Source organism: Dicentrarchus labrax, unplaced genomic scaffold (genome assembly GCF_905237075.1).
Source record: "Dicentrarchus labrax unplaced genomic scaffold, dlabrax2021, whole genome shotgun sequence".
Classification (NCBI taxonomy): Eukaryota; Metazoa; Chordata; class Actinopteri; family Moronidae; genus Dicentrarchus; species Dicentrarchus labrax.
In genome coordinates, this window is record NW_026136709.1 from 11437616 (window position 1) to 11677785 (window position 240170).

The 240170-nt window shown below is 40.4% G+C and overlaps 10 protein-coding genes and 1 non-coding gene across 20 annotated transcripts; 4 read left to right on the forward strand and 7 right to left on the reverse strand.

Annotated features, from left to right (window-relative positions):
• The first annotated feature begins 2468 nt into the window (after positions 1-2468).
• On the forward strand, positions 2469-38659 carry LOC127369251 (polycystic kidney disease 1 like 1). The gene is made up of 56 exons (XM_051410431.1): positions 2469-3699; positions 4341-4475; positions 4708-4880; positions 5841-6002; positions 6135-6460; positions 7570-7656; positions 8226-9279; positions 9817-9982; positions 10599-10838; positions 11457-11589; positions 11684-11887; positions 11993-12174; positions 12258-12461; positions 12567-12730; positions 12822-13079; positions 13171-13233; positions 13499-13723; positions 14510-14581; positions 14655-14834; positions 14930-15007; positions 15499-15641; positions 16123-16243; positions 16361-16490; positions 17397-17589; positions 17797-17853; positions 17952-18323; positions 18411-18668; positions 18748-18861; positions 18958-19109; positions 19321-19421; positions 19701-19899; positions 20016-20099; positions 20253-20460; positions 29324-29430; positions 29604-29703; positions 30089-30217; positions 30414-30587; positions 30677-30863; positions 31335-31429; positions 31533-32011; positions 32178-32262; positions 32349-32483; positions 32570-32688; positions 32778-32888; positions 32981-33089; positions 33231-33314; positions 34145-34311; positions 34433-34667; positions 34846-34950; positions 35279-35419; positions 35806-35940; positions 36787-37002; positions 37149-37310; positions 37566-37733; positions 37830-37924; positions 38043-38659. Exons 1-56 carry the CDS (start codon positions 3503-3505, stop codon positions 38437-38439), a joined length of 10170 nt encoding a protein of 3389 aa, XP_051266391.1. The 5' UTR covers positions 2469-3502; the 3' UTR covers positions 38440-38659.
• LOC127369255 (complement C1q-like protein 2) lies at positions 20564-28995 on the reverse strand. 4 transcript variants are annotated; one of them, XM_051410437.1, is made up of 9 exons: positions 28701-28989; positions 28378-28440; positions 28089-28151; positions 27896-27937; positions 27739-27801; positions 27546-27587; positions 27399-27461; positions 26964-27092; positions 20564-20933 (listed from the first exon to the last, which is right to left on the reverse strand). In XM_051410437.1, exons 1-9 carry the CDS (start codon positions 28951-28953, stop codon positions 20650-20652), a joined length of 1002 nt encoding a protein of 333 aa, XP_051266397.1. In that variant the 5' UTR covers positions 28954-28989; the 3' UTR covers positions 20564-20649. The 4 variants fall into 4 exon arrangements, with proteins under 4 accessions (XP_051266397.1, XP_051266399.1, XP_051266400.1 ...); XM_051410438.1 differs by lacking the exon at positions 20564-20933 and adding an exon at positions 25305-25655 and having other exon boundaries at positions 28701-28995; XM_051410439.1 differs by lacking the exons at positions 26964-27092; positions 27399-27461; positions 27546-27587; ... (3 more) ...; positions 28378-28440; positions 28701-28989 and adding exons at positions 21651-21779; positions 22347-22409; positions 22498-22539; ... (1 more) ...; positions 23439-23704; positions 24557-24900.
• A 505-nt stretch (positions 38660-39164) lies between the features above and the next one.
• pdia4 (protein disulfide isomerase family A, member 4) lies at positions 39165-43428 on the forward strand. The gene is made up of 10 exons (XM_051410432.1): positions 39165-39460; positions 39896-40082; positions 40175-40380; positions 40481-40619; positions 40752-40957; positions 41093-41251; positions 41510-41661; positions 41921-42077; positions 42213-42446; positions 42765-43428. The coding sequence occupies exons 1-10, from the start codon at positions 39385-39387 to the stop codon at positions 43178-43180; spliced, it is 1932 nt and encodes a 643-aa protein (XP_051266392.1). The 5' UTR covers positions 39165-39384; the 3' UTR covers positions 43181-43428.
• An 86-nt stretch (positions 43429-43514) lies between these two features.
• Positions 43515-53011, reverse strand: si:ch211-217a12.1 (alanine aminotransferase 2-like). Of its 2 annotated transcripts, none has more exons than XM_051410435.1 (12): positions 52845-53011; positions 52543-52766; positions 48597-48686; positions 48319-48427; positions 47990-48123; positions 46808-47051; positions 46616-46695; positions 45978-46114; positions 45664-45838; positions 44515-44670; positions 44298-44410; positions 43515-44174 (listed from the first exon to the last, which is right to left on the reverse strand). In XM_051410435.1, exons 2-12 carry the CDS (start codon positions 52687-52689, stop codon positions 44084-44086), a joined length of 1476 nt encoding a protein of 491 aa, XP_051266395.1. In that variant the 5' UTR covers positions 52690-52766; positions 52845-53011; the 3' UTR covers positions 43515-44083. The 2 variants fall into 2 exon arrangements, with proteins under 2 accessions (XP_051266395.1, XP_051266396.1); XM_051410436.1 differs by having other exon boundaries at positions 52543-52760; positions 52845-52963.
• A 3016-nt stretch (positions 53012-56027) lies between these two features.
• Positions 56028-71453, reverse strand: ppp1r16a (protein phosphatase 1, regulatory subunit 16A). The gene is made up of 11 exons (XM_051410434.1): positions 71337-71453; positions 61801-62925; positions 61093-61163; positions 59976-60121; positions 59471-59574; positions 59225-59349; positions 58718-58843; positions 58555-58630; positions 58204-58333; positions 57924-58086; positions 56028-57844 (listed from the first exon to the last, which is right to left on the reverse strand). Exons 2-11 carry the CDS (start codon positions 62045-62047, stop codon positions 57305-57307), a joined length of 1728 nt encoding a protein of 575 aa, XP_051266394.1. The 5' UTR covers positions 62048-62925; positions 71337-71453; the 3' UTR covers positions 56028-57304.
• Positions 71454-74114: 2661 nt separating this feature from the next.
• foxh1 (forkhead box H1) lies at positions 74115-79914 on the forward strand. Its single transcript, XM_051411243.1, has 4 exons — positions 74115-74206; positions 75908-76464; positions 77158-77262; positions 77574-79914. The coding sequence occupies exons 2-4, from the start codon at positions 76018-76020 to the stop codon at positions 78549-78551; spliced, it is 1530 nt and encodes a 509-aa protein (XP_051267203.1). The 5' UTR covers positions 74115-74206; positions 75908-76017; the 3' UTR covers positions 78552-79914.
• Positions 79915-81801: 1887 nt separating this feature from the next.
• On the reverse strand, positions 81802-95018 carry oplah (5-oxoprolinase, ATP-hydrolysing). The gene is made up of 28 exons (XM_051411169.1): positions 94896-95018; positions 93590-93796; positions 92730-92921; positions 92192-92306; positions 91496-91619; positions 90456-90651; positions 90063-90228; positions 89625-89763; positions 89052-89119; positions 88423-88598; positions 88200-88325; positions 87932-88044; positions 87667-87837; positions 87358-87495; positions 86895-87033; positions 86578-86690; positions 86020-86171; positions 85745-85905; positions 85539-85640; positions 85263-85437; positions 84429-84613; positions 84184-84330; positions 83940-84074; positions 83633-83782; positions 83372-83529; positions 83128-83288; positions 82842-82939; positions 81802-82648 (listed from the first exon to the last, which is right to left on the reverse strand). The coding sequence occupies exons 2-28, from the start codon at positions 93758-93760 to the stop codon at positions 82496-82498; spliced, it is 3924 nt and encodes a 1307-aa protein (XP_051267129.1). The 5' UTR covers positions 93761-93796; positions 94896-95018; the 3' UTR covers positions 81802-82495.
• A 3925-nt stretch (positions 95019-98943) lies between these two features.
• On the reverse strand, positions 98944-110000 carry shrprbck1r (sharpin and rbck1 related). The gene is made up of 14 exons (XM_051410548.1): positions 109725-110000; positions 108285-108459; positions 106984-107061; positions 106532-106673; positions 106287-106377; positions 105837-106158; positions 105192-105283; positions 104818-104988; positions 102487-102647; positions 102240-102351; positions 101469-101648; positions 101019-101117; positions 100618-100761; positions 98944-100313 (listed from the first exon to the last, which is right to left on the reverse strand). The coding sequence occupies exons 1-14, from the start codon at positions 109998-110000 to the stop codon at positions 100233-100235; spliced, it is 2124 nt and encodes a 707-aa protein (XP_051266508.1). The 3' UTR covers positions 98944-100232.
• Positions 109932-117078, forward strand: prlh2 (prolactin releasing hormone 2). The gene is made up of 4 exons (XM_051410549.1): positions 109932-110017; positions 114811-114898; positions 115571-115754; positions 116656-117078. Exons 3-4 carry the CDS (start codon positions 115592-115594, stop codon positions 116859-116861), a joined length of 369 nt encoding a protein of 122 aa, XP_051266509.1. The 5' UTR covers positions 109932-110017; positions 114811-114898; positions 115571-115591; the 3' UTR covers positions 116862-117078.
• trnar-ccg (transfer RNA arginine (anticodon CCG)) lies at positions 111953-112025 on the reverse strand. Its single transcript has one exon. It is a non-coding gene; the product is annotated as a tRNA-Arg (tRNA).
• A 73-nt stretch (positions 117079-117151) lies between the features above and the next one.
• Positions 117152-232134, reverse strand: myripb (myosin VIIA and Rab interacting protein b). 6 transcript variants are annotated; one of them, XM_051410547.1, is made up of 18 exons: positions 231774-232134; positions 222274-222479; positions 178807-179028; positions 148216-148352; positions 135287-135373; positions 133419-133516; positions 133045-133125; positions 132138-132299; positions 130049-130217; positions 128747-129273; positions 128042-128191; positions 127046-127822; positions 126626-126688; positions 122226-122417; positions 121947-122108; positions 121733-121828; positions 121096-121156; positions 117152-119796 (listed from the first exon to the last, which is right to left on the reverse strand). In XM_051410547.1, exons 2-18 carry the CDS (start codon positions 222381-222383, stop codon positions 119753-119755), a joined length of 3138 nt encoding a protein of 1045 aa, XP_051266507.1. In that variant the 5' UTR covers positions 222384-222479; positions 231774-232134; the 3' UTR covers positions 117152-119752. The 6 variants fall into 6 exon arrangements, with proteins under 6 accessions (XP_051266507.1, XP_051266503.1, XP_051266502.1 ...); XM_051410543.1 differs by lacking the exon at positions 231774-232134 and having other exon boundaries at positions 122226-122414; positions 222274-222630; XM_051410542.1 differs by lacking the exon at positions 231774-232134 and having other exon boundaries at positions 222274-222630.
• Between the last annotated feature and the right edge of the window lie 8036 nt (positions 232135-240170).

The window sequence follows — 240170 nt, forward strand, 5'->3', positions numbered from 1 at the left end:
GAGGGTTTCAGGTTGGATAGAAAGATGAAAGCTTTGTCTTACAGATTGGACAAAAAATATCCAAACAGCTGCTTGAAATGTCTCTGAATATAACAGAACAAAGCTGAACGAACTGTTTCCTTTCTGTGAAGCACAGATATATTGAAACATCTCCCATTATTCTTCCTTCAAATAAAACACACTTTATTTTTCATATTTTTTTATAGTTATGTCTCTTTTTCTCTCGTGGAAACTCGCTGCCATGACTCGTGAAAATATCTTGAAAAATGTCCACCTAACCACTGCCTACATAAGACTTCTTCTTTTTTTTTTTTTTTTTAAAGAAAACGTATTGGAGCTGCTACATGGGGCATTTGTTGATGTAGTTCATGAAGATGGCGCCTGGTGAGATAAGACTTAAATATCTTCAACATTGATTAACTAAAATATAGATTACTAAGTAGAAGTCACCTGATAAGGAGGCCAAATAAGCAGGTATAAGGGGTTAATATTCCTCCAGAAAACCAAAAATAATGGGGTTAGAAAAGAGGAGGTTGCCGCATAGACTGTCAAATATATATGTCTGGGAGAAGCAATCATGACATTTCTATATTTTAATGTCTTAACTACTTCAGATGAGGAGAACTTTACTCTGTCATGTGGTGGCGAATAAATAGGTGAAGCAAATATGACCTCCAGCCGCTGATCAACAGATAAACAACTCACATTTTGTTTTATTATTTTTTTTACTCATCAGTGTAAAGTACATATCTCCATACATGCGTCAATATATAATCTGGCACTCTTTAATTTCCTCTCATACGGTCGAGTATCAGCCGATAAACTCGTTAAAATTATGCAAATAAAAAGCTGTGTGAACAACGGCTAGTTTTCCTCCTCGACGTCCCGGCTTTTGTAACAAAACCCTGGTGACAATATCTATTTTATTATCTCTCCACGTCAATCGACTTCTCAGTCCACCGGAGTCAGCTGAACTGGTTTCTCCAGCGGACTCTGTGTCCTCGGTAGGGGCGCAGACTGCAGGCGCTTACATAACGCTTCGTCTCTCCGTTACGCAGCGCCATAACGCGGATCCAGCAGCTATTTTTTTGAAAGATTTCGTTGACTTCATCGTTTGTTAATTGTATCACGGCGTGCGCACATTGAAAGCACAGCGTGCGCTTAACGAATTGGGCAGGTTATTGGAGCTTAGCGGGCCTGCGGTGGGCTTTACGCACCGTCACGACTACAGCGCGACTTATTGATGTTTAGGGTTTGGTTAGAAAATGCTTCTCAAAGTGTGATCCGGGGACCTCCAGGGGTGCTTGAATGGGCTCCGGGGGGTCCCGCGGCAAAAAAAGCAATATGTGTTTTCACTATAAATTAATTCACATGCAGTGATCCCAATTTAATATGCAAATGAGCGTTAAATATAGGTTCCACTCCCACGGCTGATTTGTTTTCACACATATGCAGCTGAATCTATATTAAATCAACAATAACAAGTCCCACGTTTTAGTTTTTTTTGGGGGGAAATCAAGTAAGATTTGTTTGAGTTTCTGTGGTCAGATGCGGTGTTTTTGTGATGTGAAGACGTGTTCGAGTCCCTGAGCGGAGAGGCGAAACGAAATCCCCCAAATATGCGCGTATTCCGTATAAAAAATGGACAGAGAAAATGTGTTTGATCCCCCCGCTGTGCCTCTCTGGTACCGTCAGCTCGAGGAGATGGCGCGGTCTCACAGCGCCCCCTGCTGGACGCACGGAGGAGTGAGAAATTCTCTTAAAGGGGATGTCGGAAACCGGAAGAGGTTTTTAAGGTGGATCTGTGGAGTTGCATGCACGACGAAGACACTTTTTTCACTGAAGGGCTCACAGGGCAAACTGGACTCGGACGAAAGACTTTCACCGGTTCCGATGCGTTTTGTTGACATTTTTCAGCCCAACAGCTCTGAAGTGCTCTGCAAAAAAATATGCGTCGAAAGAGGGAGTTCATACCGGAGCTTTAAATCATACCTTTCTTACAACCAAGTTGGGAAAAATACCACTGCTGGTGAGATCATTTCTCCCTCATTTCCAGTTTAAAACGACGTTTTTGAAGAATGTCCTTGGATTGTGCAAAAAGTGACCCAAGCAGAGAGATAACACACTGATCCACAAAGCTGGAACTCAGCTGTAGGAGGTGCCACCCCGCTGTCAGAAAAAAAAATGTCCAAGAATAAAACTCAATGCCCAATAGGAGATATCTTTCATACTGCAGCTTATTCTGTGTTGCACTTTCTACTGATATAAGGGCTCCTTCAGGTCAGCTCGCAGATGATTCTGTACAAGACTGGTCCTTTAAAAAACAAAAGTCAAAGACCATATTCCAATTGGCACATTAAAACAGAGATGTGCTCACTTTGGGATGCCTTTGAAGACTCCAGATGTTGTTGTTTTTTAAAGTTGATGTAAGAATAGAGATCTGATTCCTCAGGTGGTCCAAACCGGCGTCCAACGGGCTTGCTGGACAATAACGGAATCAAACCAACAATGAGATTTGCTTCGTGGCTCCACGTAGACACACACACACACACACACACACACACACACACACACACACACACACACACACACACACACACAAACACAAGGTTGTGAAGAAATAATTAATCTTCCTGTGGTGGCGGTTGTAGGCCTATGTGGCGCATGTGGGCGCGTAGGCCAGCTCGGTTTATCTCAATGAGGAAGGGTTAATAACATCAGACTAAAAGAATGATTTTATGGGCAGATCTTCAGATTAAACCTGTGCATTAGGCAGAATAACAACACGCAGCTCTTTTTTTTTCTTTCTTTCTTTTTACCTCCACTGCTGTTGTTCTGTTTCATGTGCTTACAATTTTCTTTGCCTCATTAATTTTGGAGTGTTTGCAACAAAAGAACCAGCAGCTCAAATAGCAACACAGGCCTTTTTCATTTTATTTATTTTTAACCAGGGGAAGCTGCTTTATTTTGCGTGGAAAAGCCCCAAGTCTGCTAATTGGTATATTCAGCTTTGCGTGGCTGACTGGTGACCTTTAGTAATTATGCTTTTCAGCGAATGGAGAGCACAGCAAGCAACATGGCATTACAACTGGATATTGACTTTGAAGGAAAATACTCACGTTTAAAGGGCAGATGCGCGTTTATTCTTATACAAAAGTGCATCTGCCATTTTTTCCCCCTTAAACTCCGTGGCACAAAATACAGCCAAACTGCGCGAGCAAAGATCGCTTCACACTCACCAGCGTCACAGGAAACACCACGGCCTTGAGTCAAAAGCTCTCACACACCCTCACTTACATTTAATTTGGGTCCTTCATTTGCACACAGTCCCACTGTGTGTCCCCTTCCTCCCACACACACCTTGTACTGTATGCACAGAGCGTGATGCGTCAATGCACCTGCTTTTCTCCTTCATCCCTCCCCTCTTCTTCTTGTCACTGTTGTCCCTGTCTGTCCGTCCAGCTGTCCTCCTGGGCTTTTTGCTCCAGTTGCGGCCTCAGACATGTTCAGTGCTTTTGTCTACACGCTCATTTCACTGCACCCGCTTTTTCATCGCGTGTCTGTGGCAGTTGCTCCACCAGGTCACGGGATATCACCGTGGTTCGTGGGGTGCGTCAACGCCAGCAGCAGGCTTTACGCATCCAAAGGTGCCCGTGACCTTGACCCGGTAACCTGCTCTGCAAGCTGCCTGGATGAGGGGTAAGTGTAGGATTTCAGCTAAAGCCGGTTTGTATATTTGTGTTAAAATTAAGCAGAAAATCCACGTTATGATTTCTTTTACATATTCATATTGGGACCAGCAGTTGCTCAATGGCGACGCCAATAGTCTTGTATGATAATCGTCTTCAAATTGTGCTTTAAAACATTGCTATTTTACAACGTATGCCGTGCAGCTGTGATGTCCTCATTCTGAAATATTTTAGAATTTGTTTTCAAACGCCATGCAGGCCAGTTTAATATATATATATATAAATGACACAAAAGTCCATCTTTTTTCTTTTTTTCTATTGAGAAAAATCTGATAAAACCCCCCAAACCTTTGTGTTTAAAAGCATTATTCTTCATTAAGCAAAAAGCCTTGCCATTCAAATAAAATGGGAGCTTTGGTCTATGGGCTCAGTTACATATATTGTTATGTTGGAAGTAATATATATATATATTCTATTATTTTTAATAACATGGAGCTTATTGCTTCAAAGTGTGACCATAAATTTAAGTCACCCTCTTTCTAAAACATCATTGTCACACAGACATTTTAACACGAGCACTGAGTTTTGTGTAAGTGTGTTTAGATGAGCTGGATGCAGTATTTTATTTACTTTCAGTATTTGTTGTTGAAGGTACCAGGTTGCTGCATTGACCTCAGAGGGCTGTTACTGTGGCAACCTGCAACAGGGTTTGGTTGCCAGTGAGTGTTTCAACACTTCGTCCGATGGAGGCACAAAGGATGTCAGAGCAGAAAGTAAAAGACAAAGGTGAGACAGACTTCTGCTAACCATGGCCTCTCTACGTCTGTTTCAAGTCCTGATCCAGAAGTGGCTGAAGGCACGAACCTTAATGCCACCAAATAAAGTCTGAGTGAAACATTTCAAATTCATATGTTTGTAAATTATGAACTCACTCACTCACTCACTCACGTCACAGTCCCTGAAGCTTTGTGTGTTTGACTTGTGCTGGATCTTTGACTGTGAATCTTTTCCTTTCCAGTGTCCTCTCCTTGCCTGTTGGAGGTGGACAGGGAAGTGTAGCACTCTACAGAACTGAAGGACCCTTTCTGCACAGCATTCGTCTGTCTACTTCTCCAAACAGAGTGCATGCTGGGAGGACTTTTGTTGTGGAAGTTTCAGGAAACCTGGCTGGAAGCCCCGACCAGCCCACAGGTCAGCTGCTATACTGTATTTTACACAAGTGCAGTTCTTGGAAATAGGACTCTTTAAACGTTTGTGTTATGACTTGGCAAAGTGGTTTGTTTTGGTAAAGATGCTTCGTCCTTTATGTAAAAGTGACAACAAATTGTTTATATTATATCTCTATATCTGTTATTTCCTTAACATTTGTTTTCTGTGGCTCTATAATTGTGTAAATGTATTTTTTGTCTTTTACATGATTAGTATATATAATCAGTTATTTTATTTAAAAGATTTTATTACATCATATTATTCATTATCATAACATATATTTTATTATTATTAGAATTATAATAGAGAGACAGTGAACATAACTGCTCCAACTGAAGACTTTATTTTATAAAGATAGCTTTTCTGTTGTCAGTGTTTTTTTATTCATTTAGACTTTTAAAGGGTTCATTATTTTACAAAATAAATATATAAATAAAATAAAAATATATGTACTTGTAAAAACTGTTAAAGCCACTTCGCAAAAAAACTCTACCATACATTTTTTTAATATAAACTATAGAAAGCTGTGTATTCTAATGAAAACACATTTTCCATTATAGCTGCAGATATATTGTGTAATGTGGTTAAAAATAATCAACAAAAATGTATTTATATTATATATTTCATATATATTATATATATTATATCTAACAATGTCAATTCTGAAATTATAAATATTACAATGATGAAACATGAAATGACTCCACTAAATCTAGTTGTAAAATAATGATGATTTTTTTTTAGAGAATATTTAATTTATGTTGTTCTGAACAATATTTCATTCAGAATGTGCTTCTTAATGAGTTTCTTTATGTGCTTGAATATATTCACACGCACAGAAATAATACAATGATATTTGATTAATGATTACATAATTAAAACAAACATTTGTAACATATATCACAGTTTCCTGTTTCAGTTGAGTTTTTCTGTGATTTTTAGGGATTCTGGGTCTGCGAGGGCAGGACCTCTCTTATGTCACTGTTGAGTTTCAGGAAACGACCCCTAAAGGTCAAAGTTCACATCATGTCAGCGTGTTGGATGATGGCTCCTTTGTTGTGTCATCTGATTGGATTTTGGAAACCCCAGGAATATATGAACTCAGTAAGTCAACAAGAGCAAACACAGTTCAATGATGAATCATTTGTTAACTAAAAATTAGAAATATTTATTATGTGGGCCACTAACCCTCTGTCTCTCTTCTTCTTTTCTTTTATCCTGTCATTTTATGTTTAGACGTCAGTGTCTCCAACCCCCTCTCCACACTCTCCTCCACACTCCTGCTCTCCGTCTTGCAGCCCTCTCCACACAGTCTGGTGATATCTGTGCTTCACGGCCCCTTGGGCCGCCCCTCCTGCACCCCTTTCCCGCCGACAGACTCCAGCAGTGTGACAGTCGAGGCAGCATACCTGGGCGACCCTGTCACTCTGCGGGCAGACATGGGTGATAGTAGTCTGCCAGTAGAGTTTTCTTGGTGGTTTACTCAAGAGGAGAAAGGGAAAAACATGGAAGTTGTAAAGACAGCTTGTCTCCCCAGCTCTGACTGTCTGAACAGCGCTGTGGTAAGTAGGGCTGAGAAATGAGGACTGTACTATGCACATGTATCTAAAAATTAAAGCCAGTAACCTCTTTTTAATTGATCCAGGTCATGAATCAGCAAAACCGTGTAGTCTAAATGGAGCATCTTTGCACATTCAGTGACAACAAGAGATAGCTGTTTTGACTACCGATGAATCAGTGATGTTGAGGTCAGCCTGCTCAGTTTACAGTCTGGCCTGTTTGTGACTGCTTTATAACAAAGAGCATCAAAAAACATTACAGCCCTTTCAATAACAAGTAAAAAACTAAAAACACTGTCTGCCTCTCAATGTTTTTTTAGATTCAGTTATGGAGGTAATGCATGTTTTCTTTTTCAAAATAACCAGCGCTGTTTAAAAATGAAGATGACATAAATAATTGCTTTTGAGATTAATAATGGATTAAAATACATGTGGAATTAAGGTTTAGTAAGAACAAATCTGTTAAAATGTGAATTTTATTAGAATAATGACTTAAATCAGTGAAATACCCATAAATAACAGCCAAATATTTTTTACCCACATTAAATTATGTTTCTTATTTAATAGAGGTAAACATTTGAAATCTATCACATAAGCAATACAACCATACAATAATTAGTAAGTATTTATTGAATTATTTATCTAACTTATTGCCATAGCAACACACAACAAGGGGTTATAACAAAGTGCAATCTCTCATTTCGGTCGTAAGAACCAGAGCTGCTTCTATTTTGACTCATAGAGAGATGCACCAATCGGTTGTGTGCAGACTGAATTTAAGTGAGTGGAACTTCAACTGGAAGTCAATGGGTTAAAGAGAGTAATGCTGTAATATTGGTGAGTCCAGATCTAGATCCATTCAGTGCTGTTTAGAAGAGTTTAGTTTTGACTATAGACACCAAAAACTAGTCTAAGCAGATACTAATAATTTATGGTCTTCGGAAGAAATGCTGTTCTCCATTTGGTGGTTTGATAATTTGGTGATTTAGAATGACCCCAAAAAAAGTGTTTATGATACAAATAAAACAAAAGTATTAAAGTAAAAAAATATTTCTTCTCATGTCATGTTTTTAATGTGATGGATAAAGAAACATTTGTCTATATGCTTCCAGAACTGGACCTTTGAAACCGAAGGAGTTCACGTCGTGTCAGTGAACGCCTCCAGTGCCTATGGATGGACACAGGAGACAATACATATTGTGAGTAGTCTGATTTCAGTTACTGAAAATATTATCCTCATGTTTAATTATATTATATTAAATGGTTAAAGGATAAGGCTGCTATTTAAAATGCAACATTTTATATGATGTGTTTAGTGTCAACAAATCCCATGAAAAGACCAAAACTTCTCTGCCTGTCTGTGGCTCTCAAGCAAATTGGTTCCTACTGAAGAAGTAAAACTTTAAAAATGTTGCATCTATATTTTTCATTGTGTTTAAAAAGCATCAGTAATTTCCTAAAACAGCTGGGAACTTTAGTTTTAAGCAGTCGTTACTTAAACAGGAGTAGACTGAGCATTTATTGGGAACTATTTTCAGCAGCGGATTAATACATATTTGGTAAGTTAGCAAGTATTCACAGCAGCCCATGTTCATTGTAATAAAGAAATGTGGCTCACTGATGTGTTTTTAATTGTTTTTTGGCAATAATGGAGCTCTATGGCACAGAGGAATAAGCAATATCAGACTTTGGTAATCAATACTTATTAGTGGAATCAATTTGTTACTGTTTTTGGTCTTTAATCTCACATTTGCACTTATACTTGCAGGTTGTGCGTCTTGCCATCTCTGACCTCAGACTGAGTGTATCAGAGAGTCAGCTGACCTCCGGAGAGAACGTTTCTGTGAATGTGGAGCTGTTCACCACCATGAAACACCTACTTGTCCTCAACCTCACGCTGAATGCCGAGTATGACAGCACTGACGCAAAGGATCATTTAAGCAGTAGTGACTTTAGTAATGACAATAGAAACATTAGTGGGAACGTTAATAACGCTGAAAATCATTCAAGCAGAATAGCTCAGCAGAAAAACAGTAACCATGGCAACAACCGCTCCAGCTGCCAATTGCACCTCCACCTTCACTGCCGCCTCCCCACCACCGCAGGAAAGTATCACCTCAGAGCATCTGTTCTCTCCACTTCTGATCTTTGGTCAGTGCTGCTCTCCGCCGACCTGCCTCAAGCTTTGATGGTGTATGAGCGTATACATGCCGTGAGGCCTTCTGGGAATTGGAAATCAGTAGTTTCAACCAATGCAGAATTAAACCTGGAGGTTCTCAGCCCTGCCAGCCGAATGGGGTCGAGAGTGATTTGGACTTTTAGTTTGGACGATGCTTTCGTGACGAGCAGGACAACTGAAGAGTGGAATGTCAGTGTGTCTCTTACAATAGCAGGCTGCTATAAAGTGACAGTTAAGGCCTTTAACCCAATAAGCTGGGCCTCATTCTGCTCACACATCCTCGTTCAAGACCCAGTTGGAGAGCTGGTGCTGAATGCTCCCAGCGTGTTCACAACAAATCGAAAACACTCTGTTTTATTTAGCATCACAGCAGGCTCAAATGTGACCGTGTCTCTGCTGGTGAATGCAACACTGCTGTACAGAAAAAGCAACTGCACTGCAGGAGAAGAGGCAACGGCGGTTTTGCTTTTCAACCACTCAGGAACAGTTGCGGTTGAGCTTCGAGCTGAGAACCGAGTGTCTTCTCAGAACAAAAGCATGAGGGTACGTGTTGAGAGGAACAGGAAGCCATCACCACAAGTTAAAGTTAATCCAGTGTGGCAACCAACTACTAGTCTGGTTCACAGCCTCACAGCTGACAATGGTGAGGAAGTATTTTTAACCAACACCTGCTGAGCAGTACAGAACATGTGAACATTAATTAAAAATTTCAGAAAAGGCTTTGTTTTCTTGTAAATGTCTGAGATTTTTTATCTTTAATCAGTGTCTAAACATTTTGATCTTTGATTAGAACAAATTTCTAATTAATTTCTAATGAATAAATGCATAATTTATTTTCTTATGGCATCAATTTTTCACATGCAGATTTAGTTCAATGAAGGTCTCATGCTTTTCTTTGAACACGATACCACTAAGCTGTTGAAGAATTAACTATAGGCCTTTTTTATCACTGTCACAGAAAATAGAAGTTTCAAAATAATCAAGTTGATCTAATTGGTCTTTGATGGGACATCATGTACATTTTTTCCTTTAGTGTTTTCAGGTCCACTTTTTTAAAAACAAATAGTTTTTTCTTTCTAATAATTCTTCACCCCTCAGTCATTGGCATGAAATTCATCATTCTTCATTTATTTATAATGTGTGGTATATACAGAGTAATGTCTGTTTTGTCTCCTAACAGTGAGGATTTATGCAGCAAAGCAAGCTTATCCCACAAATACAGATATAACGTTCCTGGCTGTGGCTGAAGTACCGGACTCTGTGGAGTTTCTGTGGCACTTTGGAGACTCAAGATCAGCCAGAACCACCTCAAGGACCATCACCAAAAGATACCAAAAACCTGGCAGGTATGACACACTGATGAAATATTCAAAATACAAAGTAGACGCTTCTTTGACTCCCAAACTATGCAGAGTTTTATTGTACTCCTAACCAGAAGACTGTTAATTGTTCAGATTTTGTTTTGTTTTTTTGTAAAATGTGATGTCAGAAGTGTTTCAACATTACCATTTGTGAATGGGACTTTGTTAAAGTTTCGAAGGGATTTCCCAATACCTAAAGTCACTCTCTCTAAATAGAAAATGGATGTGTACATTAAACAAATACTGAGGCATGTAAACACAGTGCTTTATGCGTAGGGGTTCAGTTTTAGATCTTTAAAATCAAAATCAAAAATATGTTTTTCATTTCACTTTCTTGTCTGCAGCAGGAAAACTTTAGAAATATGCATAATTGTAATTTTTATTGAGGATTTTAATGTGGAAATTATACTATAAAAACATATCAAACACACATTATTGTTCCAAGCAGATTATTTGTCTATGTCTGGAGGGGATCTTTAAATCAAATAATAATCAAAATTATCTCATAAAAGCACTTAGATAACCTGTTAACAAGAGTAAATGGAGAAGCAGTACATTGATCTTTCCCTGAATAGTACCTTTTCCCCCCTTTTCAATGTAGGTATGATGTAGTTGTAGTCATGTCAAGAGGCCAGACCTCCCTTACCTCTGATGTGTTCCCGCTGGTAGTCCAGAGAGCAGTGAACCTCAACAGGCTGCTCCACCAGGCTTCTGTCCTGCAGAACCAAACAGTGGCGATGAGTTGCCGGGTAAATCTGGGGACTGACGCCACCTTCCTGTGGAGCTTTGGAGACGGATCATGCAAGGTGGGACAGAGCACAGAACAGCATGTCTTCCACAGGTGAGTTTCACTACCAGTATTAATTTTTAATTAGTTTATTTGGATGTTTCTAATTGAGCTAGGCTTATTTTAGATATATCAGTTTTGGGGTAATTGTTTGTGGACACATCCAAAACAGAAATGCCTAAGATATGTTATTTCAGTGTTTCCACTGCATAGATTGTGACCAGCAACCTTTGAGAAGAATATTTTTAAACTGTTCCTCTCAGTAAATATCTTGGTCACAGTTCTTTAATAAAACTAATTTGAAGGATCCTTATTTAAACGTTTTGTTTCTATTATGTATTTATGTAAAAAAAAAAAGAAAAGAAAAAGATTATTGGCCAATATGTCATTATTTTGAACTCTCAATTATCAATATTGGTATATGCCTCAAAACAGTATCAGTCAAGGTATAGTTCCTGTATTTGCAACAGTTTTAAAAGAAAGATTCTTCCAGTTTCCTTACTTGACAACCTTGAATGTCCTCTTGTAAATCTTTATTTGATAAACTTCAGAGTTCAGAGATCTTTTGCAAACATCCTAGTCAGCTTGTCTTTTCATTACTCTTCAGTTACTTTACTCTAATGTATATTTTTGCCTGTGTACATTTACTGTATGTGCTTTTACTCTCTGCAGGACAGGAGAGTTCAGAGTGACAGTAACTGTGTCTAACCTGGTCAGCTCTGTCTCTATAAGTAGTCACATCTTTGTTGTGGACCGGCCTTGTCAGCCTCCACCAGTCAAAAACATGGGACCTCTCAAACTACAGGTACATTTTTACCAGCAGGGCTGTTACCGCCACCTTAACGTTTGTGTAGTATGGTAGCTAAAAATATATTCACATTTCCTGTCCTTTCTTCAAGGTGCAAAGATATGAGGTTATCCGCCTGGGGGTGACCTATGAGACTGAAGTTGAATGTGACATTTCAGGAGGCCTTCGTTACAACTGGACCTTGTTTGATTCTGCAGGACAGGCCTTGACTTTGCCCTTCACAGACACACACAGACAGAGCCTCGTACTGCCCAGCCATCTCCTGCTCTATGACACCTATACCGTCATAGCCAGGGTAAGTAGTGGATTAAGTAGTGGATGCATTAAACGGGCACTCTTTATAAGAATTAATGTTCCACTCCACTGTGGATTGAGTCCAATAGCTGTTATTGCTCTGCAGGTTCAGGTCGTTGGCAGTGTGGTGTACAGTAACTACAGTGTGAGAGTGCAGGTGACACCGAGCCCTCCTGTGGCCTTCATCCAGGGCGGTACCAACATCTTCATTCACAACAAGAACACCACGGTGGTAACCCTGGACGGGCAGAGATCTTACGACCCTGACTCCCCCATGAACCCAGTCAGGTACAGTAATACCTTTACTTCTGGAAAGATTTCACTCAAATGTGCATTCAGACTCAGGGCTGTTTCTTATTTTCTCTTCGCAGCTTCAGTTGGACTTGTAAACCAGTCAGCTCCATATCCAGCTCCTGCTTCCACCAAGATGTTCCCACTTTGTCTCCTGTGCTCACATTTCCTGCTAGTTTCCTAAAACACAACTTTGACCAGTTCCAGTTTACACTTACCATCCACAGCGGTGAGCGTTCAGCCTCATCAGAGACCTTCTTAACATTAGCATCAAATGTCATCAGGTGAGAGAAACATCACTATATCTGAAGACTATAGATGTGCCTTAACATACAGTACTTTGATACACCTTGTATCTCTGACCATGTATGTGAATGTTTCCAATCCAGGAAGGTGTCAGTTTACTGCCCTCAGTGCCAGGGAGACCAGGTGAACTGGGATCAGACTTTCTCTGTCAGGGCCTTGTGTGAAGGCTGTGATATTGCCCCAAAATACATCCAGTACACCTGGAGCCTGTATTTGGTTAATGCATCCTCTAAACCTGCCAAAGAAGGTAGAAAAAAACATGTATGCACTTGGACATGTACAGTAAATTGCTATTATTTCACTCGGATTAATTTCTATTTTCTTCTGTTGTGCTCTAGTCCCATTTTGTTACACAGTGGATCTCAATGCTCCATCATCCATCATGGAGGCTCCTGCTACGTCCCCTGAGACTTTCACAACTTCCAACCTGCATCCACCAGCTACAGATTTTTCACATTACACCCGTGCTGTCAATACCTCTACTCCCATCTCTCTGACCGAGAATGCCTCTGAAACTAGAGCCAAAAAGCGAAATGTGAACATGACAGACAGCGCAACATTGTTGAAGAATAATGAAAAGAAGTCAACTATGGCTGGTGTGTAATTAAATGTGACTGGTAGCGTCTGTAAAAACAGACTGTACTGAAATAGAAAACAACACTCTCTCTTTTCCTTCTCGTTATATAGGCTTGACAGAACCCGAGCCCTCCTCTATCTCATCTCTAGTCCAAATAAGAACTGCAGGATCAGGTAAGCCTGGGCAGCTGTGTATGCTACCTTGGTGCTGCTAGCTTTTACTGTTTTAAAATGGTAATTATTTCATTCTGTAGGTGCATTTTGTGAAGAAAAGTGTGATTGCATAATGATTACCATGCTCATAATGTTCAGCTTAATAGCATTAAAGACATAGACCTCAATAGGGGAAGTCAACAAGAAGTAATAATGGGCAAGGGCATAGTTACAGTAAAATGGTTAGTTTATGAATTATTTAACAGCTCATCCTCTTTATGTTCAGGAGAAGAGCCTTTATATCACCCTCTGGGGGAGTTTGACCCTCAACAGCCTTTGTACTCCACCACTGAATACCAGCCCCTTGCCCTTGACAACAGTGGCGTCCTATATTCAGACCACTTTGGCCAGAGTGATGTTATCAGTGAATACCCAATTGATTCTGACTCATCTGCTGACTGGGAGTTTTCCTTTCCTGTCCTGGAGAGCGGTCACTTGGGAGGCCGACTAGGTGAGACAAAACTTAGCTGAAATTTGTGAAGCTACTCTCATCTCGCAGTCAGTCGAAATCCAGAACACCCCCACAGGTGTTTTCAACCAATACGAATGATAATGGTGTAACTAATCCCGCTCTAACATGAGCAACAAAGCTTACAGAGAGTAGGGAGCTGTCAATCAAGCACAGTCTGTAAATACCCACACAGTCCGCAGACCAGAGAAGAGGTCTTATCAGGCACAATAGACCTTTTTCACAGCAGCCATTTTGACATTAAATACAAGGGAAAACACAGGTGTTGCAAGTGGTACTCTACCAAAGAGTAAGTTCTTTGACTCTGCTATGATCACCAGCTAGCTGTGAACTTTGACTGACTACCCTGTGTTGCTGTATATATAAATAAAGTAAATAAAGTAGGTTTATCAGAGCTTTTTCACTTAAAACAGCTACCTACTGTATCTAGAAATTATGTTATTGAAAACTGAACTAAAATGAGTTTCAAAGATGCTAAAAAGTTCAGTAGAACTGAGAGGAAATGCAAGGACGGTGGTAATTATCTGTGGGTTTAGTCATTTTATTGTTTCAATATTGATTACAGCAGCTTTAACTAAATATTTGTATGAAATCTTAACGAGTCAAAGTGTCCACTTTGTGAAAAAGTTAGTTTTTTCCAACTGCTGCCAACCCAGAGTGAATTATGAGCAGAAATAGGAAGCAAACACTGAATTATTACTTATATTTAAATATACACAGTCTGCAGATTTGTACCTGTATTGTGCATTAAAGCTGATTCTATGATAGATTCAGATTTTGACGTTCCCTTGATGAGCATGGAGGAAGGAGACCCAGGAATTTCAGCAGGAAGACCCACAGGTACAGTACATGTCTGCATTTGCTGATCATCACTAGATGTAACGGTTGCATACTAACCAATGTATATTCCAAGGTGTGGATGGTGAGAGCTTCAGTCAAGGAGATGATTCAGTGTTTCATCCAGCGTCACATGAAGACGAGGGGAGTAATCTGGTAGATTCCAGGCCACCTGTTGGGACCCAGGAGCCAATCTTGCTCGATTTACCCCGGGACCCAGTAGACAGAGGTCTTTTTGAGTCCTACACTTACACAGGTATTATTATTATTCAGGAAACTCACAGACACACTCTCTCTTCATCCACCTGTCTCAGCCTTTAGTCATTGTTCTCTCTCTTTCTATCCTTCCAGGAATTACCTCTTCTTTGCTCAACTTCAGACCCTTCAGTCTGAGGCCTGGGAGCAGATACATGTTGGAGGTCACAGCCAGTAAGTTTCACAGCAATAAATGACATTTTTATCCAAATGTGACGTGTTATCAGCACTGAACCATGACAGAATAAATGGATGAAATACAGATTCTGCACAGTCCAATGCAATAGTTATAATCCAGGTGAGGAAAGGGCTTTGAACAATGGTAGACTGTCTTTTATTATTCCTTAGAGATGGGCCAAAGAGCTCTTCCTGAACAAACAAGACGCTCAGATAACTTAGCAACTAAGAAGTCCTAGTCATTAAGTGAATCTGATACCAGCAGAAAGCCCTAATTTGCTAGTTATTACAAAATGTAATATTTCTATTTTAGTTGTTCTAATGCAAAGATGCAGAATAGATGTAATACGGTTTTCTAGACCACAGTGGTGTCTACATTAAAATAACATGGTCAATATCAGTCCCAATTTAGCCTATCATTTATTGTTCTAATGATAATTGAAGGGATAGATCTGGATGCTAATCTAACTGTTACCTGTTGTACTCAGAATCTCAGGAAAGTTTTCTGGGTCGGACTCAGTTATTCTTAAAAACCAACCCTGCTCCAAAAGGCATGACCTGCCAGGTGCAACCAACAAAAGGAATGGAGTTACACACACACTTCAGCGTCTTCTGCACTTCAGGGAAAGAGGTATCTCCTGTCTCATACAGTAAACACACACATGCATACACAAATACAGATGCATGCAGATGGGTATTGGGTGTAAAGGGCCTTTATATGTGAGTCATTTCCAAGTGACTGTTTCGTATAGGGGAAAGCAAATTAGATTATCCATTAACAGGAGAACGTTTACCTTTCAATTGATAGTTTGATTAAGGGAGCTTGAATGGTTTCCTAACTCAGAAAAAACAACATGTCAGTAGGTGATTTTGATATTCAGACAAGGGAATCAAAAAAAAGAAAAACTTTTTTCTTCTTTGATATTTGAGTTCAATCAATAATTCTTGGCTACCTCGATACGATTTTTCCCGTTTACTGGGAAAATGTAAGTTTTTATGAACAGCAAATCCCTAAAATAAACAGGGACTCTCTGTTTACTCTCAGTCTGTCATATTTTATTAACATAAAGCATGTGTGTGTGTGTGTGTGTGTGTGTGTGTGTGTGCTGAAGGACTTGGTGTACAAGTACAGCATCGTTGTAGGAGACAGGCCTCCCAGGATGCTGTATCAGGGGAGAGACTTCCAGTACTACTTCAGCCTTCCTTCTGGGGACCCCAGTGATGACTATAAAGGTGAATACACACACAGATTCATAACTTTTATAATACACAAGCATACATCGTCATGACAACTCACTGCAGAGATTCCTTTTTTCATTCACTAAGGGGTTGATTGTTTTGTTCCTGTAGTAACTATTTATACAGAGATCAGAAGCAGCACGTATGGAGCGGCCACGAAACCCTGCCCTGTCACCGTCCGAGTCCAACCTAGCTTCTTCAGAGATACTTCTTCTTCCCGTCTTGACCCTGATCTGGAGCTGTAAGAATCACCATGTCATCACATGTTATGTTGCAGGGTTTTGTTAGAGGTGTAAACCACAGTTCAAGGTATAACCGAACAGTACTTCCCTTACCATGGATGAATAATATCATATGTTATAACAACATTAGTGTCATGAAGGCAGTTTTTTCTATATAATAAATTCTATATAATACTGTACAAATATTAGGGATGGAAATCAAGAACTGGTTCCAGGTTGAACAGTGGAGCTTTTGCACGTAAAGAATCCAACCAATAAGCAGAATCGATAATGGCATTGGTATCAATAAAAACTTAATTCCCATGCCTACCTTCTAAGACATTTTTCATAAAGGGTTTATAAATTGTAGCTAATAGCTTTTTAATGGCTATTAAGATATTTACACCCTCACATCAGCTTTTAGTGCTGCCATCATGTCTGGAGTTATACATTTTAAGTTACTGTCTTACTATTCATACTAGGGATGTAATGATACACTCAACTCATGATTCAATACAATTCACGACACTGGGTTGTTGTTTTTTTAAACAAAATGTGAGATTGAAGACAAATAATGACTGAAAAAGATTCATTTATTTATTTTCTCTTATATTTTCTCTATCAAATTATAGAATCCTTTTTTTTCTGAGGTAGGGTATAAACAGTGGAAAACAACAAATATCTCCTTTTCTTTGTAAAAGTCTTCTATGCTTGTTTGACGCCTACTTCAGTTATGTATGAAGGCACAAAGTCAAAAGTAGGCAGTGCCCTCTGCTGTTTAAAAACAGTACCACGATTCATTTTGCATTACTGATTTCAATCTTTGCATGTTTGTATCGGGTTTACGTGTGTTGCGATATGTCTTTACAATCCTATTTCACACACTGTATGGCTGTGTTATTACTATTTCTTTCTTTTCTTTCCAGTTCAGAGTTGGGTCTGAGGAACCTGTCGGCTCTGGTGCAACTTGGGAACAGTGTGGAGGTCCGTAACTACATCAGTCTCCTCTCCGGCATCCTGAACAGACTCAGCCTGGACACAGAGGCCAACACACACGCACAGAGACACACACGCAATGTGCTCATTTGCACAGTGTGTGAGCTCGAGAGCAGAGAACAGGTACACGCACACACACACGCACACACACACATACACACATAAAACTACACTAAACTTAAAGATGAACAGAACCACGCTTTTGACTGCAACAAATCTCCTCTTTGAGTATCTCTCACTCTCTCTGTTCCTGTTTCTAAGTCACACCGTTCGATTTCAACACATTTTACACCTTGTACAAAATTTTGATGAGATATTATTGAATCCTAGGCACCTATGGTGGACAACATCTGTATTCTTAAAGAACTTATACAAGTTACAAGTCAGGTAGGTGGAAGATTGTCCTCTTTTCATCCTTTCATTAAGCATGAGATACTTGATAGACGCATGTTGAAAGACGAAATCTCTCACATTATTTATTTTAGGTGACATTAGCGAGTGCAAGACGAGTGGCACTTCACGTTCAGGCCATCTCAAAGCAGTTCTTCACGTCCAGTGCTCCAGTCTGGTACCATCTGGACCGGGAGACGCTCAACACCCTGGTCTCCCTGCTCTCATACAGCCTACAAGCTTCCCTCACTAGTGATGACTTTGCACCAGAGATGTCAGACAATGCTGACATTAAAGAGGCATTTGAATCAGACTCACATGAGGAAAATATCAGAAATTCCCCCTCTAATGGCTGCATACCAGACTCATCCATTGGCATTCACATCCAAAGAGGAGGATCGATTTCAACAAAGCAGGCGGTGCAGCTTGTAGCAGATATTCTGCAGGCTGCTTCAGACTTGATGCTGGTGAGAAAAAACAAACATGTTCCTATGCGTGTCATCTACTCACAAACTAACATGTTTTCCTCATTTATCTCACTATACTATTTTCAGAAGTACATCTTGTTGCACAAGGTCCAGGACCACAGAGTCAACACCGCTCTTATCGCCTTGTATGCCACATACCAAAACCGGACCTCCACAGTCATCAGCAGTGGCTCAACCACCTTCGTCATGCCTGCCTCTCTGATCCAGCATCTGTTTGTTCATCGCAGTGGAGAGACTGAGAGTAGACCGCATCGACCGTGTGTGATCAGCATGCTGACTGAGCTCACCCACAGCCCTTACACCTGGGCCCACTCTCCTGGAAAGGTAGGACTGGCGCAGTATGATGACACTGAGTGATTAAATGGCAAAGGCATTGATCTCATTTAGCTCTGCTGATTTCCAGATGAGTGGACCAGTGGTCGAGCTGAGTCTGTACGAGTGCAGCACGAGGAGAAAGATCCGTGTTCGCTCCCTTGTTCAGCCAATAAACATCGAGCTGCAACCACCATCAATAAACGTATGTCACTATTTGTTCTCTATTTTCATCTATCGCCACACTGGAGCACAGTGTTAAATGAAAGTCGATGACCATGCAATCACATCCATCCCGCAGAAGAGCTCTGTCGGTGAGTACGTCCTCCTGCGCAGCCAGGTGAACTACCACAGCTTCAACATTACCCAGGAGCACTTGCAGCAGGCCATCCAGCTGAGCGTGGTGTTCACGCCCCTGCCCAACAAGTCGTTTCCCATCATGCTGCTCTTCAGGTAGACTTGCAGTGATTTTGGTTGTTTTATACCCATCCTCATCTGATAGCTAAAAGCAACAATGTCTTCACAATATATTTTAAAATCATTAAAATGTGAAAATACCTTGTAATAGTCTGTTACACCTGCACTAATCAATAAAGAAATGAATAAAAAGAAAAAGAAACAAGAATGTGACACATAACCAAACCAAGATTCTCTGTTGTGGCAGGATGTTTGAGAGGCCGACTCCAAGCATGCACCACCTCCACAGGATTCACCACTGGGAGAGCAATACCACGCGATTAACTCTGCCTTCGTCCTACCTCAGTGGTAAGACATTTCTTGGTCCGATCTATGGGTTTTGACCCTCCTGGTCTTTCCATTATTTAAATTACTGGTCAATCTATAAAGTACCTATAAATTTAATCATCCATCAATGTGTAAAACAGAACTAGAAAAGCTATGTGTCCAAAGTCAGTCATCAGTCACATAATTACCTGAAATTTAAGTAATACATTTATTTATTGATTTATTTACCTTTCACCTTATAGTGACATGTAGGCCCGCGCCACATTATTTCAGCATTATATCTTCTCATATATTATCTAGCTGCAGGGGTTGGTCACCTGGCTCTGCTGAATGCTAATTTTGGGAAAGCAGCCAGACACAAAGACCTGAGTGAACAAGTCAGCTACAGTCTCACAGTGGACAGCAGCATGTGTTCATCCTGGGACGGCCACCAGGGGGTCTGGACACACCACGGCTGCAGGACACGGCAAGCAGACACAACTACTGCACTTAACTGCAGGTCAGTCATGGATTAGGTGCCTTAATCATACACACACACACACATGCAAGGAAAAAACTGTACACCGTGATGATTCACATAAATAAATCTCTTGTTGGTGTTGTTGTTTGTCTAAGTTGTCACCAGTTGAGGCCTCTTACTGTGGTGCAGCAGCAGATCCATAGCAGCCATGACACAACCAATCTGGACCCGTTCCTAAGGTGACCTCATTCTCTTTAGATTTGGTAGACATATTCCAGAACAACACAAATAACATAATAATCAACTGGTGATCGATTTCAAAATGTAAAAAATTAGAATGAAAAGAGTGTAACATCCCCCAGTGTCTCCTCTCTCCCTCTCTTCCACCCCAGTGTGTCCAGTGATCTGACCGTGCTGAGTGTGCTGGTGCTGTGTGTGTGCCTGTACATCCCGGCGTTGGTGATGTGTAAGAGAGCTGATGTCGTCTCCGAGGCAAATCGGAGAGTCCACTACCTTTCTGACAACCCCCCGTGTGACCCACATCTCTACGCAGTTACAATCCACACTGGTCCTTGCTCTGCAGCCTGTATGAGTGCAAAGGTAAGGTTGTTTTGTGTTCCTTTAAAGATCCAGTATGTAACATTTAGAAGGTAGAGGAGTTTCTTACTCTAGTTCCTATGTTTTGTTCATGTAACCAGACAAGTTGTATGGATTTGGTTAGCACACACATCTTTAATTGTTTAATGCTGGAACAGAAGGCAGCTGACTGTTGGGGTTTTACAGCATCATTTACACAGCAAAAAGTAGAAATCCACTAAAAGTGGTGCGATTATTGGAATCATCCCAAATACTGGTGTTTAACTTGAGAACCATGTAGATCACGTCTCCCTTTTCCAGTTGTAGAACAAACGCGTTAGACAGGCTGACGTAACCATGTTGATCGTTCACATCGTAACTCTCAGTAATTCTCTTGTCATTGTGATACAGTTTAATACGCAAAACATTTGAAAGCCGTGCATCCCACCCATTGAATCTGAAATAGTAGACTCCTCTGACAGGGGCTGTGAAAATACCTGCAACAAAGGAGAGAATCAGCGAGGGGTCAGAACTGTCTTTTGCTCTTCTCACTATTAAAGTACATCTTCTGTTGGTTCAGTAGGAAATTTGTTTCTAATTGCTTTGGTCAGGCTATATGAGTGTGGCTCTTTGTTTGGTTTTGAGCCTTCCCAAGTCCCTGCATGGTAGACTGATAAATAATAAATAAATAACGCTGTTAATGAAGTCTGTTAAGTAAAAACACGAAACAAACCAAAGCGCTGTGAGATATGTCAATGCGTCCACAACAGAAATAGAATAGAATAAAAATCACTTTTAAACAGAATAAGAAAAGTGACATAATAACTGAAATTATGTAAAAAAGGTTTACCCTAACTCACTTCACAAAACATCATGTATATCCCAGAATAACATCTAAATCCAAATTTGTTTTATGGTCCCATATGAGCAGCATTTCCAATCCAGCTCTTGCATAGTAATAAATAAAGAAAAAACTCTTATTCTTAATGAAAGAGATCTCAAACATGCAATAGCTGCAAAAGACCTTGACTAAAACCCTTTCTCTCTTAATGGAGCACAGGTCATCCACAACTCTTTTCTGCAAAAGGCTATTACAATTTTATTTAAAAAAAGAATCCTGGAACAATTAATATAAAAACAAAAAAATATCAAGAAAACATACTATAATAATAATTCTAAGAAAATCGGTGGGTGTAGGTGAACGAGGTGAGTACCTGTAGTTGGGTTGTAGGCCTGGCCGAAGTTGATGAAGACTTTACTGAATTTAAGTGTGATATCAGTGTCGAAGGGTCCAACTTGTCCCACATCAGTAAGACCGAGCGAGAACGCCACCTTTGGACGGTCTGTGTGAATGTGGATGATGCACGTGAAGAAAATATTTTATATTTGCCTTACTGACTTACTGATATACTGATTTACTACATTACTGAGGCAACTGAACAAGCTGCAAAGCAACAAATTCTACTGGACACTTCAGTGTGTGACTCAAAACACAGCATGTTGTCAATGAAAAGTGCTACTAAAGATGTGTAAGATTTAGGGGGCTATATTTACAGACTATGGCAGAAACTGAATAGAATATGCAGAATTATGTTTTCATGAGTGTATATTCACCTGAAAATAAGAACTGTTATGTCTTTGTGTCCTCAGAATAAGCCTTTTGTATCTACAGATGCAGCAGGTCTTCATCGTAAGGAGTCCGGCATGTTGCACTACAATGTTTCTACAGTAGCTACTAAATCCTACACACTGGTCCTTTAAGTATTTTATCAAAGTCAAAGAATTATAACAATATTCATAGATGTTGATGTCAAAAAGGATCTCCACTGACCATTGCTATGCTTAATGGCAACATGATATCACATTTTGATTTTATAGTGGTGGTTATAATAATGATTTATTTGGCCTACCTGCATTCTCTCTGATGAGCTCTTCCACGTTGTTCTCACTGGAGCTCATTCTGGTTTCTAAAACTGTAAAACACATTTTACATGTTTTATTGTAAAGCCGGTTTATTGTCAGCATGTTTTAACATCTTCTAGGATCTCTATGTAGGCCTACCTGTGCACTTATGTTCACTTGCTGTTACTCTGGATAGAAGATCTGCAATAAAGGGCAAAATGAATAAGCAAGTTAATAGTTGATCAACAGTCAGGCTGCACAGTGAATCGAAATAGAGTCAAAATCGCAATGTGACCAATATCCATATCGCAGCAGCTGCAATGTTTTGATAAAAGTAAAATGTGTGACTAAACAGCACTATAATGAAGTACTGTAGTGCTGCAGAGATGCCTTCAAATCTTGTTCTCCAGATGTAAGAAAACATTTCTGATTGTTAGACACCCCAATGTCAACATCAACATGGTTTTAGATTTAATGAAATTTAAATTAGTGAATTATCATTCCCACTAATCGTGAATAATTCCGTAATTGTAACATCTGTCAAAATAATCGGAATATCATTACTTTTTTTAACATATCTTCCCAATCAACAGCTTTCATATTGAACTTATAAATATGAGCTGATAGTTAATGATCTAGACAAGTGACATCTCTAATACTTCAGATTATGTTTTCACCAACAAGGTTAATTATAAACCTTTAATACTGGATTTAAAGAACAGAAGATTAAAAAGATATTCTGATAGCTAACATATAGACTGTTCTTACCTCATTGATTTTTGTAGCTCACCTGTATTCTCTTTCTTGAGTTCCTCAACCTGGTTTTCACTGGTCCTCATTCTGGCCTTCAAAGCTGTGAAAAAATTTAAAGTCACTATTAAAATATATTTAAAGTAGTCCCTTCTTCAGTCACTTTGAAGATCAGTGTTGAGAAGGTTCAAATATATAACTGAGCTCAGCACTGAATGAGCAAGACCAAGGACATCGTAGGCACGGCTGATGTTCTGATCAAACTACAAAACTGTCTTTTTAAGCAATGAAATATGAAGAAGAAAAAAACCCCACAGCACTACCATCAATCAGTTTACAGTGTGAATCACCTGTATTCTCTTGCTCCAGCTTCTCTATCATGCTCCTGCTGTTTCTCAGCTCCACCTTTTGTTCGATGGCCATGTCTCTCAGCTCCTTCAGCTCAGCCCAGATGTCAGGGGTGATGTTGGTCTGGCAGCTGCTCTGATCATGGGTTGCTTTAACACCCTGAATATCGTCCCCTGCCACCCCTCCAGTCTCACCCTGAGCCCACGTCCAGTGCAGACAGAGCAGATACACCAGAAAAACTGCAGCACTCCTCATTCTGAATTATCACCTGTTTAGACAACAAGATGGAGTCTAAGATGTCCCGCTCAGCTCACGTCTTTATATACTCATAAAATAGGTCACTGAAGAGCTGCATGAGAATTAAGCATATGTCTTTGATAACAAATGTAATAATTAACTCCAAACTCCTGTAACACTGTGCTTTAGTATTTTGAATTATGCTCTTAATATATAAAAACTAATTATTTATAATATATGCTTTCACAATAAATCAAGCAGCAACACCAGAAAAACTGCAGCACTCCTCATTCTGAAATCTGATTCTCAGCTCCCGTCTTTATAGACACATAAAATAGGTCACTGAAGAGCTGCATGAGAATTAAGCATAGGCTATATCTCTGATAAACAATTTAAACATTACCTCCAAACATCCTGTAACACTGAGCTGATTTTAAAGCACACAACAAGTAGGCTATCACCTGTTTACACCGCAAGAAAATAGGTCGAAATAATCATAATAGTGTAGTGTTGTAGTCCAAATATTTATTTTAAAAATACAATTCACAAAACTAAACACACCTACAGGAGGAGAGGACACAAACTATATTTAAAGTCAGAATAACATTCACAGCATCTACCACAAAAAAGTCACTGAAATGCAAACAACACGTAGGAAATACATCATAGTGGGTTTACACGTGAATTCACTGTCGGCACAAAATGGCGGCCGCGCTCGGCACAGTTACTTCGTTGACAACGGCTCGCTCACACGCCCAACTTTTACTCTTTTCTACAGAACTTAACTCTAACTTACTCAAAATGTCGCAATAACATTGTCTTAGCACTCTTTATATTTTATCCAGTTATTACAGACACGTTAAATATTGTTTAATATTCATACCTGAAAATGGGGTGAAATAATCACCAGAGTGACGCAGTGTTGTTTCCTCAACAAGGACTTCCCTCTGATGAGGACAATATTTACATGTCCCCCAGGTAGGCTATGTGGGTGGAGATAGAAGCAAGATGAAAACCCCTCGGTGACACTATTGCTGCTTAAATTTAACAATGAAGAATAAACTAAACAGTTTAAATAAACACCCTTGCAGCTCCTTAACCAGCTTTTAAAACATATTTCAACTGGTTTAAACGGTTTTGTGCATTTTTTCTTTGTGTTATTTATGAATGTACAATATTTTCACATCATTCACAGACACAACACAATCAATTTACCATGCCTTTTTTTTTTCTTCTATATACTATAATAGACTATGAGGGTATTTTCTTAACGTAACACATCTCCCTCAGCTCCCGTCTTTAGGCCTAAACGTAAAACTGAAGAGCTGTATGAGAATCAAGCAGATGTCTGATAGCACATTTAAAATGGGTCCAAACGCACCTGAACACTGAGCTGACTTTGAAGCAAACAAATAGTTAGAATAATGTTCCTTTTAAAGTGATTATTGCTCCAATACAGACTGCATTGCACACTACAGTACAACTTTATTAGGAGTAGTGTGCAGTACAGTAGATTGATCCTTGGAGTAATATTGCACTACTCTATGAGCTCTGGTCACAATGTTTTTAACAGTAAGAGTTAACTTTTTTTAATAAAATATGCAGATGATTCAAAACAATGCAATGAAATACAAACAGACAATATATTTTTAATATTTAAACATTGTATAATTAACTGTGGGTACATAACAGCTGCACTCACAGAGGAAAAAGCAGAAAACCATCAAATGTGGTACGATTATCGATGTCATCCGAAAGACTATATCCTGCTGAGAGAACCAGGTAGATCACATCCCCCTTTTCTAGTTGAAGAACTAATGCATTAGACATAGTGATGTAGCTGTGGCTATCATTGCAATCTGAATTGTACATCATTTTCTTGTCATTCTGAAAGAGGTTAACGCTCATACAAACTGAGCTACGGTGGTCCCACAAGGTGAATCTGAAGTAGTAGGCTCCTGTGACTGGGGCTGTGAAGATACCTGCATCAGAGGAGAAAATCAACGAGGGGTTAAAACTCCCCTCTGTTTAATGGGTAGTTGTTTCTTGATACTTTAGAAGGCCTTAATGTTGGGAAGCAATCTGTAGGAGCTCTAGGCTTTAGGGGAGAGTGGGGTAAGATGAGCAATTTTTCATATTTAGGATCACTACATCAAGGCAATCATAGTTGTGTCGCTAACTAATATATCTGCGTATATTTCCAGATGTTGTGCATCCCTTCAAACAAACAGAATGAGTGTAAACATAACTGTTTCGATAATATAGCATGTCCAAAAAAAGTGGTCTTGTGGCTCAACTTACCCCGTGTATGGGGTAAGTTGAGCATAGGAGCAGGGTAAGTTGAGCCGTCCCCCTAAATATTTGGTCACATGATCAATGTTTTTTACCATTTCCTAGCAACAAGGGGTGGCTCAACTTACCCTTTGGCTCAACTTACCCCACTCTCCCCTACTGCAGACTAGTTTCATTGTAACAAAACAAAGGGGTATTTGTTTTGAAGTTTAACTTAGAAAAGTTGTACCATGAAAAGCTAACAGTTTCTATACATGAGCTTTAGAACATTAATATAGCAGCAAACAACTATTTGCTAAGGCGTCCTGAGCAAAGAATGACGTCACGCTCCCTCTGTGTTGTGTTGTTCCCCGAGCTGCCCTGTGCTTTGTTTACACAGCCTGCACGGTACTGTTGGCTTTGGAGAAGAGCGACTGAAATGGCTGTTTTTATCATCTCCGCTGGTGAATTGAGGATTTATTACGACCAACCCAGAGGTTGTGATTGTTGGAACAGTGAAAAGACTAACAAAGACTGTTTTGGTCAATTTTATTTTGTTTCTGTCTAGTTTTAATTACGTTATGATGATCTGCAAGGGGAAATCTCTGTTTTTATTAATGGAGTCTGGTGGCTAATGATAGTGATATAATGGCTGCTTCTGGTTAAACAAAAAGGATCTTACTCTTTAATAAAAGGGTCCATCTCTGTAAGGATCCTAGCCACTTACAGAATAATAATCTGGGCCTGTCAGTGGCAAAAACAAGCACTTTTATTGGGTGTACATTGGCGGGGGCATTTGTCCAAAAGGATTCAGTTACCGTGTCATGAATATTTTGCAAGATAAAATTACTGGTTTTGTCAATGGAGTCGGGTTGGCCGTAGTGCCCTTTTGGTTTCATCTGAGATGCTGGTGCTCTAATGCGACATCCAGTGGCAGTGAATTTCATAAACATAACCTTTCATACAGTCACATCTTGCCTTCTATAAAGAGCTTTGATGTCAGTGAAGGAGGTGAATACCTGTAGTTGGGTTGTAGGCCTGGCCAATATTGGTGAAGACTTTACTGAATTTCAGTGTGATAGCAGTGTTGAAGGGTCCAACTGATCCTGCGTCAGTAAGACCAAGTGAGAACGCCACCTTTGGACGGTCTGTGTGAATGTAGAAGATGAACAGAGAGAAAACTTCAATGATGTATTAGTCTATGAACAAATATACGTCTTTTTTTTTGGTAAATATTTTCCTCATTGACACAGTTATTTACAGCCATATATTGTAGTGACACTGCAGTCATTTGGATGCTGAATAACATAATTTCTGCCTAATTTAATAACAGTAGTCAGTCAAGTATTAATGTCACTAAGTAGCACTCGGTATGCTCTTTAGTTTACCAGTTCCATCCTCACTGCTAACATAATATGACATTTTGACTTTTAAAAATTATTTATTTAGCTTACCTGCATTCTCTCTCTTGAGCTCCTCCACCTCATTTTCACTGGAGCTCATTCTGGCTTCCAAAACTGTACAAAACAAACATATTTAACATTTTTATAGTAAAATAAAATCTTTGTTTTCATTTTTCGTTAATTACCTTGAAATCCTACCCATGTTCTTATTTTCACTTGCTGTTATTCTAGCCAGAAGATCTGCAATGAAGGGAAAATCGATATGTAGGTTAGCTGATCAACAACCAGAAGTAAAACCCCATTCAAATGTAATTTTTTATGCTGAATCAGAAAAAAAGTATATTATACTATATGCAATTTTTTGTCTTTAAATTATGTTTTTGTAGCTTACCTTCGTTCTCTCTCTTGAGCTCCGCAACTGCTTTTTCACCTGCGTTGATTCTGGTTTCCAAAACTGTACAAAACAAACATATTTAACATTTCTATAGTAAAATAAAATCGTCGTCAGTTCTTGTTTTAATTTTTTGTTAATTACTTTGAAATCCTACCCATGTTCTTATTTTCACTTGCTGTTATTCTAGCCAGAAGATCTGCAATGAAAGGGAAATCAATATGTAGGTTAGCTGATCAACAACCAGAAGTAAAACCTCATTCAAATGTAATTTTGTATGCTCAATCAGAAAAAAAGTGCACTATTCTATATGCAATTTCTACTTTTTAAATTATGTTTTTGTAGCTTACCTTCGTTCTCTCTCTTGAGTTCCGCAACTGCTTTTTCACTGGCGTTCATTCTGGCCTCCAAAACTGTGAACATACTGTATGTTTATAAAGGTTTACTGTGAATTTCACTTTGATAATGGCCTCAATATATTGTTATTATTAATATAACATACAGTTTTTACTTTTTTTATTTATAGCAAACCCGTGTTGTCTCTCTTGAGTTCCTCCACCTTCAATGTTGACCCACCTATGTATGTAGGAGTGTAGATTCCAGTGAGCTTCTAAAGGGTTAATGATTTTGGTAGCTTACCTATATTCTCTCTCTGGAGATCTTTGACCACTTTTTCACTGGCGATCATTCTGGACTCTAAAACTGTGAATACATAGGTTTTTCAGCAAAAGGTTACACTCTACACCTTAAAGATCTATTTATATATAAATCTCGAACTTGATCAAATAGGAAAGCTAACATGAATTAATTTTACGTCTATGTATACATAGCGGATTCTGCCTGCATTCTTGCTTTCACTGTCTGTCAGTCTGGTTTGGATGATTTTAAAACAACAAATTACTCCTCAAAGTAACTAGTGCCATTAATGAACATTGCATTATGTTTTACGTTGCATGTGTCACCTGTATTCTCTTGCTCCAGCTTCTCTATCATGCTCTTGCTGTTCCTCAGCTCCACCTTTTGTTCGATGGCCATGTCTCTCAGCTCCTTCAGCTCAGCCCAGATGTCAGGGGTGATGTTGGTCTGAGTGCCGCTCTGATCATGGGTTGCTTTAACACCCTGAATATCGTCCCCTGCCACCCCTCCAGTCTCACCCTGAGCCCACGTCCAGTGCAGACAGAGCAGATACACCAGAAAAACTGCAGCACTCCTCATTCTGAATTATCACCTGTTTAGACAACAAGATGGAGTCTTAGATGTCCCGCTCAGCTCACGTCTTTATATACTCATAAAATAGGTCACTGAAGAGCTGCATGAGAATTAAGCATATGTCTTTGATAACAAATTTAATAATTAACTCCAAACTCCTGTAACACTGTGCTGAAGTATTTTGAATTATGCTCTTAATATATAAAAACTAATTATTTATAATATATGCTTTCACAATAAATCTAACTGTAAATAACATTGGTGTCTAAACTGTTGAGGGTCTGGGTTGGTTTTCCGGACTTGGTTTACACTAAACTATCTGTACAAAAAGTCCAGTACTAATTTGTCTGGGAAACCATCTCTACATGTTTAACAGGTTTACATGGTGCTGAATGGGGAAGATGGGATCTCACAGACAAGAGAACTACAAGTCCCAGGATGCACCCACTTCAGGAGGAACTCTCAAGACACCTTTATATTCAGGTAAAAATCCAAATATTACATCAACAGACGTAGGGCATACATTTTTTTCCCACATTAAACTGCAACACATTTTACTACAATACTATACATACATAATACTTCCAGTAGCTTTATGACATGACAAGTTTGGTTTACTTATTTTACTCTCTGTTTCTCTGTTTCTGATGCCACAGTGCAGCAGACAGCCTGGGTCCAGTGTTGGGGGTCCACATCTGGCATGACAACTCTGGACCTTCCCCAAACTGGTACCTCAAACAAGTGGAGGTGTCTGAGGTAGAGCCCACCTGTTTGTTAATGTGCTATTTCCTCTGTGCTTGGACTTCCATCAATATGGCTTGTTTGTCTGCTGTTGTTTACAGGTGTAACAAAATATAAAAAAAATATTATATTGTGATATTTGAATGCGCAAAAATATATGTTTGTGTGTTTTAAGCCCCAACCGCTTAATAGCGATGTTGTAAATGTAAACTGAGGGCTATGAGTACAAGTGCTGACCCCACTGTTCTGGCTGCACAAATAAATCTTTCTTTTATTAGATTAAAAAAAATATTTACCATATATTGCCTTGCTTACAGTATCTCAGTGTATTTAATCAACCCCGGTGATATATATCATATTGCCAGATTCTTGCTAATAAACAGCCCTACTGTTGTTACAGGTGAACAGAGGGCATGTAAAGGGACGTGCTTGGCTCTTTGTAGGTCAGTGCTGGTTGGCTGTGAACAAAGGTGATGGCCGGGTGGAGAGAATGCTGCAAGTCTGCACTCAGGGAATAGGCTTTGCCAAGGTAAAGCACTAACATACTCAAATCAACTTTATTTATATAGCAGCTTTCTTACAAACAAGCAGCCCAAAGTGCTTCACATAGCAAATTGAAACAATACATAAAAACAAACTGCACAACCATAAATAAAATACACATATAAACAAAAACAAAAAAACATCTCCTATGTGACCCTGGTTCTCCACCTGTATCCTTGCAGATGTTGAGTCTCAAGCTGTCTGACAACTTAGCCGACCACCACGTCTGGATATCTGTGTACAGCTGCCCTTGCCCTAACTCGTTCACACACACTCAAAGACTTGGCGTGAGCCTGCTGCTACTGTTGGGCTATGCATGTGTCAACACAGTAATCATATCACAGACGGATGATCAGGTAGGTTAATAAAAAGTTTGAGATTCGGGGCATGAACTTTCCAAAACACGTTACTCATAACTCTGCTGTTCCTGATCTCTTGTTTACAGTTGCAGGTCGAATTGGGCATTATTGATGTATCAGCTGTTTCTGTGACGACCGGAGTCCTAAGTGTGATGGCAGTGTTGCCTGCGGCAGCAATGATATCCTTCCTATTCCGACTGCATGAGGTCGAGTTGACGGGGTCGGGAGTCCAACAAGGGAAGGGCAGAAGAACTGAAAAGGACTTTTTTGAAGGTGACGTTTGTACTTAAGGAACCAGTGTGTAGTATTTAGTGGCATCTAGTGGTGAAGTTGCAGATTGCAACCAATTGAACACCACTCGTGTCTGTATTTGACGACCTGAGAATGAGAATAGGTGTGGAGCAGAAACCACAATGGCTGCTGAATGTGCGATAAATACACCCCTATCTAGAGCTAGTGTTTGGTTCGTCCTTTCTGGACTACTGTAGAAACATGGCTGACTTCATGGAAGGCGTCCTGCAGCGTCTGTAGATAAAAATGGCTCATTCTAAGGTGACAAAAACATAACAATTCCTATATTCAGGTGACAAATGATAATATTGTTATGCATATTATATTCCATTTCTGGCTCCTAAATGTTACACACTGGACCTGTTAATCTTTCAGTTTATTCTTTACTTTTCTTGTTACCTCACTCTCCTTTGTTATTTATCCTTATTTTATCATTGTTTTGTCTCCTCACAGATGCCCTTTCAGTGAGTGACAGTGCGTTTGAGTCTTATCTCTCTTGGAGTGGTCTCCAACAGTGGGTGCAGGAAGCCTGGAGGAAGAAATACCAGGTTACACCTTGAGCATCAATTTTCTGTCTCCTCTTTTTCCCTTTCTCTACGTCTTTGTTCTCACAGCATTTTTCATCCCTATCTGACCCTTCTTGTCTTCTAGGCCACAGACCTGTTGCCAGGGTCCACTACGATTCTGGAAAATAAGAACAAAGATAAAGAACCTGTAATCCAAACAGATGTGGTCATAAGAAAGGAGGCAGTTGAGAACAATATGGGGCCAGCGCTTCAGGATTTGTTACTGACTACTGAGGGGTACAATGTTGATCCAGCATCTCAGGGAAAAGAGTCTGAGCTTTTAAGTGAAAGCAGCAGGTTTCACAGAACCCAGAAAGCTCTTTTGTCTGATCTGAAGGATGGAGGTCAAGCTATCCAGAAGGTGGACGATCCTCAAGGGACAAGGAAGGAAGGCAGCGATCACCAGGCAGCATGGCCTGGTCACAGCAGTTGTTACCACATCACTGACAGGCTGAAAGCGAGAAGATTCAGACCAGTATCTCAGTGGTGTCACTATTTGGCCTGGACAGTGTGTCTGCTGTTGTCCCTTTCCTGCCTGATGCTCTCTGCAGTGCTGGGAACGAGGTAGTACATCTGTGATGGCATTAAATGGATGGTTGTGAATCATTAAGTGTGAAGCCAGTGGTGTGGATTATGCTTAACACTGACTTTTGGAAACATGAGATCCCATGTTATAACTGTATGTCTCAGACTCAAAACTATATCATCTATGTTTCTGTGTATCTGTCAGGTTCAGCAGCAGCAAGGTTCTGCTATGGATACACTCTCTTTTTGTCTCCCTCATGTCATGCATCTTCCTCATCCAGCCAGTTGTGGTAAACTAATACTAGCCTTTTCTAAACTATATTTCAAATAAATAGACAAAATAGATAGAAAAAAACATGTTCTTTTTCTTTTCCAGATAATTACAGTGGCAGTGGCTATCTCCTTTTGGTACAGGAAAAGAGCAGACTTTCATACTTTCTCCAGTATAAGAGAGTTTGAGATAGAGACTTCAAAACCATGGCGCCATGGTGCTGATGCTGACCTTGAAAAGGTGATCACAAGACTCTATTCTGTTTTATTCACTTCTTATCTTTTCTACTCTATTAAAACATCAAGTCAATTATCTCTGACTGACAGCTGCTTGGAGCTCGTCAGCGAGCTCGGTACCTTCGTCTTGTGCGCCCGCCGACCCCAGCAGAGCTGAGGAAAGCTCGCGGGAAGAAAAGAAGAGAGACTCTTATCCATAACACCCTCAGGTGAGTCTTTGTGTATGTGTGCAGCTTTTTATATGATATTTCAGCTGTAGGAACTATCTTACATTATTTGTCTTTCCCTTGTAATCCAGGGATTTGTCGGTCTGTGGCTCCATGCTTTTCCTGATGCTGTGTATAAATCATGGCAGCTCGTTCACTGATCATTACCACCTGAATAAAGCCATCAGAAAACAGTTTATAAGGTAACATTTGCATGCATTTGCTGTCCTTGTCCCTGTTGCTCTCTGATAAACACACTCCAGGCACTCCAAGATCATATTTTATCTTTCCACAGGGGCCATGATAATGCATTTATGTCCATACAAAAGCATGAAGACTGGTGGAAGTGGGCACAGACCAGTCTCCCTAATATACTGTACAAGAATGCATCAGCCGCGGCTGAGGTAAGCTACAGGAGCTCTGTAGTGATTCATCACTCTCTGACAGTTTCTAAAATACAACGACCCACTCAAAGAAATGTTCCTGTGAGGAATAGAGCTTATTTTATATTTAATCATTATAAAACCCTTTTAATCACTCAATAGTTTGATGTCATCCAACAGTCATACATCTTGATTGGAGAGCCAGTCTTGTGGGAGACGGAGGTGTCCAGTTCAGTTCACAGCCAGGTAAGTAACAAAAGGAGACTTGCCTTTACATGCAATATTCCACTACTTATTTAACCTAAATTATATTATATATTAAAATTAAATAATTTGTCATCATAGTAACAGTCACTAAAAAAATAATTTGATGATTTTTTTAAATGATTCCCTAAAATCTGATATTGGACACATTAAAAACAGAGATTGGTAACAATTTTCCATAATAACTGAGATGAAATAAGCAACCACATAATTGCTGAATGATCCAGTGAACTATTTTAATTTAATTTCAAGCACATAACTAGTCACATGGTATTCTCACTCAAGAGTTCTTGTTATATTGTGTTTTGCACCAACACTCCCTGTAGAGAGTGCTGTTTAACCAACATGGACCCAGACCGCAATAGACTGTCAGGGTTTAAAGATGAATGAGTACATTTATCAAAACTACCATCATGTCACATTTACTATAAGCAGGATTTCCACATGGGTCTCAAAAGGCTAAAAACCAATAATCAGAATTCTAGGCCTTAAAATGTGTTACATAGGATTTGTACAGGTCTTAAAAATCAATTGCATTAAATGTATTCTTAAAAAAACTTTGTATTGTGACAACTGATTCCCTGCTGAAGCACCCATGGGCTCAAATCCAACCTGTGGCTCTTTGCTACATGACATCCCCTCTCTTTCTCCCCCTTTCCTGTCTATCTTCAGCTGTCTTATTCAATAAAGGCCCCAAAATATATATTTTTGAAAAAGTCTTTAACCTGTTAAACTCTGCACAAGTGTCACCTTTGATTCATGATTTTGCTTTGTGTGTATCCTGACTGTCTGCACTGTGTATGACTCCACAGGTCTCTACTGTGACTCTTGTACCAGAATGTCTTCGCTTGTTCTTGTCCGGGAGCAGTACATCTTATCATCTACGCTCAAATGTCTTACTTGAAACACCTCCAAGGACATGTGGTCACCTGGGCTGCTACTTAGAACCAAATGCTACAGTTGGGTTAGGCCACACAAAGTAAGAAACACACACATGAATGATACTTTTTTTCCCAAATTTGATCTTTGCCAAAATGATTTCCTGTAATGTCAACTCTAATCACGCTACCATCATTCAGCTGTCCTCCATTCTTCCACAGGTCTGATGCTGCATCCAGACTGAAGCTCCTGCATTCAGGTGGCTGGCTGGGCAGACAGACAGTGGCCGTGAGGGTCCAGTTCACCTTGTTCAGCCCTGCCCCCAATTTATTCACAGACGTGACAATGCTCGCTGAGCAGAGCCCCACCGGTGTCCTGCTGACCTCTGCCAAAGTCCAGTCAGTTAGGGTTTATCACACTCCTGCTGTGTGGGACTTTGTTGTTATGGTCTGCCAGGTACAATACTGCATTACCTGTTATCTGAATAAACAACTAGTATTCCACACCATCATAAAGCCTGAGAAAGCAAAATATACAGACAAAACCTTCTACAACCAAATACATAATGAGATTTTAAGTCAGATTCTGTCAGAAAGCCTTAAATTTCCTCATGTTTTTCCTTCCTACCCTCTAGCTCCTCTTCCTTCTCTTGTCTTTGCTACAACTCTGTGGTCAGGTAAACACTGTAGGGCAGCAAGGGCTGGTGGGATACTGGAGGACACCCTCCAACTGGCTGGAGGTGAGTCTAACGCATATATACAAATACACACACATTTAAAAATGATTATTAATTTTGACAAAATAATTCCAAAAAAGACTTACATGCTCGTACATAGAGCAGACACATGGAAACATGCACACACTCAGACACACACACCAATGCAAACAAGATCACAATGACCTAGCCGAAAGGGTAAAGTAACCTGTAGCTCTTAAACTAACATACTTGTGTAGTAATGAAGGTCAAAGCACACAGCAAAGAATGAAATCTACCTGATTATGCTTTACTGGTGTAGATATATACCTCTCTCTCTCTCTCTCTCTCTCTCTCTCTCTCTCTCTTGCAGGTCAGTTTGCTGACAGTAACCCTAGTGTACTACGTTTATTACATCTATCGCTCCATTATTATCTTGGAGGTTGTGGAGCTGCTGCAGAGACACAATCACAGAGGACCTGTTGATGTCAGCCTCCTGGCTACCTGGGAACAAGTGAGAGAAAGAAAGAGATGACTGAAAGCAGTGAAAGGACGGTTGGAGAGACAGGAAAACAAATATTTAATGTTGAGAGAACCGGCTACTGCATGTCCTGCTTTATTTGTTTCAGTACCTTCTCTCAGAAAATGAACAGCCCCATCTTTAATAAGATAATAATGAGTGTATTGGCAGCACATAACTAAAACTTTGCATGTATCATTACATTGTAGTTAAGAAGACACACCATGTGCAAGGTTTTGTTGTTTTTATTAAACACACCCTTCATAAATACACAAGGAAAGCTCAAGTTTATGGTTGAGAAGTCCTTTAGAGATCACAGTGTGGGTTGTAAAGATGACGGCAATGATTCACAGGGTTTAAGACGTCTTTTGTGTCTGCAGTATATTCGTACGCTGCGTGGCGTTGCGCTCTTCCTCCTCATCATGAAGTGTGCGACTATGTTGAGGGTGAACCGGACGTGGACCAACTCTGCTACACTCCTCACCCGCTCACTCTCCAGCCTTCTCTGGCCAATGGTAAACACCTTGTGCAGCAAGACCACCAGTTAAGCACTACCCGCTTAAATATTATTTTAGGAAAAGCACATCTGTTTGTAGGGATACATAATAAAAAAACATCAATAAAGTATTCCACATGATTTGCTTTCATGTGTGCTACAGTGTGAGGTTGTTCCTGATTATGTAACACAATAGCCTCATTAATATACTGCACTCCTGTTCATGTGTAGGACTTGGAAAAAAACTGTAAATGTATTTATGTCTCATTAATGCAATTCCTATAGTGTCCTACCTACACAGGTAATGCTGATAGTATTTTTCTGCATTTTCACCCTGTTTATATGGGTATTCTCACTAAAATGGAAGTTCAGGAAGTTATTATTATCAGTAGCCCGGGGATCTCAAACTGCTGACCCAGGTCAAAAATATTATATTATCCCGCCTGTAATATTATTATTCATTAAAATGTGTTTTTTCTAGTTGTTTCATATCAATTTAAAGTATCCCTGAATATACAATTAAATATATTTTAAAACATTTATGTGTGTATGTATATATGTAATATGTGTATATGTATAGTTTGGCAACAATGATGGCAAAGGTCAAAGGTGCCGGTAAACGTGTCGATAATTAGGTTTGGGTCCTTCATTTGTTGTTTGGCTGCGAAGATGATAAAAAATGATGATTATGAAAAAAGTATAGAAACTGTTGTTTGCAGGTATGATGTTAGGAATGGAAATATTTTCAGAATATTGTGCTTTCTTGTAGTACTTGAATGTTCAAGTGGCCTTCCTATTGTATAGTTTGAGACCCCTCCACTAGAGTGTCTGAAATAATGAAAATGGTCTCCTTCTACTGTCCTAGATTTCAGGTGTTATCCTAATGGCGGCGCTGTCCTGTGTGGGGAATCTCCTGTTCGTACAGAGCTCCTTGGCCTTCAGCTCACTTTCCCGCACCTTTCAGACTCTGCTCTGTCACTACTGGGGTCCCAGAGCCGTTAGGGGCCTCCTCCTCTCAGAGCATGATTTCCTTTACTGTGACATTCTCTATCTGTCGTCTTCTGTGGTGTGGACAGCAGTGGTATATATATACTAATAATACTATTACTTTTTTTTGCCTGAATACACTGATTTATGCATAAATTAAGTATCTGCACAACTTTTTTTGTGAAGGAAACAGTCTGTCAGAGTCCAGATGAGTCTAACAGCAATCTGTCTTTCTTGTAGGCTATAGGTGTTGTGTCCTCATTGGTCAGAAGTGCCAAAAGATCTCAAAGCAGGGGGAATTTTTTCACTGTAGCTGAATTAGCCGGCTACATCAGACAGAGGGTCTCTGACTTCACTGGGCAGCGGAGACAAGCATGGATCGAAAATCATGTGGAAGTGAAGGTAAGGAATAAGCTACTCAGTCCTGAGATTTCTTGTAAAATATTACATTATCATTAAAGTTGCTTTTAAATTTCTATATATTATTTTCAAATGACCTTGTGTGAACTACTGAGATTATTACTGAGCTACTAAACCAGGATTATTAATTACTATCTCACGCTACTCTACCTCCTCAAATGTTCCACATCATACCACCTAATTATATTAGTTACACCTAAATTCAGAGGCCAATGACTTTGCCTTTTGGTTTTTCAGACTTACTACTTTGAGGAGTTTGAATGTTTGGTGGATGAACTATTGTTCAGACTAAACGCCCTCTCAAACAGTCTGCACCACACTCTGCCCACCAAAGCCCATCGCTACAGGGAGGAGAACAGTCCCATCATCTCACCCGTACAGGAGCCGTCCAACAGGGATGCACAGGCGAGTCAGCCTCATATACATACTTTCTCTCACACACAATACATTATTTTAAAAGATATCTTCTGGAAAGCCTAACACTGTGTGATTCTGTTACAGGACTTAATAAGAACAAAAATGACAGAAGAGATGATGATAAAAGACTGCACAGTCAGTGGGCACAGAGAAACCCTACCTGCATCTCACCTGCTCCGGTAATAAAAAATCTCATGCATCTACTTAGGCTATAAAGTATTCTTAAGCAAACTTTGAAATGTAAATTACAAACTGATAATAGTTCCGAACTTATTTTGCGCAACACTGCATTTCCAGGTCCAAGCTTGAACTAGAAATACCACAGTTCCTGCAGCAGAACGACCAACAAGGAGAAAATCCCACCCCAGACAGTGTTGTGGCATCGGATAATTCACAACAACCTGGAACAAGAGCCAAAGAAAACCCTATAAACAGAGAGCTCCAGACTTCTTTAAAGGCACAAAACTACCTGCCCCTCTCAGACTCAGCTTCACTCATCAGGGTTTGGACAGAAGATGTTCTGGAGAAGCAGGCTGACCAATGCATTCAAACAAATGACAGTGGCAGGTTAAGTAAAACTCAGGCCACCCACACAGAGGTGGTGGTGGAAGTTCTGGTCCATGAGGAGCCTGCGAGTGTAAAGTCAAATAAGAAGCAGAGTCCAGTAGATGTCTCAAAGGTCTACATTTATTAAACTGTTAGTTATACTGTATAGAAATAGGAGATTACCTGGATCACATAAACATTTAAAATAAGGCTTCCAATAATGGTGGGTACTTTATAAGTATCATTACAAAAAAACATTATGGCTAGTTCTTTGTGACTTTGTAACTGATAGATGGACAATTTATTTATTAACGCAGATTAGCCTTTGTATGGTTAATGCATCAATAAAAATACATGTTCAGTCTCAAGGTTGTGTGTACAAAGTTATTTCTACCTTTATATAATAAAGAATCATTTCTGTAGTTTGACATATTAGTCAGCTATCAATAAATGTATTTTAATTTAGATTGTCTGCAGTTGTCTGTCCTTATTCCCTAAGAGCTGACTAATGTGTTATTATTTGTTTGCAAACAAAAGTTTCTTCAATAAGAATACAGTGTGAACAGTTGTTCTGGGATATACAGCCTCAAGATATATAGAGGTTTGCTATCTAAATTCTGACCCTTAGGCTTTAAAGACTGAAACACTGTGATAAAGAGTCACTGTTTGTGTAAATAAAGTTTGTACATCAAATACGGTCTTTCTAACCCACTGGCAAAGTGTGTAGCAGTTATTTGTGGCAGAAGACCAAGAAGGGAAATAAATAAATAAAATCCTCCAATCACATCCTCCAACGTATAATTGAGTGGCGGAGTGTGATTGGAGGACAGCCGACGATGAGAGCCAATCACGACGTGGCAACTCAGACAAGTTCCAGACGGAGGAGGAGGCGTGCGTGATTTCACGACTGATTAGTTTGTATGAAACCACGAGCCAAAGGCGTTCACAGCCGCACATCAGTATTGATCCGGACAGCGGGTCTGTGCAGCCGACAGTGTTTTGATGACATTCATCAGTGTTATTAGCTAAGTCAATTAGCCGGCTACCTCCGAGAAGCACGTCGTTAACCACCGGACCGCGTCATCTTTGGACAATGAGGAAGGTTGCTCTGCTCCTGATTGTGTTGCTCGGTGTCGCACACTTTGCAACTGTCAGCAGATGTGAGGATGGTAAGTGGGAGTCATGTCAGAGCCTTGCGTGTCGCGCTGCAGCTGAACGAGTTGTTGAAGTGTCGCAGTGTCGCAGCTGGTGTGCGTTATCTGTGAGTTAGCTAAGTTACTGTAACATCTGGCTAGTTCTGCTAGCACGCTAGCTCACAGGACAGGTCGGCTAATGTCAACAGGACTGGCCAACACGTACAAATGTGCATTGTTATAACGTTAGGCATATCCAAAAGCTTGGTTCAGCTTGGTTCAGCTTGTTTCTGCTACATTGTGACAGTACAGGAAACCTCTGTTACAGACAGGATGTGTGTTGCTACCACATGCTACATGTTATCTCTATGCTTTAATGGTATCAGGAGTAAAACCAGCAGCGTTTAGACTGTTTGAGGTTATAAGTTGCTCCTGGAATCAGCTTGTGTCCTTTTTCTTGTTTGCTGTCAGATGTTACAGAGGAGAAGGAGGAGTCTGATGAAGAGGACAGTGATGATGAGGAGGAGGATGATGATGATGATGATGATGACGACACAGAGGTGAAAGAAGAAAATGGAGTGGTGGTTCTCACTGATCGCAACTATGAAACTTTCATGGAGGGCAAAGACACAGTTCTGGTTGAGTTTTACGCCCCTTGGTACGTATGTTATTCCTCAGCTTGAGAATTGTCCCTCCCTTACTTGCCATATCCCTGCAAACTTTCCATCACTTCTAATATTTTTTTTTTAGGTGTGGCCACTGCAAACAGTTCGCCCCGGAGTATGAGAAAATCGCTCAGGCTCTTAAGGAGAACGACCCTCCTATACCTGTGGCCAAAGTGGATGCAACAGTAGCCACTGAGTTGGCGAGCAGGTTCGAAGTGTCGGGCTATCCCACCATCAAGATCCTGAAAAATGGGGAACCTGTGGATTACGACGGAGACAGGACAGAGAAGGGTAGGGACATGTAATTCATTTAACCACTACCACAAACTAAAGCTGACTTCCTTTTTGGGAAAGAATTGGCAGTAATGTGTTGAATGCGTGTTTGTTGCAGCTATCGTGGCCCGGATAAAAGAGGTGGCACAGCCGGATTGGAAGCCCCCTCCTGAGGCGACGCTGGTGCTGACCAAGGACAACTTTGATGAGACTGTTAACAATGCAGACATCATCCTGGTGGAGTTCTACGCTCCATGGTAAATCATAAAATACAGATAGAAATAACACGCAGACATCCATTGGAGTGATAGTGATAGCTTTTTAATAGCGGTTGTTAAGACTAATAAAAGCATTCCTCATTATTTGCCTGTTATGTAACTAACCTTCAGGTGTGGGCACTGCAAGCGTTTGGCTCCAGAGTACGAGAAGGCAGCCAAGGAGTTGAGCCAGCGCACTCCTCCCATCCCTCTGGCCAAGGTGGACGCCACTGTGGAGAGCGAAGTCGCAACACGTTTTGGAGTCACGGGCTATCCCACCCTCAAGATCTTCAGGAAAGGCAAAGTGTTTGACTACAACGGACCCAGAGAGCAGCATGGTACGTCACTTAACGACACTGTAATGTCATTTATACTCCTACAAATCGGTCTATCCTCGCTGTTTTCCATGTATGCGAAGGTTCGTATTTATGGAGGCTTGTGTGCAAATTTCACTTCTTTCCCTTTCCCGCTAGGTATTGTGGAGTACATGGGCGAGCAGGCAGGGCCTCCCTCCAAGCAGGTTCAGGCAGTGAAACAGGTGCAGGAGCTAATCAAAGATGGTGACGATGCTGTCATAGTCGGCGTGTTCTCCGACGAACAGGACGCCGCCTATGAGATCTACATTGAGGCCTGTAAGTACCATGAGCTGGACATGTGCTCAGAGCCAATAATGTCGCCACTAAATTTGCAGTTGTATGAGTGACACTAAACTAAAGAATGCAGTTATTTTTCACTTTATGCTTTTGTGTGCTGTATAAAGGAAGCTTGGTTAGAGATCATTGTCAGTTTTTAATATCTCTGTGTGGTGAGAGCAGAGACTGCCTTAAACCCTTTCTTGTTGTTCTTCAAACTCTCATTGCTCTCGGTCTCTCTCTTTCTGTCTGAAAAAGGTAATGCACTGAGGGAAGACTTCACCTTCCGTCACACCTTCAGCTCTGAAGTGTCCAAACTACTCAAAGCTTCACCTGGTCAGATTGTCATCGTTCACCCTGAAAAGTTCCTCTCCAAGTACGAGCCAGCATCGCATACATTTGCAGTAAAGGTAGGAAGGCTGTTTTATCATTTTCAGTGGTGATTGGTTCAGTTGTGGTTTTTAATTTTCTTCACAGGGTATGAAACTCTGAATCATACATGTCTGTACTTTCTTTCAGTTCTAGTATCGGTTTAAAAATAGACTAGATTAGCAGTAAGGAGTTTCTGCAGCACTGCTGCATAATCCACCTCTAAAAAGTGTGTTTTCTGAATTCTTTGTTAAAAAGTAACTGTTGAACTCGAGACACAAAAATGTATTTATCACATAGGACTCTACATCGGTGTCAGAAGTGCAGGAGTTCTTCAAAAAGCATGTGATTCCTCTGGTGGGCCACAGGAAACCAAGCAATGATGCCAAGCGCTACACCAAAAGACCCCTAGTGGTTGTGTACTATGGAGTGGACTTCAGCTTTGACTACAGGAAAAGTGAGTTTCTCATATTTTAGTTCATGGGTTTGACCCGAGACCTTGCCTGTGGAATAGACGCCAGCAACTACTGAACAATTTACACGACCTGACCTAACAACAAACATCTTCTCTTGTTTGTCTTTTATTTTTTAGCTACGCAGTTCTGGCGGTCCAAGGTACTCGACGTGGCCAAGGACTTCCCAGAGTACACGTTTGCCATCGCTGATGAGGAGGACTTTGCAGAAGAGCTGAAGACCTTAGGCCTGAGCGACAGCGGGGAGGAAGTGAATGTGGGAATTCTGGCAGAAGGAGGCAAAAAGTTTGCCATGGAGCCAGAGGAGGTTGACTCTGAAGTATTGAGAGACTTTGTTAAGGCTTTCAAGAAAGGTGAGGTTTCTTTTTTTTTGTTTGTTTGTCTGATTAACAATGTGAGGCACATACAGTTTCCTTTAGTTAATTGCACTGTAAAAGCCAAGTTTCACTTCTGAAGATGTCACATTAGTTATATAATTTCCAGGACTGGAATTTTTTTTAGTATAGGTGAATATTCCAGCACATGATGGCAGCACTTTGTAGCTCTACAATTTGATTAGCTGCACTAATCTTGCCTGTATACTGTGCATAAATAAACAGCAGCTCCAGTTCTAGCAGTTCACACTGGAAGTCAATTCACACTTCTTCTGAATTTCTCTCTCCTGTCTTCAGGAAAGCTCAAACCCATCATCAAGTCCCAGCCAGTGCCAAAGAACAACAAAGGACCGGTTAAGGTTGTGGTAGGAAAGACCTTTGACGAGATCGTCATGGACACCCAAAAGGATGTCCTGATTGAGTTTTACGCTCCCTGGTGCGGCCACTGTAAGAAGATGGAGCCCGATTATTTGGCTCTGGGCAAAAGGTACAAGGGAGAGAAGAACCTGGTGATCGCCAAGATGGACGCCACGGCTAACGACGTGCCAAATGAAAGCTACAAAGTGGAAGGCTTCCCCACGATATACTTTTCCCCGAGCAACAGCAAGCAGAGTCCCATCAAATTAGAAGGTGGAGACAGAACAGTGGAGGGGCTGAGCAAGTTCTTGGAAAAGCACGCCACAAAGCTATCACAGAACAGAGACGAACTTTGAGAATGTCTCTCGACAAGTAGCTAAGAACTCTTACCGTGCTCGGGTCGGAGTCTTAGAGGACGCTGGGGGGGGGGAGTTAAACGGTGTTACTGAGTTGCTGTGATGATTACAATGTTAAATCATCGTTTTAGTTTCTATTCATTCCAAGAGATTCCGCTTTCTTCTGTTTCTAAAAGCATGTAAGCACTGTTAAAGTCTTTTTAAATAAAATACAAAAATGATGGCGGCTTTGTGGGCCAGCACTTAAATGTGACTCTTTTGTTCCTGTCAGTCAATACAAGCTCAAAGATGTGTTGCAAACGTGTGAGGTGACATTGCATACATTTCAGAAGTGTTTTAGAAATTCAAGTGTTTTTAATCACATTTAAGAACAATTTAAACATTAGAAATACAAATGGCTCTATGGCCAGTCAGATTAATCAAGTACCTAACATGTTAAATTGATACTTCAAATTAATTTGGCTCTACAAGTCTGGGCAGGAGAGAGATGCCCCTGTAGCAGCATCTGAAATATCTTAAACTCTCTATAGATAAAAACATACCATCAGCCCTAGAACATATTTTTGAACATTACAAACCACATGAACAAACCTGGACTGGCAATACTGTGGGAAAGTGCATCATGTACTGAAATCATATCTTCACATGCTGTACGTACACATGAGAAGGCACTATGACTAGCTTTCACATACTGTCTAAACAAGGAAATGTTCAAGGTTCTTCATTGATGGAAAAAAACAGTGAAAATCATCTCTTTAAAAAATCTGAATTTAAGAATCTGATCTGGCATGAATGCCGGAGGCAGTGACGTTGAGACTGCTGCTTCCTTCACACAAAGGCACTTGAGGATACTGGCACTGAATGAGTTGGTTCTTGAGATGTAGCTGAAAGGTGGCAAGGTCGTTATGAAAACTCTTGTGTGAACCGCAGGTGGAACTCTGAGATCTTGTGCAGCACAACCTTCAGCTTCTCAGTTGGAGGCAAGATGGTCATTCTGGACAGAGGAAGACAGTAGCAGGATGTGGGTTAACACTGCCACAGGTGTAGTTAAACCAGAGTCTATTAGACTTAGAATGAGCTGATTTTAGGACAAAAAGTCCAGTTGAGCTGTACTTACCTGAAGTGGAAGGTTCCCTCTCTCTGGCCAAAGCCACTTCCTGGCACCAGGCAGATACCCTCCTCTTCCAGCAGCTTCATACAGTAGAACATGTCTGGGACCTGGCCTTCCTCCTGTGGATGGACACATGCACGCATTTGAAGTGATCACATCCACGCAGACAAGTAAAATCAGGATGATGCTCAACAGTGAGATAAGGTGTGTGTGTAGTGTAGACCTTTGCCTTGTCGATTGCCTTCTGAGAAAGAGTGATGCGGGGGAAGGTGTACATGGCCCCCTGCACCGGGTTACAGGTGATACCGGGTACTTTGTTGAAGATCTGCTCCGTGAGTCTGGCCTTCTCTGCTAAATCTGCTAACACCACTGTTCGCTCCTGAGGAGGAAGAAAAAGTTAAAGCTGTCAGGGCATTCAGGTTCTCTCAAAGACAAGAACTAATGGTGCGTTCACAAGCGCCACATTAACTCGTAAAGTCAATGTTTATCACCAGATGGTTGCCAACAGCCAACAGCCAACAAGTTTCATAATATCTGAGTTTTCAGTACAGGCTGTGACATGCTGGTAATAATATTATTTTGTCTGGCTTCCATTATTTACATTCTGCAGTGGAGAACCAAATAACTGATTATTTTCCAACTTCAATAACTGAGGATGAATGGGGCGGGCCTACTTGTCTCTGGTTTAGATGGGTACTTAAGAGGAATCCAACCCCTGAACTGAACCCTTTATTTGTTAATCATTTGGAGGCATGACAACAAGCCAAGCTTAACCACTATATGTGTCACTCACTGCTGAGCAAGTGCTTTTATATCCTTGTTCCAGTGTAAACACACACCCTCTAAAGGAAAGGAGTAGTACATATTTACCAAGTACAATACAAGGTGACTTCTGTTCAGTTGACTGTTTTCAAAGCCAGGTGTGCTGGTTGGGATAGACTAATGAAATCTTTTGCCGGGTCAGTTATGCAACTAGATGCCGAAACATGCAGCCATGCACTACAACACACAATATTACCCATACACACACTAATGACTATTGACCTAATGGCTTCCTTGACCACACAATGCTTCCACTTAACTGTAGGTCAGACGGACACAGGATTTTTAAAGAATGCGTAAAACATGTGATCCTCTTTACAAAGTTCCAACCTCATTTCTCCCCCTTTGAAGAGGTGGCATAAAACATCTCTAAATCATACATTATGTTCTGGCATAAACAACGAAACATAGCATTTTTTCAAAACACACTCATTATATGCGTGGATTATATTGCAGGATGTTTACATAAGTAAATTGTGTTTGCATACACTCAGAGCATTGCCAGGATGTGTGATAGCTGCTGTGCTTTGTGTTTTTCCTGGGGGCAGACCTTCATAAATGTGGTATAGGAGGGCTCGTCGGGCTGCGGAGGGTTGACCACCAGGTCTAAGAGAGCCTGTCCGGGGACAGGGGGGCACAGACGCACCGACACTAGTTTGGTGAGTTGTGCCTTCACTTCAGGGTCCATGTTAATGATCTCCATGTAGCCGCCACGGAATCCACACCTGACAAAAGCAAACAGAGGAAAAGAGTAAGTTAAACACAAAGTATACTCTTAGTACAGGTGATGATGTCCACGTCAGCAACGGTAGCTTAGCTTGTAGAAGTTACAAGTCCTGTTTGTCTGCGTGTCTAACTACTCACTCTCCCATGTAGCATTTGGAGGTAGAGTGGAAGGATGCCATCTCCACTGTGCTGGAGTACTCTGGTCCCATCTCAAACAACACCTTCTTAAAGGAGTGAAACTTACAGCCCTCTGCATAGACATTATCCTGGTAGACCTAAAATGGGAAAACAGCTTAAATAGTATACACAAGGCCTCAGTAAAAACCCATCATTATACTTTACAATTGTAGAAGAAAATCTGTACACAAAAGAGTGAGTGACAAAGGTGTGTTCACATAGCAAATGACAGCAACTTAACTGTAACTTCTGCACAAGTAATGAATTAAGGCGAGCATGTTAGCAGAAATGTCTATCTCAATTTCAAATGTACAGTATGTAGTCATCAACCTGGATGATAAATGATTGTCATCAACCTATATGATCATTTATAAGGCTGTAATCAATAGTGGTGCTGTATTTGACAGCCTTATATTGAGAGGTGTTTTGTCAACCACTGTTTAGTGGTTACTGTGGTTAGTAATTGTGGTCACATTCCAAGTAGTGATGTGAAAAAACAAACAAAACACCTGCTTTGACATCACTAGTTTTGTTTTTTTAAGACAGAGGAAACTGCTAGTGAAATGTGTCTGAATTGAGGAATAACATTGGTGTATTACTTCATCAGCCATGAGGAAGAGATGCTCCTCTTTAGCAAATCGGATCACATCTTCAATGCACTGTCTGCTCTGGACCTGACCTATCACACAGGACAACAAGAGTTTGATGTTGTAAGTCAGGTGTGCACACACACGGCGACAAAAAATGACAAAACTGTTTCATTTCACACACAGAAGCTACGACCGACGTACCGGTGGGGTTTCCAGGGTTGATGATGCAGAGGACACGGGGGTTGCAGTGCTGCCTGGCTGCATTGAGGGATCTCCTGAGCTCTGCAACATCCAGACTCCAACACTTGTCCTCGTCCAGGTAGTAGCTGACCTGCACGGCACCCAGGTCTGCCAGGGCCGCCGAGTAGAGAGGGTACTGGGGGATGGAGATCATCACTCCTGTGCGATCACGACCCTCGCCACACACCAGCAACTTCAGCATAGTCTGGGAGGTGGGAGGAGGGAGAGGGAGGAGAAAGGAAAGGAGGGAAGAGAAGAAGGAAGAAAGAGAGTTGAGAGGGTAGGAGCAATAAAACAATATTTAGGAGAATGTAATAAGGAAGGTAGGTGTACAACCAGTTGGGTCTGATTATTTGGCACTAGATTTTATGCCCATAAACCACAAAACTAACTGTGATTGAAATGGAGAAGAGTGATAGTTAATGGACGGCAGTGTGGCGCCATAGACAGGCTGCTCCAGTGATGGCTGTAAGTGAAGTCGGCTAAACCACTTTAGAACGGTGATACAACCTCCATTACTGCCGTCCTCTGGGATTGACTCTTTGGCTGACAGTGCCGTGAGAAGCCCTGCAGGAGAGATGCTCTGTGGTGCACGTTATAGTGATTTTATACACTTTTACTTTCTCCGACTGTTCAGAAATCTGATGTTTTAAGATCACATATGACAAAGAAAGGCAGTAAAACGTGAGGTAGGCTAAAACATGAGACTCACGTAGCTGCATTTCCACAGCAAGGACTGCTGATATAGGAGTTTAGTGTGATGCTAAACTGAAGAAAAAAAGGGAACAAATAGTCAAATCTTTATATATAACAGCCAATTTGAGTTGGGTACAGCCCTATTCAAACACTCCTACATGGTGGGCCAGAAATGTCACAGTTTAATCTCTCCTGGTGCAGTAGTTAAGTGTATCTTAAGGTTATTCAGTAGCCTGATTAGGTTGCATAAAACAGGAGAAATCTGTATTGACAGTGGCAAAGGTCTGTGGGTGGTGTAAAGTCACTGATGTGCAAAGTACGGCTGAGTGTATAATTAACAGAAGTTGAATAAAGAAAAGATTCACAGGCAACATATCAACTTGTGGCTCAGCTTTAAGTATGTTAGCACTTTTCTGGAGAGGAGACGATACAAAGTGTAACCCATACCACAATGGCATCACTGGCCCCAGTGGAAAGGTAGATGTTGTCAGGGTTGGAGGAGATTCCACCATCTCTCTTCTCAATGTAGCGCGCCACATCCTGACGAACGCACTCAATGCCCTGGCTCGCGCTGTAGGCCCCTTGGACACATGAAAATGAACTTTGATTTAAACAGAACATGCTACATTGATTAGTTGATGCCCTGTTTAAATAGTGTACAGGCTGTCCAAATAAATTATTAATGAGTAGACAAATGGAAGAAGATGCTATTGACGTGCGTTGTTGGAAGGAGGAGGTGTAAATGTGGTTGGTGGACTGAGGGGGAGTTGTCTAACCTATACTGTGGCCCCCGCAGGCCTGGAGAATACGCTTCGCCCTTTTCTTGGCGTCCTCTGGAAACTTGTTGTCTTCCAGGAGTTCAGGGTAAGAACACAGAGCCAAGACCTGAGAGAGGAGGACAAAACAAACGCAATAACACTAACATTAACAAAAATCCTGACACATTCAGTGTGCAGGAATGTAGAAAGTCCACTTTCTGTAACTATAATGAGTGTTACATGCTTTTTAAACATAAGCAAATACCATGAGGCAAGACTTTACAAAGTGGTCCTACCTGTCTGAGAAATGTGATTGGTTTCTGACCCATTGCATGGGCGTCTCCTATATTAGCCTTTATGACTTCTGAGAAAGGTTTCTTGACCCCCTGGGGACATAAAGGCAGAGAAGTGTAAGCTCAGTCTCTGAGCATAAAATAACAAACAGGTGTAGGAGGTGTAGAAAATGCTGAGACAGTGTGACAGCTCTGCAAACAGACAGGGTATGTCTGAACACACAAGTCAAGATACTTCACGACTTATCTTTCTACAGAGAACACAGAGGGTGAGAACCCCTAGTTTATCTCTACAGAGAGATAAGTAACGTTCTTTTTGTTCCTTCTTTCTTCTTCCTTCCCTTTGCATTACTGAAGCTTCACATTGTCTCTCAAGATAAAGTGAAATCTTTCAGAGACAGACTGCATCCCAATCAATCTGCGCAATCTGTGTCATTACCATCCGATGGCTGCGCATGTAAATCAAACCGGAGACACTTGTATTCATCTCACACATGCATCTTCTCTCATTAGCAGCCTTTTGTTTTACAAAGACCCTGGCACAGAGTCTGTGGAGCAGGATGTGCTGGCCTGGGAAGGGATGATGCTGCTGCTACTGCTGGGGCTCACAGAGAAACAAACCCCTCTGTTTCTGGACTCGAAGACCGATGGATTAAATCCAATCACACAACGAGTCTTTTTCCATTTCATATCTCGCCTCATCTAAAACAAACAAGTCCTTCATCTTCATTTTGCTTTGAACTAACTGGACCTGCAAGCTCTGGTTTGGTGCCTGTCAGTCTGTTTGATGGTAACGCCATGTTGCACCTGTTGTTGTTTATCAGAAGATGTAATGTGACAATAGAGGTCCCCTGTTATTTCATGCAAGGGCTGAGCAATAACATTTAAATTGCTAATGTGATAATCATGAGGATTTGTTTTTCTTTATGGTTTGTGCATGCAAATATCACATCATTAAACTAATACGGTAGTCATGGCATTTTACTGCATGCTGCTGTGAAATCAAATGAAAATACTATGTCAAACAAAACTGAAACTGTCCAATAACATTATTTGGAGAATACAACACAACACAATTGCACAACTTTCATCAAATTCTACTTGATGAACAATGATAAACGTGAGTTATTTCGCAGCTCTACCTCTGGCCAGCGACTACAGAAAAAGCGTAACGCCTGACTCAACCAAACAAATCCAAATCTGGCCTTTTATTTGCAGTTCAGGTACAGACACTGCAAAGAATATTAGTTGTATTAGTGTTATAAACCCTTATCAAGTCAAGTCAAAGCTACACAAAATGTAAAATATCAAAACAGCGGTGCCAGAAAAACAAATGAACACTTTACGAATCGTGCCTGATTGCTTGGCTCTCACAACAGCTTGCCAAAGAAAATGTTATGTAAATGCTGAAACCTGCCTCAGGCGTTTGAGGGTGGTTGAGTGCAAACATCTCAAGGTGATTTATCAAAGATTGAAAACTAATTTAATTTAATTAACCAACAGGACTTGCAAGAAACAGAACTGCAGTCACCCAAACCTATATTTAAGCTTGCATCTACTTCACAACATTTCCTGTTCTGAATATAAAAAGACTATAAAGCGGTAATGCCCTTCCTGTCTTTTAAGTCACTCTGGAGAGATCAGGAAAGCACAAAAAAAACCAATCATATGATCCTAGCCATGATTCTGTGTTCTACATGATAAAAAAACAGGCAAATGGCCTCCAAGGGCACAGGGAGAACTTTCATTTCCACTGAGTCATTATTATCATTTATAAGTCCTGGCAGCAAGAGCAAGGCCTGCAAGGTTCTTTGGGTAAGCACTGAGTTAGATATGAGCTTGTTTGAAATCTAAGTAACTGGATGCAGCAGGTTTCCCTTTTAGCCCTCGTCCAAACAAAGAGGCTCCTGTTCTCGGGGATAGAGAGGAGCCAGTCGGTTCCCCCGGCTCAGCACTGCGTTCTCCTGCTCACTCAGCACCAGGCACTGATTACACAGGCCGGACCAGTGAACCAGGCCAAGAAACCCTGTGGGGGTTACTAGAGCCTGGCCTGAATTGACATTTCTTATGATATAATCTGAACCTGCCATCGCTCTAACAGTGTTCAGCCATGCTAAAAGAGCTTGAATTGGGTTAATTGAAGCTCTAACTGATGCAAATGTTGAATAACTGTTGCTTTGCTCATGTGATTTACCTAACTCAATACAATTTCTAATGAGATGCTAATGAAAGTAACCCTCAAGACACATTTATTAAAAACACCAGCTAGATATAAAATTTTCTGTGGTTTAACAAACTCACAACTCAAAAGAACACTTGCTCTACTGTCACATTGTCACCAGATTTGCCAGCAGCTGAGATCAAAGCCTGAATTAGCTGACTGCAGTGCAGGCACAGTCAGGCCAGATGTCTGGGTAAGGATTTCTAAGGGTCATCGCCACACCAGCGCATTAACAGAAACACACACACTGGCATAAAATCTGCTGAGCCGTCCGTAAAAGTGTTTCAGTCACAGATCTGACAGGAAGCACACCAGCAGATGACTGGGAAACTGTAGCGATGCAAACTTTCCTGACCCCTCAGACACTCCTGGGTTTTAGACCACTCCCATTTGCATCGCCACAAGCGTTGACGTTTAATAGGTGAAAGTAAACTGAAAGGAGGTTGTTTGCTTTTCAGGACATTCTTGTTTTCTCAGGAAAAACACTCAACACTACTATTAAGAGCAAATAATGTTCATCTAACACACAACATGATGAGGATATTCTAAACTGATGCATGAGTCTAAAATCGCACTCTTTCTTCTGGACTTTGGATTTGACCACAAGTAAAACTTTTGTTCTAGTTATTACAGTCAAACATTAATCATTAGGTTCAGAGGAAAAACAAGTGGACTACCAAGAACTTGATCCCTTTCTGCAGAACTGGGGCTGCTTGTAATGCACCTCCTTGCAGAGAAAGGGCTCTGACGCTGCTGGGCCTCACAGCTGCAGCTTCGTCCAATGAACTCTCTCCCCTGTGGGGAGGAGGGAGGTGGGTGAACCCAGAGAGACAAAAGAGAACAGAGAATGTACCCTCTTCATCTTACATAATAATCCTCCACGATATGCACATCTTTCACTCTGGATCCTGCAGTCACCTCAGGCTAGAGCAGAGTGAAATGAACTCAAAAGCAGCTAGAACGTCCCCCTGCAGCACTCTACGTGTCTTGAGAAGAGGACATAACTGCAGAGAGAGTTGCATTACAGCTTTTAAAACTCCTGTTCAACCTGCTTGCCCCTCCTCAGGAAAGCACAGAGGGTCAATATTACCACAGCGGAATGCAATGTGACGTGCTAGGCGCAGAAGCTTCATGCAGGGAAAAGCTGAACTATTGTCAGTGTCCTGCCTCCAATCTCTCAGCCAAGTCTGCGAAAACTGTCCAAGGCAAGCATCTTTTTAATTTGGGTAACCTACCTCTGTTTCCTCTCTCTTGAATTAGTGAAACCATATCTCGAGGAAACAGAGTAGGGAAATAACTTTGTTTTTGCTCACTGTCCACAATAGCTAGTGTGTGCCAAAATCCACTGAAAGGCACTTCAATAAAAAGAGAATTTAACAACATGTGTTTTAATGGAATTATAAGCTTTAAGCAAAAAGTATGAGTGTCAAATATAAAACACAAGTCAAATTCAAGCTTGAAGCAGATCAATCCATTCATCCTCTCTCCCACTCACACTTTATGTCAGTTTGTATCTACCCTTATGCATAAAAACAATAATCCCAAAATGTAACGTCACATTAAACCGCGACAGAAATAAAAAAAACACCTTTTCACAAGTTCACCTAACTCCCTCCTGAGTGCCACATCAGCAGCGCTTTAGTATTTACTCCCCTCATTCATCTTTCTCCTCACGCGTTATCACACTCGTTACACCGCGCGTGTAGACCCAGCACTTGACTTCTTTACCTCCTTCAGCTCCTTCTCTATCTGCACCGCCCGCTGCACTATGGGACCTCGGACCGCGTACTCGACCCGCTTCACATTGGGGTTCATGTTGTCCAAAGTCAGCACCTTGCCCCGGGACGGGACCCCGTTCACTGTCTGCTGGGACATTTTTTTTTTTTTAATTTTAGTTGTTGTTGTTGTTCTGTCAGGCGCACGCCGTTTTCCGCCGATGTCACTCTCTGGACCTGAAACATAAAAGAAGACTGAGAGGTGGACACAAACTCGCGGCTGTACACGCGCTGGTGAAGTGTATCAGCTGTTACCAGTCGCTCCGCGGGGATAATGGAGTAAGTTGAGCTGTCGTGTTTTTTTCTTCCCCTCCTGCTCCTCTGAGCTCCAACTGACAGTTATGTCTCTCGCTGTTCATATTCCCACTCGACCACGCCACGCCTGCGCCCGCTCCCGCTCTTGGTTGGTCGGATTTCTTCACTATCCTCGCCTCTGGCTTCAGCGTGCCAAATGACGCATTTACGTGCTGTCGGAACAACTTTAGCTCAAGTGGCCCGAAAGAGAAAAAAAAGGCTTAGCTTGAAACGCTTTAAATTAAGAGGCGACGTTTGTTTGTAACAGGCTTGGCTACTTGGGTATTATTACGTGTCACTCAAGTATTCATTCGAGTATTAGCGATATAAAAGCACTGTTTCATTCAAAACTTCAACCGGTATCTCGATTTGTTTCTGCCACTTGAACGCAGCCAATCACAGCATGGTAAACAACTTGTGAAGTTGATATGGCAAACTGTGCCTATTAGCATTAATCTGAGGTCGTGTGTGGCCACCTACAAGAGGTCAGGTTAAACAGGACATTTGACAAATGAGATATTAACTGTAGGCTTTATAGCAGAGGTGATTCTGTGGCATGGAAAGGCTAAAAAAAAACAAAAAACTGGTTACCACCACCTGTCAAATGCTGTCAATTTGAACAGATTCATTTAGATGATTTTTTAAGATTTGGAAATAAAACTATTGATTTCTATTCAGTGTTACTAATGTGCCACAATAATGTAATGTTGAGTGGAAAATATCTTCATTTGGGGGCTTTTCCAACCAAATACTGATAAATGTAATTGTTTGCAATCAAATCAGAATATATTTCTGCCATTCTCCATGCTATGCCACTCCATGAATATTTCTCCAGATCCGCCCCTGCTATTCATTCTAGTGTAAGTTAATCATAAAACAAGTGAAGTGATACCAACTTTTAAATGATTTAGTCTTGCTTTAAGCTTATTTTTAGAATTCAGTTCCACATTAAAGCAGTTGCATGATCTTTTTGACTAATAGGATGCAATGTTGGCAATAACAATGTCTTGTTAGTGGCACATTAACTCATCCACATTAACGTGTAAATTTTTTCAAATTGTACTTAGCCACCTGGGGAATATAAGGGGAAATATTCACCGCAGCCTTTAGCTTTGTTTTGGTCTCCACCAACTGCTGGGGAAAATATCTGGCTACTAAATATTAGACTGTTCACCAGTGGGTCACTAACTTTGTCTGCCCTTTGAAAATGCAGGCTGTAAAAAATGTATCATATTTTATAAGAAAATCATGGGTTTTGGATGAAAATATGATAATCTGTAATCTAAAAAGTAACTAGTTGCTACATCCCTCCATCCACCCATAGCTATACCATCTTAGTCGTCAAATATACATTTTCCCCCTTAATGTGGATGTATTACGTAGCATACTAAATCACAGTAATATGATCAAGTTGTCTTGGAGTAAATGGACGTCTCATAACCATTAACACTGAGGAGCTTCACATTTAGGGTTGTGCGATTGCCACTGTGACATTGGGTTCTATATCTTACTGTACAACACTGCTTGGGTGTGTGTCGCATTGGTCTCGCAAGGAATCATGGGGCAGCATGTTTTGTCAGGGATCCTTTAATCTGTCATGTGCCTTGCATTATGAACAGGGAGATTTTTGAGAAAGACCCACGGATTGAGAAGGTTAATGCAATTTCTCTTCCGACACGGTTAATATAATTAAGTTGACAGAAATAGACATAACTGTATATCACACCCATTATAAGCAAGTCAAAGTCTGTTTCCCTATAGAGCTGCCCTTTGTGGTTGGGGTTAGGGGTCGCAGAGGTGGCTGGTTGGGGTTAAGGCAGGTTCAGGTTGAGTTCAGGTTAAGGTACACGAAGGGGAAACGGACTGAGAAACAGTTTTAGCATGAAGGTGTGGGGCAGTCAGAGATCAGCAGTTAATCACAAGCCATTTCGACGTTTCCCACAGAGCCTGTTGTATGGTTCACAGAACTTCTCATGTCTTTATTAACCCAGTAAGATTATAATGTGACAGAGAGTTGGTGTAAGATGACTTCACACCAGCCTCTGCCCTTACAAGGATGCATCAGGGAGTGACAATGCCCCAGAACAGCCACAGAGTTAAGATTGTGGAAGGACAAGACAATTTAACAGCAAGTAGACGCTGAAATGCAATAATCTTCTTTTGCCTGTCTTATGTTTGGGAAGGGAAAGAGAGCCACAGAATCAGCTGTCTGTATGTGAGAAGGACAGAGTCTGTGAGAGAGAGAAAGCCCCCAGATGTCTTGGAAAGCGCTTGGGAAAGACATTTGATATCCCAAACTAAAACGGTTCACATACAAGCATGTGATGCCCCGGTGACTTACGTATGTCACGCAGTACATATTTTGGCTGTACCCCACGACACAGTCTGTTCCATTTAGCCTACACCTAATTTTAAACAGATTGTCACATAATAGATAATACTTTAAAATAGCTCTCCAATAAGTAAAATATAAGGATTTGAAGATTTATGGCATCAATCTCAGCAGCTCAGCAGCCTTGGCTCGCAGTCACAACATGTCTGAACATAAAGCAGGTTCCATTTTTAAACACACCCCTTGCACAACTGTTACCAAGGCCACAAACATGTCCTGGACAGGGTTAAAATCTGTGTGCATGTATGTGCATGTAGAGGGTAGAGCTGAAATTCTAGTTAGCGCATCTTAAAAGGAGAATCAAAGACAAGGCTGCAGCTTGTAATGCCACAGTAACCTGAAACAAGCACTCTTACAGTTTTATCTACATGAAGTGCTTTCATAACTTGAGTGTACTGGAGTGTTTACTATTTGTGTCATGTGCTGCCCTGGCAAATGGATCAGGACGGGCTGTGATGTTCGAGATGAGTGAGTGTCTGTATGATGTAATAGGAAGAGAAGCAGCACTGGAGGACATGCATGTTAAATGTGCAAGTTCCCAAATCTACCACAGGGGGGAGACTTTAGGTATAAAGGTCAGTATCCTGTCTCTTCTTCTAACCAGAACACCATCATTTGACCCTAAACTGGCTTCCAACATAATGTATATAAAAAAACTAATTTTAAACAATACCCAGAGACATAAACAGTAACAATGACCAGATTAATTAAAGAAAACCATGTGCATCAAAAAAAAAAAAATGCAAAAAACATTTGTGAAAACATGTTTTTATGTTTTGTTTTTCTAAACAGGGCTCAGTAAAAATCACTAACAAAACTGAAATGCAATACAGAAATTAGAGTGCATTGAAAGCACATCAAGTTGGAGTCCATGTTTGATAGATCATTTGATCCCACTGCTCACCAAACTTGCATGTGGGATTTTGTGCAAGCATTGCAAACCTATATCAAATCTGCCACCTAAAGAAGGCACCAACCTTTGACAAATAATCATATGACAAGTTTACTTGGTTTGACAATAAAACTATATATCATCTCTTTTATAAATATCTTGCCTTCATACTTTCATCTTTAAAAAATAGTACAAGAACTGTACATCATAAGCCATATTCAGTATCAGATAGAATAAATAATGTGATTTCATTCAGAGGGTAGAAAAATAGAAATACTGACAGAAAAATAGAATTCTAGAAGTGATAATGTTGGACTGATTTAAATATGGATTAGCTCACATGATTTTAGAGACAAAACTTAATTTACAAATTGCAGCATTACAAATATTGAAATGTAGGCTAGTTGTGCACTGGAAAAGAAACAAAAGACAACTTCAGTATATTTTCAGTCCAAGAAAAAAAAAAAAAATCAAGCAAGGAAACAGTCCATGTTTGTGTGAATGTAAATTCAGAATAGCAATACTGTATACTGAAACTGTTAGGACCAGGCAATCTCCCAACAACAAAATAAACTCTTGCTTATGATGTAAATCTATGCAAATCACCTACCCTTCATAGCACTCAGTAAAGAAAACATAACTTTAATCTCATTCTTAATTTAAAACAAATCATCTTTCAATTCAATTTCATTCAGCTTTTACATGATTCTAAGGCTTTTCAATGAAATGTCAATCTAAAGTAGTTGAGTAGTGCGGTAAGAGAGGAGTAAAGTAATGAACAAAGACTAAGTAAAGTAAATATTTGCTTGTGATTGAAACACTGGAATCTGTAGTTCTCGTCTGAGTCACTGAATAGACACCTGATGTGCAGCCCCTAAATAAGAGGGAGCAATAGGAAATGCTAGGACCAATAGTGTAAAGTGTGTATCTTGTTGATCAGGAAATGGTTACGGGTAAATAGAAATTCAGTGTAGATCAAACCCTCATTGGCATGTGGCCTTAACTTAGAGTCTTCAATAATTTCAAGCATGTCTGTTTTGAAACGTTTTTGCCACTTTGGAGTATAACATGCCCAGCTCCTCTACTCTGTAGACGGTGTGTGTGTGTGTGTGTGTGTGTGTGTGTGTGTCAGGCTGTCTACATGAGTCCACAGCAAGGCTCCTTATTGTTAGACTGATCCTCCTCGGGGGCTCTGAGTTTCAGCAGTGGAGGATCTCCACTGGCAGGGGTGAAGTATACCTGGCTCGGGGAGGCCACATCCTCTGTGTTGGGGGTCATTTGGAGCTCTGGCTGGGCCTGAGTGGTTGTTGCCTCGGCCGCTGCAACAGAAGGCTCCTCCTCTAAGGGAGGGGGCAGGGGTGGTGGAGGCGCTGGGTACTTATTGAGCTTGGCAGCTGCACGCTGGCGTTTCAGGTCAGCCAGGGTCTGGTGCGATTTCTCCCGTGTCATACTGTCTGCCCCCTCACCATCTGCAGATCCAGGCCCTAACCCGGCTCCGGATGCAGGGCTGAGCTGGTAGGAGGCGCTGCGCTCCATGAGACCTCCACCACTCCACAGCTCTCCGGGTACAGAAGAGGCCAAAGAAACAGAGGTCCCACCATTACCTAGGCTGGACACAATGTTCCTGTCGGCAGCCTCCAGTTCCTCTAGACGTGATGTGGCTCCCCCACCAGCGACCTGAAAGAAAAGACCACGTGTTGCTTCAACTCTTTCAAAATGTGACAATGATGACATCTACAACACTGAGCTTGCTCACCATGGTGGCATGCTGGTTTAGTTCATTGTCCGTTTGTCTGTCTTCATCGTCGTCGTGTGGCTCTGGCTGTCGTCCGCGCTCCTGCCACACCATGGCCTCTTTGTGGTGCTCCCGCCGGTACAGGCTGGAGCGCTCGTTCACACTGACACGACGTACCACCTTACTGCGTAGACAAACGAGAGAGAGGGGATCAGTAGATCTCCATCTTCATGTATAGTTTTGTTTTTCAGCATCTGGTTCCCATGAGCTCTCTTTATCCTGGCCTTATGTTCCCTCTTACCCTCTGCTGCCAGTACTAGATGCTCGTCTTTGCAGTGTGCCCTTCTGCCGGTCCTGGTTCTTCATGATGGCATCGTGTTTATGCTTCAGGTCCATCAGTTTGGCTCTGACCTCTTCGTCCATACACACATCTGAAAAGGCAGCAGGAAAGGTCAGACACCAGAAGATGTGAAAGGAAAGATGTTAATTAGAAAGCTATAACAGAGGTATTTCATAAATGGGTCAGGATAATTAGTTCCTCTTTTACCGGAGGCAAGGGAATTAGTATTACATCAAAAAAGGTGAAAGGTACAGTCATTTACATTATTTTGCCATGAGGCAATATGGGGCAAAAAAGGCTTTCTATTCTTACCCAGAGGCGTCTCCTCCAGGACAGACTTGGTGTTTAAACTGGCTCCATGGGCCACCAACAGTTCCACCATTTGGATCTATGGAACAAATTCAAACAATGCTATTAATTGGATTTTGTTTTAAAGTGTAAGGTTCTTAAGTTTTGGTTTGTCTGCAGCTCTTACTTGTCCCCAGCAGGAGGCAGCGTGTAGAGGCGTCCAGCCATCAGAGTCCTTCACTTCCACCTGTGCCCTGTGCTCTAGCAACAGTTCCGCCACAGACATGTAGCCGTTAGCAGACGCTATATGGAGCTGGGAGAGATAGTCAACATGTATCATTTAAGTGTTGACCAAGGGAGGACAACAAAGTCTAATTTTCTTTTGGCAGAAAAAAAACACCCCATGTAAAAAAACAAGTCCAAATGCATTCAGAAAGAGCCAGACAACGGCATAGATGTCTTTAACAGATGGTATACTGCTGATTTTATTCTCTACTGCAGATTTAAACTTAATTTATACTCTTAGTCCAGACCTTAATTTCTTGGCAGAGCTGCTGCAGTCTGCTCATTCACTATCCTACATTTTCTCAACTGTGAATGTACCCGGGAATCACAAATATGCTTAAAATCCCTGGTCTGCCATATCCTTATTTATAACTTTTATCTTTACACAATGTGTGTCTCTCTGTCTCACCAGTGTTGCTCCATTATCATCCTGGGCGTTCAAGTCTGCTCCGCTCTGAACCAGAGCCCGAATGTCAGCCAGCATGGCCATCTCTTTAGCCCCGCGACATTCATCTATACGGTCCTGAGTTATCCCTACACACACAAACACACATGTTGTTGAGATGTGTTAAGCTTGTATAAAAAGATTTGACAATCGGTATTAAAAATGCTTTTTTGCTCCAAGAAGACATTTGATTTGACTCAGCTCACTGACCCTGTTCAGCCATAACCATCTCCAGTAGCTCAAGGGTGGCCTCATCCTCACAGAGGTCATAGGGCATGTTGCCATCTGCATTGACAGCCAGCAGGTCAGCCCCACTAGAAGCACACAGAACACACATATGCAAAGACAATTGGCTTAGAGCACTACACAGTGACACACCCTAATCTCAGGTACTCAGCCAAAAAAAAATATTCACTCACTTGCAAAGCATTTTGAAAGTCACAGGCCACATTTGCATTGTTTATGTAAAGTAGATACTTGCACCAAGAAGGCTCTCTGGCCATTTCTGCTTTGGTCTAGAAAGTAATGTTTATTCTGCCTGAATGTAAGAATATAGCAATGTTTATTTTAACCCAGTTGAGACAAATCTCCACAAAATATCATTTTGTAGATTTCTACATTTTGTTATGACAACAGGAGAAACCTTCTATGGTAGAAATGATGCAAAATGTGGGGCTGCAGCTGAGTAAGAGTATGAATTAATTGGAAAACTCACGCCTGAATCAGGAGCTGCACTAGTCCAGTGTGTCCACAGGTGGCAGCAGCATGCAGCGGTGTCCATAGCTCACTGTCACAGGCGTTCACACAGGCACCAGCATCCAGCAGGCACTGCACTATCTCCACAAAGTCATCAATACAGCACTGAGAACAGAGGGCAGATGTAGATAATGTATGTAAATTAATGAACCCATAGAGACATAAAGACAGAACACAAAACAGGTACTGACAACAAAATGGAGAAATCTATGCATTATTTATTTATGGCAACTAATGTAATAGAAAACATTTGCATGCATGGGCCAGCCCTCTGCTGAGTAAACACCAAGTTTTCCAAGGGGAAGAGCAGAGTCAACAGCTTCTATAAAGAGTTCTCTGTGCTCACAAAAAGCCCTCTCATGAATTTATAGTAGCATGTTAACGTGGTAACTTATAAAGAGAAATAAACGACACAGAGAGCAAAACAGGAAGGGAGAGGAAAAAGCCCATCTGTAATTATAAAGATCTGTGTCCAGCTAATGATGCTTAATCTTAGGATGGTTTCTTCCAAATCTGTTAAAACTGTTCAGGAAAGGAATGTAAGCCTACGCAAACTCTTCAAAACACTGGCCCTCCAAACTAAAACTGTGGGAATGAATCAGTGTGTTCATGTAAACTGACTTAAGATAAGTTACAGGTCAGACAAAATAAAGGCAAACAGTACTTAGAGAGCTGAGAGCTGTGACCGCACACAACATAAACACACGCTGCACAAAAGGTGACCTGCCTCGTTAGTGTAAAACTGTGTAGGTAACCTCATCATTGTAAGGCTGATCTGGTGTAAGCTGCTGAACATGTGGAAGTGTGTACCTGTGTATGTTTAACCGCCACTTAAATGGTGTAAATATTGGAAGTATTTTTTCGTTATGACAACCAAACTTGCCTCTGAATCCAAACCCTTTACAAGATTATTTCCAGATTTTGGAGTTTGAGAGTTTTCTTCTGGTGCGTTGTGAGTGAGGTTCTGCAATCCAGTGAACACAATTCGCACTGCAGGTGGGAAACCAGTGAGGGATCATCTCCTTGTCACTGTACTGGTAACTCCTGCAACTAGGTGTGTGTGTGAGTGTGTGTACCTGATGTAGGGCTGTCAATCCATCCTCATTGACCAGATCTGGGCTGATGCCACTGTTAAGCAGCTCCCTCACTAGAAGAAGCACAAATACACAAGCACACACACACACACAAACACACACAGCATTATGACGGACCACCTGGGCAGAGTCCTTTCCACTGCAACACTTTTTTACAGCACGTATCTGTCTGCCCTTAATAGACAAGAAATGATACCCATTTGGCGTGTGTGTGTGTTGATAGTTAACAATGGACTGAGAAGATTTGCTACTATAATTAGCCTTGATCCTGCGCCTGACAATAATGCCATTACTGCTACAATCAAAGTGTGACGTATCCAGTATCAAGTATGCATCAATAATTTCCTTTTAATTGTGTGTTTTTCAGCAACCGGTTGATAAGTTCTTATGTCTCAGGAAAGGCCAACAGCAAGTCAATGCAACACAAAGAAACTAAATGCGGAGGTCATAGTGTCCCCTGACCTTAAAGTAGGGCTGCTTTCACATGTTAGGGATTTTGATTGGTCTAGGCAGGAAAGCAGTGGATTAGTCTTGTATCTACAGTCTGAAATCACTTGTTAGCCTGTCTTGAGTTCCTTCAAATACATGTGACTGATGTACTTCTAATTTAACAAAATAGTGTCAAAGCTCTTCAGGACATAAAATTTAAGGCTCTGTAAAATGACTTTTCTCGTGTGTGTTTCTACCAACCTTCTTCTAGGTCATTACGTGCAGCTGCATCTAGCAGGGTGATGGTGTCAGGGAACTTAATTTTGGTGGTGCGTGCCTTCTTTTTATCTGCTTTGGCCCTTGACCCTCGTCCTGCCTCCTTCTCCATCTGTGCCCAAGACTTCAGCTGCTGGGCACGACGCTTCTGGGCATGCTTCAGGCGTTCAGTGGCACTTAGACGCCCGACCGTGGCCATCTCAGCCAGCAACTCGCCGTGATCTGCTGCCATGCCACTACACTACACACTGTCACGGTGGCTTCGCTTCTCTATTCTTGTTTGTTTCTCTTAGTCCATGTGGATGTTTCAGTTTGTAGATTTCTCATACACCTCCCTTGTGCTCATTAAAGAGGCCCTTCTGTAAGGCCAAACAGGCCTACGTTAGGGCCTGTGGGAGAGCACAAAGAGATGGTGCAGTTTATCTGTAAAAATATCTTTTCATTTAAAAAGAAAAAGCAAGTAGCAAAAATGTCCAAACTATGATGAAATCTAACAACTTATGTTGTACGATCAGGTGGCGGATATCTCCATGATTTCAGAAGTAAGCAACCCCTAGAACACTTGCAATGTCTCTTTCCCATCTTTCAGATGGTAACTCTTATCGTACCGAGGAAAAAAGGCGAGAGAAAGATCCAAACCATACTCATCCAAGCTGTGGATTGTAACCAACTGTCAGTCCTGCCATCCATATCAACTCTGGGAAAGTTGGCCAATGATCCACGGGGGGGGGAGAGACAGAGAGAAAAAAAAGAGTCAAACTCCTCTCCAGGTTAGATGCTCCATCTGAGCTGCTAATCCAAAGCGGCCTTGACTGTGGAGACTTGGATCCAACAGAGGGGCACGTCTTTGAAAATCCATAGTGAGAATATGGTGGCAGTGAAGTTTAAGCAATGATGATAAAAAGGGGTATTTGCAGGATTCACCCGAGGCCTACTTTAGTTAATGCAGACGCTCACAGAATTCAAATATCCCTTGGTGGTGAGTGGAGGGTACTCCAGAGTCAACTTGTCGTTGTTGGTGGACTTTTTGGCAGGCCTTCAGAAGAAGAAAGATGGGTACGAAGGTTTTCAATGATTCGTTCCTCAAAGACATTTGCCTTCTGCGTGCAACTGTGGGCAGGGAGAGAGAAGGAAAAAAAAAAGGCAGGGAGAGAAAATGTGAGTGCCGTGTTACAGTATAATGTACGCACACTGCTCTCCTAATCCTGTTATCTTTAACCCCTGAGCTCCTTCCCCCTACTCCCTCCTCTCCCACTCCTCTCCTGAAGGAAACCTGAGACGGTGGGACGCTTTTCATTAATGATTGACACGCCCTGCAGACCGACACACGCTGTGCTGCCATTGGCATACACACAGGGCTGAGTGACGGATGTTGTGGGAAAAGCGGTTAAATACCTGGTATGTGACATGTTTCAGTGCAAGTCCTTACCCCGGCAACCTCGGTCGGCAAGATCGCTCTCATTACCTTTCGTTAACTTCCCAGGTGAGTTACGTGGCTCACACATGCTCTGCTCTTTCCAGGCTACTCATTTATTATTTAGGCCTGGGACTGTGAGCGCTGAGAGGAAGGTCAACTAGAGGCACTCAGTGAGATAGAGAGAGTGACTGACAAGACAGTAGTCTGGGGCCACAGAGCCAACTATATGAAAAGGTGGGAGATGAGAAGACCACGGTGTGCAATTCATAAAAAAACAGGTTGTGGTTCCAGGATTCCTCTTTGGTTTTTATCCCAATGGAGGTGACAGCAACAGGTTTAAAGCTTTAAAATAGTTCAGTTTTGACATTTAATGAGTTTTGCAAAGATTCTTTTTTCCAAAATAAAGCAAATTGCCAACTTTTATGCTTTATTTTTTAGATTTGTGTGGATAAACAGATGAAACTGAAATAGATAAATCATCAATAAAAGAAACTTGTGGGTTGCCTCTGGCCAGTGTTTATCCTCTCTGTTTGGTAATACTGCAGTTATAAATCTATGAAAAAATGTCACACTTTCCAAAAAGCCATTAAGTCTAGTGTAATAAATGTCACTAAACTGAAAATAAATAGATTTTAGTCCAAATGCTCTGCAGTTTGGTTTTTCCAGAACTCAGTTATCAATGTTTAGCTAACTAACTAAATAACTATCTAAGTAGATCAATCAAGTGTACTGCTGAAGGAGGATAAACAGCAGGTTAAGGGATATTTCACAATCCAGCAAACTCAAAACCTCTTCTTACTTTTATCTTATAGCCAATATATAAAGCATCAGTACAGGAGTTATTAACCATGATAAAAGGTATAGTTACAATGTATAAATCTTTCATAAATGATGACCCTTTAAAAAGTAGTATTATAAAATATGACACACTATTTTTACTTGAATACCATGTAGTGTCTGCAGTAAGACATGTACAGTAACATTTCTATAAATACCTACCTGTCACCATTTCCATTAGGCCTCTTAGCTGACCAGCTAAAATCTCAATAGTTCTTTGCTTGTGGATAGGCAGACTTTTGTCATTTGTTTCTTCCTTCTATTTTTAGGATACCTAACCTCTCACCCTTTGTCACAAGCTACAATGTAAGGATTTCCTTAGCCTGAGGTAATAGCTTAACTCTCCCCAATAGACTGGCAGGCCACTATAAGGACCATTCATTCAAACAATACACATATGAACATGGACTTGGAATGCACAGGATCAAGGCATGGATGACGAATGTTCATTTATAATGATCCACAAGGCAGCTTTCGTTAATGCGTCTTCCTCCTACAAGGAAAAGCCATGTTATCCAAAGTCCATGTTCATGTTAAAAGGTCAACGGGAAATACACTTGTTATATGCCAAACCCTAGAGGAACAATTAAGGCCAGGCCACATAGAGTTAAGTAGCCTAACCTGTTTTTGGTCAGTGTTCTCAACAGTTTTCCATAGTTAATAAATGAAAAAGGGAGCATGTTTTGTGGTATTTTAAGGGGCTTTAAAGAGGGAAAGGGAAAATTCCTGCAGTATTAGTAGGATAATGCCAGACACAATCTGAAAGATCAGTGGAATAGAGATCCCAGTCTTAAACTTTAGAATTGTGTTTCTCATGAAATTAAACTAATAATAAAAAAATTCATTCTCAAATATTTGACTTGTGTTTTGTTATTTCTAACATCAGACTTTATTAGTCAAACAAAAATCTGTTTGATTAGATTTTAAATGTGCAGTGGTGAAAAATTGCCTTCCAAAACAGGCCCAGCCTTACAACAAAAACACAGACTGGGCCGTGTTACAATACAGCCGCTTAATTCATCTGTTGCTCTGCACTTTTGTTCAAGTTTCAATAAATGTTTACATTTTTGAAAACAAGATGCTTCCAGTGTTTATTATATTGTTTGACCTGAGTACATTAACATTTTAGCAGTTTGCCGAAGGGGCAATCAAACATGCAGTCTTAAACATTCTTTCAGCTTCCACTTGATGACGATGCACAGCTCAAGAGGCAGGAATTTTTAAGCAAACATGCCTCTAGTCTGATGCCCTTGCATAGTGTGCAACCAACATAGTGTGCCAGAATAATATTCAATTATATTTGTAATACTAGCTAGCAATCAGTAACGTTCTGTTAGAAGTGAATGCAGTTTCTGTGGATCCAGAATAACCCTCACCAAATCTCATACTGATGGACAGAGCAGCTTGGAGACTACAGTGTGGCCCACATACTGAGCAGACAATTAATGCGTGTCCCATTGTCTCCATCTATTTTTCTTTTAGTGCCAATCATGTGATTATGACAATAAAACTGGTTTAATGTGTTTCCACCCTCACCCAGAACTGCCTCACCTGACCTGATAGTGCTGAGCCGCTTACACTGTACACGCTGCAAGTGCAGGGTCACAATGTGTTGCAAAGACATGTAAAAACCCAGCTTACTTCTCTAGGATCTGATAATGAAAGTGATTCTCTAGGGTCTTTTGTTGGACTGGAGACTTTAAAACAGGAAAACAAGGTAAAGCTTTGGCTGGTGTGAAGTCATTTTATTTACATGTAAACTCATTTCTAACTCATGCAATAAAAAGCAAATCAGACCTTATATATATATATAAATAAATAAATAAACTGCACTCCAGTTTAACTTGACTGTCAAATATCGCATCAAGGACTCATGCTTCTGCCTGGTTAACAGGTTAAATACCATTTAAATATCATCTTAAGGGTTTCTTAATGGACTACAAAAGACCTGATGGAGGCCATGTCAGCAAGCTAAGTTAGATTAAACCTGTTGATATGCTGGTACATTAGACGAGAGATCAGCTTTGCAGAATGTGGGTCTATACAATAATGTGATGAGTCATTGGTTAGGTAAGTGGTGATAGTAATTAGGTTTACTCATGACATAACGTGAGGCATAAAAGAAACAAAAGCGATGTGAGACATGCACATTTATAAATAGAATAAATCTTTGACACATGCAAAGTCACACACACTCTCATTCTTCCACTCATAACACATTTACATGCACTAACACACACACACAGAGCACAGGACAACGTTTCCTGATTAGCTGTCTTGGCAGAGCGAGCCAGACAACTCATATCTCAGCCAAAGCCAATCAGTGTGGGGTATCGGGGAATGGAGCTGAGGCAGGGGCTGTTTACTCTTGATCCTGGCTAGTCCTGGTACACAAACATTAAAGACACATCTATATTATTAAGAATTATCTAGAGAATTAAATTACAGCCAATAAATTATCAGCCCACAATAATAATAACTTATTTGGAATTCTTATGCAAAATTATAGTCTCTATGTTCCAAGAAAGCCAGAGTATGTTTAGAGAATGTTAGAAAAAATAAATGAACATTTGAAGAGTTTTTGTTGTTGTTATGTTAACAGTAGAGATGTCAGAGCTATGGAATATTAAATCATCCATTTGCTCATTACATCTCTTTTTTGCCATCAGGTGTGTAAAAACACCAGGTTATGAACTTCTTTTTAAAATACAAAAATGTGAAATTATCAGTTATCTTATCGGTATCGGCCATGAGAAGCAGGTAATCATCGGTTATTGTATTGTCTGAAAAAATAAAATAAAAATCCATATCGTGCATCCCTATTGTTCAGCAGTCAGGTCCACCTAATCCTTGCAACCCAAGCTTAGCAGTATTGTCTAACAAACACCAGTGGAAGTACACCAGCTCTGCTTTCATACACTGCAGAGTAGTGTTATTTTTTCCTCACATGCCTGAAACAGGACTCTACTTCTATCTCTATATGAACTATAGTCTAAGTCTCAAACATGTAAGTAGTGTCAAATACTTTCAGCTGTGTGTATGGTAAATATTGAACTCCCCATACACCACTAACTGAGCTTACGTGAATAGAAAGTAGATAAATGATAAGGGCAAATTGACCATTTTGCATATTTGTTTATGCTTTAGAGGCTGAAAGTGGAGTCTAGTTTGTCCAGAGTCTCCTGGACAGTGCAATTGAGGGCCATCATTTGGAGTTAACTAAACAAAGTAAGAACCAGGGTGTGGTGAAAAAGAAAAAAAAAACCTTCAAGATCCTCTCAGCATGAGATTGCTGTCTTGGTCTGACAGACTCAGCTCAGTTAGACTTAGCCTGCTGTCTGACACTAATTATCCTACTGAACCTCACTCACCAGCAGCAAACTAGTGAGTGAACGATCTGGGTGAGCACTGCATTGCACATTAAGCACAATGTCATGTTAAATCATCATTAAATCAGTCCAGAATCAGAAACCAAGAGTTTCTTATCTAAATCAGGAATTTTGCAAAACAAAATATTCAACAAACAAACAAACAGGGAGGGATCCATCACTGATACAGCAACATTACCATTTCTACACCAACAAGAGCAACAATATATCAAGTTTACTGTTAACAAACTAACTAACCTAACACATATATGTGCATACACAAAGATAACAATAATGTTTACTTTGGGTGAAAGTAATTAAATCAATTCAATTGCCGATGGAAAATCTGCAGCAAAAATGAACATTAATTTCTCTGTGATATTGTAATCTTACCTCATTCATCTGTGTCTTCTTCTTTAGCTCTTATTAACAGTCAGCACTTTAACTGGCTGACTGAGAACTTGTGATCTGCTAACAGTGGATGCAATGATCTAAACTAGTATTAGTCTCAGTTAGTTTTGTCCCTTCTAAAATAAACCCCTGCACAAATGGGGAATTTGAGCCTTGTGATTCTCTGAGTCAGGCAGATCCCAGACAGACGGGAAAAGTCGAGGTGAGATCACTGATATTGTACAAACTGTGGCACACGCACACTGAGAAATATGACTAAACATTTTGTGTGTTTGGAAAAATGTCCCTGCATCAATCTGACATTTGTAGTCTTCTGACTTTTTCCACCTAATGACCTAACAGGAAGGGCTGCCTACAACTGCTGAGGAACATAAACTTTCTTTCAACAGCTGGAATGAATAGACCACTATGCATACACAGACACAAACTGAAGCTCACACATTCATCAAGTGGCTGGTACCTTAGTGTACAAGCTTGTAACTGAATTTACAACAACAGCAAAAACTCCTGCTCAGCCTTAAATCTAGCTATGGTGGAAATAGGCAAAAGGTGCTTCATTCATGGTTTGCCATCATGGAATGACACCGCTCAGCTGTTGTGTATGACCACCAGCCCAGTGTGCTGTTTGATGTGACCTGCAGAACCTTCCCGTTCATTGAAACAAACAGTGCTGAGTCAATGCAGCTTGATGATTCGGGAACGATCCCGCCTGCTATCTGAACCACTGCCAAGTGACCAAAACTGCCTCCCTAATATTCACAAAGGTTGTTTGTTTTCTATGACTCAAATATAATTTAGACAAGTCGTTTTTGGTAGGGCACAACAAGGCATCCAAAGACAACACCTTGGGCTATGGGGAACTGCGATGGGCTGACCAAATTAATAATAGAGGAATAAAGAAAATAACATTAGTTGCAGCCCTTGAAAGAAGGACAGAGTCAGAGAGAGAGAGAGAGAGAGAGAGAGAGAGAGAGAGAGAGAGAGAGCACTGTAGGGGAATCTACTGGTGGGCACATTAAGTCCTGTCATGTGTAATGGTTTGAGCTGCTCCATATAATCACTGAACAATCTCAGTAATGCCACGGAGTAGCCAGAGTAGGGAGAGAGCAAGAGGCCATGGGAAAAACCGAAAGAGTGTGCGTGTATGATGCAGGCAGATTTGGAAATATCGAGCAGATTTGCGCATATATAGACAAACAGGCAAAGAGTCACTGCTTTTTTCTGCAGGGCAGGATATGAAACGAGAGGGCAAGAGGATGTGGAGGAAAGAATGCGAAGGAGATAGAGGAGAATACGAGGAGGAGGAAGGATGGGGAGGAGACAGAGAGACTTGCCTCCTTTAAACTCCTAAGCAGGAAGTAGGGTCATATCACGCAGGCACAGAGGTGGAGAGAAAATAGTCATAAAGAATCTTTAAATGGTGCCCACAGGATGAGATGATGTACATGACATCCACACGCAGAATCTCCCACATTTAAACATAAGCACGTGATGGCAAAGAAATGCCTCAGTAAGGAAAGACGGAGAAAAACAAGGGGGAGTTTATGAACAAGAGAAGGAATGTGACAGCAAGCCAAACCTTAGCAAATACAGCTTGACCTTTAAAGAGTTGCTTTGAGTCATTGAACTTGTTGGAATTGTCTTATCATGAAGAGAAAACTATATAAGGATGACAAAGAAAAATCTTTCTGTAATGATTACCTCATGTTACATTGGTCTTTGCACTTCTAGAATATCTAATAAAGGGCTTGTTCAGTTAAGATAACCTTTTGTTGCCGCAGTGGTGGATGCATACATTTTGATCTAAATTCAGTCAAAGTGCTGCTGTGCCAGACCACAGGGGACACGGTGTTGAAATGCAATCTAACCTTTTTATGATCTTTTATGCCATGCAAGACTGTGTGAGCCATCGCGTTGTGTATCAAGGACTGCACAAGCTAATCTCGGTCTATATTGTTAAACCTGCAAATATTTGACCGTACATATGGAGGAAATGCTGTTGAAGAAGTACTTTGACCACACATGGCAATACTTGTGAGACAGACCGGTAAGGCTGGCTTGACGGGAATAGATAACTTGTGAGTTCAGGTTAATAAGTCAGTGTTGTAAATGTTAAAATACGGTCAAATAGTCAGTGCAGTAAATCCTCAGGTCAGTGATCATCAGAGGGAAAACAAACAAAAATATATGACAATAATGGTTTTTTTTTCATTGTTTCTACAGAAGACATGGGTTGCAATTAATTATCATTTTCATTATTTATTATTCTGCAATTGATTAACTGACCCAAAGAGACTCAGTTGATTGTCATGTATCACAAAGAAAAGCAGAAAATCCTTACATTGGAGAAGCTAGAACCACAGAGTGATCATTTTGTTTCATAAATGATTTCATAAATTACCATAGATCGATATCCAAATAGTTAATGAGGTGTTAATTACTCTCTATGGTTATTTTATTTATTATTCTTTATATGATTTTGTCCTTACACATTACAACATAAATAAACATAACTACAGGGCTATGGCATTGACCCATTTGACACTGAACTATGAGCTGCAACATAAAAGCCTCATGTAAGAGATTTATGCCAGCCTATGTACCACTGATAAATGAGACTTTAGGGCTGCACACTATGGTAAGATAAGCATAATGCGATTACTTTGACACATACAGCGACTGCGATAAGACTCACAGTTAGTGGCATTCACAAACTATTTAAGTTATGATGATGTGACATTTGTTGGGAGTCTGTACCAAACAAACATGTTTTCTTACATCTGGAGAACAAAATTTGTAGGCCAGGATATGAACTGCAAAAAACTACACAACAAAAACTACAAAAAAACTGCAGCTTCTTGTGATTTGGATATTGCATATTGAGATTTCAATAAATATTACACTTAATAGTAATAATCAACTCAAGCAACAACTACCCTGTAACTATTAACTTTAATATTTGGTTCAATCATCGTAAACTGCTTTTAAAAGCTTTAAAGACAACAACAACAACAACAACAATGGAAGTGTTTGCTCTTGTCCTTCACTGTGTGGGATTAACTGTGAGCAGCAGATTAGCTAACCTACCTAGCGGTCCACAGACAGGCTCAACAGGTGGCTAGTCTGACAGGTAACGTAAGCACTTCATTTAAGCTACCTGGCTGAATTCACCAACATGCCCGAGTGGGGGGATAAAGTTAATACCAGCACGTTTATCCTATGTGGGTGAGTCTAATTGTAAAAAAACAGTACGAACACCTGCTGAGCATCGATAAAGTCGGCTACCATTGATGTTGTGTCATGCTAACGTTACCTTAGCCGCAGGTTAGCTTGCTTTTCTCAGCTCAACGGCAGCCAGGGTGTTGTAACGTAGGTGAATGAAAATGTAACGCCACTTTCACTTAATTTAACCAATAACTGCGAGTTAAACCGAGCAGGGTGTACACCATCGACGTAAAGAGAGAGGAAGCAGTGTGGCGACGTCTTACCTGTTGAGTTGGCTGTGAGTAGTAGCTCCTGTGCAGGTCTGTGAAACTGAATCAGCTGCGGTGCTCCTGCTCCTGCTCCTGCTCCGGGTTGCCAGCCCTCAGGGGAAATGCTTCACCATAACAACCGGACCTGCGCCCTCTCCTCTCCCGCACGGCTCCGCCAGAGGGCGACAAACCCCGCAGGCTGTATTTATGTCAGCGTCCACTCAGCACAGAGCAAACTTTATTTCTGCAGCTCCTTTCAAAGGCAGAGTTACAAGGTAATTCACTGGTGCACATAAAATACAGTATCATGAATCACAACAATAATTATAGGGAAGCATATATATAATAAATACAGATGGGTTTTAACAGCTTTCTAAAATGTGGAATATATTTACTTGGCTGTTCTGATACTGAAGAGTTTTAACAGTTTGAGTTAAAACCGTAAAAGCATCTTTTTTATTTATTCTATTTACTTATTTTCTTCATTCATCAAATGCATAGTTCCTTTGTAACCTTATTCCTGTTATGTATTTATTTTTATTTGTCTCATATGTGTGTCCTACATGGACGTCATAAGGCATCAGTCATTTGAATTCCCTCAGATTATACGGACTGGAGGCGATTCCTACTTGATACTGTGCTGGTTTCTCTTTGTACGCCTCTCTCTTTTTCTGGGACTATGGGAGTAATGATAAGTAACCCTTAACACAAAGCTAACTGCTGTACTAAAAACATTTGAACTGTGTTGTATTGCCTCCGGTGACCCATCTGTTCAGTTCTGTGCATCTGTGTACCACTGGAACAAAACTATAATAATAAAGTTTTTTTTAAAAAGCATCCACCTTTGTCTTAAACCTGGAGTGTGGCACACATATTTGGGTTACTTGGGCAAAATAGATATGATCAGAAATATATAATGGAGCCTAACCATGGAGGGCTTTTAAAGTTATAATAAACTGAATTCTAAAATGAATATAAAGTGAATGTAATCCAGCCAGACTGCAGAGACATGTTCTCTGTGTGTAGTGTTTGACAAAAGCCTTTCTCCTAAAACAACAACAGATTTATGTCTGAATGTTAGCTGTCAGTGATCCACGATTAAGGATGAGACCATGGATCCCTTTGCCCTTTCTTCATCCCTGATCAAGCTGAAATGACTACCATAACCATTAACATTTAAGTATTTTTTGTATCACTGTTATCAAGACACACACATTTCAAGCAGGCTAGAGTTGTCAGACATTACATAGGACAGGCCACTTTGGTGCAATGCTTACATAACATGCATTCAATATTATCTGTCGTAGCAGTAAAAGGAAATAGAAATGGTAATATACAATATATACTGACGCATTTCCTATTGGTTTTAGGTGTGAAAGGCCACAGTGCAAAAGCACCCTAGCCTTTTGTGTTAAGCAGAAAATAAAGGGTGTGTTTGCATAAATATTTGTTTGTACAGTGTGTGACACAGAGTCAATGCCAGCTTCAATACTGTATATCTGGTTTGGCAAATAAATGAATGCACATGTCTTTTCATGATAACTGTTAGGGTGCGTTTGTCTTCTTTGTTACTCTCATTTGACAATGTACTCAGCACAAGCCTGAACACATGCTCCTTTAACATCCCCATAATTAAATATCAATTTAACAAAGTAATCCAACCGTACCATTGGATTGTTTGCCTGGTTTCTTGCTCTCAGCAGCATCAGAATCCACTGCTGATACCTAGAAACAGATAGACAGTGATGACCCTGTGATCTCCTGACCCCTGCAGTGAACTGTCCAACCAACCCAGCAGTGACACTATACAGAGACGCAGTGAGGAAACAGCTTGGGAGCATGAGCTACATCTCCTCGAATTAACACACAATGCAGTACCTTTATAGTTTAGTGTAAAATATAGGACGATTTACATGAAATGTTATCACAGAAAAGTGAAAACTTACACCATAAGCATAACTTTATCAACCTGCACATCCCTGGTGGCCTTCACACAGGGCCTACAGATGGAAATGAGCTTTCAGCAATATGTGCATGTCTTGTTCATTGTCCCTGTTAGGTGTAAGTATTAAAAAAAAGACACAAGTAAACATATATACAACAACAATCTTGCAGTAATGAGGCTGTGACAGCACAATTAAAACTCTCTCTGGCTCTATCCCAGAAAGGCTAAACTTCATTCCTCCTCATCATCTCAGTTTCAGGATGCTTCCCAGGGCAGCTTAGGGGGGATTTGTCCAGACACAATCAGCCTATGTGAACAGCCTTGTCCTGGATGCTGTCCTATTCATATGGTTTCCTATTCTTTTCATGCGTGGCTCACTAATCCAGGCAAACCCTATTAAGTAGCACTCCAGCAGACAGGAAGAGATAGACTGACAGTTTGTATTTAAATCAGCATGTTTTTGCAGTGATCACTTCTCTATGTGAAGGCATGTAAATCGGGTCCAAACATGTGTGTGATGTGTTAGGGGTTTGCCTGTACATGTTTAATTTTCCAGTAAACTAAAAGAAAGAACATTCTCATTGTCAAAGTCCATCAAATTTACTTTTTAAACAGAGAAAACTCTATACTCACTGCTTGATTTCTGGTGAGCTGTCATGTTTATTATAAGTGTGTGTGTGTGTGTGTGTGTGTGTGTGTGTGTGTGTGTGTGTGTGTGTGTGTGTGTGTGTGTGTGTCAAGGCTCTGGCTTGAGTTTTGGGTGAAACCACCAGAGGGGGACAAACTTTCTGGACAATGCAACAGTGTGTGGCAACCAGAGAAGAAAATCACTGATGCAAATTGCAGCAGGTGAAGGAGGTTTGTCGCTCACCATGGTGTGGAAGCCATCTGACCAGGAAAACAAGTTCAAACATTTTGTATTCCACTGCAAATTCATGTGGTAAGTTTTTCATGCTTTATCAATATGATACCAAAGCTTCTGTGCAGGAACTAAAACCCTATTTATTTAAATCCCTCTTTATTTCTGCAACCACCTGATAAATAGAGGTTTACCATTTGCCCTGTTAATTGGACATTTAAAGCTAAATCATGGAGCGGTCAGATGCCGTTTGTGCCATCAAAGGAGAATGCTCAGTAACACTTTCACTTGAAGGTGAATACATTTTGCTGCTAGGCCACACACTTCATGTCAAATGTTACTTGTCACTTACTTGTGGATTAGGCAGCACAGTTTCAGTTGTGTGATACCAGTTAGAAAAGTATCACAATGTGAAAATCTTTTGTTTCTGCCTCTTTCTGGTAACAAACCTTGTGGCACAATCACTTGAGAGTTGTCTTTTTATTGTCTTATCAGATGTAATATATTCCTTATTGGAATAAAAGCCTTAGAGCTCAGTGTCAGTGTGTGTGCTGCTGTGTAACCAGGTTGTTGATTCTATGATTCACTAAAACAGTATTTGTTTGAGAGATATATTGAGGCTCTTTCCAACAATTCAGGAAAACATGATTGCTCCTGTTGAAGGTGTGAATGTCCTACCCTACAACGACACTTAGCAGCTTGTAAGCGCCAGAAAACCCACAAATGGTGTTGAATAGCCCCCGTATTTCCTCACATGCTAAGCAGCTTCTTTGGGAAGAACCGTCTCCAGCTTGCCAATGGGGTTCTTGTTTTCACTGTCTTGCTGGGACGAAAGAGTTTGCACATTAGCACTACGTTAACTTTAACAAAAGACATGCATTCCCGAAACTTAGTCCTTCAACGCCGAATGACATCCTGCATAGTCACAGGGAGACCCTACTGTGCACAAAACACCCCTAACTATTGCGCGCTCTGAGCACCACCAAAGCATTTATTCTACATCTTGCGATTACAATTTGTAATTTTTTCCTCAAGAGCTTTACATGTGCATAAGCTTGTTCTATGAACAGGGCTAACCTGCATCAATAACAGCCTGTACGACTTTCACTGTCTTCCTCACAATCTAAAGGGAATTCCAATGATTCACATAATTTAGAGAGAAATTATTTGATGCAGCCTATTAAAATGAATGATTGCAATAGCCAACTTCTTAATGTTTCAACGTTTGTATATTAGCCATTCCTCATGTATATTGCTCACCAAAAATTGTTGATTGCATCTAATCGAAATTACGTCTCTTCCTTGCACCCCACCCCACCCCCCGCACAAGTTTTGCTTTACGCCTCTGCACCCAAGTGTCACTCTCGAGGAGAAAGTCTTCATTATTTAATATGGCTTAGTCAACATGTTCCATGGTTTAAATTGGGATAGTAAGATGAAGATGTTGTGCTTGTCTCCGGAGTTTGTTAAAACAACATTTATTGTTTGTTTTAAGTGTATTGCCACTCCATATGCGCACTGAATGCTCTAGACGTCCGTGCGTAAATCTACTAAACACTGATTCCAAAGCAAACTCGGAATCTCTGCGTTTTAAGTGGCATGTTGATATTATCATAAGGGTTATTTACAGGTTTACTGTCCTTCTCTCGCCCCTCCTTGCACACAGACCCTCCCCAGGCCCCCGGGGCGATCAGTCATTCTGCTCTCAGATAACGCGTCATTCTCCCCTCGATTACGCAGCGGGATTTACATGAAACTGTTAATTGTTTGCTCTTCAAATAGAGTCAGCCTGGAGCCAGCAGTCTGCCAGAAGTTAAGGACCGACTCTTTGACCTCCCTCCCCCTCTTAGTGCTCCTGTCCAAACGTGCGGGCCGCCCCCCGGCTGATCAACATGACAAAGCACTGGCCTGAGCAGAGTCTCTTGGCACTACCCTCTCTGTCCCACCTTGGAGAACATCCCGACCATCAACTTGACTTCCACAGAAATGCGCAGCAGAGCTTTCCTCCCCGTGGTGTAGCAGCGCGGAGCACTCCAGCACAACATTGGCCTCACCACCCGGCTCAGATGGTTCCCCAGCAGCAGTCGCGCTTGGAGAAGCCCGCAGCGCACCCCGAACACCTCGCCAGTGCCAAGACATTCATGGATAATCCTCAAGATGCCCACTTTAAACAGGAAACTAACACCAAGGACTCGTGGAGCAGTGAACGGGAGAAGAGCAGCAATAGCGGTGGGAAGAAAAAGAACTATCAGCGGTATCCAAAACCACCGTACTCGTACCTCGCTATGATTGCTATGGTCATCCAAAGGTCCCCAGAGAAGAAACTGACGTTATCTGAGGTAAGAATTCCCTTCTATTACTCTTGTGTTTGAGTGCCCAGTGCTATACTTACGGTAATGTGGGTAGAGGTGGCGCATGGTGTGCTTTACGCACGGTGCTGCTTATGATGTTCACTTTATTTCAGCATTATTTTATTGAAATAAATCTCTGGTTAAAAAAAAAAAAAGAGACTACGTAGTATATTTATTTAAGAAAAGTAAGTCGAATCAGAGAGTTAATGTAACTTTCTATTAAATATATCGTTAACACACTGACTAACTTACAGTCCATAAAGTGACACAAAACAGCAGCCTCTTGGTGACACTTCAGTGACTGCCACCCCTACCATTCTTGGCTTGCTTTGATAACGTTTGACTGCAGTGAAACCAGACACTGATCCGTATCAGGAAAGTGATAAGATATACAGTTGATGGTAAAATCCCATTTCAGTTGGGAAGGCACTTTCTAGCTATTCTATAGTTATACTGTAAAAGGACTGCCCATACAACTTCATTTTTTAAGTGTAACTATAAACTCATTGTCTTATTTTCAATTCATATAGAAGATAAATGCACTGCATATCAAGTCGGCATCCACTAACTTTCAAACTGTGTGTTCAGATAGCACTGGCTCCTTGCATAACCAAACTGAAATACAGTGAAGAAGAGAGTCTTGTTTAGACAGCCATACTGATATTTCTGTTTTATTTCTAGATCCTGAAGGAGATCAGTACTCTCTTCCCGTTCTTCAAAGGAAACTACAAGGGCTGGCGAGACTCTGTGCGACACAACCTCTCCTCTTATGACTGCTTTGTGAAGGTATGTGTGTTGAAACTGTTTAACAATCCCATGATTAAATCCCTATTTAGTCTTGTCAGTACCTAGATGGAAAGAGTTTGCTAAATACAAGCTTTACATTTACATGGTACCATCCTGAGTTGAAGTGATCCTATTTAATCCTTGTAGAAATACTTTCTGAGGGTTTTGGATTGAACCTTCAAACCGGTTTTAAGCTTTTATCTTGTATCCACTGTTATTGTGATGGTTGACTATGAAACTAGGTCAGTCCTGCTTGACTAGGTTGTCAAGCCAAGTTCACATTTCATTGTCCACCCTTCCTCCACCTGTAGGTGCTGAAAGACCCAGGCAAGCCTCAGGGCAAAGGCAACTTCTGGGCAGTGGAGCTGAGCCGTGTTCCTCTGGAGCTCCTCAAGAGGCAAAACACGGCTGTGTCGCGCCAGGATGAGACAATCTTTGCCCAGGATCTGGCCCCCTACATTCTGCAGGGACACAAGCCAGAATCGGAGCCACCCCCTGCTTCTGTCAACCCCCTCCCTCCTATGCGCTCCAGAAACCCCTCCCCACCACAGGAAGATCTGTTCCGACCCAAGCTGGACTCATCCTTCGCCATCGACTCTCTGCTGCACAGCCTTCGGCCACCTAGTGCCTCTGGGGATGTGGACGTGTCTACCAGGGACTGTTGGGGAAAGGTGGAGCGCCCACGGTCTTCACCACCTCCACGCCCTCGCTACGCCTCCTATGCCCGTAGTGCCTCAGCCAGCTCTGCCAGCCCGGCCTCCACCTCCTCCTCCTCCTCCTCTTCTGATGAGGAATGGAAAGGCATGTCCCTGTCTGGGAAGCGTGTTCCTCTAGATGGTGAAGCTGGATCAGATGGTTATGAAGACTACAGACCTCCACTGCATAAATCAGCCAGACGCGATACTGTTGCACCTCCATGGGAGCTCCCTACCTCTTACGCCAAATACGCTCCCCCCAATGCTGTTGCCCCACCAAGCATGCGGTTTAACGGGGGTCCTCTAATGCCACTGCATGGTGGACTTCCCATTTACGGCTATGGCGGTTCTCCTGTGGCACCTGGTCACTTCTTAGGTCATGCCTATTGGCCCATCCTCCCCAGTGGACGAGTTTCTGTCCAAGCACCTCCCCTCATCATGGACCTGGACAACATGTTGCAATCTGTGCCTCCGAATAAGAGTGTGTTTGACGCATTAGTACCATCCAGTCAGAACTCTCACTCACATCACCAACCACCCAGTCAGTACGGCCTGCAGAATGGGCCTCCTTTAAACAGGTACCCTCAGTACTGACTTGACTGACTCTGACCTACTGACTCACACTGAGCCATACTGTCACTCAAAAATGCATCAATACTAAACCACTGTGATGCATAACAGGAAGTTTAATCAAGATCCACAAAGGAAATACTGCTTTCATTTCAAGCTTCAATCACTACCTCTAGCTCAAGAAATGTTATAATATGCAAATGGCTCTGAACTACAAATAATGCCATTGATGGATTCATGTTCTTTTTTTTGGGTGAAGAATTTCAAATACAAACACCTTCTTGTTTCTTATATACATGTGGAGTATTACATTGTTTCCCATGGAGAATGGTACCTGAAACAGCTGTACAATAAGAAGTATCTACCTCAGTCTTCCAATCAAATGGAGTGTGTATTACCAGAGGCTCTTTGCACTGCCGATCATATTTGCACTGTTTTTATTGGCATGAATTTGCTTCCTTACACATGTTGTCTACCTATTGTGACTGCTGAATGTATTGATGGATTTAATATTGAATTTTAGAGTCATGTGAAAAACTAACAGAGATGAGCTAGCTAGTAGATGGTACACAGTTTTTTTTTTTTACTGTTTATCCTGCCAGCATTTTAAACAAAATAGGATTGTCAGGTAAATAACTAGCATAATCTCAGTGGAAACATAATTTTTTTCTTTGTCAGGTTGTGTCTGTCCACAGATCAGTGTATACTCTCATTTGTGTTATTGTTTGTTCAGATGGTGAAATATACAGGACAAGTTGTTAACCGTAATGTTTTTTCCTGTCTTACATTTCAGTCTGGACTGTCTGCATTACTCATACACAGCTACAATAGCATATGACCTGATAAATAGTGATACTATAACTTGGCCCTATGGTTGGCTTTTTCATTTAAGTGTTTACTAATGTTTTTGGTGGTGGTGTTTGAGGATTTGACTGGTTTTCACATTACAAAAACTATTTATAGACAAGAAAATGGCTACATTTTAGATTGTAGTCAATCTGTGAAAATGCAGCGTGTTCTCAGGCCCCTGGAGTCGGCCACTATGCAACCACCAGTATCTACCTCAGGTTTTTAATGGACTGTGGACTTTGCACTGCCGGTTATTTGCACTATTTTGATGTCATTATGATCATCTTCCAAAGGAAATTGCTTATAAATGTCTGCTTCCCTAGACGGGTGAATGTTTTGTTAGTTTTTTTGCCATTTTCCTGTGGTCCTGTTAAAAGTTTGTACAGTACTGAGCTGAAGTGAAAGCAGCTCAGATGTTTAAGTATCAAAAGAAGGCTATGGAGTTGAACAGGGTATGTAAATAAATGCTGTATATTTTAACTGTGCTGCTCAGTGTTGTATATTGCAATAATTAAACTGAAACTGCACAATCTAACAATTTTATTCTTTCTATGGTGTGTGTATACGCATATATTCAAGGTTAGATCAAGATTCTACTGTATCATTTATATCTTCCTCAGTTTTAACATGTTTAGATGACACTTATTTGCAGTGAGAGACACTGCAAAGAATAATCTTACTCCTTGGTAAATACCATATCTCCAAATTCTCATGGCCTCAAGAAGAGGAGTTAAAGCAGCAACAGTTGGTCCTCACTTCATTTCAAAACTGAGTACAATTGTTTCAATACAAGAAATGCATCAGAGCTATATGACAGAATGTAAAACCTCTTGAATAGCCCACTCAATCTTTGCTAGTCATTTGGTAACTAAAATGTAGCACTGGTACTAGTACTACTAGAAGCATGAGTACATGTAGCAATAACACAATGTACAAATAATATTATCATAAAGATAAATATCAAACAAAGGAAATTAATGCAGAAAATGTGTCCTGTGAGTATTAAGGAATCATTCAGTCATGGAATTTATTCAGCATTTCATTCATGCTACACACATAGTTCATAGACTGACATAAAATGTAAAATACTACTAGTACTGATGAATGAGTGTACTTAAAATGAATGAATGTAGGTGGAGCTAGTTTTAAAATGTTATATTTTGTTGAGTCAAAAGTAGTTGAGTAAAAAGTATTCCCTCTGAAACGAGTACCTAGTTTGATTTAAACCACTGACTTACTACTGGCTATCTCAGTCTTTCAGAGAAATTGTAAATGTTTCAGCAGTGAGGCTTTAGATACCAGTATATTTGCCCTTTTTCCTTGAAGTTTTTGTATTTGCCTACCTAACAGCTGACTATTTGCACCACAATTTCCTTGTTTTCCTGCCCTACAAAAACCATTGGTTGTTTTCTGACTATTGGTCATGTAGAGCCTTACTAACAGCATGCTGTTCTAATGTTACCAACTAAACATTTTTAAGGATAAGAATTAACTCTGCATATTTTTCAGTCACGAACAAGGACTTCCTGTTGATTCATGCCTTCGTACATCTTCCAGTAATGAGAGCACAGATTCCCAAAACCTAAAGTAATAGATTGTTCCATGGGAGCAGGCGGTGACTGTCAAATCCTCTAGGTATGATTGTTTTACCACAGGAATTGTGATCTATAAAACAAGGAAAAAATCTTTGATCCACAGTCCATGGCCTCTGTGTTGGGAGTTTCAAACAGTGCACACACACACACACACACACACACACACACACACACACACACACAACACACACATCCAGCTGATTTACATCAACAATCCAGCAGACGTCAGCCTCCTGCTGCTTCCACTGTTGTGGCCACTATCTCTTTATCAGCTGCCTACGCATGCCTGCACTCCTTCACCATCCTTCCTCCTCTTCTCCCTCATCATTCCTGACCAAAAGATGGGAGGAGGGGACACCACTTAAACAGGGACATGTCCCCCTCCCCCAAACACACACAACCATTCTTGGTTGTATCTAAACACTCCCTCTCATGAATTTACATGTATGCCTGGTAGTTAAATTGAGCTTTAGTGGGTTGTGTGTTTTAACTGGTCCTGTTTGACCCAATAATCCATGTGCAGTGTATGTGTGGAGCTTTTGCAAACATTTGGAGGCAGTAGAGTATAATCTAAATCATTTAAAAATCCCCTCTGCTTCATTTACTAACCGTTTTACGTGATGATGATTGAATGTTCATGAACAAACTGAACAACCTTTTAACAAAGAGCTCAAAGTGTCAGAAGCCAAGTGTAACATTACATTACTCATATAGTATGGAGACTACATACTCTCTAAACAGCTTCCTCCTGTCCTGCTTTTAAAAAATTAGAAGTGAAACTAATGTTTTCTTTGAGAGACATGACTTGGAAAAAAATTAGAACAATCTCATTAGTAGAAATGGGGTTTATTTGTTTTCCTGGTAAAATAACAGAAGCACAGTAACCACATCTTGACGCTGTGGTGTTAGATAAGTGGTGGTGTTCCAGTTAGAAACAGATAAGCAGCTGCTTCACGTGGTTGTTTTTTTTTCTTTCACAGTTAAACAGGAATTCATTTAAAAACTGAAAAAACATTTCAGTACACAAAAATAAACACTATTTCTTACCCAAGATGACAAATTTGTATTATCAAAAATGGGACTGCAAAACCTGCTACGGGTTACTCAGATTTCCTTCGGCTAGTCATAAGAATAATATCCCAACTAACATGTGAAATGTTAAGTTAAACTGAGCAACAATCTTGTGTCCATCACACGAATGTGAATGATGTGCTATTAGTATTCAGTCACTTGCTGCTAATGTAAGCAGGGCTTCCTCTTAGAATGTGTTTCATAAACCATGATAATATGTGGCTTTTTCATTTCTAGCCTACATCTAGGCTTAAAATGTTTCCTTCCTTTTTATTATGTGCTTTCTTCATTTCTCACAGCATAATGATGAAACTACTGTTTCCTCAAACATTTTAAGAGCCCCACTCTCTCTCTTTTCCATCCCTCACTTTGTTTGACTTCCTGTCATTTCCCCACCTCTTTCATCTCCTCCTCTGGCTTGTCTGTTAACTCTCTCCTCCTCTTTCATTCTTTTCACACTCCTTCTTGTGCCATTCGGTATTCAAAGACGCTGCCTCGCTCAGGGAAAGTCTCATTCAAGCGCCTACGCTTGGTCTGGGGTCTCCCGTTTGCATCCTCCTCTCTTCCGTATCCCCCTCCTCCAGGGGTGTAGAGGCAGAACATGTCCTGTAGGGGGAAGCACACAGACATAGGGTGGATTCAGCTGACAGTTATAGTCACAGGATTACGTGTATTTCTTATTTCTTATGTGACTTATTTCAACAAGACACTCTTTAATAAATGCAGAAGTAATCTAGCACATTATGGTTTCACACGCTTGATAGTATTTGTTTCACACATACGTATCACACAGTCTTACCCCAGGCTGAAGGCTGATGCTGGTTTTGGCTCCCAGGTTGAGGACTCTGCCGTCTACTCTGTGAAGCAGGTTCAGCCCTGCAGCGCCATCCTCACCCCCTAGCCAGCAGAGAGAGTTTAGTGGGAACAGAGTATAAACCGGTGAAGAAAGAAAGATACTACAGTCACTAGCAAAATTATGTCATGCCAAAACCAGATAAATAATCTATCTTTATTTAGTGGGCCAAAAAAACAAGAAAATGGCTGCCGAGTACTTCTGCAGGCAGGTTCAAAGTGTCAGGGTTTACCCAGGAGGCCGTATGGACGGGTGGATCGCCTCTCCGTTAGAACAGACAGAACCACCTTGCTCCTGAACAGAAGTTTACGCATCACACCGTCTCCACCGCAGTATTTTCCTGCACCTCCGGAGCCAGGACGCAGAGAGAACTGCTCTAAAATGACTGGATATCTGAACACCAGATGGACAGCACCAACGTATCAATATCAATCATATTAAAAAAAGACTTTATGCTTCTACAAGTCGCGTCTAACCTTTTCTCCAGAATCTCAGGGTCAGTGATGCGGGTGTTGGTCATGTGACTGTGAACCCCACTCCGCCCATTCCAGCTTGGCCCTGCCCCTGCTCCCCCGGCAACTGTCTCATAGTAACCTATCTTCTCACTGCCAAATGAAATGTTGTTCATGCAGCCCTGATGGAAGAGGAATGACAAATGAGCCAACAACACAAAGAAAACAATAAACAACCACAGTTGAAGTGAAAATCTTTAATGTGTAAATCCAGTTTTTCCTCACCTGAGACGCAGCGCACACCTCAAACGCCCTAAAGATAACATCAACCACCCTCTGGGATGTGAGCACATTTCCTCCAACTACAGCTGCATTCTGGGAAGGCTGGAGGATTGAGCCAGAGGGTATGATGACTCTGATTGGTGCAAGACAGCCCTGCATATGAGAAAAGGAAAGAAGTTGAGTAAAAGTTTACATAGAAAAACAATTACTACACAAACAGCCAAAAGCCAAATCCTTATGTAAAAAACAATTTTAAGAAACCACAGATTTCAATGTCCAGGATTTAAAAGCCTAGAATAAACCACATTACCTGATTAAGGGGAATGTCCTGTCCGACCATGCAGCGCAGGCAGTAGATGAGGGCAGAGAGGGTGATGGCGCGTGGAGCATTGCAGTTCCCCCAAACCTCTGTTCCCGTCCCTGTGAAGTCAAACACCGCACTGCCCTGTGGTGATGGAGGTTTTTGTATTTTATTGCACAGTCACTCAAACAAATGACCTGACTTCTTCTTGTCAGTGAAAGTTCGTCGTGTTTTTATCTTCCTCCTTGCTCACCTCATCTTCATTAATCTGAACCCGCAGCTTGATTGGCGTCCCATCATCCATGAAATCCTCCGACTCCACCTCCAAGGAGCCAGTCTGTTGCCGCCAACGACGTGCAAAGTCTTTCAACATGTCCCTCACCGCCAGCTCTGCATTACTCTGAAACATTTTAACACAAATGTTGTAGTAGTGCCACACCAGCAGTGCTCAATATTTAGTTTTTCTTTTTACACTGTTTAATTTGTAACCACAGTTACCTGAATGTATCCCATGTAGGCCTGGACTACGGCTAACCCGTAGCTGTCAATCAACTCCCCCACCAGCTGGCTGCCTCTCTGATTGGCTGCTACCTGAGCCCGCAGGTCTGACAGGTTGTCATGGAGATTACGAGTCCCAGAGCAGTCTGGGTACTGGGCCGGAGCCATCAGAGCTTCAGTTACAGCTGATATGGAGACAGAGAGAAAAGGCAAGACAGGAATTCAGAGGGAGAAATAGACAAACAACAAAACAGCTCGTAACTACATACAGTATTTACACATATACTCAAGTTTACTTCTGACCACTTCCCAAAGTATACAGTAAGTTTTTAGATTGGCTTCTGACCTTCCAGGCTGCCACTGGTTTGCATTCACTTCAATATGCTAAAAAAATTCAAGATGGGCAATGTATCAGTCACCTTTATTTTTCTTCTTAAAGTTACATTATTGTTAAATTGTAACACAGTCGCGAGCTGTGGCTATTTTAAAAACTGACCTTGATGGTGCATTCAAAGACATTCTGATATGAGTTGTCTGTTGCCAAACGTTTTCAATTCACTACCACATAATTAACAAAAAATTCAGACAAAAACCAACATTATGAACTGTTGTTATATTACCTATCTCAAGTAATCTGGTTAGCTTTGGAAAATGGAAAGTAAGTAAGTAAGTCATTTGGTCACTAGTATAGTAAACATTACAATATTTTGTATTTGAAAAATACAATGTAAGGACTCTTTATCTGGAGTTGTCAGCAGCTCTGTATTATCTCTGCTCCCTCCTTTCACCAGTCTCTCAAATTCATTCATGGTTGACCTCCTCCTCCTCTTTTACCCTTTTCCTGGAAGACCCCACCAGTGACGAGTTTAAAGGAAGTGAAGACGGCCCCCTCCTGCTGAAGGGAGGTGGAGTGGGGCGGCATGGAGCCCGGAGTGATGCCTCCAATGTCAGCATGGTGCCCCCTGCTGGCTACAAAGAACACTGGACAGCTCACACCTTTCCTAAACACCTGGGGTATAGATAAAGGAGACAAAGGAGAGGTATGTAGTAAAAAGAAAAGACTGATAATGAGGAGAGCAAGCATGCAGACAGAGAGCTGGACAGACTGACCGGTGTGATGACTGTGAGATCTGGGAGGTGGCTGCCCCCGGCACATGGGTGGTTACTCAGAATCACATCGCCTTCTTTCAGATTGTTCCCCAGTGATCTGATCTGCACAGAGAAGAAGGAATGCAACAACCTTTCTGTCAGAATGGGGTGTTAATTCTTCTGGTGTAAGAGCAGTGTATCTAAACTCTGAGGCAAACATCCTTCACCTGATACTGGACGGTCTCTTGCATGGCCCCCAGGTGCACAGGGATGTGGGGTGCATTGGAGACTAAACCACCGTCTGGTCCGAACACAGCACAGGAGAAGTCGAGACGTTCCTTGATGTTGGTGGAGATGGAGGTTCTTTGGAGAACTCGACCCATCTGTTCTGTAGAGGAAGAGAGAAAGGAGGAACACAAAGCTATTAATTTCTGCCTTCGGTTTCCTAGTTTCTCCCCGACAACCTTTCACTCCTTGCTCACCCTCTCCTCTGTGGGTGTACCTGCTATGCTCATGAAGCGGTGGGAGAAGATGGAGAGCTGCACAGTGTTGAGCTCAGTGCCGAGGGCGCAGTGAGGATCAGAGCCTACACTCATACAAACATCGCCCCCTTCTGTCAGACGGGCCTCACAGCACGGCTCCACCAGGATGGTACTGATGGATGAAAAAAATATTCAGTTAGTAGTAGATCACAGATGCTTTGATGGGGCAAATACAAGCATTAATGCCTTTGGAAGCATTTTAAAGACCAAGAGCAAGACCAAATTAACTTCAAAGTCAACCCAGAAAAAAGATAAAATTACAGTGGAAGTAAATAAAGTATTAATGCAACCAAACAAAACTTAAGACCTTTGAAACTTAAAATTAAAAAGGATTTTTTAATATCTAACAGATCTTAATGTCCTGATTTTTAAAAATCTAATTTAAAACATAAACTATAAAGTAAAGTTAAATTAAGAATAGTGGATTTTAAGTATTTTTTTCTCTCTACATCTCTACAAAAAAGCATCACTGATGTTTATTTGAAAGCTAGTAATAGCAGTAATGGGGGTATGCCTGCCTGTTTTTGTCAATGATGATGGCTGGTCCCTGGATGCTGTGACCACATGGCAGCTCCTCCCATAAATACACACTGGTGTCCAGGTAACCTTCCTCAAAGTAACACCTGGTCATCTACAGAGAGAAAATAGATAAAATAGACACAAAATAACAAAATGTTGTTATTACTTTTTCAAAACAAATGTTTTTATTAACTATAATTAAGGCATAATATCTGTGAAAGGAAGCAAAGGGACTTGAATGAATGTAAGTGTGTGTGTGTGTGCGTGCGTGTGTGTGTGTGTGTGTGTGTGCGTGGTGTGTGTGTAGTCCATGTACCGTAACTGGTTTGGCCTGTCCGTGCCCCATCTTTGTTTTATACACCGATTTGATACCAGATTTCCCACAACCCCTCACTCTGATGTCATCAACCATGATGGGTCTGTCTGGGATAGTGAATCCAAACTCCTTCAGATAACTGAAAGAAGAAAAAAAACAATGACACGTAAGAGAAGGACATAGAAAAAAATGTAGAGTGATTAAGGTTGGGGGAACATTAGAAACCATGAGCAGTGTAAACAAATGTCAGCGCCAAAGTGTACTAAGCTTATCTCCTATGGAAAATGACACATTAACTTGATAGCCTGTTTGCCTTTACAATGTAAACAGAGTGCACAGAGGAGCGAAAGTGTAAGTGGCAATGATTTATCCACTCATGAGTGAATACATGTAGCAGCCGATGGCTCAGTGCATGAATAAACACAAAACAAAATCAGTGAGCAAATGAGTAAAAGTAGCAAACCGCTTGGTGAAGGCACTGCGGAAGTCTCCAGCTAGACAGGACTGGGCATTGCTAGGGTAACCGGCAGCGGTAACCATGAGAGCGCAGTCAGTGCCCTCGTAACGTAGGTGAAGGAAAACCTCGGTGGTTATCTGGCCACTGAAGAGGACAAGAAGCACAAGGCTGCAGTATTGTATCATTTCTTGTAAAACATACCTCATATATTCAGTGAGTATCAGTGTACCTTTTAACAGTGAAAACGTGCAAATTACCACACCTGGACACAACTAAGGTTAACATCAAACCAAGTAATGTTTTGTGGGTGCTGACCTGGTGAATCCGCGTGCACAGAGTGTATCGCGGCAGCGTTTTGAGAGCTGCTCCACCCTCCGGTCAAGCTTGCCGAAAGAGTGCTGCTCGTACTGCAGTGAACATGGCTCCTGCACCTCCTCCACCACGTCAGCAAGAGCCAGACCATATGCTGACAGCACGCCGCTGTATCTGCAAACACACACAAATGCATGTTCCCATCACCATACACACACAAAGTCACACACAAAGTCACACACACACACAAACAACCCATCCCCCTTACTTATGTATGAAGACAGTCTTCATCCCCAGGGCTCGGGCAATAGCACAGGCATGTTGGCCACCGGCGCCCCCGAAACATGCTAATACATGTTGAGATGTATCATGGCCCTTCGCCTATGAGGGTATGGGGAGATGGGGGAGGAAGGTGGGAGGGAAAGACAAAAACAAAAATACATGGCAATCAAAGTTTGACACATTTAACAACCCAACATTCAGAGTCACTATTTCACCAAGCTGCAGCTGAGACTTTTGAAATATGTTTGAAATACCTGCGTCAGAGCTCTGATTGGCCGGCACATGGCCTCATTTGCAACGCGAATGAATCCCATAGCAACCTCCTCCACGCTCATATCTGACGTGTTGTTGTGGGAGTGCTTGGCTCCGTTTGCGCCAACCTGTGAATTTAAGAGACAAAAAAATACTTGAGTCTTATAATACTACTTTAGAGAATTAAGAAAATGTAAAACTTTGCTGAATATCTGAATATAGTGCCTGTGATTGGTTAGAAGACAAGAAGAGGTTGATCTCCTCGGTCAGTTGACGGAAATGCTTCATGGTTTCTTCCAACGACAGTGGCTCATTCTCACCGGGCCCAAAGATCTTTGGGAAGAAGGAGGGGAGGAGGCGTCCCAGGGCTAAGTTAGCATCGGTTACAGTCAGAGGGCCACCTAGGAAGAACCAATGAGAAGAGAATATTATGACTTTCCATACTCCTGTACACATTCACTGCTTCTGTGTAAGATGCTTCACTGGGCATTTCAGTCTTGAATTTTAACATTTTAATTCTGTGAAAAATGTGAAGGCTCTGGAGATCATGTTTTATGAAACTCAGCTAACCGCACACACACACACACACTCCAACTGAAGACAGTGAGGCAAGCTTCAGTTCTGCCAATTTCCAACCTTCACACGGTTAAACCAAATTATCAGTCCAGAAGAAGGAATGTAACAGGACATGGGAACACGTAAATCCCTGCTCTGTGTGTGTGGATTTATGTCTGACTGCATGAAGAGTGGATCAGTTGGATGTATGAGAATGATTTAAAGAGCGAGACCCCTTCAAGATGGGGAAAATAAAAAACAAGGTAGTGATAGAGGAGGAAACACACATGGTCCGTTACCTTTTCTATAACAGGCTGGTCCTGGATGTGCACCTGCAGACTCTGGTCCAACAACAAACATCCCTGATCTGAGAGGGAAGTCAAGGAAGGAGCAAAAAGAGAGCAAGGAAGAGAAAGGTCAGGTAACAGAAAAAAAGGAGTGAAATCAAGAACAGGCTTGTGTTAGTGAATTTGCAAAATTACAATTATCACATCAAACCTCAAACGTTCAAAGCTTTAGCACTTTTGACTTAACTGACACCACATTTTACATAGCTTAAATTAGGGTCTGAACTAATGGCGCACTAGGTGTTTAAGCTCTTGTTAATCTTTCGGCTTTAAAGCATTACAAGCACCTCACTCTGTTTATGATCCACTGGAAACATACAGGCGCTTAAATTATGCAGTCACTGTTCAAAACTGCAGTCGGAAATATTTACCCGCTAAACAGCAGATATAACTGGATCAATAGTAAGTGGTAGTGAAACTGAAAGAACTCAATAGTGATCTATGCAACTATTTCACTTCCAGGTACTGATGTATTGCCTTTGATATAATTCAAGTTACTCAGTGTATCAAAAGATGGGTGGAGACCTGAAGAAGAGGCGTGATCCTCCGCCTGCAGCCACAGTGTTGATGTCCAGCTGAGGTGCTTGCAGAGTGACTCCAGCTGTGGTAGCCTCAAACACGTGTTCATACTGACCGGCGTACCGACTTACATCAGTGGAAGTTCCTGGAGAGAAACATAAGACAGAGGCTGTCAGAGAGACGAGAAGCATGAAAAGTTAGAAAGAGATTTTTTGCTTTTACTTTACTTGTTAAAATAGTATGCAAAGGTTAATTACAACCTATGCATACCATTTGTAAGAAGTAAAAGTCAGAGACAATGAAACAATCACTATGTAATAATTAATGTTTGAGACTATTTAGATTTAGAGTAAATTGTGCAACAAAAAAACTAAAACAATGGCAGGAAGTTCCTCACACAGTAACTGTTCAGTAACACTATCCTTAGCATTTCCCCCTACTCACCGCCCATGTCAAAGCCAATCACAGGTTTTTTCTCCATCTGGCTGTAAGAGGTGATGGCGTATCCCACCACACCCCCCGCTGGGCCAGATAGAACGGCTCGTGAACCACAGAACTGATCCATGGGAGTCAGACCGCCATCTGACTGCATGAACAGGACATCCACATCCTGAGGACAAAGGAAAATAAGAGATGAAAGAGATAATTTCAATTATCAGATTAAATAGGGTTTTAAACTAACATGTGCTACTGGGGCATCTGGAAAATCCTGTTTGTGGTCTGTAGTGTGAAGGCTGTGAGTGACCTGATTCATTCCTCTATAGTAGGCTAAACACTTGTGGAATTTTGTATCAACACAAAACAACAAAAAAACACATATTTATATGAGAAACACACCTTCAGGTTTCCCTTAAAGCCAGAGGTAAAGCCTTTTAAATACTGATGAATTTTGGGTGTGAGGTAGGCGTCAGCGCAGACAGTGTAACCCCGAGGCACCGCACGCACCATGGGCATGACCTCGCTCGATAGAGAGACCTGGGTGAAGCCCAGACGACGAGCTAGGGTGCCCACTTCTTTCTCATGATCGGACCATCTGAAAGAGACAGCGAGAGAGACACACAGGGATAGGAATGGGGTGGAGCTGTAATGCAAGTAAAACATAAACATCTTACACAATTTCACCACTGCTCTACAGTATGTTTGTCTTATGACCTAAAAGCCTCCAAACCACATATTTCCTTATGGAGAGTAAAGCCTGCATGTGCTTTGTATGTGACAGAAGCAAAACTTCAACTGCTTTGATCACTTTCTTTATTAGAATTTAGAGACAAGTCTGCAAGTGTGAATGGATTTCAATGAAGAAATGGGAGTGGCCTAGAAATAAAGAGAGCAAATATGGAAAGAAAAACATGAACTTCCACCCAGTAAAGCACACGGGTTACATATACAGTAAGAACAGGCTGTTGGACACCAGATACCTCTGGCATGTACAGTGTACATACTGTACTTCCCACAGAGACATGGATAGCCAAAATTGCACAACTGAGTAGTGATAGGAAAGAAAACCCCAAAAAGAGTATAGAAGCAAGTACTATACTGTAAGCATACTATAAACAAGTAATAAATTAGAAGATAAAACGACAAAAAAACTTCTTCCAGGCTCAGAGAGACGGCCTTGGGAGGAAAGAAAGCCAATCAAAGAACGAGATTACAAGAGGTCAGATAAGGGTTTTGACTAAATACACCTCTATGCTTAAAGGACAAGTGTGTAGGACTTAGTGGTATCTAGCAGTGCAGTTGCAGATTGCAACCCCCTTGATTCACCCTCCCCTTCCAAACACAAAGGAGAAACTACAGTATATTATGTTCCATTTCTTCCAATAGATCCTCCTAAGTGTCACACACTGGACCTTTAACAAAAACGAGACGTAACTGACGTGTATGAGTGCAGCAGAAGGACAGCCAGACTGGTGATCCCACGAGACAGAACTCCTTTGAGGTCTTTTTCCACTCGCTCCAGATCCAGCTCCTTCCACACCTCCAGAGAATCCCCTGTACTGCCTGAGGGACACCAGCACACACACACACAGATTATCGGGATTACTTCAAATTATGCAAGGCATTCAGGCAATCCTCTCATCCAGAGCAGTGTACTGGGTGTGTGTGTGCCAGTAGACTGAACCTACATTCCTACATTTACAACCACAAAATGCAAAATATTTCTATTGTTGTACTCCCACTGATAAATTACCTGTAAGTATTGAGAGCAGAAACAGAATGAAATCTGAGGGTAACTAGAGAGATTTAGAGGTAGGGGGATGTACAAGAGTAGGGAGACATTGTACATTGTGTTGGACAAATTGACATTTCGAAGGCGCCAAATGAAAAATAAAGTAACATTCAGGACATGAATGTGTGTACCAAAGCTAGATGTAATAGTTGAGATATTTCAGCGTTTCACTGACTAACCGTCTGACTGACTGAGAATGCCATTAGCCACGCTGCTAGATTTAAAAAAAGAGTAGCACTACAACATAACTACAGTGAGCAGGTTTGTGACTCGTTCAGGGTTTCAATGTAAACTTAAAGCTTTGCCACTCTTCTAAAAGACAACATGTAATTATGTTTCACACCTGTGACAATGCGTTTGGGATCGTTTCTGGGCAGCTGGCAGCCATCTTGCCTGAGGACAACTCGCTCATCCACCTCTATTACCTCTTCATACAGCACTTCAGGAACCGCCACCTCCTGTATACACACACAATTATACATCAACAAGATAGTGACAAGATAGATGGTGGTCACAGTGAATGAAAACATGCAAATCTTGGAGGAATTTGTATGTGTATAGAACTTAAAAATGATCAAAATACAGTTTATTAGATGAATAATCTACTGTGTTATTCAATTAAGCATTTTCTATTGCTGCGTTTCTGACCTCTTGCTCTGTAAATCAGCATCATACTGTAGATAAGTAAGATAATAAGTGACCACTTCAACCACTAATGGTACACCTGTTCTGGGGACAAACTCCAAGACCTGCACCTTGTTTCTATAACACAAGATAATAACTTAACCTAGTGTTGCGTGGACACTAGACCCATACCCAAGGTACTCATGGACACCACATACAGTATATATTTGCGGGTTAAGAAAACATGCATTATTAACCAAATCAAACAGCTTTGGCCTGGCCTGGGTGCCAATGTGCAACAGGTCCTTGAAGCCCAGCGTGACCAGGAGCGCAGTCCTTTCTCCCTCTCTCTCCAGTAGCGCGTTGGTTGCCACCGTTGTGCCCATTCTGATCCAACCAATCAGAGAGGTGTCTACAGGCTGGTCACGAGGAAAAGCCTGCCCTGTTTCCTGACAATAAATTTCAACAAATATGTAGATATTATATACCGTTCATACAGATGATGTAGTGTGTGTGACATTAAATTATACGACACCATATGCTGTCCTTGTCTCTTTCGTGCTTTCTTCAACTCCTGTCTGATCTGGTTTGCAGACATATGTTATCTCATGTAGTCTTGTTTTAATCAATACAGCTTATGCCATGTACTAAAACACCAACCTGATCATCTAAAAAGTCACAAGAGACAGTATAACAGCAATGACACAGAGACTTTCTTAGCTGAAATCTGATTCACATTTTGTTTTACTGTTGATTTTTCCACTCTACAAAAGCTACATGGATCACTGCAACATGCATTCACCTACCAAACACATGTGAGTGTATACAGAGCCTAGACTATACAGTCTATGATACAGACAGGGTCACATTTCATCACATTTAATGCCTGTGGCAATATATACATCTATTTGAGAGGACAATGCACAGCTTCTTAGCTGCACCAGCGTTGTCTGATTCATACCTGCTCCATTACGGTAACAACCACAACATCTGTATTTTATATTTTATATCAGACCGGATTCCACAAAACTCTTAATATAACTCTATTAACTATAAAGCACTATTATAAAGCTAATATTTCAGATAATTTACTAACACATCCATCCATTCATGTCACCTCTTCCAGGACTCTGCGGATCCCCTCAGTGGGAGCGTCTTTGTAGTTCTGTGGGTCCCGAGAAAGCAGTTTCAGGACTCTCTCTCTGCCATCAGGGAGCCGGGCAAACACATCGGTGAAGGTGCCCCCCCGGTCAATGGCAAAGTCGAATTTCCCCTTAGTCTCAGCCATAGTGAAGAGAGAGAAGAGCTGCTCCTTAGTCTGTGACTGAGTGGAGTCGTAGAAGGCAAGAGAGAGGGAGAGATTAGCTCTATCTACTCTGTTACACTGCACTGATAAGGGAAGAGCAGAGATACCTGTTAATTCATAAAATCAATACAGTGACATAATTACTCTGCATCCTCCCACTTTGCCTCCATATCTAATCAACCACTACCAAGCATATATGTAAGAGCTGTTGAATAATAATAACTTAATAATTGAGTTGGGACACTCCCATACTGTAAACCAGCGGTTCCAAACACTGACGCAGCATTGAAGTGTTTACCAAGCACACTTGCTGCTAAGATGATATAATTTTTTTTTTTTTACATCTTAACAAATTAGCTGTGCCGTCTGATGAATCTAGTCAAAAGTGGCATTTTATGTAGCCAGCTTTAGTTAATGTTTACCATTATAAATAATAGCTAGACTCTCATTGCAGTTAGTTGTTGATGGCTAGATGTGCATTTGTTATTGTATTTCATATGAACTATGAAAACACACAATGCATTATTATTGATTCAAACGAATAGTACCTAATGTATAATATCACACAGAATATAAAGTTCTCATTCAGAAGCATTCAGAAAAGGGGGCATTAGCCCTCCCACAACCCCCTTAGTGGCGCCCCTGTGTGAAAGGATCAAAAACTCCAGCAACTCTTGCAGATTGCATTGGTAGACCGTTTCGCCTTGTGGCCGTCATCAGGGTGGCCACAAGCCAAAACGCTATTAAGCCCTGGCTTTATTACATGTTTTCAAAAAGGAATATTGCATCAGATCAAAACATGCAAATCCCAGAAGAATATCAGTAAAGCAGACGGCGACCATAAAGTAACATAAGACCACCAAACTCGCAAACGGATTGTGCAAAAACGGACAGGATGTTTGTTTATGCTGCTCCACAGACAATAAGCAATGACAGTGGACAAAAGAGAAATGTGCACTGCATAATACAATCGAAATGAGCTCCCAACCCAAACACTTAAAAGGTCATGCTGTGGCTCCAGCCCATTCACAGTTAATGTGCAAGAGGAGCATCCATTATGTCGAATTCGAAGCAGCGACGCTAATCAGACGGCCACCGTACCAACATCTTTACTCACCTGTGCCGCTGCACCGGCTGACTAATAACCTTTGATAATCCGGTAACTATCAGATCCTCCTCCCTTCCCCTGTCTGCCGGTGTCGTCACGACAGGAACCACACCGAAGAGGTCGAAGCTATAAGTGCTGCTGTCTGGACTTTAAACCCCGCCCCCCTTGTGAGGAGCCCAATAAGTGTGAATCAGTGAGAAAAGTGATTAACTAAATGTAAGTGTCACACGTTTAGAGCTCTTTAAATGTTTTCACCGTGTCTCTTTGTGTTTACTGAAACACTGTGTTCATTTATTGAGAGGACACCTTTATTCATTCCCAGTGTCACTGTCAGGTAGTAGCGGTAAGTCGTCGGCAGGTGTCAGTGTCGCTGTGTGGACAGTGGGCACATGCATGTGGACAGCACGGAGGGGCACGGTGAAGTCTGGGGTCATCTTAACAGAGAATGAGCGTGTGTGTATGAAATAGGATGGACTGGCGAGTGTTTAAGTGAACTGCCAGTGCACTCTTATAGTAAGAGTATAAGAGGCTATATAGGGTGCCATGCAAGAGGTAGTATTATGGCACATGTTGAGTGTATCTCTGAACTGTTCCAGGCAATAAAATAGGTCCTGCTGAAAAGGTTCATGGAAAAGCTGCAGCTTCTCCTCTTTGCAGTCTTTGTGATTCAGAGCTAGGACTGCGAATTATGCTTATTTTCATTGTCGATTAATCTTTCAATCCTTTTCTAGATGAATCGATTGGTTGTTGGTTCATAAAACGTCAGAAAATAGTGGAAATGTTTCCCAAAGCCCATGTTTACATCCTCAAATGTCTTGTTTGTGTCCACAACACAAAGATATTGAGTTAACTGTCGTAAAACATAAAACATTCACATTTGAGAAATTTAAAACTTCTTAAAAAATGACTCAAGTGTACGAATAGTGATTCATTTACGAGTTGACAACTACTCCAAATTGTTGCAGCTCTATTCAGTATTCATCATTTCGTCGCTAAACATTTTATAAGAGGTTTGCTGGCTGAGCCAACAGGCTGACAGGCTGGTTACGTTATTTGATGCTACAGGAGAGAATATTTCCAACTTCCTTAACGCCAGCAAAGTCATACAACATCCTGTAGTTTACATAATTAACGTTACAACAGATCTGATGTATTAACTGGGGTCATGGTCTACATTTGTTGTTATTGCTTGTCCAAATGATCCGGTCCATGACCCACAGGGGGTCATCCCTATGTTCCCCGGGTCCTATGTTCCCCGCTAAGGTTAGGGTTAGGGTTCCCCGGTCCCATACAAAGCGGGGATCATAGGTACACTCCCCTAAGGCTAACGTTAACGGTACCGTCTTTTAGTATGACCCACTCAAATTAGGCTGCTTGCAGTCACCATCTCTGTCTCTGTCTCTCTCTCAGGCAAGGGAACACCGGAGCCATTCAGATGAAAACAGCAGACCAGGTAAAGACTGATAGGAACTAACCTTATCTCCAGTTCCAGGTTTTTGAGACTTAACGTTACTTTTTAGCTGAGTATGTTTGTTGGCAAATGGTAGCTAAGCAAGATGCATGTTCACAGGACAATAAAGTTAATAAAATCAATATTTTACGTTGTCATACATGGAGATAAACTGAATGACAGTATGCACCTTGAGCTACATGGCAACTGCTCATAAGTGCCAAAGGAAGAGGAACATAGGAGGAATAGGTATGCATCAAATGAATTATACTGGTTTGATGTACTGTACATTTTATTAGCAATCTTTTCCAGATCATTCAAAATGGGTCTGTATTCAGTAAGCAGTAGGTTAGATATGTATAGTATAAACCATTTTGTTTACATACTGCATACTACATACTTATAGTTTGGTCAAAAATACTGTACTGATAATGTTACAGCTTTAAGTCAACAGTGATACTAATGCAAGCTGTGGACAATTTTGGGAAGGCATAGATTATATTGCTTTACACAGCAGTTCCATATTGTTTTACTCAGTCAAACACAGCAATTGCAAAAGCTTGTGCTAATCCTGAACATCCGGTGAAAAACAATTTTTCTTTCTTATATAATTTTCTTTTTGCTGCATCTTTAAAAATACATAAACGCACCACGGCTGGACAATTCATCGAATCTCATTTTTAATTTCAATTTTTGTTTCCAACAATTATGAAGACAAGATAATTGAAATAAAACAATTAATGCGCCGCATTCCATTTCACAATGATGCTCTAGTTTTGTCTTGTGTACCGCTTCTTTCACAAAACTAGGAGGTGGTCTAGTGTTGATTTAAGACCAGTTAAGGACAAGGGGTCTTCCCACTGTTAAAAAGACAATTTTCTTAAAAAGCTCAATAAATGCATGATGTTTCCAAAGTCAATGATTTATCGTGTTAAATAATCATGATTTCAATATTGACCAAAATAATTACGATCATCATTTTTGCCATAATTGAGCAGCCCTACTAGAAATGCAAGGATAATTTTCCGCTGGTATCTAGTTTCACCTTTTAATAAGACAACAGTGCTGTGATCTTTACCTAGGTTTGACACTGTTGAAATTAAGCTGTCCCACTGTTTATTCTTCTCACAGTATACAGAGTTTTTAAACCTGGTGTCTGGGTAGATATTCCCACCACTGCTGGGAGAAAACTCTGCATACTGTGAAATACAGAGAGATTTACCTCGTGGTGATAGGCATTATGTGAACTATTTTGGCAAGGGCTTGAATGTAACAGACATCCATTTATTTGTAAAAGTTACACACTATAGCTTTCAGTTATGATGAACTTGATACAATGCTACTGGTTGAAGCAGATACATTTCATTCATGGTCAAGGATTAGAAAAAGTTTTCAAAAACAATGAGTTTTCTTTGGGTCATTTGCAAATTCCTTGTGTAAGGAAGTTTTATAATTAATGGCCATTTTTGTACACAAAGTTTGTAATAAATATTTTTGAGATTATAGTTGACTCATTTCTTAATGATTAAAGTCATCTGAGAAGGATTTGAAATGTTTATTGTGTAGCAGTGGGCTTTAACTACATACAGTACTTTCACTCAGACACAGTACTCACTCAAATACAAATTTGAGGTACTTGCTTTTTTCTTCAAATCTACATCAAACCAAAGGGAAATATTGTTTCACAACTCACAGGGGTATTTTTATGCATTATGAGCACTTTTACATTTTATACTTAAAGTACTTTTTTCTGATGATACATACTTTTACTTAAGTGATATGTTCAAAGAATCACTTTAACTTGGAAAATGGACAGTCGGGTTATACTTTTACAAAAGTAAGGTTGTGAATACTTCTTCCACCTCTTACTTAGGCAGATCCACTGAGGCGAGGTAACTGCTAATGTTACAGCAATTTAAAGATTTTCAAGTATCTAATTTCTTAGTAGTGAATACAGTTCTGCTGCAGCATATGCATCCAAAGGAGCATCCCAGCCATTTTCCTCAATAAGATGAATGCAAAGCTCAAAAACAGTTTCATCACAGGGGTATTGCCCTTTTGGGGTGCACTCCTTCTTGCAAACAGCTATTTCCTCCTCCAGAACTAATTACACGAGAAACATTTTAGTGGAACTGCTCTAACGTCAGCTGTCTTGTGTGCACAGGCACAGTGACTTGATGCTGTGTAATATTTGAATATGTCCAGGGAAATTACTGATAACACATACAAGCGCTAACTTTACATGGTCCTGAACAACAACTAATATCCAACCAGGATTTTAATTCTGACATACAGTAAATATCTGCTAATAACTGTGCTTTGATATGCACTATACCAGGGGTCAGTAACCTTTACTATAAAAAACAAAACAAAAAAAATATCAAAAGATTAAACATACTGGTAATCCAGCAGCAATGTTGATGAGAGCAAACAAATCTGCCACTGCATTTGAGATTTGGCAATATATAGAAGAAAAGGTGCCAGATTTGTTGTGTAATGGCTCATATTTACAACTGGAGAATGTCACTGTAGAAGAAAAGAAGAATTAAGTTTGGCAGCTGTGAGATGCAGTTCATTCAATTGTACATTAAAACACACAAAGAGGACTGAGAGTTTAAAGAGTTTTTATTGATAATTAAGGCACAACGGTACATCAGCAACACACAGCTGATATCTTAACACGAGTAACAGTGAAGAACTCTTCGTGGTTTGTCAGTGTAGGGCAGTAGTGTAGTCAAGGGCATAGCCTTGTATTTGGAGTTAATCCTTTTTTTATTTTGGGTAACAGAGTGCAGTTTGTGAGGCTTGTCGCTCTTATCCTGGAGTTAATGTGGTTGTCTTCCATTCATTTATTAGAATAAAAAATTAATGCATAGATGAATTTGAAAATATTCCTAATATTACCATGGATACAAAGCTTTCACATAGTTTAAAAAGCTGTCAGGTCTGCTGGGTGATATCACCATAAGCATCCTATTTGAGTTCCTTCACAGGAATATGAGCTTATCGACAAAATGTGTTTACACATGCGTTCTCTTACAGTGTGTTCAAGTATTGCATTTAACATTTTATTATTAATCAATACACACTGCCATTAATGACGACGTCATCATACAATACTCAGCAGTACCACAGTGACCTCTGTACCCACCCTTATCAAATACAGAAGAATGCGAGGGATGCACTCGTGCAAACATACTGGTTTCACTCAAAGTCAGGTGGTTAAACAACAGAAGAGACTCAGGGTAACAATCAGACACATTTCAAACCTCTTTGGCGACACAAGACAAAAAATATAACCATACATACACTTGTTTGATCTATCTCTATGCAGAAAATTGCATATCAAGGACGCAACAAGGATTTTGTCACGTTTCCCAGAAAACTTCATCATAAACACCCTGCTACAGCTTTTGTGCACAAGAATAAGGCCACTAAAGTTTAATGCAATGCATCCTGGTAACCGACAAAACAGAAAACAACTCACTTGTACTGCTATATCTGCAGTGCAATCATTTTAAAATAGCACCACATGCAATACAAGTTGATACTCTTTCCCTGTAGTCTTCTAAACACCCTTATCATACGTCAGACGTGATAATTTAATTTATACTCAACATTGACTTGTTAAACATCACACAGCCTGCATTTCTATGCTTGTGAGAGGCAGCGCTAAATGTCAACATATAATATCTGTTACTGTGATTACTAAGAGGAAATTGAGAATGTCTCCAGTTATAACAAGGAGGATGCATAGTATGTAACAATCTTTCACAGTCAGTCAGTTTTGGCTTAAACATACTTTTCTATCCACCTCTTTTCCCTATTTTCGAAAATAGTCTATTTCATGTTGACTCTTTCATTCCCTTCTACAATCTGACCACTCTTTGAGATTCTCAGTGGCAGTTTTGGCATTTAGGATGGCATTTCTGATTGTTGACGTTGCAGCGACATCCTCCACTGGTGTCTCCAGGACCCTGAGAAAGGATCAGAATCAAACCTTTCAGTTGCCTTTCAAATAAAAACTTTTTTAACCACCATGTTTTGGCTCTATACTATCATTCACATGTTGCAGAGACATTAATGAGACTTTTGCTGAACCTTTTCTGTAGGGATATTTGGTCTTTTGAGAGTCTATCTAACCAAGATTTATGAATCATACTTCCATTCCATAGATGTAGGCCACCAACAGAAAACTAGTTTACAAATCCTGAAGGCTTAGGAGATCTGGTAGGTACATTAGATAAGAAATACAGCATGAGGAAAGGAAGGATTTATTACCTTAGGCCCCCAGCGGGGCCCTCTGGTTACCCAGCAGATCTCAGTGTGACAGACGGTGCAGCGCAGCCAATCACATCCATCCCTCTTCTGCACGATGATGCCACACTGAGGACAGTGCATTGCTTCTCCTGACTGCACAAGAGTCTGTTTATGGAACAGAAAATTGGTGTAAGATAGAGAACTAAAGTTCAAGAGGAAAGGAGAAAGGATATGAGACAAGAGGATGTGGTAGATGCCAGTTTCTGTTTGATCAGTGGAACACAAAGTCATCTAGAACGTAATCTATCTCTGCACTTACACAGGAATTGGCTATACCTCATAGCAATTCCAAAAACAGTGATAGGCAGCTTAGACAAGGTCGCTCGTTCACTGCATACACATATACACAAGTGCCTACTCACCTTGAGTAGCTGCGTTGTCCTCCTGGCAGCAGAGTCATTTATAGCGCGGGCTGCAAGATCATCCTGGTATTGCTTACAGTTCATTCCCTCATGGATAGACTGAGCGCAGGAAATAAAAAGAGAAACAGAGACAGAAAAAGACAGTTGTTGTGTGTATTCAACCTCAGTGAAGGTATCTGATGCATGAAGACAGAAACTTTTCTGTCTTTAAACAGCAGTTAAACTGAAGTGACCAGACCAATTAAAAACATGACTACCCTCAAACGCGTAGTGTCGCTTCTTTCTAATTACGTTATTAGTTATTAGCTCAGATTGATAAGTGCATGGTACAATTTTTACTCCCCTTGTACCATGGCTGTGCGTTTACTCACAATCTCAATTCGACAATTTCCTACAAACTATGGCATTAATGACCAAATATTGTATTATTTATGTGTATATATTTCATACCTTGCAAATCAGGCAGTTATGTTTCCTGCAGACGGGGCAGTGGAAGACATTGACTGTGTCCTCGTACACACACCAGCCTAGGCAGTCTGGAGTGGCACAGTGGTAGCTGCCCTCACATCGAGACTCTGCCACTGACAGACCTCTTTGTAGCCAGCGCTCATACTCCTCTGCTGGAACCAACTGTGAAGGAGAAAGGGAGAGAAATTGTGGAGAACTAGTCAGCAGCAATAAAATATTATCAATTCTGAGGATTTCCACTGTACTTTTTACCTCATGTAGTACCAAACTTGTGTGGTCAGTGATTTCAAGGCAAACACTGTACATCCAAAAGCTTTACTGATGAACTAAAAGCCTGTGTTCTACTTTTCAACTTCACATCTTGCTCTTCAAACAGAGGCTATATTGAAACCACTGGCTGTCTTCAGCAGTCCTGGTTGGATAACAGTGTATTGTGTAACACTTAGCAGCTGGAGAGGTTGGCTAACTGTTGCTTCCTATTAGCCGAAGCAGCTGAAGGCTATCCACCGGGAGAGAAGCCAAAGTCTGGGCTGAAAACAGGTAGCAGAGCAGTACTGTAGCTCCAGCTTCTTGGCTGGCAGTGACAGTGCTGAAGGGAGCTTTCCTTGCTAAATTAAAACATAATGTTCAGTAATATTTACATATTCTGATGCTTTAAGGTGGTAATACTACTTGCTAATACAGCAGTTAGAAATATACTGTATGTTATCCTGATGCATCAGTGTAAATACTATATTTGCTGGGGTAACTCACAGCTCTGATCTCCCTCTCTTGCAGGGAGCAGGCACAGGAATACGTGTCATCTCTGTAGGGACAGGACACCTCCGGCTCCTCACTCAGCATTATGACTGAACGTAAGCACTCTCTGGGCAGGCACACACACAAACATGCAGATACTGACAGGTCTGAATCATGAGAAACATAGTATATTCACTTCATTATGATACATCTTCACTCTTTCTATTATTACTATTGTTCCCCACCACCTCCTGAATCGTACCTGCAGAAACAGTGGAGACACTCCCTCAGCAGGACCCCCTCTCCAGGCTGCAGGTCCATGTAGCAGATCCTGCAGTCCACGGGCTCTGGGTTAGGCAGCAGGTCCTGGCTGTCCATCATCACCAGCCTGGCAAAATTCTCCCTGCGCTCCTCTTCCCTAGCCTGACACAAGAGGTGGTGGTGTGGACAGGGTTAAAGGAATATTCTGTAAACTACATCCCTTCAGTTTTTGTTAAAGAGGCACAATGATACTGGTAATGCATAAAATTGGAAATATTGAAAATGTACAGTTTTTCATCCTCACGTGTATACACATACATGCAGACACATACATTGTGTATAAACATTTTATTTTCAGTATATACAATTAACAGCAAAATTAACAATCAGGCTAATACATTCAATTTAGTGGCAACCACTGCTCTTTAGGAATTCATTTAAAAAACACTTGATGCTGAAAGTCAACAGTGACCATGATTATCCAGCTGGAGGGTAAATGAGGAAAATCCTTTCTCACTAGAGCTTGACCAATATATATTGCCATGGGCTTGTACCACAAAGCGAGATTATTGGGTCAGCCAGCCATCTTTGGCCTTCACTCAGGTTTTCTGCCATCATGAAGCTGGCTCACTTTTAACTGGGATAAATCACCATGGTAACCTAAGCTGCAAGGCTACAGAGAATTAGATCAACACCTGTAAACAGCCCGACCACTAACCAATCAGCTTACTGCAAATACAGGGTCATCATTGCTACAGGATCGTGACAGGGACAAAAGAGTTTACAAGAAAGTGACAAATAATAAAGAGCATCTATATAGACTTATACATCAGTTTAATCCTTTTTCACTTCCAGGCTTTCCATGTGTCCACTGTGGTATTAAAATCATTTTAGTTTGCCACATAATGACAATTATAGCTGCATTGTTATTGCACAAAGATTATTTCCTTCCCGACAAGATTCCAGACAGTGTTGATGCTCTTACACTCAGAATAACATGAAGCAACATTGTGATCAAACCAAACTATACCCTCTGTTGGATTTTATAGGAAAAATAATGTTGTAAAACACTGTTATTTCCCATGATTATGAAAGCACCATTTCGATCAGATAGATCAGGCATGGACTATCTGCTTCTCCTCCTCTCTGCTTTGGCAGAATTACTTTGAACTTTTTTATGTGCATCACATATTCATAATAGTTTGTTCATCATCAGACAAAAAATTAAAAAATACTCACTCTATAATTCCTGCACTAATTTATAGCCTTGCTTGCAGAATGACACTTTTTGCTGTCACTGTAATGGAATTTTCCTGCGGGTATCACCTTTTTAATCTCTTAATCTTTCATATGAAGGACTTAATTCATGGTCGGGATTATGCTGCTTATAATTAACAACTCATCCTCTTTCAAATGAACATGAACTTCCTGATGAAATTAGAAACCCACAGTTAAGAGAACCAGCTGAAAACCAGCCTGGTGATACTGGACGGCCAGTGTTAGTTGAACCTGCTTTGTGAAACAGGCCCCAGGGGCCAAAAACCCCTCTTTGTCCAAATTTTTAAACTTTCAAATGTCAAAACTGGCCTCTAAAGTCCAGTATCAGTCAGGTTCTACTTTTCACCAGAACACTGGAGCTAGGGATATACCTATGCCACCACTTGTATTGCTCATTTGACCTACACTAGTCAGAAATAAGGTTTAAATAGGCGTAAGTGGTATCAGTGCATCTCAAATGACCTACATTCAACTTCAGGGTAGAAATATCAGAACCATATGCTTCCAATTCAAGCATACAGACGTGCTTATTATTTATTTGACCTAAAAGTGAATGTCTGATAGGTGCAACGGAAATGGTGCAACAACTGTCTGTGAATGAAACGTAACTAAACATGGAGTGTATGTATGTCTGTGTTCAGTAGTCCTGGTCCAGGTTATACAGGAGTGAGTTGTTTTGAGCCCCAGCACTCCTCAGCACCTCTCTTCTCCCTTTCTCCTTCAAAAAAACAGAGACAAAAGAGAAGAGAGTCAACCCTGAGAGAGCCTGTAAATTTGAATTGAAACTATTTCATACTTCCCTTTCCTAAATTTTATCCAATTTGGAGCCTTGTGTTGCCTTGCAGTTTCTTTTCTTTTTACAAAATATTATTTGACACAGGCTTTTGTTGAACCCTTGTATGTGACTCACACAAATGGTATACTAAGATACGGTTTTACTCTGAATATATATATATATGGGTGAAGGACAAACAAATAGATGTATGATTGTATGTGTAAGGTATGTGGGTGCATGGTATGCGTGATGACACAGGTGTGAGTGTGTTTTTCATACCTGCTGGTACTGTCTGATAGCCTCCTTCTCCTGCTGGATCCGTCGGAGTTCCAGTTGGTCAGGTCGGTATCCCCCCGGGATGATGTAGTTCTCAGGGCGGTTTGTACTGCAGATCTCACAGCCTGGCCGTGTTGGTTTGTTAATGTAAGTGCAAGAAGGGCACGACCAACCCTACGGCACAGAGAAGTGCTTTTATTCTTTGCTTTTAATTGTTATTCATCTTTTTCAGTATTATAAGTGTGAGAAACAGCACTGTATGCTTATCAATTGTCTTTTCTTATGAGATAGTTTGTGAAAACATTGACCATTTCGAACAATGTGTGAATGATGAAACCCCTCTATAATTAAACTACCACCATAACTGCTGCTGTTACCTGGGTGGAGGCTGTGTTGGGGCTCAGTGCTTCATTGAGTTGAGGCATCTCTAGGTTGATGAGATCTTTGATCTCACTGATGTTTCTTCTCTCTGACCCACATAAAATGTTTAAAAGACAAAAAAGTATCTAATAAGAAACGAGTAAACACCTGCAAGTGAACACATGTGCCCATTAAATATCCCATTAAGACATGCATGGAATGTGTGTGTGATATGTTTTTCTTTCAAGGCAAAGGTAATAACTACAAATGGAAACATTTTTAGACAACTTCTACTTCTTTCATCTTAACTGAAAGAAAAAATTCAATTGTGATACCACAATCATATATAAAATAAATCCTATACAGTCAGCTGTACGTCTGTTTTCAGTGGATCCTTATAACCAACAAGAGTTTATAACATATAGAGTATTATATATATATATATATATATATATAGTATACTTGGTTTAGACGTTTCATCTGCATTAATGGTGACAGGAACAAATTACCCTGGTATTACCATTTGTTGGGTACCAGTTGTATGAATCCATCACTGTGTTACTGACTAAAGCACTAAATAAACAGGTGTGTGCTCAATAAAATTTAAAGTAAAATCTGTTCCGACAACAGTCCCAAACCCACATGGTAATGGCCTTACTCACCAGTACTGCTGCTTGTATGGAGTCTAGGAGGTAGGGTGGTGTAAGGCCTCTGGTCCAGAGAGGAGGGGCCGTTTGCAGAGGTAGCAGGGAGGGGAGGAGTGGGTAGAGACAGAGATGGAGAACTGAGAAGGAGGGCACTCTCCTGGTCCTGCTGCAGGACTTGTAGGGTCAAGCGAGCATGGCGGGCTGACAGGAGGTACAAGAAGGCTGTATCACCGTCCTGATGAACTCCATATGAAGCCAGAGAGCGCTGGTCTGTGCACAGACACTGACCAATCACCCAGCGCTGCACACGTGGGTGAAAGCCATACTCAAGAAACATCTGAGATGGTAGAAAACCAAAGGAAGAAAGAAGAGAGAGAGACACTTTGAGATATAACCTTTTAGTTTAGACTGGTGATTCTTAGAGCCCTTCAAGACAAATGTAATTTTTTGATTCTTTAGACTAACCTGCTGTTTCAGTGCTGCAGTAGTCATGTGTGGGAAAACTTTCACAGTGACGCAACAGGACGAAGAAGAATCCTCAACTACAACAGCCAAGCTGTTACAGAATGAAGCACAAGCTATTGGCTAGATAGTTTGTATAAACTTGTTATAATCTACTTTATATCACAATCAAAAAATGAATAAAACAATTATCGACCATCAATCGTGTTTCTGAAATGTTTAAATCCTAATAATGATGATGCGCCTACCTGATTTCAGTGTCTTCATACTCTCCAGCAGAGGGCTGAATCTTGAGCGTAGCGTGTTGCCGTGCAAGCGTGGCAGCAAAGGCAGAAGCAGCCTGCATGTCACCTGCTTCTATTGCTCGGGTCAGCTCTATGCAGGTTTCCTCTACAGATGGATACGCATACGCACAGTACACACACACACACACACACACACACAAACACAAAAAAAAAAAAAACACACACACACACACACACAAACACAAACACACACACAAGAAAACACAAACAAGCCCACACAGGTGAACATACTGGCAAGTGTGCACAGAGGATGTTGCCATGCCTCCAGACAGCCACTAGGGGGCTAACAATGATTTAATGAATGAGTGAAGGGATAAGTGAATAAGTGAATTAGTTACATCACATTACCACATCCAAGATAACAGTTTATATTGGGAGATGTTCAGTGTACATACCTGTCCGTTGCAAGATCATGGTGTTCTGAAGGTTGAGACCATCCAGGGGGCGCTGAGGACCATTATCCTGAGGGGCGACTGCCAATGAGAAATGTTGAAAACCAGAATTAACGGATTTAGATACACAAACAGACAAAAAACTGACCAACAACAAACATTCAACTTTACCAAGTTCTACAAAGGACCTGTTCTAGACTGAAGACTGAAATCTTTAACCCTTCGTCTAAATTGAGTATTGCTGCATCTTGTCCAAACAGAGATACTTTTTAGTAGAACAACATAGTAGATAACAAGGTGAACATTTCCCTCTGAGCCATTTTTGTCATCTGGATGACACAGTGAGCACTATCTCTGATCTTAGCTAATTTATCTAATCCATTATCACGCTGCGTCGTATAAACTAAGGTCACAGAGAAGGCAGTGCAGTTTATATACTTAAGATAGACCAGAGCTACAGGGAAAGCAACTGTTAACACACTATGCATTCAGTTTGAGTGTGTTAAAACGTGATCCGTCAACAGAAAGGCTTCTGTGTTTATTGACACAGGGTTAATTTGTCAATTACACTGTTACTCCTGACACTAATTCTACATACTTTCTGGTTTGTATGCCAGGCAAGTAAGTCCAGAAAAACAATTTAACACAGAAAAGGAGGTCCTATTCTAACTCTATGAAGCAGCCCAGACAAAATGTTATTCCTGAAGTGTCCCATAATGCTGGCAATGGCCCTTTGTGCATGTCCTAGGACTATTTCTAAGGTCTCTTCTCTGCTCCATTGGCCCAGTGTACAGTACCTCTAAAGAGGGATTCGCAAGGGATGTTCTTATGTCAGCATTTACTACTACACTATGTTATATTAGCTGAAAAAAATATGGGGGAGTTTGTGTTAGAGCCACAGCTGCTAACCTTAAATAGCCAGCCATAGCTATTAATTGAGCTAATATTGTATAAATATCATAATGATGTCAGCCCGAAGTGGTTACAAAAGCTGGTTTATTACCATCATTCCACAGTAAGCACAGATCGATCTATCCAAAATATGAAGTTTGGTTACAGTGGTTGAGATTGACGTTAGTGATGTTAACAAGCATCGAGAAGGGCAATGAAAAGCTCTTTTGTTCAAATAAATAAATAGCCAGTTTGATACGTCAAGCTCACTTTGCAAGTTCACTACAGGGCAAATTAATTCCACCAACAGAGAACAAAGTTACAAAGCGTGAAATATCTACCTTTTATCCCACCTTTTTGCTATGGTTGTTATGTAAAAGAGCAGTGGGTACTTGCCAAGAAAGGCGACTGACCTCTTTGTGCTTCTCTCAGTGAAGATAAAACCACCGTAGCCCATTCCTGGGCCTCCTGCTCACAGCGGAAGTTGAAGCTGATGCGATCGTGTGGAGGCGCCACCAAACTCAGCTCATGGCACTTTGGTGATTTCACCTCATAGTTTACTGTCCCCAAATCAAACTCAGCGATGGTCTGAAAAAAGAGGAAGAAGGAACAAGAATGAGGAGAGATAAGGGGGAAAGAAAAGGGGTTTGAAAATGAATCATAGGTTACGTTATGCCAAAGTGGGAACTGCTTGTGTGCACTTGATTAGGTAAAAACGGGATTTTAACTCTCCATTATACTGTAACACACTGAAATATAGACGTACTGTGATATATAAATTAGAAAATGTGAAACAGAAAAAGCAAAAATAAATTATCATTTAAATGTCAAAAACTATAACATCTGTAATAAAATAATAATAAATATACAATCAATTCTAAAACAGTTTCAACAAAAATGCAACATTATGTACTGCAGAACTAGAAAGCATTAGTTTTGGTTTGGTGTACCTAATACTCTGGGAGTGTAGTTGTAATAAATAAATAAATAAATAACAGACCAAAATAAATGCTCTGTATCTAACTTTTCCATCTGTCAGAAGTGACCATGAATCAAAGAGCAGTTTATTTTAGGCTTGCAAGTCAAGTGACCTGAACCCTGAGGGTGGGGAGCCCTCGAAGTGGGCAGAAGCTACATTTGAGGGGTCCCTGATGGAGAAATAACTGTGCTACACAACGTTTTTCTGATTTTTATCTATTTTTAGCTTTTTCCTTGTGAAATGATGGACAGTTTTACCTCTTCAGGCCAATAAAAAATATCTAAATATAGTCATTTACAACCTGTAATGAAAGGTTACTGCTTCTTAATACAGTGACCCAAGCAATGTTGAATTACCAAGTGGGCAGAGTGGGCAACTGCCCCATGGCCCCTGACCATAACAGGGCCCAACGCCTCTGGATTCACAGCATGGCAGTGAGTTTGAAGTTAATGCAAGTAACAATCAAAAAGAAAACATGTTTACCCAATCTTGAGAGCCTGTCTTTAGAGGGATCTTTAATAAATGTATTGTTTCAGTTGATATTATTCAAAATAAATATGTAAATAAGTAGTACAGCAGATATGTATGAAAATAAAGCCTGTTCTTAGTATTTGATGGGTACCTAAAGGCAATGGGTTACAAAAATAATGCACAGAAGGTGAACTAGTGGCCCACAGGTTCCTGAAAAAAAATAATAAAACAAATCTGGCTCTGGTAACAAGCCAGTGCGTTTGGAAACTATTGCTAGGTGGTTCCCATTAATTTCATTTCACCCTATTTTCACACTCCAATACCTTTCATGTGGAGTCATATCTATCATTAAAACATCACAACAAGCCCAGCACTACTGCTCGTCTTGCTGCTGTGAGCTCACCACACTCCGTCCAGTCCCGCTGCTGTCCTGGAGCGACAGCCGGAATTCCCCGGATTTCCCCGGGTCCATGCTAAGCTGCAGGCGGAGTGACTCATCACCTGCTCCCGGAAGACACAGCGGCCGAATACCAGAGTGGCACACCGACACCCGAACCGACATAAGGACGGTTTGGCAGCCAAGCTGTGACTGCGAGGCCCCATAGTGAGTGGGGAGGGCGGCGGACTGGTCCGGAGTGAAGCCAGGGGTGGGAGTCCAACCGCCTGAACTCAGCGACATCCTGCCAACAGACTCATGTAGGAAGCAAACACACAGGGTCGTTCACCTCTTGTCCCACGCCGTCACCCGTCCTTTAGTTTGAGTAGAATATGTGTTTTTACATTTTTATCTCCTCGCTGGTTGTTTAATACGCATTGACAACAGGAAGCAAGTGCGCAGAGTCCAGAGTCTGACAAATGTTTGGAGCGACTTCCACAAAGTGTAACGTTACCCAAAGCGAGAGGTTTCACTTCTCTCTTCTTCCGTTTCCGCTACAGCGTCGTTTTAGGCAGATTTAGAGCTTCTTTTTGGCTGTGAAGCAGTAACATTATTCTTCGGGGTATCCTTCCAGCACCGAGGTTGTTGACAATAGTTTAATTCTGGTAACGTTGTTGTTGTTGTTTCTGCGTATTCCGCTCACTTGGTATTGCGCATGCGTCGCTTGCTTGTTGGGGGTGACGTAAGCTGTTGTAATATTCATGAAGGTTTCATTAGTTATATGACTTTAATGTTTTAACTTAAGCCACTTTCTGTTTATTTATGTTGACCCCTGGCCTGTTTTTTTGTTAATCTTTTCTTTCTTTCTTTCTTTCTTTCTTTCTTTCTTTCTTTCTTTCTTTCTTTTATTACATGCTTTGCTGTATATTTACTTATATGGCTGTTTATATATATATATATGAAACATTGGCTATATGAGAGATGAGCTTGGTTAGCTCCTCTGTTAGCTGCCTTTTTGTTAATATTTTAATTTTAGGCAATTATGCTGTCCCTTATACTTTGGTTTCAATATTTTGTATTTTGGTTATACAGCGTGTGTGCACATGTTTTACCACAAAGGGGCAGCAAAGCATCCCAAAAAGGTTCCCTTCTCCTCTAGATAATAATTCTGCTGAAATCTGTTTTTGACATCTTCAAAATGACATAAAAACATTTGATGAGCTAAACACTATGTATTTAGCAGTAGTAGTGGTAGTTAAAGTTAGTCTTATCCCAACCTACAACAACATTAAAATGCTGCCACACTCTGAATAGGGTCATAGTAATGAGTACTTTAATTTTAATACTTAAAATATATTTTTCTGATAAAATTTTTACTTAAAGTAACATTTTGAGGTTACTTATGACAAAAAAATTTTACACTGTGGTATTGCTCCCTTTGTTTAAGTAGGCTAAAGGAAAAGTAATATGTCTTCCCTTCTCTTCTTCTTAAAGATTTTTCGGAAATCTGTTTTTGACATCTTGTAACATTTATTTGAAGAAAAATGATGATGTTGAACCATGTGGTGCACATCAGTTGTCTTCTGTAACTAAATATTTATTTCACTTTAAATGTATATAACTTGAAATATATATAAACATTACTGCACTTATGTTTAGCCATGACAATACAGAATACTGTCTTTGCTGTTTGTAATTATACTAATATTATATTAGGCTACGTCAGTTATAATATGTATGATGATTCTTCACAACAACAACAACAACAACAACAATACACAATATTAGATTAAAAGGGATTGTGAGGTGTGAGAACCTAATTTATCATTTTGGATTGCAAGGTCTCTTTTATTTGTTTGTGACACAAACCTAAAGCATATTGGGGTAATTCTATCATTAACATAATATAAGTGCTTTTCACAGCAGATCATTTGACTGATCAACAAAGAAAACGCACAAGTGTTACTGATAATATTAACAATGGATTCATTCTATTCAGATGTTCCATGTTACAGTATGATAAAAAAAATAGCAGCACCCTAAAACTGAAGAATTCAATTTAGCTGAGTCACTGGTTTTATTGTTTACCACTGTGCTTTTCATACGTCAAAACTGTCTTCTGCAAATAGCATCCATTACACTGTGAACTGCTTTTGAGGGGATTGAGTGTGACAAAGTATCTAGTGATTTCTGCAATGTGTTAACTGTAAAGATGGTGATAGTGTACAGATATCATAAATAACATATGGTTCATGTGACCCAGGTGGGACTTGAACCCACAATCCCCAGCTCCGGAGGCTGATGCCTTATCCATTAGGCCACTGGGCCACAAAAGTAAGATGCCATTCTTTTAGTCCTAATGGGATCTCTGACACACTTTGTTGGATTTTGATCCATTGTTGAATTACTATGGCCCAATCCCAACGTCCACACTCATGGACTCACAGACTTTGAGGCGTGTTCCTGCTAAATCTGTGAAGGTTCAGGGTTTAGACCTCAGAGGGGATATTAGGTTTTGGCCTATACACCGAATACTTGGTTCATTTATTTGTCATTCTACAACAGAGGGTGGCACAACAAAAGGAAGGTTGTAGTCTCTTTATGCTACACAAGAATAGTGGAGAGCCAAGTTTACATTCATGTTTAAGGACCTAGTAAAATTCCAATCTAAATGCCTTTTATTCACAATGAACACCTACACTAACAGCAAACACCTACAAAGAAATGTCCCTGCTGACCACTGACTTCCCAATTTAAAGCTTTTTTAAGAAAGAGGGTCAATGGTCAATGAATGTCCCGGCCCACACACGAAATACGAGGCAATTAACAAAATATACTGTAGCGTGTAAGGGGAATGATTTAGATAACGAAGCTTAACCGGTTAAAGCTGTTAATCATTGTGCAAGCAGGGTGTTCTTAATCAATACCACATTCCTCAGGGTCCCCGTGTCCCACAGTATCAAGGAAAGCTCTCTCTCTTTGAACTTTATAGTAAGATCATGGCATTATTTTTATGAATGAAATACCTTTACTGAGGTCGCCCTTTATAGATGCACAGGACATGACATGATTGCTTGTGGTGTCGTGATCCCTCAAAAAAAGAGTGTAATGCAGGAAGTCTAGCATGTCACTTCATGCTGTGACTGGACCGGTGATCCTCTATTTCTCCATTCAAAAAACACAGATTACACAGGCGAGGTGAAGCTATTCATCATCAGCTGCTGATGAGAGCATGATGTTATAGTTTGAAGAGGACAAACCAGACAGAGGCAGCACTGTGACGCCAAAGAACACTTCTTGAGCAGGGACAATGTGGACAACTAAGCAGTGTATTTTTAAATCACATTAGGAGATTTAGTGAGTTTAGAGCAGTAGTGATTCAAGACGAATAAAAATGAGGTTAAGAATTGAAAATAATCTTATTGCAACGTAGTTTGTCTATGAGGAGCTCAATGTGAGGTTTAATGAGAGGTAGAGAAACCAACTTATATTATAGGTCGGTAACGCTGTATTGTGTTTACATTTATTTGTCCCTAAATCTATTCATGGGTAGCACCAACAAGATCAAAACAGGGATGAACTGAACTCTTTCTGAATGGGTGTTCTGCATTTTTGCACAGCAACAACTCTGTTTGTGACTGGGGAGCTAAGAAGCAATAAATCGTACACTGTGTTTTCAAATAAGGGGCTCCCTATCATAAAATCAAATTAGCTTCATTAGTTAGGGATTCTTCCATGTTGTGGTGTGATTACACATCCTCAGGTAGTTTTTATTCTCATTATTGCAGGGCTTGTGTCTACATCATACCATCTGATCTCAGTCCACAATGAAATTATGGCTGCCCTAATGTGTGGAGGAGAACCGAAAGAGCTGTCCAAGGGTGGAGCTGTGTACATGCACGTGCACACATGGAGACACAGATATGGAACCTTTTATATCAAATGTTGCATAGGACAATGATATCATCACTTCAAAATATTCAATTTACCACATATAAGACAAAGAAATACAGCAACATTTTACATTTAAATAGAAAGCAAAGTTTGTTTGCAAAAATTTAAAAAGATTAATTGATTATTAAAAATATAGCTTTTGTGTCAATTGACCAATTGATACATTTGCTAGTCCTTTTTGAGCTCTACATCTACTGCAAAATTAATTGACTTGGTGTTGCAAATATGCCACAACTAGTCATGGGATTTTCTCAACATTCTGCATTTCTCAGCAAGCTGTGTTCCTTAAATAATTTATTTATTTAACTGTATGTTATTTTGAGGTTAAGCTGCATTGTCACATTTTGAGCAGCACTGTCACATTGCATTGTGACCTTTACAGACATCCTTTTAGGCCTAAATGTGCCTTTACAGCTGAATACATTTGAGTGAGCAAAGTTCTCCTCATCTCAGCCTCTCACATGTGATTCACCACTCTCACCTCTCAGCACATACCGGTGGAAAGTAATGGACATAGTGTGAACTAACATGACGTCACAGTAGACCTATATACAATTCTCAGTCCTTCCTGAATCGTATTTGCTTTTAAAATATTACCTGTCCAGCTATAAACCTACAGAGCTCCAATCTGGTATGTCAGTATGCAACATTGTTCTTTTTAGGTGCAGTGAGCTGTTTACATTAATAATCTTTGTATTTGGAGCTGATTATTATTAAGAAAGTTCCAAAAGCTTAGTTTCTGGTGACAAGACTCTTCTATTCTTGAACAGCCTCTAGAATAAGCGGAAGTTTTTGCCATAGCTGATTGTGTCCTGCTTTGTACCACGTAATCAAGCTGATTGATGAAAGACTCATCACAAAACGCCCACCACAGTTCCAGATCACTGTCTGACAGACCTACTTGAGGTGCTGGGTCTCCCCATGTTCTCTAATTTAACGTTGTCCGCATTGTCATTGACTTTCTGATGGACTGCTCTGCTACGTGACAGACGTCAGGAAAACTCCAAAACCAAACCTTCTCTCTCAAAGGGATGAGGGGGGTTTAAAGAGTGGGAGGAGGAGGGGAGGAGGAGAGGGAGGGAGGTGATGCATTCTGTAGTCTGGGATCACTGTGTGTGACTGACGCTCTTGATTCATCATCCAACAACCACATGAGCAGCATGGATATATAAGCTGCAGCACACCTGCTTGACAATAACGACTTCAGACCTCCGACAACTGACCTCAGCCTGTTACCAAAGTTCAGGGTAAGGAGCTGCTGCTTGGGGTTTACATTATAGAGTAATTTTGTTTTTACTACCTGACAAATTCACTGTATTAAATGCCAGAGAATGAGGATAAGTTATGTGTTTGGGCAGTTATTTTATAATACTCCTGTTGCATTTGTGTTAACTATTCTAACACAAGTGTACATCACTAATAGGGTGAATAATTGAAGTAGGATATTGATAGACTAGAATAGTGTATATCTCTATAACCATCACCTATGGACTTTTATGAGACAATTATGAGTTTATAATGGGTCATCGTAGTGTGTTTTTAAATCTCTAAATTCAATTTATACTATAATCCTTTTTTGAAACTTTTTTTTGTTTTTTTGCAGGGATATACAACACATGTATCAATGACAAATAATCGCCTTTGATAATATTCTTGTATGAGCTTCTGGTGCAGTGAGGTTTAAATGACTTTATCCTATTTCACTGTATATTTCCTCTCGCATTATTTATCTCTTTTTATAAATTCCTTACAGTTACAGAAATATAGTTTTTCTATAATATTCAAAATGGATTTTTGATTATCTTACCTGAAGATATTTCTGATGTTTAATTGTATCCGTTTCAGCTTTCTTCATGCTTTCTTTCTCTACTTAGTGAGTGATGCTTTACTGACCAGCTTCTCTCCATCCTCTTATTTAGTGCCTTCAGTGACTCCACAGCATGCTGCCTGGGAGAACGGCTGATGTCCAGCACTGCGTCTTGACAAGCCGCTGGCTGCCTGCATCTCTGGCGCTGCTCATCCTCCTCTCCTCCAGCTTCAGCAGAGCCCACAGCACCACGGTGGAACATGACTTCCACATTGTTCACAATGTTGACAACAGAAGTAAGACTTTTTTATTTTAGCTTTTTTTTTTCTTACAACCTGCAGAATTTGTTGAGGTAGTTTATGGAGATTTAAGAGACTAAAAATTTGAGAGGACAGACAGAGAAGAATGGTAAAAAAAATTTTAAAGCATATTTATGGCTCTTAGTATTGAGTTAATAGTGACCTTATTCTACATTGTCATTTACTCTTCTCAGGGATTTATTGTAAGATACTTCATTACTATTTACTATTACATTGTACTTCTAGAAATAACGTGTGTCAATAGTTGTCTGTTGTGTGAATTTTAAGGAATCATTAAGCTATTTGTTTTGAAAGAGAAATTCGATTATTTAGCTCAAAAATAAGAATATCCTCATCTACTAATTTGGTGTACATCAGTTTATCATATAATCTACTATGTGTATTATTTTGTTTCCTCTACAAATTATTGCTATGTTCAATGACATTATTACATTATGCTTACATGTAAATGTATAGTTTAATATATTCTGAATAATTTACTTTAGATTGTAGATTAAGGAGTGAATTGTTTTGTCTACCATATTAATTTCTATACATTATAATGCTAGCGTAATACAAAATAAATTAATCTCTTTTTATTTGAACTTTGTGTATCACAATGAATGTCTTTAAATAAAACGTACAATAAATATAATAGTATTGTTCTAGAAGTCAGTGTTACTTCTGAATATATAGATAAATAATTTCTTCATATATTTCCTGAACACATCAAATCAGCATAGAAAATCATTTATGTTCACATAGACAACATTGTATGAAAATCTTCTACTTGTCTTTTCTTTTACCACTACAAAATAGACTAATTTAAATTAAAGCATTATAAAATCATACTGTTTTGATAATAATAATCACTGTTACTGATTTGTGTGGTGTCCAGGTCCAGAGATAGACCCATTCTGGTACGTGGGGCGTGGGGTGAGACCCATTGGGCGCTTCGGGAAGAGGCACAGCAGTGTGGAGGCTCTGGGCAACGGGGGGATGCAGCCTGTCGTCAGGACGTTGGCACTGCTGCTCAGCAGCCTCAGAAACAAGGAGAACCTTGGGAACGTGCTGGATGGGGAGGACAGGGATTGGTTACCATGACAGCGTGTCCTTCTTTCTTCATCCACAAACTCTGTCTTCATTTTTTATCTTGATTGAGGTTATAAACCATTTTGCTCTAGCTCTTAACCGTATTTTCTCTCTGGTGTCTGTTATGAGGCCTTGGTTGATAGGATCCTCTGTGAAATCACCCACCAAATGTATCTGTACATAAAAATGCATTCTATATTGATTAATAAACCAGGATGTTGTGATTATATCTGTTCATTGCTTTGCTTGTATCCTTCCTGTATTTGCAGCTGCACAACAAACATTCTTTCAAACAAGAACGCTTTAAGTTTGCAAATTTTATTCATTTCATAATACATGTTTTTCTCAGAGTACTGTGGCACATAGAGAATCTGTGTTTTTTGCTTGTTAATATTTTCCCCAACATGTCATATGAATTGCAACAAACGATTGCACATAAAAGTGAATGGCCCACCTGTGGAGCTGTGCACAGGAAACCATATTGTAGTCATTCACACTGGATTAAGTAAGATTTGTTTTTAGCTCTGTGTGAATGTCATCATTTCGGAGTATCTGGGACACAGTAGACTTCCCGTCTGAATCCAGCCTTACAAGTCATGACAATTATACACAGCCTTTTGCACACAACACTGAAAGATTGGTCAACTATGATTGGGCAATACACACATTATTATATATCATATCCATCTTTTCACACATATACATATATTAACAAATTCTGTGATGATATAATATTTTTTTACATTAGAAAAATACAGGACACTGATGATTGGACCCTTGTGGCTGTGCTTCTCATGGGAAATTTTACATCAATTTTGATAAAACCAGAAACATGCTTTTATACATCGACACCTCTGGAGAACAAGGTTGACGAAAGTACAGGATCAATGTGCAAAAAACAGAGATGTGAAAGGCTGGGATGAAAAGGTCACTAATAGAAGGGGTAGAGCATTCATACAGAAGATCATCACACCTTTTAGTTCAAGCAGTACATCAGAAAATCCAAATCTGCTCTTAAGCTGTACTTTGGACAAGTGTATGCATGATTAACTGAGATTCTGACTAATGTAAGTGGCGACAGAATAAAGAAAAATAACTCAAAAATGAAAGGCAGTATTCTCAAAGAGAGTGTTTAAGGAGTACAAATACAGTATGAATCGTACTAGCCGCTCCAAAAATGCCTGTTGTCACCCGTGTTTTTGTAACATTTACCATCGTCATTACTGGCAGAATATCAAATGGTAAATGCAGGCATACACTGAAAGCACTTTGAGTCACCACACGTGAGAAAGTCTGATAGGACTGACTGAGGAGGGCTCCTTTGAGGAGAGAATAAAGCCTTCAATTTGCAATAGTACTTATTTCAGTGGTATTGCATAAAAATGTTCAGTAAAGTACAAAAATAAATTGCTTGTAACAAAATCATGGTTTCATGGCATTTGTTATATAGCCCATCAGACTTCATTATGTAAAAATCTTTACAAGATTTTCTGAATGCAACAGAAAAGTTCAGACATGACCCAGCAAAGGGGAAACATGAAAATACCTTTTTGTTCAAATTAAAGGCCACAACTTTTGAAAGTAAGAAAAAGACAGAGAGGAAGAAAATGACTATAGGTTGAAAAATACTACATGAGGGAAGGCTGACCAAACCTGAATGTCAAACCTATGGAGACTTATGTTAAACTGAGTTAGTCCGACATTCAGACTTTATTAAAACCTTATTTTGACTCATTTCAATATAAAAGCTCACAGCTTCCACATTAAGGCTGCGAGTGCATCTACTGAGAATGTGTTTTCAGCATTTCATTTTCTAAATAAATGGGAAAGCACTTCCCCAGTAAATCATTACAATTGGTATTATTTAAAGAATAATTTGACATTTTGGGACATATGCTTTTTTTTAGAGGTGCTGCTAGGGTTTTTTTTGTTTTTTGAACAGAGTCAGGTTAGCTTTTTTCTCCTTGTTTCCAGTCTTTATGCCAAGCTAACAGGCTACATATTTACCAAACAGACAAAAGAGTGGTATCAATTTTCTCTTGTATCTCTTAGCAAAAAAGCCAATATGTCCCAGAATATCCAACTATTCTTTGAACTGTGATTTTAGGCTGTTAACAAAGAATTACAGATTTCTCAAATGTGCTTTGTGTTTCATTATTTGCCATCTAGCAATTTTAGTGGCAGGGAAGAAGGACAAAAATTGTTTTGGTCCTGATACTTTGCACATCTAAACACGCTTTTCTGGTAAGTGCGTGAATTTCTTAAAATGGCTAAAATGTTAAAGGTGTTACAATCATTCCCCAAATGAGGATTACCATCTGATAGCTGTGTGTGAAAAAGACAATCATCCAAGAGGGGGCTTGAGAGTATGATAAAACTCCTCATTTGGTGAGAAGGAAGATGCAGTATAAAACACGGTCAGCCTCTTTTTGGGACATTGAATCACAGAAACTTTCACATGATTTTTCCACGTCTTCATTGTACAGTAAATCACGATACTCTTGCAAACAGATAGAAAAACGAAATGAGAGTAATTTTGTCTGTACAGATATTCTTTTTCAGTTGGGTCGTGAGGAGTGTTTGCAGATTTTTAAGGCAGAGACACCGACTGTCGAGTCATCCTTGCTTGATGTATGTGCGCAGTGAGGAGGAGAAAATGGAGGATATAGTGGAAAAGAGGAAAGAGGAAAGAGGCAGTCATGTCTTCTGTGAGGCGTTTGACTGACGTGGTACCATGCCTGGCTGAGGGCTGAGTGCTTAGTGGGTCACACAGGGCAGGTGTTGGCCCCTGCTTGGCCTGGAGCTGGATGCGGACACTGGGTCAAGGCACTGGATGAGAGGGGCCCCCCCGTCCCTGGGGCTCTAAAGAGGCCCTGAGAGACTCATTGTGCTGCTGACTGTCACTATGGCCGAAACACTTTCACCTGCTGCTCTGGCTCCAACTTTTCTGAAATGCAAAAAAATCCAGAATTAAGCAAAGTGGCAATTTAAAATGAAAGCTCCTGCAAAAAGCTTGGGTTATCCAGAAAAAGAAAAACTGCCAATAACATATGAAGCAGCTGACTTTTCTTACAAGTCATAGGTTTAGAGCATACTGTATGATGGGCCGATAAAAAAAAGGACTGGAATCAATGATATGATTACATGTCTTGGTCCCTGATTTTGCCCCATTGTCCGGCCTTCTGTCTGTCTCTGGAGCTGCGCTGAAAGAAGCCACCCTGAATCAGAGCTATTGTGTGGCTGCTGGTGAAGAAAAAACAGACAAAAAGGAAAATAAAGAAAGCCCCAACAGAAAAAGGCCATTCACCAACATAAAAAGGAACAGACTTCTTGTTGGTTGATAAAACAGGCCTTATCCTCCTGCGTGTGTTTCCATTTGGCTGCTTTACATCTAATGGAGCTTTTCAGTTACTTAGTCCCTTTCTAGCAGATGTATTCATTTTTACATCCATTCAGCGGCCAATCTCTTCTTCTAGGACAAAGCGCAAAATGTGCGATGTTAACTAAAGGTGAATTAAAGTGTCCCCTCGTCTCTGTCTCACTCCCCATCTCTAGCTGTCTTTGTTTCACACACACACACACACACACACACACACACACACACACACACACACACACACACACACACACACACACAAACACTATGTGTATACAAGGCTGTTAAGCAGTGTTTTTGATTAGGAGAGTATGACATATACTGGGTAAGTCAGTACAGGTTAGCAGACTCACTTTACTTTTGCTTAACCTATGTGACTGATAAGTAGAGGGATGTACAGTAGGCTGAACATCATCAACCTTTAAAAACTAAAATATATAGTTAGAATTGTGAAATAATTCTGTTCTTTTGTCATGACGCAAAATAATTTCCGTCACTGTAGCTTGCTTATGCAACTGAAAATATATGGGGCATTTTCAACAAATATTTTCTTGAAATGTTGCTAACATTTTGATTTTGATGAATGAATGAATTATCTTTAACATTAACTAACTCACTTAATTAAATGGACCAGTGTATAAGATTGTAGGGCTGCAGACTGCAACCATTTGAGTATAGCTCTGCCTTCCTAGTGTGTAGGAGAAACTACGGTGGCCATGAAACTTGCGTAATAAGGCTGTAATAAGGTTTAGGATTTAGAGGTCAGGGGTGAGGAGATTGTCACAGTTTAGATTATATTTATATATATATTTTTTATGCATAGTTTTATTTGCGTGTGACAGTTTTCTCTGAATTGAGTGAAATTGGTACCTTTCAGTGGAGGGGCTGGAAGCTTCCTCCTTTGATGGCGTGATGAGTCCAGGGTTTGAGGCTGTAATCAGAATATTTGTATTATACACTTCATACACATTAAAAATTAACAAAGCACCCTGACTTAGGCTATGTTCACACTGCAGGCAAAAGCGACCCGAATCTGACTTTTTGGCTCATGAGTGACTCAGATCTTTTCGATTCCAATTCGGGCCACTTTCATATGTTATCCAAAACAGATACAGGTGACGTTTATGTCATTCTAGATCGACATTCATTATACAGGTCACTTCAGGACTGTGACACTGGAATCTGATATTGGCCACGTTCAAAAAATAATGTGAATGGGCGAAAAGAAAAAAAGAAAAATCTGATCTGAGTAATAAATTCACAATCGAGCACTAATGCTCGCAGTGTGAATGCAGTGTAGCCTTGGAGCTGCTATATGTTTTCATTTTCTCACTTTTAGTATCAGGTCAGTCATCTTTAGTTACTTAAGTAACTTAGATTACAAAAACTCCTTCTCAGACAAACGTTACTTAACATACCACTACTTGATAAAATACAACCAGGCAAATTTAGTATATATATGGCAGTGTGGGAGAGTTGTTAGGGCACTCGAAGGGCAGTGAGTTACCTTAGCCTTTGGCTTGTACTTGGAGAAGCGATTGCAGGCAGCCACATTCAACCCAGCTGTTTTTAGAGCTGATATCCTGGCCTCAATGTTTGATACCTTAAAAGGAGAAAGATACTTCATTTAAAAACACAATCCAATACAAGATTCAATCCTAGTGTGAATCTAATCACAGTTCATATTTGTCGGAAAGCTGCAGAGAAAAGCCATCCGGTACCTGTAGTTCAGACTGCTGAACCTGAGCAGCTGCAGTGGCCACCTGGTCTTCCAGGAAGGCCAGCTCTGTGTCTGTTGTGCCACTGCTAATACTGCGGGCACACTGCTCCAGGTCCCCAAGCGCCCCCTCAAGCCCGTACACAGCACCAGCAGTTAGGTACACCTTTACAGAGAAGAAGACACTTAGCTCCCAATATGATTGAATCTCAAAATACTTTTCTTATTGTGTGGAAATCTAAAGAGTGGTAAATTTGTTGGGCTAAGGTGCCCTTTAGCTTACATTCTCCTCCATCTTGGTCAGCCTCTGGTCTAGCCTGCGGGTCTCGGAGCTGCTGGAGATGGGAGAAGCACTCATGGATTCAGATGGGGTGTAGCTCTCACCTCCTGCCTCACCGATCAGCTCCTCTGTAGCGTTCAAAACCTTCAGCACTTCTGTGGTGATGCTGCAGAGAGAGGCTGCCGAGTACTTCTGCTTCATTTGAAGAACAATCACACACATGTCAGATGATACATCCTGAAATGCTTAATGTGATCAGCTTAAAGAGGAACAAAATATTGAACTGATTAAAAGTGAAATAGTCCTATCTAGAAATTAGGTTCAATGATGAACTGGCAAACCTTTTAAGTTGTTATGAGCATAAAGACTTAATGCATTCCTTTATATAAAATCTGTAAACATCACATTAAGGACAAAACAAGGGCTTAATGTAGCAGAATCACAGAAAGAAAAATATCTTTCATTCAGGAAGCAAGGGGCAAAATGTAATCATGCAATCCCAGCTGTGGGACATTATGAAGTCATTAGGGTATTGAAAAACATATTAAAATCACTATTTGAAAACGAAGGGGAGAGAATAAACTAAATGGAGCTTAACCTAAAAGGCTTGTGTCTTTAATAGCAGTGTTGGCCTAATCAGCTGTTCTGTGAACATGCATGTCTGCAAATGCATGAGCTCGGAAAAGCAATCAGAAGGTGCAGAACAAAGAACTGGAGGTGAGAAATGCAGTAGTAAGGAGGAAAGGAGGAGGAAAGGTAGCAGAGAAAGGTTTCAAGACAAAGCCTGAGGAATGATTGATCCTTTATTTTTTTTAGGCTTTGATCAGTTAAAATGTGTTGTAGTGAATAGCATATCTCTTATTACTGTGCAGGGGCTGCAGGATAGCAATTATGGCATGTGGATGTGCAGCTATACAGAATCAGGAATACATTAGCCAACAGAGAACAATTTCATATTGAAGCTTATATCCATCATTATCTGTCCATTAGACGACATGCTGGTGTACAAATAATTTCTTTTGACCTTTCAGTTGAAAAACTGGTACATGAGTTTCCAAAAAAGTAATAAAAAGACAGAGGTTCTGTTAATTAATGGACAAATCAGTTGGTGGAAATCTCTAACTACCATATCAAGATCCCTTCCACAGACAAACAAAAAAATCCTGTTAGTCAGTCTGTTTACTGCCAGTCAGCATTTCGATTGACTGGAGCAGCTTGTTCATTCAAATCCAAGCTTTTTCCCAATTCAGGCTGTCTGGGACAAATGCCTTGTAAAGAAAGCTGCAGTTTTTTTCTGAATAGATGGAAACATTAAGCAAGCAAAGGAAAGGGCAGTGAAGAGAGACAGATGTAATTCAATAATGAATGAATCACTGGCTGAAGCTTTGATCAGTGGGATCGGAGGCATATTGATCACTCTCTCAGCCAGACAGACAGTGTGACAGTCTGGAAGCCAGAGCTTTAGGTGGTGACATGAGAGGTAGTGAGGGATAAGAAGGAGCTGAGGAGCAACGATTTGGTCAAGACAGGATACAGTATTGGGTGAAAGATGAGAGGCAGAAAACCAAACCTCTTATCTTTTTTTTTTTTAATGAGCATTCAGTTATCTTAAAAAGAATAAGAAGCAGAGATGGACGGTCCTTGATATTGACTTGGGTTGGTCGATGGAGAAATGGATGTTTGGTGGGAGTTCTCATCCACTCCAAAGAAACAGGCCATCACCATTCAGATCAAACAGTCTGACACACATACACGTCTCACTGCTATTGATTTTAGAAATAAGATAAATTAAAAAAAACTAGTTTGGTTTTATATAAAGATAGAAATATAATGTAAGTAAGGAATACATAAGTGACTAGAATATAAGTGGAGTTCTGTGGTTTAATAATTAAATTACATTAGTTAATAGCAGGGACAGGTCGTTTTGTATATCTTGCTTTGCCTCTCTGTAGTCATGTTGTCTCTCTTTGTGGACATTTTGCATCTTTTTAGTCATTTTGCATTCCTTTTATGATGTTTTACAGATTGTTTTGTGTCTCCTTGGGGTCATTTGATAAACTTTAAAAAAAAGAAATGTTAAAAGTCACATAGATGCCTGAGTGAGTGCATATGTGCGTTGTTTTGTCAATGTAAGTGTGTGTGTATGTGTGAAAGAAAGTTATGAGTAAGAATGTTATTATTATTACCAAATTGCTTTGTTTTGCAACAGCTTTTGTCAGTGACGCAACTAAATTATATTAAACCCTTGGAAATGTGTTATGGTCATATTAGAATAATATATCATTATTATTCTATCAATTATTTCTTACATTATGTGTCCTTGTGCCTGATGAAGGTTATCTAAACTAAAAATGTATATAAATATACCTGCGGTGAGCAAGACAGTGCAGGTTCTTTTTCATTTTTTCAGATTTAATAAAAGCAAAATGCCAGATAATTCTTTAAAAAAATGTCAGTTTGATGTAAATACAAAATAAAGACTAAAAAGCCACAAATATCACAGTCATTATCAGACCTGTTTTCTCGTATTCACATCCAACTGAGCTGTCCTGGCAGGTTTCAAAGGGAGCTGTGAAAACCAACCGAAATAGATCACACAAGTACATGTGTCATTCACATTGTATGAGACAAGTATTACTCACAGAAGCCCTTATAATGATTCTGGCTAATGACCAGCATCGACCCACACGCCTCAGACATAGTACACGAGGTGAGCTCATAAGTGCAAGTCTGTGTATGAATGTGTGTGTGTGTGTGTGTGTGTGTGTGTGTGTGTGTGTGTGTGTGTGTATATTTTTTATGTGTCTATCTACCTCACATTGTGTGGGTTTTGACTTTACTATGTGATAGTACTGGAAGAGTGCTTTAACCCCATCATTGCTGTTGTGGTTGTCATCATCTTCTTCATGTTCATCATCATCAGTCACTACTATTAGTGTAGTTGTTGCGACTGATGTTGCTGTGCAACTGTCTGTCTGTCTGTCTGTCTCTCTCTCTCTCTCTCTCTCTCACCCCAACTGGTCGAGGCAGACGACCACCCACCTAGAGCCAAAGGGTCTGTCCTAGGTTTCTGCCTCTTAACAGGCAGTTTTTCCTTGCCTCCGTCGCCAAGTGCTTGCTCATGGTGGTACTGTAGGGTCTCTGTAAATGTTATAAGGAGTTTGGTCTAGACCTGCTCTATTTGAAAAGTGTCCTGAGATAACTTCTGTTATGAATTGGCGCTATACAAATTAAATTGAATTGAATTGAATTGAAAATTGAACTTAACTGTCAATTTCTGATTTTTATATTTTGATATCTAGACATACCATTTAGTATGTATACACTCTTTCATACAACCCATGCTTGTTAGTATTCAAGATATCACTGTACTTTTTACATGAAGCAATGCAATATGTGCACCAGCAGACATCATTCAAGATGTAACTTTGGAAAGGAAAAAAGCAAAATGTTCCTTTTCTTCCTTTCAGTGTAGTGCATTGCAGGACAACAATGTATGTCAACAGCCTTCTCAAGCTAAAGCAGATTTAATATGCACACTGACATCCCTATATATAGTATAGTTAATTTTGTCACTTTCCTAGTACAAGCGTACCACTTTACCACAATCTGCTTAGAATTTGTATGCGCTATAACACTGGGAGGCAGCTCATCTGTTACTGAAATATAACAGGATGTCAGGATACCAGTATTTTGGACAAGATTTGCTGTGTTTTCCTTTTGAAGGGATATTTTTGTATTTCAAAGGATATGATTTTCATTTACTTGATTATAGATCTTGTTTTGGTTGGAGCTTACAACCATCTTGGTTGCTCATTTTTCACAAGAAAAGTTGCTTATTACCCAAAACAATGCCTATGGCTGTGTTGCATTCTGACCTTTTGAGGTTTTTATTAATGAAAAAATTATATATGTAGCTCTGTGATGGATATCTCCTTGTATGATTCTTCTCAAAGCAAAGCAAAGCAAAGCAAAGCAAAGCAGGGGTTTTAGAGCAAAATACCTTACTATTTTATTTTGAGAGACTAACAGCAATGTTTAAACAGCTTGTTATGCTACTACATGTTACTTTAACTGCACTGCAAATGCCAGACGCTTTATTACCTGCAGAAATAAGAAGAAATACAAAACCAGCAAAAATGACATTCAACTTAATCACACATCCAGCCATCACGCACTTTGTACTGACATGCCTGTGCATTTACATGAGGAGTAAATATAGAGTTTAGTGTGCTTAATCAAAACAAATGTGTTCCATATCTAAAATGGGTGCATGGGTGCAGGTGTGGATACTGTATGTGTGCGTGGTAAGATGGAGGTTTAATTAGAGTTGTATGTCCACAAGCGTGGCATCCTGTGCAAGACCTCGCAGAATTCCTTTGCTGTTCTAGCTAATATCTCACCTGCTGCAAGAGAGAGGAGAGCAACTGAAGCCTCTGCTGTTGCTCCAAGTCATTCTGTCCCTCCTGACACACACACACACACACACACACACACACACACACACACACACACACACACACACACACACACACACACACACACACACACACACATTTACGAAGAAACACACAGACCAGCCAAAAAAGAAGAACGGAAGCACCGAGAAAAAGGGAAAACACAGGATGAGGGACGAAGAAGGACAGCAGTGATTGTCACATAAATACAAGGATAAGAGAGGAAGATTTGAGGATGAAGAGTCACTTAAGGTAAAATAAGAAAGACATGAAAACAAATGTATCAAAAGGCAGACAAACAGACAGTACTCTCCAGAAAGGGAGTGGTGGAATCAAATCTACTGTACTTTCTTCAAATCTCCTTACCTGGTTGTCTGACAGCACCCCCTCCTGGGAAGAAGGTGTCACAGCAGGTGAACTTGCGCTGGATCCACTCCTCCTTGCTCCTCCTTTCTGCTCAGCTTCCTTCTCCACATCTCTTTTATGTTGCCTCTTACTGTGTCTGTTCGGCTCTCTTTTATCTCCTCTCTTTTGCTCCTGGTTGCCCACTTTCTCTTCCAAACTTCCTACTCCTTTCTCTAACCTCCTCTCTCTAACTCTTCCTTCCTCTCTCACTGACTGACTCTTTATTAGTCTCTCACTTCTTTTCATCTCTTGTCCATTCACTTGTTCCACTGTCTCCCTTTCCTTACTGCTGGTCCTGTCTCTTAATCTGTCACTTGCTCTCTTCCTTTCTCTTTCTGTGTCTTTTGGCTTCATCTTCTCTCTCTGTCTGTCACTTTCTTTATCCGTCTGTTTGTCTGCATGCCGCTTCGTGCACTCCTCCTCAGATGAGCTGCTGTCTTTGCTGTTGGCACGGCTGACCAGCTGGCTGAGTCTGGATCGTATCTCCTCTTCCAGAGGGTCTCCAGGCCCGGAGAAGCTCAGCGAGTGCTGGGAGCCCAGAGCTAGAGAGTGGGGCTGTGGAGGGCTGGGGGCTGCTGAATTTGGGGCCACTGTGTCCAAGTCCTCTGCCTCAGGTGTCATGGCATCCAATTTGAAGGCGTCTGATGCAGCTGTGGCCATTGGCATAGTGTCAGGTACTGACTGTTCCTCACTTAAACCCCTCTTCAGAAGGGCATTGAGTAGAAAACCACTGTTCTCCTTGAATGAGGAAGCAAAGGGACAGAGTATACTTTTCACCTATATCAAATGTTCATCAGGAAATGTAGCAAAGAAGAGATAAGTAAGCCTGAACCACATTATCAAACACAGAATTGTAATTTGCCGCCCCCCAGTGGGGAAACAATATTTTACAACCACTTTATTTCAAATTGCAAAGTAGCTACTAGTATCCGTATAAAGGCAGCTGTGATATTTTACCTGCACTAATGGGTAGATGGACTGTGTGTGGCTCTGGCCTCCAGGCCTGCTCTGCTCTGTTGATGACTCTCTCTTGCTTTTCCTGCGTCGCCGTGATCTTCTGACCGGGTCACTCTGCCTCTCCTCAGCTTCGCTGCTGTCGCCCATCACCTGGGAACAAAAGGAGGGATACAACAAAGTACATTTACTCAAGTGCAGATTTGAGGTACTTTTATTTCCCCTTAATGCTACTTTATTTATCTGACAGACGGACATGGAAACATGTGAGATGAACTTATTCTAAACCTCTGCAATACATCAGTATTAATAATATAATAATGTCATATATCATAATATATCACTCACAGGGGCCAATTTCTGCAGACCAAGTACTTTAATTGTGATACTTTAAGTACATTTTGACTTTATTTGGATTTTGAACTCAGGAATGTTACTTGTAATGGTGGAGTATTTTAGATTGTTGTATTGGCAATTTACTTGAGGATATTAATATTTCCTCCACCACAATTATTTATTATGCTTTTAACCTGTTTTTTTTATGCTTTTATGAAAATATAAGGTTTTTCATGCCTGCTAGATAATGAGACACAGAATCAGTCACATTTTTAGTGTAAATTTATCCCATCTAATAACATGAAATACATACATTTATATTAGACTATAAAGTATAGAATAATCCAAAATTATAATGTAAAGATAAATCACCTTAGGGTTAAAGTTCACATCCAGTGCCTCTGATTGCAGCGGATACGGAGAGTAGTTCTGGTGAAGGTGTTGGTGGTAGAGTGGCTGGTGATGAGGGTGCAGGTGTGTGTCCGGCGGAGCTTTCTTCCTCAGCAGGTTGTGAGGTGCTTTGCGAGGACATGCGGACAGAACCGATGAGGCCTCTGAGTCTGAGTTGAGAGTCTCTGTGTTGGTGTACTGGCCAGAGGACGGTGATGTAATGGGAAGGTGTTGGGTGTACGTCCATTCCGGGTCATGCTGTGAGTCCGTGTAGTAAGTCTCATCGGACAGTTTGCGCCGGAACTGTCGCAATGCTGCACCCCAGCCGCCTTCATCGTCCTCCTCAGAGTCGGATCCCATCTCGTCGTAAGCTGACACGACGCCGGACTCCTTTTCCAACACGCTGAACACCAGGCTCTTCCTCTTTGTTAGCAGACTGGGACGAGACAGCTGTGAGCTGTGCAGAGCAATCCAGTTACCGTCTGGGCTCTGGAGCACTGAGGACGCACCTGGAAACACATGAACACACAACAGGAAGTTTATTAAGACAAACTCTTATTTCCACCTGTACTTTTTGGATAGGCTGTGTGACCTACTTCTTTAACAGCAATTATTTTTTATTGTTCAAAATGAACTCTTCCACTAGATACAATAATTATATCTCAGTAAAACTTCATCTAAAATTATGATCAGTGAGCCCACGATCATGTAGCATCAACAGAGGAATATTTTGCCATAATTTGACAAAACAATAAAAACTTAAATGCTAAGATATGTACTAACATTTAAGACTTTCTATTGACTTTTTAATAATTGTAAAAACTTCTAAATTCAAGCAATCACAGCCACTATTCTCCATCAATTAGGAAACTTTTTATTGTCACATTTTAAGACATCTGGGTTGAGTGTTTGAGGAACTACTTTTGAGTAAAATATACTGAAAAAAAAAAAAAAAGCAATAAAAGGAGTCAAAATGTTGCCGAACATTTGTGCAACAACTTTTTCATTGCACCCTTTACAGTACCAGAAGATTGTTTTTATGGGCCTAAGTTAAAATAGTTTACAGTTAAATACCATGAAAGCATCACCAGAGTGCAGGGATGTGGTCTTCCCATATTGTACCCTACTGTGCATTGCATCAGCAAGATATTGTAAGATAACGCTTTAATCAGTTCTCTAGCCAATAGAATTCCCAATTGCATCTGCATACTGGCATCAAGAGGAATCAAAGGAAAACTACCTAACCAAATGACATTAAACAGAGTCTGTGAGTGTGGTATTTACTGGAGTTGTCCAGGCGGTCAACACTCTTCCAGGTGGGCAGAGATGTGGCCTTGCCCTCCCTCTTCAGAGAAGCGTACTCTTGCAAGCCACCACCCGCCCCTGCGCCCTCTTCCTCTGGACCCTTCTCTGGGGAGTCGTCACTGGTGAGGGAGAACGCTGACCGTGAGCGCTGCAAGCACACACATCAGTATACACACATGTTTGAGACACAGATCTGAAAATTTTAAGTTAAAGCTGACCCTCCTCCTTTTGTTCCCTTGAGTCTGGGCAGGCCCTTCAGACAGACTTAGATTCAGTTCCAGACAGATTACTACTGGATACAGAGGCAGCAGCACACTCATTACGTAATATCCATATATAGTATCCATATATAGTAGACTAGGCTAGTCCACTTCCTCTATGGGCAGAAATCTGTACAGGTATGTCTGTAGTTCCATATTTTCATCAGCAGGTGGAGCTAGAAAACAACTACAGAACTAGCCTGACAGAAGAGGATCTTGTGCAACTACCTAGGATCAGAAAATGTTTTTATAATGAAACATCTCCAAAGTCAAGACATGTTGCCAGTCTTCCCAATGACAAGGGAATGACTTAGGCTCAAGATGAAGTTTTTCTGGTTAGATTACAGTAGGATTTCCAACTGGGTTTTTCTACTGGGCAGTTAATGTTTGTGGATGTGCATTTAAACTTGGTATTGGATTTAAACCTCATTCAGGTGCACAAACTCACACTGCAATTGTGATTTAACATTCAATAGAAATGACTGATGTTGGTACATTCAAGTATAGACTGAACTGTCTAGTAGGGTACAGAACAACTTGAGAAAAAAACAAATTCTTACAATGGGTGGGTGGGTACCATTAAGATTACCCGAAGGATCAGTGTTAAGGCAGTACAGCTTTTTATGTGTGTGTATTTGCATGCACTGTGTCATAGTGAGTATGTTTGCAGAGAGCTGATAAACAGAGCCCTTCCCATGGCGGGCCGAGCAGTCGAGGAGGATCCCTTCGTATTCCACAGGACTTTGATCTTCGCTGAGTGAAACAGCGGGAAACAGAACGGTGAGGCTCAGGGAGCGCAGCTTTGATGCTTCGCTCACACGGGACGATGACAAATCTCCTCGAGTCCCTGCTGACTAGTAGTGTGAACCTCCGCCAGGTGTGTGTGCGCATTGATGATTTGTGTGTGTGTGTGTGTGTGTGTGTGTGTGTGTGTGTTATTGTGTGTATCCCTAAGTCAGTGGAACACTTAGTGAAACTGTCAGACTGGATTTTCTTCTGAACCACTCAGGTATTAATCAGAATCGGTTCATATGTGATTCAAATCACATTTACAACACTTCTAAAGCTTTGCTTTTGCCTCCTTAAGGGGTAAATCCACTTTAAAACACTTCAAACAGTGGGGAAAAGGCTATTAGCCATGCATCTATGGGTCTATTTTTTTTCTTGGTGGTCTATATTCCCTTTATAAAATGGCGAAACACAGTGGATGGAATTCAAAGGGTGGCACATGTCCAAGCAATCCTCTAAATTAGTTACTGTATTGTGTTGTTTCCATATGGATACAAGGCATCAAAATACACATCATCCTGAGTTTTGGAGAATGCCTTAATCCTACAAATATTACAAGTGTACAAAATGTTAAGTGGGTCAGACCCCTTCACCACTGGCTTTCAATACAACAGCTACACGATCCACAGACAACCTAAATAAAATGCTCAATGGGATGACATTGACACCGCATGTGACCAGTGCTTCTGAAGGGTTACAGTGATTTTCTGTCAAACGCAACATTCCTGTGTGTTTCAAATCTGGCAAATGCACCGAGACAATGGCTGGTCCACCCAGAGGAACACACACAAAAACACAGACAGAAGATCATTATAGTGTATGTGCTGTGAACTGAAGTGAGAAATGTACTATGGAAAAAACAAACCACCCTTTCTTTAAACACATGGTGCATAATGGAGGCGAAAATCCGTCTGGTCAAGACTCAGCGGTTTACACCAGCCAACAGGATGGTTTTAACTTCACCGGATACGGTTGGCATTTTTAGAGTTTTAACAGTTTGCATGGAGGCAGAGACTAACCCAGAGGGAGTATGAGGTCTTCAGGGGGTCCTGTGGTCCTTGTGAAGAAGCTTGAGGCTGAGACGGAGAGGGGAGTTCACTGGGCTGGATCAAGGACTGAGGCTGAGGCCAGACAAAGTCATACTCTGTTTGCATCTCTGAACGCTTCCTCCTCTGGATGATCTGAGAAGGGAAGAGAGTAAGGAGAAGAAGCAAGTAAGAGAAGACTAAACGATGCAAGCATATAGAGAAATGTATTTAAATAATGAATCATAATAATAATTGCAAATTGGAAAATGCTATCGCATGACAGCATTTTACACTTAGGCATGAATAATTTGTTATAATGAAACTAACTATGAAACCAAAAATCCAGTTTCCATTTTTCATGTAATATTATGCAGCACGATCCTCAAAATGGAGATAAAAAAAACCCTCAAATGTTTTATTTCACCTTCAAAGACTTGATGGCCAAATCAAATGTTAGTTAAAACTGCAAAGCAATTAAACAACTGCAAACTTTGTCTCCAGTTACTATGAGTATGCAAATTACAATACGTGATTAAAATGAAAGCAGTTGTCATTTGAATCTTAATTCCAACTAAAATATCATATTCAAAGACTTTCTGCCCTCTTCTCAAATGGTACTAGAATCCCAGTTTTCAAAAGAGGGAAAGAACTTAAATTTTCTGTGTTCCTGCACTATCTCCCCTACAAAAATGTATTACCGATGGAGTTGCTTTTGTTTTACATTATAATAGTCTGTCAAAGTGTCAAAGTGAAGACAGAGATGGGACCTTGTTCTGTGTATTAGATTTTCCTTTTCAAGTGTGCATTTACATTTGAATGAGGTCAACTACTCTCAGTGTCTTCATACACAAGGGTGAAGTAAACATGCAAAAATAAAACGCACTCTTACTCAACCTACTTTTTGTACAATGGTTGTAGCAAGTTCCTCTATGAGCTCCTCTTTGTGGTCCCGCAGATACCGAGCCTCATTCTGCTTCTCCTGCACACACACACACACACACACACACACACACACACACACACACTATATATATATATTCGGTCCAAAACGACTGAGAATTACCAGAAGAGGCTCTGTGCAGACGTCTTAGCCAAAAACCATGACTGCATCCCGCTGATACTGAGACCAAGAGGGAGGCGAGAGGAGAGAAGTAAGAGGACATGACAGAGAAAGCGGGGATGGAAAAGAGGGGAATGAAGGGCAAATGGAAAAGAGAGAGGCAGAGAGAGAGAGAGAGAGAAAGGAAGAAGAGGAACAGAGAGATGTCTCACCAAGCTGTCACTGAACTCCTCTGCCTTAGCGATGGCCTCCTCTATAGCCTCCTCAGCAACACGCAGGGCGACTGTGAGCGTCTCTGCCATACTGTGTCCTAATAACACGCAGGAACCACACATTTCAGAGATATTACACCCCAACACACATTCCCACCCATCCCTTTAACTCAAATCCAAGGGTTCCAAACCTAGGGGTCACAACCCCTCAAACACCTCATAAGACAAATTTGATGTGTCACAAGATATTATTATGTTTTTGTTTTGAAAAGTGTTTTTAAATCTTAATTTTTTGTGAAATAGTTCAGTACAGTTTAGCCTCTTCTTGACTCTTTTAAGTATTTAAATGAAACAATCTGAGAAATTTAGAGGGGTAAATGACTGCAAGTGTTACTCTAGTAGATGTATTACTGCAATGCCAAATAGCAGCACTAGGTGGCACTACTCCGACCAATTTCCACAAGAGAGACCCCTCATCAGTAACAAGTTGGTGCAGGTTATCTTGTCTACTGCTCATGTTTCATTATAGTGCTGTGGAGACCTGGCATTGTATGGTCGATGTTAAGTACTGTAGAAGTGTGGAAATCTCCATTTTGTTGACTCTTAGAGCTAACTGGCTATCCCTATGGTTACAGGTCTTGGTGAGTATCACTGTGTATGCGGAATCAGTTATATAAAACATTTTGTGGCTCCATAGGGAGCTGTGTAAACCATTGCTTGGGGCTGAAGACTACAAGTTTGAAAACGAAAAAAACCCTGCAGTTTTGGAGTTCGAAAGAAGTGAGTTTACCAGACCTCTGTAGCCCGGTCCTCATCTCTGCTTGAGGCTACAGTAGCCACTAATAAAATAAAACACCTGAATTTCTGACCTGTTGGGGGTTGAGTTGCATTGTGGGTAATGTAGTTGTCAGGTTTCACAAGAAGAATGTGTGGTATAAAAAATATGATATCTCTTGTTCTTCTGCGTCAATACTTTCTTAAAACTATATATATATATATATATATATATATATATATATATATAAATAAGCTATAGCAGTGTTATGCAGAAAAGGCGAGGAACCTTTGCTGTAAACAAACTGTATTAGCTTTAACCCTGAACAAAAGAAGAGTGTAGATTTAAATTTATTCCCAATAATTGCACAAACAATTTGGGACAAAAGAAACAATCTCTACAATCTGTACTCCCAACAGAGCAGTATAGTAGAAAATAATGCAACATAATATAAACTGTTCATTTGAACACTGAATTCTAATAAAAACACACACATAGAGGGCGTTTGTTTGTGGTCTTCTCAAGAGCTGCCATTATCTAAATGGCAGATCTTGATCACTGCACAACTCATAATTACAGGCAAACAAATAAAATTAGCTTTATCATTAGGTTGGTGCTATTTGGTTGTCTGCCTATTTGTTTGTGTATGAAGGTGTGTGTACAGTTAATGGCACAAGCATTTATATCTAAATGTGTGCTCTGTGTTATGAGGGATATAATTGTATCTGTGTGTGTAGATTTATGCGAGACGGCATGTCAGTAGATTTATGTTTGTGTGCATGTGTGTGAATTTTAATGTGCGTGTGCAGTTTAATGACCAAAAGAGGACTGTCACTTTAGTGTAGCACTGATAAGATTCCCCCCACACACAGAATGGTATCTATTTGTTAAGGCTGCAATTAACAAAGGAATAAACATAAAAGCTCAAACCTTTTAAGAAAATGGACAAAAGGGACAAATGGTGAAAAAATCAATATGGTAGGCAAGAAAAGGCAAGAAAAGATAACGTCAGTTACATTTGTGGCTGAAATGACCATTCTGCACCACCACAAATAAAGAACTTTAGCTGCCCGTTCACCACTGCATCTCTCACCTTCACTCTGCTTGTAGAAGGCGGAGTCACTGCCACAGATGCTGCCATCATTGTCGTTGCCGGTGCTTCCCTCGTGAACACTGCTTTCTAAAGGGGGAGAAAGAAAGACAAATGACGCCTTCAGATAAAAGCCTTCTCACTGACGCCTGTCACAGGAATGCAAATATTCGGCTCATATCATACCATATAATAACGTAGCTGTATATTCTTTCACACTGTTGCCACGTTAAAAGTAGGTTGCACTGCGCACAATGCCACTAAACCCCTTTCAGTACTCTTGTCAATTGTATTCCCAATTCCATTTTGTTGTCTTGTCAACTGTATTGGTTTGTTTCTTGTACTGAGTGCCTTTCTCTATTGTGCATAAAAAGAAACAAAATGACAGTTGAAAGAAAATGACATTTCATCTCATAATTCCCTTCACCTTTCAAACAAATCTCTTGCTGGCACTTATCACAGGCATATGAAGTGTGTCACCGTGTAGTATATTGGTTGTATGTTTTCTTTATAGCTCATTCAGGCCAAGCCTCTTATGAGTTAGTGCTATATTTGTACAAGTATCTTTTTCAAACAAACTCAAAATTCTAGACTTACAGCAAAGAGACACGCGTGTGACCCAGAATGAAAACTTTGTGGTAATAATTCTTAGACAGGTCTACTTAAAGAGCCGTGAAAGCCCAGAGAAGGTGTAGTGGTTACAACATCCCCGCCTTCAAAACCACATATTCCCTCAGTGGCCCATTAAATCCTGTTAGACATCTCTCCTGTGGTTCCCATTTATTGTGGCTTTCTCATCAGTCCAGCTGTAAAAATGAAGAGAGCATAAATGAACATGCAGCTTATTAAGAAGACAAACTGTCAGACAGCACAGGACTTGCCAGACCACCAAGGAGGAATATAAAGCTACTGCAATAAAGGAACTAAGTCCTCTGGCTGCCCACAGTCCAGGTACATTTCCATTCTCAAACACAGGACAAAACTCAAGAGCACCCTGGCTCCAGTTCCACTCTGGCCCTCACTTGAGCTCAATTCCATCCACTAACTGGAGCCAAACCATATCCAAAACCACCTATCCTAAACCCAGGCCTTGTTCCAAAGCGTCAGCCCCTGCTGCTAACAAAAAAGAAGCACAACCAAACTCTGCGACTCCCATTCTTGGCTGGTCTCCTCGCCTCCAACATTAATCAAGTCAACAGTGTCCTGTTGCTATTCCTGTTGGATCAGCTGCAGTTTCTGGCTGAATGCACAGAGACAGTCAAATGCTTGCGGTGGTTTGGTGCGAATCCGGCTTCAGGGAGCCAGAGCCACTCACCGATCTCAGCCATACAAACTGTAACACCGCCAGGAACACAGCCGCATACCTAGACATCACTCTTCTACACCACAATGTTGCAATTGGATGCAGACTTAGTATCTCCCAGTGTACGTCTTATTAAAAAACACATATTTTGTATAAAACTGCAATAAACTTAATAAAATGATTTCAGAATGGGTTTAATGAGCCCAAAACATTAAAGAATGAAGCCAGGCTAACAAAACCAAATACAATAAAATCAAAGAAGCTGGCGTTTTCTTCTTATTTTCCCCTTGACAGCAGCAGTGACACAGCCAGCTGTCAGAGATGTTATACTATTTCAGCTTTACTGCAAGATGAACTGCTGTTTGTCAAAGCACTGCAACGTTTTAGTGCAGAGCCTGTAAGCCAGCAATCACAAGCTCTTACATTACTTCACTGTGACATGGAGTGACATGCTGTAACTCAACCACAAAAGACAATATTTGATGTTTCTCTACACATCTGACTACAGGCAACAGCTGCCCTAACAGTAGCTTCACCTGATGAGTGTGTAGCTTCACTTTGAGGAGTGTGTTTGGTTTCATGGGGCCCCGTGTATCTCCATTTACAGGCCAGTCCTCCCAGTCGCAGCACGGTGTAACAAGTCCCAGAACCATTACACGCTCCACCCATCCTTCACTGCCAGAGTTGTCTTACTCTAACTGAAGCGGCGTTCAACAGAGCTGTACTGTTCTCGCTTGGTTAGAGCTGAATTATAGTTTCTGGCAGTGTGGGAAAGGGGACAATAGGTGGGGAAATTACCTGCAGCGGCTCAGGACAATGTAGACACAAAAGGACTGCTGTCAGAGAAAGTGAGCGGCCCTGCAAGTATCACACAGGTGGGGAGCACACACACACACACACACACACACACACACACACACACACACACACACACACACACACACACACACACACACACACACACACACACACACACACACACATCGAGAAAGACACACAGGAACCCTGACACACAAATACTCAGCCTAAGCAAGCTCCTCGGGACTGGATATCATGATAATTTATCCCACACCAACACCAGCTCAGCACTGTTGACATACCAACCTCCACCTCTGTCACAACAGCCTGTCAGCATATAACTTTGGCATCTGTTAGATATCTGAAAAAGTGTTGCTGTCACCTGTCAGTCAGTCATATGGACGCAGCCTGGAGCAAGCCGTCCAAGGAGTATGCAGTATTTGTTAAATTTTTATCTTGGACAAATAAAAAAAAAAAGTGTGTGTGTGTTACTGTTTGATGTTTGGTGCTGGGACAGTAGTGGGTAGTGGGTTTATCAGAGCTTTTTCGCTGAAAACAGCTGTTTGCTTCTGGAAATGAGGTTGATGAGAGCTGTGAAACTGAACTAAAACAGTAAAGCTCCGGGCCATAAAACCAAAACAATGAGCTTAAAGATGCTATTAAGCTTTGTAGAGCTGAGGTGAACTGCGGAGTCAGGTAATAATTCTTGGTGGGTTTGTCAGGAGCGAGCCTTTTCAAATTACATTTCATCCTTTAATATAAAAATATTGATTATAGTTGCTTTAAAGGTCCAGTGTGTTACATTTATGTGGATCTATTGGCAGAAATGGAATATAATACGTATAGGTATGTTTTTATTGAAAAGTCCACCATGTTAAACCGCCATGTTTCTAAAGTAGCACAGAACAGACAAACCAAACACTGGCTTGTGTGTGAAAGTGTGACAACAGAATGATGTAGTTGTTTCCTGAATGGGACTGATCTAGTGTACTGACAAAAGACCAGTTAAAAAAACAGTTAATTGCTTACTTAATTGTTAATTGCAGCTTGTCTTACTGAGAAAAAGCAGATTTTTGGTCAGTGGTTAAGGTTAGAATAAGGTTAGTGTAAGGGTTAGGGTTATGCTAGTCTCACGGTAACCGATGATCGGAGAGCTCAGTGTGTACTAATCGTCTGGGGATTTCTAAACGCAATAGTGCAAGTAATTGGTTGAACGGCAGCGAGAATGGTCGCTGACAACGCCCCTTACTTCAAGGACACGCCTTACCTGAAACAATGTTCTCCCCCCATTCTCCGCCATAATGAAACAAACTGGAGGTATAGAAAATCACTTTGTAACAATAATGTTTACAAGCACAAGACTTTTGCCCTAAAGACTTTGGATTGGTTCTGCAATGCAGGTTTTCTTAAACTCTCTAATTGTTTCCATCCAGTTTTAGCAAAAAATCCAGGAGAAACTCCTCAGTTTCAATTGAGCAAAGCATTTAGAGACTGACTTGTGAGTCTAGGTTTAGGCCAAGTAGTGGTTAGGATTAGGGTAAGTCTCCAGGAACAGGGCCTCCTATGTGTGTGTCTCAGTCCAGTACATTGCTCCTCACGTCCAACTTCTGTATTTTCAAGACCATTGTCTCACCTTTGTTCCTTACCACTTGCCATAACCGCCACTCAGGGGAGTGGAGGAGGAAATCGCTCGATATTGCCATGGTAACCACACAGACAACGGCAGTGGCCTGCATCTGCAAGGGCGTCTGCACACATCGAGTGTGCAAATGTGGGTTTCATAGAGTGTGTGTGGAAAAGAGAGTGGGACTACATTACCTTTCTGTTAAAGGTTCAGTGTGTAACATTTATGAGGATCTGTTGGCAGAAATAATATAATATGACGTGTTTTCATTAGTGTATAATCACTTAAAAATAAGAATCGTTGTGTTTGTGTTAACTTAGAATAAGCCGTTTTTATCTTCAGAGGGAGCAGGTCCTCTTTCATGGGTGCCACCATGTTGGACCGCCTTGTTTCTACAGTTGCCCAGAACGGACAAACCAAACACTTGCTCTGGATAGGGCATTTTGTGTTTTTCACTAGTTTTATGTCCAAAATGGATTCTCCTATATGCTTTGCAGGATGAGATGTATTTAAATTGTTGCAATCTGCAACTTCATTGCTATGGCATTAAATACTACAAACTGTTCCTTTAAGAGAAAATGGATGATTCTCAAACTTGGCTGTACATGTAAATGCAAGGTCAGTAGCTCCTTCAAACTTTCTACATTTTTGTTTTAATCTGTTTTATTGCTGAAAACATTGAATGATGTCTGATTGAATTTGATTTTAAATGGCTTAGGCAAAATTCTTCACATCAGCTGGATAAAGACATTTTAATAACTGCAACGGCTGCACATTCAGGTGTAGCGGCCAGTTGGATGTTGACTTCTCACGTCTCTTTTTGTTCTTCTTTAACTTCCTCAAGTGGCAGATTCTTTCCCAGCTTTTCCCTGCTCAGTCAGCACCAGTCTCCTTCTTTTTCTTTACCTCGTTGGTGAGCTGCTCAACCTGTTTCCCGAGGGACTCTTTCTCTGTTGTCAGTGTCTCCAGACTGGCAGAGAACTCATTGACCTTCTCCTCCTGACATGCAATGTGCTGTTCAGCACCCTGGAGGTGAGCCTTCAACACCTCGACCTGTCTCACAGTCCTCAAGCTGCTAGGCCCACCAGTTGGAGATCCAGGCAAGTAGATTCAGCTTGAAGGTCATGGTGCACTTATAGGGCATAGATACTACAGGCATATTTGTAAAAACCAGTCGAAATGTCCAGTGTGTAACATTTAGAAGGATCTATTGTCAGAAATGGAATATTATCCTCATAGGTATGTTTTCATTTGTGTATATTCACCTGAATATACAAATCGTTGTGTTTTTGTTATGTGAGAATGAGCCATTTTTATCTACAGACTCTTACTCCCAGGTTGTCAAATACAGACGCCAGCAGTGTTGAGTTAGTTGCCATCTGAAACTTCACCGCTAGATGCCACTAAATCCTACACACTGGTCCTTTAAGTCTCCAATCTGGGTCCTGGAAATAATGTTGCTTTTGTGGTCACTTTGTGTCTCTCTGTAGCCGTTTTATGTCTCTTTCTGGTTGTTATATATCCCTGGCTATCTCTTTCTAATATATCCCGCCAATCCAAAGTTCCACTCATCAGTGGTAGTGTAAGACCAACTTATGCACTATTGAATAATATGGTTTGACGGGACAATATGACGCCAAAGAAATTAGAAAATCCTCTGTTGTTTTGGCCAAAGAAATTAAAAAATTGGGCAAATCGCACATTCAATGTAGGGATGGAGTTTAGAGAAGTAAATAGAGTGTCATAAAGAGAAAATATGTGGAGAGACAGAGGGAACAAAAAAAGAGAGTGTATAAATAAATGAGCCAGTAAAGCTCCACTTAGAGCTAACGTTACTGAGGTGCCAGCAGCAGCAGCAGGAGGAGGAAGGAGAGTCCAGACGGTTTCCTTTCAATTACAATGCAGCATCTGGCAGCACACACAGTCTCATAAACAACGTCCTCAGAACAACGGCTGAAGCGACAGGATGTCTGCTTACATCACGACAGGCTGGGAGGTAGTGGAAAGTAAACATAACCGCACTCAGTTAATTCGTCTCTTTTATTTGGGACATAAGAGTTTTACTCACCTTGTGTGGAGATGTGATTTAAATCAGTCATAAAACCCCAGTATAAGTCAATGAAATGGGATGTTTTAGAAGAAAATTGCACTTTTTATGAATATTTTCTATCCATAAAACTGACCAATACGGTGGTGCTTGCAGCATTCACAAGTGTTTGTGTGTGTGTGTGTGTGCAGAATTAATTGGTCCCAGGGCTAACATGGCCTTTAAAGTTCAAATCATGGAGGTGGAATGCAAAATGAAGGAGCACAATGTCTCCAGTAAGCAATAGTTTTTAGTATTTATTTTTAACATTTTCATAATGCAACTACACTGTCACCTGTGGGCCACTGTGCCTGACTTAAAAAGGAGCCAGATTGGCCTAATCCTTCTAATGCATGAACCCGAACGCAGCCTGGAGCAAAAGACAATGTTCACTATGCAGCCAACAGTAGAGGAAAATGTCAATCCCACATAAACCACTGCATGAAACAAAAACATAAAACAACAATTTAGCAAAAAGCTTAATAATTGAAAGATCAATGTTGGACTGGTTGAAATGGCGCTGTTGTCTTCTGATGCCAGAAGATTTAAAGAAGTGTGGGATGTGAGCTATACTATGATTAAAAAGAGAATGCATGTTTATTGTATGATCAATGGCCCATTTCTTATCTTTGAATTCTGTATCTATTACCTCATATATGCACCAAATGCCCAAAAAGACGCAAGGTCAGAGTTTTCAGTAGATCTCCTTCATTCTACACACATTTGTCCATTAATACAGACAAGCTGACATGTGTACATGGCTTTAAGTACCACCCAAATAGAGTCAGTTGCAGTCTTGACACCAATGTGGTCCTAGCCCTGTAGTTGTTTGCTTTTCGACAGAAGGGGCTCTGGGCTCCTGTTTAACATTCTGCCCTCCAATCCCTACAGACAGAGCACTGTACTCTGAGTCACCAAGCTTTCGGCTCAAATAACACAGACAATAGAAATGATCCGAAAAGTGACGATATGGCCGTGAGCCTGTGAAGTACTTGGGCCATATCACTGTAGCTTAATCTTTTAAAGCGCTGTAGAAAGCTCTGAATGAGTACAAATCTCTTGAAAGACCAGGTGATTCAGGAAGTCCTTGTGTTTTGTTACTACATTACGCTTTGCTATTTTGGCAGAGGAGAACCAAGGTCACTATTCACATTGTTCTGGCACTGACTCACTAGATTATCCACATCTGACCTACTGCACTGTAGTTTAGTGCAGAAGTTTGAGACAGTTTTGGCTAAGTAACCACTCACTGGACAGAAATGGATCAGAAGCATAGTTACAATGCTCACTCTGCTTGACAAGTGTAATACTCATGCAAAATCCTCACTTCCTACTTTCTTGTTTCAGTTATGAAACACTATTGGCCCTAGTTTTCATGAAAGCATTTGTATCCTTTCAGCTTTGCACCCAACAGCTGTAAAAGAAAATGTCCCTGCAGCGAGAAAATGTAAATGACCTGGAGATTCATTATCTGACCTTGGTCGGTCCACACAAAGTGGCAAAAGCATTTGCAACCATTTGTTCAGCACAAAATAGAAATTGGGCCAAAGACTGAACTAGGATTTAGAGACACATTTTTGTTTTTGTTTTTTTTGGAGGTGACGGGTGGAGGGCAAAGCATAGTTAACACTGAACAATGATCCCATCTCCCAGTCCAATTGTATTTGTTTATCCTGTAACTTTTGGGTTTGATTTTCCAACTTAACAGTCTGGGCATGCTCTTCAGCAGCTCAAATGGAAGCCAATATGTCAGACTTTGACACTACTAGAAAAACTGCATGACGGAGGAAAAACTCAAATTCTGACCACCATCAAAATACAATCAATAAGAAAAACAACAATCTGTCCACCAATAATAAAATAGAACTGATGCAGCCCCATGTGTTTACCTTTAGTAATCTGGCTACTGACTAATTTCCTACACATCCATTAAATTCCTGCATACACACAAAACAAACCTGGACAGCATTAAAACTCAAGCACACCCCAAACACACGCAGTCAAGAAAAATGCATTGATGAAAGAGTATTTTTTGTATTTTACTAAATCTACAGTAATTGTACTTCAAGACAAAGTGTTTTTGAAACCTGTCTTACCAGGTTATAAAGTGCATCACTGCATTCTCTGGTGTGGTTGAGTCTCTGTCTGGCAGTTGTGCACACCAGACATATAGTGCAAAAACACACACAGACGTGCACACACACAAGGACATAATTTCTTCTTCTGTTATCATTCTGAAAATACGGCTGCAGCCACAGAAAGCTTCAAAACACTGCACTGCTTTTCCTCTGCTCCTCTCTCTCTTTCTTTCTCTCCTTCTTGTTGTTTTTCCCCTCTGTCTCTCTCTCTCTCTCTCTCTCTCTCTCTCTCTCTCTCTCTCTCTCTCTCTCTCAATTTTCTCAACAGAGAGAATAGCATGTTTGAAGGTGATAATATGTTTGATCATTTCACAAGTCAACTTCATCTTACTGGAAAGGTGGGGAGCCTCCCACAGACATTTGAGGGGATCTGACAGCAAACACAAAAGGCAGGAGAAAAGTGGGATGACAGTAATCCTTCGTTTGAAATGAATGAGACCTAAGTGTCCAAAAAAAAAAAAAAAAATCATCATTCCTGCTTTAAATACTTCATAACAGACTCATCAAATTGGATTTCATGGCAAATTTTATGATGCTATACCATAAAACCAGACTAGAGAGGTACTGTAGAGAGTGATGTTTAAAAATTACTCTGTGATGGAGATATTAAAGGCTGAGCTGTTACAAGTATTAGCCAGTGTGCTTATACCAATTTATCACGGTGGAAACAAACATAACACCCCTCAGATATATTTTAGAGAGAGGCAAAGCCACAGCAAAGGATATGCATATAGTGAAAGAGATACGAAATATGAAAGGTGCATCAGAAATGTCTGCGGGTTTGGCTCGCTCACACAAGTCCTCAAATAAACTTGTCCATACTCTTTAAAGGAAGGCTTTGCTTTCTTTCACTTTCTTGTTGAGAGCTGGATGAGAAGATTGATACCACTCTCATACCTGTTATGAGGCTACAGCCAGCAGCTGGTTAGGTTAGCTTAGCATAGACTGGAATCAGGGGAAACGGCTAACCTGACTCTGTCTAAAGGTAACACAATCTGCCTACCAGCACCTAACATATTACATTCTGTTTAATCCAGTTGCCGGTGACGGCACACACCTCAAGTGTGTCACTCAAAGTGGTCACACAATTATGCACAATTTATAGCCTTAGTCAAATTTAAACAGGTGAGTATGTCAAAATTACCCACCCTGTACAGTGGTCATGAATGGGAAATTTAGACCAAAACTTTTCGCACTTCCCCATTGGCTTCAATTTTAGAGCCACGGAGGTTGCAGCTTGTTTGTCACACAGCATCTCCACTAATCTCTTTAGTCACCATTCTTGTTTTCTCACACGTCATCTCACACACACTTAGTGTTAAACCACGCCTGTAGCTGTCAGTAGTTCCTCACAGGTTGGTGATTTTGTCGGTACCACTTCAAGCGCATAGCTTGAAGCCTGGCAAGATGGATTCTCGTGTGATTTTGTGATCTTGCAAGTCCAGCTGCCTAGCAAGGGTCCTGTGAGACTAGATAGTGTCACACCTTTTTGCACAAATGAAACAAATGTATTGACTGTTTTCCCTTTTCCAGTCTTTATGCTAAGCTAAGATAACTGGCTGTTGGTGGTAGTTTCATATTTAGCATAGAGACATGTTAGTGGCATTAATCTTTTCATATAATTCTTGGCAAGAAAGCATATGTACTCTGAGGTAATACTCTTATATGTTGATTTTTTCACTCTTCTGTCTCAAACCTAATCCGAAGAATGTGCTTATCCACTTGTACAGATATTATTGTATTAGTTCATTTCAATTAGAAAAATAAGATGCTTTATGTGCTTATCTTACTTGAAAGAACAGTTTTTTTCCTCTAACCTTTTACCACAACACTATACAGTGTCTCCACAGTTCTCTGTCACATCTAATAATACTCAGTTTGTTGACACATAACCTCTTGTGCTCCACAGGCTAAGACTGTTCAGGATTCATAAATATATGAGTAAACACAACTGCTGTTCACATTTATTTGTTTGATTTCATGCTATACTGGAGTCAAGGCATTAATTACTAATTTAATAGGCACTCGGATCAGTGCTTGGCATCTGCCGATGCACTTAGTGAGGTACTTGGACCAGTTAGGAAAAAAAAAAGGAAATCCAGCTGCTCAAGCAAAAATTACAATAGATGGGTGATTCCATTTAAATCTTCTTTCTTTCTTTTCTAATGTGCTATTGGTTCTTCTTTACAGCATGTTGTCACCAACACTTCATCCATGTATAATATTAAAACTCTCCAGGGGCCACATATCATGTAGAGTAACACACTCACTTTCTCCTGTGCACACACATATATAGGATGGTATGATATAGGTCACACAGGAGCATTGCTCCCCTACCACCGGAGCTGATGGACGTGAAAGTACAAATCGCTCTCTCCCTGTCCTCTTCCTGTTGGTTTGAAGGTCACACACTCTCTCGGGGACATGACAGATGTAAAACAGTCACATCTCTCTCTCGCCGACTGTCACGTTCAGCTGCCATTTCACACTTGTACAGAATTGATTTCACAACCATTGGTCCCTTGGTGATAAATGAAAAAAATGAAACATTCTTTACTAGCACACGTATAGAGGCAGCCTCTATTTCACATATGGTTGGGAAACAGTTTACGAGAATGTTTTACATTCCTGTGGCTGCTGTTCTATATGCATGAGGAGAGGAGACCAGTATTAAGACTCTGGAAGAGTCTTTGGGCTACATAACAAAAGCTCCTTTTCTTGGAGCAAAGTAGACCAAGCGAGATGGCGTAACATCAGTTTGTTAATGAGCAACATCCCTATCTAATTAAATTTTTTTCCAATCCAGTGCTAATTTACTTGCTGAACTAAAATATCATTATATTCTGTTCAACTAAAAGCACAGATGTCTTGATATACGTCATGATAATTTGTGACTGCTATAGACCTAATCAGCAGCAAAAGAGGTTATAAAAGGCATTTTCTTTCAAATAAATTAAAGCCTAATCATGTTTTCGATAAGTCTGATAGCCTTGGCATTTTTTTTGGCTAACATTTTGACAATATGTTTGAATTCAATCAGATATATAACATAAAAGGGGGTGGGTGAAGAAGGGAAAAAAAACAAGACATTTCCATGGAAACACACACAAGGATACACAAAATGGAAAAAAGAAATGATACCAGATCTTTCTCAGCCAATAAATCTAACATTCTCCTGTATGAGGGAACAACATCTGACCAGAGCTTTAACATTCAGATACACACAAGCAACCTACACATGCACACACAGTCTATCCATAATCATATGGCAAGTCAGCTAGCCAGTTAGTGGGAGCAGCAATGCGAGTATTTGAGAATTGGAAGCATTATAATCTGTTGGGCTCATGTGAGCCGGGAAGACCGGCAGCTGAGTCACATAATCCTTCCATCTCCACCCCAGATGATGTAAGAGAGGAGAGGAGAGGAGAGGACAGGAGAAGAGAGGAGAGGAGAGGAGAGGAGAGGAGAGGAGAGGAGAGGACAGGAGAAGTGTGGGTAGGAAGATTATTAGGTGGAGAAAAGTGGAGAGGAAATCAGAAAACTGGAGGTTTAGAGGGAGAATCATCTTGTCCTCTCTTACACAACAGAAACAGTCGCAACATAAAACATGACTGTTCTGATAAAGATTCCGACATATTATTATGTTAGTAAAAATTAAGTAAATTATCTGTAAAATTAGTTTTTCCTTTCTTACACTGGAGATTATGACTGATGCATGCATCATAGTTAATAAAAGGACTAAAGGCACTTGGATGGATTTTTTCTTTGCTTTTATCACATTAACCTTTTAGGGTTTTCTTTATTGTCTGCATAGAGCACTTCTTCAATTGTCTTTGTGTTATTACTGTATATATGCGTTATGTTTTTATCAAGATAGTTGTGTCGGCTTTCACAATACTGTCTGCAAAAAGTAAAATGTAATGATGCTGCATTAATAACAGACATAAATGTTACTAGCCTTATTCTGTAGCTGTAGCTGGTATTAATTTTGTCCATATCACTTAATATATAAATGTCAGCTGTAGTCACAAAGTATTCTTAAACATCCTCTCATCTCATCCAGTTCTGCCTCAAGTCTGACCTGATTCATCCCCTCTGTGCTCTCTTCATCCATTTAATCCCATGTACCAGGGTTTGAAATAATGCCTTGTAGTCAGCCACAGAGGCAGACCGATCATGTCGCAGACGGGTCAAAACAATGTTATCTGGAGCGGGGGAGGATGGATAAAAGCTGCCCCACTGCTGTCCTGCACAGGAACAATTCACTGAGGACGCGAAGTGGCCTGAGCCACCGCAGGGATTAACTGGCAGGACGAGTCCTGCAGGGCAGCTCACCCGCATTCTGTCACCATCACTGGTGACATGCTCACACACAAACACTGCCTTGTAGAAATTTCACAAGTTCTCATCACATCCACAGGCGCAAAAGCAACAAAGAGTAAAATTAAATGGCAGCCATGGAAGAAAGTGGATTCCTCAAATCAGATAAACTGTGTTGTGATCAAATTAAAGTAAGAAAAGTGAAAATACAAATAGTTACAATGCAACAACACCCACTCTGAACCTAACTCTGGAGATGTGTGTATTTGTCTGCGGGAAAAATCTTTCTTTCTACATAGTGAGAAAGTAATTAAGTGGATCAGTCAACGAGAGAACAAAATGTGTAAAACAAAGTGAGTGATCATTTAACAAAGCAAACTAATGAGCAATCAAGTCAGCTTGTCTGTGTTTACTCTTAATGTCTGACCAGAGCGTTGCGTTTCAAATAAAGCCACTTCTATTTTTGAGATGAGGAAGTTGTATTACATCTCTGGCCAAATTGGTGAAAATTGCTTTTATCACAACATGATACGACGTTGCACAGAGACAGAAGGCTGCTCCGCAATCAAAATGATTAAAAGATAAAAATAAACAGCAAAAGAATGGCAACAAAACAAAGAGCCATGCATGGCTGATTTAAAAAGTGCAAGAGGATGATGTTACCTGGGAGATCAGAGAGTGCTCCTCTCTCTATAATGTGCTTCCTGTACAGAGTCTTCAAAACCTTGGCGCTGCCGAACCTCTTGAAGCGACTCTTCACATTGTTATAATACCATTCAAGCGACTGTGTCCTTAAAATCCTGCAGGCAAGGAAGGAAGAAAGAAGGGAGGAGGAAGGAAAGAAAGAAAACATGATATTAAGTCAAAAAGAACAGATGGCAAAGAAATGGGCAAGAATCAGATTTGATTATAATTACACCAGGATTATAACTTTGAGTTCATGCCAAGACTTCCATTAAAATCTGCTTACGTTGAGTGTCTTTTAATTATCAAAGTGTAGACAACCGGACCTCACATAATTATTTTTAAGGAGGAAGGAAGCATTTCTTAGGAAGAAAATCCAATAAAATTCGAGCGTGTTGTAGTTTTGTGTATTTCTAATATAGATTTTAGTTGTTGTCAGACTGTCATATTAAAAGCCCTTTTCTTTGCTTTAAAGCAAATAATCTGCTTTCTAAGGTGAATCAGTGGTGCCTCTCTGTATTAAAGATATGAAAAGTATTTGTTTTTACAGTAAAATGCAGGATCCAACTCTGCTGTGAATGCCTAGGTTTTCAGATGTGACGTCAGATCATTTTTCCAGGCTTTTCCTCATGTCGTGGTGCACAGCCAATTGGTGCTTGAATGCCAATTACATAAGCAGTAATTCATAACGGAGAGGTTTATGAAAAGCCCTCAGAATAGCGCTCCCTTTGCGCCAGTGTTGCGTCGGATTGCATGAAACTCTGCCAAGTTTGGGTTTAATCTTGCAGTCCCTCTTTCTCTCTTTCATGCCACTGTCAAACACATTGGTGAAAAAACATGCACACCCTGTGTTTATTTACACACTATTCATTGCATTACCATGTATTATGTACATATTTTTGCCTTTTTTCTTGTTGCTATAAATGCTATACAAATAAATGATGCACGAACATGAATATTTACATGTTCATATACTATATTTATGTCATGGCCATGGCCTGCATTTTCCTTTTCTTTGGGTTTCCAGCGCTCCCCTGTTGGTCTGTCTCTCTTTTGTGTGTGTGTGTGTGTGTCGGCGTGGTATCCCTTTCTGGCTCCTGGCTCTGCACACATGTCTGCAATAGCTCATCATGACTTCCAGTCGGCTCACTTGTATCGCATCAGCTCGTCTGTGTGCACTACTTCAGCCTTAGCTCTAAACACATCCAACACCAGGTTGTTTGTTCAATCTCAGCAGTTGCTACTCTCACAGCGAACTCAGTCCATGTGTTTAATATTCAGTTTCTTCTTGTTTTGTGCTTTAGCCTGTGGTTCCTTGTGTCTCAGGATCCCGGTCTGCCTGCAACTAGCTCTTCCCTCTCTCATAACCAGCCATCCCATCTCCTGAATCAATCTCTAAAAACTGTAAACATTAAATTAAAATATTAAACTTAAAGCCTCCTAATCTGTGTTCTTTGTCTGGGTCCACATAAAACACAATTTATATTGCAACTACAGAGTGGTTGGGGTATGTTATGTGTACTTCCTTTGTCTGTGAATGAACATTTTGTGCATGAAATAAAAGTATCTACATACTGAAAATCTATTCCACCAGCTGCACACTAATAATTTATTAGCCTCTGATGATATTCTATATTGTTTATAGTCAACAAACACAACGAAAATACCAAAATCAATAATAAATTGATCCTATTAACAAGTGTTGCCAAAGCTTGATACAGTTTATTCCTCTGTGCCACAGACCTTAGAAATGAATGGGCTTGGGGCTAAGAGCCACAGACAGGCTGGGCATATTGGAACGTATTCAGAGATGCACTGTTAATTCCAGACATGTTATGGGACTTGTTGATAATATAAAATACAGCCAACCTAATCCTTTAAGGAAGCTACGATTTATGTGCAGGTATCTCTTTTTATTTCAGTGACCTTACCATCTATCCTATGAATATTTTTGTAGATGTCCACACACAAACTATCTAACCTTTTCTAGCATTTCTACCATTTTGTGCACGTCCAGCAAAGCTACATGCTGCATATGTCATTGACTTCAGCTGCCTCATTATGAAAGAGCATGGAGAAAGTGAAAGGGAAAACAAAGTATATGACAGGGTGTTTTAGTGTGTGTGTGTGTGTGTGTGTGCATGTTGATGCTTCTGCTCAATGAAGAGACAGACCGTTGAAGGAGAGGGTGAAAATAGCCATGCTAATAAAGGGATCCTGAGTGCCCCTGAGGCTGCATGGGCTGCCACATCAATCCCACCCACCCCCTCCTTCTTAACCTCCCTCCACTCTTCCCTCCCTTCCTCTTTCTCAGTGGATTTATTATCCTCTGCCTCTATCAGCTGGGCAGCTCAATGGGCCTCAGCTCCTTAATTTCATGCCACGGGTCAACCTAGTCTCTCTAATGGTGGCTGTGAAGAGGCCTGACTCTTTTTATCTCCCTCTGGGCCCGAGGAAGGAGGCACAGAAATGAATCTGGAAGAACAACCCTGCACTGAGGTGGCATTGTACGAGACAAATATACAAATAGCTTCTACTCTGAAATGAGCTGGAGCTACTGGGAGTGACCTTTGAACTGAAAAAGTATTGAAGAACAGGAGGGGGCTGTATGGTTGAGATATTGTAATCTGAGTGGAATCTTAATTCACTTTAACATTAAAGGTGCAGTATGTAACATTTGGGAGGATCTATTGTCAGAAATTGAATATAATATTCATGGGTATGTTTTCATTCATATTGTGTACACCTTAAAATAACAATCATTGTGTTTTTTTTAAAATAAGAATGAGATGTTTTTATCTACAGAGGGAGTGGGTCCTCTTTCATGGAGGCCGCCATGTTGAACCACCAGGCTTTTACAGTGGCCTAGAATGGACAAACCAAACACTGCCTCTAGATAGGGCCTTTCATGTTTCACTATAGTTTCTCCTACTGAACCACTTGTGGAAGGCGAGTGGTTCAGTTGAGACACCTTCACTGCTATATGCCACTACACACCAGTCCTTCAAGCTGTATGCCTGAGTAGTATGTACGGTCACACTATCAAAATAAAGTTTTCAATGATGACGGTGGCAGATTTACAATTCGAAATTCCCTTTAAACAACTGATCCTTGATATCAGACATAAGTAGACAAAAGCAGGCTTCACATTTCTAGCCAGCGACTGTGGATTTGGTCAGCTGAAACAACACATGGCAGATTTTCTCAGCTGTAACGACAAGCATTTGAAAATGCGGTCACAAGCTGACTTTTAAATGTTTCTAGCTGAGTCGTTTTAAAACATGAATCTCAAAAAGGGATCTTAAATATACACTTGATGGCTACATACATGATGTCATGCTAAAATACTAAAGCTGCATGTCCCAGGAAAAAAGCCTTCTCACCAGATAACAATCCATGTGGAAGACATTGAAGAAAAAGAATGCTGATCTTACAAGGAAAGATATAAAATCAGACAGTGTCTTATTCCATTCTAACATAACCCTAGGCTTATATATTTGGACAAGCAAGACAGAGGTTAGATTTATATGTTATTATTCGTATTTTCAAATAGTATTTTTCCATTGTAACGTTCCAAGAGAAAAGGCTTTTAGTATGAGGACTAACCACTATGCATGACAAACATAATGCAATCTCAGATAATGCTGGCTAGGGAGTGTAAACTTCCGCAAATTCAATCAACAGCAGGACAGAGCTACACACAGTGGATGTGCTATTAGGAAAGAGTATTTTTTTGACATAAGTAACCCCTCAAAATGGAGTTAGTTAATGATGTACTCCCTGGACTTACAGTAATGCAGGGTTAGGTTAATACTATAGTCTGCTTATGTTGGACAGGCTTTGGAGACAAAAAAGACATCACCCTCCAAACTCTTCTAAGGCACAGTATTGTTCTTACTATAGCCCAAAGCACACTGCTTCACCATGTGGAGAAAACCAAAGCTTGACAGGTCTGCCTTGCCTAGCCACAGATGCTAAGCAATGATTACAAATCAAGGGGACGTGTTTAGTGAATGTTTTACTGAAAAGCATATAGTATTTACAGCACACATACAGTATGCATTTTAAAAGCAGAATAAATGTTTAGTTTCAGATATTTTAACATGCATTCATACATGTTTTGACTTTAAATGCAGTTGCTCAGTGGTGCAATGCTGTCATTGCTCTGCCTGTCACTCAAATTGGCACAAAAACAGATGATAAGTAAATGCAAACTTCAGCTCAAGCATCGCCTCCCTTCCATGCCAGCTACACAAACTTGTTGAAATTAGCCAGCTTCCCCTTTCATAGAAAAGAGAAAGAGAGGGATTTAGGACAGTAGGAGAGGCATCTTGATGAATGAAGCAAGACATTGCTTCCCTAGAGTGATCTGATCTAAAAAAGAGAGGGAGAAGGGAGGAGAGTGGAGTGGATAAGCAGAGGCTTTCAAGCAAGAGCTACACCACTGTGTGAGCTTCTGCAAATACACATTTCATAATGAGGCTGGGAGATTCCCTGATGCTCGGCTGCTGCATGAATAAGTAAAAGGGATTCCTGTGGATGGTCTCCTGACACTGGGTCTACCCTTCCTCTATCATCACTTCGTCTTTGCTACACTGCGTGAAATCCTTGGAACCAATGCCTCCCTCTTCATCCTTTCCATCTCTCTCTCTGTCTCTCTTCAGCCCTTTTGCACTCTTTACTTCAGAAGATTGATTTGCACATCTAAATGAGGCCTAAATAAAATATATAGAAGAATATGTATAAGAAGTGCAATAAAAAAGTATCTGGCTTTGCTGAGTTTCCATCTTCTGTGGCATTGGGAACCATTACCATAATTGACTTTCTGAGCCTTCTAATGAATTGGTTCAGCTTCTGTTGAGGCGGCTGTAGGGATGGGAGCGAAGGGAGAAGAAAGAGGGATGGGGGTTGACTTTTACAGAACATCAAATAGGGTCTCTTCTGAAGATGTGCAGAGTGACTGTTCTTGTTAATAGGAGAAAATAAGATGGAAAAATTAGATTGTTCTCAGCTCCAGGATTAGATCAAAGCGCCTGATGTTTGGGAAGTTATAAGCCTCGTGTTGTGAGGTCTTAATGAGTAAAAAGCTGGAGGACTTATTATACAGTGTCTAGTACAGTCTTGCTTTCTTAATATCAACTCTATCATTCTGTACCAGGAAGAAAACTTTTTTCCGAGGGAATAAAGAAGTAATAAAAAAAAAAACAATCTCATGCTAATATTTGTTCATATTTATCTTTAGAAGACACAAAGGGAGCTGATATCATAACACTCTTTTAAAAAACAACAACAGGAGTCAATTTGAAATTTGCACATTTAAAATAATGTAGGTTTCGTGACTTTACATTATTTGGATAACTGGATCTACACACATTACCTTATACCCAACCTCATATAAATTTACTTTATACAGGTGAACAAGGCGAGTTACCCTTGTTTTCCCTTCCTCCTATTCATGTCAGCTGACCAACATCAAGGATTTGAGCTTAATTTATTTATCATTCTACAACACAGGGTTGTACACTGAAATACAAGTTGTTGTCCCTTTATACCATATACAAAACAAAACAATTATTATTTATCGTGGAGTGCGGAGTTTGAATTGAGGAGTCTCACAGCCTGAGCAAATAAGCCGCTCTGTTGTCTGGTGGCACAGCAGCAGGCACTTCTGTATCTCTTGCCTAATGGCAGCAGGGTGAGCGGGGTTCCACTGCAGCTCCAGTGATGTAGACATTGGTGTTTTTGCCTCCTTTTTTCTAAAATAACCAATTAGCTACTTGGTTTTGTTGATGTTAAGTTGTAGGTTGTTCTCCGCAAGATTGTTGCAAATTAAAAAATCTAAAATCATTTATTTATGGATGGACGGGATGTGGCGACCTGCATCACCTTGCCCTCATCCACAAGGAGCTCAAAGGTCATTCTTGCAGTGGAGATTCATGGCTCAGTGACAGCAGGCTGCAAGTTGTGGTGGTGAATCAAATTTGGTCTTATTCACTGAAAGAAACGTTCCTTTATCCCTCTTCTTCCTTGCTATCACTGATCTGTTACACAAATATATAAAGCCAAATATGTCCTCAGCTGAAGACGGGCCCATTCAAAAACAAATGTAGTGCACAACAGGGAAGGGATATTAATATTGATTAATTTCTGAGGACTAGGAGAAAAGCTAACTCCAAACAAGAATTAATGGCCTTTCATCCACAACTCTTGCCGCTTCTGTGGCTATGTATTTGTACACGTCAAAGAAGATTTGTGCAAGAGGGAGAAGTGGGAAAAGAATGATTTATTTTCTATACATGCTGTAAATTGCATTTTTTTGTGAAAATAAAACCAGGAGACCAAGAAGTAGATTGTGTGAGTGAATATAGAGATCTTAACAGCATGACACTCGGATTTTCACTTCTTAGTGTATGTTTACTAATTATGCAGACTATATACTGTATGTATTTATATACTTTTTATGTAAGGTACGTATGTAGGTTATTATGTACTGTATGTCATGTACTGCATGTTTTAGACATTGCTTTGCATATTCATTGCAGAGATTTTCCCTGAGCTATGCCGTCTGTGTTCCCCCACCACAGCACTAAAAACACTCTTTTAAAATATATACAGTGTTGGCAGAATAGGCCGAAGGCCAAAGGACAAAGGACAAGGTTGTGGGTTAACTGCTAAAAAGCATACAGTATGAGATTTTCAGGGCACAGCCACTAACCTGTCGGTATGATTTAATACAGCGTCTGGTTTGCAGCAGGCAGGAAAACAACTCTCTCATAGCAGTGGTTATGTACATGACCTTTCCAGGAAGCAACTAGAATGCTGATCACCTTCATGTGCCTCTGTGATTGACCTTCAGACAGGCAGGAAGAAGAATATAGAAAGAGCTGCAATAATAAGGTGGTTAGAGATGTACATGTGTCCATGCACTCGTTCTGTCTTTTCTTTCTTTCTCTACCATCTCCTGTCTCCTCTATCTGTATCACAGTCTTTCTCATATTTCTGTCCTTGTGTTCCTTCTGGACGTACTGATATTTCCTCAAATGGAAATATTCTCTGCAAAAGGCACACTCTCAAATACTGACAAAATGGCCAGGCTGCAACCAAAACGACACAGTGCATGCTGCTCATTTAGGAGAGGTACAGTGTATGACCATGTCAAACAAGTCTGTGTTATAGGTAACCCAGTGGTTGGCAGGCTCTTCCATGCAGAGCAGACAGTCATTATACGAAAAGACCCCTATGACTGGAGAGACATTTGCATGCAGCATGTGTTCCACAGCAGTTTAAAATTGCACAATTTTGATTTGATTGTGTCTGTGGTATACTGCAGCATTTAACCTGGACAGCTACTGCAGGTTCATAGCAGGGCCTCTGCCATCTCTTCCTCCTAGTAGCTCTTTCTTTCAAGACCTAAAGCTGTCAACTTTATTCTCCCTCTCTCTGTCTCTGTCTTCTCTGTTTCTCTCGTTCTCTTTATCACCCAGCTCTCTCTGTTCAGACCTTCACCATCCAGGGTGTTACGGATGAATGTGTCGGAAGCTGGGAGCGCCCTGGGCACAGTATGGAACACTGGAAATGAGTTATATTGGGACAAAGTGCTCTCAGACAGAGCATGAATAGAGGGACCAAAGTGAATTACAAACTGCTCACACGGTGTCTGGTTCCCTAAAGCAGTAGTCCTGATTTTTAGGAGTTAGACTGTCAGACCTACATCATGCCACTACCAGTACTGATTCTCAATCAGTTAACAAAAAGTAGGATAAGACCTTGACTCTTACATAGGTTTAAAAAGAAACAATACAACTAAATAATCAATTTTTCACAATTAGAGACATCTAATATTCTCTGTGTGGATGAAATATTCTCTTTTCGGTTATAAACCTAACATCTGACACCTGATATACTGGTATCAGTGCACCCTGATAGGTCAACATTTTTCCATATAAATTAGATTAGAAAATGAATGTAATAAGAGTATTAAAACTATAGCTTTATCAGTGTAGTAGTCTATTACCATCTTACTTCAAAGCATCTTTTGAGAAACCCCACCTTATCTCAGCTCATTTTGCGAAGCCCTTCGTCATATCATGTCCAAAAGTAAATCTTAGGGTTTACAGTGAGACTGGAGCTTAAAAATTCTAATATTATGACACTGTGGCTGCAGTCTGAACTACCAGATACCACCATTTGTTTTGTTTTTACTGTCACTCTGCATGAAATAGAATATAATTAACATTTGTGGAGGTGACTCAATTCAAACCAAAATAGCGCATTCATACAGTAGTGTAATCCAGCACTGGAGACAATTAGGTTAGGGCATGGACCACAGTTTGGCTCCTATAACAGCTGGCCAGATGCCTCATCATTTGTTGTTGTTCAGCTGCACATGTGGGTCATTTTAGGATGGAGGTCTGTTCAAAATGATATCAGATATAGGTCACTTAGAAACACTCCACAACATTCTCCATACGAAATGACAAAGCTGCACAAGACCGGCTGCAGTACACTTACATATATTTCAGTGAGGACGTACTTTATAGCGCATATGGGAAAGTGAGATAATCTGCTTTCAGCCCCCTGCTTCTGCACAGCCAGAGGACCACATGGGATTTTAAGGGGAACATGCGGAGAGGCAGAGCTCTGCAGCAGCCCAGCAATGTGGGAAATTTAGTGACAGAATAGACTGTGGTTACGCTTTCCACCACTCAAGTCTTTCTCCATCTGGCTACTTTGTGTGGATAATGAAAACTGCAGCTCCCTGCAGCCTTTATCTGAGCAATTATGTGGAGCCAAAATCATGATATGATTAGAGGTTGGATGCGGCAAATGTCTGTAAACAAAATGAATTTGTTAAATGTCTTGTGAGAACTACAAAGCCCATGCCTGTAATTAAATATCAATAAGGTGGCATGACTGGCTTTTTGTAGGTTTTTTTAGGTCACTGTCTGAATGGAAACCCTGGTTTCATCCTCTTAATGTCATCAAACACCTCGGCCAGGAAATGAAAATCCACTGAAATAACAGGATTTTAGAGATTACACATTGAGTGCACAAGAAAGCTTTAAAAAATATATATATTTTAGTACTTATTCCTATTGCACCACATACAGGGTAGTAGGGCTATTTAAAAGCAAGCTGTTATTGAGATCATCCTAACCAATATCGATATTTCCTGCAGAAGTGCTCTTTTGCAAGTTACGGACCCCCAGTTTTGGTAAGATCAGTTGGATTATAATGTCAGTAGTATACAGGTACACTATATGTAATGTAAAAGCAGTCAGTGGAGAATTACAGACAGAGGCATTAGGTGAAGGGCATTAACCTGATCCAAACCCCAGACACTGTTCACAAGTCACTTTGAGAAAAGGACAAACAGGACAACGGGGGAATAGCATACTGAAGCTGCCAGAGCCCAATGTACTGAAGTGTCAGTCTTAACAGCCTGTTAGGGAGCAGAGGGAACCAGCCTGACAACACCATGCGACATATACTGCTGTCACCTGTTACAGAGTGAGGAGAGGAGCAACGGAGGGGAAAGAGAGGGCAGAGGAGAACAGGGAAAGGGATATACAGACAAAGGGGGAAGAATGACACCATGAGCTTGCTAAGAAAAAAAGGTCATTGTTTTGACTGGCATCGTAGAGCCCAGGCATATGGAGGGATTTGTTCCATGGGATCTATTTTTAGAAGTCCCTTTTCAAAGCAAACCTCCAGTCTATGTAATCCATGTGAATCGATCTTCAATGGAACAGTGGGGGAAGCTGAGAGTCCGTCTTTGGCTGTAGTTTCTCTTTTAAGATTTGTTTGAGTGTGTGTGTGTGCCTGATAAGCCAGGAAGCCGTGAAAGAGTTTTGTTTTTTTCACAGAAGAACACAGTGTGTAGAAAGTATTTCATAGAAGGTTACAGAACAGCTCCAGACTTTACAGTTTGACACTGTCTATAGCAATGACTTACACTATTGCTGCAATTCATTGTACTCCGGACTCAGAAAAAGGGAATGGAATGGCGACGTCAAGTCGGAAACTCTTTCTAGTCCGAGTTTGCCAACATAAGCAACCTGATGTCATAGCAATATGGCAGCTCACACAGTGAACTGTAAGCAGAATGACCTTTTCATAAAAAAATATTCTACGTGCAGTGTTTGTGTGGGGATTCATGTTGTAACAACTTTATAGTTTCCATTTAAATTGCCACTGTGCTTCACAGACGTCTTTGCAAGGATGTGGTACAATCCCTCCACTGAGAAGCATTCAGATCGGAACTCAGGAATACCCACTTGGAAATGATGACTTCCAACTTTCAATGGATTGCAGCATATGACCACAGTAAAGCTGATTTGAATGGAAATGTAAAAAATTCACTTCCTGTTTGGTATGATGGTAAACTGTAAAGTGCTTGCTGCCTGAGCAGCAATGAAAACACTCTCCAGATTAGAAAGGTTTCAGGTTGCGATTAGGCTGCAGAAAAAGCACACGTCCTTGGATTTAAAGACATTTCACATTAATGCACCAGTGTCATTTATAACTTAAGCAGAGCTTTATTGTTTTATACACCAGAGAGGCTGCAGGCAGCTGAATATAAATCAGATTAACACTGAGCATTTGTAATGTTTTTAAGTGCAGATTGCAGCCTGTCAAAGACTAAAACACTGCAGTGCTTTATTTCTGAAATCTATATATATATATATGGATTTCTTTTTTTCTTTTAAGTAATTTTTTTGGCCTTTTATTGCCTTTATTGGATAGTGACAGCTGAAGATAGACAGGAAAGGGGGGCAGAGAGAGAGGGGATGACATGCAGCAAAGGGCCTCAGGTCAGATTCAAACCCGGCCGCTGCAGCAACTCTGTACATGGGTCGCCAGCTCTACCGACTAGCTCTCTACCGAGCTAACTGGGGGCCCTGAAATCCATATATTTGATTCAACTTTCTTGTCATTCCAAGTACAGGTACAAAACAACAAAGACTCATGGCTAAAAATTCCATATCTACCAATCTGATCACTGATCATTAACACCAGTGTGTCAGTTCTATCTTAAAAGGACATGTCTCTATGTGTCTCTAATAAAGATTGAGACATTTAAATAGCCCGAACAAACAGGCATTCAAGTGTGTGTTGTGTCTTTGAGCATGTACTCTAAGTATTTTCCTATTGAAATTATCCCTGTGTTGCAGTGACCTTAGGGCAACATCCTCCACTCTCTTGAGTGCATTTCATTGGAGGAAAGGCAGCCAAAAAACAGGCCAATAAAGTTGGCCATTTCACTGCACTCCCACCAATTAGGGAACCAATGAATGGCCTGCTTCCCAAACAAGCCTCTGGCTGCCCTCATCCTGGGAGCAGTTCCCATCAAGTTAGTCACACAACACCAACCAAGAAACAAGAATCGCCGCTGGAAGAGCAGACTCTTCTCACAACTCTTTACTTTCCTTCTTGTTCTCAGTCTCACTGCATGTCTACTGATGTTTCTCTCTCTTCTTTTTCCCTCTTGTGTTTATAATGTAAATATGTTTACAGATATATCATGCACTCAAAGCATATAACATTATTTTAAATAACTGGAGAAAAAACCCAGCTGGAAATTGAACACAAATTTCTCCAACAGAAATTAAGTGATTGAAGGATGGCCCTTATGCTGGCCGCAGAAAAAGTCAAAGCCTTTCGGATTGTGCAGACATATGGAAGTGCAGATTGCATGATGCCGTAGCTTTCAGGCTAGCTGCGTGTTGGCCATGCTCAGCTAGGACACAAATGTACATTTTTAATGGACCAAGAAATGCTTACGCTCTCTTTGGTAAGAGAGCAACATTTACATTCAGCAACATCCGTGCAAAAGACCAAGTGACCACTTATATTAAATGAGCACTAGGACACAAACAGTCAGAAGAGAGAGGGAAGCATGGTGATCACTGCAACCTGACGAAATGGTTGAGGTCAACTTGATGAGGAGTCGTGCTGGCTTGCTTTATTTTCTCTTGTGTTTGTCTCCTTTCTTTGTTCTGTTGCGCTGTTTTCCCAAAAACCCTGCTGTCCTTAAACATTGATCATTCAGTGTTGTGAGTAATACCACTTAACTTTACAACTACTTTAAAACACAGCTACACTAGCAGAACTTTTATTTTGAAACATTTTCATTGACATTTTTTATTGGGGGCAATTTAGACTGTGTACAATTCACCTGAGTTTCATGTCTTTGGAGTGCGGGAGGAAACCAAAGCACTCGGAGGAAACCCACACTGACACGAGGAGGAATGTGAAGACTCCACACAGAATGTGTGTGAGGCTACCCACTGGGCCACTGTGCTGCTCAGCAGGAAATACAGCTGTTGGTGGAAGGTGAAGGGGTCTTAGTTGGTCTTGGCTTCTCCTTATTCCTCTTCCTCTTTCCCAGACTGAGCGCTTCTTTATTTTCTCTGGGAGCTTCTTTTCAGAGACTTCCAGCTCTTGACAGAGTTTTTAAAGCAGTGAAGTACTCTTCCTTCAGCTGGGTAATTTCTCTCTAGACCTGACTGACCTCTTCCTTAGTCTTAAGCTTGGTGGTAAGCTTGAGGTTGGTTGAGACTAGTTCCTCCAGTCTTGTTTTCAGGCTCTTGAACTCTCGACAGAGGACATCCTGCTTATCCCCAGCCCCTGGATCAGCTCCTGATCCACTCTCAGCGTGAAACTTTATCAGCCTCAAGTTCTTGCTGATGGGTGTGTTTTTGTCACTGCAACTGCTCAGTCAGCTTCTCTCTTTCTCCAGCTCTTTGGTGAGATGCTAACCCTGTTTCCTGTTTATTGACCCAATTTGTGATCCAAACACAACCACAAACGGGAATAAACATGCTATCAATCCCAAAATGATTGTGACAGTGACATTGTCACACAAAATGTAGCTTTTGATCTATAAATTCAGCACTTCAATTATGTTTGTAATGTAATCAGGAGCAGGTTTAGGAACTTTGTGGGGAGGCCAAACTGGGGTTTCACATTTTCTTCTCGTGTTTTGTCTCTTTTCTTTGTTATGTTGTCCTCTGTGTGTGCTGTAAAGCACTTTAAATCAACTGTTAAAAAGTAAAAAATGTATAAATACAGTTGAGTTGAGTTAATGTAAAACATGTTTTAAGTTTGTTTACCAAGGTCAAAATGTAGATTGGCATGCACACGTTTAACAATTACATGTTGAATAGACTGTTTGTGCACTTCCTAAACAAAATCTCACCATGACTAACACCAACACACAACAGCAGGTATTCTGGCAACTAGAGAGCAATTCAGCAACTGGTGTGAGTTGAAAATAACTGTAAATCCCACTCTACCAGATCAGATAGTGATGGATGGCAAAATCTAACTCTTTGGCAGGGAAAAAAGCACGTGGTTTAGCTATATTGGCGCAGTGACTTGGGTTCAGCAGCACCTCCTGGCTTAGTCTTAAGATCCAATGAAAAATTAAACAATTATCCACAGAAAATCCTTCTAGTAACACCAAAATGGATTCTTTACTAGAAAACTGGGAGAACAAATCCAAATTAAAAAAGATCAAACTGCAAGAAGACTTAATATTTCATATTCAGTAAAGATCCTACACTTTTTAATTTTAAAAGTTGAATATTACTTTAGATATCCTGGCTGTAATGTTGATAACATAGGCAAAACTGAACACTGCTTAACTTCCAGATTAAGTGAACATGCAAGAGGACCCAAAAATGCTCTCATGATGTGACGAATTTGAACTTTCAGTTAAACAAAGTTGGAGATAATTTTAGAAAAAAACATTCAGCTATGGACAATAAACAAAAACACAGAACTAATAGACCATTGTAAATACTGGGACATCTTATTTCTAGCAGTTTTAAACCTTCCCTTAACAATGGAGTGCAGTCCTTTAATATCCCTGCACTGTAAACTTGCAGATTTGCACAGTTCGGCCAAAAGAAGTGTTGTGTCGATGCATGTTGGGTTTGAAAATGGAAGGATAATTATTCTTGTGGCGTGCCATCACCATGTTTTGTCAATTACACTACACTAGACTACAAACTGCTGCATTACTCTCACAGAATGTTTACAGTTTTCAGTCGCTCTGCTCAATATTTTTTCATAACCTCCATCAGACCTATGGCACTGCGTCCTTTTTGCGGTGCTGAGTGCGGGGCAGTTTCATTGGACCGACGGCAAATGTGACCGTACCTTGAGCTCCAATATAAAACACACGCTGGTACAGAGCAAACAGCACTCTCCCGACTCAGTCTGGCAGACAGGGCGTGGGAGACGGATGACGATGAATCATTGATGCTCGGCACACAGATCACAAACAAAACACACACCAGATGCATGCACATACACGCACAGGCACACACACATTCATCTCCTCTCTCTTACTCATCCGTCCTTTCCCATTTACAGCGTTGTGTTTTTCTCTGTGCCATCGCTGATTTTGTGGTGACAGAGACAGATGGAGGGATTGAGAGGGGAATGGCTCACCAACAGGAGAGGAGAAATCTCCCACTGCCTTTTACTTTGGTCTGAAATAACATTAAAAGTCAGTGTAGGCTTTGTATTGATCCCTCTTTACACTTTTTGTAATTTTTTCATCACTTCATTCATGTCTCTGAGCATTTATTTCCCATCAGAACCTGATGTCTAACTTATATTAGTTGGCGAGAGGGGTCAGACTGTAACAGTGTGGTCATGCACAGATGGATACCAGGTATAATCAGGCTAGAGCTCATATGAGAGGACTGTATCTTGGAGAAGGGTGATGGTGTGGAATAGGAGCGAGGATAACAGATTGCATGCGGAGATGGATGCCATATAGACGAAATACAGCTCCATCCATCAACCGATGGCCCCTGTGACAGTCAACTTTACCCTGCATGACTTATTGATGGCAATACCACCCTGGAAAGAATGTATCACAGTGTGAGTGGACACATTTTGGCCTTCAAACTATTCCAGCAAGCAGTTGGATTATAATTTTTTAATCTACCGTACATTTTTATGTAGTCTTTTAATTACCCATGTAAGCCTCATTAGGATAAAACATCCCTCAACAGCATCAAAGGAGCCTGAAGCAAAAACATCCCAGGGCAAAAAAAATGCTCAGCTGTAAACACTATTAAACATAGAAATGCTGGATAATAATGACAGCTGAGTACAAAGATCACATGGGGTTACATGTTGAGGGGGATGTATGAGTTCAGTGATTAAGCTCATTTGGATGACCAGACTGCTGTTTCAGCTTCTGCATTGCTGCTGTTCTTATTCCAGCTGGGCTTTGATCATTCATAAGAACCTTTGCCCTCTCTCTTTCATGTAAGTATGCACACACATGCGTACATTGTACTCCAGGCCAACGCATGGGGACCACTGCATTATTCATACAAATGCCGTCACACTGAGTAATTGAAGCCATGAAGCCGGGGTAGGTGGAGGGTGGAAGGCGGGGGCGTACAGACACCTTCTCTTTCTGCCTCTCAGTAGAAATTGTTTTGATCATTATCAGTGACCTCTGAATGTGATCAGTGCAGACATCAAGGTGATCTTCTCCATCTGAGGACAAAGTCAATACTGGAAGAGATTGGGGAGGCCAATGTATGGAAAGACAGGCTGCTGCTGCTGCTGATGTCACATACTGGAAATATAAAACATGGAATACATAAAACAGTTGGCTTCATTGGTTAAAGTACGGCTGTTTGTCATTCAGGCTTTTACATTAATGTTCACATGGATTCATTCAGACACAACATGACCACAATGAAAGATCTGCAATGTGATATTTGGCATCTGATGCATGAGAAGAAGCAGTTAAAGTGATGCATGAAGGAAGAAGTGTTTTCTGTTCTCTCACAGAAGCATAACTTGCTTGAGAACAGAACAGATTTTAAAACTTTTTGCTGTGAAGTGTTAATTAATGACAATTGTCAGCATGAGGGACACTTGGTCTGATTTGCCCTAATTTCTCACTCATCAATTGTATAATTTATTAGATGCCTTTTTCATAATGTTCACCAGCGCACCAGGATAGAATAACAATAATAGTAATGATTATAATAAACTTCATGCACCTTTCATTAAAGTTGCAGTCCAAAGTGCTTCACACAACAGGCAAGAAGTAAGGTGTCATTGACTGAAATGTAATATTTAGAGGGGCACAGTGTGTTGTGGTTTAATAATAATTTTTTTTGTGCATTAGAGATGACACTTAAAGGTCCAGTGTGAAACATTTAGAAGGATCTATTGCCAGTAATGGAATATAATACTCATTGGTACATTTTCATTCATTCATATGTAATCACCTGAATGTAAGCATCCTAATGTTTTTGTTAAAATAGAATGAGATGTTTTTATCTAAAGACTCTGAGGATCACCTTTCATGGAGGCTGGCATGTTGAACTGCCATCTTTCTTGCCCAGAATGGACAAACCAAACACTGGATCTAAATATGGGGCATTTACATTTTTTGCATGTTTCACGGCCACCGTAGTTTTTCCTTTGTGCTTGGAAGGGGAGGCTGAAGCGATGGAGAGTTGCGATCTGCAACTACACTACTAAATGCCACAAAATCCTACACACTGACAGTGGACTTTTAAGTGATAAATTACTGTGCTGTTACCAAGGCATGCATTTAATCTCTCTCTGTGCATATTTAACCATGTGCTGCTGTAGCCTTTATGTTAACATGATGACATTCAATTCAGACGTTAAAAGTGTTAGAAATGTTACTAAGTCTGACCCAGTTAGACTGCTGTCGCAACTTTTAGTGACTCAGGTGCTTATTCAGCCATGAGACCAACATGTACAATTGTCATCACATTCAGTAATTGAGGTGCATGTCGGAAAGGAACTAAAGACCCACCTGAAGATACAGAGGTGTGTGTAACAGGCTTGAAATCATATTCAGCTGAATATGGTACAGTTATACTGTGCCACTATTGTTTTTCTTTTTTCTTTTCTTCTTCACATTGGAGATTAAAGGTAGCCTGTGGAGTTTGTGACCTCTAGTAGTGCAGTTGTTCTAAGAGTGGGTCCCTGTTTGGTTTATCTTGTACATGAGGACGCATATGCAAGTGTGCACATGAGTGCCATGGTACAAAATCTTGCCAATGGTTTCACACCCTTCTAATGTTTAAAAGGTTATGCAAGCATGAAAGATATGCTGCAATGTACCAGTAGCAAAAGCAGCGAAGAAAACAACTGCAAGCTAGCAAATATGGATGTAAATGATACTGGATTTAATATATTTCAAAACTTGGCTTTGCAAATGTTTTATAAGAAAGGATATGCACTTTGTTAAAGGATACACACACCGGGCCTCATGCATGGATGTTTTCTTACGTTTCTCTTATATTTCTTGCACAAAGCAATAAGAGAAAAAAAAGTAAATCCTATGTTGGATTCATGAAACGTGCGCTGACAGCCAAGTAAGCCAAGTTAAGTGCCGTGTGCAAAGCCAACAAGCTACTGACATTTGACAGGTAACGTTAAACTCAGACAAAAGAAACAGAAAGGAAATGTCAGATAAGGGCAGCAAAATGAAAAAAAGTTTTTTAACAGACATGGATGAGTGCATTGGAGCCATCATTGGAGAGGTTTCTCTGTCGGGTGCAATCAGGTGCTGCCAGGTAGTATGCTCCCCCGCAGCCAGCGGGCCACCACGTTCTAGATGCGATTCTGTGCGTCACATATTATTTGGACACTGATTGAAGGGAATAGTTTTCTATTGAAGTGCACATGAGTCAGTTTATCTGAGTCTGCTGAGCAGTGGTATATGGAAACCGAATGTACTGTAGTGTTGACTGGATGATATCCTGGAGAACTTTGGGGAGAGTATACTAACAGTGGCTGGGATGCATTACCTATCACCAGTCTTTCTCTGGAAGGTCCCAGTAGCCAGGAAACTGAGTATTTGCAGATGAGGTGGTGAGATTTGTCTCCGATCTTAGTTGAGGCTCCAGAAAGGCACACAGGTTATGAAGAATGTGAGTAACTAAATAATTTTTCAGCTGTGTTTTTATAAAGTAAATTTTGTTTTCATCATCATTATTAATATTTCACAGCACAAAAAGCGAGTTGGCTTTTATGGATATTGACTTACATGTGGTCTAGGGCACTCTTAAATTTTAACAAACAGGAAGTATGCGAGTATAGATGAATGCCACAAAAGTTCCTTAAACTGTACTCACGCACAATTGATCAAATCAGTGCAAATGAATGATTCATGCATGAGGCCCAATGTGTTTTATTGATTAACACTGATTGTAAACATAACTTTAGCTCGTTTACAAGAAAACTCCACAGGGCACAAGTCACAAAATAATGTATGTTTTCTGCTTCATTTTCTTTTGTTGGTTTATGTAGCACAGCTACAGCTGGCTGTGACTGCTGCCCCACTAACTGAAAGAAAACATCACTTAAATGTATGTTCTCATTCACTGTCATTGTAAGGATAGACAAACTGAAGCGCAACTTACAGGGAGGAATGTCAATGCATGAGTATACAGTTAAATTAATCTTGAAGGAGGTGGTCCTCTCTACGGCCCACAGCAACATAGAGGGTGTAAATGTAGACAATGGTGAGACAAACTAATTAATTGCACTTGACTTAGAAATCAGACTGCTGCCCAAAAGCCATTTCCTCCATACCACTACACTGCAAAACCACAACAAATGCAGGATCAAGGCGAAATGCTGTGTGTTGTGGCATGTGGAGGTGGTGAGGAGAGGGATTTGTGTGCATGGAGAGTTTAACCAAAAACGTGTTTAGCTTACACTCAGCCTCATTTCTTCTTTTCATTTCTTGTTTGTCCCCTTGTGTCTTTGTCTGTCTCTCTGTTTGTTTCAGTTTGTCTTTGTACTCAAATTCCTGTGTCTGTTCATGTTTAAATATGCTTTTTGCAGCTGTTACTTTGTCCTACATGTTGTGTTACATCCGCGTGTGTCTAAGACAGGGTGTGCATAAGCATGTGTGTGTGCGTGTGTATGTGCATGAGCATTTGTGTGTGTGTGTAGGAATGCGCTTGTAGTCAGCAGAGGTATGTGTGTTTATCTACCTGCAGGAATTTGAGGCAGTGACTCCAGGTGGAGGCCATTACGTCACATGTGTGTGTGTCCTCTGCAGGTAGGCAGGCAATCTGATATTTGAGGCAGTGGATATCAAACTCACTCACTCACTCACTCACTCAGGGTGGAAAAAGTGTTTACTTGAACCAATTTAACCAAGATGTGTACGCTTCAGATAGTGTTGAAGTAAACAGAAACAGAGTGTGGATATGTGCATCCTGCGGCTGTTTGGTGGCGTAAAAAATGATCTCAGCTGAAGACGAGTGGAGAAATGCACTGCCGCAGAGTAAAGAGCAGAGATACAGAACGAGAGAGCGACAGACAGTGAGAGAGTGAAAGAGTGAGTGAGAGGGAGGCACAGGAAGATATATTCAGAGACCTTCATTCAAAATACATGAATCTACAACTCAGGCAGCCACGGCAGAACCTGCAGGGCTTCCACAGCTCACCTCTGCAGGTGAGAACAAATACGCTTGACACAATGACACTGTACACAAATTAATGGCTTGTTACATATGTTATTTATTGTGTCTTTCATGTAATCTTGCATTGCAAAGGAAGACTGCTCAACCAATAAAATAAAAGGTCCAGAAATAACCTATATTATCCATCCATTTCCATCATCAATAATCCTTAATTCCAGTGGGATTATTATTTGTTTTTTAATTGTTTAGTTTGAATAAAAGAGAGAAGACGTCAGCAGATGGTGGGTACTTTAACCTATACATTGTAAATGGTAAGAAGCATTAGATTAAGTCAGTTAGTGTTTGACGCTCACATTTGTGCTCTATTCAGACCACCAACAATTATTCCCTGCACACAAAATGTCTTGGCTCTATGCCGCGGCCTCCGAAACTTTGTTTTCTTCTGTGAAAAAATGACCACAAGAAGAGATAAGACTTTGAGTGGTGCATTTGTGCATATGTGTGCTCTTGTGAGCTCTCATGCACGATGCACACACAGTGCCTCATTTTGTGTGCATGTGTGTATGCTTGCCGCTTTGATATCCCTCCCATTGGCAGCCCTGATATGAACGGCTGCTTTGATCCTGTTTGAATCAGACAGCATCACCCGAGATCCTCTGCTGCTGCTCTGAACAAATAGCCCAAAAGACACAGAGACAGAGGAAGGGAGGCAGGGAGAGAGGGAGGGAAGGGAGGGAGATTCTTATTTTTCCCTAGTTGTTTTGGTTGCTCCGGGCCACTCTACCTGCTGCAAGATGTCATGTGGTATTTCAACTGCCAACAGCTTAACATTGAACTGTCCATATTTGTTAAAAGTAAACTGTATCCTTTTATAGTGCGCACAATTTTTGCAGAATAAATTAAAGCAGAAATCTATAACTTTCTGCATGTTATCATCCTCTGCACCAGAAACAGGTTCACAGCAAATATGGCTGAAGAGTCTGATACAAGGCTTATGCTTGACTGGAAGGCATGAAGATCAACAGCAACATAGTGTGAGAAATGAATCCCCTCCTGCTTGAATATACATATCATGAGAGAGAGAGAGCCAATCAACACCTGTCTCCAATTATGGTAAATATTTTCCGTATCAGTTCTGTTTTCACTCCACCAACAGATGGTTCTATGAAGATTTTATAAATAAATTGATTAACTACAGTTAATTAATTAACTGAGAAAAAAAAGCACATTGTAAGCTAAACAACCACAACAAATGACAGAAAGCACTATTATTTATAATATTAGTTATAATATATAGCAGGGCTTAGGCAAGAATGCCGACTGCACTCTCAGAGCTGACCACAGGGCCAAGCAGACGAGCATCCAGGGAGCCAGCACCAACCCGCTAGTCCCAGAAGCCCAGGAGGTGCAGAATTAATAACATCAGATGATTTTAAACAAATGAGATCAAACAGCACTCCTCGCTCAGGTGGGAAATCATGACTAAACAAGGTGAGTGGAGTGCAGTCAGCTCTGCAGCGAAGCACCGGCTAAGCCTCATTTAAAGTGCTGAAAAATGGGAGAGGAGGTGCAATGAGACAGAGGCCTGGAGCGATGCACAACCACTGATATGCAGCAGAGAGAGAGAGAGAGAGAGAGAGAGAGAGAGAGAGAGAGAGAGAGAGAGAGAGAGAGAAAGCAATAAGGGTGTGTACATACACACCATCTGAAGTCCCATCAGAACTCCAGTAATACAGGGGAAGTGGGATACTAACATTAGCATATTCAGCTAATTGTTATTCATTTACAGTGGCTGTATTTCCCAGAACATCAGGCCCACACATTTCATGTGTGTGAGATGTGCGTATTATATTTCTCAGCATGCATGTGTGTATGCTTCAAAGACAATTGGTGGATACCAGCCAGCCTTGAGGTTGAGTGTGCAAGGAACAATACTTTCAGTTGTTAGATGTCAATTACCTAATTGATAAACCATACAAAACTATTAATAATAGTTTCAATATTCCTTTAACTATGAATAAAAATTAGGACATTTTTAGCTGTTTCATACTATTTCAAAAGCCTTTTAAATTTGTAGTCCCAACCATCTCATTGCCTATTCATTTGTCTTCACCTTCTACAAAGTAACATATGTACATGAAAAGTTTTTATGTGGTCTGTATTATATTGGAAGACAGGTCTCTCTCTACATTTAAAAACATGTAGCCAAAAATGTCTCATATAATTATTCTGGTAGCACACTCCAGCCTCCAGAAATCCTGACCTGGTCCACATGAATGAACGTGAGAACTGTGCCTACCTCAGGCCCCATCATCACTCTGAACTTGCTGGTGAGTTATGAGTAATGTTCAATAACGTATGCTCCAAATGTACTTTTGATCCGTGACTTCATCACAATGTGCGATGATTATGAGTATTTGTAGTTCTACGGTTTTGAGAAATAATCCATGTCTGTTCAGATTAGCCACATCTGGCCAACTCTGTATTTAACATGAACCATCCTCTCTGTGTTCTGGTACACTGTAAAACATCATACAGGAATTTAGTAGAATAAACTAATCCTTTATCATTAACTCACTGTAAACATATAAGTGTCTAATTTTTAAGTCAACGTAAACATTTCCTGATGTTATGTAAATGTTAATGTAACGTGTGACTGTTTGACAAAACTGTTGTTGACTGAAGTTAATATCTTAACAGTATAAATGGAAATAGCAGTTCTAGGATATCGGAAAAAATATTTCTCTTTTACTAATATTTCACTTTCATTGAAAGGGGCTCTTGGGCTGACAGGCGAGGAATGTGCAATGAGTATGAAAATCCTGCGGTGCCAATATCTTATTTCTTTTATGCTACAGAGAGTTCACTGTGGCAGGAGATCAGACAGTGTGATCTGCCTGAGGGGGAGATGAAGGCGCAAGAGAGTGAGAGAATAAGTGAGGGGTGAAGTTAGAGAAGGAGAAGAAAGAATTATTTACATCCAGCATCTTTGAGAGGTTTCTATCATTTCAGGCCAAAGTCATACGGAGAAAATGAGGAAGACAAAATCAAAAAAAGTGATCTTAAAGTGCAGTGAAAGACATAACTCACAGACTTAAACTTCTTCATCAGAAAGCAGAGATCCACTTCATCTACCGTCATATGCAGCTCACATGCTCTACTGCCAGCCTACCAGGATATGAGACACTACTCCCACGCTGGAGATGTTTTTGATAGATCACATCTGCAGCAACCAGCCGCTGTAGTCCAGAGCCAATAGTGTGCGGGGAGGGGAGGACTCGAATAGAGATTCAATACAGACATTACATTTTCTATTTGAGTAAATCAGTGCGCTGTGGTTACAGAACTACAGGGCTTTTCCTTTGTAAATGTTTGCAGATGGATTAAAAGTCATTACCTTAGATGCCATGATTGAAACATAACTGACTTATGTTCTTTACCAGCGGTTGTGCATCAGCGCTGGATCAACAGAACAATAGTGGCAAATAAATCTGCTTTAACCCTTCTGGAGAACATATTTGGCTTGATTTAAGGAAATATAAACTATAATGATTCCACAGTGATTGTGCCTGTTTCCCCATTTTTCAAAAGAGGACAAAAAAAATTGTGTCCAGGCCTCTGGTTGGGTGATTTGCACGGCAGCAGCTGACTGACATATAAGGGCCTATTAACTAACCGCAGCCCGTCATAGCCCTGTAAAACCCCACAAGTGTTGATTTAAGACATCTGTCCCTTTACAACATTCAAAACTCTGAAGAACCCATTGTGTTTGTATTTCACTCGGATACTGGAAGCAAGCAAGCTTGGCTAACTAGTTTCCACTCATAAAGTAGAAGCTAGTTAACCTGATTCCCACTAGAGGGTCCTTTTCATTCATGTTATTTCAACACTTGCTGAGTCATTAATAGCTCCTGCTCAGCTCAGCGCTTTGTTCGCCACACATATCTATATATGTCTATAGCTGGCATTAGCTGTCTCTCAAGGGTCCAGGTGTGGTGGCGCTAAATGCACAGACTGCAATGGCTAGTAACATCAGCCTCCCAGCTGGTTAACCATTAACAGTTGACTTTTTGTTTTAGGGGAATTAAATGTGTGAGGAAATAAGCAGTCAAAACAAATATATATAAAAATATAATTCACCTAAATGAAGGAGTTGTCAATTATAGAGACAATAAACTTTACCAAATATGATCCTGTAACTTTCTCAACTCTCTGGCACTCACTAACACCACCCATGTAGAAAGGAATTAGGCTCAAAGCAAAATGAGATTTTGACCCATGAATGCAACACACACAGGACAGACATACAACTACAGTATAAAGCAGCATTACTGGGTGTTAGGCCACTACAAGTGTTTTTGGTGGCAAACAGTTTCTGTCACCAATCCCACTAACCCACAATAAAAACAACAAGGGCTTTAGCTCCTGTTCTGAGCCACTAGCCAACTTACAGCATAAACCGATTTAGGAATCATGAGATTTCCAATCACCTGCACTGTGAGCCACAAATGACCCCATTCACGTGGAGCGCTCCAGCGTGGCAGCCCTGTTTCCTCAGTCACGAAAAGACGAGTTACCCAAACAAACCTGCAGGTACACGTCACTGTATCTGGGTTCACAACTGGACCTGGAGTCGTGCTCAGATCTGAGGTGTGACTGATTCAGTCTCACCCACCTACACACACACACACACACACACACACACACACACACACACACACACACACACACACACACACACACACACACACACACACACACACACACACGGAGGAGGCCGGGCAGCTGGAGGCAGACAAGTGAAGTCAGAGAGACGTTAATGACTCAGAGCAATATATTCAAACTAACACAAAATAACAGTATTCACATGAGTGACAGAAATGAACACACCCAATTAAGAGGGAACATTCAAGGTCTATCTCTGTGTTGTACTCACATGTTTACCTGGAACTCAGTGATTTATCACCTGCTAAAGAAACTCAACCCCTGCAGAGAAAACACTTTCATGTGACACAAGGGGTCACACAATGGGGAGCAGTTATAATGCAGGAATACACACACACTCATACAGCATAGACACACACAGAAACACACTGCACACACACTGAGATTGCTTCAAGGCTGACAAACTCAGCAGTAATTATTTTTAAAAGAAACTCTTGCACAAATTGCATTATTAAAATTCAAGCACGATTTCTGAATTAGGGCTATATTTCAATGAATGAGACCGAAAATAGAAAGTCAGGACCACAAGGAAGTGTTTGAACCTAAATCACCAGCGCGCTATGTGTGTGCAACTTGCGAGAGTCTGTGTGAGTGTGTGTGTCTGCTGCTGTGCCCAACAGTGTGTCTATAAAGTGCAAATCACCATCAAGAGTTACGATCGACTGGTGGCTCCTGCGTCAGCTGGGTTGGACACGGGACAAGGCCACAACGGAGGGATAGAAGAGGGGGAGATGGAAGGAGAGAGGGTGATTAGTGGCTCTCCTTCCTGTGCCTGCAGCTCATAGAGATGAGGGGTTTGCAAGTTGGTTCAGCTGCACTCTGCGTTCTCTAAAATCTTTCAATTGATGAAAAGCTTCCTGCGTATTAAGTATGGGAATGTTCAGGCATCCGATTTAGGCAATTGTGAGTGCTGTTTGGAATGAAATAGTTCTTTATGAATCCTGAGCACATTTACATGTAGGTAGCTATGACTGTAGCATAAAATATGGCTGGTGATTTAAAAGTTCCACAGTGCAAATTGATAGCGCCACAGTGTGACGAATGAGATGGGAGACTTCCATTCTTCATCTACTGAGGCTTGCAGCCTGCTGTTTTGGCTCTTTAGTGGAAAAACATGTAAGAATAAGTCCTGCAATCTATTGTTCAGCTGCTAGAGAAACCCGACAAACAAGCAGCAAGATGCAAACAGACACAGACATGTAAATGCCTTATTAAAGCTGAGACATTGGTGGCGGTGTATTCATCTGCAGCATGGTGCTGTAGGGCAGACCCTCCCTGTCTAAGACTAGTCTTGCTCACCCGCACTGATAAAAATACCCCTACAAGGAGGACGGAAAAAGATCACACTATGACTCTGTGCCTCTCCTAGCCGCAGGTGCTTGTCTGGCAGCAGCAAGGGAGAGTTCATGGAGTTTAGAGCACTGGTGTCTTTATAAACACACACTGACTCCTATTGTTGTGGGATCATTTTGAGATGTTAAAATAAATATTCATGTCCACACAACTACACATAAATGCACCATTTTGCATGGGGGTCTTAATATGAAAGCAGGTGAATGGAACAGAAGACAAGTGAAGGGTCATAGAAGCACTGCAGATCAAGGAAAAGGTCACTAAGTTCATTTCCTGCCTCTCAGGGCTGTGTATTAACATGCAAATGTGGCAGAAACTTTACAAAAACAATACATAACTCAACTTGTTATAGTACACAAAAAGGATTCTGGCTTTGTCAGCCTGTTTAAGAAAATCAGTTTAAGAGTTATGGGATCTATTTCCCATAAAAGGATACATTTTGTGGACAACAACAGAGCAGCAGCACGCAGCCACACGTAGAGTCATTCAAGCAATGAAACATCTACAATATTAATCAGTTAAATGAAGACGGGGTGGAAACAGGGAAAAAATAGCCTCAATATGTCAAATGTCAGTTATTAAATCAATGGAAAGCTAGATATGTACTGTTGCAGAAGATAAAAAATCCATAGTTGCAGATGCAAACACTAGAAAAAGAACTGGTACATCTCTGTGGTCATGAATGATGCAGAACATTGTCATTAGCAGCTTGTCTGGTGACATGTGAATCTTGTTGATATGGTTAAAAAAAAAAAAAAAACTCCATTCACTCCTTACAGGTGAAAAAAAGTGCAAGACTTCCTGTATTTACAATCTCTGACACAGCGACAGGAGCTGCTACTGTAACAATCAATTGATATCTTGATATCTATAATTGTGCATTTGTGTGGTCACATCTTAAATAAATATTACAGTACTAAACTAGGACTGTTTGTACGTGCTTGTTAGCTTATGTCCTGAGGCCACCAAGCCGATCAGCTTCTGCTTGGCCTTTAAAAGAAGGCAGCCCCATCACAAAGAACCAACCAAATAATTAAATGTGAACTGTGTGCGCAGCTGTCTGTCAGCTACGTGGTTACACCACCATGACAGTGCCAGAGCTCGCTCAGACTCACATTTAAAAAACGACAGACTGTTAATGTCGCATTATAACTGCAAAAGTGTGTGTGCATGTCTGTGTTTATGTGGATAGAGAGGTGTGTGTGGCTATGTGTTTGTGTTGGCATGTGTATTCACAGACTGTTTGCATTGCACACACCTATCCACAGCATGATGATGTGCTCCCATGCATGGAGAATTAAGTCACACTGATTAAAATATTTTAAAAGGAATCTAATGCAAAAACAATGTAATTCAACTGAATTAAAAAGCCTGGTAAGGGTGTGTGCTTGTGTGCGCACTTGGATATACAATGTGCATGTGCTAGTGTGTAAGCCTCTCCTATTTGTGTGTGTATGTTTGTGCACATATATACAGTACAGCATAGGTCTGCAGCAGATGCCATAATCTCCATGCTTTCGGATGAGATTATGAAAGGCATAAAATGGTAAGAACAGTTTGTCACTTTAGTGTATTGCTACTTCTGTGAGTGTATACACACACTCACATACACACGCGTGCACACACAGTTTATATACGTACATTATTCTCTGGCCTGAGGACTGTATAGAGCAGCGCAGAGCGGTGCAGTAGCTCAAATGTAAATGTGGTTAATGGAGACTTCATCAGGTAGAAAGAGGGGCGCGATGTGACAGAGAGAGAGTGTAAGAATATAAAAGAGGACAGGACCAAAGAATTATAAGGCAGTGAGAGGGAAATACAGAATACAGGGAGAAGCAGGGGGAAAAAGCAGGAGGAGCTGTTCAATGTAATAATAAAAAAAGAGGAAATTTTAATAGCATTTTCTCTCTCGGATAATTGGGACAAGCACTTTCCTCCTCTATCGTTCTTTCTTTTAATGTAATTTTCATCCTCCTGCCCTCCCCCCCTCTTTCTTTCTTTCTCTCTTGACCTTCATCTCCTGGTCTCAACTTCAACATTTTCCCCACTGCTTTGGGTGTGGAGCCAAAACAAGTACAAAAATGTACTTTTCATTTTCCACTAAAAATGTTTTGACTTCTCTCATCGGAACCACTGGTGTGTAGTAGGTATGTGTATGAGTGTGTGTGTATGTGTGTGTGTGTGTGTGTTGGTTGTGTACCGTGGGCTGAGGATGCTGTTAATTCTACCAGACTGTAACTGGTCATGCTTGTCCCACTTGCTCAGGAGAGAAAGCTGTGTTTGGTGCATGTGTATGAGCATGAGTGTGTGTTTTAAAAGACTAGGCAGGTGTTATGACAATACTGCTGATTCACTTTCACTTATCTTTTTATACACAATCTGTCATCAGCACGCAAGCATCTCATATCAATTGAGAAAAAAAATGAAAAATTCAACCAATTAATCACCATGTCCATATAGATGTATGTGCTCGCATGTCATGTTTGCTGGCAGGCATGTGTCTGGCCGGATGTATATTCATTCATTACATTCTTATGTGCATCCATGTGTGAGTGGGTGACTTTAGCATCTGAGTGTGACCATGTGTGCAATGATTACAAATCTGCTTTCCCTAGACGGATTGCGCTTGTGAGCAGCGTGGCCGCACCACTGTGAATGTTGATGGACAGCCGGTGCATGCGAGTGAGACCATTTGGCGGTCTGTTCCCTTTCGCGAATTGATTTTGCATTTAGATTCAGCAGAATTCCAATGGTTCAAGAAGAGCCAAAATGCTGACATTGAGGAGGAGAAGATACTGATTTACACTGATTTATTATAAATGAATATAATACAACTTGTGACTTGACTTGACTGAGACTGCTGTATTTCACTTTATGTATTCTTTGCAAAATATTGCAAATGACAAGAAGAATGACAAATAAATCAATTAGCATTGTATTTACTCCACAATGACTCTTTTAGAGAGCATCCCTTCATGCTATGAATGATTTCCCAACAGTTACAGTCTACTTAGCATGAAATCAATGCCTTTATTTTTTGCAATCATCCACTCCAACAGTACCCTAATAGCTATTTTCAAAATAATGTTTGGGGCCCCTTTAGCCTCAAGCTCATCACTCGTGCAAGCTGTAAATCACTGTTCCAAATGACACGACTCCACCCGGAGAGAGAGTAATTCATGCTAAAACCAGATTTAAGCCCTTTTAATGCGCTAATGAAAAGTGCTGTATTTATATGTAGCGGGTAGACGGTAATGTTGTGACATCAGGCCCATCTGTGACTCAGTCTAAACCTCTAATGAGAACATTACTGAGCCCCGGGCAGAGATGCACAGAGAGAGAGAGAGAAAGGAACGGAGGAGAGTGTGAGGGGAAGAGATGATCGATGCAAACCTTGCCACCTCTTTTGACTGCCATCATCCCTTTCCCTCCTCCTCCTCTTCGCTGTCTCTCCTGCTCCCTCCTCCTCCCTCCTGCCTCACACACCAGGACTCGGGGCAGCGGGTCTAACTCAATACACCGTGCAGCGAAAATCAATGAAAGGCAAAAAGAGATGGCGCTGGAGGACTGAGGGGAAGAAATAAGGCCAAGTGGAGGGCAAGACATTTTTGGACAGCTTTGTCGTGCTCTGCAATCCTGTCCCCCTCCACCTTAACACACACAAGCAGGCAGAAAAACCACAATGAACCGCAGACACACCTGCATCTGTCTTTTTGCTGTCTTCCTTGTGATACTGCACCATAAATATTACAATAAAGGTACTAAATCACACCCAAGGACCTGTGGAGTATCATATTGTATATTTTTTGAGAGACAGTAGCATCAAAAGCAGAAGCTCAGGTGGGAAAAAAAACATCTGACTAAAAGCAATGGAAATGTCACGTATAGACGCTAAAAAAGACACATTACAGTCATATGTATAAATATTGTGCATATTCGTATCTAATATTCCAAGCTCACAACTGATTTTGCTATGAATCCATCGACTGACTCACACACTCCAGTGTTATAGTATTTCCAACATCCCACCCTTCCTGCCCAGACAGATAGATCTTAATATTCAACAAATTGTGAGTCTGGGCACTAGAACAACTCCCAAGGCTTTGGACAGACATGCATCCCTAAACAGTCATAACAGATACACACACACATGCACACACACAGCTCTATAACACTCATGAAAATCCAAGTACAACCAGCTTGTAGCACGTTCCCCTGCCTCTCCTGATCGGCAGATTGTTTTCTCTTGTTCTATGAATCATAAATGTACGTTCTCTTCTTCTTTTCTCTAAAACCCTGACTTTTGAGTTCGTAAGCAGCTCTGTGATCAGGGGATTCAAAACAAGCAGATGAAAAAAGATTGAGAAAAAAAAGAATTCCCCACGAGATATTGAAGTTGTATGTTCAGAAATATTTGAAAAAAATCTGATACATACATGATTATTAATCTCCCCTGCCCAGTCGGCTGTGTCTGCATCTTTCTGTGTCTATGTTCATATTGTCTTTTCACCCCAGCAGACACATTTCCCTCAATTTCCTCCCCTCTTCTATTCCCCTTTTCATTACCGTCTGCCTTAATAGCCCCATCTTCTCCCTCCTTTGCTGTACAACTACCAGGGATGTTAACAAGCCAGGGAAACAAAACTGAAAACAGTTATTTTCCATTAGAAATTAAGAGCTGGATGTCTAAAACATAAATCAAACAAAATCCTAACAACACCCATCCTTGCAGCACTGACTCAATCAAAGTCCTGTGTTCCCTCTCATCCATTCACTTTTCCTCTTACATCTGTCTCCTTCAGTGCCCATATTCCCTCAACACTCCCCCCCATAAATACCTCCAATTCATTTCTTTCCCTCCAAATTCCCCCCTACTTTAGTGTCCTCCAATTTACCAATTCACAGCTTCTCTCGTCCCCATTCATTCCTCTGTCGTTACTCTAATCTCCCCCCTTTCTGCCGCCGGTGCGTGTGTGTGTGTGTGTGTGTGTGTGTGTGTGTGTGAGTGAATGTGTGTGAAAACACTAACCTGCCCTTCTGGCATGCAGAGCAGAGCCAAGCTTTGTCCCTCTTGCTGTAGGTGCAGCAGGTCTTGCAGACGTTGTACTGGCAGTCCAGGCACAGGCGCTTGGGGTTGAGCAGGAAGGTGAAGGGCGCGCAGCAGCGGATACAGCAGTGCTCGTTGAAGCGGTGCTGCTTGGAGAGGATGGAGCATCTGCTGCCTTCCTCCGCCAGCTCCTGCTTCATCTCACTGAAACCGAGAGAGAGAGAGAGAGAGAGAGAGAGAGAGAGAGAAGACAGGAAGGGGAGGGGGAGAGAGAGTGAGAGGGTGGTGAGCGCCTGGTCGAGAGGTAGAACGTGAAAGCGGTGGAGGACGGCGATGCGGAATAATTGGAGACGCTGTGGTAAATGGAAAATTAAAAAAGGTGTGGGGGGGAATTAAAACAATAAGGGAGGAGGGCAGAAGGGGTCATGGGTTTGGTGAAAACACTTGTGCGCTCCCCTTTTCTCTCTCCCCCTCTCTCTCCCACTTTCTCTTACACTGATTCTGGGGAATTAACGTGATGGCTGACATTTCAATTTGGGAGGACCTGTCATGCCTTGTTTGCCCACATCAGTCAAAACACAGCTGAAGAGAGCACGTCCTCTACAGCCGCAAATGTAAGAAGCATTGTATCTCTGGTAACTAAGGCATGGGCGCTACGAGGACAAGGATGATGAAAATAAATTGGCATAAATAGCGCTAAGTTGAAGGTCCAACGCACACAAAACAAGCCTGAGAGAAAAGCAGCATCAATGAAAAGCCCCCACAGTCATACTGGAGGACTGCTTGGGCTCAGTCCAAAAATTACAGTTTCAAACTACAGCAATGAAGGAGCAGTTAAGAGCAGCACAGTCTCACTAATCTTAACGCCTCAGAGAATTGTTCATACTAATGAACTATTAGGATTATAGACTGAAATGCTTGACCAAAGCTTGTTTAAAAATCTAATAAAATCCAAAGCCACAGCTGACATTGACATTCCAACAGCTGCATACAACTAATTGTGCATCATTTTATATGAATTCAACCATTTAACCAAGTAATCGAGTAGGGTTTTGATATCAAATGACTGATGAGAAAAAGACAGACTGCATAATATAAGTTGTTAATCAGTGTTTTAACCAGCAAAGCAGCTTTGCCTGTACTCAACTGTTCACATAAATTATGCACATGGGTTTTTCCTCTGTAGGATTTGTGCTGACTGAGCAATGCACCACCGGCAGAGGCCACAATAAATTATGTAATATTTTGCATTTATATCATAAACCTTTTATCATCAGTACATATTGCACTTGTGTCAATTATATTTAAAATAATACACATAGAGGAGGGTAGCTTAAGTAACACATTTGTCCATGTTTACACTATCACCCATCAGTTGTCATTAGGCGTGAATGGGGGCTCAGAAGGAGAGATCGAGCTGTTGCTGCTGGGAAGGTGTGAAAGTGCGTTCAGCTCGAATGGGCGGCGAGTAAATTATTTAAGCTGCTCTTCTATACACTACGCACGGCCAGGTTATAGCGTACACTGCTCCCACAGAGCAGAGGTACAGATATCTGCAAAACATAGGCACAAAAAATATATATAATATAGTGAGAGAACAAGTCAACCCACATGTGTCTGTGAAAACTGCAAAGCACACATAAAATACACGGAAACACCCCTCTATGTACAAAATGTGTGTATAGGCATCCCAACATCATCTAAACCATCATTCCATACATGGAAAATTACGTGTATGGCAAAACTGAGTGCTGAATGCAGCATATTGTGAATTTCTCGTGTGTAATATGTGTACTGTATGTGTGTCTGTGGAGCCAGCGGGGGCTATTGCAATCTCTCGCTTCCCTAAGTTATTAACGTTGCTCCTCAAGCACATCCTCCGCTGCTCCACTGATTGCTTTTCATATGCATCATTAGATGCAGCATATTAACAAACCATTTCATATACAGTGTCATGTGAGAATGGGCGGGGTGGGTGGGGTGAGGCTTGAAGGGCAGAGGTTGGCATACGTATATGTGGATACTGACAAACCCACGGTTATATACAAGATCATCAAAAGGGGGTTTTATATCCTGCATACTCAAGGCTGCTGGGAAATGTTGACCCCCTCCCCCCCAAACAAATTAAGACAATTTAAACAAACCTCCAAGCAACATAAACTCTTCTTGTCTGAGCTTTAGCATCTGTTTCACAAAACATATACAGCCAAAACAGAGAAAGCTAAATATCTGATGCATACATTTATATTTTAATAACACGAAGAAGCCGTTGACTGGAAATCATTTCCTTCAGTTCTGATTAAGATCAGGTTCCATTCTGCCTCCTGTGTCTGTGATACGGGTTTAATGAACAGCCCGGTTATGGTGGCTAGCTCTGGCCGTTTAATTAAATGAGTGGGCGAATGTACATATATATCCAAGGACATGGGGGGGTTGGTCATGCCTGGCGTCCCTTCGCATTAACTCACATATCTGTTAATGAGACAGGAAAACCTGTGCTCATCTAGCAGCCATGACTGTAGAGACATGTGGGTCATTCAGGTGTCAGTGAGGTACAATTAGCTCATAAGAACTAACAGTAGTCACTCTTTGATATTAACAAAGTGCCCCTTTGAGTTACATACATTTACAATGTTAACAACCATATATGGTTAAACTACTAAATCTTACCAGTTAGAGATTCACTTAGAGGTATATTCGAATTATGACAGCAAATATGCTACTGAATGCTAAGCTAAGATACTAAATGGACCTTGCAATAAGGTCGTTTTCTCAGCTATGAAGTCTAAACAATCAGCTTTTAAGCCAAGATGGAGTCCTTTTTTAACGAAGAGTGCATTTCACATACAACATTTAAGTCAGTAAGTTAGTTCACACTGACAGAACTAGACTCTTGAAGCACTGGCACATTTGTGTATGTGGCAAGATGTTTGCATTTGAAAGAGCATTCTGTGTTAAAGTCAAAGAGCTATGTCCAAAATGACTTACTAAACTACTAACTACTTCTTTGAATGTCCGTGGTTAAAATATATGCACTATATACTGCCATCCAAATCCCACAATGGAAGAAAAAAAGTAGTGTCCATGGCATGTACACTAATTTCTAGATGATGCATGAATTAACTAATGCTGTGCACTCATTGTAGTGCATTGTTTTATGATAATTCATAAGTGTCTGAAATCTTAAATTACTGCTCACTAAAGAGTAAACTGCTGACTATCTAGAAGTAGTGAATGAGTGAACGAGGGAGGCATTATGGACACAGACAGTTTAATTCTAAAGAGAAAAGCAGTAACAACAGACTCTCTCTCTCTCTCTCTCTCTCTCTCTCTCTCTCTCTCTCTCTCTCTCTCTCTCTCACACACACTCACACACACACACACACACACACACACACACGCAGTGGCGTACTCAGACTGTTTGAGGGGCAGGAGTGAAAAAAGGGCACCAGCACACAGAAAACTGTAATACATTTATGGAAAAACAACTTTGTCTGCAGGAAAGGCACCCTAGAGGGCAGTTAATCATGTTTTGTCACCATAGGGGCATCCAAGAGGACACTTTTGCTGTGTTTTTCGAACACGGGGGCACCAAAGGCGGTAATTGCCGCCCCCTCCAACCCCCACTTAGTAAACTAGTGAACGCTTGGTGTTGGCTTATGTACCTTTCCTATCAAGTGATTCATATAGACTCATAGACATTCAGACTTTAAGCTTCAAGTCAAGGCAAAACCACACATTTTGATTTATTCAAGGTTGGTTATTCAATTAAATGTAACTTGTTCAATATACGCATTGAAATTCTGAGAATACATTTTGGAAACTTACTTTAAGGTTGCAATAATTATTTGCACCATCAATTAATCTGTTAATTATTTTATGGATTAATAAATCAATTGTTTTATAAATAAAATGTCAGAAAATAGTCCAAAAAGCCCATTATAGTTTCTCAGAGCCCAAGGTGACACATTAAAGTTGTATGTTTTGGCTGACCAGCAGTCTGAAATTCAAAGAAATTAAATACACAATGATAGAACAGAGCAAAGCAGCGAATCCTCACATTGTAAAAGCACTAAAATGAGAATGTTCTGCATTTTAGCTTGAAATATTGAAGATTAATTTCCTATCAATCAACTAATAGATTAATCAACTCGTCATTTCTGCTGTATTCAACTTTTACCTACAAGCTATTTTACCAGTTTGGCACCTAATCGATATCTGTGCTCCTGTGGGCAGAACTGCTACACTGATTTGAAACAAGAAAATTCAACATAATTTCAATCGAACTGTCAAGTATTGGGACATGTCTGCAGTTTGAACACAGAGGGAAAGTGAGGACGACGAAAAAATTGTGATTAACCACACATCAGAGCCAATTTTCTCTCCTCTCAATCTGCTAAATGCTTTACAAGTATACAGTGCAAGGTTAAGCAGCCATTTTGAAACATAATAAAAGCTTTGAACATCAAATGTGCACCTGCACAGTACAACATCCCCAGTATGCCGCCTCGTGGAGTTGAACATGTTTATTAGACAATTAATAACTCAGGTCTGGCAATAATGTCAACATGATCTATTGCTTTAGCTCTGGACAAATTAAGAACCACAACAAAGTTCTTCGGGTGCTGAAAGTTTACAAGAACCCAAACTCCTGAATTAAAAACTATTGATTATGCAAATAAGTGACTGCAGCCTATGTGTATCGAGGGTACAGTGGGTTTACGAGGGGAAAAGAGGGAACACAGCTGAATACCAATTCATTTTCTAATTTAAAATCAGGACAACAGATGTGGATTTAATGATATGCAGTGTACTTCTGACAGTCTGTCACTACTGGCAAATATTATTTGTGCTGAAGATCTATTAACTCATTTCTCTCTCATCTCTCATTTCCCATCAAAGTCTGCCCTGCTCTCCTTCTCACTCTCTCTTTCTGCTAGCGGCCTATTAATATAGTTATTTTTTAGACCCCCCCTCGTTTTTCCTGCTCCTTCCTTTCCATTTTACTCTTTCAGCCGAAAAACAGACAGAGTTGGGCTTAAGTATGAAGTTGAATTAATGTTATGGCCAGATTTATAATCAAGATAATGGCATTTCGAGGTCCAGAGGCAGCCTGGCGAGAAAACAAACGCATTTTTTTTAATGATGTATAGCCCTCTCACCAGCTGTTCTCCTGCTCAGTGTGGTGCTTAAGAGTTACACCACCTAGCAATGTGGTGAATCAGCCTAGGTGCAAAGTAAACACTATTGTGTTTAGAATATGTAATCTTATTGTTTGGTATTCATAGGGACCAATTCAACCTTCTGGTGGCTTATAGTAGCCCTTGGCTTCCAAGTTGAATTATTGCTTGTGCTGCTGTTGGAAAAAACAACCGATCACTTTCTGTTTTCCTCAGAGCTTTGCTCCGTGAAGAAATGATCAGCACCAGTTTGTGACGAAAGAAGCATCTTTATTGAAGAAGGTAAATTTAAATGGTACAGGCATACGCTATTTTAATGATGTGCATTGCGCAGTAATAACATAGTTTGAACATTATTGCTTCAAAAACCAAGTAACTACGGCAGGGGTTGGTGTTGTTAATGTTAAAGTTATAATAAAACATTAGGAGAAACAATGGGATTTAGTTTAAGTCTTGTAAATCAAACCTTTCTCCCAGTAAATATTGTCCCCAGTCGCAGACAGACTAGTGAAAGTGAGGCTTACAGGGAACCAATATAAATGCAGATGGTGTCATTATTCTATAGTCATTACACTGTGTAATCAACATTTACTTTATAATAAGAAACAAAGTTGTCTATATCCACTTAAACTACAAACTACAAGAACTCTTAAACAACACCAATATGATGCATGTGGTTCATGATTAGGTGATTTGTTGTAAAACAGCAAAACATTTCCATTCCTGAAGCACAGGCAGAATCTCTGAAAAGTCGATAGTATGAGAGTATTCATCACTGAGTAGACAAGGCTGTCACAACAGAAATCATGGGCCATATTAAGATGGTAAAAAAAAAAGAAGCTATTTCTGGGGAAGCAATTAGCTTAACTTGTAAGCAAAGAATGACTAATGAGCATCAGAATAACAATCATGACATTATAACTTTATTAGCATCTTCAAATTAAAATTGCGATGCACCAAATAACCTTAGAGAGTAGTGTCATCCACCTCTGTGCATAAGGAATGGGAAGCAATTATTGAGCAAACAGTGAGGGGCTATAAAAATCTGAAATGGTATAAATCGAATCCTGTTTAACACCACACAGGGTGTTGTTAAAGTGTTTTTTACACTGCACATGGTGAAACACTGTACATTGTCAGCATGGTAGGGATATGTATTCATATACAGAGCCATACACTATATTTAAGAATAAAAAGAGGAGATATCTGTGGAAAAGAGAGGGAGCTTTGTCAGAGTAATAGAGTGTTAGTAAAGCTGAGAATAGGATCCTGGAGAAAATGAGCATACAGTACACCAGATAGACTTTAATCAGTGCTTTGATCCCCCTGCTGCAGTGGGAACCCACAACACCAGCATCTACTGTTCACCATTACACCAGTAAATCATAGAGCCCTGGAGCAGAGAGGAGCACACCTGGCTGATAGGAGTGTGTATATGTTGTGTGTACGTGTGTTCATGTGTGTTTTTATTGATCTGGGTCGATGTGCATTTTCAAGTGTACAGTAGCTAAACGCACTTGGTAATTGTGAATTGATCGAAGGCTTTCCAAGAGCTTAAGGTGCTTTTAATTGAAAGTGGGCAATTTCAAGTTGCTTTCCTATTTCTGTGTAGATCTATGTGTGTGTGTGTGTGTGTGTGTGTGTGTGTGTGTGTGTGTGTGTGTGTAGTCAGCTAAAGTCTGCACACAGGGATCCTTTCCTGCTGTTATTCGGCCTGAAGTGACATATTAACACACTCCATTGTGTGCTCGTGCCTGTGAGTGTGTGTTACTTGTGCATTAGTGCGTTTTTATCTTTGTACACCCTGTGTGCATTAGAGCTGGAAGAATTCTTATCTGCTGCTGGGTGAAAAAAGCAATGAGAATGGCAAATTTTGGCTCAATCGAAGCGCAAAGTATGCATTTGGTCCCTGACTGGGTGAAACGGAGTTACACAGTTCATCCAACTTCAATGCCAGCTCCAAGCGAGAGCAGAAAGAACCACTATAGACATCTCAACTGTTGTTCTCCTCTGCAATGCAGTGGCAGACTGGCACATGGGTCATAATACATTTTAAGGTAGAGGGTTTCTGGCATTCGGCTGTTTGGATTGTCGACAAGCTGTTGATTAAGGTGCAGGCGTAGGGAGGGCGGTGAAATCATATTGCTTGAAGGTGGAGGGGGACATTCTTCGTATATGCAAGGATATATTTGTATACTGTACATTTGTTACTGTAAAATAGCATTCCACTGTTCAACAACAGGCAGCCCTGAAGCAAGGAAGATAAAGTAACCCCCAAAGAGATCAGATGCAAAAAATCCCTTTCAGGCAGCACGGAACAACTTATTTGACTGTACATCAGCACTCTTATCCACAAGAGGTTTGATAAATAGCAACTCTGGCCACCAGAAGTGCCGCAGCTCGTCCCAAAAGTACCTCTCGGCTCTTCTCCACAGAGAATACGCAGCTGGTCTATTTTTGACAGAAGCTGCGACCCACCTGCATCAAGCATAGAACGGATTGTATTTGTAGGAAGTCAGGAACAGAAATGGCACAGAGAACCCGGTCAATTTCCAAAATAAAATACCCTCTGCAGACCCACAGATAACATTGTGGCTGCACAACCTGACTGCACCAGGCGGTTTGTTATGCAGAACCATCTGACCATCTAATGTAGTCAAACTCTCACTGAAGCCAGTCAGGAGAAGAGCCGGTCGCTAATACCGTAGCCGCCAGTGGTTTCTCATAGGACGCTGAGTAATCTGGTACCACTGTGGCTGGACACATAATAGCTTGAAGCCTGGCAAGATGGATTTTCCCATGATCTTGCGAGTCAAGCTGCCTCACAAAGTTACTGAAATATAGCCGACAAGGTAATATTCTCTGACCACTGCAGTCTGTAAAGTTAAGGGGTGAATGGCCAGAAATTATGGATATTTCATATAAGCCCAGCAGCCTGTCATCTTCCTCCAAACTCTCCTGGTTGACACCTGGAGGACTCTTGCATTGACTACAGCAGGTTATACTCCCTCCCAACAGAGTGCAGTTTAAGGGTTTATCTCAATTTTACTGTAGTGACAGCTTTTATTTATTTTATTTATTATTTACTTTTATTCAATGAAAATATGTTGGTATGGGATGAGAAATGTCATTTAGCAGAGATATCTGACCAAAGGACAGTGTCATGACAAGCATGACAAATATATATAAAAATATATTAATCAGCAAATACACAAAGTTATGAATGCAAAGACAAAGTTAACTTCATGAAACCTCAAAGGCAGAAGGTAGTAAAGAGGCAGAATTTCTCTTCAGCAGCCGGAAAATTAATTACAGTACGCCTATGGTCTTTATACTTTTATGTTTTTCTCTGTGACCAAAGGGAAAGACAGTAAAAAATGTCCTCTGACTGCAAATGGAATTTCCACCAAGTACAAGAGAGCTAATGATAAGGAAATAGACCCAGAATAGCATTATACATTAAAGAGAAGATGAATAAAAGCACACTTGCACAAGGTTAGCTAATAAACCAGAAGATACAGTACAAGGTGCAATGATGAGAACTGTTGCTGTCTGGAATAAGCATCAATGCTGTGTATTATACTATGTATTATTGCAGGCATAGAAGAATTAGGAGAAAGCATACTAATTTGAAACAGTGCAATAATTTAATAAAGAGTCTAAAGAGTCTAAAGCCATGCTGGTCTAAATGCTCACAATGAAAACGTTAACATTCGGATGTAAAGCAGGTGTAATGTTTACCATGTTCACCATCTTCGTTAAGCATATTAACATTTGATAATTAGCATAAAAGCTGATGGGAATGTCAGTACTGAGTATTGAACAAATTCAGACTGTGACCTGATGATGAGGCTAGAAGAAAAGTCGTGACATTACCAAAGTAATTATGATCATCCTGAGAGGGACATCAAGAGAGGGACATCAAGTGTCATGACAATCCATCCAATAGTTGTTGAGATACTTCAGTCTAAAACCAAAGTAACAGAGAACAGACCAACATTGGCACCCCTTTAGAGCCTTGCTGCTATAGTGTGCCTAAAAAGTGGCTGCTCCTCATTCTTTTGAACTCTCCTGAAACATTATAGTTACCTCCACCAAGTAAGTTATGGTTTTGGTGCTGTTTTTTTGTCCGTCAGCAGGAGTATGGAAAAACTACTGGCCCAATATTCACAAGACTTAGTGGAAGGCTGTAGCATGGGCTAAGGATGATGGGGCAGATACACAAACTATTTTTCACTTTCATTAAGTTGTAAGTTGTAAATTGTAATTGTAAGATCGGTTTGTATGGCAAAATGAACTAAATGTCATGCATGCTTGAACCCGTCATAAGTGAAATAAATGGTGTGTCGTGACTAAACACACAACAAAACATAACAGCCACCTCAAACAAGTCTGTAGAAACAAAACCCTTCTAGTTTATATATTTGACTGTGATAAAACCCTAGTTTTAAGCACTGAGCTCAAACTTTTTTGTATTTTGTGGCTAATTTATACAGCATACATTATTAATCTTGTTCATTTTTCTGTGGTGGCCTTGGTGTGGTTTATTCATCCACTGCACGAATAAAGAGGAAACAGAGACTTGTTCTCTTTTCTCTGTTCTTCACTTCTCTCTCTCTTTCATCTTCAATATATACTGAATAAAAGGCACAGTAGATGCTTGGAAATGCAAAATATGCCTTCTCTTTCTTTTTGTGAGTGTCATGAGAAACTCAAGGTGACCACAACAGGGATGGCGTGATGTTGCTGCTGCTGTTGCTCTCCCTTCCTCTCTTTCACACACATATGGATGCACTCAGATCTCACATAATGTCACAGAAAGGATAAATCCCAGGAGTATTCAGTTCCCTAAATGTCAGAACACCGGCCCTTCTTGTGTGTGACAGCCTGCTGCTGATGCTGGTGTTACTGCATGTGTGTGAGTGACGTGATTATATGCAATATATTCTAAGCTGTTCTGCTTTTTATGTCCTGGGAAAAACTGCATGTGCATATGTTTGTGCTTTCACATATACTGAAAGTGTATAAGAGAGCTGTGAACACCTTGAGGTTGGAGTTTCTCCTACAGAACCTCAGAGTAGAAAAACTCACGCTCTTCCTGAACCCCCTGCTAGGTTTTCCCCCCGGGACTCATTCTTGAAGCATCACCAAGCACACATAAAGACCTGCTCCATCTCTTCACATACATCACATCAAGCCTGCAGGCTTTCCAGCCCGTTGAGCTAAGAGGCATGTTAGTAAACACTATATGGAAAAGAAGACACGTATACAGGCATGTAAGCATGAATGGATGAACACATGCACACATATAAAAGACACATAGGGACATAGACTGTTCTGTGAGTGATGGTGGTGTCCCTAGGGACAATAACACATGGTCCATGTAAATACTGTGATGCACAGCAGGAAACAGAGAGAAAGACTGGCTAGCTCACTGTAATGATTACATCATTCTATGTAATAATTTGTAACTTCTGTAATACTAAAATCTTTAAAAACTCACTACTATTACTCATTTCATTCCTGTCGGTCACATACAGTGGCATACATTTACTTTGTATATATTGGCATATATTGTATATATTTTATTACTAAAAAGGTACATTTCTATTTCCATTTGTATTTTTTACTTATATGTATATACACCTATATATACATTCCTATTTTATATATAGTGCTAGATATTGTAATATAAGTATTATTTCTATTCTTTCACATTGTGTGAGCACCTTGAACAACTGTAACAAACAAATCCCCCACCCCCAATAAAGTATTTCTGATTCTGATTCAGTTTCTGAAAGACGAAGGGAGTACCTCTGATCTATAGGTCCGGCAGAGACTCAATACCAAACTGACAAAACGACTACATGATTATTAATTGTTACCATCAATTCAGTTCACTTAATTAACACGATATACTGTAACTGCAGGCATGTCATTCCCAATACTGTATTAAACTAATTAACCTGCCTTTCACACAGTCTTCTCACATAGATGATCCATCTGACCTGCAGAGATCTTCACAGTACTTGCAGTTACAATCGACTACATTAGAATAATCTGGTTTTAATTGAAAAAGTTGGCTCCTACACTCCCTTTTGGTTCTCACAGTATGTGCATACATTGAGTCATAACACTATGAAGGCATGTGCATATACTGGGAGTGTTAATATTGACATGGCCAAATGCATTTTTAATGAGTTTACCCACAGCTTTACAGCAAAGTCAGAGCAATTATTAAAGGATATATGCAGGAGAAGAATCAATTACACACAGCTTCTAGGCAGATTATCAGACTACCACTGGTTTAAGATAATGTCACGCTCACTGTTAACTCTTTTCTGTCTATTTCCAGCTTCATAATAACAATACAATTCCTCAAACATCATCCATTTGCCTTTCCATGATTTAACCTCTTTTTAAATTCCTTCTCTGTCATCATCCTGAGAATTTGTGACTTTTTGATGCCTTTTAAACCTGTGCAACCATCAATCCAAGTCCACAAGTGCGTAAAATTGTGCGTTACACACTGTAGCTATGGCTGAGTTACCCACTGAGCTCTATACATCAGCACTCCTCCGCCTCTTTATCCCTCCTCTCTCCCCATCCCCTATCTCCTCTCCTCTCTGTGAACCCCAAGCTAAAACGAAAGCTCGGGGCGATGGGGAGACTTCACTCTGAACTAACTTTGGCTGGCAACGATTATCCAACAGGCCAATAATGAGCCCTCACTTTGGGAAACAATCCAAGTCAAATGTGTGCTTCGCTGATAACGTTTCCAATCAGAACGGCCTGCCTGCGTGGCAACTTTGGGAGAAAATGAGAGAGAGATAAAGAGGGGGAGAAAATAACATACGTAGAGCGTTTACTGCAAACTCAGCGAGGTGCTGAGATAATTTAGAAGTGAGGGAATTTACATTTGCATTCTGGTATTACTGTTATGCCCCCTAAAATACATGACAGGTTCAATTCAAAGAGAGGAATTTCATTTGACCATACCTTCACTGCAATGGGCATAATCGTTTTCCAGAGAACTGAAACTGGAGCAGTGCACATGATTTAAGAGGTTTTAAGAAAGAAAATGGGCAAAACAAGACTGCAAAGCAATCAAAGCAAACCAAGTAGCAGGCTACTTTTGGATTATCTATTTGGTGTGCAGGTATACACATTCTACATCAATCTACACCTGTCACTCTCTTCATCAAACACTCTACAGAAGCACCATCATGCCGCTTCTCCTTCCTTTTCATTCCTTCATCCCATTTCTCCAGCCACATCTGAGATTAGCAGCTGTAGCCCTAACAGGCCACAGCAACAGTCACAGATTGTTCTTTCCCAATGTGCCAAGAACGCTGCTTAAGTGTCAACCACACCGAGAGATACCAAGTGAGGAAGAGAAAAAGGGAGGGAGGGCGGCAGCGGCCGCTGAGCCACTCAACCAACACCAGTGCCTCCATTGGGGAGGGGTAAACTGTTTGTCGTGAATGGGAGAGTCAATCTGTTGTTAAGCATCCACAAGGGATGGGAAATGGCTGTCTACAATATGCTGAAAATATGTGACAGCATGTTTCATATAGAGTGAGTGAAGCAGCAGTTATATGCTCTTTTAAATGTAACCACTTTTCATCAGCTACAACTGAAAAACTTTTGATCTACTTCCAAGAATTTTACATAACAACTTCATTACAACATTTACAGCTGTGCATCTTTTTGAAAATCAGACAATATGTTTCTTCATCCTAAAATCTACAGCAGCCTTTATCTCGCTAACATTAGCTGCCATTGTACTACATAATATGCTGTGTAGTGCATTTATTAGCTGTGGTGTGCGGATGCTGGGTGTGAGAGGATGTGCTGCTGTATATTAAGAAGAGGCCTGGGATAGCCGCCAGGGAACGAGTGGCTATTTCTGTGGCAACAAAGACGCAGAGCTACAGAAGAGCATCGTTCACTGAATTCCCCTGTGATGAGAGAGGAGAGCTGCATGCAGGGAAAATAAAGAGAAGGAATGAGAAAGGATAAGACAGACAGAGAGGAATAATTAGGGCCGAACCAAGCAGAAGAGAGGAGGGAGTTATTTCTGGGAGATGCCAATTCAATTACAGGAGATGGGGGGGGTTTGTCTGTGGCTCTGACATAATGGGGGCCCCGGGCTCTCGTACTGACCGGGACTCCAGATCCCTATTAGACTCTGAGGGAGTCTGACTGGCAGCCCCAGCCAACCTGCTGTACCTTACTGAGTATGTGTGTGTGTGTGTGTGTGTGTGTGTGTGTGTGTGTGTGTGTGTGTGTGTGTGTGTGTGTGTGTGTGTGTGTGTGTGTGTGCGCGAGTATGTGGGTTGATGAGAGAAAGCACAGTGTATGTGGATCCATGACCGATTTGACACATGTCACATTACACCACACACCCACACTGATGCACACACACACATAAAATCAATCCGTTACACTCTGGCAACAGCAAGACGAGGGCACATCGACTCCACATACACAGATATAGAAACAGGATGAAATACACACACACACACACACACACACACACACACACACACACACACACACACACACATACACACACACGGCTGCAGTGTGACTGACGGTTGTGTGACACCCACTACCATGCTTCATTTTCAGGTCCACTGAGAGCAGCGTCTGTCAGAGGTGATTTGGGGAAAGAGAAAGCAGAATATGGTATTGAATGTGGAAGAAAAGCTATTGATTGCAGCCTTAGAAAAGAGGGTATTTGTAACTGCACAGCACTTTTGATTTGAGCACCAGAATGGCCACTAATGACAACGAGTGGGGAGGCGGCACATTTTATCAGTGTTAAGTGCATTTTGCATGAGTGCCTCAATTCAAGTGAATTCAGCAATAATACACTTGCAAATGAGTGATCTATAAAGAAGACACAATGAAAGAAAGTCAGTGAGGAAGACTGAAGAGACAAATAAAGACAAGCTTGACAAATAAAAGGTAAAAAGGAACAAACAAAATGGTAAAGTGATAATGACTCATAATGTCTGTGCAGCCCTGTTTGGGCTCAGTCAGTGCTGATAACACACCAACAAGCCTAATGCACTTCCCACGGCTGACAGACATGCATATTGGCTTTATGATAATACAGTGCAGGTGGCAAATCGATAGAGTCAACAGGACAGAGTCACTCATACTGTGCCTAATGGTGCATGTCAGGCAATATGAACTTGCTGCAGGCCATTCACACCTGCAATACTCAGACACGCAAATAAGAAAATATATTTATTCACTTTTTCTATCTTTCCACCAAAGAATAAAACAGTCCCTGAATCTGTCACAGTGACTCAGTCAAACTTGCACCAAGAGCACACGCTCCAAAATATCAGTTTTTTAAAAACGATAATACACATCCAAATGTGAAGGAGCTTGACGGGAGTAGAAGATGTTGAAGATGAAGATGTTACATTGGTAACTAAATCAAGACTACAGTAGAGGCCTTATTTAATTAGTTTGCATTCAAAAACCTGTAATTTCTCATCACATAGTCCTTTTGAATTCTATTGAAAAGGCTTTAACCTTCCAACAAAGCTTTCTTATAATAGCTGCTGTGAGCTGCAGTGAACTTTCTGATGTTTAAGCGTCCTTAGATAACCCAGTAGAACCACTCATAAATACAATTACCTCAACACACACACACACACACACACACACACACACACACACACACACACACACACACACACACACACACACACACATTATACTCTATTTATGATATCTGGACAGCTTTCACCACAGGGAGTCTGGACCACATTGTGGTCTTGTCCTTTCAAGCCACACACATTCATTTCCAGAGTGGTTTATTATTTCCTTAGGCACTCTCGCCGATAAAAGGTTTCTTTTCCGTCTTAGGTGAAAGTGTGTAATCTCACAGTTACACTAAAATCTACACGGAGGCACTCATGTTCAACCGAAACTAAACATACACACACACACAAAATACTCTGCACCAAACAATTACACAAGTCAGGCTTCTGGGATTTAGAGAACGAGTGAGAGAATGCAAAGGGAAAATGCTTTATAGAGAGAAAATCTCATCACTATGTCCTTGCTTCAGTCACCTTCGGTTTCTTGTGGCAGTTGAGTTAGAGGGAAAGAGAGAGAAGAAAAAAACTGAGTGGGGGAAGGAGATTTATCACAGCTGGACAGGTGTAGCTGAGGCAGAGGCTGAATGACCGGGGCTACCTGGGAGATTGCTGCTACATGAAAGCAGACTTAGAAGTGTTTTGCTCCAGTAATTACTGCATTTTAGCTCACTGTTTACCCCTCAGAGTGTAGCCACACCAGGAGGAGTTGCAGCAAAAAAACCCACATGCATGCAGATATGCTGAGACAGAAACACACATAGTTGGAACACTCTAAACACACACTCTGCAGCTATACAAGCCACGTAGAATAACAATGATACTGCACTGAGCCGGAGGCAAACGTGGCTCTCATCCATTACAAGATGGTCAGAGCAGTCAGAAAGACATTTCTCTAGGCATTCAGCTGCAGAGACAAACTGCCTCATTGCATAGAAGCATAAACAGCTGTCAGCTTATAGCATGAGTTCAGTGATGTGCAGTCAGAATATACTTACTAATATAAACTGTATGTTTTAATATGTTCATACATTGTTTGGGTTTTGAGTCTATTTTGACCTGGCCTTGGCTGTGCTGGGTCTTGGACATGACTGTAGCTCTGGATCTGTGACGTCCCTGGCCAGTCATCTCTTCAATAACTCAATTTAATGAAGTAACAAACCCCAGAGACAGCGATGACAAGGACTGACACAGCCCTGACACTCCATACATTCGCCTTCATTGGTAACCTGACATTGGCTCATAGGTCACACTGCAGCTTATGGCCTTAAAGAACAGAAAGAAAGCTCCTTGTACACGGGTGTCCACCTCTGTCTGTGTGTGTTTTACAGGATTGTGGCTGACAGTTAGCAGCAGGAAAACCAAAAAACAAGTACACAAACAGGTGACACTTGAACCACCACTAATAACAGTGTAACACACAAGGTGAACAGGTAGCGCAGTGGCAGCTGTGTCCTTATATGTCCCTATATCCAGTATGATGATAATGCAAAAAAAGCTGTAACTGTAATAAACGGCAGTCTTATATCTTTGTTACATGCGTAATGTATTTTAATTGGTGTAATAACATTCCTTCCCAATTACTTTTATCATTACATTAAGATAATAATCAGCTACACCTTTACGAAGTAATAATTAAAGCAATAATGGGATGTCATTACCTTATCTGACAGTTCATTATATTATTACATTTTGCTACATTATTAAAGATTTAAAGTAAAATACTTAAGACATTTATTATATTAACCAGCAGTCATATCATCAGTAGCAGCACAAGTACGCAGTCTACCTCTTCCCAGAATGACAACTATGTAATTTCTCTCTCATGCTCACACTCCATTCACACTGATATGGCACATCTCTTGAACACTCAGTTGAGATCCAACACTGGCAGATCAGAGACTTGGCAGGCAGTCTGCTCTAGTCTGCATGCAAGGGCACGCTGTGTGTTTACTTCACCATCAGCAAGTGTCAACCTTCACAACCCCAACTCTCAGCTGAACAGACAACCTCGATGGCAGCCATTTATCTCCCCATCTGATTGCCGTCAGCTGTCTCCCACTGCCAAGGAATGGGGCTGCCTTCGTAACGGGTAAAATATCACCAACTGATTATGAACTGTAATGTAAACAGCTTTTCTAAAAGCAGGGGCAAGTATATAAAGGCCAAACAAAATGGCACCAAGGAGCTACACACTACTGTGCAGACTGCAGCATTTAGTTGTGACAGATGATTGAATGGCATAACAAAGGCAAAGTGTTCATTTCTGAGAGAAAATAATATAACACACACATTTTTTTGACACTGTGAAATTGTGATGCAGAACTGAGAATTCAGGACAGGGCTGTATAAGGGCGGGCAGGGCGGTGAAACTTGTATATTTTTAAAAAATTCTAAAACTAACAATAAGTTTGTCCATCTCTCAGTACTTGTACAACTTCCTCTGGCTGTTTGTGGCTCACCTCATGCACTTCCATTTGGACATTCATTCCTAAGATAAATCTTTGCAAAAACGGGTCACGGATGTACATTTTCATTTTGAAAAAAGGATTGACAATTTCCTAGAACAGCTGGGCGCTGTAGTTTTTACTTAATGGACAGGGTACATTTGTTGGGGAGTATTTTCAGCTGTGGATTTAGCGAGATGGTGAGTATATACGCCAGCAGGATGGTGCAACAATGTGGCTCACTGATTGCAAAACACATAACAGACAAAGCTAAATGTCAGACAACAACAGAAAAAAAAAATTACACACACAGAAAGCTGCTAGCGACTTCAAACAGTGTGTATTGATCCCAGCCTGTAATAATTCCGCTGTGTCTGAAGATTACCTTTTTAAGTGACAACAGAGCCCTTTTCCCATTCATTATGACCCTCCCTCTGACGGGCAAAGCTTCAGAAGACAACACAGACAGTAACAAACAGTACGCCCATTTATCTACTGGCTGCCTTTAATGAACTTCATTGTGTGTTGCAGCTAAATTATTCCCCAGAGGCACAAGGAGACAGTTCCACATCCACAGAAACTTCTGGCACTTTCTGTCCTTGCATCCATTTTAGTGCAGCAATAGCAGTTTTACCTCTAACACTAGGCATATGAATATATAAGTACAATATATAAAATAAGGATTAAAAAATAAAATAAGTGAAAATTTAGACAGGGTTCTTTGAAAATTAAAAAAAAACTCTCTACATCCTCGTTTCTTTCTGCTGCCTCTACAATTTTTTTTCCATTTACACAAAACATAAGTCAGTCTTTTAATCTGTAGCTGTTACTTCATCTTGCTTCTTTAAAGTGGATCTGACATGTACCTCTATGTGAACTTATGAGTGCTTCCTAAATCTTCATTAAAAACTGCCACAGTAGAGTGAAAGTGCGCGTAAGAGTGTGCTTCTCTCGCACTCTCCACACATGTACATGACAAATTGTTCCCTCGAGTGTCTTGTAGATGTTAATGAGGATTAACCTGGCTGGCATAGACACAGACTGAGAGAATTATGGGTCTTCGCCAAGGGAAGGTTCAAAATGGATTCAGATACAGCGTATAGATCAGGCTTTGATTTATCTCACCAGAAATGGTCGCAAAAATGGACACATCTCATGAAGAATGACTGCAAATAATTCAAGCTCTTATCAGCCATTTAAAAAGCAGTCAAATACTTAGCAAGGAAAATCAATGAGCCATCCTTCCTGCATCCTATCTCTCTGTAAAATGTGATATCCTACAAATACTTCATGGTTAAAGGAATAGATTGACACTTTGTGAAATAGGATTATTCGCTTTCTTGCCCAGAGTTTGATGAGAAGATCAATATGACTGTCTTGTCTGTCCTTAAAGTACAAAGCTAGAGCCAGGAGGTGATTAGCTTAGCTTAGCAGGTGTAGCTCTGTCCAAAAGTACAAAACTAAGTTAATTAATTCAGTTTATCAAAATTGAAATTGTGTTACTTAGAGAAATGGGTGTATTTTCTAACTTTAGACAGAGCCAAGCTAGCTGTTTAGCCATGCTATGTTAATTGCTGAGCTAAGTTAATCAACTCCTGGCTGTGGTGGCGTGCCATTTTGGGAAATAGGTCATGATTAGTATATTCCCTTCCTTTCCCATGAGTTAAATTGGATTATCACTCTCATGTCTGTGCGTTAAGTACAAAACTGGAGCCAAAAGGCGATTAGCTTAGCATAGCATATAGACTGGAAGCAGGAACATGTTTGTGTTGGTGGCTGTATTTTCTAAACTTTGGTCTAAACTTTGGAGTTTTTTCCCTCTGCTTCCAGTCTTTATGCTAAGCTAAGCTGATTACTCCCTGGCTGTAGCATTATATTTAACAGACAAAATGTGATATCCTACTAACAATTGATAGAATATAATGGCTTTTTGAGAAATATTATTAGCCTGCTGACTTTCCTGTGTTGAGCCAATCTTCTCAACTAGCAAAAAAAAGCAAATAAGTCTATTTACCAAAATGCCAAAAATACTCCTTTAATTGTGCAACATGACCCTCCATTTATAACCCACTCTGCTTCACTGGTCTGAATTCAATGTATGGGGTGGGATGGGGTCTCCTGTGTCCTTAAAGTATCAGTGTGCTGACAGGTGATGAGAGGACAACACTGTTGCCTGGAGCCACAGACACACTGCAAGAAACAGAGGATGACAGACACCGATGACAGGGGACAATCTACAGGAGACAGCGAGAGACAGTGGGATGCAGTGAAAGTGAGATGAAAGACAGTAGACAGAGAGCAACGGGGAGAGCGATAGTGAGGGTAAACAGAGGGGGAGGAACAGTGGATTGGAGCAAACAAACAGGGATTTCCAGATGAAAGTGGGTAGAGAGCAGAGACAAAAATGGATTATCATTTTGAAAGACTGTGTTTGTGTGTATTTGTGTGTGTTTGTGTGTGCGCAACACACATGGATGAGTCATAGCTGGACTCATGGTGATTGCTACCAGTAAGTACGGAGAAATAGCCCAACAATTTTTTGAGTCAATTTTTTTTCATATACATTATATATTTTTAGGATTCACAACTGTATTTGTAAAAAGGAAGTGATGTTTTAATGCTTTTTTTTCTGCAAACATATGTTAATGGGTTTGTGTATCCGCAGACAGAGTGCACATAGCTGGGATGACAAGCACAGATGAGCATCCATGCACTCCGGCTTAACGCTAAACAAATCCTTATCTAGACATTAATCCCTATATTAAGACAGGCTTAGCTGCTGCGTAATGATACCTTCCTGGGTATGAGCATGTTGAGTATAATTTCAGGTTGACGAGAAGACAGATATTTCAATTTCAACAAGCTATTTTTGTGTGAGACATCTGCAAAATTTCATATCCAATATCTAGAGGATAATGTCCATTCTTTGAGATAATCACGGCTATAGATGCAGTGTTTGTGACGCAGGGCAGGCAGTCTTCATTTGGACGAGTAATGCAATAATGAAACAGCGGTTCTTCATGTCACTGTGGTGATGCGTTCATACGTGTCGGCCATGCTGATGAATCTTAATCCTAAATCTCCTGACAAATGAAAACGAATCTCATTAGCAGGTGCCATCGTCGTTATGGCAACAGGAAATGAGTGACAAGGTGGCATAAGCGAGAGTCGGAGATGAAGTGAGGGTAATTAAGGAGCATGCCCTTCAAACTACACACACACTCACTTGGATTTTCTCCCTGCTATGCTCTTGCCCCAGTGTATTTGGGTTTTTTCCTCATTTCCGATCTGCCATTTCCCAATATCACTTTCAGTCTGTCTCGTGTTTTTTTTTCCACACACACAGTCCCACACACAAACGCTCTGTAGGCCTGAAACTCCACACAGTGGTGGGCTGTATTACTCTATGAATCACTGTTGCATCCTGCTGCTACTGTAGCTACACTTGTGTCCCACACAGTTCGATTCACACACAGCTACAGGCCTAATAGCCCCTGTTACCCTCTCTACGGTCACCTCCGAGCCCTCACACCCCTCACACCTCTACACCAAACTGTGAGATCCAAATTTAATGCCGTCTTTTTCAACAAGGACCATTGCTAATGTGCAATCAGTTGAAATTTTTGGATTAATTAAAGGAAAATCTTCTTGGTTTGGGAAATACATATTCGACTTCTTGCTGAGAGTGAGATGAGAAGCTCAATAACTTGTCTGTGTGTTAAATATGAAGTCAAACCAGCAGCCAGTTAGTTTAGCTTAGCATAAAGACTGAAAACCGGAGGAAACAGCTAGAAAAGCTTTGTCTAAAGGTAATTAAATCTTCCTACCAGTCTAAAGCTCGGTAATTAACACATTATATCACAGAACTTGAACAATTTAGTATATTAATACCACAGGACTTGTTGAACTTGCGATAGACAGTGTTTTTTACGCAACTTCTCGCTTTGCCCGCTAAATGCATGTCTGTCAAACACCATGTGCCCCCTTTGTAATGCAGGTAAAAATCTGTAACCCAAGCTGAGAAATTCTCAGAGCTGACAAAGCTTCTCAAGAGTTACAAAAGATGTTGTAACACTGCTTTTAAAGGAATTTTGCTCTTATTACTAGTATTCCCATTCTATAATAAACTAATTTGACATGTAAAATCAAAATCAATAAAGCTATAACACTATACTGTACCGGGTACAGTATAGCCTAGTGTTATAGCTTTATTGATATATGATATTAAAAAGACAAATAAATCTTGACAAGAGCTGTGACACCGTTTACAAAAAAAGTATATAATAAACCTTTCAAGTAAAAAGGCGTGCAGTGTACCCTAGCTTATAATAGCCCTTGGCTGTAAAAAAAAAAAAAAAAAGTTATAACAAAGCTATCATAGTGCTACAAAAGTGTAGCAGGATATGTGCCCCCCCCCGAGGGACTTGTGGTAAACAAAATTTGTGCCACTGTAGCTACCAGCAAAACAATAAACTATCTGCAGTTAGTCCAAACTGCTTCATAAAATATGAATGTAATATAGGAATAAGATTTCAAAGGACATAAAAGACTTCAACAGGTGTCAGGAGAGATAAGGAAGGAGAGAGGTGTCAAGGAACGGTAGAGAGCGTGCACAAATGTTGGGGTGTCAAAAATCTATTAGAGTGGATGGACAACTTTATTATGCATTTTATCTGTGCACATCACATTATGTCCTCCTATTTTCTGCACAAACACAAGGCAAGTCATTCAGTCATACGAATACCGGAGAGTGTTTAATAGTCAATGCAGCAGTTAGCATCGTGTCTTCAACTGCATTGTGTTTGTTTTCTCATGTTCGAGAGTGTGTTATGCCCTTGACTGTTCTGCAAATCACTTGAATGTTCTGTAAACCACTTTTCTTATTAAAATTACTTCATACATTTATCCAACTTCTACTGGGAGTGAAGAGAGGGTGTAGAGCACGTTAGGATAATAAAGTGTCGCTAATACAAAGTGGAGCTATAAATTACGGTGCAGCCCAGCAATCTCAGCCTCTACAGCAAGATTACCTTCAGGTGGAGAATGTAACTTTTCTCAGTGTTACCTTGGGAACTGGCTCGATAAAATTACAACTTCAGTCTTCATGTCATGTCGGGACTAACGCGAAGCAAACCATGATTCATAATTTATTAAATAATGACTCTGCTGTACAGACCCCTAGGCTCTGCCGGAGGGAAATCATACTCGAACTGATGAAACACACATTTTCACAGGTTTTACATAATGTCCTTTTTATGGATTTAATTCTATTTGATATTTACCTGTCATTAAGTTACAATGTTTGTTCATGATTCATGTACATCATATCTCTGAAAAACTGCAGAAATAATGATACCGTTTGTTGTAGAGCTTAAAACAAGCCAAGATGAAACATACATGTATATATATAAATAACGAGAGGTATCCTTATTTCTGCATCTGTTTTTCAGAGGTCTAAAAGGAAAGTAGAGGTGAAAGACCAAATACAAGTGTAGGGAAGTGTCACTGCTGCATCCACCATTTCAATGACTAACTGCACAAACCAGCCTGCAAAACACAATCGATGTCTGAAACCCGCTGGGTGGAGACAAAAAGGCAGCATTTAAAGGAACATACAACCTTTCTTTCTGACTCGGTCTTTGCTGTAGAAGAATCTCCAGGGGCATTTTCAGATACATTGTGTGCATCCAAAGCTGTGTTTGTACAACATATTCAAAAATTAATCTTCCACAAAACTGTTGGTGTTATGACTCTTTACTGAAAATCCCATGCCCTGTTGATTGTAAGTGTTAACTTGAATAGCCTGAATGTTTCTGACTTTAACCATATATGAGGAAGATAAGATTTGCCGTACCCTCAAATTTAAAGTTGACTTTTACATTAAAGCAGTAATAACAGATTTTGTTTTTAACACTTATTGTCACGTTATAAAATTGTTGAGATGAACATGTTAGCAAACAGTTGCCTATTGACACGTCCAGCTGACACAGAGCAACATTAGCATTCATTTGCAGTTGTGTTTGTGGCCACCTGACATATTTAAGTCCAATATTTACTCTCCTTTTAGTTCTGTTTTTTGTCTCCACCAAACGTTCACCAGCTGGCTGCTAACTTGCTAGCATATAGTGGGTTTAACCTTTTTTGAAAACAGCTGACGGCTTTGGCTGTAAACCTAAACTAATGAGCTGAAAGATGCTAAAATAAAATAGTCATTAAATTTGAGTCGTTGATATTGTTTGAAAATATTGATTGGTGTAGCTTTAAATAGGTTTAATTACTTCTAACTGGTAACTAAATTCTAGCCAAAATCAGAACATCTCCTGCTCTATGAGTCTGAAGACGCCTCCCACTTGCATCTGCTATTTATTTTTGAGGATATCATTTTGTTTTCAGTCATTAATCATAAATGGGATTTCATGTACATGGAGAGGCTTGCTGTACGCACTGTGTTTTCCCATAAAATAGCTAAATCTGCCATTAGTGATGCTGAACCGCCCACAACAACAAGCTTAGGCCTAACAGACAATACAGAAGATATGCATCTGTGCATAAGGAAGGTCATTTAATTATTTTGTTTGCACATTCACTGCAGGTCTGAGTTATCCTGTTACCTAACAATTCACAGTTCCTAAATGCACTAGGGCGACGGCACAGTGTTTGCATCATCATTAATCTAAACTAACACTGATGCTGTTTGTCTGGGGAGAACAATGAATAAAATAAAAAGAGAATTTTCTCACAATTAGGGGAAAATTAAACAGTTCAAGAGAAATAAGGAGAACGGTTGATTTATTGCCCTCATGTAATATTCATCAATGCGGCTGTGCTTAGTAGGAATAAAGGTTCTTGTCTCAAAAATGTGCATTTATTCAAGGATACAGTGTCGAGAGAAAATAACAAAAGAGTTTAAATAAAACGCCTGTAGTTATTAATATGAACATTATGAAAGAGTGGTACCATCTTTTTTTAATATCAGACAAGGGTATCTGCTGAGGGGCTAATATTACTTATTGTCAACAGAAACCATCACGACACAAAGGCACAGTACTTATTGGAGTGTTTAGCCTGTAGGTCTGAAGGCATATACTTATTAAAGCAGCACAGCAAATTCATCTTCCATTTTAAAGATAACACAGAAAAACAACAAGCTCCTTCAGCAGCATTAATGAAAATCATTTATCATCATATGGAATTGAGCTTGAATATCGTTCTTCATAAAAACAAAGGAAAAACTAACCAGGTACCACAGGGATCACTGTTCAGGAACAAACTCATCCGGTGTGTTCACATTACTTCTGGCCCATAAACAAACACCAGTGAGACCTACATGGAGGGAGCAGATATGGAGCTGAACTGAGCCACACTCCTGTGCTGCTGCATTGCAGTGCAGTGACCCAGGCCTCACATGTCACATCGCTGCTAACAGCAGTACAGCCAATTTAACTCCACGCACCCACTGAGCACGCTTCTAAATCAGTGTTTAATCACTAGAATGACAAGCTCAGCTAATTATTGCCCTCCTCCTCACCCACATCCTCCTGCTCTCTTTCCCCTGTCAACTCTTTCTGCGGTATGCTGCCTGCTCAAGTGCTCAGGCGATGACTGGCTATTTCGAGCTACGCTGTCGTCTGGAGCTATGTTATATGAGTGTCTTCTTTCGGCCTGCTAATTATTACGATCATCCAGTACCGCTCAAAGACACGACTCACTGCTTATTTGTTTGTGCGATCCAAACAGCCTGTCGGTGCTGTGATAGCTTGCTGCAAGTGAAAATATGGTCAACTTTGAGTGTATGTCTGCTTGAGTTTGTCTTAACACATATTTTTGGTTGGATTGAAATGCTTTTAAGTCTTAGTGTTAGCCTTGTAAGAGCATTTCTAACTCAATATTTCCAACAAAAAATGAGGCTCTTCTCTGATTTACAAATCTGTCTGTTGTCTCCTTTCAACAAGCATAAACACACAAGCACAGACCCAAACTTTTCATGACTGCACACAACCACAAGATGCTCTGAGCCTATTTGATTTTAGAAACTGTGCCTGAAACTGTGTGTGTCTGTGTGTGTATGCATCTGTCTACCCTCAGGATGCCTCCGGAAATGAAAGGAGGGAGGAATGATTAGTTTTCACAGGGACAATATCCATCACAAGCTTCTGTTTTGACTCCCTAAACACTCTCACGCAAGTGTAACCAAGCATTACAAAGAGAGATATTTTATTTTTTCAGGGTGACATCTCAGTCGAAAATTCCCAACAATATGTTTTTAAAAGCCACACTGAAGCCTAATGAGACCTTACATATATAAAAGTCACCTCTCATTTCTCACATAACATTGATAACATAATAACAATTATTCCAGAACAATAGTAAAAATAAGTAAATACATAAATAAACATGAAGCTAATGAGGGCAAGTTTAGAAAAACAGAGCACTGGAGGACACAAAAATGTGCAATGACACCTGACTCCAGAGGAGGGCACTAAAAGCAGTGAAGAACCTATTAAATACTATAATTAATGGATTATGGAGGCTATAAACTATAAGCCGTTCTCTCATAGAGAAATGATAAAGGCCTTCGGTGACACTGGACTTTTCATCTTAAGGAGGAATTTAAAAAGCCAAAGAGAAAATGCAGGATTCTCCGTCGCCAAAACTAAAACCCTTTTTTTTTTTCATTGCACTTAAAATATAAGCCGTTATATTAAGCTTTTTTTCCTACAGCTGAACATTTAAAACATAGTTCTGACAGAAAATCCTGAAAGCATTTTCTTTTTTAGCAACAAAGCAGGACAGACTTAGACTGCATTAGGCCTGAATATGGTAAAGAAAAGAAGTCTGATTTGAGGTTGTGGTTTAAAAAAGAGACTGGCAGAAGTGTTGTGTGTCACTCAGTCTGGTCTGAGGCTTGTGGTCAGCCAGTGGGACGAACAAAGTGCAGCCATGTGTAGACAGTCCATCCTAGTCCTGACAACATGGACAACAGTGCTCCCTATGGGCCCAGCAGAGAAGGTCATTTTCCAACACTGCACACAGATGAGAGGGTTTGGAGACTGGAGTGCTTTTTAAGGGTTTATAGGAATTTTACTTTCCTGGTCACTGTTCCTTAATCAAGGAAACTTTAACAACGGGGGAAAAAGTTGTACTATTGGCCATAAATAGGCCTCCTTTGGCTGAGAACCACACTATAGTGCAGTCTGTAAGTATTTGGACTGTGATATGGTTTTCATTGTTTTGGCTGTTCTCCAGCACACTCGATTTCAAAAGAAACAATGGCTTTGAAGTGCTGACTTTCTGCTTTAAGGGTGTTTGGGGGTGTTCACGTCTATATTGGGTGAACAGTAGGACTCACAGTGGTTTATACCCTTAGGAGGTATATATATATATATAAATAAAAGAGCTACCATTTCTTTGCGGTTCATTGGATGTGGGTGTAAACACCCTCAAAATAAAGCTGGAAGTCAGCATTTTACACTGAGAGCTATTGTTTCCTTTCGAGTCTAATGTGCTGGAGTGCAGAGACAAAACAAAATTGTCTGAATACTTTCATACTGCACTGTATGCTATTACATGTTTTTTTTTAAGATCACAATCCCACTTACAGAACATATTCTTTGCTATTTCATTTTCACAATCCAGCTTGCGGTCGCGCATGGCAACCCCTCGAATGAGCAGTGGCAAAGCTCCATTAACATATTTGGGTTAGCATCTCACAACCTGGCAACCACACAGTGCAGCTGTGCAAAACCCTCAATACAGAGGACACAGCCATAAAACAGTCTCCAATAAAACACAGGGAATCGACAGGGTCAGTTTGACTCGTGCACCCTGCAAAACAGTCAAAGAATGAGAAACGCAGGTGGTGCTTCTATATTACTAAACCGTCACATGTTAACATTTCATTGGATTATCAATCTACTCCATTTTAGCTACAAAAAGTGGTTAATTTTGCTAAAAATAGTGAGCGGGATATAACCCAGGCTTGATGTACATTTAATTGCAATTAAAGATGAATGTTGGGTTTTCCTTAAATGACAAAGAGATGTCTGGATATGTATTCCACATGTCTCCAGATGTCCTCAACTATACCACTGCTTTCCTTCACTTGACCACAACTGTAATTGCAGACGCTCAGCTGGTGGGAATCCAGCAGCGAACTGCAGTGTGTACCAGCCGATGAGCAGTGCACCCCAGGCTTAATCCACCTACGCTGATATACTGTACAACCCCAAAAATTAAGTGTTAACGATGACTGAACATTACCAAGGCTGCGATTAACTACAGAGGTGATATATTGGACTGGCTTCAACGGAGGCCACTGGGCCTGTAAAAAATGAAATATATGTCAGGGGAAGGTATTAGCAGGCCTGCCAAAACCACCATCATCAAAGAGAGAAATGGAAAGAGGGAGAAACAGAAAGAGAGAGAGAGAGAGAGAGAGAGAGAGAGAGAGAGAGAGAGAGAGAGAGAGAGAGAGAGAGAGAGAGAGAGAGAGAGAGAGAAAGCTGCTTATAGGTAGGCAGGAGCAGAAAGACGAAAAATACAGTGATCATGTGACAAAACCAAAAGCACAAAAGAAGCCCCGCTACAGTTTGAGTTTTCCAATCAGCTTGCTTTGACTCTGCGAGTAACTGGAGACAAGTGTGGCGCTCCATCGCAGCGTCAACTGTGTACAAAAACTTTCATACTTTCAAAGGAGAAGACACGTTGGAATGGATTATGATGGCAGACACTTTGTCTTTCCTCTGGATTTCTGCCATTCAGCACACTAAAAAGTTGCATCTCGAAAAATACAATCTCAATCAGTTATACTGCAGGCGTGACTCCCCTGGACACAATCAGTTAGCAGCAATATACCGACATGTATGATAAAACGGTGGCAGCTATAAGTAATGCAGTATGCTTCAAGAAAAGGGCTCCAGTCTGTGCACTTCATCACACAGCCAGAGATTACCGCTGCACTATACATCTTCATTTTGATACTGAGCGGAAGATAAATCCACATATATCTCCCTGATGCTTCATACAAATACACGCATGTGCAAACACAAACACACACACATATGAAGTATAAATTTGATCAGAAAACTTTCTCTCTCTCACTCGAACATACAGCAGCTGCTGTAACAAACCAGTAGCAGCCCCAGCTAATGGGGCAGAGCTCGCAGCATCTGCATCTCCAGTGTCTCATCAAGGACAGATGAAAAACATCCTCAAACAGTTTGTCTGCCCTCCTCTCTCTGCCTCCCTCTCTACCTCTCTCTCTACCTCTTATCCCTCGGCCCCCTCCTCCTGCCCGTCCTTGCAGCCGCCACATTCTCCTCGACAAATGGCACATCACAGACAGACTTCACGTTTCAGATGTAGCTTATCTCCTGTACCCCAGTGACAGTTTCAGTAAAACAGATAGGAATGTGGAAAAGCACTGAGCAAGCGGTTGACTGCTCCAAGTGTGTACATTACATTAGACTTTTGGGCGAAGTTATAAAGGAGACAGTAAGCCTGAACCATGTCAACAGGATTTGACAGTGTATAAAAATTCTGAGTAGATTTGGCAGAAATCGTAAGTGTTCTCCTGAGATTTAAAAGGAGATGATTTCAATAACATAGCAAGTCAAACTGTACAGACGCCCCTAAAAGCCACTGAGCAGCTGATAGGAGCTGATAGATTTCTGTTTAAACAGCACTCCAGCAATTTAGTATTAAAGCTGGGGTACTTGCAAGAGACAGATTAAAGAAAGAATGGTTCAAATCAATCCTGCAGAGGTCGAGATAACCTGATTTTAGTGTCACATTAGTTACCTTGTTCCTTATGCCAGGAAGAAACAATCTATAGCGTGTATCCCTGATGTCTAACAAGCGTATTGAATGCATCATTAACGTTTATGTTTACTTTCTAGCAGTTCTTCTTCACTGCCTTTGTAGTATACATTTGTGTTTCTTGATGCATTACCTTCACCTGTAGATCGGTGGAATAGTGTGAAACCAGAAGGAGTATGGATCACGTTACTGTGAGTGTGCATCCCAAAAAATGTGTACCCACTCATGAAAACATTGCTCTAGCAGTACTAGCTAAGTCCTCATATCAATTACAGCAGGGTAGTCCACAGCCCAATTAGCCCAACAGTACATTAACAGTTACAATCCTGTATAAGCTTCCAATAAAACTATTTATTAATAATAATAATGGCTAACTTGGTTAGCTATTATACTAGCAATATAATGGCTAAACCAATCGCAATTTTTTTTTTAAATATCTCAAATCTCAATCAACAATGACAAGACAGCCTACAGATAACGCTCCAACAAGAGAATCTGGGTGGTAAATTTACACTTTATAACAACATACCGCCTAGATATAGATATCAACATTTTTGGAGAAGCTGCATAGAGATGATTAGATCCACCCCCAGTAACTGAATTAATTTTGGTACAGAATTGAGCAAGTTAGTCAATTTTGTGGTGTTCTCAGTATTGTTAACTAGCAGTTCTTGACCTCCCGTATATGGTGACCGCGCAGATGCACAGTGGCGGTGTAAAGCAGCGCCCAAACGGTTCTACATCTATGGATGCTACTAACAATGCAATGTTCAGTTCTAACAATTATTAGTAAGTTGTCCCTTCAAAAGTTATAGTTATATTATCTAAATCTTTTCTTTTCAAATTAAATTAATCTTATTGACTTTTATAGTTATAAGAGCTCAACAAAATTATCAGATAAGGTTTGTTTACATCACAGAAAGTAATCTGGGCTAAAGATTCAAGGGGCTTAGAAATGTGCAATAAACTAACTAATTCCAACAATCCACCATTGGTAAACATTTGAAAAAGGAGTATCTGTGTCGAGTGATTAGCTTGCTGGTTTACTGGCAAAGCAGCCGTTTTATCAGAACATATGACTCCTGCAGTCATTAAACAGAGGAGGGCGAGCCAACCGCAGCACCAGCTGTGACTCATAATCTCCAGAAACCAGTTACTCAACCAATGATGGTTCCCCTGGGAAACACACACTACTTGAAAAACGACCACCAGTGGTCGACTGGCACCCCCAAATGATGAAACAATAGAGACCGAGTGAGGCTAGTTTGATTCAGTTCAAATGGGTGTGCAGAAAGATTGTATTTAAACAAACAGAAGATGGTTTAAAGTGTAAATCTGAACAGATTTTGTAAGATTTAAATGACCCCTTTCAACCACAGTGAAATTTGGAAAGAAACATTTCCCCTCCAACTTTTCTTTTCAAATACAAAGTATCTAATGTATGATTTAAGTACATATTCATTAATAAGACGTAAGATATTGACTGACAGGTGTCTTAACCTATCACATTATGCCATGAAGGTCGGCGCCTGCTCCTCTCACCTCAGACCACAGTTAAGTTTAATGGTGGTGATGCAGATTCTTTGGACGATTTATACTGTCATTATTGGCTTGTTCTGATTACAAGTCACGGAAAAATTCCTCATGCATGTCTGGCCAATTTAAGTGCGTGTTGTTTAGTGTATGTCGTCGGTGAATCTCTGGTTTACTCAATATCAATGAATGCTCCGAAGTATGATTGCTTATGTAACAAATAAATCTTTAAATCTAGATTTCTGTATATTTGAGATAGCATTTCTTAAAGTTTTAAGGGGTTTTTACTTTGATTAGAGGGCAAGAGAGTGGTTAGTGAAGTTTCTAACAATAACACTTTACTTTAGACATCTTTAATTTGGATAAACTGGAGGTAGCAATGATCTGGTATGTCCTTCTCTGTATTTACTCTGATTGTGGTCGAAGGTCATGAGAAGTGTAGGGAGAGTTGTTTAGTTTTCACAGGGGCTGTTTCAGGCAAGCTCAGAGAAAACTGGAGTTTCTGTACATTCCCACAAACATGAATATACACACACACACACACACACACACACACACACACACACACACACACACACACACACACACACACCGTTTGTAGAGTCAACAAGTACCAAGAGACTCATTAGGTTTTCTGAGATCTGTCAACATATCAAACATCACACTTTGAGAAGCCACAATTTGATGAGTGCAAGGAATTCTGGGTAAGAGAAAGAGCCTGCTCTTCAGCGCTTAGAGGGGCTGATGCAATTAAATGGTTTCTGTTACGTTTACTCAAAAGGAAGATCATTATTTTGTAGTGAATGTATATAAATGATTTAGACGAATAATTATCACCAACATCTGCTGCATCATCTTAAGAACAAATTGCACTTATGCAAAGAAGCTTTTATAAAGTGCTTCACAGGATCAAAAGAGAACTGTAAAACAAACAAGGAGCTAAAAATAAGAACAAGAAGAAGAAAAGAGGAATAACAAGAGGCATAAAATTAAAATTTTCTGTAAAAAAGCCACAAAAAGAGCATTAAAATTGGGCCGGATCAAAATCCGTAATTGTACATTAAAGCAGGACTAAGTCATAAAAGTGCTTTAAGAGGTGATTTAAGTATAGTCCATAATCCTTATGAGCGTGAGAAAAGAGCAGAAAATAAAGTGGCTTTGCTTTAATTAGGAAGGTTTTGTGTAGCTTCTTAGTATTGGGAGAGCCCATACACACCAAAGTCATAAGAATATCAGCTGCATAAGGCCAATACAGAATACAGGCTCAAACATACAGTGCTGCCATGACAATATTGACAGAGACAAACAGATGATACACTTTCCTATTTCATGGGAGGAGTAAGGGTGAGAGTGCAGGAAAGATACTGAGTAAACAGGTGGAAAAAGGTCATAGGTACAGCAAGTGTCAAATATGCCAAAGAGACAGAGAGAAAAGAGAGAGAGAGATTGAACGCAGTGTCAAAGTGTGTGTCATCCACTGTTGACTGATGCAATACAGGAACAGTCCTGAGGGAGATATTGATCATGTTCTGCCTATTTCCTCAAAGAGAGACAGTAGGATCCAACAAACACAAACACACACACACACACACACACACACACACAGTTCCAGCGGAGGAGAAAATGAGAATCAATGGCAGTCCAAAATAAACCAGAGAGGTCTTTAACATGAGGCAAAACATTCCCCTGCCCCACCCTCAACTCCCATCTGTTGGCGCTCTATAGCAACCCCTGTTAACCAGCTAACCTCACCATCAGCTCTGCAGTCAATCTTACAAGTGAGCCTCTCTGTTTTATCCTTGTATCTGATTAGGTCCATCTCATAAATTAGAGCTCTTGAGGTTTGGGGTCAAAGATGCTGGAGCAGAGGGAGATCCCCATCTAATTGGGTGGATGGAGCGCAGGACTGTAGGGAGCGCTCAGCGCTAATTTAATTGTGTGTGTGTGTGTGTGTGTGTGTGTGTGTGTGTGTGTGTGTCTCTCGGCGTGTGTTTAGAAAGGATGACGTATTATGAACGTTTTTGCAGACTCTCCGTGCTCATCCACGTCATCGGCGATGTGATGTAAACTGATTATCTTCACGACCAAAAGCCTCAGCTGATGTGTTGCTTAGGAAGGCAGCATTTTCCAGCTAATTGGTCCACTAACTGAGACATGCTAGTAAGCCCTGTTAGTAAGGACACACAACGCCTCTTAATCTTTTCAAATCTGCAGCACACTTCCCAACAAATATAACGTAAAGCTAATTTGTTTGAAAAGGTCAAATTTTTTATTCTTTCCTTGGTGGCCGCAAGTAGATTAAATAAATACATTTACAAATAAATCATGTGGGGCTGCAACTGACAACTGGTCTCATTAATTCATCACGTAGTCTGTGAAATGTGAAGGTCAAGGCCAAGGTGACAAACAGTCACATAAAGATCGCCCATTTACAATGATATATGACAAACAAACGCCAGCAAATTCTCATTTTTGAGGAGCTGTAAGCTGGCATTTGGCATTTTTGCTCGAAAAATTACAAAAGTGATTGGTTTATTTTTGTTGATGGACTATGTGTTTGACCTTTAATCTCATGGTTCTACATGAGCAATACCCATAACATTTCTAAACAGCTAACTGCACCAACTTTGATGAAATATTTAACTGACATGCAGTTTTTATTATACGCTCAATCACTGAAGAAAATGAAATGAGAAGGTTAGAGGAATACATGAAATGAATTTGCTGATCAAAAATCTACAAACACATGATGCAGCTATATGTAAAGTTGTTCGTTTTCTCCTCTTCAGCATTACCATTCAGTGTCAGACAGCGTATTGAAATGCTTGTCGTGGATGATGGCAGCAGAACAAGACAACTGGAACAGAGACAGAACATCACCTGAATACAGAGAGGGTTTAAGAACGCCACGGTGCACCAGTTATACAAAAGGAAGAGGGGGATTCATTTTCTGTAATGAGCCAGATTGTACCTTTTACAGAGTGTACTGTCTGTCTCCCTCCTCACCTCTCAGACACTATAATCCCACAGAGAATACTTGACTTTCTCTCATTCTGAACTCCCACAAAAGACACCTCCTCTCTCACGCTAAGGTAACCGACTGTGTCCGAGAACTTGAACCACGTCCCGCTGCCTAATGCCCCAGCAAACAGCGCGAATCCTCGTAATTAACGTGGCTGGCAGTAGTTCAATCACTTCAATATCTAGAAGCAGATAAGGCCCATGGGATGAATGAGCGGCCTTTTGAGGGGTAAATGAGTCTTGTGTCTCCTGGCTTGGGTATAATGAAGATCCGGACATGGAATTGAAAAGCGTGGCGATTATTCAGACAAAGAAAAGTCTCCCTGCTGTCTGGCCAAGCATCAGTCACTCCCTCTGGACAGAGAGCAGCTCATCCAAAACAACATGGCTACTGCTAATGAGGATCTACAGAGGTAGGAAGAGAGAAACAGACAGAGAGGATTTAGAAAGGATAGGACCACTGAATGGAAAATGGAAAGGAAGGCACAGATGTTGAGATAGAATAGATGAGAAAATCACAAAGGGAGAGGTAGAAGACAGATTCAGGAGACAGGAAATCAGATAACACCATCTTCCTGTTGCACCCAACTATTTTCCTCTGACTCAAAACAGCACTTGACATTTGGCCAGCAGCAGAAGTAATGACTGCAGACCTGGACCAATATAAAAGTAACAGCTCAAACGATTGCTCTGAGTCTGTCTTAGTCCTTCTGCAGATAACTCCCGAGTCTAGTTAGGTGGAAATGCGTTTATCCGGAGGAAGACAAGGCTGAGCGGGGATCCGTTCACCTCGATTTGACCCTCAGTGAGCAAAGGCTAAAATGCCACATATAGACGCTCACACGCGCAGATATACACATTCATGCAGGCAAGGTTATTGAGGAGAAACCTATCTACTCAGTCAGCCGGAAAAGCAGTGTATGAACTATGAAAGCGACTGTGCCACAAGTAGCCAGGGTGGATTATTTTTCACTATCTCATCAGCTGATCCAGTGGGCTCAGCAGCTACGGAGGACAGCAGCGCTGCACAGCTGCTGATTTGTCACACTCTGGGGAAATCAGAATCTTCCTCCATCAGACGCCGTAAACCTCTGCCTGTTAAGGGACACTTTGCTCAAGAGAGTCTGCTAATGCACAGGCACACACTGACTGATGTCCTCGGAGATGCACACACTTCCTTCTCCGGAATTTCAAACACCAAACTCTTTTAATGCTCAAGTACAGTCTCGCTTGACGGATCATCCACATAAAACATGGAGAGACTGTAAATGCCCCACAAACAACAGTGCTATCCAAATTAGTTAGATTTGATTTGACATATAAATATGTTATGCAGCCTAGTTTGTATTCAGATGTAATATGTATCTGATTATGTTTGCTATAAAGTGAAAATTCAATTTGCAACAACATCCACAAACAATGCTACAACTGAAATAAATATTTAATCATGCACATTAGTCACAACAATCCTCAGGGCTGGAGTACTTTTTTTATACAGTATTACTATGTTTTAAATGAGAACATATATCATACATAAAAGATATTTAAAAAATGTATTTGAGCACTCTAATTTTTAGAGATAAGATGTTTGACTCTTTCTGTAAGGACTCCATTATGTTAACAGAAACAGCTGCTGCACCTTTGAAAAATGAACCTGTGTGTGAGAGAGAAAGACTGAACACACAGTATGCGTGAGCATGCCCATGTATAATTGCCGTGGTCAGGGGGGCTATATTTCTGTCTGCTAATTAAGTTTAATTATATTAAATATCATCTACTAAGGGCCATATTAAAGACTAATTAGAAATCACAAAGTCTGTGGCAGCTGTACAGATCATCTCAACAGCCCTGAACACATGAAAGCAAATTAAAGCTGCTCAGAAGTTTCCATATGCTTTCAAACCCTCCTTGCAAAAACAGCAAGGGAGTAAAGAGGTGGGTTTGTCATTTTAAATGTCAGTGTCATTTCAATATTTTATTAAAAACATGATAACAGTTTGAAATAAACACTTCCTATCGCAGATTATTTATACTTTATGCTCATTTTCCAGTCCACCAGAACACTTCTGTGTCCAAGAGAGGATGACACAATTAAAGCATTTTTCATAAAAGTCAGGCCAAAACAAACACATGATATGGTATAAGATGTATCATAAAATACATGAATGGAATAGTAATGAAAATTTAAAAAAAAAACTTAAAATACTATTGGTGAACTCACAGAGGCAGTAGTCAGGGAAGACAATAAATAATGCGTAAGAAGAAGAAAGGGTCTTCACATAAAATACTATATGTACATTTTTCCCCCATTTTTTTAAAAAAGGTCTAAAAACTAAATATAAACAGTGAAAAATTAATTAAATGAAGCCAGTTACCAGCTAAATCCCATCACTGTGAGCATAAATGGGTACTGTATCAATCATAATGCTACCCTGGCACACCGTGAAATGTGATGACTCACAAAATCATACTGGTAATACACCTGCCAATGTGGCTACAGAAAAAAGGTCAGAAGGATTCGTCCTTCCTGCTCGCTGTGCACAGACACACACACACACACACACACACACACACACACACACACACACACACACACACACACACTGCTGACGAGATCGGTACGTACACACACAGCACTTCCACATCAAAAACAATCCACATCAACATGACTCAGACGAATAACCCACACTAATAACGTAACACAGCTAATCCCCACCGAAAGAGAACCGCAGCCAAGAGAACACAACTGCCACAACAAGAGGCAGACTGAAATTAACTCTATCCAGACCCACTTCTCTGGCTGCTGTAAAAATACATTCATGCTAAAGATGGAGAGAGGTGAGGTAATTTGGCATATTAAGCTGTTTTATTATTAATTATTAAGAGTCTTCTTTGTATGTCCATTTACACATTACGGCCCCACAGCTTTGGGCTGTCTCATGTGAAAGAGCGTCACATGGTAACATAGGACCCAATGCTGGATTATGGCACAGAATAAACACCTTAGACACTGAGAAGAAAGGAATAATACGTCTGTTTAACACAATGGAGCTCATTCAACCACCCACAAAGCTACACTGGACTAGTTACACGATTTCAGGATTTTCTCTTAACAGAGAAGTTTGGGTCAATAGTTCACGAGTCTGGGAAACCTGCTTTTGTAAAGAAACACATCATCAAACCAATACATGAGTGTGTACAGAGACTGACATTCTACAAGGAAAGTTGAATAAATGTGGGAACAAACTGAAATCTGAGCTGACGCTGTAAAAAGGACATGACCTCAGGCATGAAAGTTGATGTCAGAAGGTTGATCTGTCTCCATTTAGCGCTACTTTAATAGAGGAGATGGCACTGCTTCCCAAAGGGACTGTCCTGCAATGAAGGGCAATATCCTCTGACTGCTGGTCCTCTGAAATCCAATTACACCAATTTATCGATCGTCAGGAATTCAGAGCTATTTGGGCCAAACATAACCTGACTGGCTTTTATCTTTTGGCTCAAAAATCCTACATTTTTTAAGTTGGTCTCTATCTAGAGATGGCACACACATACACTCAGCTGTCCCTATATAGATAGAGAGCCAGGAGAATAAAAACAGGAGGAAAAAGAGGTCAGTCTGATCCCTGACCGAGTGACATCCTCTGCCACCTTCTTTCAAAAAGATCTTAACCTCCCAGTTTGACTCCTGAGGCCTGTGCCTTTCTGCCTGTTGCGTTCACCAGAGCTAAAATCAAACATCAGCTGTCATATAGAAAAAGAAAGACAGAAGCTAAAGCTTTTGGATGCATGAGAAAAGTCAGTGTTACAATAAAGCAGCTACAGATGGTTTGATTAGAACAACAAAGGCAAACATTAATAAGAAGACACAAAGATGTCTGTGGTTACTCCGCCTCACTTGTCTGAACAGAACTTCCTTACAAAAACACATTCATTCTTTCACTACAAAGTCACTATTTTACCGACTAATTAAAACTGCTGATGCAAAATATTGCCCTCTGATAGAGGGCTGCATTCTTGAGCCAAGAATTACTCTGCACAAAGAAAGAGAGAAAGATTACGATGGAGAGAGACCGACTATGGAGTGCACCGGCCCACAACTTCACAAATAATTGAGACTTATCCATGGAGCATTGTTCGGCTTCCAAATCATTTTTTGCCTTATTCATCACTCACAGAGAAGCCAAAGTAATGCAGAGCTTTTCAATACGAAGGATAGGCTTGTCACAGCTGCAATTGAAAGGAGTTTTGTAAGCATTACAGGTACAGTAATTGGCCTATCCATGTAAGGACTTGCCAGCCACGTGCGTAAAGTGGATCCTTCCTAACAATGAGAGCAAATTACCCATAAGAGACACCAATAGCTGGAGCTTCAGCCATCTTCTCACCACTCACACAGACGCAGTGGTGGATAGCTATTTCTATCTATAATCATTTCCCAGTCTGACTCCCTTGGGAGTGCTTGTGCTGTTTGTTAAGTAGGCCCACGTCTGTGTGTGCTCCCCTGAGTTTCCTGCCGCTCTATAATGAGCCTCTCCAGCTGGATGGCCACTGAGACGGTGTGGAGGCCAGAGGTTGAGCTGCTCACCCTCTCTAATTGGCAGAATCACACTCTCACTCTTTAGCAGCAGAGCAACCAGGGTGCATACGGAAGTTACTAAAGATTTATCTTAATAGCACTACTCACTCAAAAGTTACACAGTGCTTCACTGGTAAAGCCATTAGCACATCAAAACAAATAAGAGAATGGAACGGAAGAGAAATGATCCAGAGACAACATAAACAAGACAGCAGACACTTCAGTCTGTAACAACTAATGAACTAAAGGTAAAAAAGTCAACTACTACTACAAAGACAACGAAGGTGCAGTCCAAGCCGAGCTCTTGGGACATCCACTAGACATTGGTTAGCAGAAATGAAACTCCTCACGTGAATATGGACACAACAACTCAAAAATAAGATAATTATCTTTTTTTTATTTTTTTTTATTCTTACGTCCACTAGCAGTTATAGGAGCCCTGTTTTTTTGTTGTGTTTACTGCAAAGGTTTCTCACAAATACGCATTTTGTGTATGTTTGTGATTTAATAAATATGTTGAATGCATTTTCTTCCTGCAGATTTGTTGTAGTAACCTACAAATCTACATTGTTTACACATGTGTGCTTGTTTACAGTGTTCTTCTTTGTCTTTGATGACACATTGCTACACATTGCTACACTACCGCCACAAACAGTCAACAATAACATCTCTCCATAGTGCTACCGGTGGTCAAAAACTTTGCATGGTATCCTACTGGAGGGAGGCCAACACTGGTAATGCGCTCCCTGCTCTTTGATAGAATACGAGCTGAAGCATTTTGAACCAGCAGCAGGAAAAAGTGTATTAAAGCCCCTGCATACACACACACACACACACACACACACACACACACACACACGCACACACACACACACACACACACACACAGGTGTTTTCACTTATACTGGCTGATGTGGGTGGCACTAATGTTTGTTGTTATTGTACCATTTGAAATTATAGGCTTAAGATCCCTGCTGTAATGTCTTTTGAATTCTTTTATTGCAGTGCCAATAATAAAGACCTTTGTTTCATTTGAAAAACAAATAGAAGCCAGGCAATCATTATGTCAGTCAAACTACTTTTGATAGTGTAGTACAGCGGCATTTCATCAGCATAAAAATGATACAATATGTCAAACTAAAAAAATGTTTAGTAAAAACACTACACAAAAACATTTTTAACCCTGTATTTTCTTGTTAATAGAGCCTTGTTCTCATGTAAGGATAGCTATGATGATAGAAATGATAATAAAAAGTCCCACATACAATGATAAAAGCATGAAAGTGCAGAGGCATCATAAACAAGCTGCAGTTGCCCACATTAAAACTTTTTGAACTAAAAAACTGTGCAGATTGCCCCAAACTAGACTCATAGTTGTGTATGTCAATGTATTTACATATTTATAAGAGTTCAGTATTTATGAGACATAAGGTAATATCAGTTAAGTGTTTCAACATTTCTTATTATTCAGCATGGTGGCAAATTAAAATGGAGCATTTAAAGTGGCAGCTGAGGCTTATAAAGAATGCCATGAATCCTTCAACAGGGTAATTTACAACTCTGCAGGGCTGACTTCATTCAAGGAAGAAAAACAAATGTCAGCCATGCATGGAGGAGAAAACCCCACAGGGAGAAGGCTATGTGCTGAAACACTCAACCACCATCTGCTGTAAGCAAGCTTTCATATTCCTATTCATATACTGTAAACTGTGAAACATTTTGCATGTCAGATGAAAGGCAAATGGGTTTTCTGTCTCTTTCTGTAACCTGACCGGTGGCGGCAACACTGAGGGGTATGAAATGCTATTTTCATCTCTCTTAACTAGCTGCATTGTACGAAAGAAGAGAACTCAAAGCGCAGCACACAAGCACTCTTCCTTTAATCAGATACAGTAAAAGAAAGGGATTGATGCTAAATATAATTCATAAGACAACAGCTCAACATCAGGAAAGGCCACCAGAACCCGACAGTGACCATGGACATGTAATGAAGTAATAGCATTTAGTAGTGAGTACTACTTCAAATGCTTAAGTGAATCCACTGATACCCTGGAATTCAGTGAAATAAAATTAGGTTCTAATATCAGAGATATTCACAATAGATCACAATCTCTTAAATCTGGGTTGTAAGAATACTGATAAATAATAAATCATATATACAGTATTTGTATTGTTGTGCTACTTAATAAACAGTGGTGGAAAATAGGGCTTCAACTCATGTTTATTTTCATTATTGATTAATCCGCAGAATCTCTCTCTGTCAGAAAATAATTGTCTTGTCTGAGAGAAGACCAGAGAAGAAGAAAACCAGCAAATATTCACATTTGAGAAGCATTTTTGCTTAAAAAATGACTTAAACAACTAACCAATTATCAAAATTGTCAAAAGAATATCAGGATACCAGATTTATTTACCTAATTACCTTTAATTAACAATTATGTCGCAGTATATAATACAGCACATATTGCATAATAATATGAATGTATGAAAGGGGGGCGATACTTAAGACTTAAAGGATATTTTGCTTACAGTACTTTTACTTAGTCAGTAACATACTGGAGGCAGAACTTACTTGTATTGGAGTATTTTTACAGTATGTTATTATACACTTAAAGGATCTTAGTTAAAGCATCTGATTACATTTTCCATCCCTGTGAGTAAATTAAAAAAAGAGACGTGAGACAATCGCTGATAGGAGGGAGTCGAGGCATCAATTAGGTTTTCAGAAGGCAATGCCTGATGAAACAAACAATATTTAACATAAATCTGTATGGCAGATGTGCGATCGTGTAACAAATCAGCAGTTTTAGCTGCAAGCTAACAAGCTAATTTGACTGTCAGTTTGCATCCAATATCTGCTTTGGTAACTTTGCTTTTAAAACATCTAACAAGTCAATATAACTCTACAAACATAGAGCCTGATTGCTTTTATGAACAACTGTTCCCTAATAAATATCTCCCTGCTACTACATCAACATTAATCTGCTCATCTTTTTGCAGTGAACAGCAGCAATAAATAGCCTGAAAGGCAGAAATTCTTTTTGATCATTCATGACAGCTTAATGGGAGAACACTTTACAGCCCAGTAATTTGGCAATACAGCATCTTTGCTTTGAAAATGATTCTGGGAAAATAAGTTGAGTTTCAAGCTGCGCAGACCAACGCCTGCTTTCTGGTTTGTAAAGCAACTTTGCAGTGCTCCTCAGAGTACAGCTAAGATGTTTGGTGCTCTAAGTAAAGCAGTCTAATCACTCATGGCATCCCCCCAAGAACACAAAACCACAAGGACCACCATTCAAATCTGAAGAAAGACATCAAATCTCCACAGCAAAATAGTTGATGCTGGAGCCTGGTAGGTAGTCAAAGAAGCATATCTGTGTTTACAAAATTATAGGGTACAACCACACTTAAATCATATTTTGGATTTTGTTGTGACATTAAAAACACTAGCGTTTTAACACTATAACTTCCCCCTGTAGTCCTGCTGAAACAACACAAAGCAGACACAATGATCTGACCACATATTTGATGGCCAAACCCCCAATGGAGGGCTGTCACAACCGAACTGAATCCCCTCTGACCACAGGCTGTCACAGGGAGGGGAGGGGAGGGAGTGAAGGACAGGAGGTGAGGTGGAGGAGGAACAGGCCAGTACTTGTCACATGTTAAGTAAGAGGCTGTGACACCAGAGCAGAGCCTTGAGGCCTGGACCGACTGACCCCCACAAACCTGCCAGCCTGCGAGCAGAAAATACAAGACAAGTATCTTCCTCCTTACAGCCCCTGACTGTGCCTTGACAAACCAAACTGTGGGAAGTCCTGTGAATAAATAACTGCAGCTGAAAACAAAGCACGAGCAGCTGTATGCTTCTATATTTCAATCAGATATCACAACGACAGACTTCAAGTACAATATCTGATAAATAGAAGTATTATTGCGGTTTATAATGGCAACCAAAGTCTTTACAGATTGAAAGTGTTTTGGTGTTTTGCACACAGGATATATGACATTGCTGGGCTTACTTACATGAATAACTACCAGATAAACACTTACTTTGGGGATTGTTTGTTGGCCAAATCAATCAAATGAAATGGATTAAATAAATCATCTGCAAGTAAAGCTGTCCTAGTTCATCATCACATGGATTACATTTCCTGTGAAGTGTTTTGTGCAGATTTGCTGTTATTTTCTGAGTTTGCTTATAACCTGGAATTGATAATTCACTAATGCCCAAACCCCTTAGTTACTGTTGCTATGCCTGTCAAGCTTTTCTTGCACGCTGCATCTGTAGTTTACAATTATACAGTCAGAGTTTTACCACTTGAAATTCATGGGGTTAGATTTCACACAAAAGTACAGGAAAGCACACTTCTTATTTCTGTCCGACAACTGGAAATTATTTTGCTGTAGTGAGCCAATGTAAGCTCATGCTAATGCTAAAACTCTGTGAGTTGGTTGAAATCTCCCTCTCCAGCTGATTTGTTTTAAAATGATGGCTTGATATATGATACAAAGCATTATATAATACTAAAAGTCTAAGGCTAAAGTTACATGTCCCAGGCAAAATGTCCTCACCAGTTCTTAACTCTGATATAGTCTACTACTGTTGTGCCTACAGGTCGAGTTTCAGTCCTGTACAATTTAACTTTTTTACATGCCTTCTAACCCATATATGTATTATAAGAACTAGATATTGCATTACCGCTCGGCATTGTTTCCAGTTTTGCTCAATGGCAAGTCGCAGTATTGCAGCAAAAAAATTCCCCTGCTGCCACCACCAAAAGTTTATTGATTTCTTTTAACTCTTTTAATTCAAACTGCAAACAAGGTCAATTATGACTCTATCTATTATGAATTTTTGGAGGTTTTATATTGTGACACAATCATAATGTAAAGTCTAAGGGCGGAGCGAGAACTTGCAGGTGGGACCAGCAGGGAAACACTACTGCACAGTTACAGTTAATGTTACAACTATGATTGGACAAACAGTCGTTTAACATGGCAGCACATTTCAGATATGTTAGCTTTTTTGCTTTATTAGATCATTTAAGCAATAAAATGATTGTCAAGTAACAAGGGCGTATAAGGATATGTCTTTGTGAATGGAGCCAGCTGTACATCACTATATCTGGTCATTCTGCTCACAGGCAAGTCACATCTCTCCTTATCATCTTTTCTCAAATCGCCCTGTATGTGTCGCATCAAATGTGTAAAAAACTAGAAAAAACGCTGGCAGGGGAATCCCATCTCACCTCAGCCTCTCCTCCTCCTTCTTTCGCAGCTTCATGTCCCGCTGGACCACTTTTAAGACATGCTCCGCCTCATCGTCCGTCAGGCCCGTCAGGTCCAGCTTCCGACCCATCGTTCCTGGCCTCACCACGCTGAGCTGCTGGTCCAAGAGGGGAGGAGGGGGATAGGGACAGGCACTGCTGCTCCGGGGGCCGAGGCTGGGACAACCCTGGAGGAAGAGGATGGAGAAATGAAAAATGTGTTTGTGCATTTGTGGAATCAATTTAATCCTTTTTGAGCTGAGCATTAATATGTCTGACACTTAACTTGTCAGGATGTCTGACAGAATTCGCGCACCTGATATTCAGTAATTTATGACTTTCATTAACCTCTATTAGCTAAGGAATTACAACATCAATAGGTCTCTGGTACAGCTTATGGGGTAATAAACAAGAATATAGGTCACATTTTCACAACAGCTAGATGAGATCCACAATACAGGTCCACTAAAAAAGGCACAATCTCACCATGCAAATAATTCTGCAGTGTTTGCTTTTATGACTTGTGAACAAAATATATTGTGGCGCCAGTTGCTTGCCTGCAGCATGGACTCTGATCTCTGAGCGGCTGAAAATTGGATGAGGGTTTGAGTGCAGTGGCTGGAAAAATCTTTCTTTTGACTGTTTCAGGTCAACACTAATTTGATACTTAACTAGCCCCTGGAAGGAAGAAATAAAACATGTAACGTTAAAACTTGTAAAAACCAAAAATAGTGGAAATATTCTAATAATATTTGGGGTATTTCTATGCTATAAAACAGTAACCATCATCTTTTGACCATCTGCAAATACATTCAGCACCAGATTTACTGAGGCTTTTGTATCCATTTTTCATACATGTGACGCATTCTGCCCCAAACACATACTACCAAGATTACACGATTTGCCATTATCAGTTTTGCAGTAAAAATTCTAAACCTCTGAAAAGAAGTCGTAAACAGTCCATTTAGATGGCATTTACAAGAACCACAAGCAAGACTGTATTACACATTGGGTTGGAAAAAACTAAAACATGATTATTAGAGAGAATTTAATTAAATTAAATTAAATTAAAATTAAGCAATTACTTTTTATTAATGAACACAAAATCTGATTACTGAGACAAATTGGGGATGGGGAATTGTAGTTTGTGCTCATCAAACTTACTGTGAACCATTAATGAAGAAAATCACTACAGACTGCAACTAATCCTTTTGTTGTTGTTTTGTTATGTACTATGTGTTTTAAAATGATTTGTTCAAATTCATTCGAACAAATTGCGTCAAATGCATTCAAACTTGATTTTTGGAAAAGTGACAGCCCTACGGTACAACCAAGTGTGAACCTATCGTGATGTCACCCATTGGTTTGTGGATTGCCATTTTGAGCCAGTGGCTACCACACACAATCTCGTATTATAGCTAAACAGTACACTAAAATATGTTTTACAGTTTGAGCTGATTTTTGTGTGGTGCACTGGACAGAGAGTGACCTGTCAATCATAACATAGTCACGTCCAAAAGCATACGCAGCTTTATCATCTATTTTATTCAAAATTTGACCATAATTTACTAAATGAACATCATAATGTATGGAAGAAGACTTGAAACAAGCGATTGAGACCATAAACTTGGCTCATTCTCCATTAACGTGAATGGTATCGGTATGTTATTGCAGCCACTGGAGCTCCCCCTTCTGGCCTTTACATAAAATACAGGTTTTAAGACACTTAAACGCAGGCTTTACTTTTCAGTCCCGGAAGCTCTATCCATTATATATACTGTCAATGTGTAAAACTGAGTGTATAGTAGCTTTACTCTCCAGATTACACACATTCAAATCAAACATTTGTATCTAGATTTCTTCTGTGTGATAAGATCATATTTTTGCATAAAGCAGACAGGTAGCTATGAAGAGCATACATGTGCCTATAATTGTCAACAAACACTGTAGTTACAGGATGACAGATGTCATGTTTCTGTGCAGCAACATGTAAGTATGTTTTTTTTGCATGTCTGCTATGTGGCACAGTGTATGCTAATGTAAACATGCTGTATATATACACTACACTTGGCGATAATCCAGTTGCAAACCGTACACTAATTAGAGCGTTTTCCTTATCTTATATAATATTCCTTGCTGCTACTATTTGTGTTATGCTGCTACTATTTGTGTTGTTGTGGATTCTTACTGTTTTTTTCTCTTGTACATAGTGTTTTTATTATTTCCCTACTCTTACTGTTTTTTATACTGTTTTTCCTCTATCCACTTTGCTGCTGTAAGATTGGAATTTCCCCACTGTGGGACAAATAAAGGAATAAAGGAAAAGCTATCTATCCAAATAAGATATTTAGCTCTACAGCATATTAGTGAAATCTTGTGTGTTAATGGACTTTTGATTGCACTATAAATCACATTCAATAAAAGTTCTACAGTAAATGGATTCAATTTTTGTGCTTAAATACTTTACTTAAATAAATTTGCGATTGGACTAACTTAAAAACAAGTCTGACATCTCTTATTTGAGGGGTGAGACAGACATGTGCAAAGAAGGGAAGAAAGGATGATAGAGAGGTGAGATTGTGGGGGCCGGCCCATAAAAATAAAAATGAGGGATGACAGAAGGAAGAGACAAGCAGAGACAGATGGAGAGATGGACAGAAGGAGAAGGTCCATTAACTGCGGTGTCTAAACAAGATGGGAAAGCACTGCCAGTGGAGAGAGCAATGATGACTCAGAAGGCCAGACAATTATGTCCGTTCTATTATTGGGCCAATAGCTTCATCGACAGAGCGTCTCTCTTCTCACTCAGCATATCACTCATTCCTCCAGTTCAGCTCAGGGCCTGTCTCAACACAGACTGCTGTTGAACTTTGTCAAACAACAAAACTGAGGTATGTTTTATCTTTTAAAGGTCAGGAAGAAATATTGTACACTATATGTGTTACTGTGAGATTTAGCTCCATTTATGCCGAAGACGCATTTTATTATCAATCACTGTTGGATGTTTTGGAGCAATAAAATAAACTTCAGTTCATTTGTCTAAAATTGAAGAGTGGTTGTCACTTTGATGAAAAGCTTCAGGGTAAGCAGAAAAATATTGTTTTTCAAGTTATTGTTTTATTTCATCCTTACAAGATATCTCCATCAGATGCTTTTATGAGTCATTTGTATGAGTATGAATATATAATCCACAAGGGCAAAAGCAAACACACACACACACACACACACACACACACACACACACACACAAAGTGTGAGAAAAAGCTTTTGTCACAGTCTCAGCTACAGTGGAAAAAAGCTGTAAAATCTCTCAATCTCAGACATCTGGTATCACACAGTGTAAATAAAGACTGTCACAATGCTATTCACAAATGCTCCTCATTCAGCCGCTGCAGACCTTGCCCTCACTGCTGGAAAGCCTACCCAGTCTGACAGAATCACATTTTAGAGACAAAATGCTCAAATGCTACTACATATGCCACATGTCACATACTGACTGATCCTACATGTCACAGTCAATATTACTTGTATTACCTGAGCCTGAGCTGACAAAATTTGAAGGTTGTTGGCAATAAAATATAACAAATATATACCTCAATAAACCTCACATTCCTCTGAATAGATTAACAGGTCCTGGTTCATTGACAGTATTCATCTGTGGGGCCAATTAGAAGTAATCTGAGGAACTAAATGATACCAAAATTGGGTATATTTAAAGTTTTCTTTACTACATTAGTATGCAAAAGTAGCAAAAAACAACATGTTCAGTCATGGCCATCATTTGATGGTCAGGTGATGAGATGATTGATACCATTCCCACAACCATACAGCAAATATGAAACTACAACCTGCTGGTTAGTTTAGCTTAGCATAAAGGCTGGAAACAAGGGGATCTTATGTCATATTATTTGTTTAATTTGCAAAATCTGAAGTATAAAAAGTACAAATAGTGGTTTTTACAGCTGACCATGTGCTGGATATGCCATGAGCCTGACTAGTTAGATGTTTACAACTGCTTTAGTCTTTATGATGAGCTAAGCTAACCGGCTACTGGCTGAAGCCTTAGACTACATTTACCAGACAGATATGAGAGTGGTATCAATCTTCCAATCTAACTCTCTTCAACAAAATGTCTTTTTTCACACCTCAAGATCTCCAATTCTTCCTTGTCCTCAGACTTTTTATTTACAACTGGAACCCACAGAAGTATCTAAGCCTGTTTAAGAATTAAATCTCTGCAGAAATCCAAAGAAATTGAGAGGGGGTGACTACTTTCTCACAGCACTGCACTGTAGAGCTTCATGTCTTGCAAATAAGCCACATTCACAACTTCTCAGCCCTTTATAAGTCTAAAATTAGAAGCTGCAAAATCAACTTAGCTGCTTTGTAACCTATTACAACACCAACTGCAACAGGCTGGTTTAACATATTGTCTTCAATCCCAGTTAGTCTCCTAATGTATAGAGGGGATTAATGTATCATTACTGTATGGCCATTATAGTATAGCCACAAGGGAAGGCAATTATTCAGGCCTTCTTTTTATAGTGAGTGGTGTCAAGGACAGGGATGGAGCCTCATTAATGTCTATGAGAGTGTCTGCCTCTGAACCTTCAGTGACGCACATAGAGGGCACCAACTGTACACACAGCCAATCCATTTTCACTTGTGACAATTTCCAACGAGACGCACACAATGTACACACACATACAAATATGCCTCAAAGCCACGCTTCTTCTGTAGAGCAGTGTCACCACCCTGCCGCACCACTAACACGCCCGCAACAATAGCACAGATGAGCTATCAGCCAGTGGAAAAGAGTGTGGGCTATTCCAATAGCAGAACCTTCCTTAAGTGACACTGATTGGAGACTGTCGCCGAGGTTCAATGCTTCACCAGTGTTGTTCAGTTGTCTCAGTAAAGACAGGCTGTTGACTAAACTGGACACCATCTTGATAAGGTGGTGTAAAAGTGAGCTGTCTTTATTGTATACTACATACAATTTATCCAAGAATGTCAATATTAGATGATTCTGCAAGAATTAGGCTCAGTGCCAAGATTTTTAAAGGGAAGATCATGGCTATGGCAGATATAAGTGGTTAAGGTATGATTAATGTTAGATAACAAAAGCAACTGGTAGGAAAAGATCGCAGTTATAGTAGTTCAGTGCAAAAGCTAATCGCAGGTTTGTGATGGGTGGCGAACTCAGCTCTCTAGCATGGGAGTTCAATGCACTATATGACATCCTTACTTTCCACCTCACTACATATAGGGACAGTATTTCCTGCATTGGGACTAAACATTGGCATTGGATGTGCAGAATTGCCTAATATGAGAATAATTCTTAGTGTTGAGCTGAGACAGCACTCATATGCTTTGCACAAAATGTTAACAGCTGCTATGGACTATATTACGTGTATCTTTAAATTTAATAATCATGTCATGAAAGGTTATTTGCAAAGTAAATGACACTTTTTGGTGTATTTTTAATGTGGTACTGATTCAAGACAAACAATTTACTTCTCTACAACCTACAGTGCTATAATCAATACAAACATTTCCATTAATCAATTTTTAACATGTTTCTAGTGTTGAAACTGTCAATGATAAACAGTATAACCCCATTCAAAATATTCTGTGTTTAATTTTCACTTTTATTTTCTGCATGGTAGTTACGGCTGCAACAACAAATTTTCCAACCAAGGATCTAGTGTTTCAGATTATGTTATTTTCAGAACTGCATCCAGGGAATTATGGGGATTTAAATGATTATGATTTGCTTTGTAAATCTACAGCCGGCTGCTGTAGGCACCAATCAGCCAGATGATTGGAAGTGAGTATTGTAAAATGCTCTTTTGAAGCTCATTATTTTATCAGTGGTAACCTTTGAACAATTCTTGTGTGAATTCATTTTGAAGACAAGCGGTCTTCTCAGTTGAAACACACCCAGCAATATAAAAATATAACTTTGGTCACTACTGTCACATTTTGACCGGCACTACAATGAAGTGTACCAGTGTAATACTGTCAGCTTACAAGAGCAACACGTTCAGACTGACAACCTCAGTGCTGAGAGAGAGAAAGAGAGAGAATGACTTCAGAAGGAAAATAGGTCATACTAATGCATCTCTCAGTAGATGAAGAGGAACCTGCATTTTCCCCAAAGGAAAGACTATGTGAATCAATCAACCATGTCTTCAATGAAAATATGCACACACTGATACTAAATAATCTCAAATACACACGATAAAAACACCACATCCTACGTGGTGCTGCAGAGCACTTGGCTCTGCTGCTGTCTATCACTTCAGAGAGTAAGCAGAGGATGGGCGAGCTGAGGACAGGGCCCGGTTGGAGCGCTAAAAGGGCAGGTGCAGCCAAGCACTAAATGAACTGCTTGTTTTAGACACTCTCCATTGGATCAGCGTTTCGTCACAGCCAGAGGGAAGGAGATTGAGAACGACTTCACTGAAATGACTATTTGGACTGAAGGTGAATACAGTGGACTGACTTTGCAGATCTGCATTTTCCACTCATAGTACTCTGCATTAGAGTGTGTGTGATGCTTTTATGATTGGGCGCTGCAGATTGTCACACACTGTGCTTGAAAATATGCGGGAATAGCTAACTGTAATGCCTTAAAAACACCTTTTGTTTTTTTGTGTAATGGCCTTTCTTTGTCTCTCTGGTCATTTGTCTCCCTACACCCATGTGACAGCAGAAACATAGGTGTTCAAGGTGTTTTTGCAACCAAGGATATGACCAGTATCTGTCAAAATGACACCATGAGAGGATAAAAGTGAAGCAACAAGAATAGTAGACAACAGGACTGAATTTCAATTTTTAGGTTAGGGCACATACGGTATGTCAGCTTAAAATCTCGATTCCTCCAGATGCTCCACAGCAAGAAGCACAGCTCATAGTGTGAACAGACCCGTCAGCAGTCATAAATTTATGAGAACCACCAATAAACCAAGAAATCATTTATGCTTAACATCCTTAAGGGAAGAGCAGTGTAAGTGGCTACAAACGCCATAAGCACCTGCAAGTGAGTTAGGGCAGTTAATGGAAATGCTTCAGAAAATCTGCATAATATGCAGAATGTTGGCCGATAGCAATATCAGCATTAAACACATATATGCCTTAACATCCCTTTTTTATGTGGTAAGACCCACCTCAACACTACTGAAGCAAACTGTGGTGCAGTGGATAGGGGGAAAGGAAGGAAGAAAAACAGAGTAATGTCTTGAAAATGTATATTGCATCAGTGATCTGTATGCCATACGTGGATGTAAAATGTGGCCAGAACAGTAGTAGAAGTACATTAAAGCACAAAAGGTTCAAAAGGCATTATGTCTGTGAGTATATATATATATATATACTTGAATATAATGTACCTGACTCAAAATGGCAACTACATAACCAAGGTTTGGCACCAATTGTCCTATGTGAACACACCCGGTAGACACCGAATGTTTGTGAGCGCCAACTTCCACAATGTGTCATTTCTACTGTTGATATCTGGACAATAGACCTTTTTTACAGAAGACATTTTGGCATGTCACAGTAGGATCAATGATGGCTGAGTTCCATTTTTGCTGCTTCAGCTTTGGGGTCCTGGCATTGTGCATGCTGGCTCCAGGGATGGGAACTAAGAACAAATACTTAGTGTACTTAAGCAGTTTTTAGTTAATATCTGTACTTTACTTGACTGTTTTTACTTTTACCCCCTACCTTTTTTTTTACAGAAATATCTGTTCTTTCTACTCCTTACATTTTCAAAACAGGCTTGTTACTTCAGTTTTAATGCATTTGTGTGAATTTATATATTATTTGCATCATTGCATGCCCTCACATATGACAGACGTAACATGACGAAAATTCATAAGAGACGAGGTTTCAGAAAGCTTTGCACAGAAATGGCTGGTAGAAATGTCCTTCAGACAAACAAAGAGAGAATTTTTACTGTTGTACTTCGACTTGCTTTCAGAGCCTGTACTTTTTTACTTTTACTTCAGTAAAGAAGTTGAGTAAAAGAATATGTGTACTTTTGCCACCTCTGGCTCACTGGGACACAAATAAAACAGTGTCATTGTTAATGTGATTAGTAACACCTATGTGCTTTACCTGTCAAAATGTCTGCTGTGAAAATTACCTATTATAGTATTTATAGTATAGGTCTTTTTTCCAAGCTAACACTGTGGATAAGAATATTCCCACCTTAATGAAGCTTAGACTTAGAATTGAACTTGCCTAGTATGTCATATTTGGTGAACACACCAAATAAAGACTCCCACTTCCTGTACTGTACCCACACACAGTGGGATACATTCGAATCCATGTGAGGCTCAGTACAAGGAAGAGCCCTAGATCATTTGTCACTGGTTGACATCTACCTGCTGTGTCACATCCATCGCTACCTGGCCAATTACCACTCTATGCAGAGCAAGAGAGGAGGCTGGCAAGGTGAGAATGCTGCAGCTGATCTGTGAACACACACACACACACACACACACACACACACACACACACACACACACACTACACATTCTGTACATGCATTTTGACCTGAAGTGTTAGAACCAAAACAGATGCCAAATGAATCCTCCCCTGCCTAACTGTGCATGTGACAAAGTGTTAAGAATGGCTGTGGCACAAACTCTAAGAATGCGTTGTAATCCTGGCTGAGTGATCTCTGTTTTTTCTTGAATGAATTGCTCAGAATAGCCGACTGATTCATCCAACACGTGGATGAATGTATTCTTGGTGTCTCCCTAAAAAGCTTTCCCAAGATGACCCAGTATTATTGTCAACAGGTGACAAACATCACCACAAAACAACAGAAATAAATCCACCTGCACACCCACTCAGAGGGGCTGCCAAAAGGGGATTTCCAGCTTGCATTCCTTTGGGTTAAAGGTTTCTCTGCAAACATGGCCCAAACACACAAAACACTTCCAACAACTCCTGCTAATTAAACCAAAACGTGTGGAGTGCTCCTATGTTAAAAAAAGAAAAAAAAAGATGAGTCACATCCTGCACCTCCTGCAAATGGTTTTAGTTTTCTTTCCAGCACTCTGGACTGTGTCGAGCTGTGAGACAAATTCACCTGATCACATCCACCTCACATCCCGCAAGAAAATGCCGCACTTTCCTCATTTAAAAAAAAAAAAAAACCACCACCTATTCATATCATTCATCCTACCTCACTGATAGCATCAGTGTGAAATCAATGCCAGCATTTAGCCCCTATATATGGACAGTGATTCGGGCAGCTTGCAGCAAACGGCAGTGAAGAGGTGATCAAAGAAATTTCGCAGAAACGTGCATTTGTCATATTAAGGTATGCAAGCATTCGCCGAGCTTCTAAATCGCACATCTAAAGCAGACCCCTGACACTGAGGCTCATGTTTCATTCATCCCTGCTCATTAAAACAGGCTAACATTCACCTATTCGCAGTGAGTTGATGTGGAGAATCACTTACACAGGATCAGTGGGTGCCGGATGACCGCCAGTTACAGTCTCTTTCACGTTATCCCAGATACTGACAAAAAAAAAAAGACGCGGAGGGATGCGCCTCTGCAAGTGTAAACTTCCGCGACACCTGTCTGTCTCCCGGATACTTTTGGCTTGCCTCCCCCTCGGCGAGTCGGCTTATTATTTCCCCCCCCAAAAAAAAAGCAGCAGCAGCAGACGCAGGCACTGCTGAATGGGCGATCACGAGGTTTGTATTACACGGAGGAGGAGGGAGGGAGGGCGCACGGCGAGCGAGGTGAGGGATTGGCACCCAACCTTGATTCTTCCTGCATTCATGGGGATATGGAGCGGCGAAGGGATGGAGCTACATGGGGGGGTGGAAATCAGAGGTAGTTGAGTCTGTTTCCGTGCTTGGCTGATCTGATATCTAATCCCATTTTTTTTCTGCTGGCACCTGGGCATCCTGCGCTCCAATTTGGCACTGCTGCTCCTGGAGGAGGAGGAGGAGGGGGAGGAGGAGGAGGAGTGCTGGCTGGCTGCTCCATTCACAAAGCAAGTCACAATGCAATTAACCTCAGAGATGAAAACATCCCAATTATTCCAGCAACACTTAGATTCACATGTCTTTTAATGATCTTTCATATCTTAAATACTGTAAAACTATTAATGCATTCAGTCTAGGCCTATCACATGCAAATTAAAGTATACTGTTTTCTATATAGAATATTAGAGGGAAATAAAAATAGCAATCACCAATCTATCTATCTATAGCTATCTTGCTATCTTTCTATCTTTTTATCTATCTATCTATTTATCTATCTTAGAATACATAGCCACACTATTGCATTACCATAACAGTATTTTGCAGGGCCACTTGAGTACCCACGGTATTCCTGAGTTGCGGTCTGGCAGAGTATCAGAGCTGAGGAGAAAATCTGTTTGTTCTCTTTATTAGTGCACAGCCTTCAGAAAGAAAATGCTGACAGTGTTGTAAAAACACTTTCTGGGCCGTGGTACTTTCTCAACAAGGTAAATTTTAGCAAGATAAAGAGCCGACCTTACACTGCAACTTTGCAAGAGATTGTAAATCAAGCTGGACTGATGCTTTCTTTAGGCTAATTAAAGCTGTGTTTTACAAAGACACCTCCATGAGTCACTATGGACTTGTGTGCTGGAAACCTGTGTGCCCCACTCAAGTTACACCCTTGCTCTACACACAGTATGTACAGAATCAGTCACAGTGCTGCTGCAGCAGCAAGTCTCTATGCAATCTTAGGTATGTGATTCATATCAGAGTTTTATTGTACACAGATAACACAAACACCAAACGGACTGCAAATGTTTCAGCCCAGAGAGCACATAGTTCATTCACACACATGCTGTGTGAAATTCTTACAGAATAAATATTGACATAAAGATCCATTGTATCACTTTTCATTAAATTTTTTACTTGTAATTTTTACTATAGTTCTCTCTCCTACCTGTGTGAGGTCTTCCTTGTCAACCACCACCTCAGACCTGTATAGAAGGAGGTATTTGAATCCTAAACTTGAAAAACAAAGGCTCAGGCAGATTGTTTTGATCAACATCAAGTGTTTAAAGATAGTAAGATTCTTTCCCATTTTTAATTTCTCTCCAGACTTGTCTCTAAACCTCATCTTATAGTGATAACTAAGAAAATATGTCTACTACATGTACAGTAGTAATAGTGTTACTGTAGAGTCCCAGCCAGAATTAGCCTAGTGTAGAAATATAAGGTGTTGGAAATTACTGCTAGAATGTCACAGGCAGGAATTATTAAAATCTTTAACTTAAGCAAATATGACTGCGTAGTTGATGTTCAGTGGTGCATTTTAAAACGAGTGTGATTATTATGGTTCGGCGCTCATTGCTTGGAGATTTAAATAACACACGTCTCGCCTGTTAAACAGCAGTTTTACTTGCTTTGTCTGCAAGATTTAGTTAACACAGGGGAAACAGATTGAAATATAACCACGTGGGCTGCTGGTGTAAGACTATAAAAGCAAGGTAGAATAAACACAAGAGTGACTGTTTCAGAGTGCAGACTTTAGTCAGGTGAACGTGAGGCAGAAGAGAGGAGGACAGAGCAGATGTCACCATGACAGGATAGAAGGAGGAGCAACTTTACTGGGCATGGACACTCCCAGTACAATCCCAGTCACTAAGTAGCTCCACTGTAGTATGTACTGTAGAGTGAGGGGTCATTCCAGGGTTTTACGTCATCAATCCTCTGGTCACAAGCACATTTCTGCAACCTTAAGGCAACTGCTGGTCACATATATGTTTAAGCAAAGCGTATTAAAAGCTTTCATGCTCCAGTGTTTATGCTCACTTGCAGAATGACCCTGCATTTATATCTGTAGACCTGAGGTGAATGCATATATTTTGTGGCTTATTCATTGAACTTTTTCTATTTCTATTTCCTAAAAGACTTCATACAGTGGGTATTGTTAACAATTCGGCCGGGGGGATTTAGCTTGTTACAGCAGAGTATGTGCATTTGCACTTTATTAATCCCATCAAGCTCGCAGGTAGGGAACAGAGGGAATATTCATGCAGTCATCCTGAGCAGCCACCGTTTGAAAATGCAATCAGCAGGTCAACAAGGCATGCCTTAACATGTATCAACAATGTGGGATGGATTTTGCAAGCATGGGAGACCTCAAAGTTTGCCAAGGAGGGAGTTGCGATTGAAATATGTACAGTGACTAAGGAGAGCAAAGCAATCTTATATCCATGTCACATGCAGGTGTTAAAGTGTTCTCGTTCACCAATTTGCATGTGTGTTTGTATTGTCCGCTGTGACATTCAGTATTTTTGTGTGTTTGGAGACAGATTATACCTCCACAGCCTGAATGTTGGCATTTGAGATTCCTTTTTTCTCTGAGGGCTTCACTATACACTATATGATCTTGTCTTTCAACCAAATGTCAGCCTTGAAAAACCATATAAACGGTCAGTGAATCATAACTGCATGTTAGCTGCCAGTACGAATTGATTCACGGATGTTTTGTCTGGGAAACTTGTAACAGTAATTCTTTTAGAAAGGCAACAATTTGCACTATTACTGTAACTTCATACAGGCAGAAAACACCAATCTCTCAAATGTGTACCCGCTGGATGAAGTAATGACAAGGCAAAAGCAAACCTCAGCCACCAGGGGGCCACCATTGTAGTAATTGAATGTATTGAAAGATACAACGCATGATTTTGTTATATTGACCAAAAACAACCCAAATCCTAAGATGCTTTTGAATACAAAGCATGCAACCAAAAGGAACAGAACAATCTTTAGAGTGTGGCTTGTGATATATAAATAGCACATTTTGGGGGTCCTGGGCAAAATGTGCAGTATACATGTGTATACACTCTAAAGATTGTTCTGTTCAACCATAGTGATTTTTGTAAATTTGTCTGATTTGTAGAAAAAGCAAGTTCTAAAAGTTTAGTGGCTACATTTATAGGGATTTCTTCTTGTGTGACTTGTTGCAAAAAGTGGTGCAATGAAGCAACCTGATGTTTACTGCTGATAAGAGATGGTTGAATTTTCCACTTTCTTCATTTTCAGAATTTCTTCAGGGAAAAATAAATAAAAATGCTTACAGCTTTTCCTTCTAGTACTTGCACTTCTAAGCCAGCCAGCACAGAGGATTTATAATTTTGAAAGAAAAGTCACGTTTTGTTTATTTTTCTGGATCAAACCAAATCACTGTGACTCTGAATGTCCTCAGAGATCATATTTCTGTAATAAAAACACAGTGACGTCTCTGTGTTCAGGGAGGCAGCAGGTGCGTCAGATGCACTTACCTAAGACGACGGGTATTTGCACCTGTGACACTCAGCATTAGTTCACTCTTCACTGATCCATGATCTATATTGACCTACATAAGCCTGCCTCTGTCTTCGCCCGGTAACAGTGGTTATATCCTGCTCCGTTTGACTTTTCTTCTTCCTTTCAAGACTGGACCACTTCCTCTGAGGCGTAGAGGGGTCTGTAATTACTTAGGACAGATAATTTGCCACCAATCAATAGGATTCTCCACACTAGCAGAATAAATATGATGCCAACAAGGTATGTCCCATTTCAGGGATTTGCAGCCTTCTTTTATCTTTCACAACCGTTATATCCATTGTGGTTCTTGGTATACCATAATCCATTTTACACTTGCAAATTGTCTTTGGGTGATTCTTGTTCTCTGAGAAAGATTGAGTCACTTTAATGGCCATGTCATTCAGATAATACAGCCCATAGTAATAATAACATCATTTCACTGCGAAAGACCGACCTCTCATGAGTAGAATTATGTATGATTACTTTGTAAACTGTTAGGAAGCAGATGGTAACAAGTCCATGAAGCATATTCAGTTATTTTCAATTCAATGAAAAACAATTAGTAAAATGCATGATTTGTCGTAATTGCTATAAAAGTATTGAAAGCCTGAGACTCCACAGACCTCTGGGTCAGAGTATTGATTTTGGATTAAAGCTCCTGCTTTTATTCCAACAATAATGTGTGTGCTAAGTCCTCTGCTGTCTACTAACGCCAAATGAGCAACAGATTTCCCCCCTGCCTACTGTCAGATTGTTCAGTCTGCAGTTGCGTAGTTTATTCCATTTAAACATACATTTTCTTGTGTGTGTCAGCGACGAGGTGGAGGTGAAGCCTACTCAGCATGACTAATTGCCCATAAGTGGCCATTCCAGTGTTGGAAACAAAGCATCACAAATACCAAACAAACACAGTGAGTCACTCCATGCATTGTGCTGTTATTCACAGCGTGGAGTAAGGGGAAGAAAAGGTATTTCATTTCATAGAGAGAGAGGGAAAAATGGAAGGTTGTTTCACATTTAATATTTATTTTTTACATAGATAGATGGATGGATTTGTTTTTTGTCACTGCTACATTTGATAAATGCATTTTCAGAAATTCCCGGGGTGGATGGGGCTTCAGTGTCGGAAGGGAGTCATGAAGCCATTTCCCCTGTTACGGCTAATAAACATGAGCTGATTGTCCTCTGGGTTGAGTAATGAGTTAAAGCAGGAGCTGAGGAAAATCACACTCGTAATAGAAAACAACTGCCTTACCTCCTGGATACACACAGCCATGGCTGTCAGTACTGGATGGAGCCAGTTTGCTCAGGCACTGCAAAGCACCTTCAGAGCAGATGTTCATTAACGCTGATTCACATCTGAAAGCAAACAAGTGAACAAAAATGCAATGCATGAACTTGGCATGGCAGGTTATGGAAAGTAAAGTGTGTGGACAACAGTAGGTCTGTGGGTTTAAAGCTTCTTGACTGTTTTTCACGTGCTTTGCAAAGCTTTCTAGATTAGAAGACATTCTTTTTGGCCTCCAGTAGCCCCTACCTAATTATTTTTGTGTTTGGAAACCACAACATATTGACTGTCTGGTCAATCTCCTTCCAGACTATATTAGTCACACAGCACAGAAGCCTGCTAACCCTCCCCCTTTCCTGTGTTTATTTCACAAATGTGGATGAGTGAGAGTACATTTGCCAGCCACTCCACTTCCCGGTTTGCTTGCCAATAGTCTTCTCCAGCCAAGTTTAGCCGCAGCTGTTTACAAAAGAGGTGCTTTTGTTGCTAGCCACCCAGCTCTGTGAGATATTTCTGTAATAGGTCTGAGATTTGGCGAAACTTGCCACCGGAAAAAGAACACTTCAGCCCAGGCGTATGATCATTTCAGCAGCCTTACACACAGATATCGGAAGAAATCCACAAATCTATGAACTAGTTCAAAGTATACTAACATCAGTTTAATGATGTCACAAATTAAAGCTGCACTAATTAATATTTTTATATAAACAATGGATAAAATGTCTATGTGTAAAATAAAAGGGGTCGCTTGTAGTGACAAACCCACAAATAATTATCACCAACACGACTTTCTCGCATCTACCAGCTCATTATTTGGGATTTATATGGTCTGGGTGAATACTCTATTCTGATTGGCTGCTGGGTGTCCATTAATACCCGATGTAAGACACCTACTAAGTAGGTCCAGTGACTGTTCTAAATTAATGAAAGAAATTGAATGAAAGCTATATCTGAATATCTCATAAATATAGCTCATAGCGCTGTTCATGGTCCTTCATTGCCTCATCACACCACAGGATGGCGACTGTAACACACAAGCCTCTACACTGCCCCCTTTAACTTACTCATACTTTGTTTGATAGCTAGCTTGTCTTGTTGTTAAATATACTGTCAAATTATATTTACTGTTTGTCAACCGTACGCAGTGTTATTGACTTTGAATCTTGCTAGAATAACCTAAGCTCTCTGTCTCGTAGCTGAAGACACATGAAAATATAAAATAATGATCTTATTTTCTTTGGCAAGTGACCATGGTATAAGCAGGATAATGCAGCTTGAGGTGTCCATTGTCAGAAATTAATGGGAAATGTGGAGGCCAGAACTGTACAACTTAAGGCCCCCAATGGTATTGTTTTGGTTCTCCATTCTCATCAAACTCATTTGAACAGATTGAACAGGCCCACTGTGTATGCTACATGCCCAGCAACTGATGACGCAAAGTTAGCAGCTAGCTGGTGAACATAGCAGAGCATTTAGCTGCTAAGGAGCCAGATATTTTACTCTGAGTTTTTATATTTTTGTGAAGACTAAATCAGAGCTAAAATAGGAATGAATATTGGTATCAGGTACTGTAGACAGAAACACAGCTGTAAATTAATGTTGCTCTGCTGTTTGCTAACAAATTCACCATTTTTTACAGTGAAAATATTTCAAAGTTGAGTTTATTACAGTTTGTTCTGCTGGTCCCAATACCAACAGTCACTTAATACTTTTTTACAAAGTAATTTAGATAGCACATTGTTTATTTTGTATTTGTTTATTAATTGCCAGGTATGACGATATCTACATAATACTGGGCAACCAAGGACATAAATAAGAAATACACAGTATTTAAAGTAATTTGGAGAGTTTGTTTCCTGAGTCCTTTTCTCTATATTATAACAATATACGGATAACAAGAAATATATTTAATTATGTTTTCCACATTGAAGTTCAGCTAACTCTGGGGAACGAGTTGATATGTTGTTGATTATCATATTGGCTGTAAGAGTTACACGTTTTTAGAATGTGAATAAAGTAGCAAACAAACTGACCTCAGTCCTCACTTCAGTACAAAGACATATGAGCTCTGGTGTAGGACAAAAACAAAACGGCCTGTAATTTAGTGGGCTCTATGTGGTCATATAATATTATTTCAGATTCAATTCAGTTCACAAACACAAAAAGAAAAATCCAGTTCCCATCTGTTTCTGAACTCTACATCCAGAGAAAAACATGTTTATAGATCCATATTCTCATAATAAAAGCAGACAACAATGTTAACTGTACATAATAGGCTTTTAATGTGTGTGTGGCTGCAGCTTGAGAGAGCAGTTCAGCAACATCAGACTGAGTCTGTCCACACCTAGTCTCACCCAGACACAGATATGGTCTGCTTTATCCTCTCGTCAAAGGCTTCAAACCTCAGTGGCATTGTTTGAATCCAACTCCTTGCTGCCATGGTAACCAGAGCGGAGAGAGGATGGGATATAAATGAGGGATAGTGAGAGGGCACGACCCATACTATGTTTGACACTCTCTCATGATATCGTGTTTAGTATTCTGGTTGAATGAACAATGGTCAGTGTGCTGCGATAATACCAGACAACTTGGGTTTAATTAACACTTTCCTACTTTATGTCATTACCTCTATAAAATATCACTTATAGTATAACCATGTGGTGCGGGTACCTTGCCGACATCAACATAGGAAATTGTCAGATTCATAATCCACATTTGGACACTCTTTACCTCTTTCCTTCAACTAGCTCATCCTCTCTATGTGCTGATTTACTTGTTTCCAGTTCCAGTTTCCAAAGGCGGTTTATGGACAAAGCTTTACCTTTTTAACTGCATTTTTACATAATGTATTCAACCATGACAAAACAGAAGAAATAAGCAGTTGATATCAAAGTCACTGTAATAAGAACGCAGCTAAATGCATCTAGGATTGATGGTATGACAGGTGTTTGCCTGTTGTCATATTAATGCAACACTCTTTCTGGCTCGAGCTTTCCAGATGCACTACAGTCAGAAACTGTCAGACTGTCAGAACAAGTGACAGAAACATTTGACACTGTAAGAGCTCAAAGAAATACTGATACATCTCAGCTCTGTGGGAGCTGACCAAAATTCAGACAGTCCAAAAATCAGACTGAGAGCGAGTGAGCTATTTGGCTTACGGCTTTTGCTGTCTCACACCGGGATCCCTCATCTGCAAAAAAAAAAAAAAAAGCTATCAGAAGCTGGAATGGTGCCAAGTAAGCTCATCCAAAAAAGCCAAA

Coding starts and splice junctions, on each gene's coding strand:
- LOC127369251 (XM_051410431.1), top strand. CDS start 3,503: ATGTTCAGTGCTTTTGTCTACACGCTCATTTCACTGCACCCGCTTTTT. Junction 32,689..32,777: donor CTTATCCATAACACCCTCAG/GTGAGTCTTTGT, acceptor CTTGTAATCCAG/GGATTTGTCGGTCTGTGGCT. Junction 33,315..34,144: donor CCAGTTCAGTTCACAGCCAG/GTAAGTAACAAA, acceptor ATGACTCCACAG/GTCTCTACTGTGACTCTTGT.
- LOC127369255 (XM_051410437.1), bottom strand. CDS start 28,953: ATGAGGAGTGCTGCAGTTTTTCTGGTGTATCTGCTCTGTCTGCACTGG. Junction 28,152..28,377: donor TCTCCAGAGAGAGAATATAG/GTAAGCTACCAA, acceptor GTATGTTCACAG/TTTTGGAGGCCAGAATGAAC. Junction 27,462..27,545: donor AAGTGAAAATAAGAACATGG/GTAGGATTTCAA, acceptor TGTTTTGTACAG/TTTTGGAAGCCAGAATGAGC.
- pdia4 (XM_051410432.1), top strand. CDS start 39,385: ATGAGGAAGGTTGCTCTGCTCCTGATTGTGTTGCTCGGTGTCGCACAC. Junction 40,381..40,480: donor CGGAGACAGGACAGAGAAGG/GTAGGGACATGT, acceptor TGTTTGTTGCAG/CTATCGTGGCCCGGATAAAA. Junction 42,078..42,212: donor CAGCTTTGACTACAGGAAAA/GTGAGTTTCTCA, acceptor TTTATTTTTTAG/CTACGCAGTTCTGGCGGTCC.
- si:ch211-217a12.1 (XM_051410435.1), bottom strand. CDS start 52,689: ATGTCCCAGCAGACAGTGAACGGGGTCCCGTCCCGGGGCAAGGTGCTG. Junction 45,839..45,977: donor TCCAAATGCTACATGGGAGA/GTGAGTAGTTAG, acceptor TGCTTTTGTCAG/GTGTGGATTCCGTGGCGGCT. Junction 44,175..44,297: donor GAGGGAACCTTCCACTTCAG/GTAAGTACAGCT, acceptor TCCTCTGTCCAG/AATGACCATCTTGCCTCCAA.
- ppp1r16a (XM_051410434.1), bottom strand. CDS start 62,047: ATGGCAGCAGATCACGGCGAGTTGCTGGCTGAGATGGCCACGGTCGGG. Junction 58,087..58,203: donor TCTAGTACTGGCAGCAGAGG/GTAAGAGGGAAC, acceptor TTGTCTACGCAG/TAAGGTGGTACGTCGTGTCA. Junction 57,845..57,923: donor TAAACCAGCATGCCACCATG/GTGAGCAAGCTC, acceptor CTTTTCTTTCAG/GTCGCTGGTGGGGGAGCCAC.
- foxh1 (XM_051411243.1), top strand. CDS start 76,018: ATGACAAAGCACTGGCCTGAGCAGAGTCTCTTGGCACTACCCTCTCTG. Junction 76,465..77,157: donor AGAAACTGACGTTATCTGAG/GTAAGAATTCCC, acceptor TTTTATTTCTAG/ATCCTGAAGGAGATCAGTAC. Junction 77,263..77,573: donor CTTATGACTGCTTTGTGAAG/GTATGTGTGTTG, acceptor CTCCACCTGTAG/GTGCTGAAAGACCCAGGCAA.
- oplah (XM_051411169.1), bottom strand. CDS start 93,760: ATGGCTGAGACTAAGGGGAAATTCGACTTTGCCATTGACCGGGGGGGC. Junction 90,652..91,495: donor CTTCTGCTGCACTCATACAC/GTCAGTTACGTC, acceptor TGTCTCTTTCAG/ATGGTCCGATCATGAGAAAG. Junction 83,289..83,371: donor CCTGAGATTCTGGAGAAAAG/GTTAGACGCGAC, acceptor TCTGGTGTTCAG/ATATCCAGTCATTTTAGAGC.
- shrprbck1r (XM_051410548.1), bottom strand. CDS start 110,000: ATGTCGCTGAGTTCAGGCGGTTGGACTCCCACCCCTGGCTTCACTCCG. Junction 106,674..106,983: donor CATGATCTTGCAACGGACAG/GTATGTACACTG, acceptor ATCCATCTGTAG/AGGAAACCTGCATAGAGCTG. Junction 101,118..101,468: donor ATAACTGCCTGATTTGCAAG/GTATGAAATATA, acceptor TCCTGCGCTCAG/TCTATCCATGAGGGAATGAA.
- prlh2 (XM_051410549.1), top strand. CDS start 115,592: ATGCTGCCTGGGAGAACGGCTGATGTCCAGCACTGCGTCTTGACAAGC. Junction 115,755..116,655: donor TCACAATGTTGACAACAGAA/GTAAGACTTTTT, acceptor TGTGGTGTCCAG/GTCCAGAGATAGACCCATTC.
- myripb (XM_051410542.1), bottom strand. CDS start 222,557: ATGCTCAGCTCAAAAAGGATTAAATTGATTCCACAAATGCACAAACAC. Junction 133,126..133,418: donor AGGAGTTCAGTGACAGCTTG/GTGAGACATCTC, acceptor GTGTGTGTGCAG/GAGAAGCAGAATGAGGCTCG. Junction 126,689..127,045: donor GGGTGCTGTCAGACAACCAG/GTAAGGAGATTT, acceptor TGTGTGTGTCAG/GAGGGACAGAATGACTTGGA.